At 44.4% G+C, this 280517-nt stretch overlaps 1 protein-coding gene across 2 annotated transcripts; it reads left to right on the top strand.

The window, feature by feature from the left end:
- The first annotated feature begins 58971 nt into the window (after positions 1-58971).
- PPA1 (inorganic pyrophosphatase 1) lies at positions 58972-226860 on the top strand. Of its 2 annotated transcripts, XM_030203501.1 has the most exons (12): positions 58972-59449; positions 106972-107036; positions 139137-139187; positions 166702-166755; positions 170964-171083; positions 205937-206023; positions 214554-214680; positions 218278-218405; positions 218639-218724; positions 220531-220600; positions 223507-223546; positions 226424-226860. In XM_030203501.1, the coding sequence occupies exons 1-12, from the start codon at positions 59275-59277 to the stop codon at positions 226453-226455; spliced, it is 1035 nt and encodes a 344-aa protein (XP_030059361.1). In that variant the 5' UTR covers positions 58972-59274; the 3' UTR covers positions 226456-226860. The 2 variants fall into 2 exon arrangements, with proteins under 2 accessions (XP_030059361.1, XP_030059362.1); XM_030203502.1 differs by lacking the exon at positions 139137-139187 and having other exon boundaries at positions 58978-59449.
- The last annotated feature ends 53657 nt before the right edge of the window (positions 226861-280517 follow it).

The raw sequence follows: 280517 nt of genomic DNA, 5'->3' as shown, positions 1-280517 counted from the left end.
TTCCTTTGTAAAAGGGCCCCTCAGTGCAGGTGCAAACTACACAAGCACTATGTAACTGCATTACGCATGCTGACCCTTCATTTTGAAAATGAGTTTGTAGTCCCACAAGTATGATGTTTCGAAATTGTCCCCCCCCCCCCCCCCACCAATTGGTTGTCTTGGGATGGCTGCCCACCATCAGTCCGGGCCTGGATGCTCAGACCCTCCTCAGAATCATGACCTCATCTGACGGTAAAGAAAAAATAATACACCATCAATATCTGGCTGCCAATAGTCTCTACACCAGTTCTGTTCAACCCTCCTCTGGAAGTATACCTAGCGAGTGGGTTTGTCAGGATTACCACAACAATTATTCATGAGATAGGTATGAATGCAATGAGTCTCCATTATATGCAAATCTATTTCATATTCATTGTGAGAATCCTAAAAATATGATTGACTAGGTGTGCCTTCAGGAGAGGATTCAGAAGAACTGTTCTATAGTTCGAAGTTCTGGAGAGTACCAAAGTGAGCATCCATGAGTGGGGCATTACACCTTTTTAGGGATCAGCACTGCTATTTTAAGACCTGGAGCCACATAGAGCAGAAGCAGAGGGAACTGCTCTTGTCCCAATCTACTGAGGACCCCAGGGCAAGTGCTGATGGTGGCTAAAGAGTCCTGGGGTGCTAATTGAGAGGGTTTTTTGTGGCAGAGGGAAGTACTTGTTAGGAGATCCAAGGCATTTTGGGACCCTGTGATAGGGAGTGGGTGTCAGGTAGTGATGCCATGAGTGTGCAGAGTTCAACACTGCAACATCTATGCTGTAGTAAAATCCCCACACAAACATGGTAGTGCTGAACCTGACACATGTATATGGTGGGATGATCAGCATCTGTTTTACTAGTGTCTGCTTTTCCTAAATGGGTTCTCCCACTGGACATCACAGTGATGTCTATTCAGGTATGTATTTTAGAAAGGGCTCCTAATTGTAGATGTCCTTGTCAGGATTGCTGGATGTCAGGATTATTAATATGAAACCAGCTTCTGATAACTCCCCCTTCCTCAAGAAGCCCTGAAGATGGCAAATGGACCAAATGGTGCCCAGCTGCCTGCTAGCCCTTTGTTTCTCACGTACCCCTAATTAACATACCTTTTGTCCTCTCTGGGCATCTGGGATCAGGGCTCTCTGAGAACAAGGAAAGCCAGACAGATAAGCTCCAAAACTAGGGACTTTAAAGACTATATATACCCTGTTTCCCCGAAAATAAGACATCCCCTGAAAATAAGACCTAGTAGAGATTTTGCTGAATTGCTAAATATAAGGCCTCCCCCGAAAGTAAGACCTAGCAAAGTTTTTGTTTGGCCCCGATGGGCAGGGCCATGCCAACACAGTAAGCGGGGTAAGCACCGCAGGGGGGCGCCGCCCGCCATGCTTACCCTCGCCGCTTACCTGGACAAAAACAGCGCCTATTTTTGCTGCGGACCCACTCCCTTCTCTGGCCTGTCTTCCTCCTTCATCTTTTACAGCTTTCAAGTTCAGCGGAAGAGCAAGCCCGCCCACCCAACATCCCTCGGTGTTGGTGCTTCTGCCATGACGGTTCCGTTCCGGCATCCCTCCAACTACTGTGCGATCACTGCGATGTATCGCTCTCCCTCCTCGCCACCCGCCTGCCCTGCATGCCTTTAAACTTCCAGACCTCCAGCAGCATGCATCAGCGACATGAGCGCTGCCTTTGGCCAGCCCTGGAAGCCTCCTCTGTACAACGTCCTGCCTACGCAGGAAGCTGTACAGATAAAGCTTCCGGGGCAGGCTAAAGGCAGCTCTTACATACCGTAGCTGATGCTGCGTGCCAGTGGAGCTGGAAAGCTTGGAGGCCTGCAGAGCGGGGTAGGGGTGGAGAGAGCTGAACAACCCTCCCCCCCCCCCCCGCATTTTCCAGAGCCAAGTCAGTGCACAGAGACCCTCCTTACCAAAAGAAAAGACAAAAAATGAGCACAATCCTTCCTCATCGCTTCCCACAAAAGGGGTATATAAAACCCGGGAGAGAAGAAACCAGAGACCCCTGAGAAACTCGACAATAGGATTCACAGTTTGTCTGGTTATGCTGGTTTGTGATGACAACTACTGTACAGTATATAATAAATGTTCATTTTTTTTGTTCAACAATAAATGTGAATTCTTCATGAAAAAATGACATCCCCTGAAAATAAGACTAGCGCATCTTTGGGAGCAAAAATTAATATAAGACACTGTCTTATTTTCGGGGAAACAGGGTATATATATACAGTGGGGGAAATAAGTATTTGATCCCTTGCTGATTTTGTAAGTTTGCCCACTGACAAAGACATGAGCAGCCCATAATTGAAGGGTAGGTTATTGGTAACAGTGAGAGATAGCACATCACAAATTAAATCCGGAAAATCACATTGTGGAAAGTGTATGAATTTATTTGCATTCTGCAGAGGGAAATAAGTATTTGATCCCTCTGGCAAACAAGACCTAATACTTGGTGGCAAAACCCTTGTTGGCAAGCACAGCGGTCAGACGTCTTCTGTAGTTGATGATGAGGTTTGCACACATGTCAGGAGGAATTTTGGTCCACTCCTCTTTGCAGATCATCTCTAAATCATTAAGAGTTCTGGGCTGTCGCTTGGCAACTCGCAGCTTCAGCTCCCTCCATAAGTTTTCAATGGGATTAAGGTCTGGTGACTGGCTAGGCCACTCCATGACCCTAATGTGCTTCTTCCTGAGCCACTCCTTTGTTGCCTTGGCTGTATGTTTTGGGTTATTGTCGTGCTGGAAGACCCAGCCACGACCCATTTTTAAGGCCCTGGCGGAGGGAAGGAGGTTGTCACTCAGAATTGTACGGTACATGGCCCCATCCATTCTCCCATTGATGCGGTGAAGTAGTCCTGTGCCCTTAGCAGAGAAACACCCCCAAAACATAACATTTCCACCTCCATGCTTGACAGTGGGGACGGTGTTCTTTGGGTCATAGGCAGCATTTCTCTTCCTCCAAACACGGCGAGTTGAGTTCATGCCAAAGAGCTCAATTTTTGTCTCATCTGACCACAGCACCTTCTCCCAATCACTCTCGGCATCATCCAGGTGTTCACTGGCAAACTTCAGACGGGCCGTCACATGTGCCTTCCGGAGCAGGGGGACCTTGCGGGCACTGCAGGATTGCAATCCGTTATGTCGTAATGTGTTACCAATGGTTTTCGTGGTGACAGTGGTCCCAGCTGCCTTGAGATCATTGACAGTTCCCCCTTGTAGTTGTAGGCTGATTTCTAACCTTCCTCATGATCAAGGATACCCCACGAGGTGAGATTTTGCGTGGAGCCCCAGATCTTTGTCGATTGACAGTCATTTTGTACTTCTTCCATTTTCTTACTATGGCACCAACAGTTGTCTTCTTCTCGCCCAGCGTCTTACTGATGGTTTTGTAGCCCATTCCAGCCTTGTGCAGGTGTATGATCTTGTCCCTGACATCCTTAGACAGCTCCTTGCTCTTGGCCATTTTGTAGAGGTTAGAGTCTGACTGATTCACTGAGTCTGTGGACAGGTGTCTTTCATACAGGTGACCATTGCCGACAGCTGTCTGTCATGCAGGTAACGAGTTGATTTGGAGCATCTACCTGGTCTGTAGGGGCCAGATCTCTTACTGGTTGGTGGGGGATCAAATACTTATTTCCCTCTGCAGAATGCAAATAAATTCTTATACTTTCCACAATGTGATTTTCCGGATTTAATTTGTGATGTGCTATCTCTCACTGTTACCAATAACCTACCCTTCAATTATGGGCTGCTCATGTCTTTGTCAGTGGGCAAACTTACAAAATCAGCAAGGGATCAAATACTTATTTCCCCCACTGTATATATATATATATATATATATATATAAAGTGCTTCTCTGTTCTTTTTCTCTGCACACACACATCTTCAGCCACCAGAGCACATCTCTGCTCTGGCCTTCTTTTTCTTTCTCTGCTCCCCCCGTCCTTACCTTTCCCTCATTGATTCCCATCTAAACCCACACGCAGATACAGCATTGTAATATTTACCTGTACTAAGTGCTATGAGCCTTTATATGTAAATACAATATACTTTCTATATATATCCAAACCCATGTGGATTGTGTATTCTTGGGAACCCACTGCCTCTGCAAACTGGACTCGGGACCATACCTAGCCAACGAATGCTGACATTTTGGGGGCTCATTTCTGGTTTCACAAGAGGATCTCCAGCTGGGTAAGTAAGGACATTTTTTTTGCATGTTTTGGATATGTACTTCTAGGCTTGTTAGGGTGGATGAAAAGTTGAATTAATTTAATGCTGTGTTTGGGCTGCTCAGAAAAGACTGATAGAGCTAACCAAATTGATGTTCACAATGTTAAAGGGATCATATAAACAGCATTAGGTGATAAGCAGAGGTAGGATGGGTCAAAGGGGAAGAGAGGGAGGGTGGGGAGAAGAAAGTTTTCAAATGTTGTCAGTTGACAGTTATTTTACTATTTGGATGGTTGTAACATGGTCTGTTATGAAGTTCGAAATATGAAAGTATGCATAGTTATGCCATATGCAAATGCTAACAAGACCCACTTAAAAATAAGGATTTGAGGGGTGGGAATACAGGGGACTGGGAGGGGGGGGGGGGGAGAAAATGTTAAAAATAACGGCCGAAGGCCATTCAGGTACTTGGACTGTTGTAGCATGGCTGTTGGTGAAGTTGGTTATCTGAAAGTATGTACTGCTATAACATGCGGAAATGCTAATAAAAACCGTTTAAATATAAAAAGACTGATAGATCTTCCAACTTTGTATTGGAAGGGGTTTGAAGTGTAACAGTCCCACATTCATTGGGAACTGAATGGGCTTCTTCACATTCAGCATGCTGCTAATTGGTAGCACTACTTTGTAAAAAAAAAAAAGCTCTAAGATTGTAAGACCTTTGGGGACAGGAAAATATGTACTGTACTTGAATGTAACTCATTTTGAGCTACTACTGAAAGAAGTGTGAGCTAAATCCAAAATAAAATCTTATATAAATTTGTTTGCAAAGCACCTCATTTTCTTTTCACTTGCATTGCTCCCGATTATCTCTGTGGTAAGGCACAGAACACAAATAGATCACTGGTATTATTTGTTCATTTTGTGTGTTCTTTGCCTTACCGCAGTTTAGCAAATTATCCCATTAGTCATCAAAGATTTGCCTAAGTTGGGTTTTCTCCCTTTGGTGAGAAAAGAAAGGGCAAGCTCTACCATTCCCAAAAATAAATCAGCAAAACACCAGAACCAGTGCACTATATTGATATGGAAAGACAGGTGCCCCACCCACTGGAAAAAGTAAGAAGTTGGAGAACCTTAAATAGATTGTAAACACTGTCAAGCAGAGACTTTCTCTTAAGTGTCTGAGTACAGTGATATAGAAATAAGTAGTAGCAGTAGTAGAACTTCTCCAGAGAATGGCCAACACCTAAATTGCCTTCTACAACTTTCCTGAAAAACTGTTTCCAAGAAGGCTGCTGCAAGACAATGCTACAGCTCACTCAGAACCCCTTTCTTATTGAATTCAAAATAACCCCCCCCCCCCCCATAAGGAAGGATCATACAAACAGACTTTACATATCTAAATCATCATTATACATATACACTGTCACCTTTAATAAGGTTCTGCAGTCCTCTACGTACATCATGTACCAGAGGAAAGGAAGACCAAGAACCAGAAGCCATGGCATGAGGTAAAAAAGGGAAGGCTTAGGAACCACCTAAAAAATATTTATTCACAGAAAGAGATGGTAGATGAAACAGCCTCCCAATAGAAGTGACAGAAGTATAAACAAACCTGGCATTCAGAAAATCAGGGGATTAGACAACTATGAATAGGAAAGTACAAGTAAAGAGGTGAAGCCTACAATTTTGCCATCAGAGGGGAAAATAAGTAAACTGGGAAGGGCAGGTGGTCATTATTTACTGTCATATTGTATGTTTCTAAGTTTCAATCTCCCATAAAAAGCTTCCACACCTAGAATGGGATCTCATATGACATCTGTCAGGGACAGCCTGCGGTTTAGTATATAGCACACACCAAAAACCTAGGTGGCTTTAATGTGAGGTTTATTCAGTTTTGGATTTTCTCCTGTGGTTTTGCTTGTGTCAACAGATTGTATTATACTAGATGTGCTTGGACCGAAATGGCCACACATATGGTGCCATCTGTTCTGCTGAACTGCTTGTGTTTTCATAGCAGAGTAATTGAATATGTTAAATATAGTGTAACTAACACCTAGTGTTTGTAGAAGTGCTATTTCAACCATGAATAAACAAATGAACCTACCTTGCATAACAGCCCCCACCACACCATTCATCAATATGAAGAACTATGCAAATCAAACCAATACACTGCAGTACAAGGAGACCTTAGAAATACCAGAGCCACAAAGAAATCCTCCAAAAGTATTTTGCCGGTCAAGAGTAATGAGCAGGGTGCAGACCAGAAAAGGAGCTTTAAAGAAAACAGCCACCAACTCAGACTATCATCATGTGGGTTGTGGAAAGCAAAAAATACTACCACAGGGGCTAAAAATACATTTCTGTTTTTGAGATTTTATGGAATGCTTTAATAAATTATTCTTGTGTGACGAACAAAATCCTTTTTACTTTACTAATGAAATCAGATGTCAAACATTGTCTCACCTGAAAAGTGCTACCTTTTACTCATTGTTTTATACATCTTTTACAGATTTAAGTTTGAAGAAGAAAAAGAAAAAGATATTCCTGTTGCAACAGCCTTATGCTAAAGAGAGACAGAGACTGATGAAGTAAAGTTCAAAGTGACTTCACAAAACTGGTCTTCGTGTGGAAAATAACATGAAACATAAAGATACTTTTGGCATTTTGCATTACTATCTGTGAATGTTCATGAGAATTTCACAGTAATGAGCTGTTGCCATGCAGAAACATGCAAGCAGTGCTTTAATAGGGAATTTTGCAAAAATGGGAAAGCAAAAATATTTTACGAATCCATTTGGGCAAAAAAATAACTACACATCAAGGAATGTGGTTCATTTTGTTCATGGCCTGGAAGCCCTCTTTGCTTGGTAGTGGCAGCTCATTGGCCCTATGTCAGAGACCCACCTGGAGGCCTTCAAATCCTTGGCAAGCCCCATATGGGGTTCAATCTTAAAAATAATCCTTCCCCTGCAAAGTCCTGTCCTTTCCTTCCAAGCCACACTCACTTCAATGGAAAAACGTGCTGGCCCAGATATTCCTCTGACTTTCTTACCACCAGGAGTCAAGTGACTTAGGGCCTCTTTAATCAAGCCACACTAGTGGCTCCTGGTGTGGTAATGCTGATAAAGCCCCACTTTGAATGGGATCCATCAGCACTGTTGTGCAGGAACCACTAACGTGGCTTGATAAAGGAGGCAGTACCATGTTTTGGAACATATGTGGCTGCCTCAGGAGTCTTGGTAAAAATATTTGACAATCACAAGTATTTTTAGCATGTATCTTAAAAATATGAGCATAACTAGTCTTTAAAAAGACCGTTAATCGATTAAAAGAATTGTGTCACTTGTAGACACCACTGTGAGAAAAGTTTTCAACGGTATATTGAACGTCCTTGGTCTGTTTTGAAGAGCCTGATTATGTTACCACTTCTTGTTTGGTTGTGTTTTTCATGTGGGACTTTGGTGTTCTTTCCACATCTGTGGTTCTTTTGATAAAAGAGGCCCTTAATTATTCAAGATGGTGATTCCAGGGTAGGAGTAGGGATCACTCCTACTCCCTCCTGAACATTTTAGGATGAGTCATGGGAAAGAGGTAGAGGAATTCTCAGGCCCAGAACTTTTTCCTTAAAAAAGGATGGTCCATTGCATGAGGAAACTGCACTGAGGGGCCAGCACTGAAACTGTACCCACACCCTCTATACAGCTGCACAGCTGTCTCCACAACTGGAGGACAAAGCTGGTATAGAGATTAGCTACAGAGGGTGCTCTCTTCGATGGCACAGGTTTCCAGACTAATATATAAAGGGAGTTAGGGAAAACAAAATGTTGTCCTATCTGGATGAGCGGTTTGTAATTCCCCCCTTCCCTCCAATCCCAAACATATTTCACCTGTGCTGCCAAATAATAGCTATGCAAATCTGGTAGGCCCAGGTTCCCCAGCTCTTTATGCTTTAATAGGGTGCCTTTGAGTATACGGAACCTCTTACCTCCTCCCACCACTACCGCCAACAAAGGAGTATAATAGCTGTTGCCATTGAAACAAAGTAGAGTCCTTAATAAGAATAGGTAGTGCTTGGAATAGATATAGGAGTCTAGGCAAAATGTTCAATTTTAAGAATATCCATTCTACCTATCCAGGAAAACACTCTCCTGGTTCCACCCTCTCAAGAGGATGTAATGGGGCAGTTCTACAAACTGAAGAGTAGCAAATCTCCTGGACCAGATGGTATTCATCCCAGAGTACTGATAGAACTGAAAAATGAGCTTGCAGAGCTATTGTTAGTAATATGTAATGTATCCTTAAAATCAAGCATGGTACCGGAAGATTGGAGAATGACCAATGTAACGCTGATTTTTTAAAAAGGTTCCAGAGGAGATCCGGGAAATTATAGACCGGTGAGCCTGACGTTGGTGCCGGGCAAAATGCTAGAGACTATTATTAAGAACAAAATTACAGAGCATATTCAAAAGCATAGACTAATGAGACAAAGTCAACATGGATTTAGTGAAGGGAAATCTTGCCTCACCAATCTACTACATTTCTTTGAAGGGGTGAACAAACATGTGGATAAAGGTGAGCCAGTTGATATTGTGTATCTGGATTTTCAGAAGACGTTTGACAAAGTACCTCATGAAAGACTACAGAGGAAATTGGAGAGTCATGGGATAGGAGGTAGTGTTCTATTGTGGATTAAAAACTGGTTAAAAGATAGAAAACAGAGCGTAGGGTTAAATGGTCAGTATTCTCAATGAAGAAGGGTAGTTAGTGGGGTTCCCCAGGGGTCTGTGTTGGGACTCCTGCTTTTTAACATATTTAGAAATGACCTAGAGATGGGAGTAACTAGTGAGGTAATTAAATTTGCTGATGACACAAAGTTATTCAAAGTCGTTAAATCGCGGGAGTATTGTGAAAAATTACAAGAGGATCTTATGAGACTCGGAGACTGGGCGTCTAAATGGCAGATGACGTTTAATGTGAGCAAGTGCAAAGAGATGCATGTGGGAAAGAGAAACCCAAATTATAGCTACGTCATACAAGGTTCCAAGTTAGGAGCCACAGACCAAGAAAGGGATCTAGGTGTTGTTGTTGATGATACGTTGAAACCTTCTGCTCAGTGTGCTGCTGCGGCTAAGAAAGCAAATAGAATGTTAGGTATTATTAGGAAAGGAATGGAAAACAAAAATGAGGACGTTATAATGCCTTTGTATTGCTCCATGGTGCGACCGCACCTCGAATATTGTGTTCAATTCTGGTCGCCGCATCTCAAAAACATACAGTGGAATTAGAAAAGGTGCAGAGAAGGGCGACAAAATTGATAAAGGGGATGGGACGACTTCCCTATGAGAAAAGGCTACAGTGGCTAGGGTTCTTCAGCTTGGAGAAAAGTCGGCTGAGGGGAGATATGATAGAGGTCTATAAAATAATGAGTGGAGTTGAACGGGTAGATGTGAAGCGTCTGTTTATGTTTTCCAAAAATACTAGGACTAGGGGGCATGCGATGAAGCTACAATGTAATAAATTTAAAACAAATCATAGAAAATTTTTCTACACTCAACATGTACTTAAACTCTGGAATTCGTTGCCAGAGAATGTGGTAAAGGCAGTTAGCTTAGCGGAGTTTAAAAAGGGTTTGGATGGCTTCCTAAAGGAAAAGTCCATAGACCATTATTAAATGGACTTGGGGAAAATCCACTATTTCTGGGATAAGCAGTATAAAGTGTTTTGTACCTTTTCGGGATCTTGCCAGGTATTTGTGACCTGGATTGGCCACTGTTGGAAACAGGATGTTGGGCTTGATGGACCTTTGTTCTGTCCCAGTATGGCAATACTTATGTACTTATATGTTATGTACTAAGTGCTGGTGGCACAGAATCTTCTATTTGCTGAATATTGCATATGATGTCTTGAACCACCTCAGCACAATTCACAAAAGCCGCTTCCTCCGGTATACCTCTGAAATGCAGGTTATTTCTGCGTGACCTATTCTTCAGGTCCTCAACTCATTCCCAGAGGAGTTTGGTCTCTGTGTTTTACTACTACTACTAGTACTTATCATTTCTATAGCGCTACTAGACATACGCAGCACTGTGCTTTGGGAGTCATAAAAGGATTGCATCCCCTCATTATCACCAACTACCGCCCAGTAGCCTTAATCCCACTGGTAGTCAAACTGATGGAAAGCATGGTTACCAAACACAGACAACTTCACAATACTACACGAATCACAATCAGGATTCTGCTCCAACCACAGCACCGAGGCTTATATTCGGAAAAACAAGATTCGAAAGCACCAAACCTTTACGAGAAAAACTACACTGGCTCCCAATCAAAGAACGTATTGCATTCAAAATCTGCACCCTGGTTCACAAGATCATCTACGGCAATGCCCTGGGATACATGATAGATCTCATAGACCTACCAACCAGAAACACAACAAAATCAACAAGAACATACCTAAATCTCCACTACCCAAGCTGCAAAGGACTTAAATACAAATCAACCTATGCATCCAGCTTCTCTTATATAAGCACACAACTATGGAATGCGCTTCCGACCGCTGTGAAAACAACATACGGCCACCTAATCTTCCGGAAACTCCTAAAGACTTACCTGTTCAAAAAGGCATACTCAAATGACTAAACCTAAATGCCTAAACCCGAAACACAACAATATAAATGTTCATATTGGACATAACCTACTCTTCCTCTTGACCCCCAATATGTCTATCAATTCTGATCATTAGTCTGTCATAACCTCACTTTGTATTTGTTCATGCCGGTATTGGCGACTGCCACTACTACGCTATGTAAGCCACATTGAGCCTGCAAACAGGTGGGAAAATGTGGGATACAAATGCAACAAATAAATAAAATAAAAATAAAATTATATTCCTCACATTGAGCAAGTCTTCCCACCATCTCTTCTTGTTTCACTGAAAGAGCTCCCAGGACCTTTTTGATCCCCGCCAACACTGATTTGAAATCCTACCTTACCAGCTGAAAATTCGCCTTAAGTTCCTGCATCTATTTTTTGATGTCCCATGCTTGGATCACACTGCAGAAACTATCTGAGTCCGTGAGTCATCCTCCATCTCGCACTCTGCTGCTGATGCCATCTTGCTGCTATGCGGTTCTACCGCTCTCATCTTGCCCGAGCTTTTATCTCTGTGCAGAGCCACAGATTTACCAGCATCAGACTTCTTGTGGGGCGCCATCATGATGGAGACACTCTGCAGCAACAAGATCTCCATGGAGGAGGTAAACGGAGGGTGACAGAGCAATTTTATGAAGCAGCTCGAGCAGAGCCCTAGCCCTGAGGTGCCATTGCTTGAGCTAAAGTCACTTCCTCCCCAGCTTTATATATTTTTGATGTTGTTTTCCCCAATGTTAGTGCTTCCAGCAACAATTTAAAAATATCTGGTTTGTCATAAAGTGAATCCAATGAAGTTATATTTGTGTAACTGTAGGTATCTAAAAACTTGTGAAGAATGCAGGATAAATTTACTTTGTAAATGATCAAATGAGGCAAAATTACAGCCAATTAATATGTCTTTAAGGACAAATATGCCACACTCAATCCATTCCATGCCAACGGATTGATTTATGATTAATAAGGAATATCTGGTTATTCCATAATGGAGCCTCTAGGGAGTTATTGATAGGGTGCATTAGGATTCCATCTAGTTTCCTTATAACTAGAATCATACTACCAAAGATAACATAGTCATCTTTAGATAATGATAAAGAAGAAAGGATTATAACAAGGATATGGAGCCAGGCAATATATTTTCCAAGGAGAGGCAGGGTGGTAGGGCTATTCAGTGTATCTCCAGCAATCCACCAGGCTGCTGCTTGAGAGAGAAAAGCAAAATTATGGCTTTCAGAATTAGGGAAATTATCCCCTCCAGATTGTCTTGGGGATTTTAATTTAATCAAAGCTATCCTTGGAGTCTTATTATTCCACAAAAAATTGGATAATATTTTATTTATATTACGAAATAAACCCCAAGAGGTAACACAAATGGCAACATAGAAATGATATAAAGCACCTGAGGTGCTAGGATCATCTTTATACTATCCAATCTACCCCACCAAGAGAGATACATGGGGGTCCATTTAATACATGTGGACTTGATTTTTCTAAAATGCGGGAAGTATTTATATCAATGGTCTCAGCAATTGACGCTGTAAATGTTAACCCCAAATATTTAAGTCCAGTTCTTCACAACTAGAGGGGAAGTTGTCTTGAACATAATGCACATTCAGTGGTAAAACTCCAGTCTTAGACCAATGAATTGTATAACCTGAGAGGGTACCAAATTGTTCTATTAAGTGAAAGAGTTTAGGAATGGAAGTTTCAGGTGATGAAATGCATAACAAAACATTGTTTGCATAGGCACCTGATCACATTCACACTTCTTCACCCCCCCCTGCCCCGTCCAACTCTAACCACCACCTCCAGGAATCTCCAGGCTATTGACCCCCCCCCCCCCCCCCCCACTCTATCCTCTAGCATCTCTAATCTCCTCCCCTCCATCATGTCCTCTGAGACTGTAGACAAAGCGGTCTCCGCTTACAATGCTGCTCTCTCCTCTGCTTTGGACACCCTCGCTCCATCTACCTCCCGTCCCACAAAGCGTACTAGTCCCCAGCCTTGGCTGACCCCTTGCATCCGTTACCTTCACTCCTGCACCCGATCCGCTGAACGCCTCTGGAGGAAATCTCGTACCCATTCAGACTTCCTTCACTACAAATTTATGCTATCCTCCTTCCATTCCTCCCTATTCCTTGCAAAACAGGACTATTACACCCAATTGACCAACTCGCTCAGCTCCAACCCTCGTCGTCTCTTCACCACCCTTAACTCCCTCCTCAAAGTGCCCCCCGCTCCCACTCCCCCTTCACTCTCTCCTCAGTCACTGGCTGACTACTTCCGCGACAAGGTACAAAAGATCAACCTGGCGTTCACTACCAAGCCATCTCCTCTTCAGCCTGCAGCCCTATCCAACAACCAACCAACCATGGCCTCTTTCTCCTCCTTTCCTGAGATCACCGAGGATGAAACCTCCCGCCTTCTTTCCTTCTCAAAATGCACCACCTGCTCCTCCGATCCCATCCCCACCAACCTACTTAACTCCATCTCCCATACTGTCACCCCCTCCATCTGTCGCATCCTTAACCTTTCTCTCTCCACTGCAACTGTCCCTGACACCTTCAAGCACGCTGTAGTCACACCTCTCCTAAAAAAAACATCACTTGACCCTACCTGCCCCTCCAACTACCGCCCCATCTCTCTCCTCCCCTTTCTCTCCAAAATACTTGAACAAGCCATTCACAGTCGCTGCATTGATTTTCTCTCCTCTCATGCCATCTTAGATCCACTTCAATCCGGCTTTCGCCCTCTACACTCGACAGAAACAGCTCTCTCTAAAGTCTGCAATGACCTGCTCCTCGCCAAATCCAGAGGCCACTATTCCATCCTCATCCTCCTCGATCTATCCGCTGCGTTTGACACTGTCAATCATGACTTACTTCTTGCCACATTGTCCTCTTTTGGGTTCCAAGGCTCTGTCCTCTCCTGGTTCTCCTCTTATCTCTCCCACCGCACCTTCAGAGTACACTCTCATGGATCCTCCTCCACTCCCATCCCACTATCTGTTGGAGTTCCCCAGGGATCTGTCCTTGAACCCCTTCTCTTCTCAATCTACTCCTCCACCCTAGGCTCACTGATCTCATCTCATGGTTTTCAGTATCATCTTTATGCTGACGACACCCAGCTATATCTCTCCACACCAGACATCACCGCGGAGACCCAGGCCAAGGTATCGGCCTGCTTATCCGACATTGCTGCCTGGATGTCCAACCGCCACCTGAAGCTGAACATGTCCAAAACCGAGCTCCTCGTCTTTCCACCCAAACCCACCTCTCCTCTTCCTCCACTCTCTATCTCAGTTGATAACACCCTCATCCTCCCCGTCCCATCTGCCCGCAACCTCGGAGTCATCTTTGACTCCTCCCTCTCTTTCTCTGCGCATATCCAACAGACTGCTAAGACCTGTCGCTTCTTCCTCTTCAACATCAGCAAAATTCGCCCTTTCCTATCTGAGCACACCACACGAACTCTCGTCCACGCTCTCATTACCTCTCGCCTTGACTACTGCAACTTGCTCCTCACCGGCCTCCCACTTAGCCATCTATCCCCCCTTCAATCCGTCCAGAACGCTGCCGCATGTCTTATATTCCGCCAGAACCGATATACTCACATCACCCCTCTCCTCAAGTCACTTCACTGGCTTCCGATCAGATACCGCATTCAAGGGAGGCGTATGTGTTAGGCGGGGAGAGCCTGATAGACACGGATGGGGAGAGGGATCTTGGGGTGATAGTATCTGAGGACCTGAAGGCGATGAAACAGTGCGACAAGGCGGTGGCCGTAGCGAGAAGGTTGCTAGGCTGTATAGAGAGAGGTGTGACCAGCAGAAGAAAGGAGGTTTTAATGCCCCTGTATAAGACGTTGGTGAGGCCCCACCTGGAGTATTGTGTTCAGTTTTGGAGGCCGTACCTTGCGAAGGATGTTAAAAAAATGGAAGTGGTGCAAAGAAAAGCTACGAGGATGGTATGGGAGTTGCGTTCCAAGACGTATGAGGAGAGACTTGCTGACCTGAACATGTATACTCTGGAGGAAAGGAGGAACAGGGGTGCTATGATACAGACGTTCAAATATTTGAAAGGTATTAATCCGCAAACGAATCTTTTCCGGAGATGGGAAGGCGGTAGAACGAGAGAACATGAAATGAGATTGAAGGGGGGCAGACTCAGGAAAGATGTCAGGAAGTATTTCTTCACAGAAAGGGTGGTGAACGCTTGGAATGCCCTCCCACTGGAGGTGGTGAAGATGAAAACGGTAACGGAATTCAAACATGCGTGGGATAGGCATAAAGGAATCCTGTGCAGAAGGAATGGATCCACAGAAGCTTAGCTGAAATTGGGTGGCGGGGGGAAGAGGGGTTGGTGGTTGAGAGGCTAGGATAGGGGAGGGCAGACTTATACGGGGTCTGTGCCAGAGCCGGTGATGGGAGGCGGGACTGGTGGTTGGGAGGCGGGAAATACTGCTGGACAGACTTATACGGTCTGTGCCCTGGAAAAGACAGGTACAAATCAAGGTAAGGTATACACATATGAGTTTATCTTGGGCAGACTAGATGGACCGTGCAGGTCTTTTTCTGCCGTCATCTACTATGTTACTATGTAATTCAAGATTCTCCTCCTTACCTACAAATGCACCCGGTCTGCGGCTCCTCACTACCTCTCTACCCTCATCTCCCCCTATGTTCCCGCCCGTAACCTCCGCTCCCAGGACAAATCCCTCCTTTCAGTTCCTTTCTCCACCACTGCCAACTCGAGGCTCAGCTCATTCTGCCTTGCCTCGCCCTATGCCTGGAACAATCTTCCTCAACCCCTACGCCAAGCCCCCTCCCTACCCATCTTCAAATCTTTGCTTAAAACTCACCTCTTCAATGCTGCTTTCGGCACCTAACCTTTCGTGAAATATAGTATGCCCTATCAGACGGACTCTACACTTGTCTTTGACTGTACACTTGTCTCTAGATTGTACACCTGTCTTTTAGATTGTAAGCTCCTTGAGCAGGGACTGTCCTTCTATGTTTAAATTGTACAGCGCTGCGTAACCCTGGTAGCGCTTTAGAAATGTTAAGTAGTAGTAGTAGTAGGCAGATAATTTAACAGACTGACCAGCAAATTGTGTTACCCTGTATTTCAGCAAACTGTCTTATGGAGATAAGCAGAGGTTCCAACGTAAGTAATGAAAAGTAGAGGGGAAAGGGGGCACAGGGAGAAAGAAGGGGACACAAGAGCATTAACATAAACACAAGCTGAGGGGTAGAATAAAGAGTATGTATCATACATCAATAAATGTGTCACCTAACTGAAACCATTGCAACAGAGAAAATAAATTTTCATTTGATGTTGTCAAATGCTTTCTCAGCATCTAGAAAGATAACACAGGCTGAACTCTCCAGATCCTGAGCAGTCTGTATTACATGGCATAAGACCCCCCTGATATTCAAAATGATTTAACTGGCCAAGAATGGCACCTGGCCAGTTAAATGGCACTTAACTGGCTATTTGGCAATATTCAGCGGGGGATAGCCGGTTATTCCCCACTGAATATTCTCAGTTAGCGCCTATGAGATAACCAACTATATCGCATGATACAGCCGGCTATCCCCAAATATTCAATTCATAGCCGGCTATTGTAAGCGGCCATATCAAGCCGCTTAAATAGCTGTTATATCTTTAGCTGGTTTAAAGATAACTGGCTATCTTCGAATATCGACAAAACCGGTTAATTTTAAACCGGCTAAAAATAAATTGGATATTCAATGCCAGTCACCGGAAGCGGCCCAGTATTGAATATCTATGCTGACCGCTGACAGCAGGAGCTAGCCGGGCTCCCTCCCACAGTCTGAATAAAAGTCCCCTTGTATTATCCACCGACAGTCTGCATTTTATAAAACCAGTCTGTGGGGGATAAATTAGATATAGTATCACCTTGCTAATCTATCAGCAATTATCTTTGCATAAATCTTGCAGTCACAGTTCAAAAGAAAGGTTGGGCTATAGTTTTTCAGTAAAAGTAGGCCAGGTTTCGCCAGTACTATGATAGTAGCTTCCATGAAAGTACCTTTACTTTTAATCTGAGCAAATGGTATGACTGCTGTCAGCACCTGGGTCCTAACCAATAAACTGAAACTAAATGTGCAAAAACCAAGGTCCTGTGGTTCCAAAATCAGGGCGTTGAGGTCCTATCATTAATATCTTTGACCAATGGTCAAATCTTTACAGTCGAATCTGGAACCAGAGTACTACGGGTCTTGCTTGATTCTTCACTCACCTTCGCTTCCCATAATAGCCAGCTATGGAAGAAAACACTATTCAAAATGAGACAGCTATGTCCAGTCAGATCATTCTTCAAACAAAAAGTCTTTGCACTACTAGTTCAAATGTTAATCCTACCTCACTTGGATTACTGTAACGTTCTATTTCTTGGTATTGTCAATATCAGAAAAAAACTGCAAATCATACAGAACACAGCTGCTAGACAGATTGAATAGATATACTAGTGTTTCAACTCATCTAAACAAACTGCACTGGCTTCCCACAGCAGAAAGGCTCAGGTTCAAAGCTGCTTGTTTAGTTTTTCAAATCCTACAGGGCAGGTTCAAAGCTGCTTGTTTAGTTTTTCAAATCATACAGGGCTTCATCTCTGAATTGTTGATTGACTGCTTCCCTATGTCTGTTCCAATCTAACAGATTGAAACAACAATTGATGCTAGCATCACCGTTCTAAATGATAAATAGAAATCAGAATATTTTCAGCTCTCTATTCCCCATTCTTGGAGTCAAAATATGGAACTCTCAACCTATTTCCATCAGAACAGCAAACAACTACCTCAACTTCAGGAAGAGGCTAAAAACCTTTCTCTTCCCACAGACTGCTTCATAACAATCCATCATGACTTCTACCTCCTGGTATCATCCATTATCCTTTTCTTAATGCTTTTAGTCTCGTGCATTAATCCAATGGTCTCTAATGTTTCTCATACCTCACAGTAACACTATTTGCTTTTGTCTCACCCAGAAATCCAGAAAATAGTTTGAACAGTTTATGAGAGATGAATGCTGCAGTATGGCTATAGAAATTAATATTCAGTCCATCATTACCTGGTATTTTATTTCATTTCAATGATTTGATGGCTTTGCAGATTTCTGGGACAGAAAAAGGCAGGTTTAAGGATTTTATCATATCCACAGGTAGAGGCTGTTTTTGTAGTGATTGTAAAAAGTCATCTAGATGTTGATTGGTTGGAGATTTTTGTGGCGTGTAGATCTTGGTGTAAAAGTCCGGAAAGAGATCAATGATTTCCTTTGAATTAGTGCACATAGATGTTCCTCTCTGAATAGCTGAGATATTAATAGATCTCTTTTTTGCTCTTAAATAATTGGCCAGTACTTTCCCAGCATGGTTCATGCTAGAATAGTAGTAGGGTTTGCTCAGAGGTGAATAGAATTCTCGCTCAAGAACTTAGTTATTGATTATATTGGCATTTGAGTTTTTGTAATTCCAGTAATTCTGTTTTAGTCTGCTTTCAATAGTACTGAAGTTCTCTAGATTTTATTTGCTTTTCAAATCTGTTAAGATCCTCATTTTGGGCCTTTCATTTGTAAGCAGAGAATTTAATAATTTCACCCCTTATATAGGCCTTATATGTGTCCTATATTATAGAGAAGTCTAATAATCATCAGATTCATTAATAGAAAAGTGTTATGCAGACCAGGATTTAAGTTTCTCGCAAAACTCTTCATTGTGTAATAAGATAGAGATGAATACCATGAAGCATTGGGTGAAGCTGGTTGTGTGTAATGTGACACATGACTGATCTGAAACCATGATTGGTTTAATAGTAGCTTTAATCATATTTTGAGTCAAAGATCTAGAGACAAAAATATAGTCTAAACGTGAGAAGAAGTCATGTGGTTTAGAGTAAAATGAAAAGTCAATATCCTTAGGATGGAGTAACCTCCAAGAATGAACAAGATTCCATGAGTTCAGCATATGATGTAATGCTTCTGTAGATTTTAACGATTTTGGTTTAGAAGATGATTTCCTTTCAAGTACAACATCCAGTGGGAGATTCATATACTCAGCCATAATAACAAAGTTAGATCCTGCTAAGGATATTTGTGTATTTAGTTGCTGGAAAAAAAGATGGCTGATGCAAATTAGGTGGTAAACCAGCTCAACAAAATACTAATTCCCCAAAATAACCATAGGTAAACCAGTTTACAATCTATATAGTGAACCTAGGTCTAAAGAATGCAATCACGGAGGGAGTGAATGAGCTCACAACAGGGCCATAATTACGTGTACATATACACGTAATTATAGTTTTATTGTATATATACCGTATTTTTTGGACTATAAGATGCACTTTTTTCCCCCCAAATTTGGGAGGAAAATGGGGGGTGCGTCTTATAGTCCGAAGGTAGACTTCTCCCTACTCACGCGATCTTCCCTGGTGGTCTAGTGACGTCGGGGTAGGAAAGACCCTCCTCTTTCCTGCCCAGCGCGCTGCTCTCCATCCTCCTGTATGCAGCCTGACGGTCTCGGCGAGATTCAAAATGGCCGCCGAGACTTCAATTCTCGGCGGCCATTTTGAATCTCGCCGAGACCGTCAGGCAGCAATGCATACAGGAGGATGGAGAGCAGCGCGCTGGGCAGGAAAGAGCCCCCTCTTTCCTGCCCCGACGTCACTAGACCACCAGGGAAGATCGCGTGAGTAGGGAGAAGTGGTGACAGGGCCGGGGGGAGGGCGGGATTCGGACAAGACGCACCGGAGCACCTAGGTTTTAGAGTTGGGAAAAAGGAAAAAAATTTATTTCCTATTTCCCTCCTCTAAAACCTAGGTGCGTCTTATGGTCCGGTGCGTCTTATAGTCCGAAAAATACGGTATGTGTGTAAGTGAAGTGGTCTCAGAGTATAAACTCACCCATATGAGACTATCCTGCTTATAATCGAAAGAGAAAAACACCTATATTGCAACCCAAATTGGGAGATGCGCGTCTTTCTCCCGTGGGCGCCCAAATTGGTATAATCGAAAGCCGATTTTGGGCGTTTCCAACTGCAATCCGTCGTGGAAACGGGTAAAGTTGACGGGGGCATGTCGGAGGCGTGGTGAAGGCGGAACTGGGGCGTGGTTATCGGCCGAGGAGAGATGGGCGTCTTTAGATGATAATCGAAAAAATAGGCGTTTTGACCGCGATTTTGGGTCACTTTTTTGGACCCTTTTTTTTTTCACAAACAAGTCCCCAAAAAGTGCCCCAACTGCCCAGATGACCACTGGAGGGAATCGGGGATGACCTCCCCGGACTCCCCCAGTGGTCACTAACCCCCTCCCACCAAAAAAAACCCACTTTAAAAACTTTTTTTCCAGCCTTTATGCCAGCCTCAAATGCCGTACCCACCTCCATAACAGCAGAATGTGTTCTATCCTCTGACAGCCTTTCCCTGGTTCTGATGTGGGTCTCGGGTGAGTGTGACACCTTTTCTGTTAAGGGCACTGCAGAGTCACATCAGCAATGCATTGTGGTGGGTGTAGGGTATTGGGCTTCGTGATTCCACTAGCTTGTGTTAAATGCTCACGATGTTGGTAGTTGGTAGGCTTTACTCCCATGGTGCTTTTCCCTCTGCTTACTGGGTCAGAGTGTGCCCTGTTTTGTTTCCGGTAATCCATGAGGTAGTGGCCATTTTTGTAAGCCAGTTTTAGATCCCTTTCACGTGTTAGCCACGTTACAGAACTTAGTCCTTACCTTGAATGTGGCTGAAAAAGGGCATTGTACAGCATTCTGCCAGCTCTGACCTACTGCTCATCTCAGTACCAGGGAGACTCGTTGCCAGTGGGGCACAACCTCTGATCTGCAGTTAACTGTGAGTAAGCGTGCTTATTCCAATAAAGGACGTTTTCGGAGAGATTAGTCTTCAGGTGTCAACTGGTGTGCCAATGTTATATAGCAGCAACAAGTCCTAGAGGCCTGCGTGTATGCAGGTCCCTGGAGCACTTTTAGTGGGTACCGCAATGCACTTCAGCCAGGTGGGCCCAGGCCCATCCCCCCCTACCTGTAACACTTGTGCTGGTAAATGGGAGGTCTTCAAAACCCACTGTACCCACATGTAGGTGCCCCCTTCACCCCTAAGAGCTATGGTAGTGTTGTACATTTGTGGGGAGGGGGTTTTTGGGGAGGGGGTTGGGGGCTCAGCACCCGTGGTAAGGGAGCTATGCATGTGGGAGCTTTTTCTGAAGTCCACCTCACTGACCTCTAGGGTGCCCAGTTGGTGTCCTGGCAATCAGGGGGGCCAGTGTACTACGAATCCTGGCCCCTCCCATGACCAAATAGCTTGGATTAGGACGTTTTTGAGCTGAGCGTTTTTAGTTTCCATTATCGCTAAAAAAAACAAACGCCCAGCTGAAAAACGTCCATTTTTTCGATAATACAGTCTGTCCCGCCTCTTCACGTACCCGTTTTCGGACATAGACGCCCTTGGAGATAGGCGTTCGCATTCGATTATGCCCCTCCACGTGTCTCTAAGGGTGGACAAGCTTCTCAATCATTGAACTACTTCACTCTAGTTTAAATATTTTATAACGTAAGCAAAACCCTCAAGTGCTCAAATAAACGTATCTAAAACATTTATATATATATATGTGTGTGCTCCGTTAACTCATTCACAACCTCCGTGATAACTCATAGGAGCACCTAATGCTATGTCCTATGGAGATATGTACTCCTATCAATCTGTCTCCAAAAATTGTCCACTTTCAAATAACATAGGCACTTAGCTTATATGGTGGTAGTCTACTCATGATAACTCTTTTGTTGTGTCTGTATATCCAGACAGTATCCGTTGGTGAGCCCACCTCTTCAACTTCAGCTTGAAAAAATTCACAATTTCCAAAGCGTGGGATGCTGACGATCTTTAGTCTTTTCCCCACATGTTGATATAGAGTTTAACAATCCTTATATGACCTCTGCAAATTAGGAGCATAAATAATCTGTTGCTTAGTTTTAATTTTCAATAATAACCAATGACCCTCAGAATCTGAGACATGAGATATAACATCATATTGCAAATCTTTTGATAAAAAAGTTATCACCCCTTTTTTCTACTATATGCAGGTGAGAAGGTTTTACCCATTCCTGTTTAAGCTTTTTAGCCTCTTGAGCTGAAAGAAGGAATTCTTGAAGAAAAACCACTGAAGGCTTCAGATGCTTAAAATAAAGTAGCAGTTTTTCTCATTTTTACAGGATTTTGTATACCTTTAATGTTATGAGGTAATATGTTAAGATTCATAATTTGTCAGAAAAAACATATTGATACCAGTATGAATATGCAATACAGCAATATAAGAATGCAAAATATGTGATACTGAAGTACATAGCATTAAATACAGCAATGAATGTGAATACAAACAAACAGTAAATACACAAAACAAACAAACAAATTGTCATCCATAACCTCACTCTCACAACAAAGGGTATTGAGGAGAGGGAAGGGCATAACAGGAGTACCAGAGCACATAAGCAATTAAATGGTAAATAAGAAAGGACTAGGGACCAGAGGCCAAAAGGTTAGACTGCAATGGAGAAGTGATGTTATGCGCCATGATGGCAGCTTAGGAATTGAGCTCTGGAGCATGCCGACACTTTGCCTTGATTATCTACTACCAGCTTTGTAAATTTCTTGGTGGCTGTTCTCGGTTTTGTGGGTCCCATTTCCAGCGGTGGTTCCATGGCAGCAAAAACACGGCAAACAAACATTAAGGCTTTCTCTCAGGCTGCAATGCCCCATCCCTCCCGACACACCCCAAAATGGCGCTGGAGCTTACAGGCCACTCCTTACCAAAGTCCAATAACTTTTCTGTTCCTTTTTAAAAATCAGGGTGGTAGATATAGCAGTAACATCAGGAAATAGTTTCAAAGAGAAAGTGGTAGTTGCCTGGAATACTCTCCCAGTACCTAAATTCAATAATGCATGGGATAAAGATAGAGGATCCCTATATAGAAGGAGCATAGAATCAAAGCAAAATGAAATGGCCTTCACATTTTAAACATGGCATAGAGGAGTTTACCTGCATAGATCGGCAGGTACAATTCGTCTGCCTTGTTGGGAAGACTATCATGCTCATTTTTGAAAGAGAAGGACGTCCAAAAAGTGACACAAAAGGCACATGGGCGTCCCTGTGAAAGAAGGTCGTCCAAATCCAATAATCGAAACAGGGCCTTAAAGACGTCCTCAGCGTGAGGACACCCATCTATGGTCGTCCTCACAGGGGGCGTGTTAGAGGCGTGTTCTGGGTGGCATTACGAGATGGGCGCCTTCAACGTATAATGGATATCAAAATGGGTTTGCATGGGCGGGAACATGGGCGTCCTTACTTAGACCTGAAATAAAAGCGACCAGGCTAAGGGGAAGTCGTCTTTAGACCCATTAGTGATTTTGTGGAGTTGGAGAGTGGCGAGATCGTTGTTTGGAGAGAAAGTTGAGAGTTGTTCAGTGCCCTGTTACCTTTTTTTTTTTAAATTTATGAGAAGTCTTTATTAAGTTACCTTTGTCTGTGTTCCTGGTTTGCTGCTTTATCTGCCCTTCAGTATGCTGGGGCTGGTGCCGACTAAGACCAGCTTCTGTGTCCGACTGGTGTCTTCACCTGCATAGCAAAAGGGGCTGAAGTGTGTTGGGTAAAATAACCCAGTTTTGTTTTGCAGCATTCATATACATAGCCCACATGTCGAAGACCCAGGAAACAGATGATGAAGAATGGCATTAGCAGGTATTCACAGATGTCATTGTATATGGTACAGAGCTGGAGACAAGGAGTAGAGTTCACTTTAGAGACTGATGTGCAAGAGAGCCACACAGGCAGGTGGGTAGACATAGAACTGTGGAAGGAATCCAGAGGACACAGTGAAATTACCTTTGTGGGTGGGTGACTGTTTTGGTGCCATTCTGGCAATGGGATGCAAAATTTAGAAAATACTGAGGACGTCCTAAGGACGTCCCAAGGACGCCCATGTAAGAGCGGGATGGGCATCCCCAAGATGGACGTCCTAATTTTGAATATGGGCAAAATTCCTAAACATCCTCAGCTGCTCTCTGCGATTTGGGCAGCCTCATTTCGATTATGGGTGGGAACTATGGACATCCCCAGCTGCTCTGTGTTTTGGACGCCCTAATTTCGATTATGGGTGAAAATGATAAACGTCCCCAGCTGCTCTTCCGGTTTGGAAGTTTGCATTCCCTTTATTGGTGCCTCTTTAAAACGGCTTTCTCTGTGCTTGCACTTTAGAGGTTTTTCTTTAGATTATGGGGTGGTATTTTTAAGCATTTTACCTTCAGTTATAGTAAACCTTGTTTATGCCACTGTATGCTTTTGTAGACCTGTTTGTTTGTTTTTTTTTTTGGGGGGGGGGACACCTTTTGGCCAATTGTTAAAAGATAACTGGTGTGTGGGCTGTGTATCTTTCCTTTCAAAAAGTTTCTGACTGGGTGTTAGCTGGCAGCTTAGCATATACTCTACATTTTCTGCATCTGACCAACTCTCCATCCTCTACCCTCCAGGAGCTGCTTGCTGTGTTTGATGCGCTCCCTCACTGACCCTCATTCTCTCTCCTTAGCTGAAGCAGCCAGCCTCTGGCCCCTTGGAGCACATAGATTGGTGTTCCTTTTGGCAATTTCTGGAACCACAAGTTCAAGGTAAGCTCATACCTCTCAGCCACCTCTTCTCCTTCTGCTATGTAGGTGCTAAACAAACACTTCTTGCATCTTGCACTGCAGCTGGTCAACAGGATTGCAAGGGACAGCAGTGGACTCTAATACACTGGACTATGATAGTGATGATTGTTTCTACCCAATTCATTGTACAGATGTCATTTTCTCTATTGGACACACTCAGTTGTGGCTGCCTTGGGGGTGGGGTGGGAGAAGGGAAGAGGCCCTGAGAATGGATATGTGCATCCCTCATGGTCAAGGGCTCCCCATTCTCTCTATGTTCTCTGCATTCAAATCTTACCTCTATTTTCACCAGGTTTGCTGGTGGTTGCTGTGCAGTGGTGGAAGGAGACGCCACTTGTTGCTGCATCAGGGCTGTATTGTGTGCTTGCAGGTCACGCCATAGACCCTCGATGCTATGCTCCAGCCGTTGGAGCTGCTGTATCGCTTCCCATTGGGCCTGTACCGCTCCCCGGTAGGTTCCATCCTTCTTTATGTGGTGAATCCCAGTCCCCTTTTATGAAGTGCCCACCCATTCTCAAGGTTGCTGGGGTGGGGGGGGGGGGAAGCATATATGCACTGAATGTTTTTTCCACATTATTCAACACAGTCCTACAATCCTCCATAGTTATGGAACAACAACATTTCTAAATTCTATCCTGCAAACCATTTTCAAGGTGGCCACAGGTGCGTGCCTACCACGGCCTTGAGCCCTTAAATCATGGTGAGGAAGAGGGGTTCTGGTTACAGTTCCTATTCTAAATAACCTGCATGTGGCTACAGCCCAGTGCCTATATAATTCCCCTAGCCTGTGCCCTTCTGTACCTGATGTATTATATTGTAATTGTGATGAAGTAAACATCCATCTAATGCTTTTACTGTTGTTTTTCCTTTTCTCCTCAGCACTATATACCATTGCTGATACAGTCAATGTGAAAAGATGACCCAGCTGTTTGTAGCTCCTTCCTGGCCCTCACCAATGAAGTTTGGTTGTGGGTAAGGGTGTCTGGCGATCAGAGAGCAAACACCGTCTATGCACTACCTATGGTTATCTGCAAGTTTCTACTTGGCAGATCACTAGTGCTAGACAACATACCTATTATTTACACAACTCTGTGCTGTGGGACTGTATGGTAAGGGGGGAGAAGCTGGATGGGCATTTCTGTTCCTCAACAGAAATGCCCACCCAGCCTCCCCCCCCTTACCATACAGCCATGCAGTTTGGAAGGAACAGGTGGCCTTCTGTATGGCCACACATGACACATATGTACCAAAGTTTCTCTGTCACAGTTCACCTGTCATGCAACCCAGATTGCTGCCTCCTCTCATCAGCCCCAGCATTTGATAATATGTAGTGCACAAAGTAGAGACACACACCCCGTTATATCAAAAATATGAAACTTGTATTTAACCAAACAAACAATAGAACTTTGTACAATTTATTTTTTTTACAAAGTTCCTCAAGGGAGGCCTTGTCCTTCTCCCTGCATGGCCCTTTGCAGCAGGCTAACGAGCAGCACCAGGAGCAGCCTCTGTGCCCTGAAGTGCTGCTCGTTAGCCTGCCGCATCACTGACACCTCCTGCAGCAACTGGTTTTGGATATGCACCAGTTGCTGCAGGAGGTACAGGGCTGGTGATGGGGATGGGGCTGGGGATGGGACTGGTAATGGTGTGGAGAGGGCGGGTGGTGTTGGGCCCTCCTCATCCCCCTTAAGGGGAGGCATATTGTGCAAGGGGTCTGGCTCTTCTGCTGCTGCCACCGCCTCCTCCTCCTCCATCTCCTCTTCCTCCACCACCGGTGCTGCCTCAGCCATCTCCTCCTGCTGCTGCCGCCCTGTGTATGTAAAAGGATTGTCCTTGAGATCAGCACATTCAATATGGTTTGCATAGTGCAGGAGCTGGCTGGCTGGCATGAGGCAGGAATGGGGAAAGGTGGGGTCAGTGGTGAGCCCTGGGCTATACACATGGGGTGTGAGATGCATGAGATGACATGACAGGGAACCCTGGAAGCTGGTCTGAAAAAGGAGTACACAAGATGTGTTGGCAGGGCATACTCATTCCTCAGCAGCATGTTAGCATTTTGAGTTGTGACTATGGTTGGATGACCATTTTGGGGGGGGGGGGGGGGTGGAAGCACTATTTCTTTACATTACTTTCAAATCATTCTATGATATCCACTAAGAGCAGGACATCAGGCAAGAATACCATGAAACAGTATCCACTCCAGAAAGGGGGATACAGAAGTGAGGCATGTCATCTCCTTCATCTCAGAGGAGGTTAGTTGGAAGTTACAGCCACACTCATGGGAGGGTAGCTGCAACCTCAGGCCTTGATCTGGGACAGAGGTGTTATGACTTACTATTTGCCTATTAGCCACATGGAAACTGAACATGAAATTTCCATTATTAAATAAATACATTTACAAAGGAGTACAGGTGCCCTGTTTATAATACTTACGTCAAGCCCTGAGGCGCCATCGCATGCTCCTAATTATATCGGGGTAGTCCCGCTGTACGCAGCGGAACCTTCACCTCAGGGACTCGAGGTCCCTCCTAATGCCAAAACATCTGTAAGATATACCAGGAGTCAGGGGATGGCCCTTCTTGCCTTCACAACATAAAATCATTTGGCAGCCAAATTGTAGGGACACACAACACTAATGATGGGGGGGGGGGGGGGGGGGAACATGACATTGGTACAGGTGGTGTCATTGAGGTGGACATGAGGACAGAGAGTACCATTTGTGTGCAGTATTGTTGGGAAGTCAGAATGTTTTTCCTTTCTAGTACATTGATTCTATTAATGAATGTGTGTGTGCACATACTGATTACCCTTGAATGTAGACTACAGTTAGTGCTTACATTGCTGAGGGAGCTCTTATATGTGTAGCTACAGGAGGGGGACCTGATAGGCCAGGACCGGGGGGGGGGGGGGAACAAACAGTTACCTTTGCAACCTGTCTCTTATATGACTCTAGGCTCGTATAGACAGTCCTGTGGGGCAAGTGGTGATGGTGCAGAAATAAACTGTGACGGTGCCGCAGACACAGATGCACCAAAAGCATGTGCTGAAATTTGGTTCTCTTTGGAGCACCATCTTAGTGAATAACCGTTGGAAAACGTGCATCACCTTATATGGATGTCCATGCGTGATGGATGACCTTGCATGCACAGTTCCATATATGGACGGGTCAGCAGGTGGACGTCCTGGCATTTATATATTGGGTCCGCACATGGACGGCCGTCATGCATGGACATCCATGATGTGCATGGACTGTCGTCATGTGTGCAGGGCCTTATCTGGATGAGTACGTGTTCACATGTGCGGAGCCTTCCTTATATGGATCATTATCAAGTTTGCGAACCTCTTCATATATACACAATAAAATATGTATGTTCCTTATATTTCCCATAGCTGCATGTTCCACAAGTACAGTGCGGACATCCAGATACGGGAAATATAAGGAACATTCATAGTGCAAAGTACAGTAACAAGGACGTGTTTCTCACAGAACTGCCGAAGGACATCCATCTTACAGGCCCACCGTCCGTCGAACTTCTAACATGGGCAGGCAAAAAGGGGAGTGGTTATGGGCGGGGAAATGGGCATTCCGTAGGCGTTCTGAAATTTACACGCCTACTTATAGAATATGGCTCAGTACGCCTAAATCTATGCACCAGGATTTATGCCATGTTTTCGCTGGTGTACAAGGATGTACGTAGATTTAAATGCTGAAATATCAACTAAGCTTATTCTATAATCAGCACCTAAATCTAGGCACCAATTATAGAATACACTTAGAGGCATATTTTCAAAGCACTTTGGGAGGCTAAGTTCCATAGGTTTCTATGGAACTTTGGGAGGCTAAGTGCTTTGAAAATGAGCCTCTTAGTCAGCACTGATTTCAACACTGATTTATTAGGCACCATATATAGAATCTCCCGGACTAACTTGCTACACACACTGTAACTTAGATTAGTTCCTTATCTCTTGCTTAACTATACAAAGAACTTGTCTTGAGTTTAGCTAACCATCAAATTATCCCAACTGACTCTGTACCACGCATCTTGTTTCCATCATATATCTGCTCGTGGTCCCCCAGCTATATGGTAAGCCATATTGTAGAAAATCTTTAGTATCATATCTATGTTAGTTGAATGTTCTAATGTATGCTTATTCAGTGTATCATTAGTATTATTCTAACATTGTATTATGTCTTTGGTATTTGAATTCCAGTGCTGTTAAATGTGTATATTTTTGATACTGTTTCACGGTAGTTCTAATATTAGGTTTCAATTTACTGTTTTCAAGTTTACCTCATTTAGGGTCCTATCTACTAAGGTGTGCTAGCGTTTTAGCACGTGCTAAAAATCACGATAGGAATATATGGGTGTCTCTAGCATTAGCTCATGCTAATTTTTAGCGTGCGCTAAAAACGCTAGCTTGCCTACAGTGCGACTTAGTAAACAGGGCCCTTATTGTATTTATGCTTATTCTTGGTTATTTTACTATTCTAATGCTGGTAACAAAATTGTAAGTTTTATGTTAAACTGTACCTGCCGAACACCACCTTGGGTGAATCTCTTCATAAAGGCATTAATAAATCCCAATAAATAAATAAGTAGGTATATTGTAGGTGCTTCTTTATAGATTTACCCTCTACATGGCAAGATTCAAGGACCATAACTACAGAGATCTAGAAGTAGAGCTTGTGCTTGGTCACTGGTCAAGGTCTGAGCAAAGAAGATATTCTGATGTGTTATAAAATGGGGGAGGGTGGGGAGAGAGAGAAAGAGAATCCCCTGAGTAGTTATGAATTAAGACTCACGGTGCCAGGATACCAATCCTGGATGTGATTCAGCAGGAGGTCCATAAGAAGCAGGTAAAAACTGCTTGGTAAAACAAACAAACAAACAAACAAACATTTATTTATTTATTGCATTTGTATCCCACATTTTCCCACTGTATGGCAGGTTCAATGTGGCTTACATATTGATAAAAAGGCAGTTACAACATTTAGATTTGTAGAAGTCTAGTACATAATACAGAAGTACAATAAACGCTTAGGTTGATATATTACAATATATATCATATATATTAGAATATATATATTCTTGCCATTGTGCCTTGTTCAAAAATGCTAATTGCCAGATTACCACATTCAGTACCAGTTTTAGAGGGTAATTCTTCTTTAATCTGGCACTTGATATAACTGGCTCTTCCACTTCTTGTCAGCAGTAATTTAAATCAAAAGCAAAATAGCTTCAATCGCCAGCAGACTACTCATAGCACCTGGGAAGTAATACTGGTTATCCTTTCCAACAAAGTGACTTATCCTGCCCACTTACAGGTCAGTTCCACAGCTGAAATACAAAACAACTTATGAGACAAGTTGGTAAAGTTATTTATTTTCAATACTTGATATACCACAAGTGATCCCTGAGGCAGCTATGCCGTTTACAATTTCTATTACAGGTACTGTGCGCTGTCCTTAATGGGCTCACAATCAAAGTTATATATTATACTTGGGGCAATGGAGGGCTAAGTGACCTGCCCAGAGTCACAAGGAGCTGCAGAGGGAATTGCCTTTGTTCAGTATATAAAGTCCATTTGACTGGATAACTATTTCAGTGTGTTCTGCAACAAAGCAGGTGTTGTCCATGCTGACAGGCACTCCATGCAGTCAGTTTCTTCTAGTTCATCCCAGCTGTTTTCATGGAGCTGGGTTGGCTTAAAGTTCTCTCTCATATATAAATCCTACCCCTTTTACTACAGGCTAGGATCAAATTCCTGCTGGGACCCCCTTTTTCTTCAGGTCCAGGTGCCCTATATCAGTACCTGGACCCCCAGATTTTTCAGACTCAGGCACCCCTCATATTGCACTTGGGTCCTCATATATAGTGCTGGGCAGACTTATACGGTCTGTGCCAGAGCCGGTGGTTGGGAGGCGGGGCTGGTGGTTGGGAGGCGGGGATAGTGCTGGGCAGACTTATACGGTCTGTGCCCTGAAGAGCATAGGTACAAATCAAAGTAGGGTATACACAAAAAGTAGCACACATGAATTGTCTTGTTGGGCAGACTGGATGGACCGTGCAGGTCTTTTTCTGCCGTCATCTACTATGTTACTATATTTGGACCCCACCCCCATTTATCAGTGAGGTTCATAATTATTCTGGTTAATGGATGAGAGAGAGGGCTGTTGCTGACAGGACTCCTTCCTCTCCTGCTCTTTGAAACCTTCACTATGGTCCCCTACTGTTCTGTGCCTTCCCATAAATAAAACTGCTGTATAATTTCCTATCCCCTACCCACCCCCTATTGTCTGTCCTACCCACCCTGTTCTGACTCCCAATTACCCTTTAACCAGGGCAGTGGCCATGTTATGCAGCCAACACCCTTTATGTGGCCAGGCTGTCTATACTTTCTATAGCTTACAAACCTTAAGCTTATACTGTGTGTGGTCAGACTACTAAGAGGAAAAAAATTATTCTTGTAACAGTAATTGAAAAGCATATTTTTGTGCAGAGTTTCTTCCCTGTTCTCCCTTCAGCAGAGATCAAGAAGAGTACCGACAAAAATAAAAACTTTTATCATTTTACTGTCTGAGAATTCACTGACTTAGCTAATATGTGTTAAGTTTAAGTAGAGAGGTGTGGTACAATACAGGAACGTAAGACCTTTGAAGTCAGAATGATTGAATATTTTGACACCTAACAGACAGGACTTAACAAGGATCTTGGTTTTCTAGCCCATTATAAACCATAAAGTTGTATTTCTCTGTTTATCTCTCTCCTCTCACCTATCCACACCCATCCTGTTAGACTATCAATGAAATGAAATGCTTTGATGTCCCCATGTATACCTCCTGCCCACCCCCATCCTGTCAAAGTAATGCTTGGATGTTTCACTTATATATACTATCTGCTACCACATTTGCTTATTTCCGATCTGACGAAGAAGGGCAACCTTCGAAAGCTAATCAAGAAATGTATTAAGTTATGTCCAATAAAAAAGGTATCATCTTATTTTCTTTTCCATGTTTTATTTTGTTTGATTTCTATTGTTAAGTTTAAGAAATGTATGCAAAATACTGGGCAAATTAAGGGGGCCTTAAAGTGCGATTAGTGCATGTTAACAGGCTACCACAAAATATGTTTAAAGTGTTTTGGGGTATTTTGCCTGTTTGTACATGGTAACCCACTCATTATCTATGTTTACAAATATTTTTATTTATTTATTTATTTGTATCCCACATTATCCCACCTTTTTGCAGGCTCAGTGTGGCATACATTATTTCGTAATGGCGATCGCCATTTCCGGAGTGAGAAATACAAAGTAATGTTACAATAAAGTTCATAAATGTTAAAAGCAAATTATAAAGTAGATTGGATAAGCAGTTCATTACAGGCATAAGAGATAAGGGGGCAATGCGTTAATGTTCATTGGTGACAAATTGATTGATGCAATCAGGTGTAGAGAATACGGTATCATCTGGTTCTAATAGAGTTTTGATGTTAGGTCATTTGTGATGGCTCAATATGATATGTCTTCTCGAACAGGTGGCATTCTCATGTTATCCAGTTAACGTGTTAGGATTAGTGCATGCTAACTGGATAATGGAGCGTTAATGCAGGAACACTAATGGGAACATTACCACATGACCTAAACAAACAGGAAAAAAGCCCTATAAATATAGGGCATTTAAATCTGAGCTTAGCGAGCGTGAAAAATCTCACGTTAGAATGAACTAAACCCAGATTTTATTGCATCTTAGTAAAGGGCCCCTAAGTCTCTAGAGCAGTGATTCTATAGGTAAACTTCACTTACCTGAATTTATAGCAGTTTGGCTAAGTCCATGTCTTCATTCTAACTCTACCTCTGGGAGAACCAGATGCTGAGGGGGCTGATGCAGAAAGCCTCGCAGTAGAGCCACAGCCGTACTGTGAAATTATCACAGCAAAACTACCACGGCATGCTAAAATCAATGAGCATACAAATTACTGCCACATTAAAATCGTGGCAGTAATCTGCAGGTCATTGCAAAATGTCGGCCTTCTTGTCAGTGCCTGAGAAGTGATTGGCTCAGACACTGACAAGAAGGGCGACATTGAAAAAAAGTCGCCAGTGGGTCTACATCGGCCCCCATCTGATGACCCAGCCAAAAAAATAATCCCTGGTGTCTAGCGCCACCCTCCCCCCAACACACACTCAAAAAAAAAAAAACATTCCCTTCCCCTCTGACTCGAAAAAAATCCCCTGGTGTCTAGTGGCACCCCTCACCCACCTGATCACTCCCCTAACTACCCTGCCCGTTTCCCAGTCATAAGAGGCAGGAGTGAAAAATGGCAGCTCCAGAAGCAGGTGTGAATCTACATGGTTCCTGCCTCAAGGTATGGGAGTTGAGTTAGGGGTATCTGGGGAAGGGCTTGGCTGGGTGCCACTAGACACCAAGGATTATTTTTTTTAGTTAGGGGGAGGAAAGGGGATGGAGCTAGAAACCAGGGAATGGGTTTGTTTAATCGGGGGGGGGGGGGGGGGGGGGGGGGGGGTCAGGAGTACCTGTGGGAAGGGTTGGGTGGATAGGTGAGTGCCATTAGACACCAGGGATTTTTTTTTGAGTCATGGGGAAGGGAGTATGCCAGTAAATACCAAGGAGTAGGGTTTCTTTGGTGTCATAGAGGGGTCAGGTGGATCATTTTTTTAATCAGTGTAGAGGTAGTGGGGGGGGGGGGGTAGGGAAGGGCTGATGCAGAAAGGTATCCATGGCAGGGTAGTTGGGTAGGAGGGAGAGAAGGGGTGCTGGTGGACTCTCAACCAATCCTTCTACACTTCCCCAGATCTGGTGTAATTTTTTCCTGAGGTACCTGTGCTGCCAAAATGTTTATTTTTTAATTGAACATGCTGCGGGTTAGCAAATTCACTGCATTTGAATGTGGTCCATGGCCAGAGTTTCCACATGAGTTAACACTCATGCTGAAACCCTTTCTGCATTGCTATCCCACAGTAAAACACTATTTAACCCACGTTAACAATGTGGGAAGTTTTCTGCATCAGTCCCTAAATATGTAAAGTCGATTATCACACCAAGGAAACACTTTTTCAAAGTAATGCTGTCAATAGTCAAAGACGATCATATCCTTCCCCAAGACCACAGTGACAGGGCAAACACTTTTTTGAGAGCAAAGAGAGTTCATAATGTGATCTAAGAACAAGACTAATTTGCATAGCATATTTATTCTGAATCAAAACTTAACAGTCTGTCAAGACCAGGGTTGAGAATATCTGATATAGAAACACAAAAGTAATTTAATTGCTAATAAGTTATCTGTTAACCATTATGAAGCCAAATTCTATGACTTTTTGGCTACAAAACTTAACAAATTGGCTAATATTTGGAGAATAATATCATGTAACAATGAAAGAAGGTGTATGTATGTGTGTGCTCTGAGCTTCTGTGGCTAGCCTCTTTAATGTATCCCAAATTTGGTTCTTACAATTTTCAAAATGTCAAAATTGCCAAAGAATACCATAATAGCTCCATGCTGGCTTACTGTCAGAGCAGATGTGCAACCCAATGTGTTTAAGTGGTAAAACTTTACTGAAACAATCTGGCCATGAGGAAAAAATAGCTTTCTGAGGACACTGAGATGATCACTGCAATGAGAGGCTTCATCAGTTTCAGCTAAAATTCATGCTTGCCTAGATTCATGGCCAGAGATCATAGCAGACAAAGTTGTCCAACTGGTTTTGTCGGTGAAGGAAACCATGGCATAGGCAAAAGCAGAGATTGAGGGAGGAGCAAGACTCTATAAATATCACCAAATTTGGGGGCCCTTTTACCAAGTCATGGTAGGGCTACCACAGCAATGGCATGTGGCACATCAGCCCTACTGCTGGGCTACTGCAGGAGCCCAGAGGTAGTGCTGCTGTGTGCAAGCCACCATTTCTGGCACTCAAAAAACAATTTAATTTTGTTAACACCAGGCTAGCAGGACAGCCCTTACCACTTCCTACGTAGGGGGCGGTAAGGGCTCCCCCGGAAATGGCCACGTGGCAAGTGCTTAGCTTACCCTATTGCCATTTCCGTTTAAAAAAAAAAATCCTTTTACCCACTACAGTAAAAAGGGGCCTCAGCACAGCAAACACATGCACTGACGCCACTGTAGGGGTCCTTTTACCACAGCTTGGGGTCATCTTTGACTCCTCCCTCTCTGCACATATCCAACAGATTGCTAAAACCTGTCATTCCTTCCTTTATAATATCGCCAAAATTCGCCCTCTCCTTTCTGAGCACGCTACCAGAACCCTCATCCACAATCTCATCACCTCTCGCTTAGACTATTGCAACTTGCTTCTCACAGGTCTCCCACTTAGCCATCTCTCTCCTCTTCAATCTGTTCAAAATTCTGCTGCACGACTAATATTTCGCCAAAGTCGTTATGCCCATATCAGCCCTCTCCTGAAGTCACTTCACTGGCTCCCTATCCATTTCCGTATAAAATTCAAGCTCCTCTTATTGACTTATAAGTGCATTCACTCTGCAGCCCCTCACTACCTCTCCACCCTCATCTCTCCCTACACTCCTTCCCAGGAACTCCGTTCACTAGGCAAATCTCTCCTAATTGCACCCTTCTCCTCCATCGCTAACTCCAGACTCCGTTCATTTTATTTCACCGCACCTTATGCCTGGAAAAGGCTTCCTGAGCCGTTACGTCTAGCTCCATTCCTGGCCGCCTTCAAATCCGGGCTAAAGGCCTACCTGTTTGATGCTGCTTTTGACTCCTAACTTGTCACTTGCTCGTAACCTTTATCTTGTCTTCCTCTCTTCAATAGCCCCTTTCCCTATGTGTCCTTCTGTCTGTCCTACCCTTACTAGCCGTTGAGCCGGTGAAAACGGGCTACTTTTGGAATGGGGGGGGTTTCCGAGCCCCCCGCCGGAGTCGCTGCCTCCGCCCCTCCACCTGGCCCGAGCAGCACTGTAAACTTACATCAGCACGCAGCAGCAGGCACATCAGTAAAGCTGCCGTCGGGGCGGGCTTCCTTCTCTGCCTGTGTCCCGCCCTCGTGTGATGTAATGTCGGTGAGGGCGGGACAAAGGCAGAGAAGGAAGCCCGCCCCGACGGCAGCTTTGCTGATGTGCCTGCTGCTGCGTGCTGATGTAAGTTCACAGTGCTCGGGCCAGATGGAGGGGCGGCGGCGACTCCGGTGAAGGGGAGCGGTTCCGACATCTGCAGCATGCCAGTAGAGACTTCCCTCTCTGTCCCCATCATCACGTATTGAAGCGAGGGCGGGGCAGAGAGGGAAGTCTCTACTGCGCATTTGCGAGTGAGTACGGTCACTCGCCATTTATATGTTTGATCCTTATTGGTCCTGTCTATCTGTCCTGATTTAGATTGTAAGCTCTTTTGAGCAGGGACTGTCTTTTCTTTATGTTTGATTGTGAAGCACTGCGTACGACTGGTAGCGCTATAGAAATGATTTATAGTAGTAGTAGCTTGGTAAAAGGACCCCATAAATAGCACTACCAATATCATTACATTAAAAAAAGAATGCTGCAAGAGATGTACTGTATTACCTATGTGATGCTGTATCCACCCCACCTCCCCCCCCCCCCCCCCCACCCCCACCAAGTAAAAGTATCCCTGGTAAACTATGGAGCAAAATCCAGGACCTCTGGACTGTATTAGTTTCTAATGATTAAAGGGTGTTTTTGTTTTTTCTAGCACTATAATGGATGTTAAAAGTTACTTCACAGAGCACTTCTCAAGACGGCATCAAGGACAAGTAGCAAACCACAAAGCAGGGGTGGACCAAGGAATTCCACTAACAGGAGAACTAGATGTAGAAAGTTATAAGTCTAATAAAAACAGTCATAATAAAAATCCCAAAGTCCAACATATAATGTTCATAGGCAGTCAAAAAATGACTGTATAAATGTCCACCAGAGGATATTGCAATTGTAACCAAGGACCCGATACAGATCTGTGTTTCGGCATAGACACCTGCTTCAGGGGGTCATAATTTCTAAATGTAAACGATCAAGGACATAACAAAGGACCCTTTTACTCAGCTGAACTAAAAGGAGCCATGCACTAAGATAAGCGTGTAGGTTTCCCTGTGCGCTGAAGCCATTTTTAGTGCGGCTTTAAAATGGCCACATTTCCATGTTTTTTATTAATGGCCAGGCGCTAGTTTCCAAATTAACACATGGTCATTGTTGTGTGAGCCCTTACTGATACCTATTTAGTAGGAAGACAGGGCTCATGCGCTAACCGTGCACTAATGGTTGGCATGCAGCAATGTAGCTGTGCTAACTGCACCTAATCTCCGCCCCCAAATATACCCCCGGCACTAGCACCGGGAAAGCCAGTGCAGATTCCTGCACTAAAGCCAGGTGCCTTGGCACACAGGAAGTATGCATTAGTGCTTACCACCGATTAGTAAAAGGGTCCAGAAATGGCTGAACAAATAAGTTCAAGAAATCAACTAAATAGATAAGATAATTAAAATTTTACAAATTGATAAAAAATGTATACAATAAATATGTGACTAGCAGACTAAGGGCTTCTTTTACAAAGCCATGCTAGCGATTCCTGCATGGCAAATGAGAGGACGCCAATTCAATTACTATGGGCTTCCTCTCATTTGCCATGTGGGAATCGCTAGAACGGCTTTGTAAAAGAAGCCCTAAATGCAGCAACATGTACCCAGAGGTCTAAAAATGTCTTACAAAATTACCATAAATAATTAGAAAAAAATAAAAAGATTCATAAAAGGCTCCCCAATATCACCTGAATTCTATATAAGGCGAATAAAGTTGCTTGTGCTACTTAATTGATTAATGAGCCAATCAGCACCAATAATTGGCTGCTAACAACCAGTTACTAGTGTTAATTGGCATTGAGAGTTACACACACATCGTATTCTAAAATGCTGTTTGCGGAACTCTCATAGCGTGTAATTTCAAGAGGGCATGGACAGAGGGGCTCCCAGAATTTACGTGCAGAACAGACTCGATCGGTGCCTTAGGCGCTGGCATTTACATCTGCTCAGCGCTATTCTATAAAGGGCACCGATCCTTTATAGAATAGTGCTCAATGCTTAAATTTTTCAGCACGGATTTTTCAGTGCCATTTATGTACCATATGTATAAAAATGTACAAAACAAATATTCTATAAATACATGACTGACTAACTAATTAAAACAAATGTGTATCCAAAGGTATTAAAAATGCTTACAGAGCTAATAAATAACTTGCATACTGTTTATCTTTCTGCCCTCTCCCAGGTATAAAGGTACTAGTTACCTGTAACCAGGAATAAACAATACATATAAGTAAAATAAAATATAAGGAATCATATAAATTGATGTAAAATTACCGTAAATATCATAAATGGAAGGAATAAATAGTGAACAATAAAAATCTTTAAGAACAATTATAAAATACACGAGTCAATCATCGGAGAAAGACATACTTGATTGGTACAGATAAAGGGAGAGTCGTGAGTAGGGAGGATGATCCACACCAGAACATATAAATTCCCCTGATGATGCAATGTACTGCGAAACACAGCTTGTGTTGGGAATACGCAAGAGGAGAGGAATATATGGACTCTAGGGTGGACCACGAACACAGCAGCACGTTAATTATTCACTCCGAATAATTTATCACGTCACGCTCATGAAAACAGTGACCCAGGATTCCATCCTCAGCTAAGTACACCTGCAGTTTGCATATGAGAATAAGTACAAATAAGCAAGGAAGATTATGAAGTTTGAAATAGGAGGCAGGGAGGGTCACAGTGCAGTGATGTATGGATGAACATATTACACAACTAATTACTCGGAGTGACTGGTAATATGTATAACTGAGCACTGTTCAATTCATTTTAAAACTATGATTAGCTTTCACTAGTAGTATTATAGAGCAACAAGATTTAAGAGCATATTTTAAAAAAAGAAAAAAAAGTACAAGGGTTTCTAATTGTTATAAGCAATTTTGAGTACATGAAACCAGAAGAGGATAAGACACCCCAGGAATAATTCATTAGTTAAAATTTAATGCCAAGAAGTGTAGAGTGATGCACTTGGGGTGCGGAAACCCAAAAGAGAGATACCGGATAGGAGGGGAAAGATTAGTAAGCTCGACTCAGGAGAGAGACCTTGAGGTGTTGGTGTCGGAGGATCGGAAGGTAAAGAAACAATGCGACAAGGCGATGGCCATGGCCAGAAGGATGCTAGGCTGCATAGAGAGGGGCATAACCAGCAGAAGAAAGGAGGTGTTGATGCCCCTCTACAAGTTGCTGGTGAGGCCCCACTTGGAGTATTGTGTTCAGTTTTGGAGGCCGTATCTTGCTAAAGATATAAAAAGACTGGAAGCGGTGCAAAGAAATGCTACGAAAATGGTATGGGATTTGTGTTGCAAACCATACGAGGAGAGACTTGTTGACCTGAACATGTATACCTTGGAGGAAAGGAGAAACAGGTGTGATACGATACAGACGTTCAAATATTTGAAAGGTATTAATCCGCAAACGAACCTTTTCTGGAGATGGGAAGGTGGTAGAACTAGAAGACGTGAATTGAGGTTGAAGGGGGGGCAGACTCAGGACTAATGTCAGGAAGTATTTTTTCACGGAGAGAGTGGTGGATATGTGGAATGCCCTCCCGTGAGAGATGGTGGAGATGAAAACGGTAATGGAATTCAAACGTGTGGGATAAACACAAAGGAATCTTGTTTAGAAGGAATGGTTCCGTGGAATCTTAGCGGAGATTGGGTGGCGACACCAGTAATTGGAAACAAAACGGGAGCTGGGCAGACTTCTATGGTCTACGCCTTGATCATGACTGAATAGATAGGGAAAGGCTAGAATGTAAATTTTAAGGGGCTTTGATGTTAGCTTCAGAACTCAGTACAAGAACAGTACTGGGCAGACTTCTACGGTCTGTGCCCTGAGAAAGGCAAGGACAAATCAAACTCAGGTATACATATAAAGTATCACATACCATTGTAAAATGAGTTTATCTTGTTGGGCAGACTGGATGGACCGTACAGGTCTTTATCTGCTGTCATTTACTATGTTACTATCTGTAAAATACACACTATGAAACATATGTTGTCAGACTTCTGCTCCTCTCCGGGCTGTCTGCGCTCTAGTTGCACCTCTCCGTGCTGTCTGCAATCCAGCCGCACCTCTCCGTGCTGTCTGCAACCCAGCCGCACCAATGTCAGACTTCCGCTCCTCTCCGAGCTGTCTGCGCTCTAGTTGCACCTCTCCGTGCGGTCTGCAATCCTTGTAAGTTATGCAAACCTCCCTCAGGTTTACTCAGTTGCGTTCTCTCCAGCCAGTAGCCCACCCCCTAGTTCAACCCCTACCGGCTACTGGCAAGTATACGTCTCCGGGTGGAGTCCCCCTCCTTGTAGCCTAGCCGCCTAGATTCTTTCCAGTCCGGCTATTAAGTCCCCAACCAGGCCTCTGGACCGGGACCTGTTCCTGGCACAGGCCCCTTTCTTTAGAGCCTCTATTCAGAATCAAATACTTATCACACAGTTCAGCTTTTCTCAAGCAACACTATACAGTTCCCAAGTTTCCCCTATGGTATGAATTCCTCTAGGTTTAGCACTTCCTACTGGCTACACCTAGAGACCCACCTCCCTCATTTGTCAGCACTAACTCCTGACAACCACCCACTGGGTTAAGGAATTCATACCTTTGTTATCCAGTACACACAGCACTCTTTCTCCTCTCCTCGTGGCCCTGAGCAAAGGCTGAGATATCCATTTCCTCTGATTCCTCTCCCCCTCCCCCTCCTTGCCAATCCATCTGTTCCACCACTCCCTTCTCCCACAGGTGTGCCTCATCCCCTTCCTCCGACTTCATCTCCCAATCAACCTCCTCCCCCTTTCCCCTCTGAGAGGACTTCTCCTCCCACTCCTGCTTCCTGCTCAGCTCGGGCTTCTGGGACTTGTAGTTCTTATAGCCCCACTCTTTCTTCTTTTGATCCCTGGCAGGCACAGGTAGCCCTTTCCTCCCCCACCCCTCCGGTTTGCCACCCCCTTTCTCACATACCCCCCTCTTTAAGCGATTGCTAGCCCATTTCTCCAACCTTCCCTCGTTCCCCGGGCTAGCAACCCGACTCAAGACCTCTACATGAGGCAACAACTTCCCTGCTTTATGCTCAATGTGATATTGAAAGGGTTGCAATGCCAGATACCACCTCATCAATCTGGCATTGCTATCTTTCATCCGGGCCAACCACTTTAAAGGGGCATGATCTGTAAACAACTTGAATGTCCGTCCCTCTAGATAGAACTGACACTTTTGTATGGCCCATTTTACGGCTAGACATTCCCTTTCAATAGTGGCATACCTCGTTTCATGGGGGAGCAACTTCCGGCTCAAATACAATACTGGGTGTTCCTCCCCCTCAAAACCCTGCGATAGCACTGCCCCCAACCCGGTGCCCGAAGCGTCTGTGTGTAGGATAAATTCTCTGTCAAAATCTACGGCCCTAAGCACAGGTTCCTCACACAGGGCTTGCCGTAGGGCCACAAACGCTCCCTGCTCCACCTCCCCCCACCTTAACCGGTTGGGCCTATCCTTCTTTAACATCTCAGTCAAAGGAGCGGCCAATGTAGCAAAGTGAGGAATGAATCTTCGATAGTATCCCACTAGTCCCAAAAAACCCCTCATCAATTTCTTGGTCTCCGGGCGGGGAAACAGTTGGATACTCTCGACTTTACCCTGTAATGGTTTTATCTGGCCATTTCCCACTTTGTAACCCAAATATTTCACCTCTCTCTGCGCAAAATAGCATTTTTGGGGATTCAGTGTAAGACCAGCTTTTCGAAAAGCGTTTAATACCTTCCCCACCTGGAGTAGATGAGACCCCCAGTCTTGGCTATGTATGATGACATCATCTAGATACGCGGCGGCATATGCCTGATGAGGCCTCAATACCTGATCTAACAGGCGTTGGCAAGAGGCCGCCGCCGAATTCAAGCCAAATGGCATCCGCTTGAACTGAAACAGGCCAAGAGGAGTACAAAAGGCTGTCTTGGGCTTAGCTGCAGTAGAGAGCGGAATCTGCCAATAGCCTTTTGTTAAGTCAAGCGTTGACAGAAACCGGGCTGACCCTAGTCGGTCTAGCAGTTCCTCTATCCTCGGCATCGGATAAGCATCCGGGTCCGATAGAGCATTAACTTGCCGAAAATCAATGCAAAACCGCCAGGTTCCATCGGTCTTGGGCACCAGCACCACCGGGCTTGCCCAGGGGCTGTGTGATTCCTCAATCACCCCATATTCCAACATTTCCTTAACCTGCCGATTCACCTCCTGCTGCTTCATGGGGGATAACCGGTACGGTCTTTGCCTTACTACCTTTCCCTCCCCCGTTACGATATCGTGCGTAATCAATCTCGTTGCCCCTGGGCAAGGAGTCAGCACATCCTTAAATTCCCCCAAAAGAGCCCTTATCTGCTCTTTTTGGGGTCCCTCTAAATCCTCCCCCACCTGCAACCCCCCTTTAGAATCCATCTCCGATATCTGAGGACCTAGATCCTCCTCCGTTAAATCCTCTGCAGTCGCCCAACAAACCTCCCGGGCCTGCCAAGGTTTGATCAAATTTATATGATAAGTCTGTCTCCTCCCCCGTTCATTCCTCACTTCATACGTGACTGGGCCCAACCGCCTCGTAACTATCATCGGACCCCTCCAGTTCCCACTAAATTTATGAGGACTATCCGAGACCATGATCAGCACTTTATCCCCTATCACCACCTCCCGGACCCGGGTCTTTTTATCATAGGAGGCCTTCTGATACTGCTGAGCCGCCTGCCATCTGTCTCTAGAGTAAACCCCCAACCGCCTCAAGCGCCCCTTTAAATCATGTTGGTAAGATATTACAGTGTTATCCTCGGCTTCCGGGGGTACCCATCTTTCTCTCACTATATCCAAGACCCCCCTTGGTGCTCGCCCAAAGAACAACTCGAAGGGAGACACCCCTAGGGAGGCCTGCACACACTCCCTAGTTACATACAGGACAAAGGGCAGCAATTGATCCCATTTCTCCGGGCAAGAGCCCACTCCTTTCCTAAGCAAAGTCTTCAGGGTCTTATTAAATCGTTCTACCAGGCCATTGGTCTGCGGGTGATATGCAGCCGTACAAATGTGAACAATCCCGAAGGCCTCCCATACCTGTGCTAGAACCCGTGATCTAAAGTTGGACCCCCGGTCAGTCAGCACCTCCCGAGGGAATCCTACTTCACAGAAAATGTGAATAAGTTCCGCAGCAATAACTTTAGCCGAAATGTTTCGTAAAGGAATGGCCCAAGGAAACCTGGTGGCCATATCCATAATTACTAAGATATAGGAGAACCCCCGAGTCGATTTTGGCAGAGGACCAATTATGTCTATCGCAATCCTCCCTAGGGGGGTCCCTATGCGGGGCAAAGGATGTAAAGGGACTCTCCCTGGACCCTGTTCGGATACCTTCTGACATTAAGGACAAGACTCACAATACTTTTCAACCTCTTTATATATCCCGGGCTAATAAAAGCGCCGCAACAATTGGGAAACCGTATTCTGAGCTCCTTTATGTCCCCCCAGAGGGTGATCATGAGCTACCCGTAACAGTAGGTTCCTAAATCCCCTCGGCACCACTAACTGGCTCCGTCCCTCCTCCCCTCCGTTTCCTGCAGGTCTCCGAAACAGAAGGCCCTGCTCTATCACAAACCCGGGTCCCTGCACCTCCCTGTCCCCCTCCCTTGCCCGCGCCCAAGCATATTGCAGAGTAGGGTCGGCTTGCTGCTCCCTACTAAAAGAGGGGAATTGTTCCTGCACCTCCCCTGCCTCCTCAGGGAAATCCGCCGCCTGCTCCAAGTCTTTCATAGACCGAGCCCGCTGACGCTGCCCCGTCTTCTTATGCCCCCCCGAATCCCTGGTTTTCCCCGGGTTCCCCAATATCTCCATGTGAAATGGAAATATCTGGGCTAAAGCCTGTTCCTGTTCCGTCCCCTCCGCACTCCGTTGGGACCGGGTAACCACTAACCCCTCTCTCTCTTTCAAATATTGCGAAAATGGGGGCCAATCCCTTCCCAAGATAAGGGCCTGAGGCAACCTAGGTAGTACCGCCACCCAGACCCAATGAGCCCCCAAAGGGCCTACGATCCTCACCTGCCGCAACGGGTATCTACTGGAAGCCCCATGCACACACTGTATGGTGACCTCTCGCCCTTTCTTCCCCCCTCTCCCAACTCCCTTCTCCCTGATCCTCTCCCACAAGGACTGGGCAAGCATAGTTTGGTCCGCTCCAGAGTCCAACAGCCCCTCCACCCCCACCCCCATCACTTCTACCCGTTGGCAGAACTCCCGCCTGCCCCCCTTCCCCCCTCCGGCCACCAATTGTAACTTCACAACACAGTCTCTCCTCACATGGCCCTTCCGCCCACAACGATAACACATTCTTTCTTCCCCTTTACCCCCCTCCCAAACTCTCATGCCCCTACCTTCGGGAACCTGATGCCCTTTTGGACCTCCCAATCCTCCTCCCGGCGGAGTTCCCCTGTGGGCACAATGCTGCGACTCTAGGAAACAATGCATGCTCTGGATTGCCTCCTCGAGGGTACTGCAGCCCCGTTTAATCAAGTCCACCTGAAGCCCTCTAGGTAAGGACTCCAAGAACTGTTCCAGCACCAGGTCTTCCATTACCTGCTGCATGGACCGTCTTTCAGGCTCTAACCATTTTCCCGCCAAATCACTTAGTTTCTGAGCAAGTACCCTAGGTGTCTCTCCCTCCACCCACCTGAACTCCCGAAACCTCCTTCGGTACGTATGCTTGCTTAGCCCAAACCTATCCAAAATAGCGGCTTTCAGCCTTGTGTAGTCTGTTATTTGTCCCGTAGGTAGGGCCCGAAAAGCCGCTAAAGCTTCCCCAGCCAGTGCAGGAGCTAGTCTTAGGGTCCATTGCTCCTGAGGCCATCCTGCTGTCACCGCCACCCTCTCAAAGGCCCCCAGATAATCTTCGATATTATCTGCTTCAGTTAATTTTCCCCACGGTAACCAGTTCACCCCCACAGGTCCGACCAGTCCAGCAGTCCCTTCGCCCCGCAAGGTTGTCCCACTTTCGCTAGGTCCGGCCATTCTTCCTCCAGCCCGCAGAAATTCCTGAAATAGGTCCAAAAGTGGCTGCTGTTGGGCTCGGGAAGCTGCCAACGACTCCTCCATAAGTTTATGTGCCATCTCTTGTTGCTTTTGAAATTGGTGAGTCATAAAGGCAAACATCTCTTTCGGATCCATCCCGATAACTTTAATCTTCTTCCTATAAGAAAACACAAGAGAAAAAAAAAACCCAAGTGTGGACTTTCACAACACTTCCACTTCGCACTCCAATCCCCCCCTGCTCCCAATATGCTCACCGGAAGCAGGAGGTTTGTTCGCCTCCGGGTTCAAGCTCCCCAGCTTTCTGGTCCGGCTCGCTCCTCCGCCCTCCTCCTCGGCTTACTGGAACCAGGGCTCGACCGATCCCACCACTGCCACCAAATGTTGTCAGACTTCTGCTCCTCTCCGGGCTGTCTGCGCTCTAGTTGCACCTCTCCGTGCTGTCTGCAATCCAGCCGCACCTCTCCGTGCTGTCTGCAACCCAGCCGCACCAATGTCAGACTTCCGCTCCTCTCCGAGCTGTCTGCGCTCTAGTTGCACCTCTCCGTGCGGTCTGCAATCCTTGTAAGTTATGCAAACCTCCCTCAGGTTTACTCAGTTGCGTTCTCTCCAGCCAGTAGCCCACCCCCTAGTTCAACCCCTACCGGCTACTGGCAAGTATACGTCTCCGGGTGGAGTCCCCCTCCTTGTAGCCTAGCCGCCTAGATTCTTTCCAGTCCGGCTATTAAGTCCCCAACCAGGCCTCTGGACCGGGACCTGTTCCTGGCACAGGCCCCTTTCTTTAGAGCCTCTATTCAGAATCAAATGCTTATCACACAGTTCAGCTTTTCTCAAGCAACACTATACAGTTCCCAAGTTTCCCCTATGGTATGAATTCCTCTAGGTTTAGCACTTCCTACTGGCTACATCTAGAGACCCACCTCCCTCATTTGTCAGCACTAACTCCTGACAACCACCCACTGGGTTAAGGAATTCATACCTTTGTTATCCAGTACACACAGCACTCTTTCTCCTCTCCTCGTGGCCCTGAGCAAAGGCTGAGATATCCATTTCCTCTGATTCCTCTCCCCCTCCCCCTCCTTGCCAATCCATCTGTTCCACCACTCCCTTCTCCCACAGGTGTGCCTCATCCCCTTCCTCTGACTTCATCTCCCAATCAACCTCCTCCCCCTTTCCCCTCTGAGAGGACTTCTCCTCCCACTCCTGCTTCCTGCTCAGCTCGGGCTTCTGGGACTTGTAGTTCTTATAGCCCCACTCTTTCTTCTTTTGATCCCTGGCAGGCACAGGTAGCCCTTTCCTCCCCCACCCCTCCGGTTTGCCACCCCCTTTCTCACAATGTGCATGTTTACAAAATAGCACTTAGATGGATTTTTAGCATATATGCATATGTGCACATACATGTGTTTATTCATCATGTTAACTGACCTCTATGAGGATAGTTCCAGAACAGGGCACCTGGTAACATAGTAACATAGTAGATGACGGCAGAAAAAGACCTGCACGGTCCATCCAGTCTGCCCAAGATAAACTCATATGTGCTACTTTTTGTGTATACCCTACTTTGATTTGTACCTGTCCTCTTCAGGGCACAGACCGTATAAGTCTGCCCAGCACTATCCCCGCCTCCCAACCACCAGTCCCGCCTCCCACCACCGGCTCTGGCACAGACTGTATAAGTCTGCTCAGCACTATCCCCGCCTCCCAACCACCAGCCCCGCCTCCCACCACCGGCTAGGAAGTTTATTTTATAATGTAATGTAGGCACCTACATTCCTTTAGAGCAGGGGTTCTCAACCCAGTTCTCGGGACACACCCAGCCAGTCAGGTTTTCAGGATACACACAATGAATATTCATAAGAGAAATTTGCATACAATGAAGGTAGGGCATGCAAATCTATCTCATGCATATTCATTGTGGGTAACCTGAAAACCTGACTGGCTAGGTGTGTCCCAAGGACTGGATTGAGAACCCCTGCTTTAGAGAATACTAGCATAACCGGGTATAAACGCGCATACAAGTTAGGCGCAAGCACTTACGCCAGCCATAAAGTTGGTGTCAATGCTCATGCCTAAATGTTGTTGATACTTATGGAACTTGCAGAGTTCTGTAAGTTACACATGTAAGTTTGAGCCCTACCCGTGCTCCATCCATGTGTAGAACCCCTTTGCAAATAGGGAGGAGAGGAGCAGCCGCCTAGTGGTTAGGCTGCAGGCTTTGATGCTGATGAACTGGGTTCAATTCCCACTGCAGCTCCTTGTGACTCTGGGGAAATCACTTAACCCTCCATTGCACCAGATACAAAATAAATACCTGTATATACAGTGGTGGAAATAAGTATTTGATCCCTTGCTGATTTTGTAAGTTTGCCCACTGACAAAGACATGAGCAGCCCATAATTGAAGGGTAGGTTATTGGTAACAGTGAGAGATAGCACATCACAAATTAAATCCGGAAAATCACATTGTGGAAAGTATATGAATTTATTTGCATTCTGCAGAGGGAAATAAGTATTTGATCCCTCTGGCAAACAAGACCTAATACTTGGTGGCAAAACCCTTGTTGGCAAGCACAGCGGTCAGACGTCTTCTGTAGTTGATGATGAGGTTTGCACACATGTCAGGAGGAATTTGGTCCACTCCTCTTTGCAGATCATCTCTAAATCATTAAGAGTTCTGGGCTGTCGCTTGGCAACTCGCAGCTTCAGCTCCCTCCATAAGTTTTCAATGGGATTAAGGTCTGGTGACTGGCTAGGCCACTCCATGACCCTAATGTGCTTCTTCCTGAGCCACTCCTTTGTTGCCTTGGCTGTATGTTTTGGGTCATTGTCGTGCTGGAAGACCCAGCCACGACCCATTTTTAAGGCCCTGGCGGAGGGAAGGAGGTTGTCACTCAGAATTGTACGGTACATGGCCCCATCCATTCTCCCATTGATGCGGTGAAGTAGTCCTGTGCCCTTAGCAGAGAAACACCCCCAAAACATAACATTTCCACCTCCATGCTTGACAGTGGGGACGGTGTTCTTTGGGTCATAGGCAGCATTTCTCTTCCTCCAAACACGGCGAGTTGAGTTCATGCCAAAGAGCTCAATTTTGTCTCATCTGACCACAGCACCTTCTCCCAATCACTCTCGGCATCATCCAGGTGTTCACTGGCAAACTTCAGACGGGCCGTCACATGTGCCTTCCGGAGCAGGGGGACCTTGCGAGCACTGCAGGATTGCAATCCGTTATGTCGTAATGTGTTACCAATGGTTTTCGTGGTGACAGTGGTCCCAGCTGCCTTGAGATCATTGACAAGTTCCCCCCTTGTAGTTGTAGGCTGATTTCTAACCTTCCTCATGATCAAGGATACCCCACGAGGTGAGATTTTGCGTGGAGCCCCAGATCTTTGTCGATTGACAGTCATTTTGTACTTCTTCCATTTTCTTACTATGGCACCAACAGTTGTCTCCTTCTCGCCAGCGTCTTACTGATGGTTTTGTAGCCATTCCAGCCTTGTGCAGGTGTATGATCTTGTCCCTGACATCCTTAGACAGCTCCTTGCTCTTGGCCATTTTGTAGAGGTTAGAGTCTGACTGATTCACTGAGTCTGTGGACAGGTGTCTTTCATACAGGTGACCATTGCCGACAGCTGTCTGTCATGCAGGTAACGAGTTGATTTGGAGCATCTACCTGGTCTGTAGGGGCCAGATCTCTTACTGGTTGGTGGGGGATCAAATACTTATTTCCCTCTGCAGAATGCAAATAAATTCATATACTTTCCACAATGTGATTTTCCGGATTTAATTTGTGATGTGCTATCTCTCACTGTTACCAATAACCTACCCTTCAATTATGGGCTGCTCATGTCTTTGTCAGTGGGCAAACTTACAAAATCAGCAAGGGATCAAATACTTATTTCCACCACTGTAGTATGTAAAATAATTTGATTGTAAGCACAGTCAGTAAATAATGTCCCATTACCCCTTCCCCCCCATGCACTACATAAATCCACGCTTCATTTTTGTCCCTGCAGTGGTTTGTAAGGGTATCCAGATTATTATGCAAATTCTATACATAGCACCAAAAATTTGGTGACACAACAATGAGTGTTAAGCACTATTGTATAAATGGTGCTCCTAGTTGGGTGTCATTTCTAGAATAGCGCTTAGCACTGGGATCCATGTTGAACTTTTAGGCACGTGTTCTGTCCTCCAGCCTTACAATAGTTTACAGTGTGACCCTAAAATGTGTTTAATGACTTTACTGTTATTCTCACTTTTAAGGATTTTTACTGCTGTAGTCCTCACTGGAAAGATATAAAAGCAATGCATTGTGTGCTATGTAGTCTGACATGTAATACAGTCACCCCTGCTTGTCTCTATAAAATATGTTACTAGTGGTCTATTCTCCTGCAAAGACCTCTACTCTTTCTTAGCAAAGCTTGGCTCTTTTTGTCTGCCTGCTATCATTTCCTGGTCATTCTTACTATTTCTGTCCTGAGATGTCAGCTGGGTATGACCTTTCCCTTCAATCGAGGGCTGCCCTTTGGGGCCACCCCCGCTACCCGATGGCAAGCTCTGTTCCCACTGGTCCCTTTACCTCCTCCTCCTTGGACCTGTGTGAGTCCCTTCTTGGCCTCTCCTTCTGCATGAGGCATTCTCCATCTTGCTTCAGACAGCACTTGTCCTGCTAAAACCTCTTGTAATGAACTCGTTTTTTATTTTATTTATTTATTTGCATTTATATCCCACATTTTCCCACCTATTTGCAGGCTCAATGTGGCTTACATAGTTTTGTTATGACATTGTTATTCCAGGGTGTCAGATACAATTAATAACGTGCAAAGAATAAGTAAGGGAAGAAAGAAGGAAAATATTAAGCGGGTAAGCGTAGAGGTGGACTTTCATAGTTGGGTAGGTTAGTGAAGTGGATTAGTAGGACTGTAGGTTCTCTTTGTAAGCTTTGTTGAAGAAATATGTCTTCAGAGATTTGCGAAAGTTGGTTATTTCGTTGATTGTTTTCAAGTTTGTTGGTAGTGCATTTCATAACTGAGTGCTCATGTAAGCGAAGGTAGTGGCGTGCATCAGCTTGTATTTTAGTCCTTTACAGCCTGGGAAGTGCAGATTGAGAAATTGCGTTTCTGGGAGGTAGGTCCACGAGGTTTAGCATGTAGATTGGGGCGTCTGCATACTTTAAGTGGGAGCCAGTGAAGTTTGTCTCTTAGGGGTTTTGCACTTTCGTACTTAGTTTTTCCAAATATGAGTCTGGCGGCAGTGTTCTGGGCTGTTTGGAGTTTTTTGATAGTCTGTTCTTTGCAGCCAGCATACAGTGCATTACAGTAGTCCAGATGACTTATTACCATTGACTGTACCAGGGTACGGAAGATGTATCTCGGGAAGAAAGGTTTTACTCTTTTGAGCTTCCACATGGAGTGGAACATCTTTTTCATCGTATTCGTCACGTGGGTATCGAGAGTGAGGTTTCGATCAATGGTAACTCCAAGAATTTTCAAGTTTTGTGAGATGAGAAGAGAACAGTATGTTGTGATTATGGTGGAGAAGTTTTTTGTGTTATGTTGTGAGGTGAGTACAAGACATTGTGTTTTTTCTGCGTTAAGTTTTAGTTGGAATGCATCTGCCCAGGAGTGCATGATCTGGAGGCTTTGGTTGATTTCGTAGGTGATTTCATTTAGATCATGTTTGAACGGGATGTAAATTGTAACATCGTCTGCATATATGTAGGGGTGAAGGCTTTGATTGGCTAGAAGTTTGGCTAAAGGTATCATCATTAGGTTAAATAGGGTTGGTGAGAGGGGGGATCCTTGGGGGACTCCACATTCAGGTATCCATGGGGGTGAACTGTCCGCGTTCATTGTTACTTGGTTACCTCATTAATTCTTTCTAATAAGATATTGCGCATTCCAGCCAACCAGCTCTGAACTACATCTAACTATTTTCCATTTCTTCAGATTTCTATCTCCAACGACTGATACAGCTCTCAGAATTACGGAGTCTCTGTTGCCTTGGGGCAATACTTCTGAACATCTGACTGTGAGAAAACTATCTATATTTATTCAATAAAGGAGATTTCAGAAAATAAAGACGCTTCAGGTGTGTGCTAGTGTGCCAAGGTTATACTTCAGGATGTTAAAGCTTTACAGATATTAAATGTTAAGAGGCCTTGCCAGTAAATTTATACCAACTGAAACCTGGTGTAAGTCTTAACACATACTACCATATTCTATAACACTGAACACAAATTCTTGGAACACCCATGACCCTAAAGAAGCTGGTGGCATCTTTTGTTGTAAGACATATTTTGGTCACCTCCACTGTTTTGTTTGGTTTGTGTGATACCCATGAAGGGTAGTTCTTCTTTGTTTTGTTTGTCCGCCATGACCCTCCTATGGCCACACACCCTTTTCAGATCCACTCACAAGAATTTACACACACATTTTTATAGAATAGTACCTAGCAAGAAGCACACGTAAATTTTAATTATTGCCAATTAGTACCAATAATTATTATTGCCCAATTATCAGCACAAATTGGTTCATTACTCAATTAAATTGTGAATGCAAATTGGGTATGTGCCACAATTTACGCGCACAATTTTGTGTGCATATATATAAAATTCAGGAGGCAGTGTCTCTGAATGTCCCACTCAGCAGCACTTATCTGGATAGCAGGTGCTGTTATTCAGATCAGGTCAATATTCAGAAGAACTTAATAAATAAAATGAATCCTAACAATATTTTCAAACACTAAATTAAAATGTTTATGTTTATTTTAAAACTTGATACACCACCTGGACTGATGCAGATCATGACAGTGAATACAAAAAATTCTTTAAAACCCCCATAAAATTTAGAAAACAACTAGAATAGTTAAAAAGAAAGATTCACACATACGCCACAGAGGGACAAATACAGCATATAAAATCATTTAAAAACAGTAACAGTCAGCAGCCTATAAGCACGCAAACTCATCCAAAGGTCAGAAAATATAGGTTCTAGTCAAAGATCAATTGTTAGAGTTCCAAAGGAAAAGTGCCTGAAAACTGAATGGAGACTACCACGTAGCTTCCAGAAGAGTTTATAGCCACAGGAGGTAAAGTCAGCAAATTCTGATATGAAGAGTTTGTATTTGCCTGTTAAGAGAAACAATGTTTATTTTGCTGCCAAAAAAGCTCTCTGTTTAGTCTTGTGTATATTGTGGCAAGAAACTATACTTTTTTACTTTTGTTATTGCTAAAGAATCTGAATGTTTGGGCCTACTGGCCACAATAAAACTTTCACTCACCCATCTAAAAGGAAAAAGAAGAGACAAAGACATAAATGCTGTGGAGAGGAGATGATACAACTGTGATGGAAAGAGGCACTGTATATTCTATTTTACACGTTATAAATCGAGTTGGGTCTTATACTGAGAAAGGTAGTATTTAAACATAAAAGACAGATAAAGGTGTAGTGATAGTTTTCTTTAAAAAGTGGAGAAAGCATGAAGAACACAAGTAATGGAATTCTTTCAACTTCTCTGTATGTGTTGTGTAGGGATGGGCACCCAGAAATTTCTTTTTTTTTTTTTTAAATTTCACATGAGTGTCATTAAGAGTGCTCACTATCCAGCTTATTTTCGAAGGAGATCACCGGCCATCTTCCGACACAAATCGGGAGATGGCCGGCGATCTCCTGAAGACGGCCAAATCGGTATAATCGAAAGCCGATTTTGGCTGGCTTCAACTGTGTTCTGTCGCGGGGCCGGCGAAACTTCAAGGGGGCTTGTCAGCACGGTAGCGAAGGCAGGACTGGGGCTGGACGGGGGCTTGCGTTGAGATGGCCGGCTTCGCCCGATAATCGAAAAAAGAAAGCCGGCCTTGAAGAACATTTCGCCGGCTTCACTTGGTCCCTTTTTTTCAGGTCCAAGTCCCCAAAAAGTGCCTGAACTGACCAGATGACCACCGAAGAGAATCGAGGATCACCTCCCCTGACTCCCCCAGTGGGCACCAACCCTCTCCCACCCTCAAAAAAACAACTTTAAAAACTTTTTTTGTCAGCCTCAAATGTCATACTCAGGTCCATCGCAGCAGTATACAGGTCCCTGGAGCAGTTTTAGTGGGTGCAGTGCACTTCAGGCAGGCGGACACAGGCCCATCCCCCCCCCCACCTGTTACACTTGTGGTGGAAAATGGGAGCCCTTCAAAACCCGCCCAAAACCCACTGTACCCACATGTAGGTACCCCCCTTCACCCCTTAGGGCTATGGTAGTGGTATATAGTTGTGGGGAGTGGGTTTTGGGGGCTCAGCACCCAAGGTAAGGAAGCTAAGCACCTGGGAGCTATTTTAAATTTTTTTTACTTTTTAGAAGTGCCCCCTAGGGTGCCCGGTTGGTGTCCTGGCATGTGAGGGGGACCAGTGCACTATGAATCCTGGCCCCTCCCACGACCAAATGCCTTGGATTTGGTCGGGTTTGAGATGGCCGGCTTCAGTTTCCATTATGGGCAAAAACCGAGGCCGGCCATCTCAAACCTGGCCATCTCTGACATTTGGGTGGCCCCAACCGTATTATCAAAAAAAAAAAAAAGATGACCGGCCATCTTTTTCGAAAATAAGGTTGGCTCCGCCCCTTCGCGGCCCCGGCCCCGGAGATGGCCGGTCATGGAGATGGGTGTCCCCATTCAAAAATGTCCCTCCACGTGTACATTACCCACTCTTTCCCAATGATGCACACATTGGGAGAGAATGTGCACTATGCTCAAACAGTGCGTAATCTCATTGGTGAACCATATTCGTTTGAAATGTCCATCCCTCTTGTGTTGTGTGGGGCAGGAGAAGAGTAGTTTGAAAGGAATAGTTCCATAATATTCTGTTGGTTTGGAAAGAATAATAAAATGAAACTAAGTTTCATAATATATCTAGCTATTAGATGCCACAACAGATTTCAAAGGATGGATTTCATATTTAAACCACCTCTCGCTTAGGCTATTGCAACTTGCTTCTCACAGGTCTCGCACTAAGCCATCTCTCTCCCCTTTAAGTTGTTCAAAACTCTGCTGCACGACTTATATTCCGCCAGTGTCACTATGCTCATATTAGCCCTCTTCTCAAGCCACTTCATTGGCTATCATTTTCTGTATACAGTTCAAACTCCTGTTATTGACTTACAAGTGCATTCACTCTGCAGCTCTTCAGTACCTCTCCACTCTTATCTCTCCCTACACTCCTCCCTGGGAACTCCGTTCACTGGGTAAATCTCTGTGACAAGGATGAGAAGTGGCATGAGGAGGTGACACTAAAAATAAGTGAGATGAGAGAAGGTAGAGAAACAGGCCATGGAAAGTCAAACACATGGAGTAAAGAAATGAAAGAAATCAGACTGGAAAAGAATTCATAAAAGACAAAGAACATGAGACAGAGAGTAAGCATAAGAGAAAGCCAAGAATAAGTACAGACAGAGGATATTAAACAAATTATAGACACAAAAGTAAAGATTTCTGCATTAGCTGGGCTGGGTCAAGAGAGGGAAATAGGACTGGATTGGATTTATTAACTTGATATACCGCTTAATACCAAACTTTTAAAGCAATGCCATTCTCCTCCAGCTCTAAGGTCACCAGGATATACAAGTTATCTTACTAAAGGGACAAGGAGGAGCAGAGCCAGTTATGACAATATCTGAAGCCATGAACTGAAAAATGTTTTTTAATGGAGAGGACCTATAGTCAAGTTTCAAACTGAAAGAGAAAAGGAGGGGGACATCATGTTATGTTCCTGTTTCACAAAAATAGTATAATCATCCTGCCTGGGTGTGGGTGGTATGGATAGGCCAGGCTGGCCTGGAAGGGATATGACTGTGGTATAGATTGGCTGCATGTGGGAGGGGGGCGGGAGTAAATGGAAGCGATGAGCTGAGGTTGCGGAAGAGACTGGTGAGACATTTGGTGCTTCCCTAGCTCTTCTCTTATCCATCAGTCCTTCCGGTATTTGCACTATCCGTTGTGCTCTACACCTAAATATGGCCTGGCCAGTTGTGTCTATGAACGTGTGATACTTTGTCTTCTTTTTTACAGGCAAGGTAACGTGTGCCAAGTTGAACACCGCCGATCATTTTGAAAAGTTGGCTCCTATGCTGCTTTAACTGACTAGCAGGTCAACGTGGTTTACATAATCAAAATATAAGAAATAGGAAATGAACACCAAATTAATGAAAGGAAAGGTCAATCAGTCAAACTAACTCAAAGATACAAAGGAAAAGTACCATAATGGGTGGGAGAAGAATCCTGGAAGAGTAAAATACGACCAGAGATGCATCAGAGCATATGCCTAAAATTAGCTTCAAAAAAATATGCCTTTAGTAAAACCTTAAATGTAGAAAAGGATTGCTCAGCACAAAGTAGGAGGAAGATCATTCCACAGTTGCGGTGCTAAGAAGAAAAAGGCTGAGTAGTATCTAGCAGACTCCAGGTGTGAAAAACAGAGGGAAGGAAGCATTAGGCAGGGTGCATCTAGAGAGTGCAGCCAGTGGGTTGGTGTGTCAGGGATCATGTGTGAGGACAAATAAGAAGGGGTTCCTAAGTAGTAAACCTTATGGGCCAGACAGAAAACCTTACATTTTCCAGGAAGATGACACATAAAATCTTTATAAATAAATATTGAAGGAGTTTTACTCGAGAGGGGATTTGACTGAGTGGTTCTCTAGGGGGGATGGTGAACAGTGGGGCAGCTAGTAAGGACAGGATAGCTGGTTAATGGGGGTATTTCTTGGGGGGGGGGGGGTGTCAGATTGTTTTTTTTTTTTCTTGGGCCATGCACACACTACTGACTGCTGGTAACATGGCTGCACTTAATACCCTGCATTCTTGCCATCTCAATCCATGATCCACTCAGACCCCACCTCTACCCACATTAAGCAGCTAGCAAAGGATTTTTATCACACTGGCTGGGTCCATATTAACAGCTAGTAGTGCAGCCAGACAGCAAATTTTGGGTGGGCCTGGGACAGACAGGTAGGCATGAAATGTCCTCTCCCCCAACTCCCAATATAAATACCTAAGCTAGCAAGGATGCCCAAGCCAGTTAAAGACCTGCTTCAGTCCTTTGAAGGCACCCAGTGGCACAGAATGCCATGCCACCAAACTCAGTGGGGGTGTTCCTGAGCACTATGCTGGCACCCCATGCATGGTCAATTTTCACACATGCAAAAAAAGTGAGCATGCTGGGTGTCAGCTCAGGAACACCACCACAGAGACAAGCTTAGTGGCATGGTGTTCAGAGGACAGAAGAATGTCCAGCTAGTGGTGTTTGGGCATCCTTGCCAGCCACAGAAAAGGCACATACTGCTAGATTGGCCCTGGCCCATCTGTGGCTATTCCCCTGTTAGCAGAGATTGTTAGTATGTACTATTAACTCCTTAGCATGGTTTAGTAAGTGCTCCTCTACGTAAACCCAGATCGATCAGAACCATTGCTTGTTTGTTTTTTGTCTCTTCCTTATAAGAACAAAATAGCAGTCATACTGGGGCAGACCTATGGTCCATTTAGCCCAGTATCCTGCTTCCAGAAGTGGCCAATTCAGGTCGCAAGAACCTGGCAGAAACCTAATTAGTAGCACCATTCCATGCTACCAATCCCAGGGCAAGCAGTGGCTTCCCCCATGTCCATCTCAATAACCCTGTTCACAATTCTGGACACTGTAAAAAAAAATATATATAGCAGAATTAGAAAAGGTTCAAAGAAGGGTGATCAAAATGATCAAAATGAGGCGGGAAATACTGCTGGGCAGACTTGTACGGTCTGTGCCCTGAAAAAGGCAGGTACAAATCAAGGTAAGGTATACACATATGAGTTTATCTTGTTGGGCAGACTGGATGGACCGTGCAGGTCTTTTTCTGCCGTCATCTACTATGTTACTATGATTAAGAAGATGGAACTTATCATATGAGGAAAGGCTTAAGAGGTTATGACTCTTCAGCTTAGAAAAGAGATGGCTAAGGGGGAATATGATAGAGTTCTGGTGCAGAACAGGTAAACGTAAATCAATTTTTTTCTCTTTCAAAAAGTACAAAGACTAGGGGACACTCAAGGAAGTTGCATGGTACAATTAAAAAGAACAGATGGAAACATTTTTTCACTCAACCAATAGTTAAGATCTGAAACACACTGCCATTGGATGTGAAATCAGTGGATAGTGTATCTGGGTTTAAAAAAAGGTTTTGGACAAGTTCCTGGGGGAAAAGTCCATAGTGTATTGAGATAGACATGGGGAAAACCACTGCTTGTTTCTGGGATTAATAACATGAATCTTGCTACTATTTGGGATTTTGTCAGGTACTTGTGACCTGAATTGGCTACTGCTGGAAGCAGGATTCTGGGCTAGATGGTCTGACCCAGTATGGCTATTCTTATGTTCTCATGTATACCACTCAGGATTTTGTAGATCCTTACACCCCCCTCAGCTGTCTCTTTTCCAAGCTGAAGAGCCCAACTTCTTTGCTCTCCTCATCGAGAGGAGTTCCAGTCCCTCTTTTTGGCGATCTTTGAATCTTTTCTAACTCCGCTAATTTCTTGAGATAGAGAATGACACGAGAATAAAATTTGGCCCCGTCCCCATGGGTTTTGTCTCCATCCCCACCCTGTCCCCGTAGGCCCCATCTCCATCCCCGCAGGTTCTGTCCCCATCCAATCCCCATTGGCTCTGTTTTCATCTGCAGAAGCCTTGAACACTTAAGATTTTATATTTAAATCTTTTTATTAAAGTATAAAAAGGAACAATATGCTGTGCAACTCTTGTGTATAAATTACAAATAGAAAACAAAAATAACAATGAGCAGTTATAGTAACCCTCCCACCACCACCACCCTCTACCCTTCCAACCCAAACAATAGCTGACTTCTACTACCCAAGTAAATCCTAATCCACCCTGTTAAAATGTCCAGGGGTACAAAATACAACCTATTCTGTATGCCCTAGTGTTGCGAAATATGCTCTATGAAGCACCGTTATGATTTTTTAATCTGTGGATGACTAAGAAGTCATCAACAATCTCAGGATTTGGTGTAGCTCTCCTGTCTTCCATAGTCCTTCTTGCAATAGAAGATGTCTTCTTAGAAGATGTGGTACCAGGATGTACAGGATCCCTCTTGCAGATTTTGCTAGCTGTGGCCAGCATGTTTGCTTGTTTTTCCAAAAAATAAAAATATTGTCGTTTGCATCAATCAAACATAAATAACAGCCCAGTTCATTAACAGGTTTCAATGTAGAAAGTGACATAGGGACAAAATTTGTCCCCGTCTTCACAGGCTCTGTCCCCACCCCGTCCCCGTGGGCTCTGTCCCCGCAGTTGCTGCGGGTCCCTGTCCCCATGTCATTCTCTATATACAGTGACCAGAACTGCACACAATCCTCAAGGTGAGGTCGCACCATGGAATTGGTAGAAGCATTATAGTATTGTCTTATTTTTAAACCCCTTCCTATCTCTATAGTTTACTGCAGATTATAACCTAAATCACAATGCTTCACTACAAATTATAGAGGTACGATTTAACCATTTGCCTGAGACAAAGTGATAACAATCGTGCCGAAATTTGCAGTCACTGCCACTTGCAAAATTTCAACCCAGGCCACTCAGTTAAAATTAATTCTCCTAACCACTAGGCCACCCACTCTCATCAGCTGGAGCTGTGTGCTTGATCTACTAGTCTGCGATCTGTATGCCTAATTACAGTACATATACTGTGCAGTGCCGTCCCGGGCACCGAGCTCTTCTCAATGTGCACAATATTGTAGTGCATTGCTTAGTTTAATACCCACACTGTCTTGGCCTGAAGTGATCTCTACGATTCCCGGACTTTAAGCAGAAGCCGCTTGGATGTCTGCCTCTGCGCCTCCCCTGCCTTAATGGCACTCCACCACTGCAGAGCTAAGTTCATTGGCCCTCTCAGATGTGGTTTCGCTGTCAGCAAACAGCTATAGCATTGTTAAGCCTTGGCGTGAGAAGAAAGATTTATGCTCCACGTGGCAGACTTTCTCTTTAAGTTTCCGAGGTAAGACAGAAGGAACGGGCGTGGCCTCGCGCACGTTGCGTCATAGTGTGAGTTTGAGTGTCAGCGACCACAATCTGACTATCTGGGGAGTGTCACAGCCGCCTCTCCCTCTCACTGTACCGTACCGCACCCACAGCTGCTCTCACTACCAATAAGCCTCCAGTGCTGTACATCATGGGGGGTCATCCTACCCATCTTTATATACACGACACTCCCCCGTCTTCTTGTCCCTAACCTGCTGCAGAGATTTAATTCACGATCAAGAAAGCCGGACTCGCTGGTTCTCATCCCGTCCGTCCATCTCCATTGAACCCTTTTCCAGCGCGCGCGCTCACCCAAGTCCCAACCAGAAGAACTAGTCTGTGGCAGCGCGAATCACCCGTCTCTAGGACCTCACGCGCGCGCATAGGCGCAAGCCGCTCCCGCGTGCCCGATTTTTCTTTCTCCCGCTTCCAGTGCCGTCCAATCCGCTAGCTTCTCCTCCGCCTTCCGGTAGCGCGAACCAGTCAGCAAGAGCTGTGAGTGCCGAGCCCCAAATGTCGTCAAAGCAGAAACCCGGCCTCTTTAGGCAGTGGTTCGCGCGAGACTCTAACGGAGGTACCGGTACCACCACGAGTGCTGGTAGTAGCAAGAGCAGAAGGAGCAACGGCATGGGCTACGGTGTAGAGGAGAGGTCGAGCCTCAACTCGCTAGAGTATCGGATTTTTTTCAGTAAGTGAACATATTTTTTCTTGGAGGCTTTGTAAGTAGAGTGGTGATAAAGGGTAGTGGTGTCAGTGCTTTTTCTGAAGTTCGGCGGTGTGTCGTTTGTCGGGGGGGTGGGGGGGGGGGGGGGGGGGGGGGGGGGGGGAGGGGGCGGTGCTTGGACTGGGCTCTGGCACATTCACGCACCTGCCCGCCGCCGGGACCGGTTTCAGAAGGATTCCGGCGCTGCATAAGTAGCTGAGCAGAGCTAGCAGCTGCCCGCAATGAGCTTTTCCGATAGGTCGAGCCTCTCGCAGATTTCAGCTTTTCTCAAAATTAATAAAAATATAAGTGAACTAAGGTAGTAATTGGATCCGTCTTTTACCTACTCCTGCCGCGCCGGCGACTTCATGCAGTTTTTGTTCTGTTGCCTTTTTTTCCCAGCTTTCTACTTTAGCTCTCATGTTCTGTTCTACATCACGTTTTGTGCCCAATTTCTTTTAGCTCCTTGTCTTTGCTTTGATTCCCGTGGCTTTTTGTGTGTAATCCGTTTTCCAAAAGTTCCATATGGAGTGTTATCAGCTTTTGTGAAAGATGCTTTAAATTTGTGATCCTCTTTAGCTATTTATTTTTTAATAACTTTCTGTCAAGGGAGAGCTTGCTTGTAGGCTGTGCAGTTCATGACAGATGCCTTATGTGTCACTCTTTCTAGTTACTTGGTAAGCCACTCCTGTAGTATAGCTAAATGACCTGTCTAGAGAACATATTTGGCAGACTTCAAACTTGTTATGATATTAGGGCTACTCTTTTACATCAGTATCTTTAGCATTTTCTCTTACTTTACCTTTGCTTTTCTGCTGTTCTAAATAGTATTAAACAATCTCTAATGATATTAGAAATGTTTTCCCTGCTGAACACTGTTCAGTTAAAAAAAAAAAACCCACATGTTTAGTAGTAAACCTGTATAAATTCTTACTCTTCATCTGTTTGTGATTAGTAATGAAGAGTCTGGTATTTATTTGTTACATTTGTATCCCACACTTTCCCACCCATTTGCAGGCTCAATGTGGCTTACATTATACCGTAGGGGCATTCACCATCTCTGGTAGAGAAACAAATTTGTATCCACCCTTTGGTCAGCTGGGGAACATGTGTCAACAGATTTCTCAACCACAGAACAAAAAAAAAAAATGACACACATCTTTAGCTGGAAATACCTTACACCTGCATAGTTGATAAAGTTTATCAATGTAGATAGAAAGTTTCTTAACAGTGGTATTCTCTGGGCGTGATACTGTTAACCGTTGAATATTATTTGCCTTAATCTACTCATACTAGTTTTTCTTTGTTTCTAAGGTTATCAATAGAAATCAAACAAAATAAACATGGAAAAGAAAATATGATGATACCTTTTTTTTATTGGATATAACTTAATACATTTCTTGATTAGCTTTTCGAAGGTTGCCCTTCTTCGTCAGATCGGAAATAAGCAATGTGGTAGCAGATAGTAGTACTTTGACAGGGTGGGAGGGTGGGGGTGGGCAGGAGGACATCAAAGCATTTCATTTCGAAGGGCAACCTTCGAAAGCTAATCAAGAAATGTATAAGTTATGTCCAATGAAAAAGGTATCATCTTATTTTCTTTTCCATGTTATTATTTTGTTTGATTTCTATTGATAACCTTAAGAGTGGACTAACACGGCTACCACACCTCTTTACTTTTCTTTCTAAGAAAGCACTTAAATATGAATATTAATGGATGTAAATTATCAGCAATAGTCCCTGATGGGTAGTAATTTATAGCAACTAATAATTTTGTTCTAAAGTGTGAAAGGTAACAGAAACTTTTTCACAATGCCCCCCCCCCCCCATCTTATATTTTAAAAACATTAGATAACTGTTCACACAGTAGAACCAGGTTTTATAGCATTGGAAGAGACTGTCAGATATTCAGATTGAGCCATGCCATTTTATGTGGGACTTAAAACCTGCCTTGGCATAAAATATGGTAGAAGTTTTCTTTTTGATAACTGTAATCATTTCACCATATGACATGGCTTTGGGAACATGTATTTTAAAACTTAGGGTGCTCCCTTCCTCCTTTGTAGTAAGTGTACCCATGGCAGCACATCTCCTTCTCTTCAACTACTGAGCAACCCACTACCCAGTGATCTTCACTATTTTAAAAGCATAGGGCAGCTTGCGGAGGGATTTGGGACCATATGCAGGGCTGAAAAGTGGGGCCCCATACCAAAAAGTTGCTCAGTGGTAGATAGGTTCAGCCCTGTTCAAATAGGGATGACTTCATCAAAATCATCCCAATACAACGCTGTTAATGCCCTGAATAATGTGGTTAGGTTGGGACAGGCTCTCTCTGATAGTTTAAACTGATCTGACTGGTCAGGTTTATGTAATTGTTGGGTTTTTTGTTTGTTTTCACTAAAAGGGTCTGCACCTTCCAGGTTGCTCTTTTCCCTTAGCCCTCACCTCTTGCTTGTCTCATTTAACACCATTTTGCTAAACTCCTCTCCAAGACACAGTCTAGTCTCCAGTACATTCATACCCTCAACTCCAACTAGACAGCCTCTACCATCCTGTCCGCACCTTCATCCTCTTAAGCAGGTTGTCCTTTATTTTTATTTATCCTTACTTTTCCAGAGGCTTCCTCTTGTTGTTGCCTCTGGTTCTGTTTTCTTTTGTCACTGCACAATTCTCCATGAGTTTTAGCCTTGCAGTGCCAAAAGAAAACAGTTCGGCTGTTCAGAGGCGACCCTGGCAAGAAGCCTTGGAGAAGGTGAGGATGAGAGTCGATGGGCGCAGTTACTGGTTCTTGGGCCTTACAGTGGAGGACACTAATCTTTATACAGTGTAGGGTTACCATTTTGTGTCCTCTGAAAAAGAGGACACACACCACGCCCACTGCCACGCCCCTTTCTGATCCTCATTCCCCCCCCCCCCCATCACATGTTCCCCTCCCCTTCCTTACCATCTTCCCTGGTGGTCTAGTGACGTCTTCGGGGCAGGAAAGAGCCCCCTCTTTCCTGCCCGGAGCGCTGTCTGCCCTTGCCTACATCCTTCTCGGTCTCGGCTGGGGATTCAAAATGGCCGCCGAGAGTTGAAGCAGCCTCGTGAGATTTCAACTCTCGGCGGCCATTTTGAATCCCCAGCCAAGACCAAGAAGGAGGATGGGCAAGGCAGTGCTCCGGACAGGAAAGAAGGGGCTCTTTCCTGCCCCGAAGATGTCACTAGACCACCAGGGAAGATGGTAAGGAAGGGGAGGGGAGACCCACGGTGCCGATTGATCGCGCAACCGCACGGACACCCTCCTGCACGCATGTTTGTCCAGAAATCCGGACAAAACGTGCGTGCGGGCAAAACCCGCCAAGCCCCGGACATGCCCTCAAAAAGAGGACATGTCCGGGGAAATCCGGACAAATGGTAACCCTAATACAGTGCACACTAATCTTCAATATGAAACAGGATCGTATGTTGCCATCAAAACTCAAGGTCTCACAATTATTCTGCTAAAAATATGAAATGGAAGACCTGATTTTGGAATGCAGCTTTTCTAAAACTTGATAGTACTTAAAATGGTGCTTCACAGCTCTACCAAACTTCATATAGCTTGTAATAAAAACATTTTGAAAGGAATTAAGATAGTATAGTAAGTCTGGGCATTTTTAACTTTGAGGTCCTACCGGGTAAAAATGAGGAATGAACTTTCTTTTTCTTGGGATTTGATATGAGGTGTCCCCTAGGGATCTCCATTGTCAGCTATTGTTTTTAATGTAGTCATGTCATCCTTAGGTAAAATTCTAGATGTCATGCTGAGAAAAACTATTTATGAAGATAGTACCTTACTTTTAAGGTAATAAATAGAAATAAATTAAAACATAGAAAAGAAAATAAGATGGCACCTTTTTATTGGACTAACTTAATACATCTTTTGATTAGCTTTTGAAAATAACCCTTCTTCAGATTGGAACTGTCGACAAATATCAGAATATATAAGTGAAATTCAAAAGCATTCAAAATGACAGTCTCTCAGGAAGAGGGAGGGGTAGGTTAGGTAAGAAACGGAGAACTGGGTGGATGAGTCATGCAAAATGTACTGCCACTACACCAGGAGGATGAATTACTGAAAGACATATTCCGAACCTCACCAGTACTGGGCTTCTGACAGCCACCTAATTTGAAACCGAAATGAGTGAAAAGCAAACTCCTAATACGAGCTCAAAAAAGAAGAGAATGGCACACTTCCCTGCAATATGCCTAGCTGCAAACTGTTCCAACGCATCTCACAGGATCCTACAGTCACTCGCATGGGAAAAACATTAGCATAAAGGAATCATTTACATGCTCATCCTCAAATGGTGGTATATATAATTCAATGCAAAAAGTGTGAAGAAGGGTGCTGTATTGGAGAAACAAGCCAGGTGATAAAGACAAGGTTCAATTTACATAGATACAATATTAAACATTCCAGTGCCAACCAGGATGCCACCTCTGTGGGACAGCACTTCACAAACCAAAACACTGCATCAATGTTCTTATGATAAGAATACAAAGAGGCTTATTTTCGAAAGAGAAAAACGCCCAAATTCCGACCTAAATCGGGAGATGGACGTCTTTCTCTTGTGGGTGCCCAAATCGGTATAATCGAAAGCCGATTTTGGGCGTTTCCAACTGCACTCCGTCGCGGGAACGCATAAAGTTGACGGGGGCGTGTCGGAGGTGTGGTGAATGCGGGACTGAGGCATGGTTATCGGCTGAGCAGAGATGTGCGTGCTCGGCCGATTATGGAAAAAAGAAAGGCGTTTTCAGAGAGAATTTAGGTCACTTTTGTTGGACCCGTTTTTTTCACGAACAGGTCCCAAAAAAGTGCCCTAAATGACCAGATGACCACCGGAGGGACCGGGGATGACCTCCCCTGACTCCCCCAGTGGTCACTAACCCCCTCCCACAAAAAAAAAAACGAATGTTAAACACTTTTTTTTCCAACTTGTAAGCCAGCCTCAAATGTCATCCCCACCTCCATGACAGCAGTATGCAGGTCCCCGAAGTAATTTAGTTTAGTTAGTGCTGTGCGGGACCCATGCAGAGAGGAAAAAACGGAAAAAAAAAAAAAAAAACAAGCAAGTGCAGTCAGGGACCTCTAAATTACCAGGATAGTAAAAGGGGGAATCGAACCAGCAACCTTCTGATTACAAGCGCAGTGCTCTAGCCAGTGAGCCACATTATTCATGTGCTTAGATGTCCTTCCCTTTCCATTAAGTCCCTCCAAGTTTCTGTCAGCCAATCACCGCTGTTTAGCTGACACAGATGTCAGCTAAATGAGCTGTGATTGGCTGACAGAAACTTGGAGAGACTTAATGGAAAGGGAAGGACGTCTAATCAGTGGTGCACTGGCTAGAGCACTGAGCTTGTAATCAAAAGGTTGCTGGTTCAATTCCCCCTTTTACTATCTTTTAATTTGGACGTCCCTGACTGCACTTGCTTGTTTTTTTTTTCTTCTGATTTTTCCTCTCTGCATGGGTCCCGCGCAGCACCAACTAAAGTAAAATTGCTCTGGGGACCTGCATACTACTGTCATGGAGCTAGGTATTGTATAATTATACTACAGCAAGAGGCCCTCACTGGATGCCCACCGGAAGGGTGGAAGGCCAGATTTTAGGACTCAGGCTGTAAAAATACCAGCTAGGTTTAAAAATCTATGACTGGCTGAGCAAGGACTTGCATTTCCTGTAAGTTAATATGTGTCCCCGCTTGGGATCCATCCACTGGAATAGTGGTGGGTCAATTTATATACCTTAACAGCCTAAACTGGAAAAAAAGTACTAAGTAGGCCAAACAGCAAGCAAGTGATTAATATTTGAGAATCTGCAAAAAGGCAGGTCTGAACAATGAGTCCTGATACAAACTTGGTACAAATTTAAATCCAATATAGCACCTGTAATGAAAAATCAGATGAATAAAATGGAGCTTATTAGTTTTGGTATACAATGATACAGAGGTAATACAGAGTTCATGAGATGGTATGAAAGGTATTGAGATGGTATGAAAAGTATTGCAGCCGGAAGATGTGAAACTGTTATCTCAACGCTTCCCAAAACATGTTGATAATTTAGCAGTAGCTGAGAACGGAAGGAGGTGGGCACATCCGACAGCAGACAGCATGGGAAAGTATGCTCTCAGAAATGCGAAATATTAGCTAGGTATCTCACCATTCACTTCTATGGAGAGGATAGAGTATAAAAGAGGAGAGATTTTGTCTTAGTGGAGAGAGTCTTCTCCAAAGCTTCTGTCAGACGGCGAAGCTCTGTCCGGTTGTACCCAGAATCTGTCTGCTGAATGTACCTGATTAAAGTCTGATGTACAAATAAAATCCTTATTCGAAATGATGATTTGTGGGCTTAACTTAATGATGAAAGGCTGTAAGTATAAATGCTTCTGCTGTATCAGGCTATCACTCGCTGCATTATATAACTTGTAACCTAAATCCAGTTTCTCCGAGGACAAGCAGGCTGCTTGTTCTCACTGATGGGTGACGTCCACGGCAGCCCCTCCAATCGGAAACTTCACTAGCAAAGTCCTTTGCTAGCCCTCGCGCGCCCGCGCGCACCCGCGCATGCGCGGCCGTCTTCCCGCCCGAAACCGGCTCGAGCCGGCCAGTCTTCTTTTGTCCGCACTCGGTACGGTCGTGTTTTCGCCGTGTCGAGCCCCGGAAAGTCGACCTCAGCGCGTCCAATTTGTTTTGAACGTGTTTTTTTCCTTCGGGAAAGCTTTGTCCTAGTCGGGAAGTGCTCCGGAAACCCCCCGCCGGGTTTCGTGTAAATCCTCCCCGTACTTCCAGCTTTTTTGCCCCGGTAAGTTTTCTTTCGTCGTCGGGGTAGGCCTCTTTTCGGCCTCGGTCGAGATTTTTTCTCCCCCTAAATTTGGTGCTTCAAATTTCGCCATTTCGGCTTTTGATTTCGCCGCGTGATTTTTCCGCCCATGACATCGAAGCCTTCCAGCGGCTTCAAGAAGTGCACCCAGTGCGCCCGGGTTATCTCGCTCACTGATCGACACTCGTCGGTCTTCAGTGTCTGGGGGCCGAGCACCGCCCTCAGAACTGCAGTCTGTGTTCCCTGCTTCAAAGGCGGACTCAGGTAGCGAGACTAGCCCAGTGGAACGTGTTGTTCTCGGGCTCTTCGTCGGCATCGGCACCGGGATCTTCGAGTGCAATCGACGTCGTCAGCGTCCAGACCTTCTTCCTCGGCCGCCCCTGCATCGAGTGCATCGAGGCATCGGGCCTCTGCATCGGCGCCGAGACATCGGATAGCTGCATCGACGTCGGTTGGTACCAGGACCTCGTCTGCTGATGTCGTCGGACGGTGGTGCATCGGGTGGAGTGCAGGTGAGGGCTGTCCATTCCCCTGCTGGTGGCGGTGAGCCCTCGGTGGGTCTCCGCCTACCCTGAGGGCTCCTGCGGTACAGCCCCCCCGAGATCGACCTTCTTCAGTCTCGGCCCCGAGGAAGCGACGGATGGATTCGACGTCCTCCTCGTCGGTGCCGGGGAGCTCCGGTGACATGCTTCGGAAGAAATCGAAGAAGCATCGACACCGGTCCTCCTCCCGTGTCGGCACCGAGAGCTCTGGGTCGCCGAGGGATTCGGCACCCAGCAGGCATCGGCACCGAGAGGACCGCTCACCCTCTGTTCAGGAGGTGTCGATGCGCTCCGCTCTGGACAGCCCGGAACAGCCTCCACGCCCGGAACAGGTACTGACGTCGACGCCTGCATCGACCTCTCAGCCTTTCTCTGCAGCCGCTCTAAACGAGAGCCTCCGGGCCGTTCTCCCAGAGATTCTGGGAGAGCTGTTGCGCCCTACCCCTCCGGTACCGGCGGTGCTTGCGCCACCGGTACCGTCGAGCGTGGCGCCGGCTGGCCCATCGCCCAGGTTGAGGTCCCCGACGTCGGTACCGCATGCGGTACCGACCGCGGCCACCTCCCAGGAAGGCTCCCCGACTACGTCGGCGGAGGGAGCTTCGCCGATGCGGGCGAGGGAGTCTACCTCTCGACGCCCCCATCGTGGACGGGGTTCCACGGAGTCGAGCAGGGCGAGGTTGCAGACACAGGTCCGTGAACTTGTGTCTGACACCGAGGGTGAGGCCTCGTGGGAGGAAGAGGAAGATCCCAGATATTTCTCTGACGAGGAGTCTGAGGGTCTTCCGTCTGATCCCACTCCCTCTCCTGAGAGACAGCGTTCTCCTCCCGAGAGTCTGTCTTTTGCCTCCTTTGTCCGGGAGATGTCTACGGCCATCCCCTTCCCGGTGGTTGTGGAGGACGAGCCCAGGGCTGAAATGTTTGAGCTCCTGGACTATCCTTCTCCACCTAAGGAAGCGTCCACTGTTCCCTTGCACCATGTCCTGAAGAAGACATTGCTTGCGAACTGGACCAAGCCATTAACTAATCCCCACATTCCCAAGAAGATCGAGTCCCAGTACCGGATCCATGGGGACCCAGAGCTGATGCGCACTCAGTTGCCTCATGACTCTGGAGTTGTGGATTTGGCCCTAAAGAAGGCTAAGAGTTCTAGGGAACATGCTTCGGCGCCCCGGGCAAGGACGCTAGAACCTTAGACTCCTGTGGAGGAAGGCCTACCATTCCTCTATGCTCGTGTCCAAGATCCAGTCTTACCAGCTCTACACGAGCATACACATGCGGAATAATGTGCGGCAGTTGGCGGGCTTGGTTGATGCTCTTCCCCCTGAGCAAGCCAAGCCTTTTCAGGAGGTGGTCAGGCAGCTGAAGGCGTGCAGAAAATTCCTGGCCAGAGGAGTTTATGACACTTTTGATGTTGCGTCCAGGGCCGCTGCTCAAGGTGTGGTGATGCGCAGGCTCTCATGGCTGCGTGCCGCCGACCTGGAGAATAGAATCCAGCAGCGGATTGCGGACTCGCCTTGCCGTGCGGATAACATTTTTGGCGAAAAAGTCGAGCAGGTGGTAGAGTCTCTCCACCAGCGGGACACCGCATTCGACAAGTTCGCCCGCCGGCAGCCTTCAGCTTCTACCTCTACAGGTAGACGATTTTTCGGGGGAAGGAAGACTGTTCCCTATACTTCTGGCAAGCGTAGGTACAATCCTCCTTCCCGACAGCCTGCGGCCCAGGCTAAGCCCCAGCGCGCTCGCTCTCGTCAGCAGCGTGCGAATCAGCAAGGCCCCGCGGCTCCCCAGCAAAAGCAAGGGGCGAGCTTTTGACTGGCTCCAGCAGAGCATAGCCGACATCCAAGTGTCAGTGCCGGGCGACCTGCCTGTCGGAGGGAGGTTGAAAGCTTTTCACCAAAGGTGGCCTCTCATAACCTCCGATCAGTGGGTTCTCCAAATAGTCCGGCAAGGATACACCCTCAATTTGGCCTCACAACCTCCAAATTGTCCACCGGGAGCTCAGTCCTACAGCTTCCAGCACAAGCAGGTACTTGCAGAGGAACTCTCCGCCCTTCTCAGCGCCAATGCGGTCGAGCCCGTGCCATCCGGGCAAGAAGGGCTGGGGTTCTATTCCAGGTACTTCCTTGTGGAAAAGAAAACAGGGGGGATGCGTCCCATCCTAGACCTAAGGGCCCTGAACAAATATCTCGTAAAAGAAAAGTTCAGGATGCTTTCCCTGGGCACCCTTCTCCCCATGATTCAGCAAAACGATTGGCTATGCTCTCTGGACTTGAAGGATGCCTACACACACATCCCGATACTGCCAGCTCACAGACAGTATCTGCGATTTCAGCTGGGCGCACGCCACTTCCAGTACTGTGTGCTACCCTTTGGGCTCGCCTCTGCGCCCAGGGTGTTCACAAAGTGCCTAGCTGTGGTAGCAGCGGCGCTTCGCAGGCTGGGGGTGCACGTGTTCCCATATCTCGACGATTGGCTGGTGAAGAACACATCCGAGGCAGGAGCCCTGCAGTCCATGCAGATGACTATTCGCCTCCTGGAGCTACTGGGGTTTGTGATAAATTACCCAAAGTCCCATCTTCTCCCAGTGCAGAAACTCGAATTCATCGGAGCCCTGCTGGATTCTCGGACGGCTCGCGCCTATCTCCCAGAGGCGAGGGCCAACAACTTGTTGTCCCTCGTCTCGCGGGTGCGAGCGTCCCAGCAGATCACAGCTCGGCAGATGTTGAGATTGCTGGGCCACATGGCTTCCACAGTTCATGTGACTCCCATGGCCCGCCTTCACATGAGATCTGCTCAATGGACCCTAGCCTCCCAGTGGTATCAGGCCGCCGGGGGTCTAGAGGACGTGATCCACCTGTCCACGAGTTTTCTCGAATCCCTGTATTGGTGGACGATTTGCTCCAATTTGACTCTGGGACGTCCCTTCCAAATTCCTCAGCCTCAAAAAGTGCTGACCACGGATGCGTCTCTCCTGGGATGGGGAGCTCATGTCGATGGGCTTCACACCCAAGGAAGGTGGTCCCTCCAAGAAAGCGATCTACAGATCAATCTTCTGGAGTTGCGAGCGATCTGGAACGCTCTGAAGGCTTTCAGAGATCGGCTGTCCCACCAAATTATCCAAATTCAGACAGACAATCAGGTTGCCATGTTCTATGTCAACAAGCAGGGGGGCACCGGATCTCGCCCCCTGTGTCAGGAAGCCGTCAGCATGTGGCTCTGGGCTCGCCGTCAAGGCATGGTGCTCCAAGCCACATATCTGGCAGGCGTAAACAACAGTCTGGCCGACAGGTTGAGCAGGATTATGCAACCTCACGAGTGGTCGCTCAATTCCCGTGTGGTGCGACAGATCTTCCAGGCGTGGGGCACCCCCCTGGTGGATCTCTTCGCATCTCAAGTGAACCACAAGGTCCCTCAGTTCTGTTCCAGGCTTCAGGCCCACGGCAGACTGGCGTCGGATGCCTTCCTCCTGGATTGGGGGGAAGGTCTGCTGTATGCTTATCCTCCCATTCCTCTGGTGGGGAAGACTTTGTTGAAACTCAAGCAAGACCGAGGCACCATGATTCTGATTGCTCCCTTTTGGCCGCGTCAGATCTGGTTCCCTCTTCTTCTGGAGTTATCCTCCGAAGAACCGTGGAGATTGGAGTGTTTTCCGACCCTCATCACGCAGGACGAAGGGGCTCTTCTGCATCCCAACCTCCAGTCCCTGGCTCTCACGGCCTGGATGTTGAGGGCGTAGACTTTGCCTCTTTGGGTCTGCCAGAGGGTGTCTCCCGCATCTTGCTTGCTTCCAGGAAAGACTCCACTAAGAGAAGTTACTTCTTTCATTGGAGGAGGTTTGCCGTCTGGTGTGACAGCAAGGCCCTAGATCCTCGCTCTTGTCCTACACAGACCCTGCTTGAATACCTTCTCCACTTGTCTGAGTCTGGTCTGAAGACCAACTCCGTAAGGGTTCACCTTAGTGCAATCAGTGCATACCATTACCAAGTGGAAGGTAAGCCGATCTCAGGACAGCCTTTAGTTGTTCGCTTCATGAGAGGTTTGCTTTTGTCAAAGCCCCCTGTCAAGCCTCCTACAGTGTCATGGGATCTCAATGTCGTTCTCACCCAGCTGATGAAACCTCCTTTCGAGCCACTGAATTCCTGCCATCCGAAGTACTTGACCTGGAAGGTCATTTTCTTGGTGGCAGTTACCTCGGCTCGTAGAGTCAGTGAGCTTCAGGCCCTGGTAGCCCAGGCCCCTTACACCAAATTTCATCACAACAGAGTAGTCCTCCGCACTCACCCTAAGTTTCTGCCAAAGGTTGTGTCGGAGTTCCATCTGAACCAGTCAATTGTCTTGCCAACATTCTTTCCCCGTCCTCATTCCTGCCCTGCTGAACGTCAGCTGCACACATTGGACTGCAAGAGAGCATTGGCCTTCTATCTGGAGCGGACACAGCCCCACAGACAGTCCGCCCAATTGTTTGTTTCTTTTGATCCCAACAAGAGGGGAGTGGCTGTAGGGAAACGCACCATATCCAATTGGCTAGCAGATTGCATTTCCTTCACTTACGCCCAGGCTGGGCTGGCTCTTGAGGGTCATGTCACGGCTCATAATGTTAGAGCCATGGCAGCGTCGGTAGCCCACTTGAAGTCAGCCACCATGGAGGAAATTTGCAAAGCTGCGACGTGGTCATCTGTCCACACATTCACATCTCATTACTGCCTGCAGCAGGATACCCGACGTGACAGTCGGTTCGGGCAGTCAGTTCTTCAGAACCTGTTTGGGCTTTAGGATCCAACTCCACCCCCCGAGGGCCCTGTTTGTTCTGTTCCAGGCTACACTCTCAGTTAGTTGGTAAATTTTTTAGGTCAATCTCAGTTATGTCCTCGCCGTTGCGAGGCCCAATTGACCAATGTTGTTGTTTTGAGTGAGCCTGGGGGCTAGGGATACCCCATCAGTGAGAACAAGCAGCCTGCTTGTCCTCGGAGAAAGTGAATGCTACATACCTGTAGAAGGTATTCTCCGAGGACAGCAGGCTGATTGTTCTCACAAACCCGCCCGCCTCCCCTTTGGAGTTGTGTCTTCCCTTGAAGTGTATTGTCTTGCTACATACTGGACTGGCCGGCTCGAGCCGGTTTCGGGCGGGAAGACGGCCGCGCATGCGCGGTGCGCGCGGGCGCGCGAGGGCTAGCAAAGGACTTTGCTAGTGAAGTTTCCGATTGGAGGGGCTGCCGTGGACGTCACCCATCAGTGAGAACAATCAGCCTGCTGTCCTCGGAGAATACCTTCTACAGGTATGTAGCATTCGCTTTGTCATAAGGCTGGTATCTGTTCCTTGCCAGTGCTGAGAGGCGGACTAATGCGGGTCTCTTAGATCTAACGTCTCTTTCAGTGGCAACTCCTCTTAGAACTTCACAACCCCCTGATTGCCCCAGTTCTAGGGCTATTCAGAGATGGAGTCAGATTAAGGTCATTTAAGCCTTCTTGGGGGGGGGCTCGGGACCCCTTAATTCACGACAGTATGATATTTGAGGCTGGCATAGAGGCATCTCAGGGGGACCAGTGCACTACGAATGCTGGCCCCTCCCACGACCAAATGCCTTGGATTTGGTCGTTTTTGAGCTGGGACGCTTCGGTTTCGATTATCGCTAAAAAACAAAAACGCCCAGCTCAAAAAACGCCCTAATCCAATGTATTTTTGAAAAAAAAGATGGACGTCCATTTTTTTCGAAAATACAGTTCGGCCCGCCCCTTCACGGACCCGTTCTCGGAGATGGACGTTTTTACAAATGGGCGTTCGCGTTCGATTATGCCCCTCAAAAAGGAAATTTTAGAAGACATTTGAAGTCAAAGTGATGAAATATTTTGATGTTCACCAGACAGGACTCAACAAAGAGCTGGGTTTCCTAGCCCATTATAAACCATAAAATTCTATTGTTTTGTCAGCCTCTTATCTACCATCTAGCTCTCCCTGACTCTCATCCACTCAGCCAGCTCTCCCTGTTTCTCACCCAAACTACCCCTCCCTCTTCCTGTGAGACTGTCATTGGAATGTTTTTGTGCTTCATTTATATATTCTGATATTTGTCAACATTTGCTTATTTCCGATCTGTAGAAGATGGGTTACCTTTGAAAGCTAATCAAAAGATGTATTAATCATCTTATTTTCTTTTCTATATTTTGATTTATTTCTATTACGTAATTATGAAGGAAATTTTGTAAAAACCTGTTTTATACTTGAAAAGGATTTTATGTGCAGAAATTCAGTCTTTGAAAATTGCCTACTCTCTCCACAGGTAGTCGCATAGTTCTGTTGTATGTGTGAATTTACCTGACAGTTTTGGAGGCATGGTTGGGATGGGATGAAAATGGATCTCAAAGTTAGGCATTGGGATGATCCTCATTAAGCTAGTATTTTGCAAAGGGCACTCTGTGTGGAATGACCTTTAAAGAATAGTAGTTTAGTGTGCATCTTGTTCAATTACCAAGAAAAATTTTTTCCCTTTAAAAATTGATGTAAAGCCTGCAGGTAATAAGTACCTGCAGTTTCTTCAGATATGGTTATTGTTTAATACTTCTGCTGTTTGTTAAAGGAGTTTGTTTGGTGTTATTCCACTTGAATGCACAAAATAATTTGTTTCTCACAAGAGAGTTGGTAAGCAGTTTGAACATGCTGCATGTGTCCCCAGTGTCCTTGTGTTTGCGTCTTGGCCTAAATGTGATGCAGCCCTTGTGGCAAACCATTTCCAGAGATTCAGCAGTATTTATTCTGCCTTTTTTTTTTCCTCATATAAGTCGATCCACCAGGGTTTTTTTTTTGTGTGTAAGTGTGTGTGTTACCTTGTGTTCGGTGTAAATGCTGTGTACTTTACTCAGCAGTAGAACAATAAGGTCAGTGGATGAGTCTTCCAACAACAAACCCCGGGTTACATTCGTCCGGTCTTAAAATCAGACATTGTCCCCAATGTTCACAACTCATCCCTTTCAAAACATTCCACCACATAACTCACCACAACCTCCAAGCTAACGCACCCACCACTCAAACCTTAACCATCTTCCTTCCTTTCTCAACTAAACACCCGCTCTCACCTTTATTTGCACACCATCCAACCTCAACACTTCTTCCAACTACAAAAACTGAAGTGCGCAGTTTTTTAGGCTTCGCAAGTTTTTATAGAAGATTCGTGCAGAATTTCGCACAAGTGGCTGCACCCCTGCATGCTCTGACCGGGAAAACCATTCCCCTGCCCGCTGCGTCGAATTAAAAAAATTAACTCTTTCCTAACCCTATTAAGCCCACGTCCATCAAAAACCCCTATTTAAAAATTAAAAATTCAAAAACTGACTCACCACCTTTTGCCCTTCAGGAAAGCATTGAAGACCCATCTCTTCAAGAAAGCCTGCCCACATGATTCTTCCGACGATTGTTATACATCGACCATGTTTCCCATTATCCTTATTGCTATCCCATATCTATTCCTCTCCATCTTCCTACGCCTACCTCCTAACACTAATTTCCTTCTGCACCCAACTCCTCCTATGTTCAATTTACTTATCCGTTAACCACATTAATATTACGTTTACTACAAATTGTATATTCTTTTTACGACTTTGTAATTCTTTTTTTATTGTTACATGTAAGCCGCATTGAGCCTGCCATGTGTGGGAAAGCGCAGGGTACAAATGTAATAAATAACATAATAAAATAAAAATAAGATGCTGTTCCCTAGCATCATTCCGGTCTGGCCCAGAATGTGACTGATGGGTTGTGCGTGCCTTCCAGCAGGTGGAGACTGAGAATTCTGACTGTAGAGTGAGAATTCCGACTCTAGAGAGAGAGCCGATAAGAGCACTTGCCAGCTAGAGAAAGATCCAGTATTCTCAGTCTCCAGCAGGTGGAAGTTAGTGAGCCCTTTAGTCTCTCTACTTAAAATCTTTCTCTGTCTTTTCAGCTAGTTAAAAAACAAAAAAGTGCAGGTTGTTTCTTATTCTGTGCATCTGGGGTACTTGGAACCTGTTTGTAGAGGCTGAGGTCAGTGGGGATATCTGTCAGCCTCGAGGGGGGGGGGGGGCGGTGTCACGCGCTGGTGGCCAGATCCATTCCCCCAACTCCTCCCTTTTGCAGCGAGGTACACTGCTTCTGAATGATTTTTGCCTCAGTCTCTTCGAGGGAAGAGCTTCTGGGAGGCAGCCATGTAAAAAAACAAACAAAAAAAAAACACACTGCTGTAGTGCAGGCGGGCAAGGCAGCTCTCTCTACTTTTCTGATAGTGGCTGGCCTCAGTATCTCCCTCAGTCCTGGCTCTGCTGCTGAATAGTTTTAAAAAAAATGTAATGCCGCTTTGCTATTTCTTGCCGGCATTGCAGAGAAAATCTGATGCTGCGCTGTGTGTCATCAGCGGGGCTGGGTGCTAGCAGCTGTTGTCAATTTTGCACCGCTTTGGAAAACTCTTCGGAGGCAGGTGCCGCCTCGCTTTCCGTTTTAACGTCTATGGCCTCGGGAGGGGGGGGGGGGGGGCGAAAGACTTGTCTATGGTGAAAGATAAGCCGGCAGCCCCAGGTTTGGCAGGAAACACCTCCATCTTGTCCTCTCCTTCTGTATTATCAGAGTGGTCTGTTTCTCTGCCGTCCCCATCGGCAGAGACTCTTTCTCTTGTCCCTGCAGGTTCAGAAGGGGGATTTCCTCCAGAATTTATTCTTCCAATGTACAAGGCTTTTTTTTCCCTTTTTTTTTACAAAAGACAAATCCTTCCCCCTCATCTTCTGGGAGACGGCCTATAGAAGGGCAGTTGGGGTCAGCTAAAAGACCCAGGGACTCAGGGGATCTGGACAAGGACCTAGGTTCTGATCCAGACCAGGAGATGACCTCTCTTGAGGAAAAGGATTTTTCTCGTGGAGGACTCTAGTCAAGTAGATTCAGCTACTGAGCCCCTTCTCCCTGGGGAGGATCCTTCTGTGGTTAGAATTTCCACAAAGAGGACTTGCAGGAGTTAATTTCTATGGTTTCCTCTACTTTACGTTTGAGGAAGAGGAGACTTCAGCTGTAGAGGGACGCAAGGTGGATATCCTATTGAAAGGCATTCGTAAGTCAGGTAAGACCTTTCCTATGCACCAGGATAGGGAGGATGTTATTCAGGCACAGTGGGACGTGCCAGATTCTGCTTTTAGGCCCGCTAAGTCTATGGTTCGTCTCCATCCAATTTCAGATGTGGATAAATCCCTTCTGAAGCCCCCAGTGGTGGATGCAGTAGTCTCAGCAGTGACTAAAAGGAATATAGTACCCATGGATGGTGGCACTGCACTTAAAGATGTTCAGAATCGCCATATGGAGGCTTTGTTGAAAAGTAACTTTGATGTCTTTGCTTTAGTGGTGCAGTCAGCCATTTATGATTCTTTAGTAGCTAGAGCTTGCTTTCGTTGGTCTGAGGAGGCGCTTGATGATCTTTTGATGATTTGTCTGCTATAGATGTCAAAGCAGCGAAGATAGAGATGGGATCTGCCTTTTTGGTGGATTCCTTGTATGATTTGCTGAGAGCTTCAGCGAAATCTATGGCTTTGGGAGTAGCTGCAGTGGATGAGTCTTCCAACAACAAACACTCAAGACGCTGATGGATTCACAAAAATATAGTTTATTGCAAAATGATTAGGACCCAACACACAACTGTGTTTCAGCTTAGGAAAGCCTGACTCAGGGTTTGTAAATGGTAATAAAGCCATAACAATAAATATGAATGTATAAAAATATACATATGTAAATGTGTAATACAATAAAAACATTGAATAAAACATAAATACAAATACAGGAACCATATGTATAAATAGAAGTGTATAGAAAATGCATAAATGAGAACAAATACATCATGTAAAGCAAACAATAAAAAAATGTGACAATAAGAAATAAGCACTGTTTTTAGAAAACGTAATTACATATTTTAAAATTCTCTAGGATACATGGGACAGGATAAAATTACATGAATAAAAATACATCATACCATGAAAAGGAGAGTCAAAAGAGTAATGATTTGTCGTTCATAAATTATAATAAGGTGTTAATGCAGGGAAACTGCCTCAGATAGATGCACATGGTTATGAACAAAGTAGTGTATATAGGGGAAAGGGAAATGGGACTTGATATATCACCTTTCTGAGGTTTTTGCAACTACATTCAAAGCGGTTTACATATATTCAGGTACTTATTTTGTACCAGGGGCAATGGAGGGTTAAGTGACTTGCCCAGAGTCACAAGGAGCTGCAGTGGGAATTGAACTCATTTCCCCAGGATCAAAGTCCACTGCACTAACCACTAGGCTACTCCTCCACTCCTTGAAATTAAATGCAAAGATGTTGATGATGTTGCTTGTATACTGCTAACTCCCACCCAATAGTGGTTCAAAACAAAATTAAGGTCTTACAGCAAGAAATTTAAGCATAGAATTTTGTAAATAAAAATGTTTTAAGATCTTTCTGAAATGAACTATAAGAAGAAACTGCACATAAAGCTATGAGTAAAGAAAGCCAGACTTGTACTGCTTGAAACCAAAGATGATACAAAAGGCAAATGAATAAACTAACCTTTTACAGATAAGATTTGAAAATATCCGTACACAAAATGTGAACAAATGGATAAGGATATGTCCAATGAAACAATTGCGAATGTCATGAGATGAAAATAATGAACGGCCACTTGTGTGATTGCATTAAAAAAAAAGCCCTACAGTCCAAAATTAATGATTAAAAAGTGGAAATGTGAAACATGTGCATTGATAAGATATAACATGAAAAAAAAGTAATAGCGGTGAGTTATATGGTGAGAGAAAAATAAATTTAGAGTAGTCAAGTGGGTTCTATAGACATCCTAAAGGAAATGAACAATCTGGCAGAGAAATATCAGTTGTAAGGAAAGAATGGTGCTTTTAACATAACAGTGACTACGCGATTGATCTCTAACAAACCTAGGGTCTGTTTACGAAGCAGCCTTAGCAGCTGTCCATGCACTAGTGTCAACACGGCCCAGAATGGACTGTCTGCATTAGAACTTGGGCAGCTGCTAGCGCTGCTTAGTAAACCAGATAGCTAAAGAGCTATGTCTGAAAAAAAAAAACAAACAGTAGTGTAATGGATCACATATTAATCTATGGAAAAGATGCTTAGACACTGCTAATAGTGCTGCCTGCATCAAATAGAGGACAGCACACAGACAGCTGCGTAATGAAACTTATAAAGTGTGCATTGAGACAAAATATTGTTAGTACCAGGTAATGACATAGATGTGTCTACATGCATATAGATGTGAATAAATTATCTGCCGGCTCGGCATTAAGCCTAACAAATATAGAGACCACACGAATTGGCTCACTTATCAATTTGGTAAACATAGCCAATGCAGATAATATGATAACAACATTTATATTAAGGTGACTTTCAGGGGCATTTTCGAAAGAGAAGGGCGCCCATCTTTCGACACAAATCGGGAGATGGGCGTCCTTCTCTCAGGGTCGCCCAATCAGCATAAGTGAAAGCCGATTTTGGGCATCCTCAACTGCAGTCCATTGCGGGGACCACCAAAGTTCACAGGGGCATGTCGGAGGCGTAGCAAAGGCGTGACTGGGGCGTGCTTAAGAGATGGGCGTCCTCAGCCGATAATGGGAAAAAAGAAGGGTGTCCCTGATGAGCATTTAGTCGACTTGGTCCATTTTGTTTTCATGACCAAGCCTCAAAAAGGTGCCCAAACTGACCAGATGACCACCGGAGGGAATCGGGGATGACCTCCCCTTACTCCCCCAGTGGTCACCAACCCCCTCCCACCCTCAAAAAAAAAAAATTTAATTTTTTTTTTTTGCCAACCTCAAATGTCATACCCAGCTCCATGACAGCAGTATGCAGGTGCCTGGAGCAGTTTTAGTGGGTGCAGTGTACTTCACGCAGGCAGACGCAGGCCCATCCCCCCTACCTGTTACACTTGTGCTGGTAAATGTGAGCCCTTCAAAACCCACCAGAAACCCACTGTACCCACATGTAGGTGCTCCCCTTTCACCCCTTAGGGCTATGGTAGTGGTGTACAGTTGTGGGGAGTGGGTTTTTTTTTTTGGGGGGGGGGGGGGTTGGGGGGCTCAGCACCCAAGGTAAGGGAGCTATGCACCTGGGAGCAATTTGTGAAGTCCACTGCAGTGCTCCCTAGGGTGCCCGGTTGGTGTCCTGGTATGTGAGGGGGACCAGTGCACTACGAATGCTGGCTCCTCCCACGACCAAATGGCTTGGATTTGGTCTTTTTTGAGATGGGCGTCCTTGGTTTCCATTATCGCCAAAAACCGGGGACGACCATCTCTAAGGTCGACCTAAATGTTGAGATTTGGGCGTCCTCGATCGTATTATCAAAACAAAAGATGGACGCCCATCTTGTTTTGATAATAGCAGTTTCCCCGCCCCTTCGCCAGGACGTTCCTAGAGATGGGTGCCCTTAGAGATGGTCGTCCCTGTTTGATTATTCCCCTCTTTAACAACTAAATAAAATCTCAAATATTATGGAAACAACAAATGAGCTGTATATTAAAAACAACCAACCATGCTTCTTTTTTTTTTTTTTTAAATGGGAAATCTGGAAAGGTACATATGGTATATACTAGAAACCATAAAATGACGATCTAAACAGCAAGATGAACCTAAATAAACCTTTGTAGGAATAAATAGCGATCAGCTGCTTGGAGAATATATAAACTATGCAAATATAAAATGTGTTCTCGCAGGCGCAGAATAGTATTCCACAAGTGAAAAAGGACCATCGGTAACGACTAGCTATTGATGAAAACGACATCATATCTTGTGAGAGAATTGTAAAAAATACAAATAAACCCAAGGTATTATTAGCCACCCAAGACTACACTTAACTATGACCTGAAGTACAAAGGCAAAGTAAGAACGGAGTGGCCAAGAAATAGAAAACTAAAGCTTTTGAATGGCCCTGTCAGAGCTCTGACCTTTCCACAGTCAAAAATGCGTGGCATGACATGGGGAGTACTGATGCAGAGACTCTGCATGTTTTGAGGCTAACAGATTATATCTGTAATTTCTGTCAAAGGTACTTCCAAGTATTGACAGGAAGGTGAGGACATAAATGCAACTTAGGTGGGGTAAAGGTGTTATTCCCCAGTACAAAATAAATTCCCCTGAAAGGGTGAAGTATGGTGTTTTGAATGGAGATTAACAAACAATCATTTAAATGCATGCAATCTGACTCAAGAAAATGTGAAATTGTACAAGGGGGGTGTAGACTTTTCTGTAACCTCAGTATGTCTCATGATCACGTCCCTTTTTATCTTTTTGGCCATATATAGCATATTGATTAGGTTAGTTGCTTATTGTTTGCATTGCCTTTTGTAACTTATTAGGATTGCTTTGTATTTTGTTAATTGGGTATGTATTTGTATGTGTGATTTATAATCTGCCTTGAACTAGTCATAAGAACATAAGAATAGCAATACTGGGTCAGAGCAATGGTCTATCTAATCCAGTACTTTTCTTCCAGCAGTGGCCAGTCCAGGTCACAAGTACCTGGCAGAAACCCAAATAGCAGCAACATTCCATGCTACCAAACCCAGGGCAAGCAGTGGCTTCCCTTCCCCCATTTCTATTTCAATAGCAGACTATGGACTTTTCCTCCAGGAACCTGTCCAAGCCTTTTTTAAATCCAGATAAGTTAACTGCTGTGACCACATCCTCCGGCAGTGAGTTCCAGAGCTTAACTATTCTTTGCGTGAAAAATATTTGTTTTAAAAGTATTTCCATGTAATTTCATCGTGTCCCCTAGTCTTCGTGCTTTTTGAAAATTGATTCTCTTTTACCCGTTCTGTACCACTCAAGATTTTGTAGACTTCAATTGTATCCCCCTCTTTTCCCAGCTGAAGGTCCCTAATCTCTTTAGCTTTTCCTCAAACCCTTTATCATTTTGGTCTCTGTTCTTGAAATCTTTTCTAATTCCGCTTTATCTTTTTTGAGACATGGTGACCAGAGCTGAATACAATACTCAAGGTGAGGTCCACTATGGTGCAATACAGAGGCATTATAATATTATTGGTCTTATTTTGCTTCTCTTTCCTAATAGTTCCTAACATCCTTTCAGCATATTGTCTACAATGACAACTAAATCTTTTTCTTGAGTGCTGATTACTAAGGTAGACCCTAGCATCAGGTAACTATGATTTGGATTATTCTTCCCAATGTACATGTTGCATTTGTCTGCTATTTGAATGCACGATCTTCCTGCAATTTTTCACAATCCGCATGCGTTTCTTACAGCTTTGACTAGTTTGTGTCATCTGCGAATTTAATCACCTCATTCTTGGTTTCGTTGTCCAGATCATTTATAAACTAGTAAAAAAGGCCCGTTTCTGACACAAATGAAACGGGCGCTAGCAAGGTTTTCCTCGGAGTGTGTATGTTTGGGAGAGTGTATGTGAGAGTGACTGTGTGAGAGTCAGAGTGAAAGTGTGAGTGTGTGTGTGTGTGTGTGTGAGAGTGAGTCTGGGTGTGAGTGTGTTTGTGAGAGTGTGTGTGTGAGAATGAGAGTGTGTGCAAGTGTGTATGTGAGACACAGTGTGAGAGTGTGTGTGTGTGTGCGAGAGAGAGAATGTGTGTGAGACACAGATTCTCTGTGAGAGTGAGTGTATGAGACCAAGCGAGTGTGTGAGTGACTGTGTGGCACATAGAGAGTGAATGTGATACATTGTGAGACAGAGTGTGTGAGAGTGAGAGTCAGAAAGACATTGTATATGAGAGAGAGAGTGTGAGCCTTGCCCTCCCAATCCATGCCCATCTGTCCCCTGCCCCCTCCATTCATCCTTTTCCAGCAATTTCCCTCTCTCCCTGAGCCCTGCCATCTCAAACCATGCCCATCCATGCTTCTCTGTCCCCTGCCCCCTCCATTCATCCTTTTCCAGCAATTCCCCTCTCTCCCTGAGCCCTGCCATCTCAATCCATGCCCATCCATGCTTCTCTGTCCCCTGCCCCCTCCATTCATCCTTTTCCAGCAATTTCCCTCTCTCCCTGAGCCCTGCCATCTCAATCCATGCCCATCCATGCTTCTCTGTCCCCTGCCCCCTCCATTCATCCTTTTCCAGCAATTTCCCTCTCTCCCTGAGCCCTGCCATCTCAATCCATGCCCATCCATGCTTCTCTGTCCCCTGCCCCCTCCATTCATCATTTTCCAGCAATTCCCCTCTCTCCCTTCCATGACCCCCCCTCGCATCCATGCTCTTCTGTCTCCCATGTCCCAGCATGTCCCGCCCCCTTCTTCCCCCCCCCCCTTCGCATCCTTGCTGTCGTTTCTCCTCTGCCCTCCCGCTCCCATTGTTCAACTGCCCACCCTCTTCTCTTCCCCCTACATCCCTTTTTTTTTTTTTTTAAATTTACCTCCGTGGCGGCGGTTCCGGCAGCGCAGCGTCAGGGAAGGAGGCGGCACTCCCGACGTCTAGCCTTCCCTTCGTTGTGTTCCGCCTTCTTCTGACGTCATCCTTGACGTCAGAAGAAGGCGGAACACAGCGAAGGGAAGGCTAGAGACGTCGGGAGCGCCACCTCCTTCCCTGACGCTGCGTTTTGTTTTATTGCGCCGTCGACGTCATGACGTTTGACGCGAGGGCGGGGCAGAGACGGCTGGCAGCCTGGCTGGCTTCACACCACGAATCCACGAACCCTAAGAAATGTTTGAGTGACTTCAGAACGTTGTCCTCATTAGAACGTTCACGGTGCGTTTTATTATATTAGATATGTTAAATAGCACTGGTCCCAGTACATATCCCTGCAACACTCCACCATTTATTCTCTTCCACTGAGCAAAATGGCCATTTAACCCTACCCTCTGCTTTCTGTCCAGTAACCAATTTATAATCCCTGGAAGGACAATGCCTCCTATCCCACTTCTTTTTAATTTTCTCAGGAGTCTGTCATGAGGAATTTTGTTAAAAGCTTTCTGAAAATCCAGATACACTACATCAACTGGCTCACCTTTATCCACGTTTGTTTATGCCTTCAAAGAAATGAATCAAATTGGTGAGGCAAGACTTCCCTTGGCTGAACCCATGCTGTCTCTGTCCTTTTAATCCATGTTCCGTAATTTTATTCTTTGTTTAAATCTTTTTTTTATTGATGAACCACAACTCAAGGTAACAGGTACAAGTCCCAGCAAAATACATGAACATACTGCTAACAGTGAAATTCATACAGTGGAAAATGTTCACCATTAAGCAATTTTACATTTTATCTCCCATTCTCACTCCCATGACGTAACAAGCGATATCCTCTGTTTCAAATCTCATGTCCCCCCCCCCCCCCCCCAGCACACGTATTCTGGTCTTACTCCTTCTCCTGCCACTACCCCATGTACACTTAGTTCAAAATTTTATTCTTTATAATTTTCCCCGGCACTGAAGTCGGGCTTAGCGGTCTGTAATTTCCCAAATCACCCTGTAACCCTTTTTATGTTTACATCTTCTTTATTTGGTATAACAAAATGAAGCAAAATACAAAAACACAGCATTATCTACCTGCGCAAACCTGGGCATCTTTCTTCTATATCTTCAACAAACATTTCTTTTTTTTTTTCTCCCCCCTTCTCTTCCCCCCTCCTTTCCTTTCCCTTCCCTTGTCCTTGTCTTACCTATCTAGTCTATACTCTTACTTTTACCTTATTATACTATTAAAACAATTAAACACATACATTTCAGCTTTGCAGTCTATCACTGTTATACCTTCTACTACATCTTCAACCCCACCTAACCTCTGCCATTCCCTCCCCCCCCCCCCCCCCCCAGACCATCCCTCCTATAGTATAGGTCTTCATACATTCAACAAATAACTCCTAGCTGCTGATGTTAGAGTGTTCCAGAAGGGTGCCCATATTAGCTGCAGTTCTTCTCCTGCACTAGTGTATATATCTGTCACCCCCATTCGTGCTATACGCAACATATATATCATCTGTGTCCTCCACTTGGCTAACGTTGGATAGCCATACGACAACTACTCTTGTAAAATAACATGTCTTGCCACCACAATGGCTTTATTAGCAAAGTATCCTTTTGGAATCGTGTGACTCAACTTTAAGTGTCCAAAAAGCATCGCCGGGTCACACTTCCATTTCCATATGCTTGATATGTATTGCACCAGATTCTTCCAGAAGCCAAGTATACCAGGGCATGTCCAAAACATATGTCCCAGTGTTGCCCCACTATCTCCACACTTCAAGCAATCACCCCACGGCAATGCCCCCATATGAAATGCCCATCTGGGCGGTACATACAGTCTAAGAGCAAACTTATATTGTTGCTCCCAGTGTATAGCCCATGTAGATCTCCTCCGAATTGTTAGGACATAGGATTTGAGAATTTCCATTGTAATTATATCACTTAAATCTTGTTGCCATTGATCTTCCAGTTTTGCATAGTCAGGTTCCGGTATTGTGTCTCTGATGTGCCTATCCTGTAACCCTTTTTAAAAAATCAGTGTTACATTGGCCACCCTCCAATCTCCAGGTACTACGGATGATTTTAATGATGGGTTATAGATCACTAACAATAGATCAGCAGTTTCATGTTTTGAGTCCTTTTAGTATCCTGGGGTGTTTGGTGTCCAGTCCAGGTGATTTTTCACTTTTTAACTTTGTCAATGTCTTCCAGGATCACCGAGATTTCTTTCCGTTCCTGTTAATTAGCAGAATATAAATGCCAAACTTAAATTCTTAATTTCTAAGAATCTTCATCTGAGCCTACTGCTTTGCTGCTGTTCTGTCCTTGTGTAACGTGTGAATGTGTGATGCTCATGCTGGTATAGAGCTTCAGGGTCAAAGGTTGGTACAGCAATACCTCAGTTTACCGGGATTTATTCTAGCACACCATAGACCTGATATAACGCAGAAGACAGGGTGCAAATTTTTACAATGTTGTGAGTCTGCTTTATATCAGGTCTCTGTTTCCTGCACTCCAGTTCAGTAAAAGACTGCACGTTTCACTGAAAAAGCAAATGTGACTTTATTAAACATCATATCCACACATTAAAAGTGAATGTGGTCCCAATACAGAAAACACAGGTTAAAATTAGCATCCTGGTTTAGTAAATGAGTCCAGAGTTGACGTTTGATGTTTTGTTTCTTCTGTTTTACAATTTCATTAATTGATTTCAAATGAAGAATATGAATCATGTCCACGTTTTCAGATTGCAACCGTTGAATAACAGTATCTGTTACCCACTTAAAGCCAATGTAATTTTTGGTGGCGAAAGTGTGAGAAAAGTACATAGTAAGTATTGCCATACTGGGAAAGACTAAAGGTCCATCAAGCCCAGCATCCTCATTTCCAACAGTGGCCAATCAGGTCACAAATACCTGGGCAAGATCCCAAAAGAGTACAAAACATTTTATATTGATTTTCCCCAAGTCCATTTAATAATGGTCTATGGACTTTTCCTTTAGGAAGCCGTCCAAACTCTGCTAACCTAACCGCATTTACAACATTCTCTGGCAACGAATTCCAGAGTTTAATTACCACGTTGAGTGAAGAAAACTTTTCTCCGATTTGTTTAAATTTACTACATTGTAGCTCACTGCATGCCCCCTAATCCTAGTATTTTTGGAAAGCGTAAACAGACACTTCACATCTACCTGTTCACTCCACTCATTATTTTATAGGACCTCAGCCGTCTTTCTCCATCACTCATCACTGTTGTCCTGAGATTGATTTTCAGTATATACATGATGACTTAAAACTTTTTGCTGCAGTTGTCTGATCATTTAGACGATCATATGTAGGGCCACTCATTGTCGATATGAATCCATTCCATAATGTCCTCAATACCACACTGTGTGAACAGTTCTTGACACAGAGCTTCCGGTTCCCCTTTTCTTGCACAAATGCTTCATGTAACCCTCTCTCCCAGCACTTTTCAATTGTAGATGGTGTTATTACATCCCATGCCCTTCCTGCTAGATCGAAAACACTGGTGGGTGTTAGTTTTTTCAGACATTCAGTTATGGTTATTTCCTCATAAGTGATCAGTTTTGTTAAATTTCTGCGATAATGCATCTTGAATGTTGAAATGACACCTTAGTCCAAAGGTTGAATCTTGAGGGTGTTGTTTTTTGGGAGGGGAGGTAACTGACCTTAATTTTTTCTATCACAGCTGATAAGGTATTCTTCTGAGGGATGGGCTGGGCAATTGTCTAGTAGCAGAAGTGCTTTAGGTTCCATCTTTTTCTTCCTCAATGTGCACACACCAAATGGCACAAAATGTTTGTGAAGCTACTCAGTGTTGGCAGTCATCCATGCATTTTTACTGATGGTAAGAAAATGCTAGCAATTGTAAGGTTTTGCGGTGGAAACACCGGGGAGACCTCGACTTCCCCTATGCACAGCGGTTTTACTTTGTGCGTGCCAGTCTTATTGACACAAAACAGCAAAGTCACTCTGTCTTTCATCAATTTGAAACCCTGTGCCTTTAGTTCCTCAGATTTACTGGCTAAGGTCTGCTCAGGAAGCATGCGATAGCAAATTTCTGGCTTGTTACAATTGTAAAATTGCTTTGGAACATAACCTCTTTCTTCGATGATAGCTTATAATCATTAGCTGCTGCTTGAGTGTCAGTTGATCGAACTTCACCAGAAATGGCAACTTTTTAAATCATTTTAAATCTGATAAGCCAACCCTTACTTGCTTGCTTTAAGTTCCTTTTCCTCTGCTTGTAACCCATGCTGTGGTCTAGTTCATTTTCAGTTTTTCTGCTTTACCCTTGATTATTTAACCCTCCATTGCCCCCATGTAAGCCGCATTGAGTCTGCCATGAGTGGGAAAGCACGGGGTACAAATGTAACAAAAAAAATGTATTTCTCCTGAGATAGGTGTTTCTTCTGCTCATTCTTGGATAACCAAGTAAACATGACTTTATCCAAGGGGCTATTGCTTGCTTGCTTTAGCTGTTTTCGTTGGTGACCCAGACTTGTGGCTTACTAAGTTTGCATCATCATTGATCCACCCGTGTAGAGTGAACTCGCTGACGCCCATGTGTCTGCACTCCTCTGCTTGCGTTTTTCCTGATTTTAAAAGGTCTAAGGCTTATAGCTTTTCTGTATGACCATGCTTTTCTTTCCTTCTTTAGAAATTTCCATGTTAGCCAGTACTGCCTTGCATCACTTCGAAGAACTAGATCGGAAATAATTAGCTCGCACTGAAAACACATGAAATTCTGGGGTCCAAGCTCTGACCGCGTTGTAACCGATCCCATATTATATCAAGCCGCATTATAACGGGCCTATGGTATATAGTAAATAAAGTGCTCAAAATCTAGTATCTACCAAGTATATTGAAACAAAAACGGAGTTCTCAATGCCTGTTCTAATTGCAAACTGAATTATATTTGGGGGGGGGGGGGGGGGAAGTATGGTAATCCTTCTGTTTTTTAAATTCACCCTATCAGGACAAAATTGTGTTGGGGACTCTGCATAAAGTGAGTGGGGCTAGAGGAAAGTAAGGTCGCACTAAGGCAGAGTCTAAGCAGGTAGGTGTTTGACTTGTTCCCCTAACTGTGCAACTAAAGTGAATTTAAATGTTTGTTTTTAGGCATTTGTTAGTAGTTCAGAGTTCAGCAAATGTTCAAGGCTATAAAACTTCAGTGTTGCAGCACTGTGGTTGTAATCTGGATGGACATATGGTAGGCTTACTGCCAACTGATTTCAGTCTAGTGTGTTCAATTCTGGTTCTGAGCCACTTGGATGCATTCTTCCACTTCATGCTAACAGATGTTTTGAAACTGAAGAAAATTAATATTAATATTCTGTATAACTTAGAGGGCATAATCGAAAGGGGCGCCCAAGTTTTCCTGAGGACATCCTCACAGGACGTCCCGGCGAAGGGGCGGGGAAACCCGTATTATCGAAACAAGATGGGCGTCCATCTTTCGTTTCGATAATACGATCGGGGACGCCCAAATCACAAAATTTAGGTCGACCTTAGAGATGGTCATCCCCGATTTTCGGCGATAATGGAAACCGAGGACGCTCATCTCAGAAACGACCAAATCCAAGCCATTTGGTCGTGGGAGGAGTCAGCATTCGTAGTGCACTGGTACCACTGACATGCCAAGACACCAACCAGGCACCCTAGGAAGCACTGCAGTGGACTTCAGAAATTGCTCCCAGGTGCATAGCTCCCTTACCTTGTGTGCTGAGCCTCCCCAAACCCCCCCCCCCCCAAACCCACTCCCCACAACTGTACACCACTACCATAGCCCTTATGGGTGAAGGGGGGCACCTACATGTGGGTACAGTGGCGTTTCTGGTGGGTTTTGAAGGGCTCACATTTACCACACAAAGTGTAACAGGGGGGGGGGGGGATGGGCCTGGGTCCGCCTGCCTGAAGTGCACTGCACCCACTAAAACTGCTCCAGGGACCTGCATACTGCTGTCTTGGAGCTGGGTATGTTATTTGAGGCTGGCTGGCATAGAGGCTAGAAAAATTAATAAAAAAAATTTTTTGAGGGTGGGAGGGGGTTAGTAACCACTGGGGGAGTAAGAGGAGGTCATCTTCGATTCCCTCCGGTGGTCATCTGGTCATTTAGGGCACATTTTTGTGGCTTGGTCGTAAGAAAAAAAGGACCAGGTAAAGTCGTCCAAGTGTTCGTCAGGGACGTCCTTCTTTTTTCCATTATCGGTCGAGGACACCCATGTGGTAGGCATGCCCCAGTCCGGCCTTCGCTACGCCTCCGACACGCCCCCGTGAACTTTGGTCATCCCCGTGACAGAAACCAGTTGAGGATGCCCAAAATCAGCTTTCGATTATGCCGATTTGAGCAACCCTGTGAGAAGGACGCCCATCTTCCAATTTGTGTCGAAAGATGGGCGTCCTTCTCTTTCGAAAATAAGCCTGCTAGTGACCTGGTTTGAAATGGATGGTGAATTTAATTAGTACTTTTATTAGAACAAAAACCAAATGAGAGACCAGCAATAACCTACAAAAAAATGTTGTTGTTTTTAAACAAATATTGGACTAGTTTATGTCTAAGAGAAGTGGGTCAAAAGTTGTGCAGTTTACAAGAGTGGGTTCATCAATAACACCCCCTCTCCCCTATTTGTTTTTGTGTGTTTAGGATCTTTCTCTGCTGCACAATAGTCATCAGAAGTGGATTTTTTTTTTTTTACTTTTGGGACCATCAACAACTGAATATGCTCTTATTCCATTTTCAACAATTTAATGATATAAATGTATGAAACGTTTTTTGTTATGTGGGTTATTTAATGAGGGTTCCTAAGGCTTCATAATTTATAGCCAAAAGTTATGAGTTTGGCAAATAGGATGCAATGCTTAAGTTTTTAAACTCTGTCTCTTAAAAACTGCATAAACCCTTTTTATATGCTTTTTTGAGAGATCTCGTTTAGATCATGTTGTTGTTTTTATTACCAGCATGCAAAGACAAAAGAATGGTAGGTAGAGAGGTCTCCTATAAATAGTGCAGCTAACAGAACAGACAATGCAGAACTGAATATTGAGAGTGAAACGGCAGTTGCCAAGAGTGTAGTATTTGACTTTATTTAATGACTGTGGATCAGATGTGAGTATTTTTTTTGGTGTCTAGGAGGAGGATCTCGACTTATGGCTTCTGGCAAAGTTTTCGCTTAGTTTGGGTTATTTGAGAAGGCGGTTGGGGATTCACTGTTTTTTGAGCATTTTCACTATAGCGTGCCTATAGAGGGCAACCAGATTTAGTTTTTGGATGAAAATGCTGGTATATTTTTGGCTGAAACTGATGGTCTAATGGCCTAGTCGGGGCAGGAGCGATCCCCAGTCGCTCCTGCACATGCTGGCTCTACATCTAAATGACTGCCGAAATCTTCCCACAGGAGATCAAGGCAGCCATTTTGAGAATGAAGCCAGCATAGGCAGGAGTGATCCATGTCGGCTCCAATCTCAAAATGGCTGCTGCAGCCTGTGGCCTTCAACTGTCGCAGGAGTGACTAGAGATTGCTGTTGCCCCCAGTAGGCCACCAGTGTTTGTAAGGTAGGCCTGGGGTCTATGAGTGAGAGGCGTACCCTATTGTTTTTGGCTTCAGCCAAAACCATGCAGTGAAATTCAGTCTCGGATTCGGGTTTGTCTAGAAAATGAAATAATCTGTTTCTATTGCCTGTACCTTATTGACCTCTCAGTGCCTCTTGTCCACCATTCTTTGTAAGGTAGGCCCAGAGGATATAGAAGATAGCACATCAGATCCATGATGAAGTCTACTTCTGGCCCAGAGGACATAGAAGATAGCACATCAGAACCATACTGTCACCTATTAAATTATCTACCTCAAGCCTCTAGCTGAACTACTTTGGTTTTTGGATTCAAAATTCTATTTCCTTGTCGTTTGAGGCTGTAACATTCTGAATGAGTGGTAGTTATCCACTCCTACCGCAGAAGGAGAAAACTGATCTTTTTTGGTGAACTCACCGGTATAATTTCCTGATGCTCAGTGGAAAGTTCCAGTATTTTTCTCACTCTATCAGATGGTAGGTCATTCAGGCTTGTGCTCCTGTTCCCTGGCCTAGCTCCCTGCTCTGCATGCCACGGTCACTCCCAGGTTCCCATTTCTTGGACCAGACCTAGTAGAGTATGGAACATGGCTCCACTGCACCAGGTTGTTTTTTTTTTTTTTTTTTTTTTTTAGCATCCATGAGTGAGGTGTTGGCTCAGCCCTGCAGGGCCCCACAAGAGGGGTGTGGGGTTCCCTTCTCCTCATTGCCTGTACACTCTTTTTGAGTGTTTTTCCCCCCTAGGCCTCACCTGTAGCTCCCAGGCAAAGAATTTAATCTGTCTGCCTGGTTGATTTTTATTGCTTTATTGGGGGAATAACGTAAGTTAAAAAATAAAAAAACAACAAAAAACCCAGACAAAAGAGCATACGCCAGGGATGATAGCAGACACGCCAAAGCACGAGCCTGAGTAAGCAAGCAAGCCTGTACATGCTGGCCACATGGCTGAGCATTGCTTCTGGCAGATGCTGTGCTACCTGTATTGAAGGCATTGGGGCCCACGGTTCCAATGTCTTCGGGAACAACAGCCATTTATATTCTGCCTTTTTTTCTCCTGCTGCAGTTTCTGTGCTGCAAGAGACTTTACAGCCCCTATCGGGGCATGGGTGGTTGCGGGTTCTCTCCTACCCAGCCTGGAGTCAGAGGCCTGTGAGGGGGTTCCCAGTGGGGGCCCCTAGCACTTTTTGGCTCCAGAGCTTAACCCAAATGGTTATGCAAGCCTTGCAGGTAGAGGCTGGATCCTCAGACAGCATTGGAGGCCCGCTTTAGGGGCCCAACACCATAGAGGGGATTGGATGGTCCCTGGAGGATCCAGAGGGTCTCTCAGACCCCTTCCCTTCAGATTCAATTTTGAGCAGGAAACTGAAGAGGAGGAGCAGTCCCACGTGATCTAGCTTTTCCAAAGGGAGGTACTCTCTTGACTTCATTGAGAAGGTTACTGAAGCCCTTGGGCTGCTCAAGGCTGCCTCTGCTGACTCCTCTGAGAGGGTCCTTTTTGTTGGAGGGGTTGGTGGACCCCTAAAGCATTTCCTGCTTAACAAGGCCATAACCATGATGGTAGTAGAGTTGTAGTCTTCAAATGGGGCTCTGAGGGGCCAAGACCTTGGACCATGTGTACGCCTTTGCCCATCAGGAAGTGGAGAGGTACTGGTCATACCCCAAAGTGTATGTTCTGGTTAGAGTGGTCCATGAAGAACACCACCATCCCTGTGTAAGGGGCTCAGCCTCCAGAAGCTCCACAACAAGCATGTGTAGAGCAGTGGTTTTAGCTAGCCTTCCCCTTTGGGGTGTCTGGTATCTAAGCTGCGATCTGTGGGTGCTATATAGCACAGGCTGTGCTGCGGTGGTTGTACTGGCTGCCAGTTCCCAGAAGTCTCCCATCCTGAAGTCCTGGGGCAGCCTTCCTGAAGGACTTCTTTTATGATTTGATTTAATCTTTCCTTTTGGTCAGTAGCCACCTCTGTGGTTGGTCACTGGTTGCTGTGGTTGCACCATTGTGCTGTGGATGTGTCTTCTGGCTGCCCTTTTAAGAGGAGATTGTTATAAGACCTGGAAAAGTTAGTGAAGGATATAGGGAAAGCTCAGCCTCTTCTTCCTGAGCTGCAGCAGAAAGGTTTCCAGTGGCCCTTATCGAGTCGAGGTTGCTTGATGGCCCAGACTTTGAGCACAGGAAGGGCCTTCAAGCAAGGTCCTTTTCATGGTTCCAAGAGATCCAGAGACTGTTTCCTCCAGTGGGGCTGGAGCTGCCAGGCCCTGCCCAATGAGGGTGCGCCGGGGCCCTTCAGTGGTTCCAGTAGGGGGTAGGTGTCTCTCTGTCTTCAGCTACAAGTGGGCCTGTATTACCTCAGATCAGTGGCTGATGGAGGTGGTCAAGAAGGGTTACTCCCCAAGAGCTTGCCTGCCCTGTTCCCAATGCTTTTTTTAAATGTCTTCCTGTGGCTTGGAGCTAAGGTGTCAGGCTCTCGCCCTTATTCGTCAGCATCTTCTCCAGCTGGTGGCGAAACAGGTTCTCGGGCATTTCATTTATTTTGTGGTCTCAAAGAAGGGAAGCTCCTTTAATCCCATCCTGGATCTAAAAGGGGTGAATTCTTGCCTTCGTGTCCAGCACTTTTGCATGGAGCCCCTTTGTTCGGTGATAGCCTCGGTTCATCCAGGCATTTTCATGACCTTCATTGGCCTTATGGAGGCCTACCACATATCCCCATTGTGAATCATCGCAAGCAGTTCCTCTGTTTTTGTGTGCCTGGGTACTATTTTCAGTTTGCAGCCTTGCCCTTCAGGTTGGCCACAGCATTACGCACCTTTTCCAAGGTGATGGTGGTGCATCTGTGGCACAGGGCATTCAGGTTCATCCCTATTTTGATTGGTTGATTTGGGTCAATTCAGAGTCAGAGGTCGGGCTAGCCGCTTTTTCAAGTCATTGCCCTCCTGAGGGGTCTGGGCTGGGTGTTGAATTGTGTCAAAAGTCACCTGCTCCCTTCCCAGGTCCTGGAATGGCTGGGAATCAGTTTTTGACACAGCTCAGGGAACTATTTTTCTCCCAGAGGATTGGGCGACCAAGCTACGGGCCCAGAAATGCAGACTCTGCAAGTTGTCAGCTCCCAGAGTTTGGTACTATTTACATCTCTCGGGCTGTATGGCAGTATCTTCAGGGATGGTGCCTTGTGCACAAACGGCCTCTTCAGTCAGCTTTCATGACTTGGTGGGCCCCGATCTCTCAGGAATTCAAGCACCTTATGCCCCTCCCTGCCTGGGAGAGAGCAAGCATGGACTGATGGGACAGCCCTGTTTACCTTCTGTGGGTGGTTTCATTGGACTCTTTAGGGTGGTGATTACCATTGATGTGAGTCTCCTCAGATGGAGAGCTCATTGCTTGAGCCAAGTAGCACAGGGGACTTGGTCTCCTCTGGCGGCTTCTTGGAGACTCAGGCAGTGTACTTGGCCTTGGAGAGTTTCTCCTGCTCCAAGGAATGGCAGTTTGAGTGATGACAGAGAATGCCACAGAGGTGGCTTACATAAAAAGCAAGGTGGCACTAGGAGCTCAGTAGTGGCATTGGAAGCTGTGAGCCTCTGCTTTTAACAATGCACTGTTTCTAGCCCGCATTTGTCTCTTCCTTGCTTATGTCCTAAAAGTCTTCTACATCTTTCGGCTTATGTGTGGGTCTGGAAGGTTTTTGAGGGTAGATGTACCAGGCAGGCATTGTCCTGACCTGGTATTGTCTCCCCCCCCCCCCCCCCCCCATGGGGAGGAGGCCTGGTTTTTGAAGGGGGTGGCACATTTGCATCCTCTTACTCATCTCTCCTTTACATCCTGTTATCTCAGTTTGGTTCTCTGTGTGCTCTCTGGGTCTTCTTTTGAGCCCTCATGGTCTGCCTCCATTAAGGAACTTGTGCTTTTAGGATAGTTTTCCTTGTTGCGATTTTACATCAGCTTGGAGAGCTTTTGAGGTGTAGGCGTTATCTTGTTGGGATCCAGACTTCTCTTTTTCAGAGGACTCGATGTCTATTCACACAGTTCCTTCCTTTCTGCCCGGGTGATTTCTCCATTCCATGTGAACCAAGAAGTTTGTTTCTCCTCTTTTGAGGAAGATGGTTCTGATCCTTTGGCTTGGAGGCTGCACAGACTGGATGTTCAGAGGACATTACTGCATTACGTGGAGCCAATGTATGATTTTTCTCCTCTTTATCATTCTTTTGTCCTTTTTTTTTCATGGCCTTCAGAAGGGCCAAGTGGTCTCCAAGGCCACTGTTGTTTGGTGGATTGACAGCTATTAAGTCCACCTACATTTTGTAAGAAGCGTCAGGTGCCTCCAGGGTTGTTTTAATTTTTAATTATTTTGTAAGTCATCAAGACCTATTTTAGAACTGGCAGGATATCAAATTAACTAATAAACATAAACACTCAACTCAGGTTCATACAAACTCCTGGCAGTTGCTCCAGTGGAGATTTGTAGGAGGGTGACGTGGTCATCTCTCCACTTCCTTTGAGAAGTGTTACAGTTTGGAAGTGTTGGCCAGGGCCTGCTTGGACTTTGGCAGAGCTGTCATTAGGGGAGCTTTTGTCTTCCTCCACCCAGTAGTTCTGCGTAGGTATATCCCACTTGTTCAGAACAGTATGGCCCCAGATGACGAGGGTGAAATTTGTCTTACCTGATAATTTATTTTCCTTTACTCAGGCCATAATGTTCTGAGACCTGCCCTCCTGAAGACTAAAGCCTAGGGGTTATGAAGTGCTCTGTGTATACACGGTAATGAGTGCCACGCTGTGGTGGTACACTCAATTGTTGCATCTGTAGTGGTTGATGGGGCATGGGTGTGCATTACAAAGGGACCTTCTGCTGCTTTGGCAGAAGCATACTGGAACTTACCACTGAGCACCAGCTGGTTATACTGGTGAGTTCACTGTAAAAGATCAGTTTACTCTACCTCCCATGTTATGGTAGCAGGGGATCCACTCGTTCAAAACTGTATGGCCCGATTTAAAGGAAAGGAAATTTATCAGGTAAGACATAATTTCACCATCTATGCTGATGATATGCAGCCACTCATACCCACTGATCCAAATCAATGACCCCTGACGCAGGTGCTTTGTGCCGAAACACGGCCCGTGCTGGGTCGGTGGTACAAGATTGATGTACAAGACTCATGTTGTGCAATTGAAGGATTTGTCCTAGTTGAAGGCTCCTAATACTTATTATTTGGGTTTCTGCCAGGTACTTGTGACCTGACTTGGGCCACTGTTGGAAACAAGATTCTGGGCTAGATGGACCATTGGTCTGATCCAATATGGCTGCTATTAAGTTCTCATGTTTGGAGGGACAATTTAGGAGACAGAAGAAGCAGGGCATTCTGTGTTCATGGAATGCATGAATAAGCAAAGATCATCTTTTGTGAATCTATTCCTGTTTCCTTTCTCTTACCCCTTTGATAGCCCTTACCTGTTGACATGCATATCAGTATCTACCTAGTGTAGCAGAAAATACAAGCTTGGTGTCTTACTAAAATTTGTACACTAGTATAAATATAGGTAGTATTCTTAAAGTTCCAGGAGAAATAACAGGTATTTCTAACATTGGAGCCGACTCTGTGGGTGCTGTGGGTACTTGAGCAAGCCCAATATTCCTTGTATGTGTCCAGGGAGGGGTCATTTCCATTGGGCTTAGCAATCTTGACAGTTTTATTATTTATCAACAATCGTCCGGATAAAACTCAAATAAAAGCACAATGGAAGGTCACGTGACGCCATGATGCAGGGCTGACGCGAGTGAGCGGAGCTCCGTGCACATTCACCCTATAATCTGCTAATTTGCCGAATCCATAACGAAAAACGGTGAAGCTGTGATCGCATAGATCAGGGGAATTGAACGGCGGTTGAAAGAAACGTGATCGAACAAAGAATGGCGGCGGAAAACGGTCAGGAGAGAGCGAGATAAAACGAAACTGGCTGATAACAAGATGGGCCGACCATCGTGAGTTCGGAGAGCATAACGTGGGATCGGCATGGTTGACAGAGATCACCGCAGAGGTAACAGCAGCGGTTGAGGCAGTGCTGGACAAGAAACTTCAACAATTATTTGATCGGACGGAAGAAGCACATGAGAGGCTAGACAGCATGAGCCTAGAGCTGGATGAGGGCCTGCAGCGCATATCGGACTTGGAGGAGACCGTAGAGGCAGAGAAAGAGAACTCAGTGCATCTGAAACAACGTGTGCAGGAACTGGAAGCAAAGGTAGACGATTTAGAGAATCGTAGCAGGCGAAACAATTTGAGACTAGTTGGACTTCCTGAATCACTGCTGGATAAAGACATGCCTACCTTTTTGGAGGAATGGCTCCCACAAACACTGCAATTAGCAGATAAACTGCAACATTTCTGTGTGGAGAGGGCCCATAGAGTGGGGCCTGCGCGGCAGACAGTGGCTAGACCGAGAGTGGTAATATTCAAGAGTCTCAACTTTCGCCATAAACAGCATATTCTGGATGCGATTCGCAGTGGTAATTCTCTAACCTACCAGGGAAAGCAGATTCTATGCTTTCAGGATTACTCTCAGCAGGTGCAGATATTGCGGAAGTCCTTCGCGCCTTTGTGTACAGACCTGTTTCATAAGAAGATAAAGTTTGCACTCTTATATCCAGCTAAACTGCGTATTACCATAAATGGAGTTACAAAAATTTTTGATAAGGTTGAAGCAGCTAAAGACTATATCCAACAACAGGGAACAGACCCAGCTAATTGAGGAAAGAGAGAAAGAACAATGGCTTCTGTAGAGTGCTGGTCGGGGTCCTCTGAATTCCTTGAAATGGCCTCGAGTGAAGATTTTGGATCAACCATGGATAAGAGAGACTTAAGAATGGAAGCTTAGGGAATCGAATAGATGAGGATTATTAAGTCTCATACAGAATATGCTGCAGGTACTGGATGTTGGAGTTTGAGATTAGTTATGTGAAAGTACTGGCAGCGAGGTATTTGGTAAGATAACTGACTGCTTCCTGGATGGCCCTCGTGCTGGAGAGCGGTCTTCGAGAATATGCAGATGGCAATGTGTGGGAGGAGGCTGGCATCAATTCAACAAATATCAGGGGATCTCTCATGCCACTTATAAGTGAGACTATAAAGTCTAGTTGGGAGAAATGTTGTATATGGATATATATAGACAATTTGTTGTGGGATAGAACGGGAAGGGGATGTTGAATAGTTTATGTGGATGGGTGAATGCAGGTGTTATATCGTGACTAGTTCTTGGAATGGGAAGGGAAGTTGGGGAAGGGGATGAGGGGTCAGGGAGGGGGAGGGGGGGAGGGATGAGGAGGGGGGTGGGGAAGCATAGGGGAAGGGACATCAGTAAGAGAGTGAAAGTGAGAGAGCAGAAGAATGACGGGGAGTGGAAAGGAACAGTGGGGGTGATGGAGCTGGGACACCACTCCTGCTGGATATTAGTAGTTATACATATGTTTAGCCAAGAGCGAGAAGGGGTCACGTGCTAGGACTTAAAATATACTCCTGGAACGTGGGGGGCATATCGTCACCCATTAAAAGGAAGAAAATTCTCCATAGCCTTAAAAAGAAAAGTGCTGATATTGCGCTACTCCAAGAAACACATCTAACAGCTCAGGAGCATGAGAAGCTCCAAACGTGGTGGGTGGGAACGATGCTAGAATCCCCGGCAGTGGGGAAAAAAGCGGGAGTGGTGATCCTCTTTCATAAATCCCTCACAGTCGAGGTTGTCCAGACCCATTCTGATGCAGATGGGAGATATATTATAGCACAGGTAAAGGTGAATGGCAGGCTCTGTTTAATCTGCAATGTGTATGCCCCAAATGTGTACAATAAACAATTTTATCATAATTTTTTAAGCAAAGTACAAAAGTCTAACATTCAACAGAAGATAATTAGGGGGGATTTCAATGTGGTGGCGGACCCGAGTATGGATAGATCACACACTAAATCGGGAGGGGCGGTAGGAGATAATAAGGGTATATCTCTGCTATGTGGAGCACTGGGAATGGTAGATGCGTGGAGAGTGTTACACCCAACCACTAAAGATTATACTCACTACTCTAGGGCACATCATACACAATCAAGGATTGATTATCTATTGATAGATGAAGAGAGTTTCTCTGGTATTATCGAGGCAGATATTGATCCTACGATCATATCAGATCATGCGGCTATATATATAAAAATGAGGGATCAGACTGTACAAAGTAGACAATTTAGATGGGCCTTTCCCATGGACTTATATTATGATCAAGAATTCAGGACATATATTAGAGAGAAATGGAAAGAATATGCTATGCATAACACACCACATGTACATACCCCAATATTATATTGGGAAGCAGGAAAGGCTGTCTTGCGGGGAGAGATATTAGCGTATAGTGCCAGGAAGAAGAAACAGAGAGATCAAGCAATCATTCGAATGGGGGAATTACTAGTACGCCTCAGGAGGTCTTATGGACAACATTCCACAAGTCATGCTAGGGAGCAACTGTTGGCCGCACAAGTCTCACTTAATGAGTTATTGCACCAACGAGCAAATAAATCAGCTGAATATTATAGATACCGATTATTTCAGTATGGCAATAAACCAGGGAAAATGATGGCGGGATTAGTGAGAAGAGCGAGAGGCCAGAGAAGAGTACTGGCAGTGCGGGAGTCATCAGGGGGTTTGGCACATACGGATGTAGGGATACAGGCGGTGTTCCAAGATTATTATACCAGGTTGTATGCCAAGAATGACTCAGATGATTTAGATCCAGATATGTATCTTGAGAATATTGCACTACCTAAGATATCAGAACATCAGCGGCAGGAGCTCAACAAGCCGATAGAAATAGAAGAGGTCCATAGAGGAATCAGAGATAGTGCACTGCATAAAGCAGCGGGTCCGGATGGATTCCGGGCTGAACTATATAAAATCTTAGTACAGGACATTGGTGACACATTAGTCAATGCATTTAATGATTCGGTGGCTTTGGGGGAACTTCCGTCATCTTTGAGATTGGCAGATATAATGGTCTTCTTGAAACCTGAGAAGGATCCGACTATACCAGATTCTTATAGGCCGATATCACTCATCAGCTACGAGGCAAAGCTGCTGGCTAAGATACTAGCAGTGAGATTGGCTGGGGTGTTGCCTGGGATAGTGGCCTCTCCTCAAGTTGGGTTTATTCAAGGGAGGCAGAGTGTGAAGAATATTAGGATGATATTAGCTACGATGGAGCGAGTGCGAAGGGAAGGAGGAGACTCGCTATTGATCAGTTTCGACGCCCAGAAGGCGTTCGATAGGGTTGAGTGGGAATTTCTTTTTGCAACGCTGCGGGCATATGGGTTTGAGGGGTACTTTACACAAGCAATATCTATATTATATAAAAACCCAGCGGCCAGAGTGCTGGTTAATGGATCGTTCTCTGAAAGCTTCCCGGTAAATCGGGGTACTAGGCAGGGGTGCCCTTTGTCTCCGCTGCTCTTTGCCTTAACATTGGACCCTTTAGTGCGTGACATACTGGGGAACCCCGAGATTGAAGGGATAAAATTGGGAACCAGAGAATTTAAAATCTCAGCCTTTGCGGATGATCTCCTGGTTCATCTGGATAGACCAGAGAGGTCGTTACTAGTACTGATGGAGGTATTTGCAGAATACGGTACATTCTCGGGGTTTAAATTGAATATGCAAAAATCTGAGGGATTGCCTATGACTGATAAAGTAAAGGAGCAGTGGAAGGGTGAGTTTCCATTGAGATGGTCGGCAAGGGAGTTTAGATATCTCGGCATTGTGTTAACTAGGGACTTGAGTAGTTTATATAGACGAAATGTAGATGAGCTCCTTCAGCATACGAGATATCAATTGGCTAGATGGGAGGGATTGCCCTTGTCGGTGAGTGGGAGAGTAGGTCTCTTCGCAATGGTACTTTTCCCTAGATGGCTTTATGTGCTAAGACAGTTGCCGATCCTGGTACAGAATACAGATTTTAAGAAACTTAATGGAATGTTGTCCAGGTTTTGTTGGGGTGGGAAGAAGGCAAAACTTAAACTGGAATTTATGTATGGAAGAGGGGAGGAGGGAGGATTAGGGATGCCTGATATAAAACAATATAATTGGGCCTGTTTGACAAGACACTTAGCAGATTGGATATTGGAAACGGAAGAGTATACGGATTGGAAGACTGAGTATGAAATATTCAGTCCCTACCATCCATATTATTTGTTACATCTTCAGGGTAAAAACCTGCCTAAGGGTTGGAGGCAACATATTTTATTGCACCCGATGCGTAGCATGTGGCAACACATATTAAAGCAATTGAATAAGAATCCACATTGTACCGACCAGCTGCCATTAGTGGGGAATGCAGATTTTGGCCCGGGGAACATGCAAAAGAGGGTTGCTAATTGGGCACAGGAGGGGGTGATCCTGGTGGCGGATGTTATGCAGGACTCGGGGAAGGTTATAGCAAGAGAGGCTCTGGAGGGTATAGTGGGCGCAAAGAATGTGACATGGTATGAGTATCATCAGCTACATAGCTACATTATGCAATTAAATAGAAGTAAGTGTGATAGAGGAATCTATGATTTATTGGTGAACTTGTTTGTACCACAAGGTAGGGAACAGACTTCGGTATCAATACTTTATAAACAGCTAAGAATGATTGCTCCACCCCGAAGTTATGAGGTAGTGGCTCAGAAATGGTCTACTGACATGCGAGTGGAAATAAGAAGTGGGGACATAGTTAAATATCTGAAGGAGATAACACATAAAGTAATCAGTGCTCGACATCGAGAGATACAATTTAGAATCATATTGAGAGCATATTTTTCCCCGGTGCAGGCCTATTATGCTGGAAGAATTCAGGAGCCAAACTGTAGAAAATGCAATTTTCACAGAGCGTCTGTATTTCACATGCTATGGGAATGCCCTGTAATTAGGCAGTTTTGGGGTAAAATCATGGAATATTGTGAACTATTGTTAAAAAAGAAGATAAGTCTGCCACCCAAGAATATGGTGCTGGGACTAGATGAGAGTGGGCTAGCTATTCGGCAAGGGGAGCGTCTATTAATATATAAGGCTTTAATCATTGGGAAACAATGTATATTGCAATATTGGACTTTTGAAACAGGGCCATCTTACTGGCTGTGGAGGAATATGTTTCACTCACTGGTGTTGATGGAGGCATGTAGAGCGAGTCGGGGTCCTAGAAGTAGGCAACGATTCTGGGAGATATGGGAACCATATGTGCAGGCCCTGTCTAGCAGAGCTCGTAGTTTACTGATGAATACTCTCACGTTGTAGTCTGGGGATTGGGGAAGGGGGGGACGGGGTATAAGATTATTTTGTGGGGGAGACCTATAAGGGATGGGAGGGGGGAGGGGGGAAGAGTACTCCAAGTTAACGATTTGTATAAGGTGGCAATTTGTATGGGTCAGGCAAGCCTCATATGGAAGTGTTGATGTATATGTATTAATTATATATGAGTGTCAATATCAATGGGTCAAGAGGAAGGGAATTGTGAATACTCGGAGAGGGGGGGAGAAAATTAAAAGGTATTGACGTTATGGAACTAGTTAAAGAATGTTATGGGTTTATGATGATAATGTATATGTGTTTTCGTTTTGACTGTATTACTGTGATCGTCAATAAAATAGATTTCAAATAAAAGCACAATGGAAGAAAAACTGGTTGAAGACTTTTTTTTTTTTCAGATCTATTGGGGAAAAGAGGAATGCTAGAAATTAAATTGTAAGACTGATGCTGAGACCTATGTGGAGGGTGATGAGGAAAAAGCAGACATGCTAAACAAATACTTCTGTTAAGTGTTCATAGAGGAAAAGTGTCGGAGGACCATGGTCTGCTCCTAAGAGTACATATGAGAATGGAGTGGATATTGCACCATTAATGGAAAAGTATTTATGAACAACTTGAAAAAGGGAATGTCGAGAAAGCTGTGGAACCAGATGGGATTTGTCCTAGGATACTAAGGGATCTCAGAGAAATCCCAACAGGACCTCTTAAGGATATATTTAATAGACCCTTAGAAATGGGAGAGACTCCACAAGATTGGAGATGAGCAGATGTAATCTACTTGGATTTCAGCAAAGCCTTAGACATGATTCCACACAGGAGTTTCGTGAATAAACTGAAGTGGTTGAAGATAGGACCCAAAATGGTGAACTGGATTGGGAACTGGTTGACTGACGGAGAGGGTGGTGGTAAATGGAATAATATTGGAGGAAAGGAAGCTTTACCTCTCCAGCTCAGATCACATACTTCTGTAAACAAATTTAAAACTGACCTTAAAACCTTTCTCTTTGAAGATGTTTTCCATAAATTAATTACGCTGACTTTGGTGATAATCTCCCTCCCCCTTCCCGAGATGAGCCTGTCTACCTCTGAAATTACCCCTTTCTATCGTCTTCTGCTACTCCCTTTCCTATCATATATTGTAGTTCCTTTTTCCTGCCTCCCTATACTGCCTACCCTAATTCCTGTCCTCCTATTTTATTAGTTTTGTTAGCCGCTCAGATATTTCTTATGATGTGCGGGATATTAAGTGCTTAATAAACTTGGAAAATTGGTGAGAGTAGTAAAGTGCTTCTGGTACCAGTACTGGGGTAGATTATTTAATATGCTTGTGAGCAGCATTGCCTAATGGTTAGAAAGAAAAGTTTGCCTTTTTACAGATGACACAAAAATTACCAACAAAGTAGACCATCCAATCCATACCCAGTCCTCAGGGAACATCGTGTCCCATTAGGTTTTCAAGATAGCCACATATGCATGAGAGAGATTTGCATGCAGATCTAACTCATGAATATTCATTATGGATATCCTGAAAACCCATGGGACTAGGAGGCATATTTTCAAAACACTTAGCCTTCCACAGTTCCATAGAAACCTATGGAACTTTGAAAGGCTAAGTGCTTTCAAATTGCTTCTAGGTGTACCCCGAGGACTGGGTTGGGAATGGAAGGAGTAGAAAATACAAGATCTCCAAAAATTAGGTGGTCTGAGGTCTGGCATTAAAATTTAATGCAAAGTAGTACAAAGTGATGCACTTATGATGCAGAAATCCAAAGGAGATGTACGAGATAACGAGGTGAGAGACTGATAAGCAAGCTCAGGAGAGGGACCTTGTAACAAGGCAGTGGCCACAGCCAGAAAGATGCTAGGCTGCATAGGAGGATACAGGTGAAATCTTACAAATTTCTAATTGTTCAAAGGTTTTAGGGGTTATACTAGACTCTAAACTGTCCTTTGAGGAGCAAATCGCAGCAGTGGTAAAAATGTTTAATTTCTAATGCAATTAAGAGCAATTGGATCTAGTTTAAGTGTAGAATGTTTTTGCAGCATTGCTTAGTCAGTCCTCTTACCATACTTAGGGCCCTGTTTACTAAGCCGCGCTGTATGCGTGCTAACATTTTTAGTGCAAGCTTAAAAATTAGCTTGTGCTCACACTAGACACCCATAGGAATATATGGTGTCTCTAGCATTAGTGCATGCTAAAAACGCTAGCACGTCTTAGTAAACAGGGCCCTAAGACTATTGTAAGTCACTGTATAGAGGACTCGCAATGAAATTAGTGCAAAGATTGCAGCTGCTTCAAAATATTGCTGCAAGATTGCTTTATCGAGTCAGCAGATTTGAGAGTGTAACCCCTCTTCTTGAGAAATTGCATTGGCTTCCGGTTTATCCCCATATCAAGTTTAAAACAGCTTGGATGATTTTTAAAGATTTGTCTAGGCAAAATTTGGTTTGTCTTGCTAAATATTTAGTTTTAATGTTTGCTGGGCAAATTTGTCAATTTGTTTGTTGTAATTCTCTGTTGTTTCCAAGCTTTAAGGGAATTACAATTAAGGGCTATTTGACTAATTCTTTCCAATACATAGGAGTACAAATTAGGAATAATATTCAGTATCAAGTTCAGTCTATTCAATCTTATTTATTGTTTAGAAAACAACTGAAAGCTCTTCTATTCCCTGATACTCATCTTATTTGATATTATATAATGTAATTCCTTTGAAATGAGATGTTTCTTATCTTGCAAACTGTGATGAATCCTATTGGAGATATGGTGGAATATAAGCTATGAATAGAAGAGGTTTAACCAAGGCCTTACCAACAACTTGTACAGTGTTGAAGTGGTCGGAAGAAAGTGACAAATGGTATGGGGTTTGCGCCAAAAGGATGTATAAGAGGAGGCTTGAGTACCTGAATATGTATACCCTAGAAGAAGGGAGAGGATGGGGGTGATATGATGTAGACCTTTAAATATTTGAAAGGTATTTAATATAAAAACAAATCTTTTCCAGAGACAGGGAAGCAGTACAACTGGAGGACATGAATTGCGGTTGCAGGGGGATTGGCTTAGGAATAACATCGAAATAATGTCCTCCCACGGGAGATAGTGAGACAACAGGGAGATAGTGAGACAACAGAATTCAAGAATGTATGGGATAAACATAAAAGATTTCTATATGGAAATGGAAAGAGACAGGAGTGAAAACAAAACTTAGCAGTGTTTATATAATAACTGCAGTAGTTGGAAATGAAGATGAGTGCTGGGCAGACTTCTAACCCTGTGTTTTGATTTATGGCAAAACAAATATCCCGAGCTGCTAAGGATATCATACGATCAAATACAATCCAAACAACAATGATATCCACAATAGTATGATAGTAACTAATAAATCTTTTTAAATAGGAGGGAAAAGCCTCAAATATACAGGGAGAACTCCATCGTTGAATGATACAACATAAGGGAGATCCACTGAATCATCACAGGCAAAAAACCTCCTAATAAATAAATATAGAAAAAGAGCTTCTGCAAATTTTTGAGATAAGTCTATTTGAACCGTTTAGTAATATTACATGATTTTTGTGAGCACAGAAGCTTTTTGTAGGCGCAGAAGCTCTTTTTCTATATTTATTTATTAGGAGGTTTTTTGCCTGTGATGATTCAGTGGATCTCCCTTATGTTGTATCATTCAACGACTGAGTTCTCCCTGTATATTTGAGGCTTTTTCCTCATATTTAAAAAGATTTATTAGTTACTATCATACTATTGTGGATATCATTGTTGTTTGGATTGATTTATGGAAAGACAGATCTGGAGTGTGCTTTGATGGCAAATCCAGTAGTTGGGAATTAAAGCCAGTGCAGGGCAGACTTCTATGGTCTGGGCCACGAAAATGACAAGGACAGATCAAGATCAAATATGTGTATATTATATCATATGCTGTGAGGTTTCTTTTTGGGCGGACTGGATGGACTGTGCAGGTCTTGATTTGCTGTCATCTATTATGTTTATATGTTAGTGTATGAGTCTCCAAATAATCTGGGGATAACACCATTAACAATATTTTTTTTAAGGGGTAGCCTGTTTTAGTCTGTAACAAAACTGACAAGAGGCAGGTGGAACCTTATGGACTAACACTGAGCTTTCAAGAAGCAGTCTCCACTATAAGTAACAAAATGTAGTTTTTATGGACTTTAACAGAGTGCATATCTGAAACCTTCAAGCTCATTAGCCCACAGTAAACATTCCCCTGTGATGCCATATGCAAATTTAAAACCACTCCCAGTAATAAATTCATGTTTATGTGCCAAATAATGCGTAATAGTAACAAAACTAAAGCACATCAATAAAATGAATATGAGTTAGGGGTATATGGATGCAGCTAAAGTGCTATGTTCATTTCTGTAGCCTCCACTGAGTTGCACCAAGCTCATCTGCAAATATTTACAAGAGGCTCTGGTGGTTTCAGTATTCTGCGTCACACCTTGGGAGGTGGCAGAATCAAGACAGGTGCCAGAGGTAGAGGATTAGCTTACAGGATGGAGTAGCAGTTGAGAGCCAGGGAAGCCAAGGCTCAGATCCCATTATGACACTCCCTGTATAAGTGTCATTTAATCCTCACTTGCCTCAGGTACAAGGAAATAACTGGAGTTTCAGTTCAAAAGGATCCAACTGTAGCTATCTGCTGTCTAACTTAACCAATACAACAATAGCTTTCTGGTTGAGAGGCAACTGTAATGATTTTCTCCAGAACCTAGCACAGCTATGCTCTTTATTTAATCAATAGGTAGCAGAGTTGAGACAGGTGAGAGAAACTACAGAGGGGAAGGAAGAAGAGGGCAGAACAACCTAGGAGACCAAAGAAACAGAGTATTTTGTACCATATAAAAAGCCAAAAGTTGTCTTTGTGAAGATAGGTGTCCCCAAAAAGTTGAATTTATTTCTGTTTCCAACAACTTACTCTGATGATACCTGGTTGCCAAAATGCATGTTAGTAGCTACAGTGATGTGAAAGTTTTACCCACCTCCTGATTTTCTGTATTAGTGCATATAGGCCATACTGAATGTTGTCTAATCTTTAAACAAATTGTATTGGACAAAGGGAACCTGGATTTTTTTTTAAATTATTACATCATTTATTTAATAAACAGTTATCCAATACCCATATTACCCATGTGAAAAAAATAACTGCCCTCAATAACTGGTTGCACCACCTTTATGTAACCCTTGGTTTGTTTAAGAATATGATAGTGAGCCATGGGTAGCAGGTCATTAGGGGATGACTGGAGGACCCGGTAGGAGCCAGAGATTATAAAAGGGAAGCTCGGAGGAAAAGGTTTGCCCCTGGTTCTGCTCTTGATATATCTTCGGTTGCCTGATTTCTGAGCTACCTATACCCCCCTGACAGGTGACCCACTGAAATTAAAGGGGGTCCTGTAGCACTGTAACCAGTGGATTGAAGCCATAGACAGTGAACTGTTACATTGCATCAGCCATTTGAGGAGCCATAAACTCGGCAGATTGGGAAGTCCAACCATAACTGCCTTGTGTCCTTTTGGATGTATATGGCTGCACATAAAGGGACATAACTTTCCTTTAAAATAATTCGGAATATTCTGTATTGGGGTGTGATCAACAGTGTAAATTTTGTATTTTCCTAGTGAGAGTTTTAGATGAACTAGTCTCAAGATAATTTTTTTTAAGCTGATGCTTTGCTCGAGTTCTAACTTTTTTTTCACATTGAGACAGTGCTGCTTATTGTTAAAGAACTGATACAATATATTATGAATTCTGTTTTGTTTCTTCTAGAAAATGCCAAGGGGGAGTACATTTCCCCATTTCATGATATCCCACTGTATGCAGATGAGGAGAAGGTAAGGATAACGTTTCTTAGCCTTTGTAGTGTATCTTCAAGCATTACATCTTCTTTTTGGCCCCAGCAGCAGGTGGTGGTGTGTGTTGTTGGGTTTTTTTCCCCCCTAATTCTTATCTGAACTAGAAACCCACCTTTCTGACTACTTGTACAGCGCTGCGTAACCCTGGCAGCGCTATAGAAATGCTAAGTAGTAGTAGTAGTTGTTGCCAAGAATCCTCACTTGTAACCTTGATGTTAGAAACAGTACAATTCACAGGGAACATGTACTGGAGGTCCCTTTAGAACCAGTGCAAAAGCAAAACCTAGCAGATACATACTGCAAATTCTCCTTCAAGGAAGCCCTAAAAAGTAAATTGATTTCTCGTGAAGCTTAATGCATAGTCAGCCTTGATGTCCACATTTGACATAAGTGCTGCAGATGAACACTGAAATGAAGAGCTTCTCTGTTCACCACTACACCAGCATAAGTATCCAGATACAACTTGTGGCTGACATTATCTGTTAAGCTGTGCTTTTTTATTATGCTGTTATTGTTTGCGATCTCAAACGAAGAGGACTATTCCAACATGTTTTTACATGTTTCCTCTTATTAAACTGGATCATTGTGCTAATCAGTTGTTCCTCAGATTAATTATTGTTGGGCGTTGTGCAGTGGTAATAAAGGAGCCATTTTTGTCTGATGTCATTTCTTTGCATATAAATAACACCACCATCCAAAACATTTCATTAGTTTTACACCAACCTTGTATATTCAATGGTATCTCTTAAAAAATGAGCCCCAAAGGACTCCAGGATACACTACTGATGCTGTGCAGGCAACATTTCAGTGATCTGCAGAAAACTGAATCATTAATGCCCCAGCAGTTTTTGCTTTGGACTTTGTTTTTAAATAGAGGGGATAAATCTGGATAGATTTAGTCCTAGCATAGAAATACTGATGATCTCAACTGTCGAGCTAACCAGTAACAATGGATAGCAAGAAGAAATTATATTCAAGACTAGCATAGGTTTGTGATGGCTCAGTAGTGGTACTGTGTACAGTTTGCTTTAGGGGCAGTGTCTGCAGGTGGATTTGTTTTGCAGATACCATGACAGTTTTTTGAACCTCACTCTTAAGCCAGGGTATGTGGCTCACTGTGGTACTTGATTTGTGCCAAAGAGCATTTCCTTCTAGAAATCGTAAGATATAACATATATAGGCAAACCTATCCAGTTGCACATTTTTTTAATCAAGTATGTGACTCCCTATGGAGGACCTGAGTTTGATTCACAGCCAGGGCTGTGGATGTTGCAGAGGAAGTCCAGACATTGTGTAACAGTGTCATCTGGGTTCCAGGAGAAACCTCAGTACATAGTTTTCAATTGAGGATTGTCAATACAATTTTGGGTTAAGTGAGTTGGGGGGGGGGGGAGGGTGTTAAAGAAACAATACAAAACTGGACTGCTGCGGTTGTGATACTGTACTCCAATAGAGAATGCTTCTGATTTAAACTAGAAGCCTAGAATAGTAGATCTGAGCTGTGGGAGTTTTGCCGTGCATCCACATCTTGGAGAACAACCATGGTACTTGTTTTATGAGCGTACAATTGGATTAATTTTAGTGATAGTAAAAAATGCAGATCAGATGTTTATAGTTCTGTGGACGCAATGAGCTAGATTCTGTATATGGTGCTGAAAAAAAAAAACCATGCATAGCGCTAGTCTATAAACCTCGCATGTTAGATGCAGTTTATGGAATACGCATAGTGGCTCTCCAGTGTCTAAAATTTAGGCACTGGCATGTATGCCAACTAAACCCTGGTGTAAATGCACATGCGTTATTTAGGTGCGGAACCAAGGCTGACTTAGGAAACACTGGGCTAGGCTATGAAACTCCAGGGAGACTTTTTCCAAAGGACAGCCGTTTTTCTAAACCTTAAAGGTCTATTTTACTAAAGTTTATTAAAAGCATGCATTGACATGTACTATAATAAAAAGCACCTCCAACGTTCTGAAGCTGACTCTGTGGCACTGTCGCAGTGTAGGGTTCGTAAGTCTGTCATTCAGCGTTTCATTGGCTCTCAAACAAACGTGACGTCACAAGAACGAAGAACCAATCAACAGTGTGAAAAACTCACCCAACATGCCTGCCCGGTCCGTCATTGCAACAGGGAGGCAGGAGAGCAGCAATGGGAGACCTGACTCCCTCTCCGTCCGAACTCCGTCACCAGCCCCCGGGAAAAACCCTAAACGCACCCCACAACCGGCAAATGAGCTGAAGGAAAAGCCCCACACTGGGCCGGAGACTTACCGCCGCTGAGCCCAGTCACCCGGGTGGGAGGGAGAGAGGCAGGAAAAAGAAAACGGAGCTCATGACCTCCACCACACCGGCGGCACCGACGTGACGATCGAGCACAGCGCCGAGGGGAGCCCGCACCTCAAGAAGGGAGGAAGGGAATGGGAAACCACGGCCCAGGCTCCGCCCCAACCCCCACTGCTCCGGGACAGGCTGGGCGGTGCCTCTGAATCTCCGCCTCCAGAGCGAGAGGGACGGGAATCCCACCCCTCTCCGTCAAAGGGGGTGGAGCAGCACCTCCCAATTCCCGCCTCCGCTCCATGGTGAGCTGACCGCGAGTGCTTCTGCATCAGCGTCATTTTCTGTTTCACTCTAAGGTTCGTGTCTTCGTGTCATGTAGTGCATTCTCCGAGGACAAGCAGGCTGTTTGTTCTCACTGATGGGTGATGTCCACGGCAGCCCCTCCAATCGGAAACTTCACTAGCAAAGCCTTTGCTAGCTCTCGCGCGCCCATGCGCACCGCGCATGCGCGGCTGTCTTCCCGCCCGAACCGGCTCGTGTTAGTCAGTCTTCTTTGTCCGCGCTCGGGACGGTCGTGTTTTGCCGCCGTTTCGTGCCCCTCAAGTTGACCCTCGCTCGTCTTCGCGATTTTGCTAAAAAAAAAAAAAAAAAAAGGAGAGACCTTTCGGTCTTGTCCCTTCCCGTGTGTCCAGCTTTTCCCCCAGCGTAAGTTTCCTTTCGCTTTCGGGATCGGCCTTTTTGGCCTCTGTACGGGTTTTCTCTCCCTTATTTTTGGTGCCTTTCGTCATCATCGCGAATTTTGATTTCGCCGGCGTGATTTTTCCGCCCATGTCATCGAAGTCTCCCAGCGGCTTCAAAAAGTGCACCCAGTGCGCCCGGGTAATCTCGCTCACTGATAGGCACGCTTCGTGTCTTCAGTGTCTGGGGGCTGGGCACCGCCCGCAGACCTGCAAGTCTTTGTGCTCTTTTACAAAAGAGGACTCAGGTAGCGAGATTGGCCCAGTGGAACGTGTTGTTCTCGGGCTCTTCGTTGACAACAGCACAGGACGTATCGAGTGCATCGACGTCAACAGCATCGAAGTCTTTGACCTCGGCATCGACGGCATCGAGGCTTCGACCCTCTGCATCGTCGGTACCGAGACATCGGGAGGCTGCGTCGATGTCGGTGGTACCGGGACCTCCGCTGTTGCTGATGTCGTCGGACGGTGGTGCTTTGACTGGAGTGCAGGTGAGGGCTGTCCATTCCCCCGCTGGTGGTGGTGAGCCTTCGGGTGGGTCTCCTCCTGCCCTGAGGGCTCCTGCAGTACAGCCCCCCCCCCCCCCCCCCCCTGAGACCGACCTTCTTCGGCCTCGGCCCCGAGGAAGAGACGGTTGGATTCTACGTCCTCCTCGTCGGTACCGGGAAGCTCCGGTGACATGCTTCGTTTGAAGAAATCAAAGAAGCATCGACACCGGTCTCCTTCCCGCCTTGGTACCGAGAGCTCTGGGTCGCCGAGGGAGTCGGCACCCAGTAGGCATCGGCACCGGGAGGATCGCTCACCCTCTGATCAGGAGGTGTCGATGCGCTCCACCTTGGACAGCCCGGAACCGCCTCCACGCCCGGAACAGACTCTGACCTCGACGCCTGCATCGGCTTCCCAGTCTTTTTCCACAGCCGCTCTGCACAAGAGTCTCCGGGCCGTTCTTCCAGAGATTCTGGGAGAGCTGTTGTGCCCTTCTCCTCCGGTACCGGGGGTGCTTGCGCCACGGGTACCATCGAGCGAGGCGATGGCTGGCCCTTTGCCCGGGGTGAGGTCTCCGACATCGGTACCGCTTGCGGTACCGGCTGCGGCCGCCTCCCAGGAAGACTCCCCGACGACGTCGGTGGAGGGAGCTTCGCCGGTGCTGGCGAGGGAGTCTACCTCTCGGCGCTCCCACCGTGGCCGTGTTTCCACGGAGTCGAGTCGGGCACGGCTTCAGACACAGGTTCATGAACTTGTGTCTGATACCGATGGTGAGGCCTCGTGGGAGGAGGAGGAGGACATCAGATATTTCTCTGACGAGGAGTCTGATGGCCTTCCTTCTGATCCCACTCCCTCCCCTGAAAGGCAGCTTTCTCCTCCGAGAGTCTGTCTTTCGCGGCCTTTGTCCGGGAGATGTCTATGGCCATCCCCTTCCCGGTGGTTGTGGAGGATGAGCCCAGGGCTGAAATGTTTGAGCTCTTGGACTATCCTTCTCCACCTAAGGAAGCGTCCACAGTACCCATGCATCATGTCCTAAAAAAGACATTGCTGGTGAACTGGACCAAGCCTCTAACTAATCACCACATTCCCAAGAAGATCGAATCCCAGTAACGGATCCATGGGGACCCAGAGCTGATGCACACTCAGTTGCCTCACGACTCTGGTGTGGTGGATCTGGCCCTAAAGAAGGCTAAGAGTTCTAGGGAGCATGCTTCGGCACCCCCGGGCAAGGACTCTAGAACCTTAGACTCCTTTGGGAGGAAGGCCTACCATTCTTCTTTGCTCGTGGCCAAGATTCAGTCCTACCAGCTCTACACGAGCATCCACATGCGGAACAATGTGTGGCAGTTGGCGGGCTCGGTGGACAAGCTCCCTTCTGAGCAAGCCAAGCCGTTTCAGGAGGTGGTTAGGCAGCTGAAGGCGTGCAGAAAATTCCTGGCCAGAGGGGTATATGATACCTTTGATGTTGCATCCAGGGCCGCTGCTCAAGGTGTGGTGATGCGCAGACTCTCATGGCTGCGTGCCTCCGACCTGGAGAATAGAATCCAGCAGCGGATTGCGGACTCCCCTTGCCGAGCGCACAACATTTTTGGAGAAAAAGTCGAACAGGTGGTAGAACAGCTCCACCAGCGGGATAACGCTTTCGACAAATTCTCCCGCCGGCAGCCTTCAGCATCTACCTCTTCAGGTAGACGTTTTTATGGGGGAAGGAGGGCTGTTCCCTACTCTTCTGGTAAGCGTAGGTACAATCCTCCCTCTCGACAGCCTGCGGCCCAGGCTAAGCCCCAGCGCGCTCGCTCTCGTCAGCAGCGTGCGCCTCAGCAAGGCCCCAAAGCTCCCCAGCAAAAGCAGGGGGCGAGCTTTTGACTGGCTCCAGCAGAGCATAGCCGATGTCAAAGTGTCTGTGCCGGACGATCTGCCGGTCGGGGGGAGGTTGAAAGTTTTTCACCAAAGGTGGCCTCTCATAACCTCCGACCAGGGGGTTCTCCAAATAGTCCGACAAGGATACACCCTCAATTTGGCCGCCATGCCTCCAAATTGTCCACCGGGAGCTCAGTCCTTCAGCTTCCAGCACAAGCAGGTACTTGCAGAGGAACTCTCCGCCCTTCTCAGCGCCAATGCGGTCGAGCCCATGCCACCGGGGCAGGAAGGGCTGGGATTCTATTCCAGGTACTTCCTTGTGGAAAAGAAAACAGGGGGGATGCGTCCCATCCTAGACCTAAGGGCCCTGAACAAATATCTGGTCAAGGAAAAGTTCAGGATGCTTTCCCTGGGCACCCTTCTTCCCATGATTCAGCAAAACGATTGGCTATGCTCTCTGGACTTAAAGGATGCTTATACACACATCCTGATACTGCCAGCTCACAGACAGTATCTTCGATTTCGTCTGGGATCACGTCACTTCCAGTATTGTGTGCTACCCTTTGGGCTCGCCTCTGCGCCCAGAGTGTTCACGAAGTGCCTAGCTGTGGTAGCAGCAGCGCTTCGCAGGCTCGGAGTGCACGTGTTCCCTTATCTCGACGATTGGCTGGTGAAGAACACTTCCGAGGCAGGAGCTCTACAGTCCATGCAGATGACTATTCGACTCCTGGAGCTACTAGGGTTTGTGATAAATTACCCAAAGTCCCACCTTCTCCCAGTACAGAGACTCGAATTCATAGGAGCTCTGCTGGATTCTCGGACGGCTCGTGCCTATCTCCCGGAGACGAGGGCCAACAATCTGCTGTCCCTCGTCTCCTGGGTACGAGTGTCCCAGCAGATCACAGCTCGGCAGATGTTGAGATTGCTTGGCCACATGGCCTCCACAGTCCATGTGACTCCCATGGCTCGTCATGCGATCTGCTCAATGGACCCTAGCTTCCCAGTGGTTTCAGGCTGCTGGGGATCTAGAGGACGTGATCCACCTGTCCACGAGTTTTCTCAAATCCCTTTGCTGGTGGACGATTTGGGCTAATTTGACTCTGGGACGCCCCTTCCAAATTCCTCAGCCACAAAAGGTGCTGACTACGGATGCGTCTCTCCTGGGGTGGGGAGCTCATGTCGATGGACTGCACACCCAAGGAAGCTGGTCCCTCCAGGATCGCGATCTGCAGATCAATCTCCTGGAGTTACGAGCGGTCTGGAATGCTCTGAAGGCTTTCAGAGATCGGCTGTCCCATCAAATTATCCAAATTCAGACAGACAACCAGGTTGCCATGTATTACATCAATAAGCAGGGGGGCACCGGATCTCGCCCCCTGTGTCAGGAAGCTGTCAGCATGTGGCTCTGGGCTCGCCGTTACGGCATGTGGCTCCAAGCCACATATCTGGCAGGCGTAAACAACAGTCTGGCCGACAGTTGAGCAGGATTATGCAACCTCACGAGTGGTCGCTCAATTCCGGAGTAGTGCGCCAGATCTTCCAAGTGTGGGGCACCCCCTTGGTAGATCTCTTCGCATCTCGAGCCAACCACAAGGTCCCTCAGTTCTGTTCCAGACTTCAGGCCCACGGTCGACTGGCATCGGATGCCTTCCTCCTGGATTGGGGGGAAGGTCTGCTGTATGCTTATCCTCCCATACCTCTGGTGGGGAAGAATTTGTTGAAACTCAAACAGGACCAGGGCACCATGATTCTGATTGCTCCCTTTTGGCCGCGCCAGATCTGGTTCCCTCTTCTTCTGGAGTTGTCCTCCGAAGAACCGTGGAGATTGGAGTGTTTTCCGACCCTCATCACACAGGACGAAGGGGCGCTTTTGCATCCCAACCTCCAGTCTCTGGCTCTCATGGCCTGGATGTTGAGAGCGTAGACTTTGCCTCTTTGGGTCTGTCAGAGGGTGTCTCCCGTGTCTTGCTTGCTTCCAGGAAAGATTCCACTAAGAGGAGTTACTTCTTTTTATGGAGGAGGTTTGCCGTCTGGTGTGACAGCAAGGCCTTAGATCCTCGCTCTTGTCCTACACAGACCCTGCTTGACTACCTTCTGCACTTGTCTGAGTCTGGTCTCAAGACCAACTCTGTAAGGGTTCACCTTAGCGCAATCAGTGCATACCATTACCGTGTTGAAGGTAAGCCGATCTCAGGACAGCCTTTAGTTGTTCGCTTCATGAGAGGTTTGCTTTTGTCAAAGCCCCCTGTCAAACCTCCTACAGTGTCATGGGATCTCAATGTCGTTCTCACCCAGCTGATGAAACCTCCTTTTGAGCCACTGAACTCCTGCCATCTGAAGTACTTGACCTGGAAGGTCATTTTCTTGGTGGCAGTTACTTCAGCTCGTAGAGTCAGTGAGCTTCAGGCCCTGGTAGCCCAGGCCCCTTACACCAGATTTCATCATAATAGAGTAGTCCTCTGCACTCACCCTAAGTTCTTGCCGAAGGTAGTGTCGGAGTTCCATCTGAACCAGTCAATTGTCTTGCCAACATTTTTTCCCTGTCCTCATTCCTGCCCTGCTGAACGTCAGCTGCACACATTGGACTGCAAAAGAGCATTGGCCTTCTATCTGGACCGGACACAGCCCAACAGACAGTCCGCCCAATTGTTTGTTTCTTTTGATCCCAATAGGAGGGGAGTGGCTGTGGGGAAACGCACCATATCCAATTGGCTAGCAGATTGCATTTCCTTCACTTACGCCCAGGCTGGGCTGGCTCTTGAGGGTCATGTCAGGGCTCACAATGTCAGAGCCATGGCTGCATCAGTGGCCCACTTGAAGTCAGCCACTATTGAAGAGATCTGCAGAGCTGCGACGTGGTCATCTGTCCACACATTCACATCTCATTACTGCCTGCAGCAGGATACCCGACGCGACAGTCGGTTCAGGCAGTCTGTGCTTCAGAATCTGTTCGGGGTTTAGAATCCAACTCCACCCCCCTAGGCCCAAGTTTTATTCTGTTCCAGGCTACACTCTCTGTTAGTTGGATAAGTTTTTAGGTCAATCTCAGTTATGTCCTCGCCGTTGCGAGGCCCAATTGACCATGTTTGTTTTGAGTGAGCCTGGGGGCTAGGGATACCCCATCAGTGAGAACAAGCAGCCTGCTTGTCCTCGGAGAAAGCGAATGCTACATACCTGTAGAAGGTATTCTCCGAGGACAGCAGGCTGATTGTTCTCACAAACCCGCCCACCTCCCCTTTGGAGTTGTGTCTTCCCTTGTCTTTGTCTTGCTACTTACGGGACTGACGAACATGAGCCGGTTCGGGCGGGAAGACGGCCGCGCATGCGCTAGCAAAGGCCTTTGCTAGTGAAGTTTCCGATTGGAGGGGCTGCCATGGACGTCACCCATCAGAGAGAACAATCAGCCTGCTGCCCTCGGAGAATACCTTTTACAGGTATGTAGCATTCGCTTAGGTCTAGGAGGGAGGGAGACCCTGAAACTCGGAGGGAGGGAGGGAGGGAGGGGATGACCCTGAAACTCGGAGGGAGGGGGACCCAACCCTGGAACTGGGAAGAAGGGGGGACCCCTGGCACACACTCTCATTCTCACACATTGGAAAAGGTACAGCGAAGGGCGACGAAAATGATAGTGGGGATGGGACGACTTTCCTATGAAGAGAGGCTGAGAAGGCTAGGGCTTTTCAGCTTGGAGAAGAGACGGCTGAGGGGAGATATGATAGAAGTGTATAAAATAATGAGTGGAATGGATCGGGTGGATGTGAAGCGACTGTTCACGCTATCCAAAAATACTAGGACTAGAGGGCATGAGTTGAAGCTACAGTGTGGTAAATTTAAAACGAATCGGAGAAAATTTTTCTTCACCCAACGTGTAATTAGACTCTGGAATTCATTGCCGGAGAACGTGGTACGGGCGGTTAGCTTGACGGAGTTTAAAAAGGGGTTAGATAGATTCCTAAAGGACAAGTCCATAGACCGCTATTAAATGGACTTGGAAAAATTCCGCATTTTTAGGTATAACTTGTCTGGAATGTTTTTACGTTTGGGGAGCGTGCCAGGTGCCCTTGACCTGGATTGGCCACTGTCGGTGACAGGATGCTGGGCTAGATGGACCTTTGGTCTTTCCCAGTATGGCACTACTTATGTACTTATGTACTTATGTACTCTCATTCTCACAGACACACTCACACCCAGTCTCACTCTGTCACACACACTCGCACATTCACTCTCTCTCTCTCACAGAGTCACTCGGAGGGAGGGACCCTGGAACTCGGAGGGAGGGGGGACGACCCTGGTACTCGAAGGGAGGGAGGGAGGGGGGCGACCCTGGAACTGGGAGGGGGGGCCCCTGGCACACACTCTCATTCTCACACACACACACTCTCTCTCACAGACACACTCGCACCCAGTCTCACTCTCTCTCTGTCACACACACACTCGCACATTCACTCTCTCTCTCTCTCTCTCTCTCTCTCACAGAGTCACTCTCACACACACTCCGAGGAAAACCTAGCTAGCGCCCATTTCATTTGTGTCAGAAACGGGCCTTTTTTACTAGTATATTTATAATACAGGTCACCACAAGTTAAATGACCTGTAGTATTCCCCAGGGATCAGTACTGGCCCCTATACTTTTGTATTACTTACTTATCTCTTCTAACAATTCTGACTCGAGCCCTTGAATTGTCTAGTTTTATATACACAATGACATCCAACTATTGGTCACCTTAAACTAGCAGCCCTCAGCCTAGTGGTTAGTGCAGTGGACTTTGATCCTGGGGAACTGAGTTCAATTCCCACTACAGCTCCTTGTGACTCTGGGCAAGTCACTTAACCCTCCATTGCCCCTGGTACAAAATAAGTACCTGAATACATGTAAACTGCTTTGAATGTAGTTGCAAAAACCTCAGAAAGGCGATATATCAAGTCCCATTTCCCTTTCCCTTCCCTTTACTATGATGCCTTCAAATCTAGGCTAAAAGCCCACCTTTTTTGTACTGCTTTTAACTCCTAACCCCTATTCACTTTACAGTACCCATGTCTGTTTTATCATTCCCACCTTACAATTCCCTTACCCCCCTTATTTGTCCTGTTTGTTCTGTTGAGCAGGGACTGTCTCTTCATGTTCAAGTGTACAGCGCTGCGTATGTCTAGTAGCGCTATAGAAATAATAAGTAGTAGTAGTGGCTCCCTGTTTCATTCAGGATTCCTTTCAAAATGCTGACTTTGGTCACAGGATTTTTAACATAGGGTTATCAGTTTTTATTTAAAACCTCTTAATTCTGGACATTCTTTCATGATCTGATGCATGATCTGATGCAGTGTACATGTTAGGAACTCTGTTCAGAAGAAATAAATTCTAGAAGTTGGCAGGATAGCAGGTACATTATCTCACTGACAATTGGTGGGAAACTGGGGAGTAATTTATTATACAATAAAGCATATTCAGAAGGTTAAAACACCTTTCTATGACTTCAGAGGAGTAGCACTCCAATTTTCCAGTTTTAAAGATGGCCTAACAGTTTGGATATGCAGAGGAGCATTGGAGCTAGGGGCAAGGTGAAACGATGCCCTAGCAATGTCTGAAAATTGGTTAGTGTTGTGTATAACACGACAGTAATGAGCCTCACTCCTAAGGCAGAGAAGGCAGGGTATGTGAAGTATGATATCAGTCTCTCAAATGTACTGCTAATGCTCACTGTAGCGCTTGCATTGTGCCAAAGAGAGAGCTTCCTTCTGGAGTTCATGAGATCTAATGTGTAGACAACTTAGGTGTGCTTGAAAATTCCTTTAATCAGGCCTGTGACATCCAAGATGATGGGAAATATTTCTGTATCCTGCCACTTTTTCTCACTTTTTAAACTGCATTTCTCGATACTTGAGGACCTTTACTTTTTCTATATGATTCACAGAGTAATGGCTTAGGATGAACACCTCGAATGATAATTGACCTATAAGTGCATTAACTCTGCAGCTCCTCAGTACCTCTCCACTCTCATCTCTCCCTACATTCCTCCCCGGGAACTCCGTTCACTGAGTAAATCTTTATCTGCACCCTTCTCCTCCACTGCTAACTCCAGACTCCGTTCCTTTTATCTTGTTGCACCATATGCCTGGAATAGACTTCCTGAGCCGGTACGTCAAGCTCCATCTCTGGCCGTCTTCAAATCTAAGCTAAAAGCCCACCTTTTTGATTCTGCTTTTAACTCCTAACCCTTATTCACTTGTTCAGAACCCTTATTTTATCATCCTCACTTTAATATTCCCTTATCTCTTGTTTGTCCTGTTTGTCTGTCCTAATTAGATTGTATGCTCTGTCGAGCAGGGACTGTCTCTTCATGTTCAAGTGTACAGCGCTGCGTACGTCTAGTAGCGCTATAGAAATAAATAGTAGTAGTAGTAATAACTTTCAGGTGTTTATCTCTTCTACCGCTGTGTCAGGTTTGCTTGCATCTAGTTATTTGTTGGAATGCACATGTGAGATATCTGGTGGAGAATCTTGTATTGTGTTTCTTTCTAATAAATAGATATCTTCCTAGTGACGATCCAGATGCCCGTTTTCCAAAATCCCTACCTGAAGTTCTTTCCCTCACCTCCCAAACTACTTGTGGCTTGTATTTTTAGTGACTGTCATCACTTTGAAATATTAAAATGAAGGTATGCCTGTTGGCTTTCCGTTAGATCAGGGGTTCTCAACTCAGGCTTTGGGACACGCCTAACCAGTCAGGTTTTCAGGATACCCATACTGATTGGCTGTGATTGGCTCAGAGACTTCCAGGTCTCTCAGCTGAGTGAAGCACGGTCAAAAAAGACGTTTTTATTATTGCAGGGGGGAAATGACAGCCAAAATGGCCGTTTTTTTTTGGATGGGCGTCCTCAACTGCGCTGTCCTCTGGATCGAGCTGCATCGGAGGGGGTGAGCAGCGCGGTGTCTTCGGGGGAGGGAGGGATGACTGCCAAAATAGACCTTTTATGGATGGGCATCCTCAACTGCTGCGTCGGAGGGGGTGAGCGGTGTGGCGGCACAGGGAGGCGTATTTGGCATGCGCAGAGCAGCCAGCATTACGCTTGGCTGCTCTGCGCATGCTTGACCGGCCGATTGGCCGACTGTTTAATGATGGAATAGAGAATGCAAGTGAGCTACAACAAGCAGCTCATTTGCATTCCTATTCCTTGATGCATGCCCGTTCCTTACCGATTCGCTAAGGGAATCAGTAAGGGAAGGGCTCTAACGATTGTTTAGTGCATCTAGCCCTGAGTATACAAGAGATAAATTTGCATGCAGCACCTCCATTGTTTTCAAATCTTTCTTGTGTGTATTTATTGTAGATATTCTGAAACCTTGACTAGCTAGGTGTGTCCTGAGGACTGGGTTGAGAACTGCTGTTGTAGATGTGAGATTCCAAGTAGAGAATGACGTGGGTACAAAGTTTGCCCCCGTCCCCGCGAGCTCTGTCCCCACAGATTCTGTTCTCGTGCATATTTATTGTAGACATCCTCAAAACCTGCTTTAGATAGAAGTGAAATTTCAAGTAGAGAATGACATGGGGACAAAGTCTACCCCCCCCCCCCCATCCCCGTGAGCTCTGTCTCTTCAGCCTCTGTCCCCGCCCCCACTCCCTGCAAGCTCAGTCTGATCCTGAAAGCAGAAATCATTTTATTAATGTATAAAAAGAAACAATGTTCTATACAACTGTCATTTTTATAATCACAACAAATACAGAACAAGGATCAGCCCCTCCCTCCCCCCTCACAAGACTGCATTCTCTGTTTCCAGAGGGAGGGAAGATTTTTCAAAGGAAAGATGATGGATATTGCTGCTGTTTATGTTTGGAAGACCCTCCTGAAAATCAGCACTCTGCATTTGCCTCTGGCCTGCATTGTTATCACAGCCTTTTCCTCTCCCCCCATTTCACTACCCTAAAGGTGGCTGGCAGGTTACTGTTAGCAATGCTGGCCAGTCTTCTATTTTCAATTTAACCTCCTTGTGCGGCGGTTGTCTTCCTTCCCTCACGCTGTCTCCTGTTCCCAATTACCTCCTTTTGTGGTGGCCCCCCCTTCCCTTATGCAGTCTCCTGTTCCCAATTACTACCTTGTGTGGCGGCGGTAGCAGGTCGCTGTTCCCGTCTGGAAATAGTTCAGGCGCCCTCTACCACTGCTTGCTGCAGCCGAGACTAGAACCAGCAGATGATGGAGCGGCGCTGAGGACGAGCGGCAGAACCCTGGAGCATAGCAGCCTAACTATGAAGCTCCTCAAACCCTAATTACCTTCTTGTGTGGTGGCGCCCCACCCCCCCACTATCTCATGCCGTCTCATGTTCCCAATTACCTCCTCGTGCAAAGAAAGTGGCAGGTCGCTGTTCCCGTCTGAACATAGTTCAGCCGCCTTCCGCCACCACTTCCTGTAGCCGTGACCAGAGCCAGCGGAGGATAGAGCGGCAGAACCCCGGAGCATAGTGGCCCAACCATGAAGCTCCTCAAATCTAGCTCTTCTGCTGTAACTTCTTTCTCCGAGGACAAGCAGGCTGCTTGTTCTCACATGTGGGTTGACGTCCACGTCGGCCCAGGAATCAGCATTTTGCCAGCAAAATCAAAACAAAGTTTTGCTAGAGTCTTCTAGCACGCGGACGACTTCCCGCCCGTAGCGTGAACGTGCTACTTCAGTTTTTTTCTTGTCTGTGTTGGAGAGACAGCGTTTCTACACTGCTCTTCGTTTTTGGCCCAGCAGAAAGAGTCTCAGACGAGTTCACTAACTTTTCTTTTTCCCTCATTTTAAAAAAAAAAAACACTTCTCGTATTTTTCTTAGTTTTAGGCCTTTTTATAAGGTTTCTTTCTTTTTTGACGCAGCCGATTTTCAGGCCGCACGGCCGGGCTCTTCCCTTTCTTTTGTGCCCTTTTGTTCTTTTCAGGGCACAATCGCGTCATTTGATTTTGTCGAAGCCGTTTTCCCTTCCATGTCATCGAAGACACCCAGCGCTTCCAGCGTTGTACATGGTGCAAGCGGACTATCTCAGGTACCGATACCCACGCCTGGTGTATCCAGTGCCTTGGGCCCGACCGTAGCCCAGCTGCTTGTAGTCTGTGTCTTCGTATGAAGTAACGGACTCAAGCGTCTCGAGAAGCCCAACGAGAGAAACTTTTTGGGGCTCAGTCCGATCCTTCGACGTCTGCATCGACATCGGTACCGAGGTCGGCGGTGTCGACATCGACAGGAGCATCGATGTCGGGAAGAAAGGTAATGGCTGCTGAGACACCAACTCGCGCTGGGAGCAGTGAGGCATCGAGTGGGTCTCCACCTGCCTAGAGGCCTCCTGTTATGCAGACCTCCCGGGACTGAACGTCAGACCCGTCCCCGAGGAGACGTGAGGATTCCACGTCCTCCTCATCAGTACCGAGGAGTCTAGATGAAAGGCGTTGAGCGAAGGCGAAGAAGCACAGTCATCATTCTCCGACACATGGTACCGGGAGCTCCGGGGCGTCGAGAGAGTCTGCACCCTAGAAGCGTCAGTGCCGAGAGGATCGCTCCCCCTCGATACAGGAGGTGCTGATGCATCGGTCTCTTTGCAGCCCAGTACCTGCTCCCGAGCCTCCATGGAATCTGACACCGCCTGTCCTACCAACCCCGCAGCCTTCTCCGATGGCGGCTCTCGACGAGCGCATCCGGGCCTTGTTTCCAGAACTTCTGGAGGGACTCAGCTTCGTTGTCGGGGGGTGCTTGCGCCTTCTTTTCCTGCTGCTGCAGCGGTGTCTGGCCCTTCGCCTGTGGTGAGGTCCCCGACCGCGATGCCGCCTGTGGCATCGACGTCAACTGCCACCCAGGTCGACTCTCGACGTCGGTGGAGGGAGCGTTGCGGCAGTCAGACCGGGCATCGACCTCTTGACATCGCCATAGAGGACATCGTTCCTCGGCGTCAAGGCAGGTCCAGTGTCGAAGCACCTTAACTCACGTTTTATCCGACACTGAGCAGGAGCGCTCGTGGGAATCAGATGAGGATCCCAAGTACTTCTCTTCTGATGAGTCCTTTGGGATTCCCTCTCATCCTTCCCCTCTGCTAGAAAGGAGACTATCTCTACCGGAAAGTCTGTCCTTTTCCTCTTTTGTCTAGGAAATGGCTACGGCTATTCCTTTCCCTGTGGAGGTTGAGGATGAGCCCAGGACTGAGATGCTCGAGGTCTTGGACTATTCTTCTCCACCTAAACAGGCTGTGACAGTTTCTCTGCATAAGGTACTGAAGGAAGTCCTTATGCGAAACTGGTCAGCCTCTCTGTCTGGCCCCGTGGTCCCGAAAAAAGCTGAATCCCAGTATAGGATCCACGGTGAACCTGGGTTGATGAGGTCTCAGTTACCCCACAATTCCATTGTGGTGGATTCCGTCCTCAAGAGAGCCAGGAGTACTAGAGACTATGCTTTGGCGCCCCCAGGCAGAGAAGCTAGGACTCTTGATTCTTTTGGGAGGAAGACGTATCAGGCCGCTATGCTCACTGCCAAGGTCCAGTCATACCAGCTCTTCACGAGCGTACACTTGCGGGACTCGATACGTCAACTGTCCAGCTTGGTTGATGCACTCCATACGAAGCTGGCCGAGCCTTTTTGCCAGGTGGTCAGGTAGCAGAAGGTGTGTCGAAAGTTCCTGGCCAGGGGTACTTTTGACGTGACAATCCAGGATCGCTGCTCAAGGTATAGTGATGCGCAGACTCTCATGGCTGCATATCTGTGACCTGGATTACTCTGTCCAGCAGCGGATGGCGGATGTTCCTTGCCGGGGGGACAATCATTTTGGTGCAAAAGTAGAGGATCTAGTTGATCAAATCAAGAAGCATAATGATGCTATGGATTCTCTCTCCCACCGGGTGCCTTCTGCTACTGCCTCCTAATCTAGGAGGTTTTTGGCGGGAGGAAGAGTGCCCCCTATTCTAGGTGTAGGTACACTCCTGCTTCTCGGCAGCCTGTCCAGGCTCAGCCCCAGCGCGCTCGTTCTTGTCAACAGCGTGCGACTAAGGCCCATTCTGCTCCCCAGCAAAAGCAAGGGACGGGCTTTTGACTGGCTCCAGTTCAGCATAGCCTCAGTAAAAGTGTCCGTACCGGACGTCTCGCCGATCGGGAGGAGGTTGATGTTTTTTCACCAAAGGTGACCTCTGGTGGGTTCTTCAAATAGTCTGGTAAGGATACACCCTCAGTTTGGAATCCAAACCTCCAAATTGCCCACCGGGAGCTCATTCTTACAGTTTCCAGCACAAGCAGGTACTTGCAGAGGAACTCTCCGCCCTGCTAAAGGCCAGTGCGGTCGAGCCCGTTCCACCAGGGGAAGAAGGACTGGGATTCTATTCTAGGTACTTCCTTGTTCAAAAGAAAACAGGGGGGATGTGTCCCATCCTAGACCTAAGGGGCCTGAACAAATTTCTAGTTCGAGAAAAGTTCAGGATGGTTTCCCTGGGCGCCCTTCTTTCCATGATTCAAGAGAGTGATTGGCTATGCTCTCTGGACTTAAAGGATGCTTACACACAGCTCACAGGAAGTATCTTCGATTTCGGCTGGGAACTCAGCATTTTCACTACTGTATACTGCCCTTTGGTCTGGTATCTGCGCCCAGGGTGTTCACAAAGTGCCTGGTGGTAGTTGCAGCGTCGCTACTCACACTGGGAGTGCATGTGTTTCCTTTTCTCGATGATTGGCTAGTGAAGAGCACCTCAAAGACAGGCGCTCAGCAGTCCATGCGAATGATTATTCAGGTGCTAGAACTTCGGAGGTTCGTGATAAATTATTCCAAGTACCATCTCACCCTAGTTCAGAAATTGGAATTCATTGGAGCTCTGTTGAACACAAAGACAGCTTGTGCTTATCTTCCCGAGGCAAGGGCAGACAACCTTCTGTCCCTAGTGTCCTTAGTACAAGCGTCTCAACAGATCACAGCTCAGCAGATGTTGAGACTCCTGGGGCACAAGGCCTCCACAGTTCATGTAACTCCCATGGCACGCCTGCACATGAGATCAGCTCAATGGACCCTGGCCTCCCAGTGGTATCAAGCTGCGGGAGATCTAGAGAATGTGATCCAATTATCCACCGACTTTCGGAATTCTCTGCTTTGGTGGACGATTCGGACCAATTTAACCTTGAGACGTCCATTCCAAATTCCTCAGCCACAAAAAGTGCTGACGACGGATGCATCCCTCCTAGGGGGGGAGCTCATGTGGATGGGCTTCACACTCAAGGAGCTTGGTCCTTTCAGGAAAAAGGTCTTCAGATCAATCTCTTGGAACTGCGAGCGATCTGGAATGCTCTAAAGGCTTTCAGAGACCGGCTGTCCAACCAAATCATATTGATTCAGACAGACAATCAGGTTGCCATGTATTACACCAACAAGCAGGGGGGGCGCCGGATCTCGCCCTCTGTGTCAGGAAGCCGTCCAGATGTGGCTTTGGGTGCACCATCACTGCATGTTTCTTCAAGCCACATATCTGGCAGGCTTAAACAACAGTCTGGCCGCCAGACTGAGCAGGCTAATGCAACCTCATGAGTGGTCTGTGAACATGGGAGTAATCCGCAAGATTTTCCGAGCGTGGGACACCCCCTCGGTGGATCTTTTTGCCACTCAAATCAATCACAAGGTCCCTCAGTTCTGTTCCAGGCTTCAGGCCCACGACAGACTAGCTTCAGATGCCTTTCTCCTTCATTGGGGAACAGGCCTTCTATATGCGTATTCTCCCATACCGCTAGTAGGGAAGACTTTGCTGAAACTCAAGCAAGACTATGGAACCATGAGTCTGATTGTTCCCTTCTGGCTGCGTCAGATTTGGTTCCCTCTTCTAGAATTGTCCTCTGAGGAACCGTGGAGACTGGAATGTTTTCCAATCCTCATCACCCAGAAAGAGGGGTCACTTCTGCATCCCAACCTCCAGTCTCTGGATTTGCTTCCTTGGGTCTTTCAGAGGGTGTCTCTCGAATCTTGCTTGCTTCCTGAAAAGATTCCTCCAAGAGGTGTTACTCTTTCAAATGGAGGAGGTTTGCCGTCTGGTGTGACAGCAAGGCACTAGATCCTCTTTCTTGTCCTACACAGACCCTGCTTGAATACCTTCTGGACAGTCTGGTCTTAAGACCAACTCTGTAAGAGTTCATCTTAGTGCGATTAGTGCAAACCATTACCGTGTGGAAGGTAAGCCGATCTCGGGACAGCCTTTAGTTGTTCGATTCATGAGAGGTTTGCTTTTGTCAAAGCCCCCTATCAAACCACCACCAGTGTCATGGGATCTCAACGTCGTTCTCACCCAGCTGATGAAACCTCCTTTTGAGCCACTGAATTCCTGCCATCTGAAGTACTTGACCTGGAAGGTCATTTTCTTGGTGGCTGTTACTTCAGCTCGTAGGGTCAGTGAGCTTAAGGCCTTGGTGGTACTTGCAGCTTATATCAAGTTCCATCATAATAGAGTAGTCCTCCGCACGCATCCTGAGTTCCTGTCTAAGGTTGTGTCTGAGTTCCATCTGAACCACTCAATTGTCTTGCCAACGTTCTTTCCCCGTCCGCATACCCGCCCTGGCGAAAGCAAATTGCGTAACTTGGACTGCAAGAGAGCATTGGCCTTTTACGTGGAGCGGACGAAGCCCTTCAGACAGTCCACCCAGTTGTTTGTTTCTTTCAATCCCAACAGGAGGGGAATTGCCATCGGAAAACGCACAATCTCCAGTTGGCTAGCAGATTGCATTTCCTTCACTATGCCCAAGCTGGGCTGTCTTTAGAGGCCTATTACACACAGACTTCAGTCTACTTTAAATATCAAACAGATCCAAGATGGCCGCAGTCTATTGAGGCGCTGTGAGTCGCGATTACTCTTGTTCCTAAAATGCCTAAACGACGAGGGCGAGTAGCAGCCAGAGCTCCGCTATCTACTCCCTCCTTACCTGGTCCTCTTGACCGCTTCGTTCGACCACAGAGTGTTGCTTTTGAAAGCGGGACGTTACCAGTCGGGATGTCCGGCATGTTAGGAGATTCGGTCTCCCCTGGTTTGGAAACCACCCTCAGTCCCGCTATGCGGACTCCGCCTCCCCAGCCGGTTGGAGCAAGCTCCTTTCTTGTTGACTCGATCGGGTCTCCCAACGAAGGTGAGAGGGACCCGGAAGAACATCGAGTGGAGGACTCGTTATCATCTCAAGTTGGGGAAACGCTACCACCGTGGAATGCGGGGAGAGGTCCCGAGGAACAGAGAGAGATCCATGCGACGGCATCTGAGAGGTTTGAAATGCCTAAAGAACTAATTGTTAAACCAAAAGAGGTAACTTTAGATAAACTATGGGATTTGGTTTCTGCCTTGGGACAAACTTTCCTGAAACAAGCAAATGAAATTGCCCCAAAGGTAAACTTATTAGAGAAAGACTTGGGAAAACTGGAGGAAAAAACTAAAGAAATGGATAATAAAGCTGACAAGGCTGAGCAAAGAATAGCAAAAATGGAAACATTACAACCTTTGATGATAAATGACTTGGCTAATCTTCGAAAAAAAATGGAAACATTTGATAATTATACTAAAAGTCATAACTTAAGATTTGTAAATTTTCCCAAGATACAGACAATACCTCCTCTTGATATGTTAAAGAGATATTTCCGTGAAGTTTTGAATGTATCAGACCAGAACTTGCCACCATTTACTTCTGTTTATTATGTCCCAGGAAAAGAACTGAATCCAATTCCTGAAACTCCAATAGATGTATCTCTTTTGCTTGAAACTTCTGATTCTGAATTAGCAACGGCTGCAACCTTGGTTGCTACCGTTGCTTTGTTGCCGGATAAGGGTTGGATCTTCCGTCTTTTCTTTCGTAACAGAGAAAAACCCTTTTTGGGCTGTAAGATATTATTATTTCCTGATGTCTCTAAGGAGACAAGGAAACGGAGGAAACAATTTTTGCTCCTTAAGTCTGGCATAATACAGTTGGGGGGTACCTTCTTTTTAAGATACCCCTGCAAGTGTATAGTAAGACTTGATGGAAAGAAATATGTGTTTACAGAGCCTACGCATGCATCGGCTCTTATAGCCTCGAGAAAAAAGGACAACGCTTAATAAATAAGTAATACACCTCAATGGCACTTGCTTAATCCTGTTAATTTTTAACAAATTTAACTATTCTCCTTGTATTCCTGAATCTTGGATTCTTAGTTTATGGACTTGAGTATTAATGATTTCTTTACAGATTGTTATCTTTATTGTTATATGATATTTTTTGTTTTATGTTCTTTTCCGATCAAGATGTTTTCTTGAATGTTTGATGAAATGAATAAATAATAAAAAAAAAAAAAAAAATATCAAACAGACTTTTATTACAATGTTGTGTCAGTTGAACACAATTGACACCGCTACCAAACTAAACTAAAACTCACACTCATTTCATCCATTCACCAAACACCACCTGCGCCTAATGCTATATTGCACAGCTTTATACCTCATCAATGAACCATCTAATACATACTCAGTTTCCTACCCTCTTACATAGTTGTTACACTGCGTATTACATGTTAACCACACTCCCCATATACCCAGTCCATTGATCTTATTCATTTAACACCATGCTTTCCGCTTGGTTAATTTGATCACAAAGTCCATTGGCACTGGGTAATTGATTGCTAATATCAGTAAGTCCTCGCTTCCAACAAGCGCCCTTATGAATCTATGTGCAGGTGCTACGTGTTTGGAGAGTGATCCGTTAATCCATCAAAGTTGTCTCATATTCATGCCGGTTCCCCGATGCTGGACCGCATTTCAGAACATTTTCCTCAGGAGGAACCACCACCACACCTATAACATTTCGATAATGTCATCATTTTCACCTTCAATCTTCAAACTACAATATTACCACTATATAACCTGATCAGTTAACACTTACTTTTAATGATCTAGACGGCTGCACGCCAGGATGGAGCTCCCTCGGGGGAGGGCCACAGACCGCCGCACAGAGAGTTGCTGCGCATGGCACACATGACCACGCTTAAATAGCTGACAAGGGGTCTCCACCCTTATTGCATTAAAGGGATACTACCTTATATCCATTCGACCTCTAAATTGAGGCCGTTAGGTGCTACTGTCCCCCAAGAAAAAATATAACGCTGTTCTATAGCTAGCAAACTGACACTGATGTCACCACCTCTGCTGAACGGGGGTAGATGCACTAAAACCACACAACGGAGTTGGTCTATAGTATGATTACACTGCATCCAATGAGCTACTAGCGGACTTTCCTGTTTATTGTGCCGCAGGTTACTAATATGTTCCGCCAGCCTATTCTTGAGCTGTCTTTTAGTATGCCCTATGTAATACAACTCACATGGGCATATAATGCAGTAGACCACCCGTTCCGTACTGCAAGAGGTGTGATGTCTTAAAATGTACCGTTTGCTACTATGGGGGATAGGAGTCATAGATGTATCCCACTGATATCGACAGTACACGCACTTGCCACATGGAAAGTGCCTGCCCGTCATAATATTTCTACTAGGTCTTTTAAGTAGGTCTCCCAAATTTGCTTGACATCTGTATGCCACCTTGGGGCGCTTGCTGAACTCAGGGTGAACCGAAAGGACCTGCCATTATTTATGAATAATCGAGCAAACACCCATGGCCTTTTGAGAATACGGGATAACACATGCCAGGGTCCCATGAGGGGTCTTTAGCCTAGGTGAAAGAAGCCAAGGACGATGGGCATATAGGGCTCTTTTATAAGCTGTCTTGAGGATCCCCACAGGATACTCGCAGGCCATAAACCTATCAATCATGCTGCTGCTAGCTTGTTTCTTAAATTCCGTCGTAGATGAACACAAACGACATAAACGCAACAACTGGCCGACCGGAACACCCCGCTTAAGAGCATTAAGAGCGGAGGAGTGGCCTAGTGGTTAGGGTGGTGGACTTTGGTCCTTGGGAACTGAGGAACTGAGTTCGATTCCCGGCACAGGCAGCTCCTTGTGACTCTGGGCAAGTCACTTAACCCTCCATTGCCCCCTGCATTGAGCCTGCCATGAGTGGGAAAGCGCGGGGTACAAATGTAACAAAAAAAAAAAAAACTCTGAAAGTGCAATAGGGTGTTGCGGTCAGTAGGTTTGCGAAAGATAGTGGTCTCAAACCTCCCATCATTAGTTCTAATGATTTTAATATCCAGAAACTCAAGCTCAGCACCATTGATCCTAGAGGTGAATTGAATTTGTGGAGCCACCATATTCAGGTATTCAGTGAAGGTCCGCAATTTGCTCAAAGGGCCCCGCCAGAATAAAATAACCTCGTCAATGAATCTCTTCCACATGACCACTTTGCTAAACCACAATGAATTGAACACGTATTTCCTCTCAAACTGGGTCATATAGAGGCAAGCTAATGAGGGCGCTACCGTCGCCCCCATTGCTATCCCTTGGACCTGTATGTAAAACTTATTATCAAACTCAAAATAATTATGGCATATGACAAAAGTCATAAGCTGTTCCAACACTTTCATTTTAGACTCAGATATGTGCATATTAAAAAAGTGGTCATTGGCCAATTGTATGGCCTCATTCTGAGGGATAATAGTATAGAGAGCGGTTACATCAAGGCCCACCATGTAAAAGTCATCATCCTTCTGAGGCCCCATTTCCTCCAATAGCTGTATAAAATGCATGGAATCCCTGACATATGACTCCGTCTGTTTTACCAACGGATTAAGCAACATATCCATATATTTCGATAATGGTTCCAATACAGAATCACGGGTAGACACAATGGGTCCACCAGGCGGGTCCACCATAGATTTATGGATTTTATGGACAAAGTATATGCAGGGAACCTTGGGACATGGATGACACAAAAATCTTTGTTCTGCTCTAGTCAGAGTGCCGTCAAGTACAGCCTGTCCCACACATTTCTCAATCTCGCCCTGTAGCCAATTAGTAGGATCATACTTGATCTGTTTATAATATTGAACTTGCTGCAATTGACTAAAGGCTTCCTGCATGTACTTGTCCCTATCCATAATCACTGTGGACCCGCCTTTGTCGGCCCTTTGAATGATGATACGATCATTATCAGCCAATTGCTGGATACCCTGTCGTTGAATATTGGAAATGTTACTTCCACCTCTGGTCTGCTGATTTTCAATCTTGGCTAGATCAGCCAATACCAACCTTTGATAGGCTGCTATGCTTTTTGATTAAACTGAAATAGCACGTTCACGCTACGGGTGGGAAGTAATCCGCGCATGCGCGCAGCTCGCGCGCTAGAAGACTCTGGCAAAACTTTTGTTTATTTTGCTGGCAAAATGCCGATTCCTGGGCCGACGTGGACGTCAACCCACATGTGAGAACAATCAGCCTGCTGTCCTCGGAGGATACCTGCTACAGGTAAGTATCTTCGCTATTTCGTGAAACAGGAAGTTGCATCAGAAGGCAGGAGTCATCCAAGGAGGGACAGCCCCGGAACAGACCTATAGGGAATCTTTGTGTCATGATGGGGAGGAAGGTAAGGGAGGGAAGAACAAAGGAAGGAGATGCCAGACCCACAGTAATTGTGGTTTTTATTTTTTACCTCAGGAGCAAGACTTTTTACCGCTCCCGTAGGGCAGTAAAGTTTTGCTCCCGCACTCGTGGTAAACCTTGGTAAACAAAACATTTTACCGTGGATTGCCGCGTGTCCCTGTCACTTTCTAATTCCAAGGGGACATTCAAGATCAAAGTGTTCTGTGGGAAAATGAAGTGTCTCAGAACAGTAGAGGTTGATAGCTGAAGAACTACAAAACATTGCAGGCTATTTGTCTCACTAAATAAGCATAGATTTCTGAAGCAAGTTACTCTTGCTCAAATTGATGGTACTTTTTAGATGCATAGCTATCATTATACAGCTTCTTGGCAAACCCAAGATGTATTTTAAGACTAGAATCATACAATGTAGGCATTTGCCTTTTATTTAAATCTTTTGCTACCTTTCCCAGAGGGGTAAGTCTAGTAAATATTGAACTGCTACTATTTCTGTAGTGCCATCTAGACATACACAGCATAATATAGATGCATTTAAGAGACATTGCTCCATATAGTTTTCTGTCTACTCAAGATAGAAATACAGCCAGGAAAAGTCTGTCTTCTCTGTGGCTCCACATAAAACATTACACCACTTTGCCCAAGTTGGCAAAAATCCTATGGTTTCTTCTGACTCTAGTTTCAAAACTAGAAGTAACTGGAACTTCAGTCCTGTTTCAAGACTGGTGCAAAGGCCATTGCTTGGCTCCGACATGGAGTATTAGGGTTCTGAGCAGTGGCTACTATAAAGAGAGAAGATGGAAGAGTGTAAGAGATAGGAGGGGCAGTGATATGATCACATCAGTATTTGAGGATGTGAGAATGAAGGGTATTAGGAGCACTGAGGAATTAAATGTCAAAATTAAACAAAAACTAAAAGCAAATGACAGGGAAAAGAGACGGGGAGAGAGTTGTAGAGCAGAAAAGAGAAGGGGATAACATAAAAATACAAGCCAAGGGAAGAGATGTCACTGGGCTTGGGGCATTAAGGGACAAAGTTAGAAGAAACACATTGGAAGGAAAATGGTAGAGACACCACAAGCAGATACAAAACTGACAAGTGATAAGAAGCTAAACTTGAAAACAATAAAATCAGAATGAGAGACGGTGAGAGATTTTTCGTAGCATCAGCTTACACTGTTCTGAACTAGTGGGTGTTACCCTTCCCACCAGCAGATGGAGGTAGAGAAAACTGAATTTCACCAGTGCCCGCCTAATGGTTAGTGCAGTGGACTGAGATCCTGGGGAACAGGGTTCAATTCCCACTGCAGCTCCTTGTGACTCTGGGCAAGTCACATTCCATTGCCCCAAGTACCCAAACTTAGCTTGTGAGTCTGCTAAGGACAGAGAAAGTACCTGCATATAACGTGTACAGCACTGTGTACATCTAGTAGCGCTATAAAAATGACTAGTAGTAATACTTCCAGCAGGTGGTGGGCTGTGCTGTGATGCTCTGTCTATGACCTAGCTCCCCGGTCTGCTGGCCATGGCTGCATAGCATGGTTGAACCTTATGGCTGCTCCCAGGTCACAGTCTCAAGACCGTACCTGATTGAGTTCAGGAGCTTGGCTCCGCAGCCCCCCAGTCGCACTCCTTTAGTGCCACTGGACGAGGCTTGGGCTTGGTCCTGAGGGATCTCACCTGAGGGGTGGTGATCCCCATTCCCCCCCACACTTCTCTTGCCTATTCACTCTGCTTGGGAGTGTCCCCCACGTGCTCTCTCTGCAGCTCCTAAGTGCCTACCTTCAAGATTGCCCTGGGCAGTCCCCCCCCCCCCCCCCCCCCCCCCCACTCACACACACTGGTTTTAAGGAATACGGTGCTCTACTGCTCCTGTCACTTTAAGAAGAAGAAAAAAAAAAGCAGCCCTGCACAGGGAAATCCCCTACCTTGAGGTTGAGGGATTTCCCTGTAATTAAGGGGATTTCCTTTAATTTGTATCCTTACAGAGCCCGGGACAGCACAGGAGCCAGATCCCCAGGCCAAGGCAGGTTCGGGCAGCATGTCAGGCCTGTCCCTGCCCAACACGTGACCGAGAATGCCCACTGGGAAGTGCTGCGCAGTACTGCTGCTGGATCTGTGTGTACACAGTGTAATGGGCTGTTTATGACTTCAGAAAAGGCCCGGAGAGGAGGTGTCTTGTCTTATTGACAAGGTTACTAAGATCCTTGCTATGCTTCGGACTGGCTGCAGACCCCATTGAGGGGGATTCACTGCTGGAGGAGCTCACTGGGCTCCTTAAGCATTTTCCTCTTCACAAGGCTCTTATTTGCATGATGATGGCGGAGTGGGAAAATCGTGATAATCCGCCTAGAGGTGCCGGGGCTCTGGATTATCTTTGTGCCTTTTGTTCTGAAGGAGGTTGAATGGTATTGGTCCTTTCCTAAGGTGGATGCTCTGTCACAGCGGTCACTAAGGTGACTGCTGTACTAGTCTATGGGAGCTTTGCTGTTAAGGAGCTCCATGACATGAAGTTGGCGCACCAGCTCCACTTGGTGTTTTCTGTGTGGACATCCAATATTTAGTTTATGTGGCAAGAGCCTTGCAGTGGTGGTTGCAGCAGCTCCCAGAGTCCCTGGAGGTGACTTGCCTGGAGTCGGGGACAGCCTTTTTGACAGAGGTTCAGTATGATCTGGTCCAGTTAGCTTCCCACTCGGTGGCCACTTCTGTGGTTGGATGCTGGTGGTTGTGGCTTCACCACTGAGTGGCGGATGAGGCTTCCAAAAAGCTGTTGACTCAGCTGCCCTTTAGGGGGGCGGTTGCTCTTTGGAGAGGACCTGGAGAAGCTGGTTAAGGATATGGTGGAGGCATGGCCTGTCTGGCTCCCTGAGCTGCATCAGAAAGGCTCTCAGTGTTCCTCTTCTTTGAGGGGGCACACTTAGAGGGTTAGGGTGATTTTTGCCCACCTGCCGCTCTATGTCTCAGGGGGGACGTCCTGAGCAGGTCCTTCAAGCAAGGTTCCTTTTGAGGCTCCAAAAGAGCTGGCTCAGCTGCCACCTCCAGCGGAATGAGGGTGTGCTGTGCCCCGCATTGGTTCCAGTGGGAGTCAGGCTGGCTCTTTTCTTGGATGAGTGGGCCTTCATGGCCTCACTCTAAAGCAACAAGCTGTCACTTCCACCCTTCAGCACCTGTGCATTAATGGGGCGGTGGAGCCTGTGCTTCCGGCAGAGTGTAGCCTGGGACAGTACTCCATATATTTCGTGGTCCTCGTGGTTCCTTTATGCCATTTTAGACCTCAAAGGAGTCAATGCCTGTCTCAGGGTTCAACCTTTTCGGATGGAGACGTTGATAGCCTTGGTGCAGCCAGAGAAGTTCCTGACTGCTCTGGACCTCACAGAGGCTTATCTCCCATGTCTCTATTGTGGATCATCACAGGAGATATCTGCACTTGTGTGCTGGGCAAGCATTTTCAGATTTGGGCCTTGTCCTTTGGCCTGGCTATGGCGCCACTAATGTTTTCCAAGGTGGTGGTAGTGGTGGCGGCGATGTGTCTTCGATGCCAGGGGGATTGGGTTCACCCATACCTGTATGACTGGCTGATTTTGGGAAGAACTGATCATTCCACTGATCAGGTCATTTCCCCCTCCTGGAGTCCCTGGGTTGGGTTGTGAATCATCCCAAGAGCCATCTGTTTCTGTCTCGGGTTCTGGAGTACCTGGGAATTGCTTTGACACATGTTGGGGGATGGTGTTTCTCTTTACAGCGGGCCCTGTTATTCCAGATCTTGGTATGCTGATCTCTGGTGCCTGCTGGTAGGTGACCTCTTCCTCTGCTCAGGGGGTGGGGACTCCTTCAGCAGAAACTGGTAGACATGGATGATCCAGAACTCTTTTGGCCTACGGTGTAACCATTGAAAGGCAGGATTTAGAGAAGCGCGTAATTAAACTCTGGAATTCGTTGCTGGAGAACGTAATAAAGGCGGTTAGCTTGGCAGAGTTTAAAAAGGGGTTGGATGGTTTCCTAAAGGACAAGTCCAAAGACCGCTACTAAATGGACTTGGGAAAAATCCACAATTTCGGGAATAACTTGTATAAAATGTTTGTATGTGTAAGTAGCTTGCCAGGTGCCCTTGACCTGGATTGGCCGCTGTCGGGGACAGGATGCTGGGCTCGATGGACCTTTGGTCTTTTCCCAGTATAGCATTACTTATGTACTTATGAGTTTTCCCCCCACAGGGATTTCTGTTCTGCTGTGGTCCAAGCAGACCTCCACATCCCTGGCTTATGTCAGGGTCTGGCAGGTTTTTGAATCCTGCTGCAGGGAAAGGGCCCTGACATTTTGGGGTTCCTGCAGCAGGACCTGGAGCAGGGACACCCGTAGATTCCCTGAGGGTCCAGGTAGCGGCACTTTCTAGCTTTCGTGGGACGGTAAAGGGCACTTCTTTGGTTCGGGTGGCTTGATTGTTGAAGGGAGTGATGCACTTGCACCCTCCACTTTGTCCTTTCTTTCCTTTGTGGGACCTCAGTTTTGGTTCTCTGGGTGTTGTCAGGGGCTCCGTTCGAGCCCATGGCTCAGCTTCCATCAAGGACATAGTACAAGAATAACCATACTGGGTCAGACAAATGGGTCCATGTAGCCCAGTACCCTGCTTCCCAACAGTGGCTAATCCAGGTCACAAGTACCTGGCAGAAACCCAGATAGTAGCAACATTCCATGCTACCAGTCCCAGAACAAACAGTTGCTTCCCCATGTCTATTTCAATAGCAGACTATGGACTTTTCCTCCAGGAACTTGTCCAAACCTTTTTTAAAACCAGGTACACTAACAACTGTTAACATCCTCTGCCAATGAGTTCCAGAGTGAAAAATATTCCCTCCTATTTGTTTTTAAAGTATTTATTTCCATTTACCTTCATTGAGTATCCCCTAGGTGTTTCTCATAGCGATCACCTCTGCTCAGTGGGTCTCGGAAATTCAGGCCCTATCATGCTGGGAACCATATCTGTCCTTTGTAGAGGATTTGGTGTCTTTTGTGTAAGGTTCCATCATTTCTGCCAAAGGTGGTGCCTCTGTTCCATGTGAATTGGGAGGTGTGTTTGTCTTCCTTCATAGTGGGGGGGGGGGGGGGGGGGGTCTGCTATGGACTGGAGGCTTCATAAACTGGATTTCTGGAGGGTGCTTCTCTGGTACCTGAAGGAGAAGGAGTTTAATCTCTGATCATCTCTTTATGCTCTTTCATGGCCCGCAGAAGGGTCAGGTGGCACCAAGGCGTCTATTGCTAGGTGGATTAAGTTTCAAGTTTTATTAAATCTTGATATACAGCCCCAAAGTGCACTATCTGAGCAGTTTACAATAAAATACAATTATAAGACATGAAAGGAACTACAAAAAGATAAAATAGAGAAGATATAAGAAAGAAATACATTCACTAAAAGCATACTGCTATTGGACTGAAGGACCACTTGACCAGGGCTCAGGGGGTGTCCTGGGTGAAGGCTCGGACTGTTTTGCCTGAGGAGATTTGTAGGGCGGTGACATGGTCTTCGCTCCATTCCTTGCAAAGCACTACCAGTTGGAAGTTCTGGCCAGGGTCTGTTTGGACTTTGGCAGAGAGGTCATTCAGGGGGCCTTGTATTCCCCTGCTCATTAGGTCTGCTTCGGTACATCCCATTGGTTCAGAACAATGTAAGTTGATGTTAAGAAAGGAGAAATTACATCTTACCTGATAATTTTCTTTTCTTTAGTCGGGGTCACTGTTCTGAAATCCCAACTTTGGAAGACCTCTGCTTGGGGTTCTTTATATGCCCTATCTTTCCTATTAGAAGTAATTGAAGAAGAAAAAGATCTGATTCTAATTGGCAGCCATACGGGGTTCCTGTGACATGGCTATTCCCTGGTATGTGCAGGATAGTGCCATTCTGGGGTTTTGCTTGCTTATCATTGCAGCTGCAGTGGTTGATGGGACTGGGTGTGTGCACAAAAAGGGACCTTCTAGTGCTTGGGCCGAATCATACTGGATTGCTCCAGAGAGCACCACAGATTATAATTGGTGATGTTACTCATGCAATTCAGTTTTCTCTACCTTCATCTGCTGGTGGGAAGGGATAGCGCTTGCTGGTTCAGAACAGTGATGCTGACTAAAGAAAAGAAAATTATCAAGTAAGACATCATTTCTCCTTTTTAGCTGTTTTTTTTTTTAATATATTTTTGCTTATATCTTAGATGATTTTTTCCTGGAAGTTGGCATTTGTTATTTTAATAACATCCCTATATATTTTTTTTTAATTTAAAAGATAAAAGGGATGGGATATTTCAGATGCAAGCAATGAAATAACTGCATACCCCTCCCTCCCATGCAAAATGAAAACAATAAGACAGCAAGCTTATAGTTAAAATGCAGTCAAAATGGCTGTTTTCAGAAGTGAATGGTGTAATTTTTCATCATGTGCAATATTTTTAAAGCCATAATGCTTCTTGTCCTGAAGCTATATTCTGAAATGTATTAATTCCAAATATATTTATTCTTGTTCTAGGGAATAACTTGTTATATAATGTTTTATTGTTCAACTGTGCTACAGGAGGGAATTAAAAGGGTCCTAGTCACTTCTTTCTCTTCATAGCCATCAATATAATTGTTTATTCTGAAACGACGTAAAACAGCATGTTGATTTCTTTTGGTTTTGTCTTTTTCTTTATGTATTATACTGTAGTGTTATTTGTATGATTTCAATTGTTCTGTTTGCTATTGTAGTACTGTTTTCTTACCTTGTTACCCTCAAACTATAATTAGCAGGCTACAAACAGTTTTTTAATTAAAGAAAAAAGTTGTTTCCCATAATCCCTCTTGAAGTGGAGAATTAAATTAATGTGTTTGCTCCATTTCAAGTAGACCCTGGTAACACAACTGCAGAAGTCAGACATTCTTAAAACAAAATACTCAACTTCCAGAAAAATAATTTGCACATTCATTTCTTTCTTGTTCAGAGATTTGCTTTCATGGAAACAAAAAAACAAACTGTGGATCCTTGACAAATATAACACAGCTTCAGTCTTCTGCCTTGCCCCTGCCCCCCTTCTCCAGGCAGATAGCAGCATCTAAGGAATAACACATCCTGCCACAAGATATAATTATGGAAACTAGTCAAGATAACACATTTTCCCCTTTACCTATTTTATCCATAATTGCCCTTGAACTGAAGCAACATTGCTGAAAATTATTATAACCAACTGCTCTTGTTTCAGAGAAATCACGAGAAAAAAAAGAAACTACATAAAAATGACCTCAGAACTAAGTATCTATATCAAGATTTACCCTTGAGTTGAACAGACTCCTGGCAACCACACATGAAGGGACCTTTCTGCCCCCCCCCCCCCCCCCAATGTGTGTGTGGTTTTTTTTCCCATGATACATGAGTGGTTTGCCATCACTTTCTCTTGCGTAGCGTGAGGAGCCACTGTCACTGCTGCCTGACACAGGGGGTATGAACTGGACTGGCCAGAAGCCAGAACCTACCCAGCACTGGAACCAAGGCAACGGAGTGCCCAGCAACTGACCTGCCCTGCCCAGCACCACTCCATTTCTTAGTCTGCTACTCTAAGCATTACGCTACTCCACTCCTTATTGTGTATATATATCAATACCTTTTTCTATGCCCCAGAGGATGGAAAGAGGTGGGGGCCAAAAGGTTACACCAAGGCTGTGCATGACCCACAACCTCCTCCTTCTAGGAAAACTGTTCCTGCCCAGTAAGTCCTCCTTGTACAAGTTCTGTTTTTGTGGAGCTGGAGAAAATGTGGGTTTCGTGAACCTGTGAATCTTACACAGGAAGAGATCTACTACAGTTCTGTTTTCTGAAACTAGATAAATGGTGATGGTTTTAGAAATTGGTGACTTAAAAATGTATTCTGCAACTTTGTGTTAAACGAATGCTAAACGTATGCATTGAAGACTAATAACAGTGTCCCAGCACTTAAATATTTTAACTAAGTAATTGGCATTTCTCCTAGCTGGTGCCTTCGATGGAGGCAATAGGAGGGGAGAGATTGGGTTAGGGAGCAGAAGTAAACCAGTATCTGCTGTATTGAAGGGAAATGGGCAGACAAGATACGCTTGGAGACATTTTTCGACAACATACACTAATTTAGCATAAACTAAAACACAAGCGCAAGATTATTTTTTTAAAATGGTCTTGGCTGTTATAAAAAATTTATTAAAGCCTACTTTTTATTCAAAAGAAGTATAAATTGTTGTATTTTTATATTAGGACAGCACAGGATGCCTAGGGATAAGACCAAGGAATCAAGCCAAGGAACAGGCAAGTTGACAGCTTGAAGCCTATACTTAGCATTGCTGTTCTTTCCATACTAACCCTGTTTCTTGTTAAGTTGCTGATACATGGCTATGTAGGGGCATTCTAGTGGTACACATAGTAGTACTTTGTTCAGTGAGTTTTATCACTGACCATACATGAGTGAATCCTTTCTTCCAAATTTCAAGTCAAGTGATGAGCCTTGACCTTGTCCCCGCTAGCAATGAGCAATCTAGAGAAACTGTGAGTGTCGTTTACAAACCTATGGTTTCCTAGCAGCATTGTAAAATAGAGCTTGCTCTTAAAAGATGCAAATTTGGTGGAAATTTGTTAACATTTTCTAAAGATTTTGATTTGGGGAAAGATTCTCCACAGAAATAGTAAGAGGTGTAGCTGAATAGGTTAAACAGATGTTGCCAAAGAAATGTGTGGCATTTTTGCATGCCAGCTTGTGCTATGAGCATCCTAATTCTTTTAATCCTTTTCTTTCTTAAGCAATGCATGTCATAAAAAAATAATGTATGTACTTAAAATGATTTGGGACATTTTTAATTTTGCCATCTAATTCCTAACTAATCTATTACTGCAGATTGCATTCATAGTAGCTTTTCAGTTTTCACAAATTTTATCAACTAAACACTAAAGGTACAACATGTTAGACTAGGACATAGCATCAATATATATCATAGCTTACAATGTTTTTAAAAAGTTGAAAAGTGCACACTTAAAAGGCAATCTGTAAGCTAGCACCTAAATCTAGGCATCAATAGTGCACCTAGTTTATAGAATAGTAGCACTTTGCGCATGGTTGGAGCCAATAATTGGCAGTTAATGCGTGTAACTGCTAGGTGCTATTCTATAAACAGTGTGCTTAATTTGCTTAGCATGCAACTGTCAAGGGGCGTACACACGGGCAGAGCATGGGTGAGTTGCCAAGCAATGCATGCAACTTACAGAATACTATCAGCCATTGACCTATTAAGTAGGCGTGTCTGACATGTACGCACCAGTGCAGCTTTGTTCTAATATTCTATAACATCTTAGGTGTGCCCTTGAGCCGTTATAGAATTGGTGCAAAGTGTGCCCTTTTGTGGGCACCTAAAATGAGGCACCAGTTTATTGAATTGTTGCCTTAGTTTATGGAGACTCGTTTGAAATAATTATGGTAAAGTATGGCTTGTTAGGGTAACAGGATGTGAAAGTGAACATCTAGGTGGGTGTAGTGTGGGTACTGACTGGTGCATTTGTGAGATGCATATGTATCTGAATCTGTGGTATGATGTGCATGTTTATTTCTGTGGTGATAATTCAGCTGTTTATATGTGGATGTGTGAGGGTGGAGAGTTTTTGTGTTTGCAGCATGTGTCAGGAGGCTGTGCATAACTGTGTGTCTCCTCCCTTGCACTCGCCACCTGCCCCCACCCCCATATATTTACCCTATCTCTCTTCTATTCTCATCCTTCTGATCTATCTTCTGCTTTTGACACTGTTGATCACCGCCTATGCGCTTGGATTTCAGGGCTCTGTTCTTTCCTGGTTTTCTTCTTATTTCTCCCATCATGCTTTTAGTGTATACTGTCTGGTGGATCCTTGTCCACGTCTATCCCACTATCAGTTGGTGTACCTCAGGGCTCTGTCTTGGGACCTCCTTCTTCCCTCCATCTATACTTCTTCCCTTGGTGCTCTGATGGTTTCCAGTATCATCTTTATGCTGATGATTACATCTCCACACCAGAAATTTCAACAGGAATCCAGGCCCAAGTATCAGCCTTCCTGTTTGGCATTGCTGCCTAGATGTCTTGCTGCCATCTGAAACTAAACATGAGGAAGACTGAGGCCCAGATGCACTAAACCTAATGAGCCAACAATGTGGGTTTTATTTATTTATTTATTTATTTATTTATGCATTCTTGTATCCCACTATTATCCAAAAACAAGTTGCGGTTCAAAGTGGCTTACAATTTACAATTTGGTGGAGTTACAGTAGTGTTGTGCAGGGTTGAGAGGGCATCTATAGTTCTTGTGGTTATTCCTAGAGTTTTTGAATAAATATATTTGAAGTGGAAATGGTAGTGGTAGCTTTTGTGTTAAGTTGTAGAGTTTTGGTGATATTTATTCATGTAGTTTTTGAAGAGAGAGATTTGAAAGGAAGGTGACACTGTCTTTGTGATTAGCTGTAGAATTTTTTGAAGAGGTAGGTTTTCATTTCTTTTCTGAATTGGTGGAGATTTGTGATGCTTCTTATGGTTTTTGGTATCGAGTTCAACCATTTGGAACCCAGGTAGCTAAGTTCTGCTGTGTAGATAGTTTTGGAGATAGTGTTTTTGCAGTTGGGTAGATGTAAGAGTAGGTAATTTCCTTTTTCTGGGCTGGCTTTTCTTGAGTTCTACAAGCAAAATATAACTGGTTTAGCGAGCAAGTAGTAAAATGAGACGTGCACAAAAGAGTTCTCCAAGCTATTTTTCTGTCACAGTAGCAGCTAACGAAAACAGAATGCAAAGCTATTATAATGAACTAATTACTATACAAATGTGCATGCAAGGCGATGGCACAGCCGTTTTATGACTCGATTCATAGAATCAGCCCCCACTTTTAGCGCTGAAATTTTAATGCGAGGTCTGTAATGCCTGGTTGGAGCTCATTCCATGTTGGAAATACTGGCTGGCTGCTCCCCTCTCCGCTCTGACAGCACAGTTGAAATTTCATACCATCTCCTCGACCAAACCTTTCTCTGCTTCCTATTTGAACTGTAGCTTGGGGGGGGGGGGGGGGGATGCTGGATCTGCACCATGTACCGGAGGGAACTGCTAGTACTGGAAGAACTTTACAGCAGTTGCAGTCCGCTTGTATCTGGAGCTGTGCAGCAGCCACCTGGATCATTCTTTTATTTTATGGCCCGGAGTTAGGCAGCGACTTTTTAAGTGGATCTTTTGCATTGGGTTCCTGGAGGTTTTAAATTAGGCACTTTGTCTGCTCCTTAAAAAAAAAAAAAAAAAAAAAAAAATATATATATATATATATATATATATATATATATATATATATACATAGTAACATAGTAGATGACGGCAGAAAAAGACCTGCATGGTCCATCTAATGGTTTGGAGTGACCTCTGGTCTGCTGCCTCCTCCGATCTCCAGGCAGGACCCTTCACCCTCCCCCAGACATACCTACTAGCTCAGAACCTACTTGCTACTCATCTGGTGCCAGGAGTTGCCAAAGCTATGCCGGACCAGAAGCTATGATTTCTCCCTCCCCCCCCCCCCCCCAAAAAAAAAAAAAAAAGGCTACCTCTACTTTCATACAGGCAGCTTGTTTGCATGTATGACAGTCAGCTGTGGCATGCGCAGAGCAGCTACGCTTAGCGATGGGCTACTCTGCGCATGCTCGGCTTGCCGACTGTCTTCCCCCATATTGCATGCAAATGAGAAATTACACTTCAAAACAAGTGCTCCTTAGAATCGATAAGATCAATTAATACCTCTATGGCACTTTAAATTTTTCAACACAGTCGTTTTAAAGAATATAATAATCTTGACTTCAGATTTCCGGTGGGTTTATTAATTATTTGCTTCATAAACTTCACCTCTCCGCTGTACCTTTGTTGTAACAGCGGGAATCCTCATTAGTCGAGATTAATGGTTTTTACTTATTCACTTTTTTTCTTATTCATCCCTTTTAATATCTCTCAGTTTTACACTTATCTTATCTTCCAGGCTTTCTCTCTGGTTTGCTCAAACCAGAGCAAAAAACCAGATTGGTTGGTGGGGATGGGGTTCGAGGAACAGGTGGTGCATTTCGAGGAGGAAAGAAGATGGGCGGTTTCCTCTTCGGTGATATCAGGAAAAGAGGAGAAGGAGGCATGGGTTGGTTTGTTGAGGGAGTGGGCTATAGGGTGAAGAGGAGGAGATGGTTTGGTGGTGAATTCGAGGTTGATCTTCTGCACCTTGTCGCGGAAGTAGGCAGCCAGTGATTGAGGAGACAGTGAGGGGGGGGGGTGGGAGCGGAGGGGACTTTGAGGAGGGAGTTAAGGGTGGCAAAGAGACAACGAGGGTTAGAGCTGAGGGAATTAGTCAATTGGGTGTAGTTGTCCTGTTTGGCGAGGAATAAGGAGGACTGGAAGGAGGATAGCATGAATTTGTAGTGAATGAAATCAGTGTGGGTGCGAGATTTCCTCCAGAGGCGTTCAGCCGATCGGGCGCAAGAGCGAAGGTATCGGGTGCAAGGGGTCAGCCAGGGCTGGGGATTAGTACGCCTTGTGGGACAGGAGATGGATGGTGCAAGGGCGTCCAGTGCAGAGGAGAGGGAGGCATTGTAAGTGGAGAGAGCCTTGTCAACAGACTCGGAGGACAAGATGGAAGGGAGGAGATCAGAGATACTAGAGGATAAGGTGGGAGGATCGACAGCCTTGGAGATTCCTGGAAGTAGTGGTTAGTGTAGGGCGGGACTGAGGGGGAGGGTGATGAAGTGTGAAGGTGATCAGGTGATGGTCAGAGAGAGGAAGAGCTGAGGCGCAGAAATTGGAGGGTGAGCAGGTAGAGGAGAGTACGAGATCAAGACAGTGGCCAGATTGGTGAGTAGGGGTGGTGGAGCTCAGCTGGAGGTTGAAGGAGGATGTCAGAGAAAGGAACTGAGAAGCGTATGAGTCAGATGGGTTATCAGTGTGTATGTTAAAATCTCCAAGAATGAGGGATGGGGAAGAGGGCTCAAGAAAAACAGAGACCTATGCATCGAAGTCGGTCAGGAAGGAGGGGAGGGACTTGTCAGGGGGGTGGTAAATGACTGCAACTCTGAGTGGCATCAGGTAGAATAGATGGATGGAGTGAACTTCAAAGGATGAGAAGCGGTGAGACTGCGGTAGGAGGAGAGGTTGAAAACTACAGGAGGGCGAAAGTAGTAACCCGACGCCGCCACCGCGGCCAACTGGGCGGGGAGAATGGGAGAAGAGAGAACCTCCATGGCATAGGGCCGCGGCTGAGGCAGAGTCGTCAGGGGAGAGCCAGGTTTCAGTTAGGGCGAGCAGTTGAAGGGAACGGGAGATGAAGAGATCATGGGTGAAGGAAAGTTTGTTGCATACAGAATGGGTATTCCACAGGGCACACGAGAAGGGGAGGGAGGAGGGGAATAGAGATGAGATTGGAGACATCCCGGAAACGTTTGCATGGATAAGACGAGGACAGGTGTGGGGGACCTGGATTGGGATTGATGTCACCGGCAGATAGCAGAAGAAGGAGCAAAAGAGTGCGGAGAAGGGAGGGGGAGGTAGGGCGACGAAGGCGACGAAGACGGGGTGCGCTTAGGAGGAATGGGGATGGGTTAATGGCAGGAAGGAAGTGATGAAGGTTGAGGGCTAGGAGGGAGGAGGGGGATAGGAGAGATGGTGAAGGGATGGGTGGGGGTGGGTAGGGTGTTGCAGTAGTGAGCAGGACGGGAGAGGACATGGATGGGCAGTGAGTCCTTGTGGTAGACAGTGGAGGGGGAGAAGATTAGGAAGGGATAGGGCGATGAGGAGATTGTGTATAGGGGCCATAAGTAGTGACTGAGGTGCAAATGTAGTGATTGAGGGGAATGGCAGGTGGGGAGGTGGGTAGAGGGGCTGGCAGGTGGGTAGGTAGGTTGATGGGTGGGCAGGTAGGTTAATGAGCAGGTTGATGGGCTGGAAGGCAGGCAGGTGATGGATGAGCTGGGAGGCAGGTAGGTGAATGGGCTGGCAAGCCGGCAGGCGGGGAGGCAGTTAGGTAGTTGTGCAGGCTTGAAGGCAGGCAGGTGGTTGGTGAGCTGAAAAGCATGCAAGGCTGCGACGTGGTCTTCAGTCCACACTTTCACATCTCACTACTGCCTTCAGCAGGATACCCGACGCGACAGTCGGTTTGGGCAGTCGGTGCTGCAAAATCTGTTTGGGGTTTAGAATCCAGCTCCACCCCCCTAGGCCCATTTTTTGTTCTGTTCAACTCTCAGTTAGGTGTTTTCTTTATAGGTCAATCTTTGTTATGTCCTCACCGTTGCGAGGCCCAATTGACCATTGTTCATTGTTTTGAGTGAGCCTGGGGGCTAGGGTTACCCCATCAGTGAGAACAAGCAGCCTGCTTGTCCTTGGAGAAGATGAAGATACTTAACCTGTAGCAGGTATTCTCCGAGGACAGCAGGCTGATTGTTCTCACATACCCGCCTGCCTCCCCTTTGGAGTTGTCTTTCCTTTTTTGCTTTATCAAACTGACGGGGCTCTCGCACGACGGGCGGGAAGCTGATGGCCGCGCATGCGCGGTACGGGCGCCCGCGCGCGATCAAAGGCTCTAGCAAAGTTTGTTGCTAGGAAGATTCCGGTCTCGGGGCTGCCGTGGACGTCACCCATCAGTGAGAACAATCAGCCTGCTGTCCTTGGAGAATACCTGCTACAGGTATGTATCTTCATTTTACTTCTCCCTAGTTTTCTGTTTTAGTACTGATGGATTATGAATGCACATTTGTAATCTGTTTAGGATTATAGGTGGAATATAAATATCTCTCTATATAAAACGCACCTCCAACGTTCGAATGAAGCCTCTGTTAGCCAAAAGTGAAGGGGGTGAGATCGCATTGTGTCTGCCCCGCCCACGCGTCAAACGTGATGACGTCGAGGGCGGAGCAATGACACTCAACCAATCGCAACGCTCGGCAGCGAAGCGTCAGGGAAGGAGGCGGCGCTCTCAGCGTCTAGCCTTCCCTTCGCTGTGTTCCGCCTTCTTCTGACGTCAAGGATGACGTCAAAAGAAGGCGGAACACAGCGAAGGGAAACCTAGACGTCGGGAGCACCGCCTCCTTCCCTGACGCTTCGCTGCCGGAACCGCCACGGAGGTACATTTAAAAACAAGAAAAAAAAAACATGTTGGGGGGAGCGAAGAGGGTGGCCACAAAAGAAAAACAATGGGAGCGGGAGGGCAGGGGAGAAACGACACCATGGATGCGAAGGGGGGGGGGGGGGAGAAGAGGGCGGCCCAGGCTGGGAGTGGGACATGGGAGAGAGAGGAGCATGGATGCAAGGGGGGGTCATGGAAGGGAGACAGGGGACTTGCTGGAAAAGGATGAATGGAGGGGGCAGGGGACAGAGGAGCATGGATGGGCATGGATTGGGAGGGCAGGACTCAGGGAGAGAGGGAAATTGCTGGAAAGGGATGAATGGAGGGGGCAGGGGACAGAGGAGCATGGATGGGCATGGATTGGGAGGGCAGGACTCAGGGAGAGAGGGAAATTGCTGGATAGGGATGAATAGAGGGGACAGATGGGCATGGATGGATATGGATTGCAGGGCAGGCCTCAGGGAGACAGGGCAATTGCTGGATAGGGAAAAATGGAGGGGCCAGGTGACAGATGAGCATGGATGTGCATGGATTGGAAGGGCAGGACTCAGGGAGACGGGAATTGCTGAATAGGGATGAATGGAGGGGACAGATGGGCATGGATGGATATGGATTGCAGGGCAGGCCTCAGGCAGAGAGGGGAAATGCTGGATAGGGAAAAATGGAGGGGCCAGGTGACAGATGAGCATGGATGGGCATGGATTGGAAGGGCAGGACTCAGGGAGAGGGGAATTGCTGGATAGGGATGAATGGAGGGCACAGATGGGCATGGATGCATATGGATTGCAGGGCAGGCCTCAGGCAGAGAGGGGAATTGCTGGATAGGGATGAATGGAGGGGCCAGGTGAAAGAGGAGCATGGATTGGAAGGGCAGGACTCAGGGAGAGGGGAATTGCTGGATAGGGATGAATGGAGGGGACAGATGGCCATGGATGGATATGGATTGCAGGGCAGGCCTCAGGCAGAGAGGGGAAATGCTGGATAGGGAAAAATGGAGGGGCCAGGTGACAAAGGAGCATGGATGGGCATGGATTGGAAGGGCAGGACTCAGGGAGAGGGGAATTGCTAGATAGGGATGAATGGAGGGGACAGATGGCCATGGATGCATATGGATTGCAGTGCAGGCCTCAGGGAGACAGCGGAATTGCTGGATAGGGATGAATGGAGGGGCCAGGTGACAGAGGAGCATGGATTGGACTCACACTTTCACTCTGACTCTCAAACACTCACTCTCACATACACTCTCCCAAACACACACACTCCGAGGAAAACCTTGCTAGCGCCCATTTCATTTGTGTCAGAAACGGGCCTTTTTTACTAGTTTTAAATAAATTAACCAACCCCTTGTATCAAAACACCCTCCCCCCATCTCCCACCAAAGTGGCAGTCCACTGTGACTGACATTACTCTGTAGAATATTATGGCAGAGCTCCTAAATTTGATGGATCTTCTGAAGGATTACTTTGCAGCATTTACAGAGCTCAGGGGCAAGCTTGGTGGTATCAAATGCCGACTAGATAAAATGCAAAATACATCAATGCTCACGTTAAAATGCACTACAAACACTGAGGTCCTATCTCAAGTTTAACAGAAGATGAAAACAATTGAGATCCTGCAAAAGGATTGTGACTATCAAAATGACCACTCTAAACCAGTGGTTCTCGGCTCAGTCCTTGGGACACACCTAGCCAGTCTGGTTTTCAGGATATCTCTGAATATAAGTACATAAGTATTGCCATACTGGGACAGACCAAGGGTCCCTCAAGTCCAGCATCCTGTTTCCAACAGTGGCCAATCCAGGTCACAAATACCTGGCAAGATCCCAAAAAAGTACAAAACATTTTATACTGCTTATCCCCAGAAATAGTGGATTTTCCCCAAGTCCAATTTAGTAATAGTCTATGGACTTTTCCTTTAGGAAGCCGTCCAAACCTTTTTTAAACTCTAAGCTAACCGCCTTTACCACATTCTATGGCAATGAATTCCAGAGTTTAAATTACACGTTGAATGAAGAAATATTTTCTCTGATTCATTTTAAATTTACTACTTTGTAGTTTCATCACATGCCCCCAAGTTCTAGTATTTTTGGATAGCGTGAACAGACACTTCATGTCTACCCGTTCAACTCCACTCATTTTATAGACCTCTACTATCATGTCTCCCCTCAGCCACCTTTTCTCCAACCCTCGCAGCTGCTCCTCTTAAGTTTTTTTTTTTCCACTGTTCTTATTTTATCATAGTCTCGTTTTTTAAAGTTAAACGCTAACGTATTGATTTCCTATGTATACTTTAAAGCTAATATCAAATCTGATCATATTATGATCACTGTTATCAAGCGGCCCCAGCACCATTACCTCCCGCACCAGATCATGCGCTCCATTAAGAACTAGGTCTAGAATTTTTCCTTCTCTCTTCGGCTTCTATACCAGCTGCTCCATAAAGCAGTCCTTGATTTCGTCAAGGAATTTTACCTCCATAGCATCTGATGTTACATTTACCCAGTCAATATTGGGGTAATTGAAATCGCCCATTATTATTGTGTTGCCCAGTTTGTTTGCGTCCCTAATTTCCTTTAACATTTCTGCATCTGTCTGTTCATCCTGGCCAGTGGGATGGTAGTACACTCCTATCACTATCCTTTTCCCTTTTACACATGGAATTTCAATCCATAGTGATTCCAAGATGTGTTTTGTTTCCTGCAGAATTTTCAATCACTTTGATTCAAGGCTCTCCTTAATATATAATGCTACCCCCTCCACCAATTCAATCCACCCTATCAGTACGATATAATTTGTACCCCGGTATGACAGTGTCCCACTGGTTATCCTCCTTCCACCAGGTCTCAGAGATGCCTATTATATCTAATTTTTCATTTAGTGCCGTGTATTCTAACTCGCACATCTTATTTCTTAGGCTCCTGGCATTCGCATATAGACATTTCAAACTATGTTTGTTGTTCCTATTTACATCATGCTCAGTACTTTAGGAAGCTGTATCAGGCCTTTGGCATTTTTATACTGGCATTGGACCACCAGCTTCTGACTTTATCAGCTCTTTTAATGTGATGCCAGAAGTAGCTGCCTATGGGCAAATCTAGGCCTGACTTTTAGGAGAATATAGGAAGATTGAATTGGATGCAGAGAGGTTAGGGGACGGTTAGTGTACTGACGAGAAGAGGGGTTACTTGGTGATAACATTTCTTCCCCTAATGCTGTTAAATAGCTTAATTTTGAATAGCTGTGCTAGAAATAATTTCATGAGAAATTGGAGAATAAGTTGCAGCTTCCTGAGTGGGAGGTAAAGAGTGGATAAAGGTTCTGACGGTGTGTTAGCAAAAAAAAAAAAAAAAAAAAGAAATATGGTGGTAGTGATTTAGTGTGGAGATGGACAAAGTTTGGCCTACGGGAGATTTTAATCTCAACTGCATTGGCAAGTCAGATCTCGGCAGCATTTAGCATAGTTGCAGTGGTTGCGTCTTCTAATTTCGATGAGGAACTGGGAGCTCAAGAGTGGGGGAGAAAGAGACTACTGTGCATCAGTGTGGAGGAGGCAAACCCCTTCTTTCATCCTCCTTATCTCCAGATTTGTTTCCCTGACCCAGCAACACAAGGCATCACCTACTGTTGCTCTCAGCCTAAAATGTGGGCTGCCTCTTTCATAGAAAAGTGGCATATCATAGCAGTGTTCAGAGAGTGAGAGAGAGTGGAAACAAAAGATTCCCCACCTCCCCCAAAAGAGAATCCAACTGCAATAGAGAAATAAAACTAAGCAGTGAGCTCAACCAAATTTATTCAGAATATATGTGTAAAAAGGTGCTGAACAATTTGTTTGTAACCAGACCCTTTGTCTCAATTGTCCATTAACTTCTCTCCTTCTCTGCTCATATCCAGCAGATTGCCAAGACCTGTCGTTTCTTTCTTTACAACATCCATAAAATCCGCCCCTTTCTTTCCGAGCACTCTACCAAAACCCTCATCCACACCCTTGTCACCTCTCGTTTAGACTACTGCAATCTGCTTCTTGCTGGCCTCCCACTTAGTCACCTCTCCCCTCTCCAGTCGGTTCAAAACTCTGCTGCCCATCTCATCTTCCGCCAGGGTCGCTTTACTCATACTACCCCTCTCCTCAAGACCCTTCACTGGCTCCCTATCCGTTTTCGCATCCTGTTCAAACTTCTTCTACTAACCTATAAATGTACTCACTCTGCTGCTCTCCAGTATCTCTCCACACTTGTCCATCCCTACACCCCTTCCCGTGCACTCCGCTCCATGGATAAATCCTTCTTATCTGTTCCCTTCTCCACTACTGCCAACTCCAGACTTCGCGCCTTCTATCTCGCTGCACCCTACGCCTGGAATAAACTTCCTTAGCCCCTACGTCTTGCCCCATCCTTGGCCACCTTTAAATCTAGACTGAAAGCCCACCTCTTTAACATTGCTTTTGACTCGTAACCACTTGTAACCACTCGCCTCCACCTACCCTCCTCTCTTCCTTCCCGTTCACATTAATTGATTGATTTGCTTACTTTATTTATTTTTTGTCTATTAGATTGTAAGCTCTTTGAGCAGGGACTGTCTTTCTTCTATGTTTGTGCAGCGCTGCGTATGCCTTGTAGCGCTATAGAAATGCTAAATAGTAGTAGTAGTTAGCTCAGTATTTCATTCAGCTGACTTGGCAGTAGTGAGGTTGAAGGTTTTATTTGGGGGGTGGGGGGCATTCTTTAAGTAGCATGTGTTGATCCTTTAGAGGGTAAGACTGGGAATAGCTGAGGAAGAAATTCAGAATGCACTGAAGTAATGTATAGCTGTTTACAAATGAAAGATCTGGTTTGAGAGGCTGCTCGTTGGGGATGCCATAGCTCTTGCTTATAACATATTTATCAGGCATAGAGAGACAGGGTGTGTTATATCCTGTAGATATGTAAGAAGGACTTTGAACTGAGTTCAGAGCAGCTTTGATAAGAGGAAGTAAATCTACAGAACAGTATTTCAGTGGTAATGAACTTAGAGGGGGGTCATTGCTCAGGTATATAAACATAATGGGACTTGTTTCTTTAGTTAAATTTTAACTCCTAATCTACCCTGGTTTAATCCCCCCCTTCCAGTGTTCTTGCTGTGAAGGTGGGTTCAGGCTGTAGGTCTGCCTGAGCCAAGGAGGTTACCTTCTAAGCCAAAGGTGGGCAAACGTTGGTCCACCAGATCGGATCACGTTACACCCATATTGATCAATTTCTATTGTTTACCCATTAAAGCCCAAATTATTTTTAAGCTTGCATGTTGGGCATATAAAATGATCTATGGTGTATGTCCAGAAGACATTTTCTTTATTTTCATTTCTGTTATCTCCTATTTCATCATGTGCTATAGATTCATGTCACCTTTATTTTCCATCATTTGTAAAAGTAGGATTTAAGAAATCTCCTTTGACATCATTTCCATATCAGGCAGTTTCAACATGGTGTTCACTCCCAGTTAATATTAGAAAGATAATTCTTTCCTACTGTTTTAGTACACAAGTACTGCCATACTGGGAAAAGACCAAGTGTCCATCAAGCCCAGCATCCTGTCTCCAACAGCGGCCAATCCAGGCTTCAAGAACCTGGCAACCCCCCCCCCCCCCCCCCCCCCCAAAAAAAAAAAAAAAATTAATAATGTTCAATGGACTTTTCCCTCAGGAATCTGTCCAAACCCCCTTTAAATTCCAGCTGCTGTCACTACATTCTCCGGCAACGAGTTCCAGAGTCTAACTACACGCTGAGTAAAGAAAAACTTTCTCCTATTTGTTTTAAATCGACCATATTCTAGCTTCATCTTGTGTCCCCTGATTTTGTTGTTGTTTGAAAGTGTAAGCATACGCTTCACATCTGTCCGCTCTACTCCACTCATTATCTTGTAGACTTCTATCATATCACCCCTCAGCTGCCTTTTCTCCAAGCTGAAGAGCCCTAACCTTCTCAGCCTTTCCTCATAGGGAAGTCGTTCCATTCTCTTTATCATTTTCGTTGCCCTTCTCTGCACCTTTTCTAATTCCTTTATATCTTTGAGATGCAGCGACCAGAATTGGACACAATACTCGAGGTGCGGTTGCACCATGGAGCGATACAACAGCATTATAACATCCTCGTGTTTGTTTTCCATCCCTTTCCTAATAATACTCAACATTCTGTGCGCTTTCTTAGCCGCCGCAGCAGCACACTGAGCAGAAGTTTTTAACGTCTTATCCACGATGACTCCCATATCCCTTTCTAGGTCCGTAACTCCTAACGCGGAACCTTGCATGACATAGCTGTAATTCGGGTTCGACTTACCCACATGCATCACTTTGCACTTGTCAACATTAAACTTCAATTGCCACTTGGACGCCCAATCCCCCAGTCTCGCGAGGTCCTCCTGTAATCTTTCACACTCCTCCTGCGACTTGACGACCCTGAATAATTTTGTGTCATCTGTGAATTTAATTACCTCACTAGTTACTCCCATCTCTAGGTCATTTATAAATATGTTAAAAAGCAGCGGTCCCAACACAGACCCCTGAGGGACCCCACTAACTACCCTTCTCCACTGAGAATACTGACCAACCCTACTCTTTGCTTCCTATCTTTCAACCAGCAATTAATCCATAGTAATACCCTACCTCTGATCCCATGACTCTCCAGTGCCTTCAGGAGTCTTTCATGAGGCACTTTGTCAAATGCCTTTTGAAAATCCAGATACACAATATCCACCAGCTCCCCATTGTCCACATGTTTGTTCACCCCCTCAAAAAAATGCAGTAGATTGGTGAGGCAAGACTTCCCTTCACTAAATCCGTGCTGACTTTGTCTCATCAGCCCATGTTTTTGTATGTGCTCTGTAATTTTATTCTTGATAATAGCCTCTACCATTTTGCCCGGTACCGACGTCAGACTCACCGGTCTATAATTTTCTGGATCTCCTCTGGAATCTTTTTTAAAAATCGGCGTAGCATTGGCTACCCTCCAGTCTTCCGGTACCACACTCGATTTTAGGGATAGATTGCATATTACTAACAGTAGCTCTACAAGTTCATTTTTCAGTTCTATTAATACTCTGGGATGAATACCATCAGGTCCTGGTGATTTACTACTCTTCAGTTTGCAGAACTGACCCATTACATCCTCCAAGTTTACAGAGAATTTGTTTAGTTTCTTCGACTCGCCTGCTTCAAATATGCTTTCCGGCACCGGTGTCCCTCCCAAATCCTCCTCGGTGAAGACCGAAGCAAAGAATTCATTTAATTTCTCCGCTACGGCTTGGTCTTCCCTGATTGCCCCTTTAACACCATTTTCGTCCAGCGGTCCAACCGATTCTTTAGCCGGCTTCCTGCTTTTAATGTATCTAAAAAAAATTTTTACTATGTATTTTCGCTTCTAACGCTAACTTTTTCTCAAAGTCCTTTTTTGCCCTCCTTATCTCCGCTTTGCATTTGGCTTGGCATTCCTTATGTTTTATCTTGTTACCTTCAGTTAGTTCTCTTCTCCACTTTCTGAATGATTGTTTTTTTGGTTATAATGACTTCGTTTACCTTACTGTGTAGCCAAGCCGGCTGACATTTGGTCTTTTTTCCACTTTTTCTAATACGCGGAATATATTTGTCCTGTACCTCCAGGATGGTGTTTTTAAACAGCATCCACGCCTGATGCAAGTTTTTTACCCTGCGAGCTGCACCTTTCAGTCTTTTTCACCGTTTTTCTCATTTTGTCGTAATCACCATTTCTAAAGTTAAACGCTAGTGTATTTGATTTCCTAAGTTCACTTACTTCAATGCCAATATCAAAACTGATCATATTATGATCACTGTTATCAAGCGGCCCTCGCACTGTTAACCCCCGCACTAGATCATGAGCTCCAGTAATGACTAAGTCTAGTATTTTTCCTTCTCTTGTGGGCTCCTGAACCAGCTGTTCCATGAAGCTGTCCTTGATTTCATCAAGAAATTTCACCTCCCTAGCATGTACCGATGTTACATTAACCCAGTCTATATGTGGGTAATTGAAATCACCCATTAATATTACATTGCCCAATTTATTCGCTTCCCTAATTTCTTTTGACATTGCTGCGTCCGTCTGCTCGTCCTGGCCAGGCGGACAGTAGTACACTCCTATCACCGTCCTTTTCCCCTTTTCACGTAGAATTTCAATCCACAAAGATTCCAATAGGGGTTTTGTATCCTGCAATATTTGCAGCCTCTCTGAGTCAAGGTTCTCATTTACATACAGTGCTACCCCGCCTGCGGTTCAGCCTCCGATGCCGCATGCGGCCCCTGTGTCAACTGCCACCCAAGCCAACACTCCCTCGATGTGATGGAGGAAGCTTTGCACTCCCTCGAAGTCGATGGAGGAAGCTTTGCAGGAGCTGACTTCTTGACGCCACTCTCGAGGACGTGGTTCCTCCAAGTCAAGGCAGGTTCGGTCTCGACACTTCCATCGGGAGGTGTTGTCTGACATGGAAGAGGAGCGCTCATGGGATTCAGAGGAGGATCCAAGATACTTTTCTTCTGAGTCCTATGGAATGTCCTCTGAATCCTGCCCTCCACCTGAAAGGAGAAAGTCTCCTCCGGAGAGCCTTTCATACACTTTTGTTAAGGAAATGGTTGATGCCATTCCATTTCCTTTGGAAGTGGAGGATGAGCTCAGGTCCAAGATACTAGAGGTCCTGGACTGCACATCTCCTCCTAAAGAGGCTGTGACTGCCTCTTTCCACGAGATACTTGGGGAAGTCCTCGTCAGGAACTGGGAGTCCCCTCTGTCGTGCCCAAGAAGACTGACACCCAGTATCGGATCCACAGTGCACCTGGTTTTGATAAGCCTCAGTTTTCTCACAATTCCATGGTGGTGAAATCCACTCTCAAAAGAACCAGGAGTTCCAGGGACTATGCCTCGGCACCCTGAGACAGAGAATCTAGAACCCTGGATTCTTTTGGGAGGAAGATGTACCAGGCTTCAATGCTCGTTTCCCGAATATAATCATACTAGCTCTTCATGAGCATCCAGTTGGGAAACTCAGTGCGCAAGTTGTCCATCCTGGCTGAGACGCTCTTTGGAGCAGGCCGAGTCAGTTCACCAGCTGGTCAAGCAGCAGAAGGTGTGCCAAAAGTTCCTGGCCAGGAGCACTTACAACACTTTTTTGATGTGGTATCCAGGATTTCTGCTCAAAGTATAGCAATGAGCAGACTCTCATGGCTGCATGTTTTTGACTTGGAACAATCTGTTCAGCAGAGTTTGGTGGATGCCCCATGCCAGGGGGATAATATTTGTGGAGAGAAGGTTGAGGAGGTCACAGACCAAATCAAAAAATACACTGAAACCATCTCTTCTTTCTCCCGCCAGGCACCTTTTGCATCAGCCTCCTCAGTTATGAGGACTTTTGGCAAGCCAAGGAGGAGTTCCTATTAGTATCCTAGGCGTAGGTACAACTCTTTGGCTCGCCAGCTTACTTGGGCTGAACTCCAGCACACTCGTTCATGTCAACAGTATGCACTTAAGTCCCCTGCTGCTCCCCAGGCAAAGCAAAGAACACGAGCTTTTGACTGGCTCTAGCAGAGCATAGCCGCAGTAAAACTATCTATCCCGGACTCTTATAACCCCTGCTACAAGTCCTCACATATCCTCCCAGTCCCCCTGAGTTTTATCTTTTATACTCTGCTATTTAATGACCTAATAAAGTCCCATAGAATTGTGCAGTTTGGGAAGACCTGCACATGCACAGTGGTGTTGCTTCAATGCTTCTAGAAGACTTTAATAAAACTAAAGAAAGAAAGAAGCTGTTCCCCTTCAGACTTATAGCTTCACCAGTTTAGAAGAATTTATCATGTGGTCCATGGAGAACACGTGCTGCAAGTAAGTAATTTGTCTAGTAATTCTACTGTGTCATACATAATAACGTTGGTGTTACTTCCATGAAAGGTAATTTTTTTGTTTGTTTTTGTTCTCCTACTTTTACTTCATTTTAAAATGCAGTGTATGGAAGAGTAATTGTAATAAGCCATGAAATGATTTCTTAACATTTTTAGAAAACACAAAGATAGGAGAGATGGAGGGGCATAATCAAACGGCGCTGGCAAAATCGATCGCCGGCGATCTATTTTGGCGGCGCCGCAACAGCTGGCCGGAACCGTATTATCGAAAAAGATGGCCGGCCAACTTTTGTTTCGATAATACGGTTGGGGCCGGCCAAATGCCACAGATCGCCAGGTTTGAGATGGCCGACTTTGTTTTTCAGCGATAATGGAAACTGGAACTGGCCATCTCAAACCCGGCCAAATCCAAGGCATTTGGCCGTGGGAGGGGCCAGCATTCGTAGTGCACTGGTACTTCTGGATGTTTAGATCTTGCTGATCAGTTATGTTATGACTTACTTGTTCAGGAGTGCTGTATTTTGTGATACTGTTTTGAGAAATGTTCAAGAAAGACTTCATACAAATGAAAAAAGTCCCTGCCGTGCATTTTCCCTTGATGGCCGTCCCTGACGTGCACTTCCCTTAATAGCCATCTTTCTCTCCGAAAGTGCACTTCTCTTAATGGCCGTCTTTCTCCCTGAACAGGGAAATCAAATGTTTTTGCACACTGCTTTTTTTATAGTAACAGTGATATTTGAACCAGCCACCTCTGCATTACAAGACCAGTGATGTAACCACTTGGCCGCAGCTCCACTTACTTGGGTGTCCCTCCCTTTTGATTATACCCCTCCAGGTCTCTCTCAGCCACTCACAGACAGCTTAATGCACTGTGATTGGCTGAGAGAGACCTGAAGGGGTATAATCAAAAGGGAGGGACAGCCAAGTAAGTGGAGCTGTGGCCAAGTGGTTACATCATGGCTCTTGTAATGCAGAAGTGGCTGATTCAAATCCCACTGTTACTACTAAAAAAACTGTGAGCAAAAACTGTTTTGATTTCCCTGTTTGGGGAGAAAGCCGGCCATTAAGAGAAGTGCACTTTTGGAGAAAAAGACGGCCATCAAGAGAAAGACGGCTATTAAGGGAAGTGCACGTCAGGCACGGCCAACAAGGGAAAATGAACGGCAGGGACTTTTTAAATTTGTATGAAGTCTTTCTTGAACATTTCTCAAAACAGTATCACAAAATACAGCACTCCAGAACAAGTAAGTCATAACATAACTGATCAGCAAGATCCTTTTTTTTTTTTTTTTTTACGAGCTGGCCGACTGGCTTCCCCTCCTAGGAAGGAAATGTTTTAAAGTTTTGTTTTTTTTGGGTGGGAGGGGGTTGGTGACCACTGGAGGAGTATGGGGAGGTCATCCCCGATTCCTTCCGGTGGTCAGTTTGGGCATCTTTTTGAGACTTGGTCGTTAAAATAAATAGACCAAGTAAAACCGGCCAAATGCTCGTCATCGCCGGTTTTCTTTTTTCCATTATCAGCTGAAGCCGGCCATCTCGTAAGCATGCCCACATCCCGCATTCACTACCCTGCCGATATGCCCCCTTGAAGTTTAGCCGCCTCCGCGACGGAATGCCGGCGAGTGTGTCCAAAAATCGGCTTTCGATTATACCGATTTGGCCGGTTTTAGGAGATGGCCGGCCATCTCCCGATTTGTGTCGGAAGATTGCCGGCGATCTCTTTCGAAAATAAGCCTGATGTTCATCTAGGGAGCAATTTGGAGTCAATTAGGTAGGGTTTGTTCTTAAAGTTTGAAGCTCAAGGAACATGTACTGTATCATTAGAAGCAAGATTTGCAGTGGTGCAATTAGCAGTAGTCAGAATAATTTGTAGGGCTAGTGACTTCCATAGGTGTTATAGCCCTCTAAATTAGTGGAGTTGTTGCTATAGAGAGGACCTGTTCTCTAAGCAGTGGTCTACTCCCAGAAAGAAATTTCCAAAAACAAAATTGCCCCTCATAAAACAGAGCTTTTCATAAGATTGAAAGTCTTTCCCATTTTACCTTCCCCCACAAAAGATGTAACATTGCAAAAGCCCTTTTTCTTGTTCTTGTTTTCAATTTGGTTAACTTTTAACATAGTTTCTTATATCTTTTCTTTAGTTTAGCCACCCATTTATTTATCCCAACTGACTGTACCACACATCTTGTTCCCATGTATATATCTGCAGTTGGCCCCTCAGCTATATGGTAAGCTGTATTGTAGAAAAGCATTAGTACCATAGCAATGTTATTTGAATGTTCTAATTGTGTGCTTATTAGATATTCCGCTATTATGCTTACATTATATTATATCTCTATTTGAATGTCAGTGCTGTTAAATGTGTATATTTTTTATCCTGTTTCATGGTAGTCCTATAGGATTTGCTGCTTTCCTCTCTTTCTGTCTCTTGTTCGTTTTACTATTGTTATGCTATTAATAAAATTTGTAAATTTGATGTTATTGTGCCTACTGTACACTACTTTGGGTGAGTCTCTTCATAAAGACGGTTATAAATCCCAATAAATAAAGTAAATGAAAGGTGTGCATCTAATACCTTGGCAGTACCATAGAATTGCTCCTGAATACTTACTTCAAACACAGATTATATGTATTTGAATTAAAAGTAAAAGTAGTGTCATAAAGGAGTCATTGTTGGTAAAAACACAAGTACTAAGTGGTCTTCATGCTTCCTCTTGTTCCTTTTTAGTTTTAACCCCAGTGACTGTACATGAAGCATTTTTCCATACATGGAGGTTAAGAATCTGATTCTGTACAGATATCTCAAAACATATTCATTGGAGGCTAGCCAGGAAAAATCAGATGGATTAGGCAGGACCACCGAAACTATTTGCACATCACAGAGATAACTGTTCTTTCACTTTCTTTTTTTAAGGAGAGGGGGGAATAAGAGTGCTTATTTTCAACTAGTAAAAGAGGCCCGTTTCCAACAGAAAGGAGTGGCGTTAGCAAGGTTCCAGGGCCCCCTCCCTACCTCTCTCCATCCTCAGAGTTCCAGGCCCCCTCCCCTCTGTGTTCCAGTCACCCCTTCCCCCTCTCTCGTCTCAGGACCCCCCCCCCCCCCCCCCCGTCCCGTGCCATCCGAGTTCCACAAGCCCACGGCTCCCTCCCTCTCTCTCTGTGGCCTCCGAGTGCAAGCAGGACATATGTGGGTGCCCCAGCCCTTCGTAAGTGCCAGCTGTTGTTTAAAACGTTTTACCTCCTGCTCCGCCGGCAACAGTGAAGTGCAGCACACATGGACACCGCTTCAGACTACCTTCACTTTCGCTTCTGTTTCAGCTGTTCCTCTGGTCCCGCCCTTCCGCAAATAGGAAATGAGGGTGGGACCAGAGGAACAGCTGAAACAGAAGCGAAAGTGAAGGTAGTCTGAAGCGGTGTCCATGTGTGCTGCACTTCACTGTTGCCGGCGGAGCAGGAGGTAAAACGTTTTAAACAACAGCTGGCACTTACGAAGGGCTGGGGCACCTGCACCCTTGCTGCTTGCATTCGGAGGCCACAGAGAGAGAGGGAGGGAGGCGCTGGGCGGCAGAAATTGGAGGGGGGGGCGTGGAACTCGGACGGGAGGGGGGGGCCTTCAGACTGGAGTTGGCCTGTGGAACTCGGACGGACGGGAGTGGAAGGAGGGAGAGAGGTCATGGAACTGGGGGGGGGGGGGCATTGCTTACTCACCTCCGGTGGCTGCTGCTGGGTTCCTTTCTCTCTCACTTCCCATTGGTCCGCCCTTTGACGTCATCCCCAGGGTGGACCAATGGAACTGTGTTACAAACCCAGGCATCCAGACGGAGGTGCAAATTCTTATATAGGACTAGTATTCAACTTGCTAGAATTTAGGAACACGGAGGGGCTTGCAAAATCATATTCAAACCAGCAAAGCATTAATTTTGTATAGTTTAAGAAAATACAGCTTCAGACAACATCCTAATACATGGCTGCCTAAAGTGGGAGCTCTGCGGAGAATCCAGCTAATTCACCTCCCTGTGGGTGTATATAGCGTTTTCCCTCCTCACAACCGAGTGGCTTGTTGGTTGTGGAGATCCCCTTGTCAAGCCAGTGGAGAGAATGTCTGCGAAGGCCCGTTCTGTGGAAGGCAAGACGCCGGTGAAGTTGGGCTTTCTGACAAGCTCCGTGTGATCAGATGGTGGAGAGGGTTGCGGATGGCGTGCAGGAGCAGAATTATGAGGCAGCTTCCTGTGAGTAGTATGCAGCAGCTGGGGGTGTTCCAGCGGGGGTGTCACCAGGAGATTTACAGAGCTGGTTCGCAGACATCAAGATCAAATTGGATTTTGTGGTCTTGGGGGCCCGAATTGAGCAGGTTGAAGCACGTGTTGATATTTCTCTGAGGATAAGCAGGCTGCTTGTTCTCACATGTTGGGTCGACGTCCACGGCGGCCCAGGAATCTGCAAAAAAACTTTGCAAGCAAAATCAAAACAAAGTCATTCCAGAGAGTTCTGTCGCGCGGGCAGCGCGCCTCTTTAGTTCTTTTTTCTCCGCGGTTAGGTGCAGCAGTGTTTCCTCTGTGCTCCGTCAGGCCCAGGAAGAGAACTATTCTTCGCGACTGAGTTTTGCTTTATTTTTGCTTTTATTTTCTTTTTTAAAAGAATAATTTAAAAAAAAAGTAGTAGTTTTCCTGTAGTTTTCTTATTTTTTGTCCACCTTTAAAGTTTCCTTTCTTTTTTGACGCGGTCAGGTTTTTCCCTTTTTTGTGCTTTTTCTTCTTTGGCACAATCACGTCATTTGTTTTCGCCGAAGCTGTTTTTTCTTCCATGTCATTGAAGACACCCAGCAGCTTCAAACAGTGTACTCTGTGCAACCGGACCATCTCAGGTACAGATACCCATGCCTGGTGTATCCAGTGCCTTGGGCCCGACCATAGCCCAGCCGCTTGTAGTCTTTTTTGTCTTTGTATGAAGAAACGGACCCAAGCGTCTCGAGAGGCCCAACAAGAGAAGCTTTTTGGGGCTCAGTCCGGTCCTTCGACATCAGTACCGAGGTCGGCGGCGTCGACATTGACAGGAACATCAACCGAGGAAAGAGGTAATGGCTACTGAGAGACCAACTTGCGCTGGGAGCAATGAGGCTTCGAGTGGGTCTCCACCTGCCTCGAGGTCTCCTTTATGCAGGCCCCCTGGGACCAACCTTTGTCAGACCCGGCCCCGAGGAGACGTGAGGATTCCATGTCCTCCTCGGTACCAAGGACTCTCGATGACGGCCGTTGAGCGAAGGGTAAGAAGCACCGTCCCATAAACCATATACTGTGCACAAAGCGTTAATTAACCAATGGAAACTGTGCAAATAACTGGTGATGCTTAAAAAAAAAACAAGGCAATGGGGTACTTAACTTTAGCTCAGACATTCCCGATGGACATCCGTTTCGCTGTCGCTTTTTCAAGGGAGAGCGCTTAACCTGGAAAAAGAATAACATCACTCTGTGCATAGCATATGGTTTATGAGATGGTGGAGGTTGTTCTCGATGATTACATTTGTCATCTACAGCCTTAAATCTGGCTCCTTAAGTTAAAAGAATTGAGTAAATAGACTGGTGATTGAGACCTTTTCCTCCTTGTCAACCTCAAGCAATAATTTAGTTTTCAGGTGGCACTATTTATGAAAAGTCTTCTGTTTGGTGAATATCTGGTCTTTGTTTTTTGTTGTAGTCAGGTCCTAATGTTGCCATTAGTTTGTGGTCCTCTTTTAAAATTATCATGGGAGCACTTACCAGTGCCTATTTTGGAGGCAGTAAGTGCTCCCGTGTTATCCATATGCTAACCCAGTTAGCGTTGGTAATGTAGATGCACTAAGTGCAGGAATGCCCCCACTGCCTTAATGTGCTGCCTCAAAATAAATTCTAAAAAAGTTTAGTGTGCTGTTAGTACAGGCACATTCTAAAATTACTGTGAGACACTGTAGCACGTCCCACACTACTCCATATTTTGCATCATTAGGTGCACATTAGCACCTAATGCAGCTTAATATACAAGGGCCTCTAAGTGATTTATGAATTCAATCTAAAATGTGGATTTTAGAAAGAAAACCCCCACACTAGATAATGTCTCCCTTAAATGTAAAATGTATACCTGAATAAAACTTGTGTGCTGGGATAATGCAACAATTTATGATTATTATTAAAATAAATTGTAGCCCTCACCTTCTGATGATCAAGGCGCATTACAAATGTACATACAATATAACATCAAATACAATACCAAAAACAAAATCTGTAAAAATAATAAAAGAAAGCGAAAATAGTAGCATATACCAGTTGTTAAGCAGTATCGACTCTTATCAAAATACTAAACATACTGAACTTGTACCACCAACATAGTTACAGTAGTCCATTTATCAGTGTTACTCTTCTGTACCATGATATGCCCATTGCAATAGATATGTTGTTTTCTAAATTCCTATGTTTTGGATATAGATCTCTGAGTAAGATGTAATGTATTAACATTGGTGCAGCTACCGAAAAAATATTCTTGCCTTGACATCACACAGTCTAGCATATTTCAAAGTAGGCACATCTGTTGTATACTGATACTTTAAAAATGCAAGCCTAAGGTAATGATAAAAAATAAATTTGATTCTTTTTCTGATATATTGGATGTCACAATCTTCTGAATTGTGGCAAACTCCTCAGTTGTCATTCCTCCCCTTGGTCGTCACCGCTGCGCCTTTTCGTTCGTTCTTGAGAGTGGAATGTGTGTGAGCGATGGCTGAAGAGAGCCTGAGGCTGTAAACTGATGCGTATTCAGTCACTGCAACCCACCTCCCATGGTTTTCAATTTCAAAACAGGAAATATGCAAGGGGAAGGGGCACTTTCAGGGACTGTGAACCTACATTTCAAATTCTCAGGCATGGGTGTGCCTCCTATGCATACACTAAGAGGGAGGACACAAGCAGCATGGGTGGGTGTGAGTTTTAGGATCTAATAATTCTGGAAGGGCTGCATTTCTTCTCTGTGCATGTAAGGTACTAATACAGACTGAAAATTTTAGCTATCACAATTGAGAACTGCTGTAGTATTCCCCAGTAATTGAAAATTGTGCTTGACCTGCTCTACATTTTGGGGGAATAAAGACTAAATTTAATAGAATGGCATCAACAGTTCTTGTATTATCCTGCAGATGTGAATGAGAATATACTGAATTTCTCAGGATCTAGTTCTCGATGGGAAAGCTGAGATTTTCAAGCACCCATGGTAAAGCGTGTTTATAAAAGAGAGAGCAACACATTTAACAAGGCTATAATTCATTCCTGTCCTGTACTGGTGGCATGAACATCAAAGATTATGGTTTGTAATCAGAACCCTTTAAAGGAATTCCAGCCTTATAACTCAGCTTCTATATGTGGCTTAATTATAACTGGTTGACCAAGGCACAAGTTAAGTAAAGTATCCCACAGAGAATCACAGTGTGTCTTGTTAGAACCAGGATTAGAACTTGAGGCCTGTGCCCTAACCATACCCTCTTTTCAGCTCTGCACTATTGTGCTTTTCCCTGTAATTATACAGTACAGCTTCAGGCACACACATTTGATGTGCCCGCATCAAATATTCTAGACCGCTGTGAAGTTAGCATACATTATTACTTTATACTTTTTAAAGCAACAACACTTGCATATGTTTTTTAAGCATTTTTTATGGACTGCATTCTTACAGTTTACAATCTTACAATGCAAGAATGAGTAACATAACGTTAAAAGATATATTTAATAGGCAAGCAATAGAGGACATTGTATGATTTATCCATAGTTGCCAATAAAAAGCTTTTGAATGCAATCAAAGAGCTGAATACTATACCAGTTTGTAAAATTATAGTGTTTGAGTTTAAAATGTGAAATATATTTAAAATTGTAATAAGGCAGGACATTTCCCTACCCCCCCCCCCCCCCCTCCCATACCCATTTGTTTCAAATCTGCTGGCACATTATGCAGTCACATGGAGCTCATGCACAATGTTTTCTAGATATTGATAGCCTACATACAAGCAAAAGTGTTCTTCAACCGAGAGATTCTATATATATTCGGCAGAAAAAATGCCATTCTCATTGGACACAAATACTGGAGCAGTGACTTCCATGGCCTTTCTCCTGAGAGAAGGAGTACTAGCCATTGCACAATGGTGACAGCTAGTAGTTGGACTCAGTGCATGTGTGTCAGTGTCCAGATGAACTAGCAGTCTATGGCCCAAAGCAGATCATCTTTTGTACGATTGACGTAATTTCTGTGTATTGCCGTTGAGGCACTCCATAGTTGACCGCCCAATTTCTGAGTTCGAAGGAAGTCCCATTACCATATTTTCTGTTGGTCTATAATTGAACAACAACCGAAAAAGATTTGTTTGACCCCTGATGCAGGCTTTGATGCTGAAACACAGCCGTGTCGGGTCGTCTTCTGATTATTAATAAAGTTGTTTGGATTTCCTCAACATCTGTCCTCGCTTTTTTGTTTCCAAAGCAGATCATGACATGAATGTTGGAACTAAAGACACTGGGTGTGCAGGCTTGTATTTTACATGCAAATTCTGCATCCTCACTATATAAATTGTTGTTCTCTTCTGTATCCCAGAGAAATTTATATCTGTGAATAACATTAAACAAGAAATAAAAATAAAGCCAAAATAATAGTCAAGCTAATATTTTGAGCTTTCTGTTAGTGCTACTTGAGAAAGCAAGGAGCAAAAAACCCTAGTTACAACACAGCCAAGCTGCATTAACAATTTAGCTATGCTTTTTCTCTTTTTTTTCTTAGCTCAGCTTAGGTATGTTGTAACTAGGGGTACAGAGACACCAATAATTTTCTCTCTCACATTTTTTTTTCTTTTGGTGGGAAAACAAATTTGTATTGTTTTGTGGGATTTTCCCCTTTGTTTTGGGTTAAAAATGACATATAATGATGGGAAATGTCATAATTTTCTATATTGTTTTAATAAATGCACATCTCTAGTTGTAACTTTGGTGATGCTTCTGTGCATTGGCCAAAGAGTAATTTCAGAAGCTGTTTCACTCTCTGGTGCTCAAGAGCTGATTTTTGTTTTGCAAAAATAATGGAATCAGCCATCGGCACTCTTTTTACAGGTGTCTTTTTGTGTGTGTGTTGGTTCTCTATAAATCTAACAGACTAATGATTTTCCTATTTTCTGTCTTTAAGGGGGGGGAACATACTTAGCATATCAGTCCCTTTGTAGCCTGTTGAATTTCTATTTTGCAGATTTAGACTCTTGGGAAGTGTTTAACAGTGATGCATAACTGAAATTCTTTTTACCTGTAACCAGTTACTCAGGGGTACTGTCTGGTGGTCTAGTCTTAAGTCAATCTGATAGTGTGGCTCTCAGTGCAACAATCTCAAAAAAAAAAAAATCTACTCTCTGTAACTACGAATTGCAGTTATCTAGCTAACAGGATTTCAGTTGGTATAGATGAACAGATTACTTTCTGGGAAACATGGAGCTATAATAGTTCTTAGTTTCTCTGAGCACTTTAACTATGATGCAGGAATCGAATAGGAGGATTTTTTGGTAGTTTCCCTACTATACTAGAACTTGGAGTAATGCACTCCACATAAAACTTGGAGCACCTTACTTGGTCCCTTTCTCATAAGCACCACAAGGGACAGAATTGGGCATTTTCCTCCCTGTGGCATTGTCCCTCTTTTGACCCTGGCTAAGTCGCCATATCGTAGCAGATTGCATATTACAGAGATTGCAGTTGATTCAGAACACAGCAGCTATACTTACCTTTTGTAAAGCCAATTTTGACTATGTGTCTCCGTTATTGATGTGATCTGCATTGGTTCCCGATGAAAGCGTGGACAGTTTAAAAATTTTTAGAGGGTCCTTGTTCAATTGATCTGACATTAATCAACTTGTTGGGTAAGATCAATGAACTTCTACTTATCTCATGCTACAATTTCCTTCTTTCAGAAGTGTCAAACTGAAAAGTTTTCAGAAGGCTTTGAAATTTCAAACAGTAAAGCTTTGGAATTTACTCCCAGTAGAAGTTAATTATGTTCTCCTTATTCATTTTCATAAGCAGCTGAAATTGTATCTGTGTTTAAAATTTTTGTTGTGAATTATAGTATTTTTGTTTAACTTATTTATCATTGTAGTTCTAGGCGGATGTTGTCCATTTCTTGTGATAGCTGTTAACCTGCTCTGAACATAAATTTAGGGAGAGATGCGGGCTATAAGTATTCATCAGCAGCAGCATCCTCAGACTCCCTAGATCAGGCAGCATCCTACCCTAGAATATTATTCTGTTGGGAAGGGGCCTGATTGTGATCACACTTCTAGCTATAGACATGGAGAAGCCTTCCAGAAAAGGCAGTATAATAAGCACTCCTCAGGAGCTTCATCAGCCAGACCAGGTAGCTGGTAAGGGCTATTTATCCATGGTACCAGTAGCAGATTTTTCATTTAAACAGGCATTGACTAATTCTGGTGCATACACATTTGGTCTTTAAGCAAAGGGGATACTACTGTACTCCTGATCAGATTTTTTTTAGGGGGGGGGGGAATTTAGGACTTTGGCTCACACCTTTTTAGTAGCACGTCAAGGCAGGTTACATTCATGTGCATTAGAAATGTTCCTTTCATTGGAAGGCAAATTTTGTACCCGAGGCACAAGGGGTCACAAGGAGTGTTGCTGGGATTAGAACCATGGCTTCCTGGTTCTCAGCTCATTGCACTAACTATTGTTACTCTTCCAAGATACTGTGGAAAGCATTTGTGGATCCCTCTTCAAGGTTGCAATTTTGACTTTGTTTTGTGTTTCAGAATGTATTTAACATGGTGGTGGAAGTACCCCGATGGACAAATGCAAAGATGGAGGTAACTGCATTTAGCTATGTTTTCATTTTGTTAAATAATTTATCATTTTAGCTTTCAGATGTATTTCACGGATGGCCTGTGCCACTGTAAATAGATCATCTTCAAATAAAAGGCCTTTTAGTGATCAGGATTTTATTACCAAAGATTAACATGTCTGTTTGACCTGCAAAGGTATGTGTGCTTTTTAAATTCAAACCCGTTAAGATTTTGATCCAGGTACAGAAATAATTAGTTATACTAAAGCAGGCATTACAACAGACTTGGCAGATCTAACTTGGCTGCAAAATGTAGAATCGGTAATGTGGCTGACCTTTTTGTTGATTGACATTAATATAAGGCATGCTGCTACGATTCTGCTCTGTTCTTAGGTCTCCTGAGATGCGCTGCATTGATGAGAACAAACTGTTCAAAACTTGTGTAGTTATGCTTGGCCTTTAAACGTTGAGTGTGCAGGTTCATTGGCAACATTCTTGAAGTGGCAATACTGACACACAGTGGCCCAAAGAAGAGATGACCATTTCTTACCTAAGCATCATGGAGGTGGAGAACCGTAGATAGTCTAAAGTTGTAACTTGTTTTAATTGAGCAAATATTCATGCGAAATAAAATTGCTTAAAACAAAACCTTGCTTAATGGAATGCTAGAAAAATGGGTTGCCAGTCTGAGATGGGCGTACTGCTGTAAAGATGGTATGCTCAAAATAAGAGACGATGCATAACATTATTACTAAAGACATTGAAATGTGGTTGAGGCTCCCCACTCCCTGTGGATGGCTGCAGGAATTTGCTGCCTTTCTGCATGACATGGAATGCTACTGTTCACCTAAAAGATCATAAGAATGTTTTAGGGATGTGCAGTCTGTTAGTACAGAAAGGGTGTGCAGTGTTTCAAAAATTTTCAGATCTGATGGCTGCCCTTTTCAGTCATAAAACCAAATGGCAGCTCGCTACCATATTTGCAGTAACATTTTGGCAGTAGATATGTGCAAGTATGTAGACAAGGTTAAGACTGTCAGTGCAGTATATCTGTTTTCAGAAGGCATGTAATAAAGTCCTTCATGAGGCATTCCTTAGGAAATGGTCCTATTACAGAGAAGTAAGTTGTGGAGTGCCCCATGGATCTGCACTGGGATCAGTGTTTGACAGATTCATTAGTGATCTGGAAAAGGGAGCAGTGAGTGAATTGATTGGGAGAGGGGGGGAACCTGTCTGTGTACAAAATTATTCAAATTAGTTGAGACATAAGCATGTTGTGAGGAACTGCAGATCTTGTGAGACTGAGAACCTGGGTATTTAAATAGCAGATTACATTTTAATGTGGACAAATACAAGTAATACATATAAGAAAATGTAATGTAAATGTTTACAATGCTAGATTCTTTGTTGGTGTCACCACTGGGAGAAAAGGACCTTGAAATCTTAGAAAATGCACAGCTTATTGTGCAGGAAAGCATATATTGACTGATATTCAGCCGGCAGCGATCAGCCTGAAAAAAAAAAGAAAAGGCTGACTGTTGCCAGTTAAATGCTGGGTTATGTTTGGGCACTGGTATTGAATATCCAGGGCTAACTGTTCACTCCTTCCCCCACTGGACCACTATAAATCTTAGAGATTGACCCAGGTGGTGGAAAAGGAGCTCTATCTTTGCCAGGGAGAAGGGTAGATCAGGTTGGTGTAGGGGGGATCGGAAGGAAGAGGAGGGGACGTTCCAGAAAGGTGTGGGAGGAGTGATCGGAGGGGCTGAACACAATTTTATAAATTATGCAGGTCCCAGTACTGGAACCCACATGGCTTACAATTTAGGACAGCTTCAAATATTAACAGCACCCGCATAACTGCCAGCTCCTCTCCAACTCCACCTCCTGTACCACCCCTGACCTGCCCACTTCAAACATGGCCAGTCAGAGCTGATGTTCAGCAACACTGCTTGGTTGAATGGCACAAAATATCGGTGGTTGTGCAGCCCCAAGCGATTTAAATGAGCAGGAGCCTTTCCTGCCAGCTTAAATTGCTTTGAATATTGGGCAAGTAGTTAGGAATTATTGAGACAGGAACAAAAAAAACTGAAAATATTCCTCTGTATAGCTTTGATGCAACCACATCTTGAGTATTGCAAAAACAATTTCTGGTTGTAACATTTTAAAAAGGATACAGGAGAACTAGAAAAGAGCAGCAAAAAAGGATAAGCGATAGTATGGCTACTTTGTGAAGATAGGCTAAGTAGATAAGGCTCTCCAGATTGGTGAAGAGACTTCCGAGACTGGAGATAAGACAGTAGTTTATGAAATCATGAATGAGGAGGAACAGTTTAATAGGGAACAGAATCTACAATCTACCCATTCAAATAACACTAGAACTAGGGAACATGTCATAAAAACGTAAGAGTAGCCATACTGGATCAGACCAATGGTCCATCTAGCCTAGTATCCTGTTTTCCAAACAGTGGCCAAGCCAGGTCACAAGTACCTGGCAGAAACCCAAATTGTGGCAACACTCCATACTACAAATCCCAGGGCAAGCAGTTGCTTCCCATGGACTTTTCCTCCAGGAAATTGTCCAAACCTTTTTTAAACCCACATATGCTAACCGCTGTTACCACATCCTCTGGCAAAGAGTTCCAGAGCTTAACTATTTAAGTGAAAAAATATTTCCTCCTATTTGTTTTAAAAGTATTTTCATGTAATTTCCTTAAGTGTCCTCTAGTCTTTATACTTTTGGAACAACTAAAAAATATCGATTTACTTCTACTCGTTCTACACCACTCAGGATTTTGTAGACATCAATCATACCTCCCCTCATTCAACTCTTTTCGAAGCTGAAGAGCCCTAACCTCTTTAGCCTTTCCTCATACGAGAGGGGTTCATCCCCTTTATTGTTTTGGTTTTTCATCTTTGAACCTTTTCTAATTCTGCTATATCTTTTTTGACTTGCGACAACCAGAACTGAATTCAGTACTCAAGGTGCGATCGTACCATGGAGTGATACAAAGGCATTATAGAGTAGTCTTACTCACCATCCCATTCCTAATAATTCCTAGCATCCTGTTTGCTTTTTGTGGCTGCCGCTGCACACTGAGCAGAAGATTTCAGTGTGTTATCTTCAACGACACCTGGATCTTTTTCTTGGGTGCTGATTCCCAAGGTGGACCCTAGCATCAGGTAACTGTGATTCGGATTATTCTTTCTAATGTGTATCACCTTTCATTTGTCCACATTAAATTTAATCTGCCATTTGGATGCCCAGTCTTCCAACTTCCTAAGGTCTTCCTGCAATATTTCACAGTCCGCATGTGTTTTAACAACCTTGAATAGTTTTGCGTTATCTGCAAATTTAATCACCTCACTCGTTCCGATTTCCTTATCATTTATAAATATGTTAAATAGCACTGGTCGCAATACAGATCCCTGCGGCACTCCACTGTCGTGAAAGTTACTGGTGGCAGATTTGAAACAAATTTAAGAAAGTGGGTTTTTTGTTGTTGTTTCTCTCTCCTCCCCCCCCCCCCCCCCCCCCCCCCCACACACACACTAAATAATTGCACAGTTAAATTTCTGTTGCCAGAAAATGTGGTCAAAGCTAGTGCTTTACTGACTTCAAAAAGACAGAACAAGTTTCTGAAAGACAGATTCATTTAAAAATTATTAGATAGGCTTAAAGATCCCAATCTCTGGGAGCGAGCAACCCAGAATCAGGGAAGCATGTTAGTTTTCATTCAGTTACAGCATCTCAAATCCAGTGCACATAGTCAATTGTGTGTTCAAAGTTCTAATGCAAGTTAAACTTTTTGGGTTTTTTTTTTTTTTATTAAAACAATTGTTTGAAATGCAAACAGGGAAGAAGGGGAAGAGGAATCTGAAAACAAGCCTAAAATATTTTGCCTATGCACATTCTTATTGGGAATGAATGCCAAATTCATGATGTGCCATGTATTTCCAAGTGACTTAGATTAGCCTCGTTTCTGAGAGAGGATCCTGTGTTTGATGCACCATTGTTCTGACCCAGCATAGCACTTATGCTCGTATGTAACATTTTTAAGCAACTTCTATAATTGTAAGTCAAAATCACAGGTTTTGCATTGAACATCTTCTTTTTCACAAAGCATCTGATAAACTGAATGGAGTCTTCTCCTGGAAAGCTCATACCTCGGTATAAATGGTCCATAAAGTGTGTCTGTTTTTAAAAATCACTAAATGTTTTTGTCTTTGCAGATAAACACAAAAGATCCTCTCAACCCAATTAAGCAAGATATAAAGAAAGGGAAGCTGCGCTATGTTGCAAATGTGTTTCCTCACAAGGGTTATATCTGGAATTATGGAGCACTCCCTCAGGTAAATTTCCTGTTGCGAGGTATTCATTTTGTGTGCTGGCACACATTACTGCAGCGGTGTCTGACAAACGGGATCCTTTCATCTGAACCAGTCTGTTCTTGGTACCAGGATATGTTTGTTTACAGAAGCAGTAACTAAAAGCCATCTGTAAAGCGTGTGCCCATTCAGCAAGACTGAGAAGTGATTCACATTTTTAGTAAGATGCACTGCCCTGCAACAGGCTGCTTTAAAGCAAAGCACGGTGGTTTTGAAAAGATTTCATAAATGACTGTAAAGAGATACATATTTTAAATGGATTTAAAGGGTTTAAAAAGAGGATTTAAAGTGGCTGCTAGATTGAAACTGAGTAGTTTTCCCACAGGGGGTGTCAAGAGGCAGCCTATATATTAGGATTTATTTACTACCTTTATGAAGAAATTCACCCAAGGTGGTGTATAGCAAGAACACTCTTGACATTGGCAATAAACAACTTTAGCAGGAAAAAAAAGTTTTCATATAGTAGTGCATATTATGGCATAATACCCACTAAACAAACAAAAAACCACTAAAGGGTTCAGAAAAGGAAAACAAAATCTTATCCACAAAAATCTAATCTGTTAAAAAAAATTGCATATGGAGAAAAAGACCTCAGCATAAATATTAATTCACAAAGGAACCCCTTTGGTATACTTCCACATTATAGGTCATAAACAACTCCACTTCTTAAATGTTCATGTAAATTCTCATATTCCCATCACCTTCCTTTTATTAATCAAAGTATATATTGTCCATGTCCAATATCCAAAATGTAAAAAGCAAGAGTACTTAGCTTGTAATCCAATTGGGACCAGTGGCGTACCAAGGGGGGGGGGGGCGGTCCGCCCCGGGTGCACGCCGCTGGGAGGTGCCGCGGCGCGCGCCTGCTCTGAGTTCGCTGACTTAGCGCGTTCGCTGCAGCTCCCTCTGCCCTGGAACAGGTTACTTCCTGTTCCGGGTCAGAGGGAGCTGCAGCGAACGCGCGAAGTCAGGGAACTCTCAGCAGGCGCGTGCTGCGGCACCCCCCCCCTCCCGCAGAGGCGTGCACCCGGGTGTCCGCCCCCCCTAGGAACCCCACTGATTGGGACTCCCAATTCCCCAGCTCTTCTGAAGGCATCTTCTGATGGTTAGGAGGAAGTCATTAGCATCCTTCATGTAATAGCCTGAAGATGCCTTCAGAAGAATTAGGGAATTGGGAGTCCTGATTGGATTACAAGCTAAGTACTCTTGCTTTTTACATTTTGGATATGGACACTGTATGCGTTGATTAATAAAAGGAAGATGATGGGAATATGAGAATTTACATGAACATTTAAGATGTAGATTTTGACCTATGATGTAGCAGTATACCAAAGGGATTCCTTTGTGAATTAGTAGTTCTGCTGAGATGCTTTTCTCCACATATACAAGTACTCTCAGTTCCAACCATCAATAAATTAAAAAAATTTGAACAGATTAGGCTTTCGTGGATAATATGCTACTTACAATGTCAGCACTATACACAATAAAACGTCTTAAGAATAGCATTCGGTGTAAGAGGAGGAGGAACATATAGAAAGATAAAATAGACTAACAGGCATTAGATAGAATAAGGGGACTAATTTAAAGAAAATAGCACGTGGAGTCAGAAAGGTGTATGAATATTCTCCGAGGACAAACAGGCTCTATATTCTCACAAGTGGGCGATACCGATCTGCATCACCCAGTCCTGCATTTTGCCAAAGCTAAATATAGAGCTTTTGTGGCGCGCGTTCCTGCACATCGCGCAAACGTGGTCTCCTCGATGTCTTTTATTCAACGTGAGAAGTAGGTGTTGTTTTTGTCGTCTCCTCACACGTCTGGTTTAAGAGCATTCTTTTTGTGCCTTCTGACATTTTTTGTTCTTGTTTTTTTTCTTTTTGGCTCCTCTTGTAGGAATCTTCTTTTTACCCTTCCTTTATTTTCGTAGTCCATTTTGCCCGGTTTTAAGTTTACTTTTATTTTTTCGTCGTCACCGAGCTGCTTTTAGGCCCTGACTTCTGCTGGGTCCTTTCCTTTTTCTCCATGCCTTGCCCCTTTTTCAGTCACTATCGTCGTTGATTTAGCCGCGGAAGTTTTCCCATCCATGTCCACAAAGATTCCCAGTGGCCTCAAGCGCTATACCCGGTGCAATCAGACTATCTCGGGGAAGGACACTTATTCTTGGTGTCTGCAGTGTCTTGGGCCTGACCATGGCCCTGCTCACAGTGTTTTCTCTGTCTTCATATGAAGAAGAGGATTCTGCTTTCCTGAGATGCTCAACCTGAGAAGATTTTTGGAGCCAAGTCTGGTTCTTCGATGTCAACATCAGCATCGAGGTTGGAGGCGTCAACATCTGCACTGGCATCGGGAGCATTGGTAAGCATGGCTACTTCTAGACCCTTAGACACTGGAAGCAGTGAGGCATCGAGTAGGCCTCCACCTATCTCGAGACCTTCTGCTATGCAGGGCCTTGGGACCATCCATCGTCAGACCCGACCCCGAGGCGACTTGAGGATTCAACGTCTTCCTTGTCAGCATCGAGGAGTCTTGGTGACACTCTTCGGGTGAAGGCCAAGAAGCATCATCATCGATCACCCTCAACACATGGTGCCGGGAGCTCTGGGGCGTCGAAGGATTCGGCACCCGAGAAGTGTCAATGCTGAGAGAATCGCTCCCCATCCATACAAGAGGTGCGGATGTGCCTGTCTGCAAGCAGCCGAGATCCCGCTCCTGTGTTGACACCAGCGATTCTGCAACCTGCGCCTCAACTGGCACCCCAGCTTTTCCCGATGTCATCCTTCGATGAGCAAATCCAGGCCTTGCTCCCAGAGCTGCTGGATGGCCTCATGCAGCAGTGTGCATTGATATCTGGGATGCTTGCGCCTACCATACCTCCTGCTGTGGCCCCACCTGGCCCTCAGCTTGCGGTGCAGCATCCGGCGCCACTTGCTGCACCGGCATCAACTGCCACCCAAGCCAGCACCCCCTCAACACTGGTGGAGGAAGCTTCGCTGGAGCCGACTTCTTGACGCCACTCTCGAGGACCACAGTTTCTCATCATCAAGGCAGGCTCTGTCTCGGCAGTCCCAAAAGGAGATACTGTCTGACACCAAAGAGGAGTGCTCATGGGATTCAGAGGAGGATCCCAGATACTTTTCCTCAGATGAGTCATATGGGATCCCCTCTGAACCCTCCCCTCCACCTGAAAGGAGACAGTCTCTTCCGGAGAGCCTTTCATTGCCATCTTTTGTTAAGGAAATGGCTGATGCCATTTCATTTCCTTTGGAAGTGGAGGATGATCCCAGGGCCAAGATACTCGAAGTCCTGGACTACACATCTCCTCCTAAGGAGGCTGTGATTGCCCCTCTCTGTGAAGTACTCAAGAAAGTCCTTGTCAGGAACTGGGAGTCCCCTCTGTTGGTCCCTGTCACGCCCAAGAAGATTGATACCCAGTATCAGATCCACAGTGAATCTGGTTTTGTTAGGCCTCAGTTGACTCACAATTCTATGGTGGTGGAGTCCGCTCTCAGAAGAGTCAGGAGTACTAGGGACTATGCCTCGGTGCCCCCAGACAGAGAAGCTAGAACTCTGGATTCCTTTGGGAGGAAGATGTACCAGGCTTCAATGCTCATCTCCCGTATACAATCTATCAGCTCTTCATGAGTGTCTATTTGCAAAACATGATGGATGCACTCCCTCCGGAGCACATCGAGTCTTTTCACCAGTTGGTCAAGCATAAGAAGGCATGTCGAAAGTTCTTGGCCAGAGGCACTTATGACACTTGATGTGGCATCCAGGATCTCTGCTAATACGCAGACTCTCATGGCTGCATGTTTCTGGCTTGGAACATTCTGTTCAGCAGAGGTTGGCCGATGCCCCTTTGGGGGGGGGGGGGATAATCTTTTTGAGAAAAGGTTGAGGAGATCGCCGACCAAATTGTGAAACACACTGATACAATCTCTTCTGTCTCCCGCCGGATGCCTTCTTCATCTACTTCCTCCGCTAGGAGGACTTTTGGCAAGCCAAGAAACAGTTCCTACCACTATCCTAGTCGTAGGTACAATCCTGCGACTCGTCAGCCTACTCGGCTAGCCCCAGCGCACTCGTTCATGTCAACAGCATGTACCTAAGACCCCTGCTGCTCCCCAGGCAAAGCAAGGGATGGACGTTTGACTGGCTCCAGCAGAGCATAGCCACAGTAAAAGTATCCATCCCGGCCTCTTATAACCTCCGACCGGTGGGTTCTTCAAACAGTCCATCCTAGGGTACACCCTCAATTGGCATTTCAAACCTCTAGATTGCCCACCGAGAGCTCATTCATTCAGCTCTCAGCACGGGCAGGTACTTGAGAGGACTCTCTTCTGAAGGCCCATGCAGTCGAACCTGTTCCTCCAGGGGAAGAATGGCAGGGATTCTATTCCAGGTACTTCCTTGTGCAGCAGTAAATAGGGGGGATGCATCCCATCCAAGACCTAAGGGCCCTGAGCAAGTTACTAGTCTGAGAAAAGTTCAGGATGATTTCCCTTGGCACCCTTCTCCCAATGATTCAGAAAGACGATTGGCTATGCTCTCTGGACTTAAAGGATGCATATACTCGCATCCTGATATTTCCAGCCCACCGGAAGTATCTTCATTTTCGGCTGGGAACACATCACTTTCAGTATCAAGTGTTGCCTTTTTGCTTCACATCAGCACCCATGGTCTTCACCAAATGTCTAGCGGTAGTTGCAGTATCGTTATGCAGACTGGAAGTCCACCTGTTCCTGTATCTAGACGATTGGCTGGTGAAGAGCACCTCTCCGGACGGAGCTTAGGAGTCCATGCGCATGACTATTCTGGTGCTTGAGCTACTGGGGTTCATTTTAAACTACCCCAAGTCACATCTTCGCCCTGTTCAGAGATTGGAGTTCATCAGAGCCCTGCTCGATACTCATATGGTTCGAGCCTTCCTCCCGGACACGAGAGCAGACAATCTAGCTGAACTCGCATCCAAGGTTTCAGCCTCTCAGCAGGTCACAGCTCGGTAGATGGTGAGGTTGTTGAGGCACATGGCTTCCACAGTGTACGTTACACCCATGACATTTTTGTCACATGAGATCAGCTCAATGGACCCAAACTTCTCAGTGGTATCAAGCTACAGGAAGTCTGGAAGATTTCAGAATGTCCCCGGAGCTTGTATGCTCCCTTCAGTGGTGGACCATTTGATCCTATCTGACATTGGAACTTCCATTCCAAATTCCTCAGCCGTAAAAAGTGCTGATGATGGATGTGTCTCTCCTAGGATGGGGAGCTCATGTAGATGGGCTTCACACTCAAGGAGATTGGTCCTCTCAGGAAACAAATCTTCAGATTAATCTCTGGGCAATCTGGAATGCTCTAAAGGCTTTCAGAGATCGGCTATCTTACAAAATTGTTCTCATCCAAACAGACAACCAGGTTGCATTGTATTATACGAACAAGAAGGGGGCAACAGATCTCGCCCTCTGTGTCAGGAGGCTGTCTGGATGCATGTTTCTTCGAGCCACCTATCTTGTGGGCGCAAACAACACTCTGGCTGACAGACTGAGCGGGATAGTGCGACCTCACGAGTGGTCTCTCAACATGGGCATAATCCGCAAGATCTTCCGAGCGTGGGGCACCTCCTCGGTGGATCTTTTTGCCACTCAGGTCAACCACAAGGTCCCTCAGTTCTGTTCCAGGCTTCAGACCCATGACACGCTAGTGTCGGATGACTTCCTTCTCAATTGGGGGGACAGGTCTTCTGTATCCTTCCATACCTTTAATGGGAAACACTTTGTTGAAACTCAAGCAAGACCACGGAACCACGATTCTGATCGTTCCGTATTGGTCGCTGCAGATATGGTTCCCTCTTCTGAAATTATGTTCTGAAGAATCGTGGAGATTGGAGTGTTTAGGACAAAGGGTCACTTCTACATTCCAACCTCCAGTGTCTGACTGTCACAGCTTGGATGTTGACAGCCTAGAATTTGCTTCTTGGGTCTTTCGGAGGGTGTTTCCCGGGTTTTGCTGGCTTCCAGGAAAGATTCCACTAAGAGGTTTGCCGTCTAGTGTGAGAGCAGGGCCCTAGATCCCCTTACTTGTCCTATACAGACCCTGCTTGAATAACTTCTACACTTGTCAGAGTCTGGTCTCAAGACCAACTCAGTAAGGGTTCACCTTAGTGCAATTAGTGCTTATCGACTTGTAGAAGGTAAGCCCATCTCTGGACAGCCTTTAGTTGTTCGCTTCATGAGAGGTTTGCTTTTATCAAAGCCCCCTGTCAAACCTCCGCCAGTGTCATGGGATCTCAATGTCATACTCACCCAGCTGATGAAAGCTCCTTTTGAGCCACTGAATTCCTGCCATCTGAAGTTTTTGACTGGAAGGTTGTTTTCTTGGTGGCTGTTACTTCAGCTGTTAGGGTCAGTGAGCTTCAGGCCTTAGTAGTGGATGCACCTTATACTAAGTTTCATCACAACAGAGTAGTCCTCTGCATGCACCCTAAATTCCTGCCGAAGTTGGTGTCTGAGTTCCATCTGAACCAGTCAATTGTCTTCCCCAACCTCGTGCACACCTTGGACTGCAAGAGAGAATTGGCCTACTACATGGAGCGGACAAGGCCCCACAGATGGTCCACCCAGCTTTTTATTTCTTTTGATCCCAACAGGATGGGAGTTGCCATCGGGAAACGCACCATCTCAATTTGGCTGGCAGATTGCGTTTCCTTCACTTATGCCCAGCCTGGGCTGACCTTGAAGGGTCATATCATGGCTTATAATGTCAGAGCCATGACTGTGTCAGTAGCCCACTTGAGGTCAGCCTTCATTGAGGAAATTTGCAAGACTGCAACGCTGTCTTCAGTCCACACATTCACATCACACTACTGCCTTGAGCAGAATACCCGAAGCGACAGTCTGTTTGGGCAGTCAGTGTTATGATGCAAAAAACAGAAGAAACAAGTCTTCGCTGTTCTTTGTCTCCTGGGCAGTTAGTGTTGCAAAATCAGTTTGGGGTCTAGAATCCAACTCTACCCTCCTATGCCCGTTTTCTTTTGTTCCATGCTGCACTCTCATTCAGATTGTATATAGTTTCAGGTTAATCTGTGCAATGTCCTCACTGTTGCGAGACCCAGTTGACCAATATTTGTTGTTTTGGGTGAGCCTGGATGCTAGGGATTGTATATAGTTTCAGGTTAATCTGTGCAATGTCCTCACTGTTGCGAGACCCAGTTGACCAATATTTGTTGTTTTGGGTGAGCCTGGATGCTAGGGATTCCCCCACACGTGAGAATATGCAAGCCTGCTTGTCCTCAGAGAAAGCAAAGATACTTACCTGTAGCAGCTGTTCTCCGAGGACAGCAGGCTTCATATTCTCACAATCCCGCCCACCTCTCCTTGGAGTTATTTTTATTCTTTTGCTTTGAAATTAAACTGAGATGACCGCGTTCGAACGGCAGGTAGGAAGGCACACGCACATGAGCAGTGGAGCGCGGCTTGCGCTTCACTAAAGCTCTGGTTTTTACTTTTGGTATAAATGCCGGACCGGACGACACGGATCGGCGTCTACCCCACACAGGAGAATATGAAGCCTTCTGTCCTTGGAGAATACCTGCTACAGGTGAGTATCTTCACTATACCTCAGAGTTCATACACTTCTTTTAGACTAAACATCTAATCCTGAAGTATTTTGGTCTCTGTAAATAGAAGTGAGAAAAGTAAAGGTCAGCGATGAAACCACCAAAGGTTTTTGAAATTGGAATTTAGAGAGCAGTAAAAAGTGCACTACAAAAGGAGTGAATTCTTACCCTTAGTTCTAGTTTTTATTAATGAATGCATCCATGTATCTTCATTGACTTCTGAATTATCAGCTGAGTCACATTAATATAGACAGACATTGGATAAGGCAGTGCCTAAGTGTGCGTAGTAACATGAACTAAGACCCCCCCCCCCCCCCCCCCCTCCATGGTGGACCCTAGCATCAGGCAACTATGATTTGGATTATTCTTTCCAATGTGGATCTATGACAAAATGTCTATCCACCCGCTTGGGGTTACCCCACAGCCACTTAGAGGGTCTATCCCCAGCACAGCTCAGGTCTGCCTGCACCTGCTGCTCGTGCTCCAAACTAACACCCTGCTTCTACCGATTGCATCACAACTGCCTCTGGGCAAGTCTCCCACTCTCAAATTATCCCCAGTGATGTCTAGGTTACTGGGGCCAGACTCCCAGTTGTCTCCCAGAAAGCACTCACAGACCCAACACACAAACCACCAGGATTCTTTATCAGTCCAGACAGGCATAACAAACAAACAATTGTGTTTATTCTCAGAACTTGGAACAGTGGACAAAAATGTGCAATTGGCAAACAATAACAGGTAACTGAAATATGGATCAATTATAATCATGGCTTTTTTTTTGAGGGGGTACTGAGTACCGGCACTTTTTCCATTGTCTGCTAAAATTGACCCACGGTCTGCAAGTTTTAATGAAAGAGCTCAGGCTCTACACACCAATTCTGCCTTGTCATAGATTCTGTGACTGGTTGCAGGGGGCCTGGCTATTGTGGGGTGGGTCCCTCAATGATCATCCTGGGTGGTCTGGCATTTGAGTACCGGAACCTTTTTTTGCTAGAAAAAAATGCACTGATTATAACACTAACTACATAAGTACATAAGTACATAAGTAGTGCCATACTGGGAAAGACCAAAGGTCCATCTAGCCCAGCATCCTGTCACCGACAGTGGCCAATCCAGGTCAAGGGCACCTGGCACGCTCCCCAAACGTAAAAACATTCCAGACAAGTTATACCTAAAAATGCGGAATTTTTCCAAGTCCATTTAATAGCGGTCTATGGACTTGTCCTTTAGGAATCTATCTAACCCCTTTTTAAACTCCGTCAAGCTAACCGCCCGTACCACGTTCTCCGGCAACGAATTCCAGAGTCTAATTACACGTTGGGTGAAGAAAAATTTTCTCCGATTCATTTTAAATTTACCACACTGTAGCTTCAACTCATGCCCTCTAGTCCTAGTATTTTTGGATAGCGTGAACAGTCGCTTCACATCCACCCGATCCATTCCACTCATTATTTTATACACTTCTATCATATCTCCCCTCAGCCGTCTCTTCTCCAAGCTGAAAAGCCCTAGTCTTCTCAGCCTCTCTTCATAGGAAAGTCGTCCCATCCCCACTATCATTTTCGTCGCCCTTCGCTGTACCTTTTCCAATTCTACTATATCTTTTTTGAGATACGGAGACCAGTACTGAACACAATACTCCAGGTGCGGTCGCACCATGGAGCGATACAACGGCATTATAACATCCGCACACCTGGACTCCATACCCTTCCTAATAACACCCAACATTCTATTCGCTTTCCTAGCCGCAGCAGCACACTGAGCAGAAGGTTTCAGCGTATCATCGACGACGACACCCAGATCCCTTTCTTGATCCGTAACTCCTAACGCGGAACCTTGCAAGACGTAGCTATAATTCGGGTTCCTCTTACCCACATGCATCACTTTGCACTTGTCAACATTGAACTTCATCTGCCACTTGCACGCCCATTCTCCCAGTCTCGCAAGGTCCTCCTGTAATCGTTCACATTCCTCCTGCGACTTGACGACCCTGAATAATTTTGTGTCATCGGCGAATTTAATTACCTCACTAGTTATTCCCATCTCTAGGTCATTTATAAATACATTAAAAAGCAACGGACCCAGCACAGACCCCTGCGGGACCCCACTAACTACCCTCCTCCACTGAGAATACTGGCCACGCAATCCTACTCTCTGCTTCCTATCTTTCAACCAGTTCTTAATCCATAATAATACCCTACCTCCGATTCCATGACTCTGCAATTTCTTCAGGAGTCTTTCGTGCGGCACTTTGTCAAACGCCTTCTGAAAATCCAGATATACAATATCAACCGGCTCCCCATTGTCCACATGTTTGCTTACCCCCTCAAAAAAATGCATTAGATTGGTGAGGCAAGACTTCCCTTCACTAAATCCGTGCTGACTTTGTCTCATCAGTCCATGTTTTTGTATATGCTCTGCAATTTTATTCTTAATAATAGCCTCCACCATCTTGCCCGGCACCGACGTCAGACTCACCGGTCTATAATTTCCCGGATCTCCTCTGGAACCCTTCTTAAAAATCGGAGTAACATTGGCTACCCTCCAGTCTTCCGGTACTACACTCGATTTTAGGGACAGATTGCATATTTCTAACAGTAGCTCCGCAAGTTCATTTTTTAGTTCTATTAATACTCTGGGATGAATACCATCAGGTCCCGGTGATTTACTACTCTTCAGCTTGCTGAACTGACCCATTACATCCTCCAAGATTACAGAGAATTTGTTTAGTTTCTCCGACTCCCCCGCTTCAAATATTCTTTCCGGCACCGGTGTCCCCCCCAAATCCTCCTCGGTGAAGACCGAAGCAAAGAATTCATTTAATTTCTCCGCTACGGCTTTGTCCTCCTTGATCGCCCCTTTAACACCATTTTCGTCCAGCGGCCCAACCGACTCTTTGGCCGGTTTCCTGCTTTTAATGTATCTAAAAAAATTTTTACTATGTATTTTTGCTTCCAACGCTAATTTCTTCTCAAAGTCCTTTTTTGCCCTCCTTATCTCCGCTTTGCATTTGGCTTGGCATTCCTTATGATCTATCCTGTTACTTTCAGTTGGTTCTCTTCTCCACTTTCTGAAGGATTGTTTTTTGGCTCTAATGATTTCCTTTATCTTACTGTTTAGCCATGCCGGCTGACGTTTAGTCTTTTTTCCCTTTTTTCTAATACGTGGAATATATTTGTCCTGAACCTCCAGGATGGTGTTTTTAAACAGCATCCACGCCTGATGCAAGTTTTTTACTCTGCGAGCTGCTCCTTTCAGTCTTTTTTTCACCATTTTTCTCATTTTGTCGTAATCACCTTTTCTATAGTTAAACGCTAGTGTACTTGATTTCCTAGTTTCACTTCCTTCAATGCCAATATCAAAACCGATCATATTATGATCACTGTTATCAAGCGGCCCTCGTATCGTTACCCCCTGCACTAGATCATCTATATACTGTCTAAACAGTACCTGGGAAGGTCAGGACATATAATTCACCGAGCCTCAGCAAAGAAATCAGTTGCTCTTTCTTCCAGGCTAAGACTGAAGCACCAGCCAGCCACAACTGCTGGGTAATTTCAAAATTCCAGGCCAGTCAAAGCCCAGAACAATCAAGTTTCAAATAAAAACTGGTTACATCACTTCAAGGCACTTACTATTATCTGTATGCCAAATAAAAGAACGAGAAGTCAGTCCTCTGTAACAGCTTTAAGCGTAAACATCATCTGCTGGCCAAACAGGAGAAATACACTTCAAACGTATTTAATACAGGAGAATATCCAATACTTTTTACAGGCTTGAAACACACGGTTTCTTCACAGCATCACTTTGAATTTGTCCACATTAAATGTCATCTGTCATTTGGATGCCCAGTCTTCCAATTTCCTAAGATCTTCCTGCAATTTTTCACGGTCCACATGTGTTTTAACAACCTTGAATATTTTTGTGCCATCTGCAAATTTAATCTCCTCGCTCATCGTTCCGATTTCCATATCATTTATAAATGTTAAATAGCACCGGTCCCAGTACTGATCCCTGCAGCAATCCACTATTCTCTCTCCTCCATTGAGAGAAATGATCATTTAACCCTATCCTCTTGTTTTCTGTCCAATAAACAATTCCTAATCCACACCAGAACATTGCCTCCTGTCCCATGACTTCTCAGGTATCTTCTGTCCCATGATTTCTCAGGTATCTCTCATGAGGAACTTTGTCAAAAGCTTTCTGAAAATCTAGATACACTACATCAACTACTCACCTTTATCCTTATGTTTTTTGTCTCTAGCCACCACCTTTACACTGTTTCACAGTCTTCAGATCAAATCATCAGACATTATCACCCCATGGTCTTTTCTCTTTTCCGGTGCCTATTCTCCCCTCCCTTCTCCCCAGACACGCTCGCCAAATCATCTATGTGCAGTTTAACCCACTTAGTTGTCTCTGAGAGGGATCCTGCTTTCCCTCCCAGTGTGGAAGACTACTGGGTTCTGTGAATGTCTTCAATGGTCATGGTCTTCAATGTTTAGGACATAGGTCAAAGGTTACCCTGACTGAAAGTTGCCTGTGATAAATAAAGGATTGTCTCTTAACTGTGACCTGGGAAGCTGCCACAATAATTTCACCTGTATCGTTTTTTCAAAGTTGAGGCTCCTGTTTATTAGTCTTGATACAACTGAAAGAACTTGCACAGTTGATACTGTAACTTTTATGCATTGCTTTTTAATTCACTTAAGCTAATCTGAGCTACACTATGCTTGTTTTAGAATGTGCTGTGGAGGTACAAGCTTATTTTTGTTGCCATAACAATAATAGTACTGTATTTTACTACCATATCAGAGCTTTCCTTTCAAATACACACACATGAAATAGTGTGAATTGGTTACACTGCTCTAAGTATTTAATTTGGGGGGGGGGAACTTGGTTCAGAAGACAAGACGAGTAATAACTGAAGTACTGTTCAAATATTAATCCTAGAGCCTGCAGAATATACTAAAGTTAAAACATGTGTGGTACTGTTTTACAACTGGAGTTTTTAGGGATGTAGCTGAACACCTAAAACAGCTTTATTTCCTTACTTATTTCTTTACTACTTCTTAAACATAGAAAAATGTAGGCAAATAGACCATGAGGCGTATTTTCAAAGTACTTAGCCATACAAGGTTCCATAGGAACTTTGTAAGACTAAGTGTTTTGAAAATGAGCCCCCATATGTCCTATCCAGTCTGCCCGTCCATGCCATCTACTCTCCCTATCGCTCTCTTTCAAGATTCTATGTACTTGTCTCAAGCTCTCTTGAAGACGGATAACTGTTTTGTCTCCACTACTTCCACTGGGAGGCTTTTCCACGAATTCACCACCCTTTTCTTTAAACGCTGATGGTACTACTAAAAAGGAGAGGATTTTTAGAAAAGACTTCTAGCCAAGAGAACCAGCCATGATCTGAGGCACTTTAGTATCCAGATGGTCTCTAAAAAGGAAGGGAGGTTATTATCAGATATGGTCTTAGAGGCTTTGTTTTGATTTACTGGGGCACAATGACTCTGAGCATTGCTGCAGTTGTAACTGTCAGGATTTGAGCACCTGTTGAATGCATAGAGCTCTTGAGAGCTAGTCGAATTATGAATTAAGTATAAAGATATCATTTAGATTGGGCATGTTTTATTTCCACTTTATTTTTATGTATTTAAGTGGAATAATGTGGTAACCACATTGCATTATTGCAAGAGAGGATAATTTTATTATGCTAAATTTGTCGCATATCTTACATTAATGCTCCAGGTGGCATACATTTAAAATAAAATAAAAATTACGATAACCTTTCACCACAGGAATGTTTTGTTTTATGTTGGTGGTCTCCTAAAATTCAGTGCCAGACCATGAGAAGGACATCAGCACAGTGGGTGTATGGAAAACACCAAGAGCACACACACACTTATGAATCCCACAAAAAATAAGTTCACATATACCCAAAAATGTTACAAGCTTTGTGCAAACCAAAATGACACACCACCATACTGCAGAGGTAAACCTCAAGAAGTCTGAACAGAGACATTCAGGCATCCAGGACGGTGTTCTTTATTCTTGAGTCTGTGTACAGAAAAAGAACAGCCACATAATTGGAGAGAGAAGAGAAACTAAATGTAATTATGTGTGTCGCAGTACCAGTAATAACCTGGCAGGACAACTGGTATATGTCTGATATTCTGAGGTGACCTGCAGAACCAGTTACAAGGAAACTGGTAGAATGCTGTTCCCACTTCACCAGTTTTCCTAGCTCCTTCCTCCCCACTCCCCCCCCCCCCCCCATAAATTAATTCACATCACATAATGGGGTTTAAGTAGGCCACAGCTTTATTTATGTATTATTCATTTATGCTTCTCTGAGAGTACTAATCAGATTATAGTATAATATACACAAAAAGAATAAAAAGCCAAAGCAACCCAACAAAGACAAAAAACATATTTGACAAAAAAAAAATCTCAAATGCTGCATTGACATAATAATAAATTATAAATAATCCATGTTCCATATCTTAGCAGCAACCCTGCACACAGCCTTTGACATACATGGGAATATAATATAATGGCCACCCAATTTTGCTGTAAAGTTCAATATATCCTTATAGGAGCCCTTCCATATAACTAGCTTCCATATAACAGAGCGATCAGTCACAGAAGTGTCTCAATACTCTGTCAGTCTGTCTTACAGGTCACTTTTATAGCAAAAATTACATCGACATCCTGTATTGGCTTGGTACCGTGCAGCATTTACAAATAACCAATAAACAATCTGCAAGATACAACTTTTCACTGGAATAGAATAAGGAGGGAGGGAGGGAGGGAAGGAAGAAAGGTGCTCTTCAGGGAAGTGTCCATTTGCCTGCACTCAGCTGCTAGTTTTTGAACACCAGTCGCCCCCCTCTGACCCTGCTACTTGCCTTGGCCAGCCCATCTCCTGCTTCCGTCTGCCTGTACATGCCTGAAGAAGAAGAAGAAAGAAAGCATGCCACCAATTCCTGTGCTTACTCAACATGACCCCATCTGAGCCCTCCTCCCCGCCCAGTGGCTTCATGTGTCCCTGCTTTCCCAGTTGCTCGTAGTGGCTGCGGACTACTTACCCTGCTGCCTTCCTCATTACTTGCATTCTCTTCTTTAGAGCTGCTTTTTAGATGTCCTTGTTTTGCTTGTCTTTAACATAAGTTAATCTGGCACATTTTTGATGGCTAAAAGCACAACAGTTTATCAAGTCTGTTTATTTTTGTGCTTTTTTTGGTAACTTAATATTAGTTTGGATGGGCTGGAGTGCAGCTTTTCAGGGACTTCGACATTAACTTCAGAAACTTTAGAACCAGGGCAGTGTTGGGCAGACTTCTACGGGTATATGCCCTGAATATGGCAAGGACAAATCAAGATCAGGTATATATTAAGTATCACATACCATATGTAATGAGTTTATCTTGTTGGGCAGACTGGATGGACTGTACAGGTCTTTATCTGCCGTCATCTACTGTTACTATGGGGCTCATTTTCAAAGGAGAAAAACGTCCACAAACTGGCATAAATCTGCATTTGGACGTTTTTTTTATGAAGTCCATAAGAAGTGCATTCAAATCACAAGGGGGCATGTCAGGGGCGAGAACTGGGCATTTCTAACACTTGGACGTTTTTCTGCCATAATGGAACAAAACAAAAAGATCCAGGGCTATAAGTTGGATGTTTTGTTCTAGACCTGGTTTATTAACAAATAAGCCACAAAAACATGCTCTAAATGACCAGATGACATTCCCCTTTCTCCCCCAGTGGTTACTAACCCCCCTCCCAATCCCCCAAAAATGTGATTAAAAACATTTACCAGCCTCAGGTCTAATAGAGCAGCATGCAAGTCCCTGGAGTAGTCTAGTGGTGGGTGCAGTTCACACCCCCCCACCCCCATTTAAGCCTCTGCCTGACTGCTCCCCCAAACAGATTTTTTTTTTAATGGAGCCTAATCTCCATAGCTTAGGCTTCCCCAGCCCCTCAAGGAACTGCAAATTTAGCTTCCCTGTACTGCCCTGTCCCTCACTCACTGGTTCGCCCCATTGCCTTGGCTGAGAACAAAATGAAGCTGTGCATGGGGTCCTCATAGCTCAGTGTGCGCTGCCCGATGCTAGTTTTCCTCCTCCTCTGCCCTCCCATGATGTAATTTTCTGTTTTGCGGAGGAGGAGGGAAACCAGCACATAGAGCTATGATAACCCTGTGTGTGGCTTAATTTTGTTCTCAGCCAAGGCACCAGGAAGGCAGCGGAGCGAACAAGTGAGTAAGGGATAGGCAGGGCTGCCGAGAGACTGGGCCGGACCCGGGGCAAGGCCACCCCCGGGGCCCCGCCGCCCTCCCTCCACCCGCCCCCTCCATCCACCAGGGGCCGGGTCCCCTGAATTCAAATCATAGCCTCTCACCTCGACCTTGCTCCGTGTGAAAGAAGTGCAGCAGTGGCAGTCTGCAGATCGCTTCCCTTCGGGCCTTCCCTCCCTGTGTCCCGCCCTCATCTGACGTAACTTGTGCGAGGGCGGGACACAGGGAGGGAAGGCCCGAAGGGAGGCGATCTGCAGACTGCCGCTGCTGCGCTTCTTTCACACGGAGCGAGGTCGAGGTGAGGTACAATGATTTGAATTCAGGGGGGCCCGGCCCGGTGGTGGGCGGAGGAGGGCGGGTGGAGGGGACTGCCTCGCTGGGCCCCCCTTGAAGGCCCGGGCCCGGGGAATTTTGTCCCCCCTGCCCCCCCCCTCGGCGGCCCTGGGGATAGGGCAGGGAAGCTAGGCTAAGCTTGCAGTTCTTTCTTCCATTCCTCCGTGGACCTGTCAATGAGTGACCAGGAGGGGGTAGAGAGAGAGAGGGGGCCAATTAAGGAGGTAAGATTGAGAACAGGAAATGGCATATTTTGTTGGTAGCATTTTTATTTAATCTCACTTGTATTTTCAAACATGCCTGCTTGTGTTTACGGATGTATATAGAAGAAGTATACTAGGAATAACTTTTCATAGGTAGAGTAGTAATTTGTTATAGATCATAATCGGTGTCATTTGGAGGGGCTGATTATAGGGACACCTTAGCACTTGTTATATTCATGCAGAGATTTTTTTTCTGCTGGTAAAGGGCCACTAAGACAGACAGACATATTATGAGAATCAGGTACTCAACATTCAGAGTTTCTATTTATTTACTTATTTATGACATTTATATCCCACATTTATTTATTTATTACATTTGTATCCCACATTTTCCCACCTATTTGTAGGCTCAATGTGGCTTACATAGTACCGGAGGGTGGTTACAGACTCTGGTGTGAACTAATACAGAGTGGATAGTACAATTGATTTGATTTGGAGAGGTTTGTCCCATGCAGGTTGCAGGGGTGGGATTATGTGTCAAGGGGTTGAGAATTGTCCGTTTCTTAGTTTTAAACATGAATTAGGTTGAAACCTGGGATCATTTAAAATCATTTTTTTCCTGTGCCTAGATCAAAAGAGAAAGATGGTTTGTGGGAACTTGCTCCTTTATTTTGTGGAATTCAGTGGTATATTATAACAATCACTTAATATTGTAATGAGGGCAGAGCTACCTTCATGCAGAAGTCCAGAGTTAGAAATGTGCAACATTTTCAATTCTGTGGTATTTATTTATTTCTTCTTCGTCTGGTTATAAAACACGTGGTGTTTTTTTTGTTTTTTGTTTTTTTTTGGGGGGGGGGGGGGGGTAATCTTAGTCTCACGGCTGTATGTTTGTATATACATGAGTCCTGGGAATAATGATAGCTAAGGGAAAGCAGCAATAGAAAAGTTGGAGCTGAATGACATTTGTGTTTTCCAAGTGGTGGTGCATAGCTGATGGGATGTCCTTGATGTAAGACCAGAATAAACCGTTTCTTAGCTTTTTGTTTAAAAATTAACCAAGGAGAAACACATCTATTCTGCCTCACTGTATTTCCAGTTTTAGCGCAGTATAAGTCATCACAATGACAAAATATTAAAAAAAACAATGGACTGCGTTAGGGGCTTATAGCCCATTTAGTTATATTTAAACAAATGTGAGCTCTGCATGAAAGAAAACATTTGTTTTTATTATTTTGACTTATGAAAACCACTTGCCAGTGAAACATGCTCAAAACAGAATAATCCGTTTGTACAAAAGAGATGAGGTGAATATGTGATTCCATGTGGCTCATTGACAGGTGAGTTTCATTTTACTTCTAATCTTTATAAAACCAGACTTCCCAAGGCAGATTACAACAACAGTTAAGATGAACCCATTATTAAACAGGAGATGTCCTCACTGAAATTTGGCCATGTATTACTGTATTGTATAGAACAGTGTAGAAAAATGAGCATAAAATACAGACTTTATTAGTGCTGTTTCTACCAGCTACAATTACTTTTTAAGCTGTTATAGTGATATTCAATTTTTATTTCATGATATTTATATCTACATATAAGAAGCTTTCAAATTAAAACCTGTCAAATAAGTTAAAAGATAAAAAAGAACAAAAAATACTTTTGTCCTCCACCTTTTAAAGCACTGCCTATCCAACTGGAACAGCTTTTGACTTTTTACAGATAGACCACAAATAAACAGTCTGTTATTTCTAATAATCTTTGGCAAGTGTTTGCTATTTTTTTGGGTGAAGGAAAATGGCAGCAAGCTCCACCTACTGACTTCAACCCATATAATGAGCTAGATAGGTTCATACCCTCTCCTGTTCTCAGTCTAACCTCCTTTGTGCCAATGGTTAGGTGAGGAGAAGACAGAGAGACAGGAGCATTGGGGGAAAGACAGGCAAAGGGGAGGAGGAGAGAAAGACATGGTAAAGCTGGATGCTAAGGGATGAGAGAGAGAATGGTGATATGATGAGGAAGAGAGAGGTGATGTTAGATAGAGAGTGGGTGAAGCAACAGTGGAATGATGTTGGATGGGGAAATGAGAGAGAGAGAGAGACAGAAGAGATCCTGGATGGCTAGAGGGAGGGGAGCTCTGCATGAGATAAAGAGAAAATGGCCTGGCCTGGGTGGGGTATGGGACGATGTTGCATGATGAACGGGGGGAAAAGAGAGAGGAGTATTGGGGGAGAGACAGGCAAAACTGGATAAAAGGGGAGGAGGAGAGAAAGACAGGTTAAAGCTGAATGCTGGGAGATGAGAGAAGGGTGATGTGATTGGGAAGAGAGAGATGGTGAGGGGTTGAAAGAGACATTGGAGTGATGTTGGATGGGGACATATGAGAAAGACAGAAGAGATCCTGCATGGCAGATGGGGGGGAAGAGTCCTGCATGGCAGATGAAGAGAGAGGAGATAAATTAAAAGACAAACATGGTTTAATGGGACAGAGACAGCATGGGTTTTCCAAGGGAAGCCCTGCCTTTCTTTGAAGGAGTGAATGAACATGTGGATAAAGGTGAGCCAGTTGATGTAGTGTATCTAGATTTTCAGAAAGCTTTTGATAAAGTTCCTCATGAGACTCCTGAGAAAATTAAAGTCATGGGATAGGAGACAAGGTTCTAGTATGGATTAGGAATTGGTTATTGGACAGAAAACAGAGGGTATTTTTCTCATTTTTGGTCATTTTCTCAATGGAGGCGAGTGAACAATGGAGTGCTGCAGGGATCTGTACCAGGACCGGTACTATTTAACATATTTATAAATGATATGGAAATCAGAACGACGAGTGAGGTGATCAAATTTGCAGATGATACAAAACTATTCAAGGTTGTTAAAACACGTGTAAACTGTGAAATATTGCAGGAAGACATAAGGAAATTGGAAGACTGGGCATCCAAATGACAGATGAAATTTAATGTGGACAAATGCAGTGATGCACATTGGAAAGAATAATCCGAATCACAGTTACCTGATGCTAGGGGCCACCTTGGGGGTCAGCACTCAAGAAAAAGATCTAGGTGTCGTTGTAGATAACTCGCTGAAATCTTCTGGTCAGTGTGCGATGGCAGCCAAAAAAGCAAACGGGATGCTAAGAATTATTAGGAAACGGATGGTGAATAAGACCAAAAATGTATCTGTCCATGGTGCGACCGCACCTTGAATATTGCGTTCATTCTGGTCGCTGTATCTCAAAAAAGATATAGCGGAATTAGAAAAGGTTCAAAGAAGAGTGACCAAAATGATAAAGGGGATGGAACTCCTCTCATATGAGGGAAAGGTTAAAGAGGTTAGGACTCTTCAGCTTGGAAAAGAGACAGATGGGGGGGAGATATGATTGAAGTCTACAAAACCCTGAGTGGTATAGAAGTACATCAATTTTTTTACTCGTAAAAGTACAAACACTGGGGGACACTCGAGGAAGTTACATGGAAATAACTTTTAAAACAAATAGGAGGAAATATTTTTTCACTCAATGAATAATTAAGCTCTGGAACTCTTTGCCAGAGAATGTGGTGACGGCGGTTAGTGTATCTGGGTTTAAAAATGTTTGGACAAATTCCTGGAAGATAAGTCTATAGTCTGCTATTGAGACAGACTTGGGAAAGCAACTGCTTGCCCCAGAATTGGTGTCTGTGCAAGAATCTGTAACAGTCCTGCTTGTTCCAGTTTCCCAGTAGCCAGTAGCAGGTATATTGGTGCTCTAGGGCCCAATATAATATTTGTCACTGTCTTTTCATAGGTGGGTTAGGGCTGTTATGGTATGGTAAGTTTTCAGTATAGAGAAAATGCCCTTCCACATATGTTAAAGTTTAGTTCTCTAGTACAGTTTCTTCTATTGTAATTCTAAGGTGGTATTTTACTGCGAACACTTCAAAGTAATGGTCTCATCAACAATTTTACAACACAACTAGATATTATAAATATTAAACATCCCTTTCCCATTTCTTTGTAATATTGCAGCTTTTCATCACTGAGCTTTTGCATTTGTATGGTTAAAAACCACACTGGGCAGCACATGGCATGAAATGGTCTTCCACAAATTTCTGGCTTGCTACATATTCTTGCTTAATTATAGGGAAGTTTCAGTAGGCTGAACAGACCTATGTTACTATACAAATAAAGCTTATACAATTGTCATTAGTTAAATAATGTCAGAATCGCCACTAAACGTTTTCCTTAGAGCCTGAGGTGGTGGTGGTCTTAAAAGAAAGCCTTTGACTATTTAATACTTGCTAGGTAATTATAGCCTTTTCTGGTCTTAAATGCAAGCAGTTGTTTTGAGTCACCTAGACTGTTATAAATCAGTTTATATTGGTCTTCTAAAATTAAGAAAGCTAGACTACTGTTTATGCTGGATAGAGCATAAACAGTAGTCAGGTAGTTCTAAATGGGATAGGATCTAGCCCAAACATTGAAACTTTTGCCAAAATTATGAACTGGAAGTCAAGCAGACAAAATTTTTAAGTAAAAATGCAAATATTTCAAAAGAGCAACTTTAGTGGAAGTCTCAGTTTTCCTTGCCCCTATTTATACTGTGGGGTAACTGCTTGGGACCATCCAGTCATCAGTCTTGTCTAACCAAAGAGACATATTAGATCACAAAAAATAATAGGAGAAAAGAACATAAATTTTGGCCAGAAAACTCCTCTTTAGAATGTTGAAATGGATGTTACGTGACTTACAGATCACATGTATAAATTGAAATATATTGTATATAATATCCTACCAGATATGCACTTTGAAAAAAAATTAAGGGTGGGCAACGATTAAAAATTTTATGACATGATTAATCGCACCTCTGGGCTGGATGGCTTGGTACTAGTAAATTTCCACTGCACACACACTTCCCACAGTAAATTGCGCCCCCTCCCCCTCCATACAGGTACCTGCCTGTCTCCTCTCCAGCTGCATCCTTCCCCTGTACATATACCCAAGCGTCTCCTCTTCTACTGCTAAGCCTGTTACCCCTGACGTACAGTCACCTATGTCTCTTCTCCCCCCCCCCCCCCCCCCCCATTTATCTTAACATTTATCTGGCTTTCTGGTATCGATTCCCACACGTTACTTGTAACCAACACTGATGCCTTCCCTCTGCTATATTATGCCAAGGTGAAATAGGATAGACAGGAGAGAGAAAGCAATGCTGGACAATAGAGGGGAGTTACGTTTGATCAGGACTAAAAAGACATAATATTACATCAAGCCTTAAGAACCCTTTTCTTTTGTTGGAAAGACCTTACCAAAGTAACGTATTTAACTTGGTGGAATTCTGTGTGTATATTAGCTAAATATGAATATGCTGCGGCTGAAAAATATAACTCACTTGTTAAATACAATAAAATATGGACTTCTTTACTAGATCAACTACATAATAACCTCTCTTAGAGTTGAATTTATGTATGATCATGACTTATTATAGCAATAATTCCTGTATAATCTTAGTCTGAACATGTATGCTGATGCTTTGCTATTGTTAATCTGTTATGCTGGTTATTTGCTTTTATTTTAGCCATTTGTTATTGACTACAAAACACAATAAAAATATTGGAACAAAAAAAAAAAAGTTTAACCCTAGGTAAAAGTTTTTTAAAAATTATTCAAAGTAATAGTGCACTAAGGGGCCCTTTTAACAATCTGCGGTAAAAGGGGGACCTGTGTTGATGTCAGTGTGTGGATTTTCTACATGCTGAGGCCCCCTTTTACCGCAGTGGGTAAAAGGTTGTTTTCAACCTCCCAAAAAAATGGTCCTGCACTTTGTAAAAGGGCCCCTAAATGCCCACCCCTAAAAGAAAAATATGAAAAATAATTCAAACCCAATAATTCAGTCCATGAAACAAAATATCAAACTTTCAAAAATTTCAAGAACGCTTATCTCTGCATTCCAGTTAAATGTTAACCCAACACAGGCTCCTTATTTTACCAGACACTAGCAGGGATCCAGATTAACAGGACATAATGGCACAAGATGGCCGACTTCCTCTTTATAGACACTGTCATTCAAATATACCAATCAACATGCAATGACTGAGCTCTCATCCAATACCTAACAATAAATAAGAATTAATGAATGAATTGTCTTGGGATTGAAGGACTTCTGCCCATTCAAAGACTAACTATTTGCTAATGTGTCCTCTGTCAGTCGTTTACAGTCCCAGTCTTCATTTCTGCATTTCTGTCATGAAAACTTTCTTCTAACCATATCTTTTTAAAATCTGTCTGGAAGGTCTAGGAAGCCAGTTTTGATGATTATTTTATATACACCATCTTTCAGTTTTTACAGAAATTCAGAAACCTACCACAAGCTCACTGTTAACTTCAGGGAAGTGCAGTCATCTGTCAGCTTACCCCAATTCTCCCTGGCTGCTTCAGGCCCTTCATCACAGCTGGATTGTGAGAGGATGAGGTCAGAAGCAACTATCACAGGACACTAGGGATACCGACTTCTGTGTGTGACAGCTGGGCAGTGTTGCCATTTGGGCAGGTTTCCTACAAAATTGGTCTACTTTAGAAGACTGACTATAGGACATTTTTTGTGATTTCAGATTTTTGCAAGCATGCAAAATTTCCTGCAGCCATTTTTCTAATGTAACCCAATTTGGCAGAAAACTGCCCAGCTCTCCCAGAAAGGAAGTTGGTATCCGTAGTGTCATGTGATCACTTCTTTTGACCTCCTCCTCCTGCAACCCAGCTGGGACAAAGGCCCTGAAGCAGCCAGGGAGAATTAGGATAAGCTGACAGATGACTGCACTTCCCTAATAGTCACAGTGTGCTGGTAGTGAGTTTCTGAATTTCTCTAAAAACTGAAAGATGGAGTAAATATCAAAACTGGCTTCCTAGACCTTCCAGACAGATCTTAAAAAGTCTATATAAAGTCTGTATGCAATGCATATTTATAATCCAGTATATCAAACAGAACACATGATAGATAAATTTAATGTAATAATTCAATATGAACATATATTGCATAAAGACGCTCCCTTGTTCTGCATTTATTTCTGCCATCCTCTTTCTACACTGGGAAGTAACAAGGCTGCCAGCATCTGTTTTTACTCCTAGCTCTTAATCCTTTATTGCCTTTCCAAGGCTTGATTGGAAGCTTATGTGAAAGTTTTTAGCAGGGTGGCCTAAGAGTCAATTAGTGGGGGGCTGAGAGCTAAACAGAACTTCTTGTGGATATTAAGAACTCACAAACATTCAAATTAGCTGCACCAAAATGTGTGTGTTAAAGCATTATGGGGAAGACTTCCGGTTGGGTCATGTAGCTGTTCTACACAAACAATTTATCTTTTACTAGCCGTTAAGCCCGTTAAAACGGGCGAGATTTCCAGCTACCCTCCTCGCCGCCGCTCCCTCCCCCCTCCGTGCCGGGCCCCCTGCACTGACCTGACAGCGCCTCTCACCTCCGTGTGGAAGCACTGCAGGCAGCAGCAGATTGCTCTGCTGCTGCCTGCAGCGCTTCCACACGGAGGTGAGAGGCGCTATCAGGTCAGTGCAGGGGGCCCGATACGGAGGGGGCAGGAGCAGTGGCGGGGAGGGTGGAGGTTGGTGCGCGCGATGTTCGTTTCCAGGCGGCAGCGTCCGACAGTGACTCCGACTCCGTTTCCCTCTCTGTTCCACCCTCTGACTTCATCACGTCTTGACGCGAGGGCGGGACAGAGGGAAGTCTCTACTGCGCATTTGCAGGTGAGTCGGTCACTTGCCGTTTATATGTTTGATGGCTCTAGCCAAACATCCAATTTGCAGACATAAGAAGTAAAATAAGATCAGAGCTAATTGCAAGGCTAACAGGTAAGAGGCATGTGGGAGCCATAGAGGGGAATAATCGAACGGCGCTGCCCAAATCGATGGGCGGCCATCTTCGGGGCCGGCTCCGTGAAGGGGCGGAGCCAAGCGTATTTTCAAAATACGCTTGGCGTAGGGGTTAGATGAGATGGCCGACTCAGATTTTCAGCCATAATGGAAACCAGAGCCGGCCATCTCAAATCTGGCGAAATGTAAGGCATTTGGGTGTGGGAGGAGCCAGCATTTCTAGTGCACTGACCCCCCTGACATGCCAGGACACCAACCGGGCACCCTAGGGGGGCACTTTAAAAAATTAATTTAAAAAACACAATTAGCTTCCAGGTGCATAGCACCCTTCCCTTGTGTGCTGAGCCCCCCCAAATCCCCCCCAAAACCCACTGCCCACAAATCTACACTATTACCATAGCCCTAAGGGGTGAAGGGGGGCACCTACATGTGGGTACAGTTGGTTTTGGGGGGCTCCCATTTGCCAGCACAAGTGTAACAGGTAGGGGGGGGGGTGGGCCTGGGTCCACCTGCCTCAAGTGCACTGCACCCACTACAAACTGCTCCAGGGACCTGCATATTGCTGTCAGGGAGCTGGGTATGACATTTGAGGCAGGCATACAGGCTGGCAAAAAATGTCTGATTTTTTTGTGTGTGTGTGGGAGGCGGGTGGTGACCACTGGGGGAGTAAGGGGAGGTCATCCCCGCTTCCCTCCGGTGGTCAGTTGGGGCACTTTTTTGGGACTTGGACCTAAAAAAAAAAGGGTCCAAATAAAATGGACCAAATTCTCCTGACGGCTGGCTTTCTTCTTTCCATTATTGGGCGAAGCCGGCCATCTCAACGCACGCCCCCGTCCCGCCTTCGCTACCATGCCGACTCACCCCTTTTGCCGGGCCCGCAATGGAACGCAGTTAAAGCCGGCCAAAATCGGCTTTCGATTGTGCCAATATGGGCGGATTCAGGAGATCGCCGCCCATCTCCCGCTTTGTGTCGGAAGATGGGCAGCGATCACTTTCGAAAATGAGCTGGATAGTGTCTGCTTTCCTGGCCACCTTTCTAAACTAAAAACTACCCACTGTCAGATGGGGGGAGCACCACAGGCAATATGAGGAAAGGCTAAAAAGGATGGGGCTCTAAAGCTTGGAAAAGACACAACTGAGTGTGGGTGGGGGGGGGATATGATTGAGGTCTACAAAATCCTGAATGGTGTAGAACGGGTAAAAGTGAATCGACTTTTCATTCTTTCAAAAAGTACAAAGACCAGGGGACAATCCATGAAATTAATCTAATCCAAGGATTTATATACCGCAGAATCTAAAAAGGTCCTAAGCGGTTTACAAATCTTAAAACCTACCATAACAGAGCATAAAATATAAATAAAACAAACTATAACAAAAAAATAACGAAAAATACAATGAACTTAATAAATCATGCAGACGACAATTTATCAAATAGGCCTTCAATCTCCTAAAGGAATAGTATGAGCAATCTAACCTGAGGGCCAAAGGCAACTTATTCCATACTGATACTGAAAAAAACAGAAAAGGAAGCTTTCCAGTGCTTACTGTATTTTAAATCACTAGGGGCCTCTTTTACCAAACGGTACTAGTAATTCCCGCCTGGCAATGCTGGCGAATCCCATTCAGAGTGAATGAGCTTTGTCTGCATTGCTGCGCTGGGAATTGCTAGCATGGTTTAGTAAAAGAGGCCCTGGGAGATGGAAAAAATGGTAAGCAATGATTTTTGGAAGGGCGTACATTATCAGAAGAAGAAAAATTTAATTCAATCAAAAGAATAGGAGGAGACCCATAAATTGCCTTATGGATAAAATATAAAACCTTAAACGTTACTCTTGCATTGCACGGGAAGCCACAGAAGAGCTCTTAACAAGGGAGAAACATTATCAAATTTAGTGCAACAAAAAATCAACCTTGCAGCAGTATTTTAGATCATCTGCAACCTGGTCTTTAATCTTTGTGGGAGGCCAAAATATATTGAATTGCAATAATCCAAACAAGCCAAAATCATAGCTTGTACTACTAAAGCAAAATGTTCTTCATGAAAGTTAGAACAAATCAATCTCAATTGTTTAAGCTTAAAAAATGTTTTCTTAACAACCACATTATTTATCTGAGCCTCAAAGGTCAAAGTTGAGTCCAAGAAAACTCCCTATACCTGAGATTGTTGGGATACTGATAATAATACCTCATCCGGTAAAGAAACAGCAGCAGGGATTTTGGTCAGGGAATTAATAAACCACAGAATATTAGTTTTATCTGCTTTTAACTTAAGTGGTTAAGGGCCCATAATTTAATTTAGATTTTTTAAAAAGTCAATATTTGACCTGAGTATACTGGTGCCAAAACAAAGATATATTATCGGCATATGAAATCAGATGTATCAGTAGGCAAATTAATAGTACCTAGATCAGACAAATAGCAATGGAGACAACTGTGAACCCTGAGGGACACCACACAGCGTTCTCCAGGTATCGGAACAAATGTTGTTCAGCACACACTTTAAACCAGCTAAATAATGAGCCATCCAAATCCAACTCTCTTCAGTTTCTCAAGAAGTTTAAAGTAATCTATTGAGTCAAAAGTCCCCAATTATAACAAATTGCAAAAGAACCAGTTGTTTACCCTGACTTAAAGCTCTTTGAGCCAAAGTTAACATAGCTAAGGTCAGGGATTCTGTGTTGTGCTGACCAAACTGAGTTTTATGTAAGCACAGATTTTTTTTTCAATAAATTGGGAAATCTGTAATTCCACCAAAGATTCCATCAACATAGTCAAGAAAGGAATACTACCAATTGGTCTAAATCTTGAAGGCACAGCCAGATCCAACCCATCAGACTTCGGGATTGGAGTTAGCAAAATATGACCCATATTTTCTGGATAAATTCCTTTACAAAAGATGGCATTAAGTAACAGACTTATCCAAGGGATGCAACTGGATAGCTATCAAGTGGAGACAAAACTTTTGTTACTTTAAGTAATTGAGATCTTTCCAAAGAGAAAAAAATATCATCAAACCTAGACCATAGCCTGTAAGCAGGAATATGATCAAAAATGTTTGTCAACAAGGCACCTTGGATATTTGCAGTGGTATTTGCTGATACTAATTCAGATCTAATGTTATCAGTTTTAGCAGAGAAAAAATCTGCCAGCATCTGAGCGGTAGGTTGTTTAGAGAAAGCTTCCTCTCCAAGAAGTGGAGGGGAAGATAATTTGCAAGCAGTTTGAAACTGTGTTTTGGAATACAATATGGAGTTCAGAATTTTAGTAGCATAATAAGATCTCTTTGATGAAACCAGCTCCATTTTATTTAAAAAAAAAAATGTTCCCTCCAAGATTATTTCTAAACAGGATCGCTAGAGAAGTCGAGCGTGTTCCAGATGTCAGAAATACTTTTAAAACCAAATAGGTGGCAATATTTTTTCACTCAAAGAATAATTGGTCTCTGGAACTCATTGCCGGAGGGTGTGGTAACAGCGGTTTTATTGTATCTGGCTTTAAAAAAGGTTTGGACAAGTTCCTGGAGGAAAAGTCCATAGTCTGCTACTGAGATAGACATGATGAAGCCGCTGCTTGCCCTGGGATTGATAGCATGGAATGTTGCTACTATTTGGGTTTCTGCCAGGTACTTGTGACCTGGATTGGCCACTGTTGGGAAGCAAGATACTGGTCTGACCTAGTATGGCTATTTTTATGTTCTTATGTTGTTTATTATTTAATATACCATTTATTATTTAATATAATATAGCAAGAAGGGAACTCCAGTTGTAGATAGGAAAGAGTAGATATCTGTACATCATACTTACCAAACAACTACGCATTCTAAACTGGAAAATCCATGTTCTTATAATAATCTCACATGTGGGTGATGTCATGCACAGAGTCGGGTGCAGACACTGCCAAGTACACTGTCCCCACTGCACATGCGTAGGTGCCTTCCTACCCGATGCTTGAGTGCAGAACCAGCAGTCTCATTTTCCATGAAGCAGAGAGGTTGTGGTTTTTTTTAATCTCTCCTCAACACATCAAACCTTTGCCTTTTTGTTGCTTTTCCTTTATTTTCTTTTAATATTAATCTTTTTTTCTGTATTAAATCATTCATTTTATTAATTTTTTCAATTATTTTTGATTTTTCAGTTTTCGGCCTTTGGGGCCTCTGAGCTCTTCTTTTGCCTAGGAAACATTGACCATTTTCAGGTTTGCGACTATTTGAGCTTCCCGGGCCATAGAGCCTTTTCACCTTGTGTCAGCCGTTTTATTTTTCCTTCATGCCGATGAGGGTGCTCAGTGGCTTTAAGAAGTGTATTCGATGCAATAGGACTATTTAAGGCACAGACCCCCATAACTGGTGTGTTCAGTGCTGGGGTCCTGAGCACCGGGACATAGTGTAGCTTCTGCCTGCGCATGCAAGCGAGGACCCTTAAAGCCTGCAGAGACCAGCGTGAAAAACTTCTTGGTTCTGCATTGATGACAGCATCCACATCGAGCATGGCAGGGAATTCAGCACTGAATGTGTAACCTCAGATGGCCTCAAATGCAAGCAACCCATGTCAAAGGGCATACCTCATCTCGACCTCATCTCACACAAACTGTCAACAGACCAGAACCTAATAATAATAGATATCAAATGGACAGAAACACCATGGACTGATCACTGCAAACTAAACCTATCCCTAAAATGGCGGAAGAAGGGCTCAAACCGCACACAAGAACACACAACCTACAGCACCAGAGGCCAAATAGACCCGAAAACATTCTGGCTACAGATATACAATAACGAATGGACAGCACAAACGGACTCCACCACTATCTCACAGAATGGGATAAAAGATGCAGAAGTATACTAGACGAAATAGCACCCTCACGAACAAGAACCTCATTTAGGCATAACTCTATACCATGGTTCAACAATGAACTGAAAACATTAAAAACACAATCCAGGAAACTCAAACGAGCATGGAAAAAAAATAAAAGGTGAATACACACTCAATGCATGGAAACAGATACAAAGAAAATACAAATATGCAATAAGACAAACCAAAAGGACATACTATAAAATTAAAACAGGGCTTGATCACAAAGACACGAAGAAACTATACCAACTCGTGAACAAACTACTAGACACTACAGTAATCACAACAACCAATACAGACATTCCATCTGCAGACAAACTTGCTAAATATTTCAATGAAAAAATTACAAACCTACGCAACACGCTACCTTAGGACAATACCGATATCGAAAACTTCATCAATTGTCTGGATCCAACCCCCGGAGAATACCCAGCTGACCGAACTTGGTCAAACTTCACTCTCCTCACCATCAAAACAGTCACCCAGGCGATCAAAAGGTTCTCTAACACCCACTGTAAATTGGATACCTGCCCCAGCTACCTAATAAAATCCGCCCCTGACCGCTTCATAACTGACCTCACATCCCACGTAAACTACATGCTTCAACAAGGTCTCTTCCCTAAGGAAAACGGCAACATCCTATTCACCCCAATACCAAAAGACACCAAGAAAAATACAAACGATATCACCAACTACCGACCAGTAGCATCTATCCCACTGGTAATCAAATTGAGGAAATATACTTAGTTGGATCAAGGGTTTCCTAACCACTAGAACATATCAAGTGAAATCAAATTCAAACATATCATCACCGTGGAAAGCAGACTGCGGAGTACCTCAAGGAATACCACTATCACCGATCCTTTTCAACCTAATAATGACCCCACTAGCCAAGTCCTTATCCAACCAAGGTCTTAACCCTTTCATCTATGCGGACGATGTCACAATATACATTCCTTACAAACACGATCCAACAGAAATCACCAGCAAAATTAAGCTCGGCTTGAACATCATGGATTCATGGGCAAATGCATTTCAGCTAAAACTCAACACAGAAAAAACACACTGCCTCATCCTCTCATCACAATTCAATGTGAACAACCCCATAAATATAAACACCCCAGATTACACTCTCCCCATCTCAGACAGCCTGAAACTCCTCGGCGTTACAATAGACCGCAACCTAACACTAGAGAGCCACGTGAAATCCACAACTAAGAAAATGTTCCACTCAATGTGGAAACTCAAACGCGTGAAACCATTCTTCCTGAGGGAAACATTTCGGAACCTGATACAATCAATGGTACTAAGCCACCTAGATTACTGCAATGGAATTTATGCGGGATGCAAAGAACAACTCATAAAAAAAACTTCAGACCGCTCAAAACATTTGGAAAAACGCGATTCGAAAGCGCCAAGCCCCTCCGTGAAAAATTGCACTGGCTCCCAATCAAAGAACGTACTGCTTTCAAAATCTGCACCCTGGTTCATAAGATTATGTACGGCGAGGCCCCGGGATACATGAGAGACCTCATCGACCTACCAGTCAGAAATACAACCGGATCAACACGAACATATTTAAACCTCCACTACCCAAGCTGCAAAGGACTCAAATACAAATCAACCTATGCATCCAGCTTTTCTTATATAAGCACACAACTATGGAACGCACTACCAAAAGCCGTGAAAACAACTTATAACCACCTAAACTTCCGGAAATCACTAAAAGCTTACCTGTTCAAAAAGGCATACCCTACCGACCCTACTTAAATACCTGAACCCTGCAACACTATGAAACCAAAGAACGTAATGGACATAACTTAACTCTTCCTCTATAAGGTTCCACATGAACCTTATTCTACCATAACATCACTGTGTAACTGTTTATACCGGAATTGGCAAACGCCTTTACTGTTCTATGTAAGCCATATTGAGCCTGCAAATAGGTGGGAAAATGTGGGATACAAATGTTACAAATAAAACCTAACAATAAATAAAACCTATGTTGACATCAGGTGCACTGATGCAATATCAGATGGTCCAACATCGGACTCAGTACCGCAAATGCTTAAGGACTCTATGTCCTCATCATTGGTACTGCGTGCGTCGAGGAACCTGCAGGGTAAAAAACCTAAGAAACATCGCCATCATTTTCCCTCCAGGCACTATGCCCACACCTCTTTGCACAGGAAGCGTCCATGCTGCAGTGACCACTCTTCTTCAATCCAACTGATTTCTCGTAGAGAGCCTTCACAATCTCCTATGCATGCACAGACTATTACTTGGGCTGCTTTCAAATCACTTTCTCAGTCAGTAGCAACACCTACTTTGTAGGATGAAATCCTGGCTATGCTCAAGGAGGAGCTTTTAGGGCTACTGCATTCACAGTCTGTACAGGCTTAGAGGGTGCTTGCGCCAGCCTCAGCCCGTTGATACATCGAGAGACAGACACGAGAGAGGTTGCGCACACTAGCTTGATGCCGACCATTGAGGGTAGTACAAACCCGACCAGTGCTGTATTCGACACTCTTCATGTACTTCCCATGAACAGTACTTTGAAGAGTCAGGCTCAGATCTCTCCTGGGAGACAGATCAGGGCCCACAGGACCTCTCAGCTGAAGTCTTATGGCATTCCATCTCCGCCACCTGAGAGGTGTAGGTCACCTCCAGAAAGTATATCCTTTTCTGGCTTTGTCCATAAGATGGCTCAAGCCATACCTTTCAAACTATTATTTATTTATTTGGATTTTGCTTACACCTTTTCAGTAGTAACTCAAGGTGATTTACATTCAGGTATACTGGGTATTTCCCTGTCCCTGGAGGGCTCACAATCTAAGTTTGTACCTGAGGCAATGGAGGGTTAAGTGACTTGCCCAAGATTACAAGGAGCAGCAGTGGGATTTGAACCGGGCACCTCTGGATGTCAAGACCAGTGCTTTAACCACTAGGCCATTCCTCTCAACTAAGAAGTTGAGCCCCATTCAGTACTCTTGGAGGGTCTAGATTATGACTCCTAGAGAAGGAGACACTGTACCACTTCATACAATTATGAAAAATACTCTAATCAAAAACTGGGAGACTCCACTGACAGTTCAGGTAGCCCCAAAGAAAATTGATACAATGTATAGGATACAGAAATTCAGTGGGCTTCAGAAACCACAGTTACCTCATCATTCCCTAGTTGTGAAATTTATTTATTTATTTATTTCAGAACATTTATACCCTGCTTTATACCACTTAAAGCAGCCTCAAAGCGGCTTACAATGAACTGTGAAATCAAGTACAGTGACAGTTAAGAGGGCAGAAGAATCAGTGGGAGAAGGGAAGGGAGAACAGAAATTGATTAGATAAAAAGAGAAACAGAAAGGAAAGGTGAGAAAGTCCAAAATGGGCCATAAATATGATAGGAAGGACTTCCGATGATATTTGGGGCCGAGTAGGCTGAACCCTCCGCTGCCTGTAGAGAAAACACTGGATTGGACAGAGGCAACAGGATGAGAGGAGACCGATCTAGCAGTCCGATGTGAAGAAGCAGGCAGCAGAAGAAGTTGAAAGCTGATTCAAGCACAAGAATGGCGGTGAAAACATCCCCAGGCTGCAAGTCGTTCTCTGGTGCCTCTCCAACTCAGCGCTGGGCAAGTGAGTAACACGCATTTGCAGTGCAAGATCTCATACTTTTGCTCCTCAAGGAAGAGAAGCTAGAACATTGGACTCTTTTGGCAGAAAAACCTTTCAGGCTTCAATGCTAACCAATCGCATATTAGGCTATCACCTTTATTCCACAATTTACTTAAAATTTCTAATAGAGCATACTCTCTCATTTACAGCATTCCTTCCCCTTGAAAAAACTGAGTTCCACAAGCTTCACAAGAAACTTCTGGACTGTTGAAAATATCTGGCAAGGCAAGCTTTTGATGCCTTTGTCTCTTCATGAATTTCCACTATAGGAGTAGTAGTGTAACGTCTTTCCTGGCTCAGAGTCCCCAATCTCGAGTCTGCTGTCCAAGAGTATCTAGCAGATGTCCCTTGTCATGGAGAAAACTTATTTGGTGACAAAGTCGAGGAAGTGGCTGACATAATTTTAGAAAACATACAGGTACTATAAAAACTATCCATCCCACAGACTTCCGTTACTACTTCTAGAAGATTTGCAGGAGGATTTCAGTGCTCCAGTTACTATATGTCTTGAGCGTTGTTTCACTCCAACTCCTCCTCAAAGGACTATACTCAGCACTTGCTTCCAAAGCAGCAATGGGGTCAAAAATCCCAGACACTCTGTCTAAACAGTCTAGTTTTTGACTCCTTCCTAGAGAGCATTGCCATAGTACAGTTGTCCATGCCAAGTGACCTACCGGTCAGAGGGAGATTCATCCTCTTTCAAGAGGTGGCTGCTCTCTGCGTTGGGGGGAAAAGACCTCCCTAACATCCACTAAGAGAGTCTCATTTCAACTCCCTCCAAATGACACTGCTTTGAAAGGAGCTTTCTGCTCTCCTCTGGCAGAATTCAACAGAACCAGTTCCTCCGCCGGATAGGGGTCAAGGGTTCTATTCCAGATACTTTCTCATACCAAAACATACAGGAGTATGTCCGATTCTCGATCTGCGAGACTAACCAAGTTTCTACTCAAAGAAAAATGTAACATGGTTTCCCTGGGGTCACTGCTTCCATGATACAACTGAACGATTGGCTTTGCTCTCTAGATCTCAAGGAGACCTACACAAACATTACCTATTCTTCCTACACATAGAAAGTTCTTCCGCTTCCACTGTGGGACTCTACACTACTTAGGTCAACTTCAACCTCCAGCACTTTTTTTTTCCCACCAGACTCGCTACCTAACTTAGTTTTCAAAAAAAATTAATTTGTCATGAGCCTGGTAGCTAGTGACTCCCTCATGTGAAAATATTATGACTGCTTGTCCTCAGAGAAAGCTACGTTACTTACCTACAGCAGGCATGTATTTTCACATCCCTCCCACCTTTCCATGGGAGTTGTCATCTTAGCTTTTGTACTGTACTGCTGGTCCCGGACTCGAGCATATGTTTGGTTCTTCAGTTGTTTGGTGGAGGTAGGGTTAGATTGGGGGGGGGGGGGGGGAGGTATTGAGAAGGGGGGTAGGAGTAAACAATAAAATGTATTGTCCTTTTTGGCTGTATTTCTTTTTGACTGGCCTGATTGTCTGTTTATATGAAGTTATGCATTTTGTTCTTGTTGTATGGGACAATAAAGATATTTCAAATAGAAAAAAAAAAGAAAGGCGCGTGTACGATGAGGACACTGCCTCAAAGATTTAAAGTGACAGTGCACTTGGCAGTGTCTGCACCAAGTTCTGTGGATGACATCACTGACGTGTGAGAATATATGCCTGCTGTTCTCAGAGAACACCTGCTACAGGTAAGTAACTTAGCTTTTTGGACTGATTAGCTTAGGAAATTTTGTAATAATTCACATAATAAACCTTTTGGGTGGGCATGTATGCTGGGTTTTTTTTATATGCCCAGTATAATGACTGCATTTTGATGGTTGTACAAAATATTTTTGATGATATTCATTATGTACCTTTAATGTATATGCTAAACTTTTAATGCAAATTCTAGTAATACTATAACGCTTCAGGTTGAGTTTTTTCAATTGTATATGTTTGTTTTTAAAGACATGGGAGGATCCAAAACATATAGATCCGAACACTGGCTTTGGCGGAGATAATGATCCAATTGACGTGTGTGAAATTGGAAGCAAGGTAATTTTTTTTATTTTTTTCATGGTTCAGATCTGCAAGAGTGAAGATGTCTTTGAAAATGTTTTAAGCACTGAATCTGCAAAACGTACTACTGTAGAATATTCTCAATGTGTAGTTCTGCTAAAAGGTAACGCACCATCATAATTTTGTACTAAGTGCACTGTTGTGTAGAATGCAAAAGTATGCATTAACATTTTTTTGCTAAATGACATTTGTTAACTTTATTTCTTCGAATGTGGCTAGTTTACATTATTTGGATACAAGAAATGTTTCTTCATTCATCATAATAACTTGTTAGATGATGGCAGAAAAGCACACATATTGGCCCATCCAATCTTGTACCTTATTCAAGGATGTAGAAACCTGTCTGTAGGATATCACTTCTTATTCAGATCAGTTTTTTCCATCTTTGACTGTCATCTTGAGTTACCTGATGATATCGAAGAAGATTCAAATCATCCAAAATACAGCAGCTCACTTGATCTTTTTCAACTCACAGATATGAAAGAGTGACTCCTCTGCTGGTGCGTTTGCATTGGCTCCCCATTGAGGCTCGGATTCATTTTGAGGCTTGTGTAGTAGTGTTTTAGATCTTGTATGATGTAGCCTACCATATTTGAATAATTTAGTCCAGTTACATTCCAGTAAACGTTGTCTTTGAGATTCTTTAAATCTTCTCTTTCTGAGCCCTAAAGGATTGAAATATAGAGCTTGCATCTTGGGATGGTTACGCCCAAGATGGAGTCGGGTGGCCATTCCATGCATCCACCACCCTTTCCATGCATCCACCACCCTTTCCATGAAAGAGCATTTTCTTAGATTCTTCCTAAGCCTATTTCCTCTTAACTTCATCCTCTCATTCCAGAGTTTTCCTCCATTATCATCCATTCATCAGATTCTTTCTCACTAATGTATTCTCCAAACGCATCCTAAATTTTTACCCAAAGTTGTGTACTGTTCGTATCAAACAGGACATTGTGGTACCAGTCTTTTTTCTCAAACCACTTCATCCAGCAGAAGAATACCTTGGACTGTCCATGTAACTTGCTCTGTTATTTGAATTTCACTAAAGACATATGTCACTCATCGCAGCATTTTGTTTCTTCCCAGCCTAACTCATTAGGCAATTCAGTTTCCAAATGTACATTATCTAGTTTGGATAGCGGATTGTATACACCTATGCTATCAGCAGGCCAATCTTCTGCTTTCTAATCACATTGGAGCACATCCACTTAGAGCAATGCCTACCTCTACAGCTAACATACGAGGAGTTCCTTTAATAGATATCTGGAAAGCAGCAACTTGTTCTTCACCTCACACTTTCTACTGCTTGTAGAACACGGCAAGATTAGACAGCAAGTTTGGATTGGCCATGCTTTCAGAATCTTTTTGCTTAAGTTGACTTAGCACCGAAACATTACTTCGGCCTCTGAAGTGAATTAAGGATTTGAATTGCTATTTAGTTCATTGAAACTAAATAGTTTGTTTCTGTGTTTGTGGTTTTTTTATTTAAAAAAAAAAAAAAAGCTAACCTTTGAGCATTTATGTTGCTATATGGCCAAAAGTTAAGTGGCTAAACTGGAATGGGATTTAGTGCAGGCTGGTGTTAAGAGTCAGAAGTTGTACAGATAATGGCATTTTTCAGCCGCTATCCATTTAATTTACATGATGCTATGATAGCCTTTTCAGCTTAAACATGTGCACAATGGTACATAAATTATCTATGTAACTTTATGCTTTCACCAGACCACTGAAAATTGACCCCTAAAACTTTCTTTCAAACGTCTAATATCTGTTCGCCGAGGACCAGCAAGATGTAATTTTCTTAACATTGGGCGATGTCATCCAACGGAGCCCGCATGGGAATGCTCACCAGCTTGTTTACAATAACTTTGTAGAGCATTGCTCTGCACATGCATGTACCTTCCCACTGGACCTAGTCAGTCTCCCATAGAGCAGTTAAGACTTGCTTCTGTAGCTCTCCCCAGCTCATGTCTCAAGATACTGTGTGAGACTAACTCTTTAGTCCATATTTACCATTTTTTCACATGAAGTCCTGTTGTTGCTGTGAAGACTACTAATCTCCAGTAGTACACCTTTAGTTAGATTTATTGGCACTTTTTCCCCCCTCCAAGGCCCACTATACCCTCAGGCAACTGGCTAGGTAGATTTTATTTCACTATCCGATCATTTTGTACTGCTGCGGCTATTTTTCTTGTCCCAGAAAAATTTTCCCAGTTGCTTTAAGAAGTGTTCCAGGTGTAATAGGACCATATCTGTCACAGATACTTATAATTGGTGCTTGCAATTCCTGGTACTTGATCAGGATTCCTGTTCTTGTAACTGTTGTTTGAAGATGTCAAGAAGAGGCATCAGGGGGTCATGAAAAGCAGTGCAAAAGTATTTTTGGTGCAGAGAAGTTTGGTCCATAGAGCACTGGTCTCCATGGCTGCAGATGCTGCCTTGGACATGAGACACATCAACATCAAGAGGGTCTCGACCTCCCATAACATTGAGCATCAGTAGACCATCGGGATCAGGCATCCTCATATCCTCTCCTGAATAAGGATTCATCCTTCTCAGCGTCAAGGAATGCAGATACAGTATGTCATGTGGAGGCCAGGGCACACTGATATCAATCCCTTTCAAGGCATGGCACCAAGCGCATCAAGGCACCAAGGTCACCGGTGGCCTCAAAGCAACCCTGACATGAGGGTAACTTGCCTCCTTGACATCAGAGAGGGTGAGCCAGCCTCCGAGGAGCTGAGACCTAGCTCCTGATACACTTCAAGAACCTCTGTAGGACATGATCATAATGACAAAGTTCCAGTCTTTGTCGATGGCAGCCCTAGAGGAACAACTCATGGGCAGATTTGAGGAACTCGTGAAGCACTTCTTTGCAAGGTAGAAGACTTTGTCTCAGGGCAGAACAGCCCATTTTTGGAACCCATGCACCGCCTGCAGGTATTGCATTGATACAGAGACCTTGAAGGGTATCGGTGTCTGTGCCAGTGTCAATTTCAAGTCCGTCGGGGGAAGAATCTTCCCCAAAGCACTGGAGGTCCCCAGTGCCTCACCACCTCAGGCCCAGGTCTGACCAGACTTGTCAGTCATTCGAGGCAGGTAGATGCCTCCAGAGGAGTACTTCAGATCAGATTAAGAGCACTCCTGGGTATCTGAAAAAGATGCAGAGGTCGTCTTGAAAGAGGAATCCTTTGGTCTTCCTTCAGATCCTTTCATCTCTGCACAAGAGATGGAAGTCTCCTCCTGAGGAGCCATCTTGATTTTGTATCGAAGATGACCAAGTCCATCCATTTAGGTTGGAAACTGAGGAACATCCCAGGACAGAAATGTTGAGCATCCTCCACTTTGATGACTGCCCCACCCCCACCCTAAAGAAGCTGTGATGATGCCCGGGCACAGAATCCATAAGCTGGTACAGATAAATGTGGGAGAACCCCCACCCCTTTCTTACAGCACGTGAACAAGAAGGCTGACTATGTACAGAGTCTAGAAGGTTCTGTGACTTGAGAATCTCTAGCTTCCTCACTATTCCATAGTGGACGAAGCCAAGAATATGAAGACCTACTGTTTGGTACTCTTAGGGACATAAATGAGAAACTCGGTCTTTTGGGAAAAATATTTATCAAAATACTATGCTACATCCCACATAACTTCTTAGCTCTTAATGAGCATGCATTTTCAGAACATTGTGTGCAATGTTCGGAATTCACGGACACTGTTCCTCAGGAGAAGGCTAATGAACACCAGCTAGTAGCCAAAGAAGAGGAATTCAGAAAATACATTGCTGGGCAACTTACGATATTTTTCAGTACAGCATCCAGAGCCTTCCTAATGGGGATTGGAATCCACAGACTCCCTTGGCTGCGATCCTCATACCTCAAGCCTGAGGTGCAGGAGAAGCTGACAAAAAGGTTCAAGAGGCTGCTAATGGAGTTATGCAGCATTCGGACCCACTTAAGTCACTCTCCAGGCCTACTACCAATTAGTATTTTAGCAAAGGGCAACGGAGGTCCTACTACTCTCAAAGGCATAGGTATCCTCCCTCTCCCCCTTTTCCCATACAACTCAAGGACCTTGTCATTGTCTGAGATAGCAAAGGACCCAGCCAGCTCCCCAATCAAAATGAGAAATAAGCTTTTTTACTGGATCCAGGAGAACGTAGCTTCAAACTCTTGTAGCAGTTCAGATGATCTGCTGATAAGAGGGAAGCAGAATTTTTTTTCAGTGCAAGGTGGTCTCTCTTTTTTTTTTTTTTTTAACAACATTAGACTGGTGAGTTCTTAACATTGTCAGGATAGGTTGCAGTCTACAGTTGGAAAGAACTCCTCCAGATTGCAATCTCATCATCAGGAATTGCTTACCAAGGAACTCTTCCCTTTTATAGGCCAATACAGTCAAAACCTGCTCCATCAGGGAAAAGAGGGCAAGGATTTTATTCCAGGTACTTCTGATCACAAAGACTGGTGTTGGGGGGGGGATTTTGTTCTCTCCTAGGCCCTGAACAAATATCTGACCAGACAAAAGTTCTGAATGGTTTCCTTAAGTATCCTAACTCTCATTATTCAAAAAGGATATTGGTTATGTTCCCTGGACTTGAGTCCAAGACACAGAAAGTATATAAGCCAAGTAGAGAAACGCTGCTTTCAGTATCTTGTACTGCCATTTGAACTTGTCAGTACCAAGGGTGTTCACAGAGTTTAACAGTTGTTGCAGTATCTCTATATGGGCTGTGGGTACATTTTTCTCCTTACTCGATGATTGGCTGGAAGGGACAAAAGAATTAATGTGCAAGACCATTCGGGTACTTAACAACATAAGAGTAGCCATACTGGGTCAGACCAATGTCCATCTAGCCCAGTATCCTGTTTCCAACAGTGGCCAAGCCAGGTTACAAATACATGACAGAAACCCAAATCGTGGCAACATTCCACGCTACAAATCCCAGGGCAAGCAGTTGCTTCCCCATGTCTGTCTCAATAGCAGACTATGGACTTTTCCTCTAGGAACTTGTCCAAACCTTTTTTAAACCCAGGTACACTAGTTAGAGCTACTAGGTTCATCATCAATTATCCCAAATCGCAGCTCAGCCTGTCCCTACAATTGTAGTTTATAGGAGCCCTGCTAGACACAACTCAGACTTACACATTTTTCTCATGAGGCAGCGGATAGATCTGGCTTCAGTAGTTACAGAAGTGTGCCAGAGTCAGCAGAACGGCACAGCAGACATTGAGAATGTGTCCACTGTTCATGTAATTCCTATGACATGCTTCAAGGCCCATTTGGCTTCCCTCAAATTGTCTTCCCAATGGTTGCAGGCCAGAAGGAAGCTGCAGAATGTAATATGTGTCATGACTCTTCTCAAGTATTTCCCATCTTGCACCCTAAACTCCCCTCTTTCTGCTTCCCACCTGATCACAGGATTACTTCACCCAATTGACAAATTCCCTTGGCTCTAACCCTCAACTTCTCTTCGCCACACTGAACTCTCTCCTCAAAGTACCTCCGTCCACAATTCCCCCTTCTTTCTCCTCAGACCCTAGCTGAGCACTTCCACTATAAAATCCATAAGATTAACCTTGAATTTTCATCCAACACCCCCTACTCTCCTTCTTTTTCCTCCTCCTCTGAAGTTTCTACTGAGGAAACTGCCCTTCTTCTTTCCTCCTCTAAATGTACTACCTGTTCATCTGATCCCATCCCCACTCATCTGCTTAACACTATCTCTCCTACTATCACCCCTGTCATCTGTCACATCCTTAATCTCTCTCTCCACTCTGCAACTGTTCCTATGGCTTTCAAACATGCTGTTGTCACTCCAGTACTTAAAAAAACTCTCACTTGACCCTACCTGTCTCTCCAACTATCGCCCCCTCCCTTCTTCCTTTCCTCTCCAAATTACTTGAACACGCTGTTCACCACCGCTGTCTTGATTTCCTTTCTTCTCAAACTATTCTTGACCCACTCCAATCTGGTTTCTGCCCTCTTCACTCTACTGAAACTGCACTTACCAAGGTCTCTAAAGACCTGCTACTGGCTAAATCCAGAGGTCTGTATTCTAGCATCTTTCTTGACCTATCTGCTGCCTTCGACACTGCTGACCACACCTTACCTTACTCCTAGATACGCTGTCCTCGATTGGATTCCAGGGCCCTGTTCTTTCCTGGTTCTCCTCTTACCTTGCCATCCTTCCAGCCTTTGGTCCTTCTGCTCCAGCTAGTTCCAGTCCTGCTTGTCTTGAGCCTCGACTCCATCCTCCTTCCATCTGCTACTGACCTGATGTTTCAATTGCTGTGTCTACTTAGCACCTGAAAGTTCAACTACTGTGTCTACTTAGCACCTAAAGTTCAACTTCCGTTTCCACCTAGCACCTGAGACTTAATTATGGCCCCCTATACACATTCTCTTCCTAGCCCTCTCCCATCCTAAATTTTTCCCTCACCCCCCACCACTGTCCATTATAGGAACTCACTGCCCATCAATGATTTCATCACCTCACCTTCTCTTTTACCCCTTTCCTCCTTCTCAGCTTTTAATCTTCATCTTTTTCTTCCCTCCATTGTGCCTTCCCCATTCTACCTAAGTACCTCTCGCCTTCTACGCCTTCGTGGCCACACCTCCCCTACTCTCCTCTGCTCTCTTTTACTCCTCCTCTTAATCTCAGCTGGTGACATCAATCCCAACTCTGGTCCTCCTCTTCTGCCTTCTTCCTACTTATGCATATCACATCGTGATGTCTCTAATCTCATCTCTATTCCTCTTCTTCCCCCTTACTCCTTACCCTTCTCTTGCGCCCTATGGAATGCCCGCTCCATCTGCAATAAACTTCCCTACATTCACGACCTCTTCATTTCTCGTTCCCTCCATCTACTTGCCTTAACTGAAACTTGGCTCTCCCCTGATGACTCTGCTTCTGTTGCAGCCCTCTGCCATGGTGGTTATCTTTTCTCTCACACCCCTCGCCCTACCGGCCGCGGTGGTGGCGTCTGATTGCTACTGTCTCCCTCCTGCAAATTCCAACCTCTTCTTCCACCCCAGTCTCACTGCTTTTTGTCCTTTGAAGTCCACTCCATCCGCCTTTTCACTCCCCTGCCTCTCCAACTGGCAGTCATTTATCGACCCCCTGATAAGTCTTTCATCCTTTCTCACTGATTTTGGTGCCTGGCTTTCCTTCTTTCTTGAACCTACATCCCCCTCCATCATCCTTGGTGACTTTAACATCCACACTGATGATTCCTCTAACTCTTATGCTTCCCAATTCCTTGCCTTAAAATCCTCATTCAATCTTCAGCTGTGCTCCTCTGCACCTACCCACCAAAATGGCCATTGTCTCGACCTTATCCTCTCCTCTAACTGCTTTCCCTCCAACTTCTGATCCTCTGATCTCCCCCTTTCTGAGCACCACCTATTATTAACCTTCACACTTAAGCACCCTCCTCCCCAGTCCCACCCAATCTCAACCCCCACATCTAGGAATCTTCAAGCTATTGACCCCATTACTCTGTCCTCTTGTATCTCTAACCTTTTTTCTTCCACCACTCTATCTAATTCTGTCAATGAAGCCGTTTCTTCCTATGATACTATTCTCTCCTCTGCTCTGGACACTCTTGCCCCCGTACCCCGTCCTACCAGGCGTACTAAACCTCAGCCTTGGCTGACCTCTAAAATCCGCTACTTTCGTTCTTGTGCCCGCTCTGCTGAACGTTCTTGGCTTAAATCCCGCATTCTTGCCGACTTCATTCATTTCAAATTCATGCTTAACTCCTTCCAGTCTGCCCTTTCACGGGCCAAACAGGATTACTTCACCCAATTGACAAATTCCCTTGGCTCTAACCCTCGACTTCTCTTCACCACACTGAACTCTCTTCTCAAAGTGCCTCCGCCCCCAATTCCTCCTTCTCTTTCTCCTCAGACCCTAGCTGAGCACTTCCATGATAAAATCCGTAAGATTAACCTTGAATTTTCATCCAAACCCTCCCCACCGCTCTCTCCCTTAGTTCACACCCCCTTCTCTCCTTCCTTTTCCTCCTTCTCTGAAGTTTCTGTTGAGGAAACTGCCCTTCTTCTTTCCTCCTCTAAATGTACTACCTGTTCCTCTGATCCCATCCCCACTTATCTACTTAACACTATCTCTCCTGCTATCATCCCTGTCATCTGTCACATCCTTAATCTTTCACTCATTGGGCAGACACGCTCCCATTCTGTGTAGCCCAGTCATTTAAAGTAACGGTCTTTGGCCGGTAACCATAGATTCTTGCCACCTGTGGACTACGGTAAGATGAGTCTGAACAGATATGTCTCTCTTGAATAATGATTAGGATTCCTTCACCTCATTTATGTCTGTGACTACTTGTCTCTGCAGCAACCCAAAGAACGCAAGGCAATCTGAACCTTTAATCCAGTTCTCCTGAACAGTGGCATGAAACATTGCTTCTGAACTGCATATGTAATTTTAACACTTTGTGATCTGTAAGCTTCTCAGAGCATCAACTGTTTTCTTCTTGTTCAGGTATGCCAAAGAGGAGAGGTTATTAAAGTGAAAATTTTGGGTACTCTGGCATTGATCGATGAGGGCGAAACCGACTGGAAATTAATCGTAATCAATGTTGATGACCCTGATGCAGCCAATTATAATAGTAAGTAGTTTCACAGACTGCATCTTAGAAGAAAATGCAGTGTAGTGGTGAATTTTTACCTGATATATGAGGAGGGCAGTTTTCAAAGCTGTTTACACAACTGAAATGTTGTTTGTTTATTTTTTATTTTTGTTACATTTGTACCCCGCACTTACCCACTCATGGCAGGCTCAATGTGGCAGGCAATGGAGGGTTAAGTGACTTGCCCAGAGTCACAAGGAGCTGCCTGTGCCGGGAATCGAACTCAGCTCCTCAGTTCCCCAGGACCAAAGTCCACCACCCTAACCACTAGGCCACAATGTAGCCAAAATTCCACACATTAAGGAACAGTAGGCTGACTTGTAGTTATGTTTGAGAGGAAGCATTTCCCATAAGTGATGATGCGTGGAAAACATGCATGGTGTAGTTTGCATGTTCAACTCTACACATGAAATAAACTCCAAGCAGCAGAGACCTTCTATATATGTTTATAAAGTACTGTATATACCTGGTAGTGCTATATAAATAACAAAATCTATTTTTTATCCACAATCCCTTTGGATGAATATAATGCTATAGAGCCATGCAAATGGAAGGTATTTTTTGCATATTATAGCTCTTAGTTATCACTTGAACTTAGAATACTCTGGTACCAAAAGACTCGGGGAGAAAAAAAATCAAAAGTTCAGGAAATCCAGTTGTTAGGGGCACTCTTGACTTTGTTAGAAAAAATCAAACATCTGAAAATTCAAAATGAGGGCTTAACAAATCGTGTCACCTTGGCGCTTAAAATTGTACTCTGGCACTTGGGATTTTGCGGGATATAGTGGAATTGGAAAAGATTCAAAGAAGAGCGACCAAAATGATAAAGGGGATGTTAGGTATTATTAGGAAAGGAATGGAAAACAAAAGTGAGGACGTTATAATGCCTTTGTATTGGTCCATGGTGCGACCGCACCTTGAATATTGTGTTCAATTCTGGTCGCCGCATCTCAAAAAAGATATAGTGGAATTAGAAAAGGTACAGAGAATGGCAGCGAAAATGATAAAGGGGATGGGACAATTTCCCTATGAGGAAAGGCTGAAGTGTCTAGGGCTCTTCAGCTTGGAGAACAGATGGCTGAGAGGAAATATGATAGAGGTCTATAAAATAATGAGTGGAGTGGAACGGGTAGACATGAATCATTTGTTTACTCTTTCCAAAAATACTAGGACTAGGGGGCATGCGATGAAGCTACAAAGTAGTAAATTTAATATGAATTGGAGAAAATGTTTCTTCACTCAACGTGTAATTAAACTCTGGAATTCGTTGCCAGAGAATATGGTAAAGGCGATTAGCTTAGCGGGGTTTAAAAAGGGTCTGGACGGCTTCCTAAATGAAAAGTCCATAGACCATTATTAAGTTGACTTGGTGAAAATCCACTGCTTATTTCTGGGATAAGCATCAAAATGTATTGAGATTTTCTGGGATCTTGCCAGGTATTTGTGACCTAGATTGGCAACTGTTGGAAACAGGATACTGGGCTTGATGGGCCTTTGGTCTTTCCCAGTATGGCAGTACTTGTGTACTTGTGAGATTGATGCAGCTCTTTAAATTGCAAGCCAAGGGGAATAGGTAGCAGACTTCCAGGCATATTAGGTTCCTGGCAGTGAGCAGGAGAGACTGATGGAAGGCTGAAGTGTGTGTGTGTGGAGGGCGGGGGGGTGTAAGAGAGAGTGACTGACTGGTAGGGACACAGGCCATGGTGATACATATTCAGAGGCAATTGCCTTTATGCTTCTGTCAATCAAGGGTGTGCTGTCAAGAGCAGCAAGATTTGGGAAGGGAGATTGCTGGCTTCTACCAGTGATTTATGGTTAGATTTCTAACCCACCCGAGTCAAGGCAGGGAACAACTTATACATATAATTTCTAAAAACTTAAAATCATCTAAAAAACACCACACTGTAATGAAAAATTCACATCTAAAGAAATAGTTACACAAATGAGACGGGCACCTTAAGGGACTGATTTCCAAAACGTTTTGTGCACAGACACACAATAGGAAAAGTGCCTTAGTAAAGAGCCACTGCTGATTTTGGGACAGTGTTGGAGGATTTGGGAAGGAAAAGTGAGAGAGGTCTCAGCTGTTGGTTACTTGATGTAATAAAAATTTGTCTGGCTTGTAGTAGTAATTTAAAGGTAATTATATAACAGGGCGCCTAACTTGTATAGCAAACAGATATACATAAGTAATTCATACTTTAGACAGGAAATTCAAGCATATAAGTGTTTTTATAAAATTACCTCCATCTAGCTCCCTCTAGAAAGTAGCCACAGACATTTACACCTGCTCTTTAATATATTTATTAATGATCTAGAGATGGGACTAGCTAGTGAGGTAATTAAATTTGCTGACGACACAGTTATTCAAAGTTGTAAAATCACGAGAGGATTGTGAAAAATTACAAGAGGACCTTACGAGACTGGGAAACTGGGCATCTAAATGGCAGGTGACGTTTAATGTGAACAAGTGCAAAGTGATATATGTGGGAAAGAGGAACCTGAATTATAGCTACGTAATTCAAGATTCCACGTTAGGAGTCACCGACCAGGAAAGTGATCTAGTCTTCGTCCTTGTTACGTTGAAACCCTCTGCTCAGTGTGCGGCAGCGGCTAAGAAAGCAAATAGAATGTTGGGTATTATTAGGAAAGGAATGGAAAACAAAAATGAGGATGTTATAATGCCTTTGTATCACTCCATGGTGCGACCGTACCTCGAATATTGTATTCAATTCTGGTTGCCGCTTAAAAAAAGTTACAGTGGAATTAGAAAAGGTACAGAGAATGGCGATGAAAATGATAAAAGGGATGGGATGACTTCCCCATGAGGAAAGGCTGAAGCGGCTAGGGCTCTTCAGCTTGGAGAAAAGACGGCTGAGGGGAGATATGATAAAGGTCTATAAAATAATTAGTGGAGTGGAACGGGTAGGCGTGAATTGCTTATTTCCTCTTTCTAAAAATACTAGGACTAGGGGGCACGCAATGAAGATACAAAGTAGTAAATTTAAAACGAACTGGAGAAAAGTTTTCTTCACTCAGCGTGTAATTAAATTCTGGAATTCATTGCCAGAGAATGTAGTAAAAGCAGTTAGCTTAGTGGAGTTTTAAGGCTTGGATGGCTTCCTAAAGGAAAAGTCCATAGACCATTATTAAAATGAACTTTGGGAAAAGCCACTGCTTATTTCTAGGATAAGCAGCATAAAATGTATTGTACTTTTTTGGGATCTTTCTAGGTATTCGTGACCTGGATTGGCCACTGTTCGAAACAGAATGCTGGGCTTGGTGGACCTTTGGTCTGTCCCAGTATGGCAATACTTATGTACTTATGTACTCCTCCTTAGGAATACCTACATTCTATATAAGTGTATACTAAGAGGTTTTACGTGTGTGTAGTTTAAGCAGTTTTTTTCTGTGTGTAAAACACTTTTACCTGCAGAAATGGTTTATAAAATTACCTAATTGGGTTTCTTTTTTGTGAAACTTTGTGGTGTTACTAGGTGCGGCTGCTGACAAAACCTGACATATTTCCAAGTCAAGAAATCAATGTTTGGGGATATTTTTTTTCCCGATAATTAGATATTGATGATGTGAGGCGTTTGAAACCGGACTATCTGGAATCCACAGTGCACTGGTTCCGAACCTACAAGATACCTGATGGGAAACCAGAAAACCAGTTTGCCTTTAATGGCGAGTTTAAAGACAAGGTAATAAACTTCTTCAATCTTGCTTAAATGGTGGGGAAAAAAAGTCAAATTTTTAAAGCAACATCTGTTAAGAAAATCCTGAACGTGGTGGTGTGTAATAAATCATTTGAGACTTGGGTTGGAAAATAGTACATCTCTGTAGAAAATTGTGTTGTTTTTTTTAAATTTGCATATACCTAACTATGTAAAAGATTGATCTGTAATGTGATGCTTTTTACATTTTAAATATGTAGGATTTTGCCGTTGAAATAATCAAAACAACTCACAAGTACTGGAAGGCCTTGGTGACGAAAAAAACAGATGGTGGGCCAATCAGTTGGTATGTTTACATTTTAGATTCAGTTTAAATAAGCACTATATATATGAAAGCATAAAAAGTAAACCTGAAAAAAAATGCCAACGACAAAGGTGGCTTACTGAAAACCTCAAAAATGCAAAAAAAAAAAAAAAAAGAGAATTGTATTTAGAAAACTCTTTCTATGTAATTTTCTGGAGGATTATTTACAGGGTGTTCATATCCATGGGCTAGAAATCTTTTCATTACATCCCATTTTCTGTCTGTATGTCAAATTGGATTTAACTCATGCCTTTTCAGTATTATCTCCATGTGAGTTACATTCAGGTGTAGAAGGTATTTTTCTGTCCCCAGAAGGCTACAGTTTAAGTTGGTATCTGAGACGTCGGAGAGTTAAGTGATTTGCCAAATACCACAAGGAGGGTCAGTGGATTTGGACTAGGCATCTACTGCATTCCTAATTTTTTAAAATGTTAATCTTACAGAATATAATCCAAAAAGCTAATTCAAATAATAAAACGCTCTCGTCTACCCTGGGGCTCTTCTTTTGAACTTCTAGTACTGCCTGGATCCCATGTGATAATTCACTACAAAAGTCTCTGCATTTGTAAGCACTACATCTAGTATCATCCCTTCACATGTGGGTGCTGCTGTCAGTTGTCATAAGAGTTACAACTACAGAGAATCCAGGCTCTCCCCTGGAATCTATAAATCAACAGCTCAGATTGAAATTACTCAGCAATGGCTCTTCCCCTTATAGCAATTTTGTGAATACCTTATATTTAAATCCATCTCTTCTATGTGTTAACTCGGTGCTGCCTCCTCACCTCAGAAGCCCTGCAGTTCTGTTGCTTTAATATTTTGTATTTAAACGCCACTTCTCCTTCCTCTCTTACTACCCTTTCCTTCTCGAATATATTGAAGCCTAAGGTAACTATATCCAACTTATGGATATCTGTGTACCCCATCTTTGTGATTGCAACAAATGTGTTAAATATTGTCAGGGTGATTTTTAATTTGAACATTCTATATCACTTTTATACAGTGAAAAACCTCATTGTTACTAACTTAACAGTTAAAATAAACAGGGAAAAATTAGGGACTCCAATATCAGTTTGGGGTATAAACTTTAAGGTTTATTTTGGAAGAAGGAGGGTTAATTCACTTGAGTGGTATATCTAAAAATTTTACAGAAGAAAAAGACTAATCTCATTCCCCATTGTCAAGTCAAATTGGCACTTTGCAAACTGTTTATATTGTTGGTGCACTGTAGTTCCGACCTGCAGCACCCTCTGCTGTTTTTTCATACCCCAAACTGCCTATTCCTAAGGCGAGTAACAAAAACAGTTTATACTATGGAACAGAGTTTAATAATGGGACTATCTGTCCACCAGGAGCCAGATTCTGAGACTCTGAACACTCATTTTTGTGGAAGCCAGAGCTATATTTGGAACTCTGTTTGAGAGGCCATAATCCTTATATATGCTAGTAGTTATTTTACCTCTGGAATCCATGCTCATAGTTCCTGGTTGTGGTCTATAAAAGCAGTTCTATTTTAGCATGATCTTAGTTCGATGTTTGTCATTCAAGTTTTCAGGATTTCCACATTGAATGTGCATCCAGTCTATTTACATTTGCTGCCTCTGTTATGCAAATAGATTGTGGAAATTTTGAAACTGGATGGGGCACGCGGGTTGAGGGACTCCTGCTTTAAGGAAAAACATAGGGCTTTTTAATGATGTAAAGTCTGCCAGTGTGTTTAGATTTCTGTTTGACTACCTGAAATGAGGTAAAAGTGTCTTCTAGCTCTTTACTGTTTTGTTTTCATAGCACAAACACGACTGTACCAAACAGCCCTTTCCAGTGCACTCAAGCTGCAGCCAAAGCCATTGTGGAAGCAGTAAGTGCTCTACTACTAGTTTTTTGTTTTGTTTTAGGGTAACAAAACAGTATGAAAATTAGTTGAAGTGATATAAGTTTTATTTTGAGCCTGCTATATATGTGACTTGCCTAATTGGCTCAGTGCCAATTTTCCATGCAATGCTTTTATGCAAGTTTTTGTGTGATGGCAAGTTCATTTCATGTGATGTACTATCAGAGACATCACTCATGCTGTTCCATAGAATGCTTTGGAAAAATGAGGAGATTATGGGCAGCTGTTATCTGCAGTGGGGAAAAATAGTTGCTCTTTTTTTGTAATAGTGAATACTGGACCACTTTCTAAACTCCCTTATATGGTGTATAGCCCCGCCAACACATCCCAGGATGCACTGGGCAGGGCTGGGCGCTGCCATTTTGCGACATCGAAGAAAGAGGAGGGAGGCAGGCTGCGTCCCTCCTCCAACTAAGGTAGGGGGGCTGGGATGGGGTTCGGGGTTATTTTTACCAGGGATTCGGCGGCAGACAACTCTGGGAGTTGGGGTGGTCTGGAGATCCGCCCACCGCTGTCGCTCGCTGGGAGGGAGAGGGTTGACCAGCGGCCACTGGACCACCAGGGAGTCTTTTTCTGGGGGGCTTGGGGGGGCTGGAGACCCACCGGATCTCCAGCCCTCCCTGAACCTGGGGGGGGGGTGGGATCGTCGGGGGAGACCGGAGGTCCGCCGGACCTCCAGTCCCCTGTCGTTGGGGGGAATGGGGGCCTGCCAGCATGCAAATGCATGCTGAACGGGGCTCACCATTCCTCCCCAGTGATCTGCAAATCCTAACGCCAGCTCGGAGCTGGCGTAGGGTTTGTCGCGGCCAGCGACCCAATCTTTGGCGCGCTGGTTGCTGATCATTGGGGATGAATGCGTTAAGCCCCGTTTAGCATGCATTTGCAAGCTACTTGCGGTAAGAGTCAAGCGCGTTGTTTCACGCGTTCGAGGGCTCTGATCATGGGGCGATAGCAAACGTCGGCGCTAGTACGGTGCTAACAGCCTCTAGCGCCGGCGTTTGCTTTAGATCATCTGCCTGTTGGAGCATATTGTTCTGCCTTAGCAGCAGCTGCTCCTTGCTGTCTCCTTAAGCTGGCCCTGCTGGTAGCTCCATGGAACTCATTGTTCAAAAGAGAAATAGACAAATTTGTGTAAGATAAGTTATGCAATGTTAAATATAACAAACAGATGTCTAGTTTGAGTCCCTCAGATCATAGCTGCTGGGGAAGGACCACCATGCTTCTTCCAAGAGTCTGTTGCTTTCCAGTGTCATAGGCAGGATATGGAACTAAATGGCCCTTTGGCCTGACCGGGTTTATCAGTTTTGTTTTCATGTACTTACTTATTGGCAGCAAAGTCAGACTAGAGTGTAAGCCTTTCCATTCCTAACCACCTGGAAATCACAGGGGGGGGCAGAGTTTATATTGTTCTTGTATTTAGATTTCAATACCCAAACAACTTAAAATTAAAAAAATAAAAAAATTACACAGGTTAATATTCAGCTCGCAAACGTCAGCAGATTCTAAGCATCAGACAGCTGCGGGCTGAGTTGAGCCTTGGATTTCAATTCCGGGCTAGGTTTGGATTGGATATCAAGGTCAGTCTGGTCACCTGTCAATATTTAGATCAGTGCCCAGTTAGCTTGGCAGATAGGAAAGCAAAAGGGCTGCCCTAATCGTAACTGTATATATGTAACTGGTTTGCAGACTGAATATCGCCACTAACTGATTACATGCTGGCTCTGACCATGGACTGCCCCAGCACTGATCAGAGCTGATACACAGCAGCCAGCCATGTTGTAACCAAGCAGGATCCTCTCCTGCCCACTTAAGCCATGCTGAGTATTGACCCACAAAAAGAGGGAAAATGTGCAGTTAGAACTTGAAAGGAGAAAGATAAGAGATGGGATGAAGGGAATAAGAAAATGAAGGCGAATGACTAAGAGGGGGCAAGTAAACGGAGGAAGAAAGATGAGAAGGGAATAAGGGATGAACGATTTTAATGAAGTCTATATAGAAATACATTTTAAAACATTTCTAGCCTAGTCATTTAAGCTTTTGCTGGGAAATTCTCCAAAAATTAAGATAAAGATTAATATCAAAGTGGGAACAAGTTACAATTGAGAACACTTTTTGGAGGAAGGAGCCTTGTTTGTTTTTTTCCATGTATCATCCAAGATAGATGCTCAGGGATTATCAGAGCTATTTGATTTTCAAGATAGTCATTGTTTAAAAAAAAAAAAACATAAAAAATACAGCCTTGACCTGTAAATAATGTGAATATCCATTGTTAATATCCTGGAAATGAGACCAGTTTGTAATATTGCAGCACTAGAATTTAAGGGGTCCTTTTACTGAGGTGCGCCAAAAAGTGGCCTGCGCTGGTGTAGACGCATGTATTAGGCGCATGCACATCCATTTTTTAGTACACCTACAAAAAAGACCTTTTTTTGGCCAAAAATGGATGTGTGGCAAAATGAAAATTGGCGCATGTCATTTTGGGCCTCAGACCTTACCGCCACCCATTCACTTAGCGGTAAGGTCTCGCCCGTTAACCAGGCAGTAATCATCAGTGCACGTACAATGCCGATTACCGCCCGGTTAGCACCATGCGCCAGAAATTTTCCGGTGCTTGTAGTGGGCGCATGTCAAAAATGAAATTACCGCTCAGGCCACATGGTAGTCAGACGGTAGTTCTGAATTGGCGTGCGTAGGCACCTATGCAGCTTAGTTAAAGGGCCCCTAACTCTGTCTTAGTCCATCACTGAATGTGCTTTCTAGTGTTGCTGTATGCTCTGACGTGACGTTCATAGTGGTACTTCTGTATGAATTCATATATGGTCAATGTTGTGTATATCAAAATAATAATAAAAAATTTAACACTTGAATTTCAGACACCACCTTGTGGAAATGCTGTTCCAGTCCCAAATGAAGGTAAGCTTCAGACAGTTCTTACACTATGATAATTTTTTTAAAGGGGTGGGGGAGGGGACTTTTTACAGATTTTAATTATAGATTTTCCTCTTGCCTTGTTTTCAATTTCCTGACTCTCTTTATTTATTTATTTATTTATTTTTGAGAAATGTCAAATATTTGCTGCTAATTATTAAACACAATTTACAGCTCCATGGTATTTAGGAACTGTAATAACCCTGAACAGTTTTTAGAAAATGCCTTATCTTTGGCAGGACATAATCTGTATCCTGACAGAAAACAAAGTACACATCATTTGTGCGCTTTCCTGATGAGGGAAAGAAACATAATTCTCAAAAGCTCGTCACAAATATATTAGGTTAGAATAATGTAAAGGAATTGCCTACAGTTTGCTTGTTGGCTCTTAATTCTGCATATCCAGAGTACCCTGGCAACCATAGTAGCAGTCGGGAAGGCATACTGGAGGTGGCAGCAATTACACAGAAGAGAGATGTAGAGGGAGGCAGTAGTTTGCCACAAGTGCTACCATCCATGACACCACAGTACCTGATTCAAGCTAGAAATTCTGAAACAAGGCCTTTGCCTAGCAAATTAAGTGAAGGACTGGATTAGGATATAGATACAGGGCTTACATATTTATGACGTTGAATAGTATGGGTTAGATAATGTTTCTCAGTTTTACTTACACATCTCATCTTAATACACACATTGTTTTGCTGCACCCCCAACAAAAATTCTTAACATACCCTTCTCCCTCCAAAAAAAATCATCTTGCCATTATTAAATTAAATGTACATAGTACAATATACTACTTAGATTGTGAGCCCATTAGGGTCAGTGCAAGTACCTATACAGTTGTATGTAAACCACCTCAACTCGTGCTCCAAAGAGGTGGTATATTCAAAGTAATAAAAGAAACAAAGTCATCTTTAGCCCTCTCTCACCCAGGATTCAGAGCAGCTCACATTGAAGTTTATTTGAACTTTCTAGACTGCATCTCAGTAAAACACTTCAAAGCAGTTTACAAGTAGTAAAACTGTAGTAACAGTAGTATACATAAAATTCAATGCACAAAAATTTAAGGTAGAGAGTGAGAGCAACAAAGGTAGCAGAACATAACTCGCTGTCCTCATCCCCAACTATAGAAAAGCCCGATTCAGAGTGAGGTCTTTTAATCTTGCTTTAAATTTGTAGGTAAGGGAGCAAGGAAAATGTATTTATTTATTTATTTGTTGCATTTGTATCCCACATTTTTCCCACCTCTTTGCAGGCTCAAAGTGGCTTACAATACATCATGAGTAGTGGAAGAATGTTAGAAAATAAACATTTAGTATTACAGAAGGATCTTGGTCAGCAGAAAAAGATGGGCCTAAAAAATAAATCATGTGGAGCATGGCTCATGGAAGTATTTCAATCCCTCTGTTTGTATATCTGTGTTCTCTACTACAAAATCTGAAACTGCTGCTGGGGCTTTATTTCTTGGACCGTCAGTCTGATCTGGCCCATTTTTTGACTCTTGCCTTTTTCACAGTTCCCCCCCCCCCCCCCCCCCCCCCCCCCAAGTAAATTTCTTCCTATTTATGTTAAGTTTTCAGAGTTATTTTGCCCCCATACAGTATGATCGTGACACCTTTATTTCTTTTATGTATCCATTAGGTTGGAAAGAACAGTATAAAACATAATATACCATCCATTACAAATGAATAACCACCCTTGCCACAAATCAAAATATAGCATATTTAAAACTCTTTAGAGCCAGTTTTGTAGCTGCTTGCAAAAGCAAGTTTTGGAACCTTGAGATCTTTAAAAGGTTTGTTCAGCATTGATCCATTCTCAGTTCTGAACTGAAGTGGTGTGATGTAAAGTTGGCAAATGGTGGCCCTTTACATACACTTGTTTTAAGTCTGCAAAAAAGTACAATGTAAATGAAAACATTTGATTGCAACCAATAATGAGAGTTAGATCAGAAAGAAAACACTGATTTGTGACTTTATTTGGTGCAGTCTGTTGAACAACTATGCATGTCTCTTGTTGATCAGTCTGCACACCTCTGTCAGTGTAACATAGAAACAGAGAAAATGACAGCAGATAAATACCACATGGCCTATCAATATCACCTCTATTTCTTTCTCTCCCTTAGAGATTCTATGTGCTTGTCCCACGCTTTCTTGAAGTCAGATAGTCTTCATCTCCATTTCCTCCACTGGGAAAATCAGTCCACACAGACACCACCCTTTCTGTAATAAAGTGTTTCCTTAGATTACTTTCGAGTCTGTCCCCTTTCACTTTTATCATATGCCCTCTCATTCCACACCTTCCTTTCTGTTGAAGGAGACTTGCTTCCTGTGCATTTATGCCACAGAGATGTTTAATGTCTTTATTGTATCTCCTCCTCTCCCAACTTTCTTCCAGAGTATACATATTCCGGTGGATATTCAGCTGATGGCAGTCAGCAGTTTTCTTAAACACTGACCGCTAGCTATTTTAGCTCTGGATATTCAGTGCTGGGTGATGAGGGGAGGAGGAGGAATATAAATGAAGAGATAACATTGGAAACAGCAACTCATTGTAAGAGAAGGAACAGAATCATGCAGTGTGCAAGTTTTCTTCTAGCTCTTTAACATTGATCTGTCAGGGTGGGAGCTACACTCAGACACTTGTGATTATTATTCAGCTGGAGCAACAGATCAGACAGTAGATATGTGGGTCTGAGTAGCATGTTATTGTTGACTTTTGTACTTCTTTTGGGTTTAGTATCCAGATTTTAATGTTTCTGTAATGAAATGTGTTGTCTATTTTCAAAGGTGGTGTTTTCTAAACCTAATGAGCTGCTGAGCAACTTGGACCTTTTTGATTTGTTTCTTTTTCTCGTTGCAGTGGACAAATGGTTCTATTACCAGAAGAACTAATTGGTAGTTTCAAATGGCATTTGCAGCCATTCTAACTTGCCTTTCTACAGGGAACAGCATCTGAAAATTAAAAGCAACAACAGTAGCTTAAGGAAGACAACAGTAAAACAGGAGTCTTGGCAGAGAGTAGCTATAAAAGTATATTGCCCATAACTTTATATATATATATATATATATAAACGTGCAGAGAAGATGGTGATCTGTTAGGTAATCGTACAGTCTTCTGCATAATGTTATAATTGACATTTGTATGTGATATTATGTTCTTGTACTGCATAGTGCAGCCAACTGTGGTATTTCTCCCCAGAAAAGCTCAAGAATTGTATATTGAGAGAGAAGCAAGCAAACTGGTATAGAGAAATTATAAGGTGTATAGGTAGATAATAAAATTAACTTGATGACTTATTCGTGTGGTTGATTTTTTTTTGTGTGTGTTTTTTTTTCTTCTATGTACTCCTGAGAACCCCTGCTGTTAAGACAGAGGGAGGGAGGAAAAGCAGATTCCAGATTGGGAACCATAGATAGGCTAAACATCAAATGCACAAACATTTGTAAATGACAGTTTAAGCATAATTCAGTTGCATTTATATTGTTGGACATTGGCAAATTCTAATATATAGGACCTTGTGAAAGCATCAGCCAAGTGCCCCTATCAGCTTGTGAATGAGATTGTCCAGTTTTGACATACAAGTTGCTGAACTCCTAGTGCATTATTTTGTCAGTCTCCTTTTGAACTTCCCATATGTTAGTATAGCATCCATGGGCTGTTACTGCTTAACATATTTTCAATTAAGAGAGGATAGTTTATTAAAATCACACTACTTTAAATAGCAGCACTACATATCCACATGACTTCTGAAGAATTTGAATGAATCTTCTCCCCACCTAAAAATTGATTGGGCTAGAAATGTTTTTAGACTGTGTTTTATATATAAATTTCATTAATATTTTCATCCCTTATTACCTCTAATCATCTTTTCATTCATCTGTCACTTTCTTCCTCATTTTACACTGTCCCCTCTTAATCATTCTCAGTTTTTGTATTCCCTTTATCCCACCTCTTGTCCTTCCCCTTTCCAAGTTTTGACTGCACATTTTTTGGTCCCCACTACAGTTATCAGTACTACATAGCTCAGATATATTTAGCCCAGTAACTGCCGGGGTTAAGTGGAATGGGGTAGTCAGCACTTGGTCAGTAAGTGAGGAATGGAGGAGAGTTGCAGAAGGCAAAAATTGTGAGGCTAGAGGCACAGATACAGGAGACAGGAGTAGTTAAGGTGGTGAAAATTGAGGAGGAGTGATGGAGATGGCAGCTGTCAGGGAACAAAATTACGGCCTTCTCCAGGCCTCCTTAACCCTAGCAGACAGGGTGCCAGAGGTGCTAGCAGCAGCAGAAAGGAAACAATAACCATTTGCTTCCAGCTTGCTGCAGGCACCTTGTCATTTTCTAGGATTCAGTGGGAGCTGTCAAGATGGGTAAGAGGACCCACAGCAGAAGAGAAAGTGTTTCATGATCTTCAGCAGACTGACTTCTCAATCTGACAGGTATTCCCCCTAGAACAGCAGGCAAGGTGAATTTGCATAGCTTTTGTGAATCCACTATGGTACTGCTATTCTGTATGTAAGGGAGTGTGTGAGAGAAACTTGTATTATATCTACTACTACTACTAATCATTTCTATAGCGCTACTAGACGTATGCAGCGCTATACACTTGAACATGAAGAGACAGTCCCTGTTCTTTGACACTGCTGTTGCCTGGGTATGTTCATAAATGGACAACATTTTCCACTGCTGTCAGTCCAGTATTTTCAGTAAGAATGAGAGATATGTAGTCCTAAGTCTGTGCTAATTTGTGAGCCTTCATCTTAAGTCTGGCCTTACTACAGAGTAATGGAAACTGCAGATCTACATTAAAATGTAGAAAATAGAGAAGACAGTGTAAGCCTTTAATATAATAAGGCGGAGGGTCAGAGTGCACGGAGCCACCTATAACATGGTGCCATACACCAACGCCCCAGCTATGGGGGAAAGCGAGCTGCAATAGGTGGAGAGCCCTGGTCTCCAGAAAAGAGTTTTCGCACCAGGAGGGGCTGGGGCTCCCTGCAGGGAAGGAGGGGCTGGCGCCGTGGGCTTAAAGCCCACAGTTACTGGGCGTGCCCTCTTCCATTCCCAAGGACACAATTGGGAGCATCCTATGCGACTCCTGGTTTTAGATGCTTGTCGGGGGTGAACCTCTAAACCTGGTCTGATGATGAGCAGCAGTCAAGGAGTAGACAAGATGCTTTCCAGCTTTTGGCCCTCAGGTGCTTTGGATCTGCGAGACAGTGCCGTTAAGCCTAAAAGAGCCAGACATCTCATTCTGGCCCCATCACCTCCCATGGCATGCACAGCTGCTCCTGCAGTCGGAAGGGCCCACTCTGCTTGTCCTCCACCATGTATCAACACATCTCCAAGCTAGGCTTTTATATATTGCCAGCTGATTGCCTCTGGCATATTGCCATCCTGGTGGGGTCTTCTCACCTGCAGCTGTGGGCATTATAAAGCCCTGCTCTTTGTTTAGGGTTCAAAATTTAAAGAAAAAAAGGGGTCTTGGTTCAGAGCCCCACGCAGCAGCTCCTCACCCTCTCAGTGTGGTGTCCTTGGCCTCACCCCTCACTTGGGCACGGCTCTGGGCTTTTTGGTATTGTTATGCTGGGGCATCCAGCTCCTGCAAGAAAGTCATGCTGGAGCCAGACTACGCAGTTGCTCACTATCCTGCATTTCACAAGTTTGGCTAATTTTGCCCAGGCATGAGCGTGGACAACCTCATTCCTCTGTGTTTCCTTTACACTTGGGTCACATGAGGTTAAGGAAGCTTTCTTGATTAGGTTTGGCCTACAACACCTGTTAACCAGTGTGCTGGAAGGGGATCAAAATTGCAGCCATGAAGTGGTCTGCCTCTGCGGCACTTGGATTTTTTTTTTCATCCCTTCATTGCAATTAGGACCAGGCCCTCTTCCCTCCCCCCTGCCACTTGGGTGGCAGCTGTCGTCGGATTTCACCATGGTGTGAGACATGCAGCCATACGGGGAGGTATGTATGTAATGTGGCCTATGGAGCAAATAGTGACCCATGTTTATCCCTAATTCTTGCTGAAGGTCTCGGCGTTGAACCCAAGAATAGGCATACAGAGAACCTGGATTTAATTTCCAGGACAGGTCATTTTTTGTGCACTCAGCCAAGGTTAGGGATACTAAAGCAATGACTTTCACAAGTGCCAGGGAAAGGAAGACCCCATGATTACAATACAAGCCCATCTAGGACCCATGTCTGCAGAGTTCCAAAATGCTTCCTGGTGCTTGATCCTCCACCAAAGCCTGTCACTGCAATGACCAAGTTAAGTGAGAGGCTATAAAATGGGAAAACTCCACAGACCGTTGTGAATTAAGTTAAGAGTCATGGCACTAACCCTGGTTTCAACAGACTTGGAAGCCTAAAGGCACAGGAGGAAATTGTTGGGTCAGGAAAAAAAAATATCCAAAGTTCACTAATTCAAATAACACAGAAGCGCCCACTAATAATGGAAGAATCTGAGGAGATGAGACGAGACCCACATCATGACAGCTAAGCCTGTGGTTTGAACTTTTGATAATTCAGATAGCTGCAAAGTTTGGGAGTAATTTTCAGCAGCAGTGGCAGTTGGCAAATATTTAAATGCCAGCCATAACATTTAGTATGGATAGTGGTACAGAATAGATATATTCACTGCTGGCCACCACTCCACAATTATCTATTTAGGTCCGCTTTTAAGCGGGTCTAAACTTTAAACATATAAAGTACCCATATAGCAGCTGTGCATTTCTTTGCCCTTCAATATATGGATAGTGCCAGGGCAGTATTTTCTGCCATATAAAGAGTTCAAGATGGGCTACAATAAACAAAACAAGCAATACATCTTGCACAGCATCCAAGTTCAGCCAAATACCGTCTGCCGAGTGCCAAGTGGGTTATAGCACCTATACCACCTACCTAACCCGAACCAAATTAACTGATCTTTAAAAGCTTCCTAAATACAAAAAGCTCACTGTAGAACATACTACACTCAGGGTTATTCCATGGCATTGGGAGTTGGAATAGCAATCATTAAAAAAAAAAAAATCTCTACTAGAGTACACCATGACAAATTTCACTATACAAGTACTGGGCGAGGTCTCAGCAGTCATTTTCTACAGTCAGCCGCAAAGGAGCATCAATCCTGCCCCTCCCCCAACACCCTACTGGACCACCAGGGAGCAAAGGTAGGTCAGGTGCTTGGGGGTCTTTTACATGGCACAGGCTGGAAGGAGGGGGGGCTTTTTCAGGGGATTGGAGGTGGATTGCGGGCCTTTAAAAAAGAAAATAACTTTTATATGCGTCCCACCTAAATAGCCAGGACCCGTGTAATTATGGTGGGCAGTACAGTACAATTCAGCCCTGGGTATTAGTGCTGGTGACTGCATATCGTATCTAGAGCTAAATTAGCTGGTGACAATCGGAATTTTAAAAATACGCTGACTACCATCAACTGAATATTGGCCAGAATATGTACTCTGAAAAAAAGTTGGGAGAGGGGAGATAGACATTTTAAACAGATCGGTGACATAAATGCACAGGACCCAAGTCTTCAATTGAAAGAAAGATCAAGAGTGATAAGGTATGATGAAAGTGAAAGGGGACTGACTGGCGTAATCTAAAGAAATACTTTTTCATGGAAAGGGTGGTGGATATATGGACCTGTTTCCTGGTGGAAATGGTGGTAATGACTCTTATTTGATTTCAATAAAGCAAGTTTAGGCATGTAAATGTAAGTGCCAAAGGGAGGGGGAGCAGTGTGTGGACATTTTTAACATTTAAAGATTCCTAGATCTGGATAACCAATAGAAATAAAATAAAACATAGAAAAGGAAATAAGGATATCTTTTTTATTGGATACATTTTTTGATTAGCTTTTGAAGGTAGCCCTTCATCAGATCGGAAATAAGCAAATGTTGGTAGATGACAGTATATATAAGTGAAACATCACAGCATTTCAATGACAGTCTAACAGGATGACGGTGGATCAGGTGAGAGACAGGAAGATATGCATGGAGATAAGGTGATAAAGCAGTACAATTTTATGGTTTATAATGGGCTAGAAAACCCAGATATTTGTTGTCCTGTCTGATGGATGTCAAAATATTTAATCATTCTGACTTCAAAGGTCTTACGTTCCTGTATTGTTTTAAAGTTCCCTTTTAGGATTCTTACCATAAAATCACTGGTTTTGTAAAGTGCTGCCCCACAGAGGTGACAGCCTGGTTGGTACTAGCATTTTTCATATGGTGTCTATGTAAATGAAATCTCTTTAGCATCTGACTTGTTTCTCCAATGTAGCACCCTTCATCACATTTTTTACACTGAATTATATATATATATATATATATATATATACAGTGGGGGAAATAAGTATTTGATCCCTTGCTGATTTTGTAAGTTTGCCCACTGACAAAGACATGAGCAGCCCATAATTGAAGGGTAGGTTATTGGTAACAGTGAGAGATAGCACATCACAAATTAAATCCGGAAAATCACATTGTGGAAAGTATATGAATTTATTTGCATTCTGCAGAGGGAAATAAGTATTTGATCCCCCACCAACCAGTAAGAGATCTGGCCCCTACAGACCAGGTAGATGCTCCAAATCAACTCGTTACCTGCATGACAGACAGCTGTCGGCAATGGTCACCTGTATGAAAGACACCTGTCCACAGACTCAGTGAATCAGTCAGACTCTAACCTCTACAAAATGGCCAAGAGCAAGGAGCTGTCTAAGGATGTCAGGGACAAGATCATACACCTGCACAAGGCTGGAATGGGCTACAAAACCATCAGTAAGACGCTGGGCGAGAAGAAGACAACTGTTGGTGCCATAGTAAGAAAATGGAAGAAGTACAAAATGACTGTCAATCGACAAAGATCTGGGGCTCCACGCAAAATCTCACCTCGTGGGGTATCCTTGATCATGAGGAAGGTTAGAAATCAGCCTACAACTACAAGGGGGGAACTTGTCAATGATCTCAAGGCAGCTGGGACCACTGTCACCACGAAAACCATTGGTAACACATTACGACATAACGGATTGCAATCCTGCAGTGCCCGCAAGGTCCCCCTGCTCTGGAAGGCACATGTGACGGCCCGTCTGAAGTTTGCCAGTGAACACCTGGATGATGCCGAGAGTGATTGGGAGAAGGTGCTGTGGTCAGATGAGACAAAAATTGAGCTCTTTGGCATGAACTCAACTCGCCGTGTTTGGAGGAAGAGAAATGCTGCCTATGACCCAAAGAACACCGTCCCCACTGTCAAGCATGGAGGTGGAAATGTTATGTTTTGGGGGTGTTTCTCTGCTAAGGGCACAGGACTACTTCACCGCATCAATGGGAGAATGGATGGGGCCATGTACCGTACAATTCTGAGTGACAACCTCCTTCCCTCCGCCAGGGCCTTAAAAATGGGTCGTGGCTGGGTCTTCCAGCACGACAATGACCCAAAACATACAGCCAAGGCAACAAAGGAGTGGCTCAGGAAGAAGCACATTAGGGTCATGGAGTGGCCTAGCCAGTCACCAGACCTTAATCCCATTGAAAACTTATGGAGGGAGCTGAAGCTGCGAGTTGCCAAGCGACAGCCCAGAACTCTTAATGATTTAGAGATGATCTGCAAAGAGGAGTGGACCAAAATTCCTCCTGACATGTGTGCAAACCTCATCATCAATTACAGAAGACGTCTGACCGCTGTGCTTGCCAACAAGGGTTTTGCCACCAAGTATTAGGTCTTGTTTGCCAGAGGGATTAAATACTTATTTCCCTCTGCAGAATGCAAATAAATTCATATACTTTCCACAATGTGATTTTCCGGATTTAATTTGTGATGTGCTATCTCTCACTGTTACCAATAACCTACCCTTCAATTATGGGCTGCTCATGTCTTTGTCAGTGGGCAAACTTACAAAAGCAGCAAGGGATCAAATACTTATTTCCCCCACTGTATATATATATATATATATATATATATATATAGACACCATATGAAAAATGCTAGTACCAATCTGCTAGTTGTATTTTTTAAATTCTTTTCACCCCTGCTTCAGACATCACTGTAAAATTTATTCTAAGCACAGTATTTATGCCTATCTGATAAAAAGGTATGAGGGTAATATTCAAAAACATTTATGTAGTCAATGGCAGTGCCAACCATATAACAGATTTTGAAATAATCTCTGGTGGTTCTAAAGCTAATTTGGCCATGTTATACACAAAATGGCCAAAGTTATAAGTGTGACAGAGGTGTGGTTTGGAGTGGTGCAAAGCTGGCAAAAAAAAAAAAAACACCTGCAAAATGCTGGATTCTGAGTTAGGAGGCATCACCCAAGAGAAAGATAGTGGAGTCACTGTGTACAATTTTCAGCAGTATGTTCAGTGACTGATTTAAATAAAAAAAAAAAAAAAGCAAGAGCAAATAGAATATAAAGGATTATTTCAAAAGGAATGGAGGACAAAACTGAAGAATATCATGATGCCTCTGTATATAGGTCCTGCAGGAAGTACAGCAGTAGTTTCTTCCTACTAAACTGTGTGCTATATGGACCACAGAAAATGGAGTCTTGGAAGCCATGGATTCTGCAATGTGCCACATTCATCTGCACTGAGTAAAAAACAAAAACAATGCTCCTTAGTAATTGGCTCAGCGTCCTTGGAAAGATATCTCATACAATGTGAGAGAATGAATACAGACCTCCTTAGTAATTAGCTCTATGACCTTGAGCGATACCTTGTACCCAGTGAGATGGGCCAAGCTTGCTTGTAAATAATTTGTGCTGGTATTCATCTCTCAGCTTCTGGTTCTGCCATGTACCTAATTGGTCCCAAAAGGCCAACTTTTGATTTGCCGGTATGTGCCAGTGAGCTCTGATACATCCAATGACCTTGGGCCATTTTACAATCCCTTCATATGCATACTGAACTGGTAAGAAGGGGAACAATATTTAAAGATGAAAGGAGCCTCCCTGCTGCCAGCTTCACCTGTTGTGTGTGTGTTATGTGTGTTTCCTTCTTTGTATAATATATATTTCTCCGAGGACAAGCAGGCTGCTTGTTCTCACTGATGGGTGACGTCCACGGCAGCCCCTCCAATCGGAACACTTTTCTAGCAAAGTCCTTTGCTAGTCCTCGCGTGCCGATGCGCACCGCGCATGCGCGGCCGTCTTCCCGCCCGAACCGGCTCGTGCCGGCCAGTCTTCTTTTGTCCGCGCTCGGTACGGTCGTGTTTCGCCGTTCGCGCCCCGAAAGTTGACCTCGCGCGTCGTTTTTGGACTTCGCTTAAAAAAATAAAAAAGTGTACAGAAGGAGACCTTTTCGGTCTGTTCCCCTTCCTGTATTTCTAGTTTCGCCCTGGTAAGTTTTCTTTCGTCGTCGGGGTAGGCCCTATTTAGGCCTCGGTTCGAAGTTTTTCTTCCCCCTTTTTTTGTGGTGCCATTTTCGCCATTTCGAGTTTTGATCTCGCCGGCGCGATTTTTCCGCCCATGACATCGAAGTCTTCCAGCGGCTTCAAGAAGTGCACCCAGTGCGCCTGGGTAATCTCGCTCACTGACAGGCACGCGTCGTGTCTTCAGTGTCTGGGGGCTGGGCACCGCCCGCAGGCCTGTATGTGTTCTCTTTTGCAAAAGCAGACTCAGGTAGCGAGATTGGCCTAGTGGAACATTTTGTTCTCGGGCTCTTCGTCGGCATCGGCACCGGGAGTATCGACTGCTTCGACGTCGTCGGCGCCCGGACCTTCATCCTCGCCCCCGATTGCATCGAGTGCATCGAGGCATCGGCCCTCTGCATCGGGGCCGAGACATCGGAGGGCTGCGTCGGCGTCGGTGGTACCGAGACCTCCTCGTCTGCTGATGTCGTCGGACGGTGGTGCTTCGTCTGGAGTGCAGGTGAGGGCTGTCCATTCCCCTGCTGGTGGCGGTGAGCCTTCGGGTGGGTCTCCCCCTACCCTGAGGGCTCCTGCGGTACAGCCCCCCCGAGACCGACCTCCTTCGGCCTCGGCCCCGAGGAAGCGACGGCTGGATTCTACGTCCTCGTCGGTGGCGGGAAGCTCCGGTGACATGCTTCGTACCAAAAAGTCGAAGAAGCATCGTCACCGGTCCCCTTCCTGTGTCGGCACCGAGAGCTCTGGGTCGCCGAGGGAGTCGGCACCCAGTAGGCATCGGCACCGAGAGGACCGCTCGCCCTCTGTTCAAGAGGTGTCGGTGCGCTCCCCCTTGGACAGCCCGGAACAGCCTCCACGCCCAGAACAGATTCTGACATCGACACCTGCATCGGCTTCTATGTCTTTTTCCACAGCCGCTCTGCACGAGAGTCTCTGGGCCGTTCTCCCAGAGATCCTGGGAGAGCTGTTGCGCCCTACCCCTCCGGTACCGGGGGTGCTTGCGCCACCGGTACCGTCGAGCGAGGCGCCGGCTGGCTCATTGCCCGGGGTGAGGTCTCCGACATCGGTGCCGCTTGCGGTACCGACTGCGGTAGCCTCCCAGGAAGGCTCCCCGACTATGTCGGCGGAGGGAGCTTCGCCGGTGCGGGCTCGGGAGTCTACCTCTCAACGCTCCCACCGTGGCCGTGGTTCCACGGAGTCGAGCCGGGCACGGCTGCAGACACAGGTCCGTGAACTTGTCTCTGACACCGATGGTGGGCCTCGTGGGAAGAGGAAGAGGACATCAGATATTTCTCTGACGAGGAGTCTGAGGGTCTTCCTTTTGATCCCACTCCCTCTCCTGAAAGGCAGCTTTCTCCTCCCGAGAGTCTGTCTTTCGCTTCCTTTGTCCGGGAGATATCTACGGCCATTCCCTTCCCGGTGGTTGTGGAGGACGAGCCCAGGGCTGAAATGTTTGAGCTCCTGGACTATCCTTCTCCACCTAAGGAAGCGTCCACAGTACCCATGCATCATGTCCTAAAAAAGACATTGCTGGCGAACTGGACCAAGCCTCTAACTAATCCCCACATTCCCAAGAAGATCGAGTCCCAGTACCGGATCCATGGGGACCCAGAGCTGATGCGCACTCAGTTGCCTCACGACTCTGGAGTTGTGGATTTGGCCCTAAAGAAGGCCAAGAGTTCTAGGGAGCATGCTTCGGCGCCCCCGGGCAAGGACTCTAGAACCTTGGACTCCTTTGGGAGGAAGGCCTACCATTCTTCTATGCTCGTGGCCAAAATTCAGTCCTACCAGCTCTACACGAGCATACACATGCGGAACAATGTGCGGCAGTTGGCGGGCTTGGTGGACAAGCTCCCCCCTGAGCAAGCCAAGCCATTTCAGGAGGTGGTCAGGCAGCTGAAGGCGTGCAGAAAATTCCTGGCCAGAGGGGTGTATGACACCTTTGATGTTGCGTCCAGGGCCGCTGCTCAAGGTGTGGTGATGCGCAGACTCTCATGGCTGCGTGCCTCCGACCTGGAGAATAGAATCCAGCAGCGGATTGCGGACTCGCCTTGCCGTGCGGATAATATTTTTGGAGAGAAAGTCGAGCAGGTGGTAGAGCAGCTCCACCAGCGGGACACCGCTTTCGACAAGTTCTCCCGCCGGCAGCCTTCAGCCTCTACATCTACAGGTAGAAGATTTTTTGGGGGAAGGAAGACTGTTCCCTACTCTTCTGGCAAGCGTAGGTACAATCCTCCTTCTCGATAGCCTGCGGCCCAGGCTAAGCCCCAGCGCGCTCGCTCTCGTCAGCAGCGTGCGACTCAGCAAGGCCCCTCTGCTCCCCAGCAAGGGACGAGCTTTTGACTGGCTCCAGCAGAGCATAGCCAACATCCAAGTGTCAGTGCCGGGCGACCTGCCAGTCGGAGGGAGGTTGAAAGCTTTTCACCAAAGGTGGCCTCTCATAACCTCCGATCAGTGGGTTCTCCAAATAGTCCGGCAAGGATACACCCTCAATTTGGCCTCAAAACCTCCAAATTGTCCACCGGGAGCTCAGTCTTACAGCTTCCAACACAAGCAGGTACTTGCAGAGGAACTCTCCGCCCTTCTCAGCGCCAATGCGGTCGAGCCCGTGCCATCCGGGCAAGAAGGGCTGGGATTCTATTCCAGGTACTTCCTTGTGGAAAAGAAAACAGGGGGGATGCGTCCCATCCTAGACCTAAGGGCCCTGAACAAATATCTGGTCAAAAAAAAGTTCAGGATGCTTTCCCTGGGCACCCTTCTCCCCATGATTCAGGAAAACGATTGGCTATGCTCTCTGGACTTGAAGGACGCCTACACGCACATCCTGATACTGCCAGCTCACAGACAGTATCTGCGATTTCAGCTGGGCACACGTCACTTCCAGTACTGTGTGCTACCTTTTGGGCTCGCCTCTGCGCCCAGAGTGTTCACGAAGTGCTTGGCTGTAGTAGCAGCGGCACTTCGCAGACTGGGGGTACATGTGTTCCCATATCTCGACGATTGGCTGGTGAAGAACACATCCGAGGCAGGAGCCCTGCAGTCCATGCAGATGACTATTCGCCTCCTGGAGCTACTGGGGTTTGTGATAAATTATCCAAAGTCCCACCTTCTCCCAGTGCAGAAACTCGAATTCATAGGAGCTCTGCTGGATTCTCAGATGGCTCGCGCCTATCTCCCAGAGACGAGGGCCAACAACTTGTTGTCCCTCGTCTCACGGGTGCGGACGTCCCAGCAGATCACAGCTCGGCAGATGTTGAGATTGCTGGGCCACATGGCCTCCACAGTTCATGTGACTCCCATGGCCCGCCTTCACATGAGATCTGCCCAATGGACCCTAGCTTCCCAGTGGTTTCAGGCTGCTGGGGATCTAGAAGACGTGATCCACCTGTCCACGAGTTTTCTCAAATCCCTGTATTGGTGGATGATTTGGTCCAATTTGACTCTGGGACGTCCCTTCCAAATTCCTCAGCCACAAAAAGTGCTGACAACGGATGCGTCTCTCCTGGGATGGGGAGCTCATGTCGATGGGCTTCACACCCAAGGAAGCTGGTCCCTCCAGGAACGCGATCTACAGATCAATCTCCTGGAATTATGAGCGGTCTGGAACGCTCTGAAGGCTTTCAGAGATCGGCTGTCCCACCAAATTATCCAAATTCAGACAGACAACCAGGTTGACATGTATTACATCAACAAGCAGGGGGGCACCGGATCTCGCCCCCTGTGTCAGGAAGCCGTCAGCATGTGGCTCTGGGCTCGCCGGCACGGCATGGTGCTCCAAGCCAGAGATCTGGCAGGCGTAAACAACAGTCTGGCCGACAGGTTGAGCAGGATTATGCAACCTCACGAGTGGTCGCTCAGTTCCCGTGTAGTGCGACAGATCTTCCAGGTGTGGGGCACCCCCTTGGTAGATCTCTTCGCGTCTCGAGCCAACCACAAAGTCCCTCAGTTCTGTTCCAGGCTTCAGGCCCACGGCAGACTGGCATCGGATGCCTTCCTCCTGGACTGGGGGGAGGGTCTGCTGTATGCTTATCCTCCCATACCTCTGGTGGGGAAGACTTTGTTGAAACTCAAGCAAGACCGAGGCACCATGATTCTGATTGCTCCTTTTTGGCCGCGTCAGATCTGGTTCCCTCTTCTTCTGGAGTTGTCCTCCGAAGAACCGTGGAGATTGGAGTGTTTTCCGACCCTCATCACACAGGACGAAGGGGCGCTTCTGCATCCCAACCTCCGGTCCCTGGCTCTCATGGCCTGGATGTTGAGAGCGTAGACTTTGCCTCTTTGGGTCTGTCAGAGGGTGTCTCCTGCATCTTGCTTGCTTCCAGGAAAGATTCCACTAAGAGGAGTTACTTCTTTCTATGGAGGAGGTTTGCCGTCTGGTGTGACAGCAAGGCCTTAGATCCTCGCTCTTGTCCTACACAGACCCTGCTTGAATACCTTCTGCACTTGTCTGAGTCTGGTCTCAAGACCAACTCCGTAAGGGTTCACCTTAGTGCAATCAGTGCATACCATTACCGTGTGGAAGGTAAGCTGATCTCAGGACAGCCTTTAGTTGTTCGCTTCATGAGAGGTTTGCTTTTGTCAAAGCCCCCTGTCATTTTCTTGGTGGCAGTTACTTCAGCTCGTAGAGTCAGTGAGCTTCAGGCCCTGGTAGCCCAGGCCCCTTACACCAAATTTCATCATAACAGAGTAGTCGTCCGCACTCACCCTAAGTTCTTGCCAAAGGTTGTGTCGGAGTTCCATCTGAACCAGTCAATTGTCTTGCCAACATTCTTTCCCCGTCCTCATTCCTGCCCTGCTGAACATCAGCTGCACACATTGGACTGCAAAAGAGCATTGACCTTCTATCTGGAGCGGACACAGCCCAACAGACAGTCCGCCCAATTGTTTGTTTCTTTTGATCCCAACAGGAGGGGAGTGGCTGTGGGGAAACGCACCATATCCAATTGGCTAGCAGATTGCATTTCCTTCACTTACGCCCAGGCTGGGCTGGCTCTTGAGGGTCATGTCACGGCTCACAATGTCAGAGCCATGGCTGCGTCAGTGGCCCACTTGAAGTCAGCCACTATTGAAGAGATCTGCAAAGCTGCGACGTGGTCATCTGTCCACACATTCACATCTCATTACTGCCTGCAGCAGGATACCCGACACGACAGTCAGTTCGGGCAGTCAGTGCTTCAGAATCTGTTCGGGGTTTAGAATCCAACTCCACCCCCCTAGGCCCATGTTTGTTCTGTTCCAGGCTGCACTCTCAGTTAGTTGGTAAATTTTTTAGGTCAATCTCAGTTATGTCCTCGCCGTTGCGAGGCCCAATTGACCATGGTTGTTGTTTTGAGTGAGCCTGGGGGCTAGGGATACCCCATCAGTGAGAACAAGCAGCCTGCTTGTCCTCGGAGAAAGCGAATGCTACATACCTGTAGAAGGTATTCTCCAAGGACAGCAGGCTGATTGTTCTCAGAAACCCGCCCGCCTCCCCTTTTGGAGTTGTGTCTTCCCTTCTCTTTGTCTTGCTACATATGAGACTGGCCGGCACGAGCCGGTTCGGGCGGGAAGACGGCCGCGCATGCGCGGTGCGCATCGGCGCGCGAGGACTAGCAAAGGACTTTGCTAGAAAGTGTTCCGATTGGAGGGGCTGCCGTGGACGTCACCCATCAGTGAGAACAATCAGCCTGCTGTCCTCGGAGAACACCTTCTACAGGTATGTAGCATTCGCTATATATATATATATATATATACACACACACACACTGTTATAAGTGTTTCCTTTAAATAGTGTATATATAATAACACAGTATAATATTATTCTATAAAGAAGGAAAGACACATAACAGTACAAAAAGGAGCAAAATCAGTTACAAACAGTTCCCTTTCCATTTTGTTACATATTATTATTATTATTATTCCCCTCCCCCCCCCCCCCCCCCCCCCCACACACACACCCTCTTCCACTATCATGACCAAAATAACCCCCCTGCCTACCACAAACACCCCACTCACAACCCTAAAATCTGGATTTGGGATCAACCACACTCCTTCATCAGGATGACCCCAACCAGAAGCAGCACCCCCCCCCCCAACTGGACTTAGATATCCTCCCCCCCCCCCCCCCCCCCCCACCAACTATCCCAAACATGCACTGAATGTCTGCTGCACTAGGACAGGATCTCACAAATTTAGCAAATAACTACGAGCTCTATGAGGTAGTGCCTCCCACACAGGATGCCAGATCTGTTGAATCGTTCTCCAAATCATCGCTGAACACCTCCTTGCATCCATTCTCTCCCGTTTCAATAGTTGATACATTTAATTTCTCCATTCTGTCAAGGATGGTGAATGTGGTGGTCTCCAATTGCGCAAAATATATTTCCAGGCCAACATGAATGCTTTTTATTGGTCCCTTTTTTTTTTTAGTTGCAGAGACAAAATTAGAGAATAACTGTATAGCCAATGACCTTGGTCATTGAATAACAGTGCACAGATGCATAGGTATCCGTCTGTGCAGCACTTGGTGTAAATAAGCCATTATGTGTTTCCAGAATTGTTGTATACTCTCACAAGTCCAGAACATATGAACCAAAGATGCCAGTGAAAATTGGCATCGTGGACACTGAGCAGTACTGGAAAACCCTGCCTTGAATGCATGATCAGGAGCCACAAACATCCGCAGTAAAAACATATTGCTGTTCCTGTGGGGCTGCTGATCGAGTAAGTACTGTGATATGTTGCATAAGCAGGTGAATACGGGTCCCTGTCACCTGCTCATTAGGAGGTAGTTCTACATTCCAAGCAAAGGCTAAAGCATCATAATCCCAGGGGCTGTGAAAAATGCCCAAGCTCTGCTGATAAAAGGAAAAGCTGGCTTTGGTTCGGCTAGATAGTACAAAAGTCTCTCAAATCAAATCGGCCATGTCTTCCTTCAAAGCCAATCTGTCCAATGAAGCAATATAATGCCGCACTTGATGATAGCTATACCAGTCTAATGATTGAACTAGCCCCTCCGCCACCAAAGCTGTAAACTCTTTCACTGTACCAGCCTTGTTGCATAGATTTCAATAATGGGTGTTATTATATGTAAATAAGACAACAGGTGTACTGGCATCGTGAACTGTTTCTCCAAGAGCAGCAGAGTGTAATGTTGAGTACCTTTAATCTGATCTACCATGTGTCGCATTAAACAGGCAACATTATACTTCTGAACATCCAGGAGAGCCAATCCACCACAGCCAATGGGCAAGTACAGTTGTTGAAGTGTAGCTCGAGGTTTCTTATTATTCCAAAGAAATTTCCGTAACATTTTACACAATGCATTGTAATCCTTATTGGTGAGATACATCGGGAATGTCTGCATCACATGTAGCCACTTAGTAGACAGTACCATTTTAAACAGGGCTATGTGACCTCTCAGACTTAGTGGTAAGCGAGTCCATAATGCTAAAACATCTTTAGATTTGTTCAGCAGAGTTGTAACATTTTCAGAATAGACACTCACCATTGAAGAAGTCAAATAAACCCCCAGATATTTGATCTTGTCCTCTATTTTCTTAAGCTGGAAGGAGTGGAGGAGTAGCCTAGTGGTTAGTGCAGTGGACTTTGATCCTGGGGAACTGGGTTCAATTCTCACTGCAGCTCTTTGTGATTCTGGGCAAGTCACTTAACCCGCCATTGCCCCTGGTACAAAATAAGAACCTGAATCAGTGGCGTAGCCAGACAGCCAATTTTGGGTGGGCCTGAACCCAAAGTGGGCGGGCACAAAATTTTCTCTCTAACCCCCTCCCCCAGCATTTCCCAACTCAAAAGATAAATACTTTAGCTGATGAAGATCCCCAAGCTCTGTCACCTGAAAACTTCCAACAAAGATGGCCAGAATTTACTTTTACCAAGCTTGGTCGGAAGCAACAACTCCTTGAGCCACCGATAGCGGCACCCCATGCATGCTTAGTTGTCAGTGGCTCAAGGATGCTGCCCCCATCTGCCAAGCTCAGCAGAAGGGATTTCTGGCCACGTTCAGTGGAGGTCCTCAGCTAGCAGGGCTTGGGGATCCCCACCAGCTACAGCAAGGGTCAGGGCTGCTGTTAGCCATGCTGAGGCCCAGGGCAGAAAATAAAGAAGCCCTCTCCTCTTTAATCTCCCCATCTGCCATTACAGTCTCACACTGACAGACCATCACCAAATAAAGAACAAGGGATAACAAATTAGAAATAAAAATATGTAGACAAAAATTGAACTGAGAACCTCAACATTTAGTGCAACACTGGAGAAATAAAAACAAAAATGCATTTCCTTTTCTACTGAACACAATAAAACTGAACATATTCCATTTAAAACATTCAAAATAAAATTATTTTTCTACCTTTTGTTGTCTGGACATTTTATTTTTCTATCATGTTGGTTTCAGTTTCTCCTTCCCACTTTCCCGTCGTCTTCTGCTAATTCTTCAAGCAACTGTTGTCCATTTGTCTTTTCTCTCCTCTCGTTCCATTTCCTCACTACAACTGCTTCTGAACTATTGATCTTTCCATTTTAGCTCTTTCCTTTCTGTATTTTGTTCTTTTCTGCCTCTGTCTACTCAAATGTAACCCTCTTTCTAAACATGTTCCTCCTTTTTACTTTTCAGATATCTATCAAATTTTCATCTCCTTTCACCCACTAGCTCACCCATATCCAAACTCATTCCTTCCCAGCCTTCCATTCCCTTCCATCCTCAATCTACGCACCATTACCATATTTCTACCACCTGTAATCACTATCCTCTCATTCATTTTATTACCATCTCCCCTCTCTCTTTATCCTCTCTTCACTCTCATAGCCTGACATCTCCCTTTTACCCCCTCCCTCCATGGTCCTGCATTTCTCTCTCTTACCCATTGTCCAGCATATCTCCCTCTTTCCCCTCTCTTGTGCAGAACCTCTCCTTCCCTTTGCTCCACCTCTATGTCCAACATCTCTCCCATATTGTCCACTATCTCTTTCTTTCTTTCTTTCTTTCTTTCTTTCTTTCTTTCTTTCTTTCTTTCTTTCTTTCTTTCTTTCTTTCTTTCTTTCTTTCTTTCTTTCTTTCTTTCTTTCTTTCTTTCTTTCTCTCTCCCTGCCTTGAGCCCCTGGTCTAACATCTTTTTCTCTCCCCTCCAGCCATGTTCAATATTTCCCTCTCTCATCTCTCACTCCCTTCCCTCCACTGACATGTCCAACACTTTTTTCCTCTATCGTCCTTTGCCACTCCTCTGCACCCTTTCCCTTCCTCTCCCCACCATAGCCATATCAAACAATTCTCCCTCTCTTTTCCTCCTGCATCTCTCCCTTCCCCCATGTCAAACAATTATCTCTCCACCCCACCGTCTCACTCACTCACTCTCTCCACCCCACCCCCTCTCACGGGGCAGGCCCAGGGCAAGGACACTGATGCCCAACCACGTTTCTCCTCCTGGCCACTGCTGTAGTGTGGCGGCCTTGAGGAATTGCTGCAAGGCAGCTTTCGTGCCCTTCTTTGCCTCTCTCTCCACCCCTGCGTCCCACCGCGCCTACAATGGAAATGCTTGTCCTCCCCGCCGGCGCTGCCTCGGTCCCTGCACGCTACCCTGCCTCTGTCCCTGCCTGCATTCTTTTCTTCGATCGTCGCGTCGCCGGCAGCGCTGCCATTCACTCAGGCAGCTCCGCTCCTCTCTGCCGCGTCCATCCGGCTCTTTCTGACGCACTTCCTGTTTACGTAGGGACAGATGGACGCGGCAGAGAGGAGCAGAGCTGCCTGAGTGAATGGCAGCGCTGCCGGCGACGCGACGATCGAAGAAAAGAATGCAGGCAGGGACAGAGGCAGGGTAGCGTGCAGGGGCCGAGTCAGCACCGGCGGGGAGGACAAGCATTTTTGTTGCAGCGCGCAACACATGCGATGGATGTTGGGTGGGCCTGGAGGGAAAGTGGGTGGGCCTGGGCCCGTCCAGGCCCACCCGTGGCTACGCCCCTGACCTGAATATATGTAAACCACTTTGAATGTAGTTGCAAAAACCTCAGAAAGGCAGTATATCTGGCTATGCCACCCTTTCCTGCACCCCAGTCCTGAGACTCGCAGCCTCCTGCCCCCACTCAGCTAAAAGAACAAGTATCTCAGATTTGTTTGTTAAAAATCTTCTAACCTTATCTTCCCACCAGGCCAGCTACCACAGCAGAGTTTGGGCTTGCAGTGGCATCCTGTTTATGAAGGGACATGGAATGTGCTCTACTAGCTGCTACAGGACAGGTTGGCAAGCAGCAGCCTCTCTCTTCAGTGGCTGGAGGTATGTCTGCCAGTCATCCCATCCCTGCACCATGAATATTTATAAAGCTCACAAGATCAGCCTCCAGGAAAGAAATGAAAGGAGAAACAGGGGTGATATGATACAGACGTTCAAATATTTGAAAGGTATTAATCCGCAAACGAACCTTTTCCAGAGATGGGAGGGCGGTAGAACGAAAGGACATGATATGAGAGTGAAGGGGGGCAGACTCAAGAAAAATGTCAGGAAGTATTTTTTCACGGAGAGAGTGGTAGATACTTGGAATGCCCTCCCGCGGGAGGTGGTGGAGATGAAAACGGTAGCGGATTAAGCATGCGTGGGATAAACATAAAGGAATCCTGTGCAGAAGGAATGGATCCTCAGAAGCTTAGCCGAGATTGGGAGGCGAGGCTGGTGTTTGGGTGGTGGGGCTAGTTCTGGGCAAGACTTCTACGGTCTGTGTCCTGAAAATGGCAGATACAAATCAAGGTAAGGTATACACAAGAAGTAGCACATATGAGTTTATCTTGTTGGGCAGACTAGATGGACTGTGCAGGTCTTTTTCTGCCGTCATCTACTATGTATGTATGTTACTATGAGCTTTCAAAATGCTTGTGGTGCCTTAAGTATGTGACACCTTTCCCTGGTCTCCTAAGCCACAAACTGTGGAAAATTGGCTCACTGACCCAGTAGAAATCACCACTGGCTAAGCTGCATTGAAAGTGAACAATTTTCAGACAGCCAATTGATATGGGCAAAACGCTTTGTAAATGTGAATTTAGGCCCAGTGTCCATGAGTAAAGCAAGGGTTAATTTTTAAGCCAAAAGTATTAGGAAAATAGCCTCTAGACTATTTGGTCTCACTCTCTGAATGCATAAGAACAATGTGAAAAAGAATATGCTGTTAAGATAGTAAGTAGCCAGTTTTACTTTAAAAAAATCACAGATGTTCCTTTGTCTATAAATTATATAGACATGCACACTACCCGATATAATGTTGAAGGCAATATTGTAGTACCATGCAGTGTGTATATATTGTATTTACTGACTTCCACTGGCCAGCCTCCTAAATGGAGACTTTCAGTTGGCAACGATGTATTTAAATTTATTTCTTATTGATTCTTCTGGGGTTCCACTAAGATCTTTAGCACTCCCTTCTGTCTGGGAAAGATTTACTGTTTCAAAGACAGCACAAACTTACAAAGCATAATCTGTGTGTTATATGTTCAAGTCTAACTAACTAACTAACTAAATAATGTACATATGCGTGTGATAATGAAATTATATATTCATTTTGTCTGGCTAGAATGAACCTGCTTGTTTAATAATATAGAAGTGATAGAATGTTACATGTGAAATGTTAAAAAAATTAAGTGATTTATTTTACACAGTTGACATGTGTTGAATAAAAGCATAAAAATGTTGAATAAAAGCATAAAAAATTGAAGTGGAATGCTTCAAAAAACATGCAGAGCTAGCTGTTTCAACACTAAAACCTCCTGGGACATGATGGGGCCCACATTAGCCAAAGGCAGGCTCCAGAAAGTCTGTGGATAATGGGAACCAGATGCAGCATATGTTCTGCTATACATTAAGAATTTATGGTATGTTACAGCCTGCCTGCATACAGCCTGCAAGCACGTGATATCAGGAGAAGATTATAAGGAGAGGGAACAAAGAAATAAGTAAGCATTTTGAATTTCTCTTTGTCTGTGTATAGCATTTTGATTTGCCTTAAGCTTGCTGTATATTGCTTGTGTGTAGATATGCTTTGAGTACAGAAATGCTTCCTGACTACCCCTGTTGATGGTGGTCAGTTTGTACACTAAACAAATGAGTAAACTTTTTATATTAAATATTCGTTTAGCCTTTTCTTCAAAGTGGCGAGCCAGCCAGGAGTAGGAGTAGGCCGCACACGGAAAAGAGAAGGCGAGACGAATAACAAATTAAGTGTTTGTTGTTAACGAAGTTTTTTACAGGATTTTGAAAGAGCAAGCGTTGTTTAAGCCTAATTTCTGTGCTCCACTGATGTGGGATTGATCAAACTACTGACGTGGACATACAGGTGATAACTCCTGGGCTTGCTAAAAAGAGAAATAAGAAGACGCGTGAGTAAGCTTACACTGTGGCCTTATTACTGGTATATTTGTTTAGCTTTGTAGTTTTCTGTTTTGTATATTTTCTTGGTTTAGGTGCAGTAGTATATTTTTGTAGGTTGTGGCTCTATAGGAGAAATTGTAATAGAATAAAATGAAAGGGAAAGGGGCAGATAAGAAAGAAAAGCCTCCTGTATATACTATGTATTTAGATTTAGATAGTTCAAAAAAATGCTCCCCTTTGCAGCATGTCATAGAATTATTCCCATTAGAAAAAAAACAGATTGAAAAAATACATGACAAATGGGTCAAATATGGAGGAAAAGATTCTGTTTTGAGCTGGTCTCAGGATGGATCGTTTGATCGTCCAAAATTATTATCTCTCCTGAGCTATTTACAAGAAAATAAAAATAAAACTAGACAGAAGAAAAGCTTAGAGAAGCATCTTACAATTTGGAATTTATTTTCTTTAGCAGCAGATCTGTTTCATGCTGATGTAGATAGGATACAAAAAGAGGCAGAAAGAAATAATCCCCCGTCATATGAATCTAGTAGGGACACGTTGTGCCCCCTAAGGGCGACTGATAAAATGAAGGAATCAAAGGCAAAGCGCCCTGTGCCATGCGCTGGGTATTCGGCTCTTGATGACCCCCCCAGTGAGTCAGAAAGTGAAAAGGGAGGGGATAATGAGGACAGTGATGTGGGGACTAGGGAACAGAAAAAGGAGAAAAAACGGGTGAGACAGAAAGAAAAAGGAAAATCTAGTGCAGAATCAGGCACTTACCCTGATTTGAAAACCCTAATTACATCAGAACAATATGACCTGGCAACACAATTTGAAATTGAGGGACGGCTTCGGCTATGTACCGAGTCACCCCTGAACCTTCCCTTAGAGTGGATCCTCAGACACCCACGTTTAAAATCAGGGAAACACCGCCCAAATTGACACCCAGACCGTCAAAGGCAATTTTTAAGGAAACCTATGTAGCTGCAGAACTTGTGAGATTGGATAAAACTAAATATGGGGCAGAATGGTGGGGAGTTACTAAGAACCTGTTGGAAGTTAAAAACCTCCTTTTCCCCTGTGATAAGGGAGGACCTACCTCACATGAGGACGTACAGAGTTTGACAAACGTAATAAATAAATATTGCCCCAAGGCGGGAAGCCTGGACTTTATTAAAGCAGGGCTGGAGTACTGGGACGATTGGTTTTACAAAATGAAACAGGCTGAAGAAGAGGTGGAAGAGGAAGGTAAACAGGAGATTTGCAGTGCTTTAGATAGTAGTGCTTTACACATGCCAGTTATGACGCGCTTGGACGCAGCTGGCAATCGAATACAACATTACAAGCCATACACCCCCGTAGATGTTACAACTTTAGTTGCAAAAATTCCCAGTATAGTGAAAGGAGCTCGTATGTGGTTAGATGGGATAGAACAGGCAACTGCAGGGACTCAATTGACTATTGGAGATTTTAAAGCTTTATGTGCAGCATCGGGTATTAGTATTTCTCAACTGGCAGTGCAGTGTGGATATCGGCGTCTGCCGTCACATACTGCAGATGGGGATGTATATGCAGGGAATGTTAAGGCTGCTCTTTCTGCAGCTCTGCATGTGATGTATCCAACCCCGATTGATTTTTCAGCCATAACAGCAAATAAATGGGACCCTAAAACTGATTTTTCGGCACATTTAACAAAATGTATAAATTTGTATAAGGCTCAAACAGGGCAAGATGCAGATGTGGACCATAATGTAGCAGTATTTTTACACCTATTCATGTCCACACTGCCTGATAATATGCGTAAAAATTTAGACGCTGTCATTGCCCTGTCCTCAAAGCCATGGCCAGAAATAAGAGAGACATTGATGCATTTTAGTAATGTGCATCGTAAACTGATAGAGACCCCACAGAAAGAACAGGCAAAATTAACCTCTAAGTTAATGACTATGCAGTTAAAGGATTTGGAAAGCAAGGAACAGGATAGAAATAAAAAACAGGAAACAATGGTAACACCCTCTGCCTCACCTCCACAGGTCATTTACTATGTACAACCGGGATATAGCCGGCCGTACCAACCAAGGGGACGAGGTATGGTTAGAGGCAGGGGTAGAAGTCGAGGGATGCAAGGATCAGGACTATCACCTAACAGGAGGGCACATGTACAATGTTGGGGATGTCAGCAATTTGGTCACTATGCTTCAGAATGTTATCAGAATGCAGGAATGCCCCAAGTACAAATGCAGACGCAGCAAGGATTGATGCCACAAGTAATAGGGATGCCTGTGAGTGCCCCGCAGACTGCAATACAGCAGCCAGCGACGCAATCACAGGGACCAGGGGCTGCAGTACAGAGACAGGGTACTGTAAATGCTTTTCCAACTTGGCAGAATACTCCAGACCAATGCTATTGACTGGAAGCAGACCAGTGTCAGGAGGAGGGAATGATTTTCAGATTAGACACAAGGGAACCCTTTATTACATTGACAATTGGCAAATATGGAACTCCTGTGAGATTTTTGATAGATACAGGGGCGAGTACCTCTGTGTTGTGTGCAAAACCACAGGGAGTTAAACTTTCAAATCAGTATAGAACAACAGTGGGATTTACGGGGATAGAACAAAGAAAAAGGCTAACGGAACCGACTCTGGTGCGCTTGGAATGCCAACCGCACGGTTCAAGGGAGGCTGTGGTACCCTTTTTAGTGGCACCTGATTGCCCAGTAAATTTGTGTGGTAGAGACTTATTGTCTCAATTAGGATTGTGTTTAGATTTTGGAAATAAAGAAATACCAAGTTTGCTCACCATGGTTCAACAGTTGAATAATGAAAATAAAGTAAGGGTTATGGAAGAATTACCACAACATATTTGGAGTACAAGTGATTCACCATATGGACTAGCCATAAATGCAAAACCCCATAAGATAGAATTAATAGAAGGGGCAAAGGGGCCGAAGCAAGACCCTTACCCCATACGACCTAAATTAGTATCCAAAACCTTGGAGCACATTGATAAATTATTGAAATGTGGTATTATTGAACCTTCAGTATCCCCGTACAATACCCCATTGTTTCCTGTCCCAAAAGGGGAAAACAATGTAAGGATAGTACATGATTTAAGAGAGCTAAATGAGGTTACAAAAAATCAATTTCCAATTTGTGCAAATCCTGCTACTCTTTTGCATACCCAGAATATATATGCATATAACACTGTTATTGACTTGTCTAATGCATTCTTTTCAATACCTCTTCATCCAGAGTCTAGGGATTTGACGTCATTTATAGTACAGAATGAGGCATACAGGTGGACTAGGATGCCTCAAGGCTTTACTGACAGTCCATCGGTATTCTCAAAACAACTAATGATGGATTTAAAGGATTTCAGGAGTCAATTGCCTGACACGGTGTCATTGTTTGTCTATGTAGATGATATTCTACTGTCTGCTGAGACTGAAGCAGAATGCCTAGATTGGACTACAAAATTATTTTTGTTATTAGGAGAGTTAGGATATAAATGTAACAGGGAAAAATGTGTTATAGCTCAGTCTACTGTCACCTTTTTAGGACAAAATGTTTCAGCAGAACATAAGGTAATTATACCGGAAGTTATATCTATTTTAAATGAGACTCCGGTACCGCAAACAGTTACCCAGTTACGTGCTGTTTTGGGAATGTTAAATTACTGCAGACAATGGATACCAAATTATACACAAAAAGTAATGAGACTTTATAAACATTTGAAACTGCCCGCAGCCACACCAAAGAATACATTAATTGTATTGGAAGAGCAGGATAAGATAATATTAGCTAAGATTGTGAGGGATTTGTTATCTCCAGGACCGTTAGCAGTAATAGATATCCAGTCACCTGTGCATCTATGGGTAAAAGACATGGGAAATAGTTGGGCAGCTATGATTAATCAAAACAATGAAGTAAATGCACCAGTAGCTTTTTTGTCAGGCTCTTTTAATCATGTGGAAAAGGGAATGAAAGAAATACCAAAGTTACTGACAGCTATTGTGGCAGCAATAGGCAAATGGAGAGCACAAATGCCTTTTGTTCCTATTGTAATACATACTAACCACACGATTAAAACGCTGTTGAGCCCTAGCCAAACAGCATTGACAGCCACTAGATTTGGAAAATATCAAGCAGTACTTTTAGGACAAGATATAAGAATAATACCATTAACTAAAGAACAGAGAAATAAGATAGATCTGCTTTTTCCTGTCAATCTAGAGGGTGAGATCGATACTATAGAAATCCCTACATTTCACTGTCTTACTTTTGAACCCTTATCTGATGGGTTAATATGGTTTACAGATGGAGCTTGTGAAAGGACTGTTGCAGGCTTTGCCTGCGTGCAGGTAGATGAGAATCTAAGAAAGATAATGCAAGTACAATATAAAACCCCTCCTAACCAGACTGCACAGCATGCTGAACTTTTAGCCGTTATTACGGCCTTACAACACACTGATATGACTCAAAATGTCACTATATATACTGATAGTGGTTATGTTGCAAGTTCACTACAGTATCATATATTAAAATGGCAGCGTAGGGGGATGATAACCAGTGCAGGTAAAAATTTACAACATTACACATATTGGAAATTGCTGTTTGAAATTTTGGCAAGAAGGGAACGTGAAGGTAGAAAAACTGCAGTTGTGTGGACCCCGGCCCACACTGAAAAGCCAACCTTTGAGGCACTAGGTAATGCAATGGCTGATGCAGCAGCAACGGAGGTGGTTAAGCAAAGTGAAAAGATTTTGTATAATACTAGACAGACACAGGAAGGGCCACTTACGAATGTAGATAAGATTGAAATGTGGCAGCCAGAGGGACAGGAAAGTGAAAAATGGTTGAAGAGAGGATGTATGAAATTGGGAAGTGAATGGTTTAATGCAGAAGAAGGATTACCTTGTATGCCAATGAGCCAGGCGATTAAGGTATTGGCTGAGTGGCATGCAACCATGCATTGGAATAAAGATACAATGAAACAACAGTTTGAGCAAAGATTTTGGACTTTGAAAATTGATAACTTGGTTCAACAGGTTGTGCAGAATTGCATGGTATGCAATATTAACATACCTAAGCGAGGTCCTAAAATATCACCTGGGACACTTCCAATACCAGAAGGCCCAGCAAAAGAATGGTATATGGATTTCACTGATATGATTGTTCCAGTGCAGGGAAAAAGGTATTTGTTAGTTTGGGTGGATGCTTTTTCAAGGTGGGTAGAAGCATTTCCATGTAAAAGGGAGACAGCACATGAAGTGGTACAATGCCTGGTAACTCATATTATGCCAAGACATGGGTGTCCATCTAGAATAATTTCTGATAACGGGACACATTTTAATAACAGTGTTTTGAAAGAAATGGCAACGATTATGGGTTTAACACACAGAAAAGTATCAGTGTATCGCCCCACCTCCAATGGTTTGGTGGAACGCTACAATGGTATTTTAAAAACTAAATTGAGAGTATTACTGAAGGCTTTAAACAAGGAAACAGCAGGTAAACCATATACCTGGCTTGATTTGTTACCATTAGCTTTGATGGTTATAAGGGCCCAACCTAATGGGCGTACTAAATTGACCCCATTCCAAATTCAGACAGGACGTCATTTCTTCCCGATGCAGACAGCAAGTACTGATAGCACAGCTCAGTACTGGCAAAAGCTACAACCTATGTTGAACCTGACAAGTGATATGATCCGAACAAATGTAGCATCACAGGCAGGAACTACTAATGATGTTTGTGCTTTTAAAGTAGGTGACCTAGTGCTACGAAAGAATTTTACACATAAAACATGGAAGGATCCTGTGTATGTAGGGCCTTTTGCTATCACGGCCCTTACTCAGACCGCTGCCTGTCTGGAAGGTCATACTTCTTGGATACATTTAGCAGATATTCGACGAATTAATAACATTGAAATGGACAAAGAATAAACAAACATCATGTCCCTAAACATGATGGTATTGGACTGTTGTTGTTTGTTAATGGACAATGAACACATATGATAATAGACTTGTTACAGTGGCCAAGATGTTGAATTTGACTGATTGTATCATATGTGCCCACTGACTGACATCATCCTTGTCCTTGCCAACTATGATATATGGGACTACAATGATAAAATCATGTCTGTTATCCCAATAATACCTGTGTAAGAGATGATGAAAACCTTCATTGGACAAATGAGACTATTTATAAGCAAGCCTTGCTTATGGACAAGTACCCACAGACATCATTTTGGTGTCTGATTAATAGTATGACAACTGAACACATTCCCCCGATAAAGTGCACTTACACGCAGAATGTTGTAACAACTGATTCAATGAATGTTATGCTTTTAATTTGTGTAATTTTTAATGCCACATCAGCTAATGAAAAGTAAGAATGAATGACAGTGTACTTCCCTTTGATGAAGCTCACTGTCCTAATAAATTATATACCTCAAGAGATATAAATTTTGTACCCTAGTACAATTGAATCTGTTTAATGCAACATGTATTAGCATGTTTGCAAAGATGTGCCAGGATGCTTTTAAAATGATAATGGTAACTGAAATCCAGAATGAATAGAACTTTAATATGTCAACAGATTGAAAGATGTATGATAAAGATGATGAAAAGACAGAGCTTGCAGGCACAGCATATCATAAATAACAAGGGGGAGGAGATTTAGAAGGGAGGAAAGGAAACAGACTGGAGCTAAAACAGATGTTTGAGGCCTGAAACAATCAGTCCTCAAAAGGGAGGATGTTGAATAAAAGCATAAAAATGTTGAATAAAAGCATAAAAAATTGAAGTGGAATGCTTAAAAAAACATGCAGAGCTAGCTGTTTCAACACTAAAACCTCCTGGGACATGATGGGGCCCACATTAGCCAAAGGCAGGCTCCAGAAAGTCTGTGGATAATGGGAACCAGATGCAGCATATGTTCTGCTATACATTAAGAATTTATGGTATGTTACAGCCTGCCTGCATACAGCCTGCAAGCACGTGATATCAGGAGAAGATTATAAGGAGAGGGAACAAAGAAATAAGTAAGCATTTTGAATTTCTCTTTGTCTGTGTATAGCATTTTGATTTGCCTTAAGCTTGCTGTATATTGCTTGTGTGTAGATATGCTTTGAGTACAGAAATGCTTCCTGACTACCCCTGTTGATGGTGGTCAGTTTGTACACTAAACAAATGAGTAAACTTTTTATATTAAATATTCGTTTAGCCTTTTCTTCACATGACATCAGTTCAATGGGTGTGTGTTAAATGGAAAAGGTTTCTAAACAATGCCATTTACTTTCACTATTTTTGTTCCCTTCAAATTGCCAGACTTGGGAACATATCTGAGCACATGATTTGTATTAAGAAGCTTCTAATGCTAGCTCAATGGTGTTTTAAATTGTATTTCCCACTGAGGCAATAAAGCAAGCTTAACTTTACTATTTCCTCTTTAAAAGACAATTTGCCTTAATGCTTGACTGAGAATCTAACAAGAATTAAAGTGATGCTCTCTGGAATCTTTTCTGTCATGCCAGATGAGCCTTGTCTTCCCCAGTGTGAAAGAAACCCCATCTTTGTAACACAGCATGCAGGGAGACCCCTGCTCCCAGCAGACAGGCTGGCTGTCCAAACAAATTTCAAATACATGCCTGCAATCTGGAAGTTTCTTACAAAGCTTGAACAGTAATAAGGATAGAATTCTTCTGTGAGGTATGAAAGCTGTTTCTGAGCGGATCATTAATGCTGAGAAAGTAATGCTTCTAGCTAACTGGTGTTTAGTTTGCATAAATCTCTTTTTAAAGTATTGGAGCAAGCTTAGTTTTGCTGCTTTCTCTTCAGAGAACACTTAACCTTGATATTTGACTGAGAACCTGACAAGAATAGTCTCTGATCAATCACTTGGTGCAGTTCTAGCTTAATGTAAGAAAAAAATCTTCTGTTAAACAAAGTAAGGTAGCTAAATTTTATTGTTCTCTTCTGAAGACACTCTAACTCAGTGACTGTTTAGACTTTAATTAGGCCTGTTTTAAGACTTCAAGCCTACAGGGCACACTACTTGGATTTGTTGTCAGCTTTAGTTATATATATTACAACTAGGGTTGCATGTTAATTGCAGTTAACACTGCGATTAATATGTTAATTATTAATTTTTTTAATCTTCCCCCTCCCTTCTCTGCTCGTATGGACCGCCAGTGGCTCTCCCTCCCCTCCCCTTTGCACCCAGTTTACCTTTTTTTGCAGTGTTCACTAAGTCTTCGTTCTTGCAGCAACAGCAGCAGCAGCTGTATTCAAAAGCTGATTGCACCTGTACCAGGCCTTTCCCTCTGACCTGTCCCAAACAGGGAGTTGCGTGAGAAGGGAGTGGGACGGGTCAGACGGAAAGGCCCGGTACAAGCACAGGAAGCTTTTCAGCATGGCTGCCACTGCTTCAGTGCTGAAAACTTAGTGAACACTGGAAAAAAAAAAAAGCAAACCAGGTGGGAAGGAGAGGGGAAAGAGAGCCGCCAATGGTCCAGGAGGGAAGGAAGAGATGCAGGACCGTGCGGGCAGAGGAGGAAGGGGGGGAATTGAAAGAAGCGGGCAGCGGGGGAATTAAGAGAGAATGGCGGGGGGGGGGGGGGGGGGTGATTTGGAAAGAGGGACAACCTTGGGTAGTTGGGAGAGGGAAAGAGAATCTCAGGTGGCTAAGGGAAGGGACAGAGAACCTCGGGTGGCTGAGAGGAGGAGAAACCTTGGGTGGCCAGGGGGAAACCTTGAGTGGCTGGAGGGAGGGAGGGACTGGGAATCTCGGATGGCCGGGGGGAGGGAGAGAGAATTGTGGGCAGGGCTAAATGGGGAAGGAGAGATGCTGGACTATGCATGGAGGATGGGGAAATAGGGAGATGCTGAACTGAGGGAGAGAAGGAAGGAAGTGGAGGGAGAAGGGAGAGAGAGAGAGATGTTGGGCACAGAGAGAGGGAGAGAAAGATAATAGACCTGTGGTGGAGATGGTGGAGGGAAGGAAGAAAAAGAGAGAGGTGTTGGACTCAGAGGGGGGGTGTTAGAAAAAAAAGGGAGCGAGAGAGAGAGAGAGAGAGAGAATGGACCTGCAGGAAGACAGAGAGAGTTGGACCTGGAGGGAAAAAGGAAGATGTTGGTCAGTTGCACAGCCACAGGGGAGGGGAGGGGCCTTGGAAACCTGGGCCCCCCTCTTTGGGCTTAGGCCCCCTCCAAAGGTGCTGGCCTCACCAGCCAAAGAAATCTGCTGCCTGAATCACCCCCTTCATCCTTGTACTGACCAAGGAAGCAAGGAAGTCAGCAGGGTGCCTCCAGCCACCAACACGTGCACTCCCCAAGCATTCTCAGTTTGTGCATGAACTGAGCATGTTCAGGGCAGGGCGTAGCTAGGTGGGGCCATGGGCCCCCACAGATTTAGCCCTGGCCCCCCCTGCCGCCGACACTCCCCCACCACATTCGACCCCCCTCCCCCCGCCGCCAACCCTCCCCCGTAGGAACGTGCTGGATGTCAGGACTCACAGAAACAGAATCCAGATCAGCGAACGCGCTGGACTCCGAGACCAGCGCTGAAGGGGACTTTGGCTGGCGGGTGTTGGGGACCCCCGCCAGCAAAGGTACCTGGCAGTGGCGGGGCAGGGGTGGCGGCAGCGGGAGGGGGGGTCAAAAGGGATGGGGGAGGGGCGGCGGCGCCATGGGGGTAGGGTTACCATTTTGTGTCCTCTGAAAAAGAGGACACATGTCACGCCCCCTACCCCGCCCCCGCCACGCCTCATGCCACGCCCCCTTCAGGTCGGGTTCCGCCACGCCCCCCCCCATCACATAGTCCCCTCCCCCCCTCACTTACTATCTAGCCCTGGTGGTCTAGTAGCGTCTTCTCTTCGGGGCAGGAAAGAGCCCCCTCTTTCCTGCCCGGAGCGCTGCCTGCCCTTGCCTGCTGCATCCTCCTCGGTATGGCTGGGGATTCAAAATGGCCACAGAGAGTTGAAGCGGCCTCGCGAGAGTTCAAATCTCGGCGGCCATTTTGAATCCCCAGCCAGACCGAGAAGGATGATAGACAGGGGAGGCAGCGCTCCGGGCAGGAAAGAGGGGGCTCTTTCCTGCCCCGAAGACGTCACTAGACCACCAGGGAACATGGTAAGGAAGGGGAGGGGATGGGAGACCAGGTCACGACCCACGGCGCCGATCGCGCGCCCACCGCACGCACGCGCCTGCCCGCACCCGCGCCCACGTTTGTCCAGAAATCCGGACAAACGTGGGCGCGGGCAAAATCCGCCGGACGCCCCGGACATGCCCTCAAAAAGAGGACATGTCCGGGGAAATCCGGACGTATGGTAACCCTACATGGGGGGCTAAAATGTGCCCCCTCACCTCGGGCTCGGGACCACCAATTCCAGCTACGCCCCTGGTTCAGGGAATGCTGGCATTGGTGGCTGGAGGCACTCCGCTGACTTTCTAGCTCCTGAGGCAGCACAAGGAGGAAGGGGGCCACTTTGGCAGTGGATTTCTTCGACTGGTAGGGCTTTGGCATCCCCACCAGCAAAGGTATGATATCTAATGTGGTGGGGGGAGAAGGAAAAGGAAATGCATGTCCCTCCCAGTCCATCCCTGTGCCCCCTTCCACTCCTATGTCCCGCCTTTAACTTCACAATTAATTGCGATTAAAAATTTTAATTGAAATGCAGCCCTAATTACAACAGAAAGAAAGGGACACACATAAACCTTAAAAATGGATCCCAAACTTACATATGCTCAGCAATTAACAAAAACAACTAACTCAGTTAAAGGATACTCTACATCAAACTATGAGGCCAACTGAATGTAACTCCCAGGATCACAATTAAGCTTCCCAAATTACTAGAGCTGACGTCTTGGAAATGATGGACCAATTAAAGGTACTCAGAACCGAAGTGACAACAGCAATTACAGACTTCAGGACAGAACTTAAATCTATTGATGATAGTAACTCAAAATGAAATCAATAAAGGACAGCACATAGAAACTGTAACTCTATTACAAACTAAAGTTTACAAAATGGAGAAATTATGAAAAGAGAAAAACAAGACAACATGGAGAACAGGCAAGGAAGATCCAACCTTCTCATTCTTGTAATATCAACTCAAGATCTACAGAGGATGTTTTCAAATCATCTAAGATATTTACAATATCTGTGTCCCAGAAACTAAAGGAAAGAAAACGAGAACTGACTGTGCTCATAGAATATCCCCAAGTTTCAACTCTTCAAATGATTTGAGCAGGCCAACAACTATAATAGTTTGCTTTCACTACTATGTAGATAAAGCTAAATTGATGTCAAATGTTATACACATGAAAGCAATTTTACAAAGCACTGGAATAAAATATGATGGAAATTCCCTTTTACCCTATCCTTCCAATATCAAAGTTCTTCATACACTCTCAGAATATGAACATTTCCTAGAATGGATGGCAAAACTAAATGGAGAGGTGAAAGAATTATCCCTGGAGATTAAACACACCTAAAAGAAGAAAAGTCTCAATGGGCTGATGTATAAATATAGACCAGGGGCCAGCTGAGAGTGGCCTGGGCCCTCTGCCCGGCTGATGCCCGACACACTCCCTACCGCCATGCTGCTGCCCCCACTGTCGCAACTGATGCCCCTGCTGCCCCAGTCCTACCTGAAGGACCCTGGTGGTCTAGTGGTCTCTGTATGGGGGGGGGGGGGGGGGGAGGAGCATGTTCTTTCCTGCCCGCTACACTGCTACTATTTCCCTGCCTGCCAGCGCCACTGTTTTTAAAACAGTGGCCAAGACTACCCGCAGTAGTCTTGCAGATCTCGACAGTCTCACGAGACTTCTGTAGGGAGTCTCGGCCACCATTTTTAAAGTATGGCGGTGCCAGGCAGGGGGAATAGCAGCAGCCCAATGGACAGAAAAGATGTTAACCCCCACGCACACACACACAGACCACTTGATCACCAGCATCACTCCTTTAAAGATAGGACTGGAGAGGGCTGTAGTGTGCAGCGGACATCCAGGCAGAGCCTTTGGGCCCTCGGGCACTGCCTGGTTGCTCGAATGGTCAGTCCACCCTGATACAGACTCTCAGAAAGAATCCATAACAGAAAAAATGGAAGTATCATCCTAAATACTAATATGATGGCTTTCTTGGAATCCATTTCTCTTTTGGCCAAAGTATCCGAAGCCTTTTGGCTATTTTCTCTGACTATGTAAATAACAATATAATTGTTAGCACATTTTCTCTTTCAGGTTACAGGAAGAATATTTTTCAAATGCTATTATATATTTATAATACAATGTCATTAATGAGGAGAAGGGTTTATATCTTTATTGTCCCCCCAGTGAGTCTTGTATGTATGTGACACAACTTTGTTGGTGGCTTTCCACTGGAGTTTCTTTTGTACAATATTTGTATTATACGTTTTCAAAGTTCAGATATACTGGCCAAGTGACTATCACTGATTCTATTCACATAAGGTCCTTATATTATGACTCTAAATTTAGCTACATGGAACATCAGGGGATTTAATAACCCCATAAAATGAAAGAGTATTGAACCATCTTAATGCCACTCGAATCCCTTAACCCCACTATAGCCTTCTTACAAGAAACACATCTCTCACCTAAGGAACATGAAGCATTGAAAAAAGCTGGATTCATCAAATATATTATTCTTCTCATAAGAAATCTAAAAGAGGGGTTGCTGTCCTCATTTCGAACTTTCACTGTGACTTCACTTGGTCAGATGAAGAGGGAAGATTTGTCCCAATCAGAAGCATGCTTAATGATACCAAGGTAATGCTCTTGAATGTTTACATTTCAGCTGAAGATATTCATGGAGGGGAATTTTCGATATGATATCTAAATCTGATTTTGGATGTTTTGAGGACAACATCCAAAAATCCAGTAGCAAACATGGCCATTTTCAAACCAGTGAAAGTCCAACTTTTTGTTTTGAAAATGGCCATTTGCTAGACGTTTTTGTGCTCAGTGCGTCTTTTAGGACCATTTGGGATTAAAAAAAAAAGTCCAAGGGAAAAATGCACAAAAACAAGCTATTGGGATGTATGGGGGTCAGTATTCTTAGTAGACTGGCCATACAGACATTCCAGCAAAGCAGTGGAGCACCATAGGGGGCACTGCAGTGGACTTCACATAAAACGTCCCAGGTACACATCTCACCATTACCCCCTTATATTATGTGAGGAACTCTTCAAAACCCACCAAAACTCTACTGTACCCATCTGTATACCACTACAATAACCCTTAAGTCAGCAGGTGTCACCTATATGTAGGTACAGTAGGCTTTTGGTGGGTTTTGGAGGGCTGACACTTTCCACCACAAGTGTAACAGTTAGAGTGAGATATAGGCCCTGGTTCCCTTCTCTACAGTGCACTGCAGTAAACCCTAGGCTAGTTCAGAGGCCTGCTTGCTTCTCTAATAGGACTGGCCATAACATCTGAAGCTGTCATAGAGGCTAGTATGTACTGTTTCTTTCAAAGCTTTGGGGGATGGGTGGGGGATGGGAGGGAGTCAGTGACCACTGGGGGAGTAAGGAGTTTTATGCCTTAATCCCTCAAGTGGTCATTTAGGGCACCTTTTGGTCACTTAATCGTGACTAACAGGTGTAGCCAAAAAGTCTTAAATTTGGTCCTAAACATTTTCATTTTGTTCCATTATTGCAGAAAAGTATCTATCTTTTGGTGTCACCTATGTCCCACCCAAAATACATCCCCTTGAAATTTAGATGAACTGTGGAGCAAAACGTCTAAAATCGAGGTGTAGAAAATTGCAAGTTGGCTGTTTCTGAGTAAAAAATGTCTTTCTGCCTCTTTATTTATTTATTTATTGTTTGCATTTGTATCCCACATTTTCCCACCTCTTTGCGGCCTCAGTGTGGCTTACAATAAGATAAGAATAATGAAAATACATTTGTTACAACTTGGTTATGGGTTATGTTGTACAAGTTATGCGAGATAATCGAATTATCATTAGGAATATCACAATGGGACATCAACATTGAGACATTGGGAGGAGACAATGGGAAGCTTAAGGGCAGTGTTAAGACACAAAGGCATATGGTGTACATATTTCTGTGAGTAGATGTATGAGTAATGTGGAATTATGGGGGATGGGAGATCATAAGTGGATGTATGATGCATTGATGAACAGTGAGTGTGGACTCTATGTGTTTTGGTTCTTTCCGTAAATTGTTTCAAATAGATGGGTCTTCAGTAATCTGCGGAAGGATGCTTGTTCGTGGATCGCTCTTAAGTTGCGCGGCAGTGTGTTCCAAAGCTGCATGCTCGTGTGAGAAAAGGTTGACGCATGTAGCGTCTTGTATTTCACGCCCTTGCAAGTAGGGAAATGGAGGTTGAGGTATGTTCGGGAAGATCTCCTAGCATTTCTGGGTGGTAAGTCAATCAAGTCGGACATGTAGGCTGGGGCTTCGCCGTGAATGATCTTGTGGACTAGTGTGCATACCTTAAAAGTGATGCATTCCTTAAGTGGAAGCCAGTGTAGTTTTCTCGTAGTGGTGTTGCCCTTTCATACTTTGGTTTTCTGAAGATGAGTCTGGCTGCTGTGTTCTGGGCTGTTTGAAGTTTCCTCAGTGTTTGCTCTTTGCAGCCTGCGTATAATGAGTTGCAGTAATCCAGATGGCTGAGGACGAGGGATTGCACTAGGTTACAAAAGACGAATCTTGTGAAGAATGGTCTTATCCTTTTCAGTTTCCACATGCAGTGGAACTTCTTCTTAGTTGTGTTGTTTGCGTGGGTTTCAAGTGTTATGTGGCGGTCGATAGTGACTCCAAGGATTTTTAGCGTTTTTGAGATTGGAAGGTTTAGGTTTGGTGTATTTATCGCGTTGAATTCGTTAGTGTTGTATTGGGAGGTGAGTACCAGGCATTGAGTTTTTTCTGCATTTAATTTCAGACGGAATGTGTCTGCCCATGTGTTCATGATGTGTAGACTTTGATTGATTTCGTTGAAGATTTCTTTGATGTCTTCTTTGAAAGGGATGTATATTGTCACATCATCGGCGTATATATATGGATTGAGGTTATGGTTTGATAGGATTTTTGCTAAAGGGATCATCATTAGGTTGAAAATAGTTGGTGAGAGAGGTGATCCTTGTGGAACTCCACATTCAGGTGTCCATGCCTTGGACGTGGTTGAGTGTGATGTAACTTGATACGAGCGCAGGGTTAGGAACCCCTTGAACCAGTTCAGGACATTTCCTCCAATGCCGAAGTATTCAAGTATGTGTAGTAGGATTTCGTGGTCGACCATGTCGAAGGCGCTTGACATGTCAAATTGTAGGAGGAGTATATTGTTCCTGGTTGCTATTATTTGTTTAAATTTGGTCATAAGGGTGACTAGTACTGTTTCTGTGCTATGGTTTGACCGGAATCCGGATTGGGCATCATGCAGTATTGAGTGTTTGTTTAGATAGTTTGTGAGTTGTTTGGTTACCATTCCTTCGGTTATCTTGGTTATTAGTGGTATGGATGCTACTGGCCTGTAGTTGGTAATTTCGCTCAAGTTTTTCTTTGTGTCTTTAGGAATTGGGGTGAGTAAGATTTTTCCTTTTTCTTTTGGGAAGAGTCCATTTTGTAGCATGTAATTTACATGGTTCGTTAGGTCAATTATGAATTGTTGAGGGGCTGATTTCATGAGGCTGTTTGGGCATGCGTCTAGTTTGCAGTTGGATTTGGCATATCTTTTGAGAGTTTTAGAGATGAGGTCTTCTGATAGTGGTTCGAACTCGGTCCAGGTTCTGTCTGCTGGGTGTGTTCCTTCTTCTGGGTCTAGACAGTCTAGACGAGTGGCGTATTCTATGGGGCTGGTGGGTATTTTGTGTCGTAATAGTATAATTTTCTCCTTGAAGTACTTCGCAAGCTGTCGACGTCTGGTATGTTTTTACCGTTGTTTGTAACTGGTGTGGTATCTAGCAGTTTGTTCACGAGGTTGAAGAGTTTATGTGTGTCTTTGTAATTTGGTCCTATTATTGTTTTGTAATGTTGTCTTTTTGTCTGTTTTATGGTGTATTTGTATTTTCTCCGAAGTAATTTCCAGTCGTTTAGTGTTTGTTCGTCTTTCTTTTTGTTCCAAGCTCGTTCTAGTTTCCTGACTTGTGTTTTAAGTTTTTTCAGCTCTTCGGTGAACCATGGGTTTGCTTTTTTCCTGTGTGATGTTCTGGTTTGGATTGGGGCGATTTTGTCTAATGTTGTTGTACATAGCTCATCCCATTCTTGGAGGAATTGGATGGTGTCAGCGTTTGTTGTCCATTCGTACTGGTAGATCTGTTGCCAGAATGTTGTGGAGTCTATTTTTCCTCTCGTTGTGTATGTTGTTCGCTCGGGTTTGTTGGTCGTGTTTAAGTGTGTTTTTCACCAGTAGAGAGTGACATTTGCTTTATGGTGGTCTGACCATAGTGTAGGTGTCCAACTTGTGTCAGTGAGTATGATAGTGGAGTCCGGTTCAAATTTGTTCGTTATATCTAGTGTGTGTCCTTTTTCGTGAGTTGGTTGCATGTAGGGTGCTTGCAGATCCCAAAGTTTTAGGAATTCTTTGAACTCTCGTGTGCTTGGTGAGGTGTCATCTTCTAGGTGTAAGTTGATGTCTCCTAGTATGAGGATGTTTGAGGAAGATACGCAGGAGTTTGAGATGAAATCCATGAGTTGTGTTTGGGAGTCTCGCCATTTTCCTAGAGGTCTGTAGAATAGGATTGTGTTGAGGTGGCCTGTTAGATTTGGATGGTTGATTCTTGTTGATGCAATTTCGAGTTGTGGGGAGGTAGATTTGCCCGTGATTGTGATGGTGAATTCGGGTTTGTAAATTATAGCTATTCCGCCTCCTCTTTTTATTCCATTTCTTGTCCAGTGGGTGATTTTGTATTCTGGTGGGCATATTTCTAAGATGGCTGGATCTGTAGGACTATGGAGCCAGGTTTCTGTGATAAATAGGAGGTCTAGTTTGTCTGCGATGATCCAGTCTAGTATGTCTACTGAGTTCCTTACTGCTGATCTTGCATTGATGTATCCTAGATGGATTGAGCGATATGGTTCCAAGGGAGGGTTTGAGGTGTTTATTTTTATTAGTTGTCTATTTCTTCGGTGGTTGAATTTATTGTTGTCCTTGTTTTCCTCATTTTGTCGGTAGTGTTCGTATCCGGAGGTTATTCCTTTTGGTTGGTTATTGTGTCTTTGGTTTAGTGGGTTGTCAAAAGGTTGTGCATATGATTGATGGGTTGGTGGTGAGTTATTATGGATGCTGTTTAGGATGTTCATTGTGTCTGTGTGAGTGTTGTATGATTTGTAGGTGATGGGATTGTTGTTGTCTAGGTTGTAGGTTGTGTTTGTGCGTATGAGTAAGGTGAGACAATGGATAATTAGGAGTGTAATGCTGGTGTTCATATCTATATCTAAGGCGATTTGGCAAATATTCAGTTGGTGTATATTCAAGTGAATCTATTTTATATTTGTATTTAGGCTTGGCGGTTCGACGATAGGCAGAGTTTACATTTGCATTTGTGCTTGGTACAGTTCAGGCTAGGTAATGCTTACATTTGCATTTAAGCTTGGTCACAATTTAATTTAAAGCTTGGCAACAGTACAATGCTAGGCTAGCGAGGTAATGCTTACATTTGCCTTTTAACTTGGCAGCAATTTAATTTAAAGCTTGTCAACGGTTCAGTACTAGGCAAGTCTATGTTTAATAATTGGCAACAGTTCAGTTCAATATTAGGCCTGTGAGTTAGTGCTTACCTTTGTATTCAAGCTTGGCAGCCATTTTAACTTAATTTAATTTAAAGCTTGGCAACAGTTCAATGCTAGGCATGCCCACATTTGCATTTACAATTACAGTAGCAGAGCAAAGCAAGCAAGCAAAGTGGAGAATTTAGATTATGCTGAAAGCAGTGCATGCATGCAACTAAGTTAGGCAAGCATTTATTTATTTAGTTTGTTTAGTTACGGTAGTGTTGTTCTTGTTGCTCTGTCTGTTCTCCATCCAGCGGTCGGTTCAAGCGGTTCTGTGAGGTCGTGGAGCTAGGATCTCTGGATCGGGGTCGTGGGATGCCAGCGGTGGAATCTAGTTCCTGGACTACCTGTCTCTCTGGCCTCGTGATGGCTGGGGGCTTCCCGTCCCGATCTCGTCGGTTCTCGCTCTCCATTGGATCATTTGAAAATGAGCCCCCCCTATGTTCTTTGAAAAGGAGCCTCTGCATCTCTCTAAAATCAAATAAATACAACATATTAAGATCTACAGCTAATTGGGAAACAATACTTTTTCGGGAAGTTACAGCAAAAGAAAATGATATCTCAATTATATCAATGTTTATACAAAATTTCAAATACTACCATAATGCATAACTATCTCCATATGGGAAAAGAGCATAAACACAAATATGACTGATTCCTTCTGGGAAACATATGGTGATATTCTTTTAAATGTTCTATATTACAAAGTAAAATAAGTACTCAGTTAAAAATATTAATAACACTATATACAGATTTTCAAATTATAATCAAAAAAGGACTACCAGAAACATCTCCTTTATGTTGAAAAATGTGAAGAAACATGTAGAAGGGCATTTTGATATGACGTCTAAATCTGATTTTCGATATTTTGGAAAAAATGTTTTAAAAAATCCAGTAGCCAACATGGCTATTTTCATACCAGAAAAACATCCAACTTTTTGATTCAAAAATGGCCATTTGCTAGATGAATGTTTGTGCTCAGTGTGTCTATTGTTTAGGACCATTTTTGGAAAAAAAAAAAAAATTAAATCCAAGGAGAAAACACACAAAAACAAGTTATTGGGATATGGGGAGGGGGGGGGGCAGCAGTAGAGTGGCACACAGACATCCCAGCAGAGCAGTGGGGCACCCTAGGGGGCACTGCAGTGGACTTCACATAAAAGGTCTCAGGTACACATCTCACTGTTACCCATTTATATTATATGGGGAGCCCTCCAAAACCTACCAAAAACCTACTGAATACAACTGTATCCTTATGCCTGGTGTCACCTATATGTAGGTACAGTAGGTTTTTGGTGGGGTTTGTGGAGCTCACACTTTCCACCACAACTGTACCAGTTAGAGTAGGATATGAGTCTGGGTTCCCTTCTCTATAATGCACTGTATCAACCACTGTATACACCTGTCTGGGCAGGGGCCCTGAACAAACAGTTGGTGCTGCTTTCAGATTCCATCTCTGAGAGTTGTCAATGGATCTATATTCAGGTAGGACCATGGGTTCTGTTGTTCAAAGGAATGTAATCAGAAGGAAACCGCTGCAGGATATATTTAGAGAGGCCACGGGAAGGGGTGGCCGGGACCATTTGGAGTTAGAATCATGGCAGGAAAGCTCTTAGTCCCATCCCCTTATGGTGTCATATGACTGAGGGGTGAGATGGTAGTTCCTCTGCATAGAGGTTTTTTTTTCCCCATGAAGAAACTGTTTTGTCTGCAGTCTGAGACCATATAGGGGATTGGAAAAGCCATGACTGGCAAATTCTGTAGTGACAGGAAACCTTGCAGAATTGGAAACGAGAGAGTGGCTTGGCCACTGTTTGGAAAACAGGATACTGGGCTGGAGGGACTATTGGTCTGACCCAGTATGGCTACTCTTATGTTCTAAATGCTGGTCTGGGGAAAGTACTAAGGTTAGGAAATTAGAAAATAAATTCAACAGCATACTATGGGCCCCTTTTCCAAAGGAGCGCTAGCATTTTTAGTGCATTCTAAAAACTAGTATGTGCTAAATATGAAGACGCCCATAGGAATATACCCCCAGATTCTATATAGCGTGCCTCGAGATCCGCGTCAGAATCTAAGCGTATTTCTTAACAACATGTGTAACTTAATTAGCTTAACAAGCCAATCAGCATTGTTAACAGCACTTAACAAGCAATAATGAACACTAATTGACAATAATTAGAATTTACACATACAACTCACTAAGCGTATTCTGTAACGAACTGTGCCTAAATTCTAAAGCACGCATTTCAAAAGGGGCATGGCTATGGGTGCAGAAGTGAGTGTTTTGTGGGCATTCCCAAATTTACACAGTCATCCAAATGACTCTCTCATATCTGGTGAAACCAGCGGGTGAACCCTACTACTACTTATCATTTCTAAAGCGCTACTAGACGTACGCAGCACTGTACACTTGAACATGAAGAGACGGTCCCTGCTCGACAGAGCTTACAATCTAATTAGGACAGACAGAACAAACAAGTTTGTGGCTGCATCCAAACCAAGAGCAGGAGACACCACACCTCCTAATTACACAAAATCAAGACAAAAGTAACAAAAATCTGCAGAGGCCAGACACACCAGAAGTTGAGGTGAGACCCAGATACCTTCACTCACAATCCGAAGCCCCCGAGGCCAACGCTATTATGTCACCAGACTGACAGACATTTTCCTATAGAAATGCATTTGACCACTTTGGAGGGGACTTTATTTCTCTGTAACCACTGGTCTAATCTGGTCCAGTTTTAAACTCCACATATCTTTCCCTGATATTTTCTTCATGCCACATTTGGTCCCATTCTGTTAAGTTTCAGGAGAGTTATTGTGCCACCAGACATTTTGACCACTTATGCATAATTTTTTTCTAGCATTCCTTTGAGTTGGAAAGAATTAAAAGGCTTGCACTTAGTCACCCTGGTGCTTTTCAAAAAAGCAGGTGGATACAAATAGATACGTGTAGTTTTAGTAGTTTGAAAGTAGACTGCCTCAGTGGAGGAGTAGCCTAATGGTTAGTGAAGTGGACTTTGATCCTGGGGAACTGAGTTATTTATTGCATTTGTACCCCACAGTATCCCACCTTTTTGCAGGCTCAATTCCCACTGCAGCTCCTTGTGACTCTGGGCAAGTCACTTATTGCCCCTGGTACAAAATAAGTACCTGAAGTCCCATTTCCCTTTCCCTTAACATAATTTCTATAAGGTGGCTAAGGAGCTTTCAAGTTGCTGACAGTTTGTAGGGAAGCCTTCCCTGTACTGAGGCTTGGTCCTGTAGCCAGAGCACCATTCTCTCCCTCAAAACAACCATCTCTTCAATCTCTGCCAGCAGCTGAATCTGACACAGAAATAACTTCCAATGCTGAAGACCAGAACCAGGTAATTAGTGAAGCAGCTCTGTAAATTCTCTTCCTCTTCCAGATCAGAGAAATGTATTTCTTGCTTTCTATAACAAGCATTTTCCTGTCAATGCCTGACATTGCATTTTGATTTGCACAAAAGCACCAGATGGTAACAGCAAACATGTCAGTACCATCAACATAGATTAAGATAATTAAAGGCTGCTTGATAGTAACATGTGAGTAAGAAGAATAAATAAGTATGTAAATCCTTCACTTGAAATGTAAAGCTGGTTGTTGGATAAGGTCAAAGAATAACGATTGCTAGATCCACAAATGGCCAATATAAAGGCATGGTTTTTCTACTACCTGATAATACTATGGATAACCAGGTTGCAAGTTACCACCCTGGATGAATGGAACAAAATTCCTGTACTTATCTCTGCTAAATGACGTTCATCCCAGGGGCATAGCCAGACACCCAATTTTGGGTGGGCCTGGGCCCAAGATGGGTGGGCAGAAGAACTCCGCCTTGTCCCACAAGTAATTTGGTCTCTCTCTCTCTTGCTTGCATGCCGTATGGTCTCTCAAACATCCCCCTCCCCAGCATACCTTTTAAACAGCAGATTTTCACTGGCAACGAGCAGCAACTAATACACAGTGCTCATGATGGCCCCACAGCCTTCCCTCTGATGCAACTTCCTGTTTCTGCATAAGAAATACATCAGAGGGAAGACTGCAGGGCTGGTGAGAACAGTATGTATCAGTCGCTGCTTGTAGCAGGCAAAGATCTGCTATTTAAAAGGTATGCAGGAGGGACAGTTGGGAGTTTTCGGCTGGTGGGGCTTGGGAATCCCTGCCAGCCACATTAGAGATGTGCTGCTATTGGGTGGGCCTGAACCCAAGGTGGATGGGCCTGGGCCCACCCGGGCCCACCCTTGGCTATGCCACTGGTTCATCCTACCAATTAGAAGAGCCAAACTACAAGCCACAAAACAACCCAGAGAACAAGATACCAACCAATTGCAGAAAGATAAATATAAATAATTATCAAAATGAACATAAACTCAGAAAAGACACAATGCATAGACAATTGAAAACTGTAAAGCATATCAAAATTTAAAATGATACATATGTTCCTATTCTGATAGGCTATATAAATGCAGTTAATGCATCAACTATTATTAGAGACTGGATTGAAACTGAACAATTAGGCTTTCTATTTATAACTGAAACATGGCTGCACTACAAAGATAACCCAGCAATACTTGAAATATGCCCACTAGGTTATAAAATAATACATTTCAACAGAACCAAAAAGAAAGGAGGTGGTGTTGCCTTAATATAAAAATCCTTCTTTACAGTAGAGCCTGTTGCTGAACACAGAGCCTCAGCAATTGAAATCTTAGCACGCAAAATCACAGATGTAACAGTAACTGATCCATTATGTTGCATACATCTCTACCGTCCTCCAGGAAGTTGGCTACCACTCAAGACAACTTTATGGACTTTGTATCAAACATTTGTACAAACTTCTCTGCTGTCCTTCTTCTAGGAGATATCAATCTGCACCTAGAAAAACATCATGACTAACACCAGAAATTTAATCACCTTCCTAAACCAGTGGAACTTCAAACCACCACAAGCTACATCATCTAATACAAAAGGCCATCTACTAGATATACTACCTTACAGGAACTCAACAAACAATAGCCATATCATAACTGGGAAGAAGTGATATGGTCAGATCATAGCAAACACACATTCACACTCCAACGGAAAAAAAACGGCAAGAATAGGGAGCCAAGATCACCACACAACTTCATAACTGGAGGAAAGTTGGACAATCATAACTTCTATCTAACAGCACAGATGGAACAGACAGACATATCATCCAATAACATTCACTTCATGAGAAACTGGGATGAATTAAGCTAAAAGAGTGGAGGAGTGGTCTAGTGGTTAGAGCACCGGTCTTGCAATCCAGAGGTGGCCGGTTCAAATCCCACTGCTGCTCCTTGTGATCCTGAGCAAGTCACATAACCCTCCATTGCCTCAGGTACAAACTTAGATTGTGAGCCGTCCTGGGACAGAGAAATATCCAGTGTACCTGAATGTAACTCACCTTGAGCTACTACTGAAAAAGGTGTGAGCAAAATCTAAATAATAAAACACACTGAACAAAATAACACCACTTAAAATGAGAACAAGAAGCAAAAAAACAACCTTGCCCCTGGTTTAATGATGAGCTACTAGAGATGAAAACACTTAAGAAATTGGTCCAATAATAAATCAGAATTGAACAAAAACATATGGAGGAAAGCTTTAAGAATGTACAACTCTACAAACACAACGTAAAGAGAGCTAAAGCAGAATACAATAGCACATATGTGAGCCCAGAGCAGATCAACATGAAAAACACTCAAAATTTACTAACATCAAATGAAACACCACCAACGGCAGATGAGCTCGCACAATATTTTGAGGAACAAATAACAAAAATAAGATCAACTCTTGCTGAAGTGCAAACATCTCTCACAGACCTCTTACACGAGTACGAAACCAACAATGATCATATCAAGGCAGACAGAATCTGGTCCTCCTTTAAAATACCCACAACCAGTTCAGCCAAAACACTGTTAACAAAATACGCACATGCTACAACTCCTACTAGACAGCTGCCCTAATTATAAGATGAAAAATCCACCAGACTGGGTTCATCCAGCACTACACTGAACACATAGAATACATGTTTTCAAATGGTCATTGTCCCTCAGATAAGGGCAACATTCACTCCAATCCCTACAAACACCACAAATAAGATCAATGACCTCACAAATTATAGACCAGTGGCTTCAATACCATTACTGGCCAAAACGATGGGAGGTCTAGTAGCACAACAATTAGCGGAATACTTAATGTACTTCTCAGTCCTCCATAACTCCCAATCAGGTTTTAGACCACTATACAGCACAGAGACCGTCATAACTACACTGATAACAAAATCCCAAACTTATATCCCAAGGTCAGAAAATTCTACTACTACAATTTGATGTGTCAAATGCTTTCAATGTAGTAGACCACACAACCCTAATGACCCTGCTAGACCTCATGGGAATCAATGGAGCAGTGGCAGCTTGGCTAAATGGCTTCTTAAGGTCTGGATCATATATAGTAAAAATGTCCAACCAGTTTTCAGCCTCTTGGATCCCAGAATGTGGGGTACCACAAGGTTCCCCAATATCACCAATACTATTTAATGTTATGATGGCTCCACTCAGAAAAAAAATTGGAAAACATGGGATTCAATCCATATGTATATGCTGATGATGTCACTATTTATGTACCTTTTAATAACAATATCACAGAGATATCGGACAAGGGTAAAAAAGGTATAGACATGGAAAACTGGGCCAAAACTTTCAAACTTAAACTAAATAGAGATAAAACTAAATTACTGGTACTATTTAGATCAGCCATTCCCAATCCAGGCCTCAGAGCATACCTAGGCCCATTGGGTTTTCAGGATATTGGCAATGACTATCAGGGGCATTTTCGAAAGAGAAGGGCGCCCATCTTCCGACACAAATCAGGAGATGGGTGTCCTTCTCTCAGGGTCACCCAAATCAGCATAATCGAAAGCCAATTTTGGGCGCCCTCAACTGCAGTCTGTCGTGGGGACGACCAAAGATCACGGGGGCGTGTCGGAAGCATAGCAAAGGCGAGACTGGGGCGTGCTTAAGAGATGGGCGTCCTCGGCCAATAATGGGAAAAAGAAGGACGTCCCTGACGAGCATTTGGTCGACTTTACTTGGTCCATTTTTTTTCACTACTAAGCCTCAAAAAGATGCCCAAACTGACCAGATGACCACCGGAGGGAATCGGGATGACCTCCCCTTGCTCCCCCAGTGGTCACCAACCCCCTCCCACCCTAAAAATATTTAACAAAAATTTTTGTCAGCCTCTATGCTAGCCTCAGATGTCATACTTAGCTCCATGACAGCAGTATGCAGGTCCCTGGAGCAGTTTTAGTGGGTGCAGTGCACTTCAGGCAGGCGGACCCAGGCACATCCCCCCCCCCCTACCTGTTACACTTGTGCTGGTAAATGTGAGCCCTTCAAAACCCACCCGAAACCCACTGTACTCACATGTAGGTGCCCCCCTTCACCCCTTAGGGCTATGGTAGTGGTGTACAGTTGTGGGGTGTGGGTTTTGGGGGGGGGGGGCTCAGCACCCAAGGTAAGAGAGCTAGGGTGCCCGGTTGGTGTCCTGGCATGTGAGGGGGACCAGTGCACTACGAATGCTGGCTCCTCCCACCACCAAATGCCTTGGATTTGGCCGTTTTTGAGATGGGCATCCTCGGTTTCCATTATGGCCAAAAACCGGGGAGGACCATCTCTAAGGAATTAGGTCGACCATCTCTAAGGTCGACCTAAATGTTGAGATTTGGGCGTCCCTGACCGTATTATCAAAACAAAATTTGGACGCCCATCTTGTTTCGATAATATGGGTTTCCCCGCCCCTTCGCCGGGACGTCCTTAGAGATGGTCGTCCCCGTTCGATTATGCCCCTCCACGCATCCTACTCAAATGAGATTCCAAATTTTCACTCTAGTTACTACACTTAAAATCTATATTCTCAAAGTAACTAAAATATAGAATATTAATTCTTTATTAGTATCAAAATAAGTTTTAAGCATTAATTTTTAAAACTTTTTCACAATAATGTTACAAAACATTCTGCCCGGTTCTCCTACTTTCCCTAACTTTCACACTTCTACTTCATTGGTCCGGACACCTGTAGGAGACCCATCCTGACTAGGCAGTCGGCAGTTGGATATAAGTTAAACCCCTGAGGATGCAGTGAGCGAAACACATTTAATGCGTAGGGTCTGACTCGTTTAAAGTAAAAAGGAGCATGACAATGTTCACAAGCAGTGGAGAGGAAGAAAATAACCACAGGTTTGAAAAAAGGAATTAACCGCATGTTAAAACACTTCTGAAGAGCACAGAGAGTTGCAGAAAAAAGAGCACAGCAACGGAAAAGCATATATTATGTATACTATAGAGATAATAGAAGAAAAGTGACTTTAAAATTAACAAATAGCTTGTTGGGCCAAGCATACTGGTATTTCAACTGGAGATATAATAAACTCCAATACATGGTTACCTTTATAATGAGTACTCTGAACTGAAGATTGTCTATGCATAGCAGCAAGGAAGGTGGCTAGTTCAAATCCCACTGCTGTTCCTTGTGATCTTGGGCAAGTCACTTAACCCTCCATTGCCTCAGGTATAAACTTAGATTGTGAGCCCTCCTGGGACAGAGAAATATCCAGTGTACCTGAATGTAACTCACCTTGAGCTACTACTGAAAAAGGTGTGAGCAAAATCTAAATACAATAAATAAACAACAAAACCATTTAAGATCTGTATTGTGAGATTATCAGTAACATTGCGTGAATAGGATATCTCTGTATTTCTACTACTACTACTTAACATTTCTAGAGCGCTACTAGGGTTACGCAGCGCTGTACAAAATAAACAAAGAAGGACGGTCCCTGCTCAAAGGAGCTTACAATCTAAAGAACGAAATGTCAAGTTGGGCAGTCTAGATTTCCTGGGTAGAGGTTTAGAGGTTAGGTGCCGAAGGCGACGTTGAAGAGGTGGGCTTTAAGCAGAGATTTGAAGATGGGCAGGGAGATAGTATATGGGAATTGAAGTGAACTGTATGAATGTGGAAAAATGTTAGAAGTGTGAAAGTTAGGGAAAGTAGGAGTAAAGGAATAGGATTTTCTATACCCTGTACACACAGGGGAAATTACAAAATTGTATATATGTAATGAACATATATGTGCATTGTGACAAGGGAGGAGTGAAGAGATAGATAATTCTTGAAGGTATGTTTCTTTGTGAAACTGGTCTTTTAGGTATATCAGAACCTTTTGGACTCAGTACATCCTCCCCTCGGTGAGGTGGGGTGCAAACATTCCCACAAGGCGTTTTTGCTATACACTGGCAGGACAAGGTTGGGAACACTGCTAGTTTCTAAAGCATACTAAAACTGCTTCTAAACAGTGACTCTTAGAATATTTGTGACTGCTTGGCCACCAGCCTGGGACTGGAGTCCTGATCATTTTTCTTCTGCTTTATAGACTATGTATTGGATCCTGCTGAACTGAAGTATTTGCTGTTTTTTATTTGTTTGGACAGAACTGTGTTTTGAATCCTGCTGCTGAGACAACAAGCCCCAGCTCCAGCCTCTTATAGGCATAAGCTGTTTTTCTTCTAGGATAATAATTTTTATTTTTGAGGACTAGTGGCCTTGAATAAGGGCTAGGGTGAGAATGTGAAGGCCCTAGAATTTCTTTTGAGCAGGGCATGATTGATTCAATGAAATTCAAGGGAAATGGACTACTACTAAAGCCAATAAGGACACTAAATGGATTGGGACAGAGAAAATGCTGACTTAGGAAATAAAACATTTGCCATTAAATACATCTTTTCCCCTTTTACAAAGGCGTGGTAGCGTTTTTAGTTTGCACTAAATGCTAAGACGCCAATTATATTCTTATGAGTGTCAGCATTTAGCACACACTCATTTTTAGTGTGCGTTAAAAACTCTAGCATGCCTTTGTAAAAGACCCCCTTAGAAAGGTTTTAAAAACATATCTATTTGACTAAAGCAAAGATCTGTCATCATAATTATTTCTAGAGAGATGTGTAAATGTTTTATTTAATTAGTAATTATTTTTTTATTGTACAGCCAGGGGTGTGCTGGTAAATTTTTAACAACGGGCTCTCTCTCTGGGCCTAGCCGGCCCTGAAATTTTGGGGGTGGGGGTGGGGTGTGGGAATACATGCCTCTCTCTCTTCTCCCTTGTGCGGGCACGCTAGGCATACCTTTGCCGAGCCCCACCAGCCAGTAAATGGACTGCCACTATTCTCTGCTGCTTGTTTCTGGCTCTGAGCAACATGATGGAACCTTCTTGCACTTGCATGAAAAGTCCCAGCCTGATGATCAGAGTCAGAAACAAGGTGCAGGAAGCAGCAGCAGTCTGTTTACTTGGCTGGTGGGGCCAGCATCACTGCCAGCAAAGTAAAAGAGAATTCAGGAGGGGCCCCAAGCCCACATTTTGGGAGTCAGTTGTTAAAGTAGCCATGGGGAGGCCTACTTTAACAACCGGCTCCCAAAATACTTAAAAACTTAACAAACGGCTCTTGCGAACCCGTGAGAGCCCGCTCCAGCACACCACTGTGTACAGCCCTCAAATGCTAGAAGTTATCTGAATTGTTAACCGCTATGAATAGTGGTATGTAAAATAGAAAATGGAAATAATAATAAAGCTAGAAGTTATGTAGGACTGCTATGTGGCTTAAACAAGTATGAGGCCCATATTGCAAACAGTGAGGATTTTACTGTTCTGAACTAATGCTGCATGTTTTGCAGATCCTCCTTTTAACATGTGTTGGAGCCTTCCATTCATAGTCTTCACTGAAACCTTATGCACCTAAGCTAAGTACTGAAGCTCATCATGGATCTGCAAGATTTACAACATCAGGACCTAGTCTTCATCAGCTACCTCAGGGAACCAGATAACTGCTGTGTGCTCGTCTGTCATTGGGTTCACCAGCTTAAAATTGCAGCACAGTTTTATGGGACTGAACCTTAAAGCTTTACAGCTTGTTTTTTTTTTTAGCATTTATTAAGTATTGTTCTGTGTGTACTAATGGAATTATTACTAAGGGCCCTGTTTACTAAGGCACGTTATCGTTTTTAGTGCACACTAACACTAGAGACGCCCATAAAATGATAGTGCTTCTAGAGCACAGCTTAGTAAACAGGGCCCTAAGTTTTTGAAGAATTAGGAATGATAGGTCAGATGAGACATATGTGTTTTACTGAATGTAATTCTAAAGAACTGTATATTCATCCTGTCTTGAATCTTATGTCTGTTCCATATTGTTTTGCTCACTTCAAGAGACTCTCCCCCTGTTATCCTTACTACCCAACTGAAGTGAGACCTGGCACCAGTACAGTGAAGAAAATGAAGATACTGCCTGCTGATAAGAGATGGAAGCCATGACTACTGCAACAGATGCTGCCTCGTGACTGAAACTCAACCACATTCCTCATCCAGAAGTGAAAATTTCTAGATTGTGAAGTGGAATGCTGAACATGAGAGCAAAGGAGATTCTAGCATGGCCAACGCAAATTCCAGCACTCTACTTATGAGCACAGCCTGAAGATGTTTAGAATAATCCAGTCTGCACTCTCCTTTCTAGGAGAGCAAGTGGACAGCAGTCCTTTCTAGAAGTGAAAGTGTCTATTGAATTCTTCTCTTAGTTGTGATAAGCTCTTAACAGGATGAAACCTTAAAGTGTATTTGAATGTATAGAAAAGCAGTATTTTATAAAGATAGGATGTTTGAATAAGAAATTATCTCACCTTTGTTAATGTAATCAGTCATTATAAGATTGCCTCCCTCAACAATTTGTTATGATGATACAGATAGAATTGGCACGCTTGGGGCAAAGTAATGATCCCTCATGGGATCAAAGGGGGAAAACTGATGATATTAAGAACATTTATGAGAATGGGACCCTGGGATATTGAGAGTTAAATGTTAAACTGTGAAATAGGCTGAAAAATGTAACAGACGCCTACTTGCTGAACTAGCAGTATTAAACCTGCTTTAATATTTTTTTTTATTCTGGAAAAACTTTGTATTGTTTGAAGCAGAATCTTGAAGGCAATACTACTCATGGTCATCTCATATTGGGTAAATTTTACCAGGTTTTGTTAGTTGGTTACAAGCTACTTATATGTTTTATCAGATCAAAATCTATGTTTATTTTGCAATAAATGGCTTTACACATGATTGTACGTTTGTGCCTGTAATTACATATTACTGGATATATTCAGATTGCAGCAATATTTTATTACATCATATAACAAAAAAATTAAAAAAATTATTGGTGTCCCCCAAACAAGGTGATGAAAAAAGCTGCGGATAATCAGGAATAGCTTACATTTCTTTTTTCTTTAGCCTTTTGAAATTGATCTGTAAGGTATCGGTTAAAAACAGCATGTCATTGGGTAAGCAAAGCGTTCTGGGATTTGCACAGTCCTGGTGGCAGGCTGTCCAAAAAACACATGCCACTTGCTTTATCCATGCTATAAAGAGTAGTTACTTACCTGTAACAGGTGTTCTCCGAAGACAGCAGGCTGCATATTCTCACAAGTGGGTGACGCCACGTCGGCCCCGGAGGATTTTAAAGCAAAATCTCAAAATCTCTTTACGGCGTTCCGTCGCGCGAGCGATCGTACTGCGCATGTGCGCACACCTATTCCCGCTCGCCGAGCGGACACGCCCCTCAGTTATATCCAAAAGATGGAGGAGACAACTCCAAAAGGGGAAGGTGGGAGGGTTTGTGAGAATATGCAGCCTGCTGTCTTCGGAGAACACCTGTTACAGGTAAGTAACTACTCTTTCTCCAAAGACAAGCAGGCTGATATTCTCACAAGTGGGGTATCCCAAGCTTTCAGGCTTACACAACAAACAGTGGTCAATAGAGTCTCGCAACGGCGAGGCCAGAATAAAAATTGACCTGAAAAGAAGAAACATCTAAATGAGTGTAGCCTGGAACAGAACAAACATGGGCTTAGGAGGGTTGGAGTTGGATTCTAAACCCCAAAGAAGTTCTGCAGCCCCGACTGCCCAAAACCGACTGACGCGTCGGCTATTCTGCTGAAGGCAGTAGTGAGATGTGAATGTGTGGACTGATGACCACGCCGCAGCTTTGCAGATCCCTTCAATAGTGACTGATTTTAGATTAGTCACCGATTCAGCCATGGCTCTAATTTTGTGAGCCGTGACATGGCCCTCTAGAGTCAGTCCAGCTTGGACAAAAATGAAGGAGATGCAATCTGCCAGTTAAGAAGAAATGATGCGGTTTCCGACAGCAACTGGCATTAAAAGAAATAAACAACTGGGCGGACCTTGCGAGGGAGCTCGTCTGCTCCACGCAAAAAGTGCGCAGCTTGCTTTCGCCAGGGCTTGTAAGATGAGGGAGAAAGCATGTTGGCAAGACAATTGACTGGATCAGATGGTACTCTGATACCAGCGCCCGTAAGAACCTTGGCTGCATGCGAAGAACTACTCTGTTAAGATGAGAAGTAAGGTAAGGAGCTTGAGCTACTAGAGTCTGAAGCTCACCGACCTTTCGAGTTGAAGGAACAGCCACCAAGGAAAATGACCTTCCAGGTCCAATACTTCAGATGACAGGAATCCAGTGGCCCGAATTGAGCTTGCAGCAGCTGGATGAAAACGACATTGAGACCCCAAGATACTGAATAAGGAGTGATAGGGGCTCTGACCGAAGCATAAGAGCCAACTGTAAAAATTATTGGGGGTGCTAAGCCCAACAGAAATAATCCCCCTTAGACACATACAAGGAATTCTCTCAATACTGTGGGAGAAGTAAACGTCATGAAGTGGACAGCTAAAGGCTGACCTTTTACACGTTGATGATAAGCTCTTATTGCACGAAGATGAATACTGACCGAGTTGGTCTTGAGACCAGATTCAGACAGGTGTAGAAAGAACTCAAGCAAGGTCTGTATAAGACTAGAGGCAGGATCTAGGGCCTCGCTGTCACACCAGACGGCAAACCTCTTCCATGAAAAGAATAACACCTCTTTGTGAAATCTTTTTCTGGAAGCAGGCAAGAGTCGGGAGACACTCTTCTGGAAAAGTCAACGAAACCTACACTCTCAACATCCAGACCGTGTGAGCCATAGATTGGAGGTTGGGATGTAGAAGTGCCCCCTCGTTCTGCGTAATGAGAGCTGGAAAACATTCCAACTCCAGAAGAAGAGGGAATCATATCTGACGTAGCTAGAAAGGAGCAATGAGAATCATGGCTCCACAATCTTGCTTGAGAATCAGCAAGTCTTTTCCACCAGATGTATGGTAGGATACGCATACAGAAAACTTGTCCCCCAAAGAAGGAGAAAGGCATCCGATGGTAGTCTGCCGTGAACCTGCAGCCTGGAACAGAACTGAGGGACTTTGTGATTGAACTAAGTTGCTCAGCCTGTCGGCCAGACTGCTGTTTACGCCAATTAGATAAATGGCTTGGAGAAAACAAGCCGCGTTGGCGAGCCCACCGCTACATCTGCATGGCATCTTGACGCAGAGGACAAGATCCAGTACTCCTTTGTTATCGAGTACATCACAATCCGATTGTGTGGTTGATTAAAATAATTAGGTTGGATAGCCAGGAGGGATGCAACCTTCGTCAGCAGCTGTTGACTGAGTAAGGTGGACTGGACACCTGAGAATCAAAATGGAGAGAATTAACCACCTCTGAGGGGAATTCCGAAGACTGGCGAACAGTTGGGTTACATCCTCTAGATGTGCAAAAGTGTCAAGGGAGTGACGTGAACTGTGGAAGCCATGTGTCTAGAAGTCTCAATATTACTGTGCTGTAATCTGTTGAGACGGGCAATCAACGTGTTAAGGGAACACTTGCACTCCCAGTCCATGAAGATACGCTGCAACAACAGCTAGGCACTAGGAAAAACATACTCTGGACACAAAGTGAGTAGAAGTATCTTGTAAGCCCAGAGAGCATAACCATTCGTTTTCCTGAAGTATGGGAAGAAGGATGCCCAGGGAAATCATCCTGAACGAAATCTGTTGAGGCCCCTTATGTCTATGATGGGACGGAACCCACAAGGAAGGACCTGGGATAGAAACTCAATCCTTCTTACCCTTGTGGAACAGGCTCGACTGCATTGGTACTGAGAAAGGCAGAGTGTTCCTCTGCAAGTACTCACTGTTGATGGAAGCTAAAGGATTAAACTTCCAATGAACAATGTGGAGGGTTTGATTCCAGATTGAGAATGTATCCTAACCGGACTATTTGAAAAAAAAAAATAAAAAAATAAAAATAAAAAAGAGATTTACTCCGAAGACCTGAAGAAAACACGAAGCCCTAACGAACTCCGTGTCTCCTCAGACGCGGAAAAAGAAAAACTGAGGGGCGTGTCCGCTCGGCGAGCGGGAATAGGTGTGCGCACATGCGCAGTACGATCGCTCGCGCGACGGAACGCCATAAAGAGATTTTGAGATTTTGCTTTAAAATC

The sequence above is a fragment of the Microcaecilia unicolor genome, chromosome 5 (genome assembly GCF_901765095.1).
Source record: "Microcaecilia unicolor chromosome 5, aMicUni1.1, whole genome shotgun sequence".
Classification (NCBI taxonomy): Eukaryota; Metazoa; Chordata; class Amphibia; order Gymnophiona; family Siphonopidae; genus Microcaecilia; species Microcaecilia unicolor.
The sequence above is the reverse complement of the archived record's forward strand: the minus strand, read 5'-3'. Positions and strand labels throughout refer to the sequence as shown.

Excerpts from the sequence above, each read along its gene's own strand:
- PPA1 (XM_030203501.1), top strand. The coding sequence starts at position 59,275 with ATGTCGTCAAAGCAGAAACCCGGCCTCTTTAGGCAGTGGTTCGCGCGA. Across the intron at positions 218,406-218,638 it reads ATGGCGAGTTTAAAGACAAG|GATTTTGCCGTTGAAATAAT; the intron begins GTAATAAACTTC and ends TTAAATATGTAG. Across the intron at positions 218,725-220,530 it reads GATGGTGGGCCAATCAGTTG|CACAAACACGACTGTACCAA; the intron begins GTATGTTTACAT and ends TTGTTTTCATAG.